Source organism: Tiliqua scincoides, chromosome 4, assembly GCF_035046505.1.
Source record: "Tiliqua scincoides isolate rTilSci1 chromosome 4, rTilSci1.hap2, whole genome shotgun sequence".
NCBI lineage: Eukaryota > Metazoa > Chordata > Lepidosauria > Squamata > Scincidae > Tiliqua > Tiliqua scincoides.
The window spans coordinates 150,857,166-151,145,523 of record NC_089824.1 but is presented as its reverse complement, the minus strand read 5'-3'; the positions used below and the strand labels follow the sequence as shown (position 1 = coordinate 151,145,523).

General features: G+C 43.0%; 4 protein-coding genes and 1 pseudogene across 12 annotated transcripts; 4 read left to right on the top strand and 1 right to left on the bottom strand.

Moving 5' to 3' along the window:
• Positions 1-57,313: 57,313 nt before the first annotated feature.
• USP1 (ubiquitin specific peptidase 1) lies at positions 57,314-72,414 on the top strand. Of its 2 annotated transcripts, XM_066626121.1 has the most exons (9): positions 57,314-57,449; positions 59,707-59,948; positions 61,874-61,997; positions 62,944-63,039; positions 63,398-63,558; positions 64,545-65,242; positions 66,386-66,550; positions 68,078-68,279; positions 71,300-72,414. In XM_066626121.1, the coding sequence occupies exons 2-9, from the start codon at positions 59,779-59,781 to the stop codon at positions 72,021-72,023; spliced, it is 2,340 nt and encodes a 779-aa protein (XP_066482218.1). In that variant the 5' UTR covers positions 57,314-57,449; positions 59,707-59,778; the 3' UTR covers positions 72,024-72,414. The 2 variants fall into 2 exon arrangements, with proteins under 2 accessions (XP_066482218.1, XP_066482219.1); XM_066626122.1 differs by lacking the exon at positions 57,314-57,449 and having other exon boundaries at positions 59,756-59,821.
• A 1,603-nt stretch (positions 72,415-74,017) lies between these two features.
• DOCK7 (dedicator of cytokinesis 7) lies at positions 74,018-218,537 on the bottom strand. 6 transcript variants are annotated; one of them, XM_066625555.1, is made up of 50 exons: positions 218,437-218,537; positions 198,734-198,839; positions 179,394-179,569; positions 178,520-178,588; positions 174,077-174,206; positions 173,758-173,970; positions 172,497-172,582; positions 168,212-168,278; positions 166,692-166,841; positions 164,114-164,194; positions 162,234-162,399; positions 160,374-160,516; positions 155,550-155,643; positions 154,082-154,244; positions 134,368-134,485; positions 133,446-133,516; positions 132,241-132,379; positions 129,970-130,071; positions 128,106-128,192; positions 127,674-127,905; positions 126,726-126,890; positions 125,996-126,165; positions 122,515-122,607; positions 120,603-120,692; positions 118,903-118,998; positions 117,614-117,754; positions 117,327-117,440; positions 116,542-116,712; positions 115,405-115,544; positions 114,093-114,262; positions 111,408-111,562; positions 110,778-110,960; positions 109,933-110,068; positions 109,483-109,579; positions 105,878-105,974; positions 105,095-105,229; positions 102,690-102,842; positions 102,283-102,441; positions 100,996-101,096; positions 100,699-100,891; positions 99,119-99,262; positions 98,530-98,661; positions 96,919-96,933; positions 81,859-81,984; positions 80,565-80,654; positions 79,144-79,380; positions 77,810-77,953; positions 76,109-76,215; positions 75,650-75,817; positions 74,018-74,470 (listed from the first exon to the last, which is right to left on the bottom strand). In XM_066625555.1, exons 1-50 carry the CDS (start codon positions 218,472-218,474, stop codon positions 74,428-74,430), a joined length of 6,396 nt encoding a protein of 2,131 aa, XP_066481652.1. In that variant the 5' UTR covers positions 218,475-218,537; the 3' UTR covers positions 74,018-74,427. The 6 variants fall into 6 exon arrangements, 5 of the variants coding, with proteins under 5 accessions (XP_066481652.1, XP_066481653.1, XP_066481655.1 ...); XM_066625556.1 differs by lacking the exon at positions 96,919-96,933 and having other exon boundaries at positions 81,859-81,993; XM_066625558.1 differs by lacking the exon at positions 122,515-122,607.
• On the top strand, positions 86,825-86,943 carry LOC136650015 (5S ribosomal RNA; annotated as a pseudogene).
• On the top strand, positions 137,003-149,208 carry ANGPTL3 (angiopoietin like 3). Its single transcript, XM_066626246.1, has 6 exons — positions 137,003-137,497; positions 142,757-142,865; positions 143,335-143,448; positions 145,014-145,109; positions 147,362-147,631; positions 148,744-149,208. Exons 1-6 carry the CDS (start codon positions 137,003-137,005, stop codon positions 148,926-148,928), a joined length of 1,269 nt encoding a protein of 422 aa, XP_066482343.1. The 3' UTR covers positions 148,929-149,208.
• A 15,894-nt stretch (positions 218,538-234,431) lies between the features above and the next one.
• Positions 234,432-266,086, top strand: ATG4C (autophagy related 4C cysteine peptidase). 3 transcript variants are annotated; one of them, XM_066625944.1, is made up of 11 exons: positions 234,432-234,480; positions 239,723-239,854; positions 241,096-241,179; positions 243,405-243,638; positions 245,174-245,504; positions 247,345-247,415; positions 249,796-249,929; positions 253,440-253,518; positions 254,241-254,317; positions 258,271-258,390; positions 263,034-266,086. In XM_066625944.1, the coding sequence occupies exons 2-11, from the start codon at positions 239,779-239,781 to the stop codon at positions 263,202-263,204; spliced, it is 1,377 nt and encodes a 458-aa protein (XP_066482041.1). In that variant the 5' UTR covers positions 234,432-234,480; positions 239,723-239,778; the 3' UTR covers positions 263,205-266,086. The 3 variants fall into 3 exon arrangements, with proteins under 3 accessions (XP_066482041.1, XP_066482042.1, XP_066482043.1); XM_066625945.1 differs by lacking the exon at positions 234,432-234,480 and adding an exon at positions 234,484-234,570; XM_066625946.1 differs by lacking the exon at positions 234,432-234,480 and adding an exon at positions 237,194-237,215.
• Positions 266,087-288,358: the final 22,272 nt, after the last annotated feature.

Below are 288,358 nucleotides of genomic sequence, written 5' to 3'. Positions count from 1 at the left end.
ATACAAAAGAATCAATTAAAACCTTCTCTTCTTGTGCAAACCAAGTGGGGCTGCAATCCTATATATGCTTACCTGGGATTAAGTCCCATTGTGGTTTACTTCTGAGGAGACATGCTTAGGATTGTACTGTAGGTGGGCTGGCAGTGGAAGCATCCTGTGGCCCTCGATGCTTACCCAACCTTGTGTCATGAGATAGTATTTACACCCTCCCCCTGTGCCAAGTATCCATGTGTGATCTACCACCGCCTTAACGAGTCTCCAAAGAGTTTTTCTGAGTTGGTGGTCCAACTGGTCGCACAGCAGCCAACCAGCACTGCCGGCAAGAGTAACCTATCAGAGTTAAATGTGGTCTCTTAGGGAATATTTGTTGAGCATGCTTTCAGAAACTGTTTGGATACACAGAAACACATATAATGAGTTTTCCATCTGTCAGGTGAAGCAGAGAGAGGAAAATTAGTTAGGCGGAAGTGAACACAGATGATACAAGATACAGCAAATTCATACACTGGACTAAAGATGGATTTCTGTCTCAGAAGGAGAGAAGTTCTGAAAACTTGATTAGACTGAGCAGAAAAACAGCCTGATTAACATTTACAACACCTGTTTCAAGCCATATACTCTTGAGAAACTACAATGATTTCAGAAACTCTACTTACAGATTGAGGATCATGACATTATGTCATTTCAGGTTGCACAGTAAAATCAACATCTGAAAGGTTTTCAAAGATTCTCCTATCTCTAAGACACTACATTTTGTACAACTAATCAAAACCTTTTATCAAATAATAAAGGAATGGACAGTGAGCATATGGCTGGCACATCATCTACAAATGGTCAGAATAGTAAGTGGAATTTTTTGGTTCCACCACCATAAAGGCCATGACTCAACTGGTTATGCAGGCTAATAGTAACTGGTGATTACGTGATAAACTTTTATAGGATATTGCTTATTGGGTCCACGATTGTAGAGAAATTCCTAGTGGATGAAACTATACACTGTAATATGTGAACGAGGGAGAAAAGGAGTATACAGACAGTAGCTTTCCATGCCCATGGGGAAAAGCAGTTCTCTTTTCCCAGGGATATCCATACCCCACTGATGTTCCTGGAGGAGGAGGCAAAACACTAAGGGCACAATCCTAATCCCTTATGTCAGTGCTTTCTAGCACTGGCATACCGGTGCCAATGGGACATGTGCTGCATCCTGCAGTTGAATGTCACTCACGGAGGCCTCCTCAAAGTAAGGGAATGTTTGTTCCCTTACCTCAGAGCTACATTGCCCTTAGGTCAGTGCTAGAAAGCACCGACATAAGGGTTTAGGATTGTGCCCTAAGTTTTTCAGCAGCCTGAACCCAGTGTAAAGTGGCCCTCTTGGCTTCAGTGCCATCCTCTGCTTCACTCTCACTGCTCAGAATGGCTCTGAAGGGGGGGAGGGGGTGCTTTATGATGGCATTCAGGCACTTAGCATTTGGTCCCTCCTTCCAAAAACTCCAGTGCCATATATTCACCTTAGAGAAGATGATTATATGCAGTGTACAGCACTGCTTTTGGTGTTCCCATCAGCTGTGTGAAGTGATAGAGGTGCACCAGATGCTGAAGCACCCCATGTTTCAGACCTCAATGATAAATTAAAGATCAATAAGTCACCAGGCCCTGATGGCATCCACCCAAGAGTTATTAAGGAATTGAAGAATGAAGTTGCAGACCTCTTGACTAAGGTATGCAACTTGTCCCTCAAAACGGCCATGGTGCCAGAGGATTGGAGGATAGCAAATGTCACACCAATCTTTAAAAAGGGAAAGAGGGGGGACCTGGGAAACTATAGGCCAGTCAGCTTAACATCTATACTGGATAAGATGGTGGAATGCCTCATCAAAGATAGAATCTCAAAACACATAGACGTATTCGTCTCCCTCAGGTCTTGCTGAGGGAGAATCAGCATGGCTTCTGTAAGGGTAAGTCTTGCCTCATGAACCTTATAGAATTCTTTGAAAAGGTCAACAGGCATGTGGATGCGGGAGAACCCGTGGGCATTATATATCTGGACTTTCAGAAGGCGTTCGACACGGTCCCTCACCAAAGGCTACTGAAAAAACTCCACAGTCAGGGAATTAGAGGGCCGGTCCTCTCCTGGACTGAGAACTGGTTGAAGACCAGAAAACAGAGAGTGGGTGTCAATGGGCTATTTTCACAATGGAGAGAAGTGAAAAGCGGTGTGCCCCAAGGATCTATCCTGGGACCAGTGCTCTTCAACCTCTTCATAAATGACATGGAAACAGGGTTGAGCAGTAAGGTGGCTAAATTTGCAGACGACACCAAACTTTTCCGAGTGGTGAAGACCAGAAGTGATTGTGAGGAGCTCCAGAAAGATCTCTTCAAACTGGCAGAATGGGCAGCAAAATGGCAGATGTGTTTCAATGTCAGTAAGTGTAAAGTCATGCACATTGGGGCAAAAAATCAAAACTTCACATATAGGTTGATGGGTTCTGAGCTGTCTGTGACAGATCAGGAGAGAGATCTTGGGTTGGTGGTGGACAGGTCAATGAAAGTGTCAACCCAATGTGCGGCGGCAGTGAAGAAGGCCAATTCTATGCTTGGGATCATTAGAAAAGGTATTGAGAACAAAACGGCTAATATTATAATGCCGATGTACAAATTGATGGTAAGGCCATACCTGGAGTATTGTGTCCAGTTCTGGTCACCACATCTCAAAAAGGATATAGTGGAAATGGAAAAGGTGCAAAAGAGAGTGACCAAAATTTTTACTGGGCTGGGGGCACCTCCCTTATGAGGAAAGGAGGTGCTTGGGCCTCTTCAATCTAGAAAAGAGACGCCTGAGGGGGAACATGACTGAGACATACAAAATTATGCACGGGAAGGATAAAGTGGATAGAGAGATGCTCTTTACACTCTCACATAATACCAGAACCAAGGGACATCCACTAAAATTGAGTGTTGGGAGAGTTAGGACAGACACAAGAAAATATTTCTTTACTCAGCATGTGGTTGGTCTGTGGAACTCCTTGCCGCAGAATGTGGTGACGGCATCTCGCCTGGATACCTTTAAAAGGGGATTGGATAAGTTTCTGAAGGAAAAATCCATTACAGGTTACAAGCCATGATGTGTATGTGCAACCTCCTGCTTTTAGAAATGGGCTATATCAGATGCAAGGGAGGGCACCAGGATGAGGTCTCTAGTTATCTGGTGTGCTCCCTAGGGCATTTGGTGGGCCGCTGTGAGATACAGGAAGCTGGACTAGATGGGCCTGTGGCCTGATCCAGTGGGGCTGTTCTTATGTATGGAATGCAAAGCCTGGATGTGCATCCTGGAAGGGCCTATGTAAAAACACCTTAGCTGGCAGAAGTATATCAGCTTGGCATGCATTGCTATTCATCACATCAAGTAATGTGGTTTTTAATCACACTTAAGGTGATATCAAGATGATGTACATGGAGGTAAAAAAAATCTCAAACATTTACAAAGTACAAAAATGTTCAAAGGAAAATGTTTAAATAATAAGAATACAGACTAATGAAAAGTCTCTAATATACAGTAATATGCCTGACCTAGGAAATATACAAAGTTGGATAAAACGAGATTGTTTTCAAGGGCAAGCCCAGGGGAAGAGCCCCTCCCTGCCTTGTATCACTGCATAGGAATCAAGCTGAGATGTTTCAGTGAAATGCGAACAGTTGCTTATCTCAGTGCTTTCAGCTCTGAAGCTAAAGTTCAGTTTGTAGGAAGATATTTTCACTTGCTACGTATCTAAACCAGGTATGTACCACTCTGGTAATCTGGATATGTGAAAAATCATAAACTCTAATCTTAGTGGATAGCTATGCTTTAAGCAAAATCTGTGTGAGAGTGTATATACACACCAAGCATTTTTAAACCCTATTTTTACAGTGAGTAAGAACTTGGATTCCATAAAAATCTATCTAAGGTTCATTAAATCTGAAACATCATTCTTCTATATGGTGCTAATCCTGCAATATCAGACCAACTGCATATAACACATTAAGGATGACAGAGCCTATTTTTCTTGTTTTGAGTATCCAGTTAAATGGTGCGAAGTTATCCATCAGGCCTGAATATTCAAGGCCTAGAACTACACTACATGTAGACCCCATGTGTGCCTATTATAGTCTATTCTCAGCCTCATTGATGCTGCTGTGAGGGTGCAATCCTAACTTGCAATTCGACCGGCCCGAGTCCATTGGGCCGGCCTGGGAGAGTCGCAAACGTGCCGTAAAGCACGTTTGCGCCTCTTCAAGGAGAAGCCAGGCTGGTGCTCCAAGAAGCAATGGCCTACGGAGGCTTACAGATGCCTCTGCACCGGCTCCCCTTCTAGTGCTTGTGTCAGCCCCGCAGGGCCGACCCAATCAGAAAAGGTAGGCATGGGGGTGGGGAGGAGGGAGGTGTTCCTGGGTGGGGGGAGGGAGGGCAATGGGTGGCCCCAGGGGCAGGCAGGCGAGGAGAGAGAGGCGGGGCTGGGATCCGGCAGTTATGCCAGATCCCAACCCCTGTCCCCAGGGAGAACGGAGCAGCTTCAAGCCATTCTGCTCTCCTTGGACTTATGCCAACTCAGGAGGTGGCGCAAGTCTGAGGAGACCCATTGTGGCCAGCAGCCCTAACACAGGGGTAAAGGGAAACATTTCCCCTTGCCTCTAGCTAAGCCGCTGCTGGCCACAATGGGTTCCAGTGCAAGCTAGGATTGCGCCCAAAGAGACCTATACAAAAGTGGCATCTTATACTATGGAAATAGGACCCAGCCATGCAGTCGGTTCTGCCCCCTCAAAAACCTACATATGCCCCCTATCCAGCAGTGTGGATTTGCTAGTGAAAAAACTGTGCCAGTCTTAGGTGTAACAGATGCTTTCAACAGCCCTGGTGCATAAAAATAGAAGCCAAGAATAACCCTTTCCATGTTGACCCTCCTCAAAACCCCTACAAAGGGCAGAGCCAACACATAACAAGGATATAGCTTGAAAATTTAAAAATCCTGCCTGTTCCCTTTCCATTGGGAGGTGCCCAAGGTAGCTTACAGTTTTCTTTCTACATATTTATAGAATATAAAAGTATAAGGAGGGGATGCCTCCCTTTTTGCTTCTAGCTTTTGCTTCTTGTTGGGCAGTTGGTGTTTTCCTGGGAGAGGGGAGAGGTGCAGTTCAGCTTGAAAATATACCAGAAACTGACTGTGGCAATGGGAACTCCTCTTGGTGAGATACTGTTGTGACAGGACTGAAAGCCTACTGCCCAATTCTAGACCTACCTGGATTAGACTTTAGTACATATGTGCTCAGAAGCAAGTCCCACTGTGTTCAGTGGGTCTTCCTCTCAGGTAACTGTGATACCTATCTCTAGTCGTAACATACTCATGACCCACTCATTTCCCACTTGCACCGCCAGAGCACGTACACCGCCAATGTGCGCACAGCACCATAAAGCAAGGCTACAAGGAAACAACAATTTGCAACACATTTTCTGAGCACTGAGCTGGACATTGCCTCACAGTTTGCAAAATGGAGCATGGAAAGTACCTAGAGTACCTAAAGTACCCAGGAGGCTTGCGCTGTATCAAGCGCAGGATTGCCTAGGTGGGTAGTTGCCTAGGTGGGTAGTGTCCACTGTGAGACTCGATGTGCAGTCTGAGACTGAAGAGGAGTGAAAAAAGGAACAGTGTAAGAGATCTGGGGAAAACAGGTGTTGCTTCTGCACAACTGTAAATACAGTACACACAAAAGAAGCCATAAGACTCCCACATGGAATTAGCTACCCGCATATCATGTGCCAAGTCACAGCATGAACCAGACCCTCATGGGTAGCTGTAATTAACACTGGGCAATCCTTAATCCACCCCCAATTGTTTTTTTTCCCATCTGAGGACCTTCCCAGACCCAAATGTATGTGAAACTAATTCATTGTAACAAATCTGGCTGTTATGTAATTAACTTAGAACGGCTTTACACAAATTCAATTACTTTCAAAATAACTGGGGAAACTTCTAGTGATCCTGTAATCAGCTAATAGCCATTTAATGAGATGGCAATCGTGGATACATGCAGCCATCCATTTTGAGTAAAAACACTAATTTCTTCTCAGAAAATGTTCAGCCTCCATTTCTGTCAAAGACTAGTTTCCAAGCTCCTCCCCGTCAGAGACTTTTCTGAGGTAAATGGTTCATGTCATTAAGAAAAAAAAAAAAGGACTTTTCTCCTAAACATATTATCGTTTCTCATTTCAATTTCTTCCATCTTCAACATGTCCTAGCAGACAGCAAAGCAGGGCATTTTCTGGAGGGTAAATCATTAACCCACTGAAGCCAATGACAAAGCTCCCATTGACTTCTCAGGGATAAGAACTTGGACATCGGACAAAATGCAAGCCAACCTTTCCCTAAACAGGGTTACAGTTTAATAATACGCCTCTTACAGCGAAGGTCAGCACCTCCCATTGACGGTCCACACACCAAATACTTAGCGAATTACATGTCTACAACTGAACACGAAATGCTATTTTGTTCACAGTGTACATTGATGGCCCAGTGGTACCTCTGCACTTCAGACAACAGAGGGATGTTACAAGCTTTCCAATGAACACATTCTGTATATTGGCTGCTTAGAAAAAGTGAGCATGGTGGCCGCGAGGACAGCTAGTAACTCTCAGCCAATCAGTGATGCGACTGCCATTACACTCCCACAGTTGCTTAGTAAACCAGCAAAACCTAGGAACTCTGGACTATTTGCAGAACGTTTGTTGGAAATGACCCTTTGATAGATCTGTGGGTGACAGTTCTCTGCTCTATTAATTTCATCATCAATCTCAGAGTTGTTGACTGCTTCTGAAAACACGGTGGGGGGTGTGTGTGAAAAGAAGCTGCCAATCTTCTCCCCTTCACTTAGCTGTTAAAAGGAATAGGAGTCACTTGAGGCTCAGAAAAGCCTTTATAAACAGTAATAGCAATCCCTTTTATTGCTTTTGACCAAAGGTCATTGCAAAGGAAACACAGAACAGAACACAGGATACAAATATGAAATAAACAGATAAAAACAAAATAACAGAAGCATGAAATACAAGTAATCAGAAAGATGTCTTGGACTATAAATCATTTAAAGTCATTCCCTACATAGTTGACAGGTCTGCTAGCCTGTCCATGACTACTGCTCTTCCATCGCCTCCATCCTCAATCATCTGAAAGTTTCTGGCTTCCCTGAATGGCTCTGCCCTTTCTTCCCTCCCACCCCTTATGCCCAGAACTACCGCCATATGCACTTGTGGGGTGCTTCCTTGCTCAAAACCTTCAAGTTCCATCTGCATCATGCATTTGTCCCCATTTCCTCTTGGAAATAAGCTTTTGTACATGAAACTGAGGACATTGCATATTCCTGCATAATAAAACCGCCTCCATCCCACTTGCCTTTGATGTCTTCTATGTATCCGTTTCTAGATTGAAGGTGAGAAGTGAGGTTCCAATATCTTGTTGAGCCTCACCTGATGTCAGGCAGGGTCAGATGGCAATCCCCAGCAAGTGGAAGCAGACAGGGGATGCAGTGGTATAGCTAAGAGGGTGCAGGGGGTAGCTGTTGCACCGGGCATCAAGCTTTAGGGGGGCAACATGCTGAGCTTGATACTAGTGACCAAAATTGTGAAAGTCTTGGTATGTATGGATAATACCTTCATACTGTATTATATATCATTGGAAAGGTAATTTAACGCAGAATGCAATGAAATAAACTGCACTGGAATATCTGTATTCTATTAAAGGTTACGGCAAAATAACCAGGAAATGAAAACACAACTGCCTTGTGGAACAAAAAGTGGATTTGCTTAACTCCAAACTAACCTATGAGACTGATCGTTCTGAGTGCCAATGAGATGCTATTATGATACAGCATGGAACCAATAACTTTTTATTTACTTAATTAAATTTGATCTTGTCATGTGGGGGGGGCTACAAAATCTTTAATCCCAGTTAGCAGATAGATGCCTTAGCTATGCCACTGACTGGGGGGAGGCAGCAGAGAAAGTGGGTGGTGAGCTGCTGTGGGGAGGAGGTAGGCTCCTCCCAATTTTCACTTTTTAAAAAGCCCGGGTGTGATGTCACTTCCGGTTGTGACATCACTTCCAGGGCAATATTTTGAGCTTGGCACTGGGCTACACGATCATTAGCTACGCCACTGGGGGGATGAGGGGGTAAGAGGTGGAGGAGAGAAAGGTGAGGAGGAGACAAAAGAGAAGTGATACTGGGAGGAGAAAATAAGAAGAGGTCAGAGAAAGAGGCCTGAAGGCAGGCGGGGAGAGGAAGAGTGGGAGATGCCCTGGGCGAGAGCAGCAGGGGGAATTCCTGGGCCAAGTTGGCTATGGCCCCCACAGGGTAAGCCCTGCCCATGGGGGGCTGTGACCTCAGAAGAGGTGGGAGCAGCAACAAGGCAACCACTCGCCACCACTAGCACCAGTTCATCCCCAGATGGGAAGACCAGGGCTGAGGCCCGGCCTGCCAACAGGAGGAACCAGAATGGGTTCAAGGAATGTATTGGGATTAAGACAAGCATACCGAATCAACTGACATGTGAGAATTCCTCTTGTATATAGATCTGTTTCCCTGAGCAGTATCCATGAGTTAAAGTCTGATTTCTCAAGGACAGCGGGACCCCATAAGAATGATGCAAGGTAATCTTTTTGAGGCCAACCTCCCAATGTGGAAGGGGGAAGCTACCTCTGGCAAAGTCACAGGCCCCGATAAGACAGATGGTTAATTACAGGTACAAGAAACTGCTCATGAGGATCATGATAAAAGGGGAAATGTAAACTATAACCAACCAAGTCCTACGGATCAGAAAAAGGCCCTATTGCTAAGGTGTCTGAATGATGGAAAGCCTCTTATGTTTCCTGGCTTTGTATGCAGCATCCAGCATATTCAGACGTAACTCTGAGGTTTTCTATGTGATTTAACCAAGGCATATTTTATTGCTTCTATTAAGAGCTATTGAGAAGCCAAGCAATTTTTCTGTCATCAGCATTTTAACACCAGGATTACTCCATTTAAGCCAGTGGCATCTCATAGGTTTCAGACTAGTTTGTGACCAGAATTAAGTGCCTGGTCTTTAGCTTGTCCTACATGTTTCACAATGATTAATAGCCTAATTGGGCTGGGATGGAAGCAGCATATATTCTACTCTGCCAAGGGAAGACTGCCACTTAGGAAGAGTTCGCTTTGCCTATTCCTCATCTGTATTCAGTCTAGTGGTAGACATCTTCCTGTCCTGTAACTGAAAGGCACTTTTAAAAGATAATGGTAAACAATCACCAGCACTACCAATTCTGTGCCTGTTATGATGCAAAGTGGCACACATAATTCGCAGATGAAAAGTTACTTCTTTTTCAGTTACTGCTTTAGGTTGCAATATTTTATCTTGCTGTTGAAGAACAATAAGGCATCATAGCAACTGTGCTGCCCTTATTCAGTGGAGAAAGAAACGAGAATGAAGGTTTGTTTACAATGAAAAATCTAAGCAAAAACTGTTGTCATTTATAACTTAAGTCTCTCTGGATTGTCATTACTGAGTTTTCTAAAAGATTGACAGAGGAGTTAACTATTGACTTGGTTATACTGACAAAGGAATATTGGGAAGCACACCAAGGAGATTGATTTCGAAGTCTTCCAGGTGAATAAAGAAATAGAACAATTAATAAGGAGGTAAAGGAATTAAATTGTTATAGATTAGAGATGGGCAGGCCAATCCTGAACTCCCCGGCACGTGGGATTGCCATGGTGCCAAAATGGCTGCCACAGTATCCTAGGTGTGTCAGGCAGCCGGCAGCAACTCCTCAGGAAAAGGGGACACTTGTCCCCTTCCCACGGGTAAGAGAAGCCACCCCACAATGGAGCTACTTGATTCTGCGGTGGTTCTTCAGCTAGTGCAGAATCAGAGACCATGTCGGACTATGTGGCCTGACACAGAGCTTCGGATCTGGCAGAGCTGAGCTCCACTGGTCCTGCCCTCCCGCCATGCATTTCCCCGCCCTCCACTTCACATGGAGTGCAGGGCTAGTTCCGGTGCTGGGCTCGCGGTAAGGCTTGCAAGTAAGCCGGCATGCACAGGTCTGGATTGGGCCCAAAGAGGGCTATGATAGTAGCGGATAATATCCCTGCTTGAACAACAACAACAAACCCACAAAACAGAACTAAAGAAGTTTCATTTGTCAAGACAGAGAATAGACTTTTTGCAAAAACACTAGTAAAAGTAAGGGTGGCCACACTCTCAACTTCACACTGATTCACAATGGCAAACTCTGAAGGTCCTCACATCCAAGCTAGAATCACAGGTCAGAGTCAGTGGAAATTCTCATCACAGACAAAACGAAGTATTTCAAGATCAATTTCCCCAACAAGATTCTTACTCAAAGGGAACAGTGGGTTCAGGACAAAGGCTTACATTATTTTCCCTACCGAGGCACACATGTGGATTTGTTCTGGTTTATGAGGACAGCTGAAATACTTCTGCAAATCTGGGCCAGTCTGACATATGGCCAAACACCCCATTTCAACCCAATCATCTTTTATACCACCTGCTCCCACATACCCAGTTTTTCGCCGCCTTTGAATAATTTAAGTCTGTTCAATTTTGAGTTTAGCAAACTATGAAAAAACAGGTTCTTGTGCTTCCGACACAGACTGATCTAGCTAGAACTAGCAGAATAATTCTGGACAACAGTTTGACAGCTCAGTCCTATCCAACTTTCCAGGTCTGGTACAGCTGCAGTGCAGCCAAAGGGTTAGGGAACAAATCTTCCCTTATCTTGTGGAGGACTCCATAACTACTGGCATGGCAACACCAGTGCTGGAAAAATGGATAGGATTTGGCCCTGAGTGGGCTATATATTAGCTAAGAGCAGTGGTTCCCAAACTGGTGGGTTGAGACCCACCAGCCAGGGAAGTACTTATCCCTGCTCTTTAAGGGATGGGAAGTTGGGAATACAGCAACATGATCCCCAGAATCATGCTGCTGCCAGGGGAGGGGTTTTTTTACACTAACCTGTGGGACTGCTGGCCTCTAGGGGGTGCAGGGAGCCCTGAGGATGCCTCTGCAGGGTTCTCCAAGCCTCTGTAATGGTAAAAAAAAACAACACTTCTGGTCTGCAGAAGCGTCTGCAGGGCTCCTTGCACCCCCAGGAGGCCAGCACTCCCTCAGATTAGAACCCCCCCCCCAGCAGCAGTGCAATCTTGAGGATTGTGGTGCTGCCATAGCCCCTCCCTCACACACACTAACTGGCTAAGTTTTGATACGGAACATAAGTTTTGAATGTAGTCTAAGCCTGGCCTTTCTGTCTTTCAGGATGACCACTAGTGTCAATCAATAACCCAGTTTTGGAGTCGTTATTTTAATTTGTTGGTTGTTTTACAGACCAGTGATACCTAAAATTAAGAGCTCAAACCTATGCTGGGGCAGCACCGCCGGATGTTTTGAGAGGTGCTTTCATGATGCAATGCCATTGCATTGTGAGTTTCCTGCCCCTTCTCCAGTCCATTCATTGCCACTTACTGGGAGAATTTGCAATGTGATGATTTCACATCACATGGTTTACCAAATGTCACTGGAAAACAGAAGGGAAGATGGGCTGCTGCTTTTTGGACCAGCCATGGATCAGCCATAACATCAGAAGTGTCTAATTGAACACTGCTTAGCTAGGCAAAGAGGCATCTTTCAAAGTACTGGCTCTCTTCTATTTAGCAGGGAGATAACAACTTTCCTTATTCAAAGCAGCACAGGCATTCCTCCCAGTGGCTGTTGCTTGATTTCCCATGTGCTTCTTTTTAGATTGTGCCACAGAGAACCATCTTCTCATTCCTTTTGCTATGTTACCCGCTTTGTGAACTTGCTCTTGGAAAGCAGTATATAAAACACTCTTAATAACAAGTGTTCCAGTTGGGAAGTCTCTGCATCACTTGTTCCCGACTCAAAATTGGCTGTCAGTTCATGTCCTGATCCAGATGTCACAGCTAAGTGCTTGATATTATGACTACTAATCATCCTAAGTGTGGTCTTATTCCTTCTAATTACCATTCATTAAGAACAGGCAAACCTATCTGCAGGATTAGGCAGAGACATTTGGCACCCTGAGAGAACATTAACATTTAATTAAAATGTCACCATTATCATCCTGCTTCACCCTTATCCCTGCATCCTTCCTGCCACTGCACATGGTATACTTTTAAAGGGTGTGTCTTCCAAGCACAAAGCATGCATGCCACCTGCTCTCAGGTTGTATCTCACAAATGCTGCTATGCACTGGTCATAGCACTCATCTCTGTAGAGGGCAGAGGAAGGGCTGGCCCTGCCTATTTATGAACAACCTAGCCTGATCTAACCCAACCCTCCCCATCAAAGGAGAGTATCTGTTAGTAGCTAACAATGACTATAGAAAGTTACAATCAGATGAAGTAACTGCTCCCAGGTTAGCTAAACCCCTACCAGTCAGTGATCTCCTTCAATGGGCTATTGCTGGAACATATTAGAGATTGAGTGAGGTCTGAAGAGATCCGTTAGGGCTTGTAGAGACATTGTTGGGACATGGGCAGGGTAGGAGAAGAAATTGGGAAAGGTAGGGTGATGGGATGTGATAGACGGTTTGGCACAATGAGAGGATGCGGGGACAAAGGAGTGAATAAGCAGCCCATCCTGGGGCATTCCGTGTATAAATGCTTTTATGCAAATGCCCGAAGTCTACGAGCAAAGGTGGGAGAACTGGAATGTCTGGTGACAAGGGAAAATATTGACATAGTGGGCATAACGGAAACCTGGTGGAATGCGGAGAATCAGTGGGATACCGCAATCCGGGCTATAAACTCTACAGGAGGGACAGGCAGGGGTGTGTTGGAGGTGGGGTGACCCTTTATGTTAAGGAAGGGATAGAATCCAGCAAAGTAGAGATTGAAGGTGGGTCCGACTCCACTGTAGAATCTCTGTGGGTTAAATTACCAGGCTTGTGCAGCGATGTAGTACTGGGGGCGTGCTATCATCCTCCAGACCAGAAATCTGATGGGGACCTTGAAATGAGGAAACAGATCAGGGAGGTGACAAGGAGGGACAGGGTTGTAATCATGGGGGACTTCAATTATCCTCATATTGACTGGGTCAATTTGTGTTCTGGTCACGATAAGGAAACCGGATTTCTTGACGTGCTAAATGACTGTGGCTTAGATCAGCTAGTCACGGAACCCACCAGAGGACAGGTGACTCTGGATTTAATATTGTGTGGTATGCAGGACCTGGTTAGAGATGTAAATGTTACTGAGCCATTGGGGAACAGTGATCATGCTGTGATCCGTTTTGACGTGCACGTTGGGGGAAGAATACCAGGCAAATCTCTAACAAAAACCCTTGACTTCCGACGGGCAGACTTCCCTCAAATGAGGAGGCTGGTTAGAAGGAGCTTGAAAGGGAGGGTAAAAAGAGTCCAATCTCTCCAGAGTGCATGGAGGCTGCTTAAAACAACACTAATAGAGGCCCAGCAGAGGTGTATACCGCAAAGAAAGAAGGGTTCCACTAAATCCAGGAGGGTGCCCGCATGGCTAACGAGCCAAGTTAGAGAGGCTGTAAAGGGCAAGGAAGCTTCCTTCCGTAAATGGAAGTCTTGCCCTAATGAGGAGAATAAAAAGGAACATAAACTGTGGCAAAAGAAATGTAAGAAGGTGATAGGGGAGGCCAAGCGAGACTATGAGGAACGCATGGCCAGCAACATTAAGGGGAATAATAAAAGCTTCTTCAAATATGTTAGAAGCAGGAAACCCGCCAGAGAAGCGGTTGGCCCTCTGGATGGTGAGGGAGGGAAAGGGGAGATAAAAGGAGACTTAGAGATGGCAGAGAAATTAAATTAGTTCTTTGCATCTGTCTTCACGGCTGCCCGAACGGCCCCTCCTGACCGAGGAGTTAAGTCAGATAGAGGTTAAAAGAGAAGATGTTTCAGACCTCATTGATAAATTAAAGATCAATAAGTCACCGGGCCCTGATGGCATCCACCCAAGGGTTATTAAGGAATTGAAGAATGAAGTTGCAGATCTCTTGACTAACGTATGCAACTTGTCCCTCAAAACGGCCACGGTGCCAGAAGATTGGAGGATAGCAAATGTCACGCCTATTTTTAAAAAGGGAAAGAGGGGGGACCAGGGAAACTATAGGCCGGTCAGCCTAACATCCATACCGGGTAATATGGTGGAATGCCTCATCAAAGATAGGATCTCAAAACACATAGACGAACAGGCCTTGCTGAGGGAGAGTCAGCATGGCTTCTGTAAGGGTAAGTCTTGCCTCACGAACCTTATAGAATTCTTTGAAAAGGTCAACAGGCATGTGGATGCGGGAGAACCCGTGGACATTATATATCTGGACTTTCAGAAGGCGTTTGACACGGTCCCTCACCAAAGGCTACTGAAAAAACTCCACAATCAGGGAATTAGAGGACAGGTCCTCTCGTGGATTGAGAACTGGTTGGAGGCCAGGAAGCAGAGAGTGGGTGTCAATGGGCAATTTTCACAATGGAGAGAGGTGAAAAGCGGTGTGCCCCAAGGATCTGTCCTGGGACCGGTGCTTTTCAACCTCTTCATAAATGACCTGGAGACAGGGTTGAGCAGTGAAGTGGCTAAGTTTGCAGACGACACCAAACTTTTCCGAGTGGTAAAGACCAGAAGTGACTGTGAGGAGCTCCAGAAGGATCTCTCCAGACTGGCAGAATGGGCAGCAAAATGGCAGATGCGCTTCAATGTCAGTAAGTGTAAAGTCATGCACATTGGGGCAAAAAATCAAAACTTTAGATATAGGCTGATGGGTTCTGAGCTGTCTGTGACAGATCAGGAGAGAGATCTTGGGGTGGTGGTGGACAGGTCGATGAAAGTGTCGACCCAATGTGCGGCGGCAGTGAAGAAGGCCAATTCTATGCTTGGGATCATTAGGAAGGGTATTGAGAACAAAACGGCTAGTATTATAATGCCGTTGTACAAATCGATGGTAAGGCCACACCTGGAGTATTGTGTCCAGTTCTGGTCGCCGCATCTCAAAAAAGACATAGTGGAAATGGAAAAGGTGCAAAAGAGAGCGACTAAGATGATTACGGGGCTGGGGCACCTTCCTTATGAGGAAAGGCTACGGTGTTTGGGCCTCTTCAGCCTAGAAAAGAGGCGCCTCAGCGGGGATGTGATTGAGACATACAAAATTATGCAGGGGATGGACAGAGTGGATAGAGAGATGCTCTTTACACTCTCACATAATACCAGAACCAGGGGACATCCACTAAAATTGAGTGTTGGGCGGGTTAGGACAGACAAAAGAAAATATTTCTTTACTCAGCGTGTGGTTGGTCTGTGAAACTCCTTGCCACAGGATGTGGTGCTGGCGTCTAGCCTAGACGCCTTTAAAAGGGGATTGGATGAGTTTCTGGAGGAAAAATCCATATGGGGTACAAGCCATGATGTGTATGCGCAACCTCCTGATTTTAGAAATGGGTTAAGTCAGAATGCCAGATGTAGGGGAGGGCACCAGGATGAGGTCTCTTGTTATCTGGTGTGCTCCCTGGGGCATTTGGTGGGCCGCTGTGAGATACAGGAAGCTGGACTAGATGGGCCTATGGCCTGATCCAGTGGGGCTGTTCTTGTGTTCTTGTGTCTCTCCATGTTTTACTGCCTTTTGTCTAAAGACATTTTGATCTATCTAAAGATCTATCTTATTGCAAATATTATAGCATTTGCTATACAATCAGAGACCTGGCGAAAAGTGATTCTCCTTACTTGTTTGCATTGCCATTAATGCAGTGATTCACAGTCTTGTGTAACTACTAGACCGTTTCTGTATGGTCACTCTTTAAAAAAAAACCAAAAAACTTTGCTCACTCATAGTACACAGGTTTTGTTTTTTTAAACTTTCCCTGCTAAGCACTTCCCTGCTCTACTACACCAGTGATCATGTAGTATGGGGAAACTTGGACTAGATGAGTCCCCTGTCCTGCAGTAGCATCTAGCTCAGCCATTTTCAACCACTGTGCCGTGGCACACTAGTGTGCCGTGGTCCACAGGTGTGCCACAGGAATTTGGGGGAAGATGATTTATTAGTAGGGCCAACGGGGATGTGAACCCACCACTGGCAGTATGGTGTGCCTTGTCAATTGTCAAAAACCTGATGGAGTGCCTTGACAATTCTGATGCCATGTCAGTGTGCCACAAGATAAAAAAGATTGAAAATCACTGATCTAGCTATTTCTCAATATCCTTTTCCTTTAAAGCAGTGGTTCTCTAGCTTTCAGCACCAGGACCCACTTTTTAGAATGGGAATCTGTCAGGACCCACCAAAAGTAATGTCATGACTGGAAGTCACATCATCATGCAGGAAATTTTTGACAACCCTAGGCTGCAACCCTACTCACATTTACCCAGGAGTAAGCCACATTTACTATCATTGTTAAAAGCATATACAGAGTAGCCTGTTAAAAGTACAGGTCTGTAACATTTTCCCAACACAGTCATAAGCCATGGTAGCATCAACTCTAATATATTAAAAACAAAATACTGAAATGAATGGGGACCCACCTGAATTTGGCTCGCAACCCACCTAGTGAGTCCTGACCCACAGTTTGAGAAACACTGTTTTAAAGGATGCATCCAGCACAGGGCACACATCTCTTGTTAACAAAACAAAAACTGAAAGGAAAAACAAGCTTCTATACCATAGTGGTCACACTAAAAGGAAATTCACTGCCATAAGTTCTAAAAATGAACATCTGCACAAGGCATTAGAGGAAAGAAATCCCTTAGTTTTGAACAAAGGAGGCAAAGAGAGCCAGAAAGGAATTGTGAGCCCCTTGGCATCTCTCTGTTAATATTTAAATCATTCTCTGTGAGATTATATTTTCTAAATTCACATACATACATGGCAGGAAACTACCAGGTGGGTTGAGTTCAGGTCTTCACAGAGGCATGCCTGACTCATGACTAAGCTTTTCAAGGGGGCGTGCTATGCAGGTTTGCAAAAGGTTGCAAAGGCTATGCAGGCTTGAATCCAATCACACAAAACTAGAACTATTGATTACAATGGACTGCTAGCAGGAAGGGGGTGAAAAAGTCATTTCAGTAAGGGATGGAAGTCTTAAAGAGCATCTCTGGCATGCCAAACAACAAAGAAAATAAAAAAGACCAGTCCATTGTATGGATCTGCTAACTTCAGATATTAAATATATTCCTGTAGGCTTTCCACAATCATCTGTCCTCCAAACACAGAATTATTTGCATATTAAATACAGCAGATCACTCTCGAGACACCCTGCAGATGCTTTAGAGATACAAATCCTAAACAGTGGTGGAAGCCAGTGGGACATGGGGGAGGGTAGCATTCTGTACTTCTTCAGGGGGACTCCCATCTTTATCACTTCCCATGTCCCAGATCTGAGCCCCTGCATGAGAAAAGATCCGAACAAACAGGGGAAGATAATCCGAACAAGGAACTGAGCTGGGGAGAGGCGGGGAATCTTTGGCAAGAGGGGATCTGCTGCAGCCCTCAGCAAAATGCAAGGGATGCTTCTGTTCCCAGCGCAGGCACCGGGCTGCTGCCTTGGGGAAGCTGCTTGCCTTCTGGTGTCCTTGGGTTTCAACGGGGCAGCAGGAACCGATTATGGTCAGGCGATTGAATTTCTTCCCTTTGCACAGGCTCCTGTAGGGGGCGGGCAGGCGCCTCCTGCATGCAGGCTATCCCAGGCGGCACCGATTGCCTGCCAGCCTGCCCGCCGAGGGAAATCAGAGTCATGATGAGCGGAGGGTTGCCCGGCTCGCCAAAGCGCCTTGGAGCTGCTGCGTTGCGCAGACCCCCCCCCCCACCTCTCGCCTCGGACTCTTTCGCCCCGGGCTTGCCCCACCCTCGTCCCTGCCAGGCTGCCCCGCGCTTAGGCGAGCCCGATTTCCTCCAGACCCCTCCACCGCGCCAGGAGGATCCAGGTCCCAGACCTTTTGCCTGGAGCTCCGCCGGCGGCGCACAAAGAAAAGGCCACAATCCTACCCACACTTACCTGGGAGTAAGCCCCACTGACTCTAATGGGACTTACTTCTGAGGAGGCATGCATAAGATGAGGACTAAGGCTACAATCCCACCCGCACTCTCCTGGGAGTAAGCGCCACTGACTCTAATGGGACCGAGCAGACATGCATAGGATTGGGCTCAAAGGCTGCAGTCTTACCCACACTTTCCTGGGAGTAAGCCCCACTAGCTATAATGGGATCTACTTCTGAGTAGACATGCCTCGGCGGGGGCTCAAGGCAGCAAGCAAGTGACTTTACCTGGGCCCCGGGGCTCTGGCTGCAGCTGGCCAAGGGCTGGAGGGAGCCCATCAGTCTTCTCCGCTCGGCTCCCGCGCCTCGGGGGCTGCCTACGCCTGCAGCTCCCCTCCCGCGGCCGGCCACAGAGCGCTCTCCGGAGTCCGGCGGAGTTTGCGAGCCTGCTCTCTCGTTCGCTGCAGGGGAAATTCTGCCCACAATGCTCTGGCGTTGCAAAAAGCCGCCCTCCCCTCCGCTCTCCTCCCCTCCGCTGCTCCGGCGGGTGGGCAGAGAGCCGTCGGCTCCGGAGCGATACTACAGTCCAGGCAAAAGGTTCGGAGGAAGGCTGCAACCCCAGCCACACTTACCTGGGGGTAAGCCCCATTGGCTATAATGGGACTTGCTTCTGAGAAGGCCTGCCTAGGATTGGGCACTAACAGCCCAATAGCCACACTTTCCTGGGAGTAAGCCCCATTGACACTAATGGGACTTACTTCTGAGTAGACATGCATAAGATTGGGCACTAAGGCTACAATCCTATCCACACTTTCCTGGAAGTAAGCCCCATTGACTCTGATGGAACTTACTTCTGAGTAGACATGCATAGGATTGGGCTCTCAATGGTTCTGTGGTGTACCTCTGGGATATTGACTGGGGGTAAACCACTGGCTGCCATCCTCTTCCTCTGCTTATTGACAGCCCAAAATTAAGAGATAACATCTAACTGACAGTACATCTTTATGGGGTAAATATCCTGAACCTCCTTGGTTCAGGATATTGGTAATCCCTTTGTATTAATTACCTTAGGTCTGCATTTGCTGTTGCTGTATCTGTATTATATGCCAATACAGGTGTGCTTGAGTATGAGTTTGACACTCCAAGCCTACTTATGACTACTTAGAAGTAAGTCCCATTATAATCAGTTGGCCTTACTCCCAGGTAAGTGTGGATAGGATCCCAACTGTAAGGAGGATCTTGTGCACAGGGAACAGGAAATTGCCCTGTAGGTACCAGACCATGAGTTTTTAAAAAATGGCCTGGGCATCTAATTAAAGCAACTGTTTTAACAGTACTTTGTGACTCTTATAATGCCATCTTGCTGTTTTTGTTTTGCTGTATGTTTTTAATGTCGTTTCCTTTTTTTTCCCTTTTGCAAGTCACTATTGCAGTGGTTCCCAAACTTTTCAGTACTGAGTACCATTTTTTGAAATGACCTCTGTCAGTACCCAGACTTTAAAAAAAGGGGACCTAGAAAGAAATAATATTTATTTATAAGTAATAATAACCAGAAAAAAGACCCTCAAACATTTATCTCCTGATATTTACACACGTTTGCAAACTGCAGGAACTCTGGTCCTTGCAGGGAAATTAGCAGCTATCTTGCAAACTGCAGGAGCTGAGCTCTTTGCAGGGAAATTAGCAGCTACAGTATCTGATTTTTGAATAGCCTCAGGGCTTGGGGCAATTAGCTGATCTTTCCATCACCCTTTGGTGACCCTCCAAAAATCAGGTTGCAACCCACCTGATTGGGAGCCACTGTACTACTGAGAACATACAGTTAGAAGCATGGCCAATAAATAAATACATAAAATTCCAGTCTATCATTTGCATACAAAGTTTTAAACAATTTTAAATACTTAGAATATTGACGGTGATATATGAGTGGGGCTTTGAGGACTGTTAACCCACAAACCTTAATTAAATTCAACAAGACCCACCCCTGAAACTTGTTTTGAGTGCTGGGATTTGGTTCTGGAGCACCTGAGATCATGACAGTGCTTTGGGGTACATGCAGAGGGCCAGCAACCAGATCCCTCACATCTGGAATTACAGAAAAGAGCTTACAGGGTTAGAAGAAAGTGTGGTTCACAGACCTTATTCAGACATGCTAGATTAGAAGGAAGTCAGGCGAATTTACTTCCACGAGTACCTCAGTATTCCACAAATGCACACTGACAGCCCAATCCTATCCAATTTTCTAGTGCTGCTGCTGCTGTACCAATGGGGCATGCACTGCATCCTGTGGTGGAAGGGCAGGCCTAGAGACCTCCTCAAAGTAAGGTGACATTTTTTCCCTTACCTTGGGGCTGCGTGATGGCAGCACCGATGCTGGAAAGCTGGATAGGATTGGGCCCTGAATCTCCTAAATAATAATTTGGATGACTACCAATCGCAGCCACTATTTTAAAACACCTAGTTTGGGCCAGTACTGTAGCTAGAGGGGGCGCAAAAGGATAACTACTGAAGGTGCCACAACGCGCCGTGTAAGTAGCCCCTCCCACCTGCCACTGGAGCCATTCTAGGCAGTGATAGCAATGTGCAGGAGATGCAACTTGGTTTGGCAAGCACGTGCAGTGGCTGTCACTGTCTGAAATGGCTCCAAAGACAAGTGGGAGGGGCCTCTTACGCTGCACATTGTGGTGCCTGCAGTGCTTACTGTTTGTCTCAGTTTGCGCAAGAATGCTATCTGAGGGCCATTTAATAACCCATTCATTCATTGACTCATCGTATATTGGTTAGTTACTGTTATGTCTAATGGTCATGTTTATATGCCATTAATTTATTGGAAAGAAAGGTATATGCATAATGCAAAATTTAAATTACTCATTAGGGAACAATTATATTCATTTCTAAAGTACAGTAGTTCATTATTATTTTACTAAAGGTGTTGCATAAATATAAAAGCATGTGACCAATAACCAAGAGTCGAACCATTTGACTCAGCATGGGTGCCAGACCCATCCTGGAAGGTCTCACCTCATCTCTCAGACGCATCCTGAAGCGCCTTCTAGTTGCATCCAAGAAGCTTTCTGAGGCCCATTCTAGATTCCATTATAGAATTCCATTCCATTATAGAATTATGAGCAGCAACTGTTACCTTGCATGTGCGTGATCTCAGAAGCTAAGCAGGGTCAGGTCTGGTTAGTACTTGGATGGGAGACCGCATGGGAATGCTGGGTGCTGTAGGCTTATACCAGTCTTTTGAGACTGAAGGTTGCCAACCAACCAACCAGGGAGGGGTTATTGCTCAGTGATAGAGCCCATATTTTGCATGCATAAAGCTCTAGAGCAGCGTTTCTCAACATCTGTCCCCTGCTGTACCACTTTGCATGGTTCACCTACAGGAAGTAACTGGCAATGATGTAATTGCCAGTTACTTCTGAACTGGGAGGTCAGATGCAACAAACACTGGTAAGAGGTTCAGGGTAGACAGGAGGGCCTTTTTGAGCACTCAAAAAGTGCCCTGTAACTCTGCCTGCTGAGCCGCGTCTTCTTCCACTGCTTGTCATGTTGTCACACTGGTCTTGCTGCCAAGTGGCGGGAGTCCCGTGGGCACCACTAGACACTACCTCCGGAGTCACTGGTGGTACACGTACCACTGGTTGAGAAATGCTACTTTAGAGGTTCAATCCCTGGCACCTCCAGGTGAGGCAGGGAAATTTGTCTGAACCCTTGCAGGCCTGCTGCCAGTCAGCATTTTGACAATCCCGAGCGAAGTGGGCCAATGGTCTGGCTCAGTATAAGGCAGCTGCTTCTTACAACATATCTGCAGGGTTGCATTCTTTCTGCGTGAGGGCAGTACAGAGACTGTGCACGTGCAATTACATGGGAAGCATTAGCTTGAAAGTCAAAATTAGCTAAGGTTTCTGTTGTGGCCATATGTATCTCTTGCAATTGCATGCATACAGATACAGCGACCCAGTTTTTCCTGAACTTTGTGAAATAGCCCCTCAACTTCACTTTCACCATCAGCAAGATGGAAATTCAAGCCTCTATGTGTGACAGAAAGGGGGGCGAGGAGAGGGAACCGCTGGCCAGCTCTCCCCTGGACACTCCTCGACCCCTCCTTGGATAGCCATACACAGACCCCAAGTGGCACTGCATGGTGAGGCAGCTGGCTCTGCTAGACAAACAGAAGAGCCAGTTAGCAGCTTGCAGGAGTACATAGCCTTTCACCTCTTTCTGCAAGGTGGCAAGGGAGCTCGCCAGCAGGCTTCTTGCTCCTGCAGCTGCTGGCCGGCTCTTTTGTGGTGCATTGACTGAGGCCCCATTTGCTTCTTGGTCACCTAAGATCACGCTGGAGCCCAGACGAGATCTCTGCAGCCCTGGAAACTGCAGGATCATGTATTCCCTGTCAGCCTGCTGAGAGAGGCCAACGTGTGCGGGTGCCAATACCTGGCAGAGCACAGACATGGCAAGGCAACCCCAGCTTGCAGTCCACAGGAGCCCATTCAGGTAGAGGTGGGAATTGGTGGTACCAGGAGGTGAGAGGTGGAAATGTGCAGGACACCTTTTTGGAGCCATAGCAGCCTGAAGGGTGGACCAACAAGATGTTTTGGTATCACTTCTCCCCCATGGTGTCACCTGGTGCAACCCGCACTCCCCGCACCACCCAAATGACACCACATATCAGAATGTTTCATTCTATAAGAACTGTGGTGTGTTCCAAAAGTTGTTAGTGCAAGAGTAAAATGTCATGGTGCAGAGCTCAGCACATTTTAGACTGTCCCATGGCAGAGATGCATCTGTACACTATGACTGAAGCAAGTTTAGGGACAGTGCCCACTACCTCCTTGCTTGTGGAGAACAATGGACTAGCGGCTGATTCGTTCACCATGCGCAGAATTAGAATACTGACAGCTTCCTCTCTGTACAGATTGAGCTATCTTTTGCAAATATCCAGGTTTTGCTCAGAACAGATGCACAGAACCATGATTTAAAAAGAAAAAGTAATCATCACAGATTGGGTGGTCTTGTACAGTGGCCCATAGATTTTACAAGCCTCTATAAAAACAGTAGCCTTAGGCTTTTTAGATGGAAAAACGGCCCAGGCTTTCATAACTGCTGCCAAACACTGAAATCAGCAAGTCGAGATGAGTTGTCCCTGTAATCAAACAGGGAAAACATGCTTGGAAAAATAGTCTGAGAGGTTTGCTCCTTCTGGATGCCTAATGTGATATTTCCCTGTTGTTGTTGTTTAGCGAGGTGTTTTTTTCACAACAGGGCATATTTTTACATGGTTCTATTTTCATTAAAGGCAGCGGGCAATTGTATATTGGCATGTGTTTTTACTATGTGTTTTAGTATAGAAAAAGCACTAGCTAAGTCTTTCCCTCCCTTCCCCTTCCACAGCTTCCCCCAGTAAGCCAGCAGCCTCATCCTGACAAGATGTGGCCTTGTTCAGTGTTGTGTTGTTCTAGCAATGCAAATAAGCCAGTTAGGTATGCACTCTGCTCTGCTCTTTGGCCTTATGTCTGCTCCTATACAGGAGGTGCTTGGCAGTCACAAAGCAGTTTTCTCATTAATGCAAGATCAGGTTCCCAAGCACACCAGGTCCCACTCATCAATCTTTCCCTTGCACTGAAACAGGGAAAATGCTGCTCCAGTGCTTAGAGCAAGATGCCCTACAAGGGGAAAACTGATCCCCTTTGACTTGTTTCTGAGCAATAAACTATTTATGGCTAAAGGAGATGCCTGTTTCTATGTTCGGGAAATGCTCCCTTGACTCACCTCACCTATATGCTGTGTGGATTGATTGAGTGATTTTATGATAAAAGCTGCATTAGAATGATGTGAAGGCTTTGTGCAAATGAACAAGTGGAACAAGAATTCCAGCAGGTCAGTTAATAAAGGGGACAAATAGTGGCATAGCAAGAAAGGAGCGGCCCACCCCAGATGCCAGGTCGGAAAGGAGTGCTACTGAGCGCGCGGGAGCGCCAGGTGCTTCCTGACTCAGAACAGTGGCTGGAGCACATGTGCACTCACATCAGTGGCTGCAATGATTTTCAGAGGCCCCCTCTGGGAGAACCCAGAAGTGACATCATGACATTGGTGCCCATGACCTAAAAAATAGGAATCCAAAAAACAAAATGGAAATTGAAGGAAAAGCCAAGAAGAAAGTAGGTCTAGGGCAGTAGCTTACCAAGGGTGGGACAGGGGGTGGCCCACTCTGGGTGCATGCCATAAGGGGGTGCCAGTGTGCCTGTCCATGCTGGGTAGACCTGGCCTTTTCTGTGGGAAACTCAAGGTGGAGGCCTGGTCTACCCAGCATTTAAATGCCAAGTACACCTGAGGGTATCTCAAGATGGAGTCCAGGTCTATCTACCTGCTACTTTGAATGCCGTGTAGACTTGGCCTCCCCCAGGGGATCTCAACATGGAGGCCAGGTCTACCCATGTCTTTGAGCAGCCAAGAGTGGGGTGGTGGGAGCAGTCTGCCCTGTGTACCAGTGGTACTAGGTACGCTGCTAGACTAGGATAAAATGATGCAAGAGGCCTAGATACAGTAGCCTAGATAGAAGGGTCTGTGCACTGTTGGAAAGAAGAAAACGAACAGGCAAAAAGGGAACATTGGGGGCACTGAGGAACACTGAGTTGCTAGGTCTAGACTCTGACATGAGAATTCTGCCAGTTATGGTTTATAATTGCAATATTGTGACCTGGAAATCCTCAGAGGACAATGAAGACCAAAAAGTGTTGTGGGGAGGGATGTGACTGAATTTCACATAGTGATTTGAACTTACCAGCTAATTTTTTGGTTGCAGGACTTCTAGTCCACTGAAATTTTTGTGTAATCCGAAACCCAGACCATTTCTGAGTCATAAAAGTCAACCGACCAACTTGTTCTTGGTCAGAGAACCAAGAGAGCAACGGTTTTGCAACTTTTAAAAGCCACTACTATGTTTGTGATGACCAGTAGTCATTTGCACCCAGCATTCCAATCAAAACAGCCAGTCCCACATATTTGAGATGAAGAAAGCTGATGTATTATTTCTGTCTGGTTCTAGGTCATTTGATATACAGGTTTGTTGAAGTTTTTTTGAAGGAGAAGATTAGCTGGTTTAAGGTGTCTTACTCCGCACAAGATGAAGGGATTTACAACTGAAACGCTGATGATGAAAGTGTAAAGTGGAGACTGCCTGCAAGGAAAGAGTGGAAATTTCATACATATGTGTCATGCTGAAACCAGTTTACCAATGGTTTTAGCTTGTGCATCTGGTGCCTGTATGGTGGGTGCTGACCAAGGAGAAGCAGACTAGTGTTTTCAGCACAATCTAAGTGCTGAAAATATTTGGGAAGAGTATTTTCTTCCAATGTAGTTGACTTCATTTTGCTTCTCTTTCAGCTTCCACATATGCCTCAAGGCTGACTCTCAAAGTACCTTTTCTAGCATGGAATTAAAGTGAGAATAGTCATGTGAGCGACTGATTCTTTTCCTCAGAATACATGTGTTGGGAACTTGTCATGTTGGGTTGATGTATCGTGAGAGGAGAAAGTCTTGCATGAGGCAATTCCCCCATTATATTTCAGATGGTATTTCTTCAATAAAGATTAATCCCTGTGACAGATAAAAGCAGTACAGTAGTCAATTGAACAATGCAAAGAGACAATGCAATGCAAGCTGAAGGTTAAGACTGAAGCTCCCATTGTTTGCATTTAGGCAGATTGCACCTTCATTAGTTCACCTTTCCAGACCCTTGGGGCCTAAAGAAATTAGTAGCACTTAGTGATCTTCTGCACTGATAGCTGTCCCTTTTGAAAAGTAAAACTGAATGTTACTGTCTTGACAAGTGAAGATCCAAACTGTGCCCCTTGACCTTTTGTGTCTAACAAAACTGACAGCAGATGTACAGGCAGGAACTACTGTACCACTGTGGTCATACTGCATGGTCTGTTCAGGGTCCAAGCATGGCCAGCAGTATGAGACAAATATACATCGTTTATATACCCAAAAGGGCCAAAGCCAATAATTCTATTAAGGAATCTGTGCAGATTCACAAATCCCTTCAGCAGCCACACCAGAGTTCTGTGGCGTTTCCGGATGCTCAGTGATGATATAATACATCTGAACTGTGCTTCCCAAGGCATTGAGCTGTGTGGCCACACAACAGAAAAAGAATACTGGCCTAAGTCCATGAACATGACGAAAACATTGAGGCTAAATTGTTGATCATGCTTGCAGATGTTTATGCAGACTTATTTTCACATGTGTATGTATCTCTGTGGAGCATTCAGATTTTATAAAATGTTCTGAGATTTGCTGGAGCCAACCAAAACAAGCAACACTCAGATTGTACAGGAAATGCTACAACCAGTGGTGTAGCTAATGATCGTGCGGCCTGGTGCCAAGCTCAAAATGTTGCCCTGGAAGTGATGTCACAACCGGAAGTGACGTCATGCCCAAACTTTTTAAAAAGTGAAAATTGGGAGTAACCCACCTCCTCCCCCCAGCAGCTTGCCACCTAATTGCTTTGTAGCCCCCCCCAGACAAAATCAAATTAATTAAGTAAATAAATAAAAAGTGTGCCCCTGATAGGTTTGAGACTGTGTGCTGGGGTGAAGAGGGATGGTTATTCTCCCCTTGCTAAATATAAGAGGGGCACCGCTTGAAAAAGTGCCTTTTACCCAGTTAGTAGGTGTAACTGTATTTTGATACATGGAAATAGAGCCGGCTCATATTAACACCTTATTGGTTTCATGCTGTATCATGATAACATGTCATTGAAACATGTCAATAACATGATAATATGTCACTGACTCTCAGAACAATCAGTCTCGACCTATGAGAAATCCACTTTTTGTTCCGTAAGGCAATTGTGTTTTCATTTTCTGCTTAATTGGCCATAACGTTTGATAGAATACAGATATTCCAGTGCTGCTTGTTTCATTGCATTCTGCATTAAATTACCTTTCCAATGATTTATAACATGATGGTATTATTCATACATACCAAGATATTCACAATTTTGGCCACTGGTGTCAAGCTCAACTTGTTGCCCCCCTAAAGCTTGATGCCCGGTGCAACTGCTACCCCCTGCACCCCATTAGCTATGCCACTGGCTACAACTTGTAGTGTGAGGCAGAAAGTTTTGTCCCTACCTACGTGAAGTGCCCTCTCAAAAACTACAAATCCTAGAGTTCCTTAGTTTCTTTGCCCAGGTAGGAGAAGCCAAACAGGGTGTGGTAGGTGACTGGCAGCAGTATTAAGGGAAGCACCATGATAATAAGAAATGCTTAGGTCTTAAGTACAATGGGAGCCAGTGCTACTGATAGGATTAAGAGACCCCAGAATATATGTGGGTAAATGAGTTCAGCCACAGGTCTCCAAAGTGCATAAAAGGGCTGACACTGTCTAAAGCAGTGGTTCCCAAACTGTGAGCTGTGGTTCCCTGAAAAACCAGCCAGGAGAGCCACAGAATCCTCAAGTAAAGTCACTGCCCTATACAAAAGATAGGATTGTAGCCCTAATAAGGAATTGCAGCCAGTGGGTCCAGTAGGTCAAGGGAGCTGCCAGTTGAAAAAGTCTGTGAACCACTGGTCTAAAGAGTGTCATCTGTGTATAATTTAATATACGTACATGCCATACATACTGCCATGTCTGGCTATAAATAAAGAGCAGACAGCCAGAAACACAAGGAGCTTAGATGAAGGCAACTAAAATAAGCTAAGGACCCTAATTTTTCAGAACAGACAAGACATTCTTTGTCACTTGTCCAAAACAGTGGACAAATGCCCAAACAGTGGGGCGCACATTTGTTTGCACTTGACCCAGAGGGTGATGTTTTAGCATTGAGTCTGCTGGGTAGGGAGGGATGAGGCTGTTCTCTGCTGTGTAAATCCACCTGACTTAACTACAGACTGAGCACACAGAAATCTCTTATCTCAGGTTTTAAACATAGGAAGATTAATCTTCAAAACTGGAGTGAAGCTGTAGCATGGTATCAGCCAGGGGAGGTTCATATCATTTTTCACCTATTGAAACTCAGCATGGCCATTTGCAATGTTGGGTATTTGCACATGGGCAAATTGTGTCAACTACAATGTGGGTATCAGGAAATTGAAGAGGGAGCAGTGGTGAGACAAACGGGTAGATGAGCCTCGTCAGCCTGGAAAGGCAGCTCATCTAAGAGAAGGAAAACTCTGATCTCAAACCTCCACTGCCTTGTGGGTACATCCAATTGTGGAAAAGGCTTCAGGAGTCAACCTCGAGGCAAAATCAGGAGCCGGAGTCCCTGAGGCAGTTCATGGCTGAACACAGTCACGCTCTGGCAACTCCTGTGACGCCGCTGGAACCAACCGTATTGGCTTCTGCCTTTCCATTGGATCATTCCAGCGACGTGGAGAGGGGGGATTTGCTGCATGGGTAACAGCCTATCCTCCATACCTTCTTTACCCAGGCTTCGCGCACTGGAGAGGACACTCCAACTTCGCCATACGGTGTCGGCACAACACGGGAAGCAGCAGTTACCGGTTATAAGTCTTCACTCGATTGGCGTAGAGCGTGATGCCAGGGGCTGCTTCCGACGGTGGGAGAGATCATTGCATCTCATTGGGCAGCTACCACCCGCCTTAAGCTGGGCAGTCCCCAGCCAGTAAGGTGTTGCCTCACCACGGTCCGTTAACCTCACGGGGTGCGTGGGGTTTAGGGTGAAAACCGACAAGCGGATCGACAACTCTGCACCATGCAATAGAAAACAGAAGACTCCTGCCCTAAAGCTGGGCACCTGGAATGTAAGGACAATGACACCTGGCTTCTCTGATGACCTGCAAGAAATAGACGATGCACGCAAAACAGCTGTCATCGACATGGAGCTGAGCAGACTGCAGATGGACATCGTTGCCCTTCAAGAGACTAGGCTGCCAGATTCCGGATCTGTCAAGGAGAGAAATTTCTCATTTTTCTGGCAGGGAAAACCACCAAACGAAACCAGGGAACATAGCGTTGGCTTTGCGGTCAGAAATACCCTGCTGAAATCCATCATCCCACCTACTGTGGGAAGTGAAAGAATTTTGTCCCTGCAGCTCCAGTCATCAGCAGGATCTGTCACTCTCATCAGTGCTTATGCACTGACTCTGTCGTCTCCAGCAGAAGCCAAAGACAAATTCTATGATGACCTGGCCACCACTATCAAGAAGATCCCCGTAAAAGAGCCATTGTTCATCCTCGGCGATTTCAATGCTAGAGTTGGAGCTGATAACAGTTCGTGGCCCACTTGCTTAGATCAGTTTGGCACTGAGAAGATGAACGAAAATGGCCAACACCTGCTAGAGTTTTGCTGTCTTCACGGTCTCTGTGTCAGCAACACGTTCTTCAACACAAAGCCCCAACATAGAGTCTCCTGGAGACACCCAAGATCAAAGCACTGGCACCAGCTCGACCTGATTCTCACCAGACGCTCCAGCCTTCCCAGCATCAAGATCACGCGCAGCTATCAGGGTGCTGCTTGTGACACTGACCATTCCCTGGTGTGCAGCAGAGTGAAACTGCAAACAAAGCAACTGTACCACACGAAAAAGGAAGGAAGACCTTGCATTGATACCAGCAAGACCCGGGATCAGAGAAAAGTGGAGGAATTTGCACGAGCGCTTGAGGAATCTCTTCCAGGCCCGGTCGATGCAAACGCATCCAACAGATGGGAACATTTCAAGAATGCCGTTTACAACAACGCCTTGTCCATATTTGGCAAGAAGACCAACAAGACGGCAGACTGGTTTGAAGCCCACTCTGAGGAGCTGACACCAGTCATTGAGGAAAAGAGGAGAGCTCAAGCAGCATACAAGGCCTGTCCCAGTGAGCGCAACCTGCAGGTCCTCCGAGCTGCTCGCAGCAAAGTCCAGCAGACTGCCAGGAGATGTGCTAACGACTACTGGCTCCAGCTCTGTTCCGAGATACAGATAGCAGCTGACACGGGCAACATCAAGGGGATGTATGATGGTATCAAGCAGGCCCTAGGTCCAACACAGAAGAAAATTGCCCCTCTGAAGTCTGCCACAGGCGAGGTCATCCAGGATCGGGCGCAGCAGATGGAACGCTGGGTGCAGCACTACTCTGAGCTATATTCCAGAGAAAATGTAGTCACCGAAGAAGTGCTGAACAACATTGAGTGCCTGCCTGTGCTGGAGGAGCTTGACAGTGAACCAACCCTAGAAGAACTTCACGTGGCCCTGGACTCCCTTGCCTTTGGCAAGGCACCTGGAAAAGACAGCATCCCTGCTGAAGTCCTAAAGTGCTGCAAAGAGATCATCGTCACTGAGCTGCATGAAATCCTCTGTCTCTGCTGGAGAGAAGGTGGAGTACCTCAAGACATGAGGGATGCAAACATCATCACGCTGTACAAGAACAAAGGCGACAGGGGTGACTGCAATAACTACTGTGGCATCTCTCTCCTTAGCGTTGTAGGAAAGTTGTTTGCCCGAGTTGCACTAAAGAGGCTCCAGGTACTTGCAGAGAGCATTTATCCAGAATCACAGTGCGGATTCCGAGCCAACAGGTCCACCACTGTTATGGTATTCTCCCTTAGACAACTGCAGGAGAAATGCAGGGAACCAGCGACAGCCACTCTTTATAGCCTTCATAGATCTCACGAAGGCCTTCGACCTGGTCAGCAGGGATGGCCTCTTCAAGATTCTCCCCAAGATTGGATGTCCACCCAGGCTCCTCAGCATCATCAGATCCTTCCACAAGGACATGAAGGGCACTGTTGTCTTCGATGGCTCCACATCAGACCCCTTTGACATCCGAAGCGGCGTGAAGCAGGGCTGTGTTCTTGCACCAACCTTGTTTGGGATTTTCTTCGCTGTCCTGCTGAAGCATGCCTTTGGAACCGCAACAGAAGGCATCTATCTCCAGACCAGATCAGACGGAAAGCTCTTCAACCTCTCCAGACTGAGAGCAAAGTCCAAAGTCCAGCTGAAATGTCTGCGTGACTTCCTCTTTGCCGATGATGCAGCTGTCACTACCCACTCTGCCAAAGATCTCCAGCAGCTCATGGATTGTTTTAGCAAGGCCTGCCAAGATTTTGGACTGACGATCAGCCTGAAGAAAACACAGGTCATGGTTCAGGATGTGGACTCACCTCCCTGCATTAAAATCTCTGCGCATGAACTGGAGGTTGTCCATGACTTTGTGTACCTTGGCTCAACGATCTCTGACACTCTTTCTCTCGATAACTAAACAAACACATTGGTAAAGCAGCTACCACGTTTTCCAGACTCACAAAGAGAGTCTGGTCCAACAAGAAGCTGACGGAACATACCAAGATCCAGGTCTACAGAGCTTGCGTCCTGAGTACACTTCTGTACTGCAGCGAGTCATGGACTCTTCGCTCACAACAGGAGAGGAAACTGAACGCTTTCCACATGCGCTGCCTCCGACGCATTCTCGGCATCACCTGGCAGGACAAAGTTCCAAACAACACAGTCCTGGAATGTGCTGGAATCCCTAGCATGTATGCACTGCTGAAACAGAGACACCTGCGTTGACTCGGTCATGTCGTGAGAATGGATGATGGCCGGATCCCAAAGGATCTCCTCTATGGAGAACTCGTGCAAGGAAAGCGCCCTACAGGTAGACCACAGCTGTGATACAAGGACATCTGCAAGAGGGATCTGAAGGCCTTAGAAGTGGACCTCAACAAGTGGGAAACCCTGGCCTCTGAGCGGCCCGCTTGGAGGCAGGCTGTGCAGCATGGCCTTTCCCAGTTTGAAGAGACACTTGGCCAACAGTCTGAGGCTAAGAGGCAAAGAAGGAAGGCCCATAGCCAGGGAGACAGACCAGGGTCAGACTGCACTTGCTCCCGTTGTGGAATGGATTGTCACTCCCGAATCGGCCTTTTCAGCCACACTAGACGATGTTCCAAAACCACCTTTCAGAGTGCGATACCATAGTCTCTCGAGACTGAAGGTTGCCAACACATGGACCCCAAGGACTGACAATAGCATAGCAGGATCATTCATTCATTCATTCATTTAGGTTGTAATCCTAACCACTTTCCTGAGAGTAAGCCCCATTGAACAAAATAGTACTTCTGAGTAGTCCTGGTTAGGATTGTGTCCTCATTCATTCATTTATTCAAATTATTTCTCTCCTGCCTTTCTCACTGCATAATGGAGTGTCTGGTCTTAGCTTTGAGTTCAGGGCTGTCCCAAATCTTCTGTTTCCAGAGATACTTCCCATGAATGGCAGTTGTATCCAAAGCAGGTTCATAGCCAGGTGACCTGTGAGGATGGCAAGCTCCTCCCTCCCTGATATGTCCAAGGCTCCATCTTTGAATTTTATAAATATTATGCCTCTGTCTGTATGATGATGAAGATACAAGGGAAAACATGTAGGCAGTATTTTAGCCAGTTGACCTGCAGGATGTGAATCTACTCCCACCTTCCAAGGTCTAAGTGCAAAGTGTGATTGACCAATAACTTAGGGCACAATCCTGAACAGGTCTACTCAGAAGTAAGTCCTATTTTGTTCAATGGGGCTTACTCTCAGGAAAGTGTAGTTAGGATTGCAGCCTTAAGCAATGATGTCCTGCCACATTTCTCTCAATTTCATACACTGACATTTCCATTTGCTATTTGGGGATGGAGCTACAGCGAAGTAGCAAAGTGCTTGGTTTGCATGCAGAGGGTCCCAGATTCCATTCCAGGCATCTTCAGCTAACACTGGAAAAGCTTCCCCACCCCCAAAACCTAGGAGAGCAGCTGATCATCAGCATGGAGAGAAAATACTGAGCTATATGGACTGATGGCCTGACTCATTATAAAGCAGCTTCATGTGACTAATGAAGGAAAAGGGGGTGAGATTACATTTGTTACTGTAGATGTCATTTCATTCCCATTGATGCTATGTGATTTTACCTATTTATTTAATGAATTTATATCACCCACACATTTGGGGCATCGAGGCGGTTACAATTTTCCTGACATTGGGTAGATGGCTGCATTATTTTTAATGGTTTGAAGATAAATTGATAAGCATTTATTTTTATGAAGAGTTGGGATGTCTTGCTATTGCTTTCTTGACTGAGTGGACACCTACTACTTATTTTTCTGATTTCAAAGCAGACACAAGACATTTTATTTTATTTTATTTTAAATACTTTTAAGCCACATTTTGATCCCTCTGAAGGGACTGCCAATCCTCTGGGATTGCCAGGAGTCAACATTAATCTCCAAGAACACAGAGATAACCAAATGACAAGCAGGGATGAGCATAATGTTATCAAAGTCAGTATAACATGTGAGTACAACTACTGTTTTTGTTTGCACAATAATCGTTCTTGATGTTACTTGAGTGTACTTTTTCGTCACAAATACAACTGCAACCATCACCTTCTATGGGCCTTACAATTTGTGCTTCTGTCTCTAAAATCAGGGTGAATTATAAAACCAAACTGAGGGCCACATCTCAAAAAAGACATAGTGGAAATGGAAAAGGTGCAAAAGAGAGCGACTAAGATGATTACGGGGCTGGGGCACCTTCCTTATGAGGAAAGGCTACGGCGTTTGGGCCTCTTCAGCCTAGAAAAGAGACGCTTGAGGGGGGACATGATTGAGACATACAAAATTATGCAGGGAATGGACAGAGTGGATAGGGAGATGCTCTTTACACTCTCACATAATACCAGAACCAGGGGACATCCACTAAAATTGAGTGTTGGGCGGGTTAGGACAGACAAAAGAAAATATTTCTTTACTCAGCGTGTGGTCGGTCTGTGGAACTCCTTGCCACAGGATGTGGTGCTGGCGTCTAGCCTAGACGCCTTTAAAAGGGGATTGGACAAGTTTCTGGAGGAAAAATCCATTATGGGGTACAAGCCATGATGTGCATGCGCAACCTCCTGATTTTAGAAATGGGTTATGTCAGAATGCCAGATGTAGGGGAGGGCACCAGGATGAGGTCTCTTGTTATCTGGTGTGCTCCCTGGGGCATTTGGTGGGCCGCTGTGAGATACAGGAAGCTGGACTAGATGGGCCTACGGCCTGATCCAGTGGGGCTGTTCTTATGTTCTTATGTTCTTAGTACGTCCATGAGTATCAGCGTATGTGGGATTTACAACAACACATTCTCTCCAATCCAGGAGTCTACCTGTGGGAATAAGCTGTGTTAGTCCCTCCTCCATTGCTGCCAGTCATCTCTTGGCTGTCTTTCTGTGTTTGCATGAATCCCAGCAGCACTTGCCCTCTGAAAGGGGCAGGACTTTCCCCACTAAAGGCTTGCCCTTCTGAGGCAGTAATCCTAGTCCTTCAAACGCTTCCCCAGGAGACAGTTTAAGACACCACCTCCCCTCCTCTGATGACTCAGAATTTGTGGGTATTGGGCAACCACGTTAGTTTTCCAATCAGATGTTCAAAACCCACATGGAAGTTTCTGAACTCATGCATTAAGAAGTGAAAAGGGTATTTGGCTTATTCTATAGGAAAATCTCATGGATAACTCACAGATAAGGAAACCCAAGTGCGTTTTGCAGCCACATGTGTGCTACCTCTGTGGGAAATGCTGATTTCCACAAGGATTTTTGCAGGTTTGTTCTCGGCCTGAAATATTGATAAATCTAGGAAAGAATTGTACACCATGATAGCTTTGGAGGGCTGAGCTCAGTGGCTTAGTATATACTGTGGATGCCAAAGATCCCAGGTTCAATCTTCTGCATCTCTAGATGGGGCTAAGAAAGACCTCTCCCACATGAAATCCTGGAGAGCTGCTGCCAGTTAGTGTACTGAGATAGATGGACATAGGTCTTAACTCTTATACTGAGAAGATACCTTCATATATAGGGGTGGTGAGACCAGGGATACCACCCAATGCCACCTTGGGTCTGCTGCTTCTGCCTGGCTTTTTAAAAAATCATGCTTACGTGTGGTTTTTCACAAATCTGGAAGTGCAGGAGCTCCTTTGTTCACGTGCTCTCTTTTGAATAAAACTGAAAGTTCCACCCTTCTGTGGTTTGCAAAAACAGAGCAATGGGATATGGTCAGGAAGTGAGCAGGGAGCGGGTCAGTGCAGCTTGTGTCCATGGCAGCCTGGAAGTGGTGGCAGACTTGGCCCCATCTCCCGACCTGCCACTGATGAAAGCTGCATCAGGTTGCTTCATGCCTGGGCCAGCTATGTTTATATGTCTGTACGATTTTGAACATTTTTCCTGTAGCACACTGTTTGACTCACTTCCTGGACTCATCTGGCTCCTGGTTTGCTTCCTTGGTGCATTTTCTTTCCCTGTCTGACTGTGGCACAGTGTGGTCTGCACATCTGTGGGAGATCCTGTGGTGTGAGTCTCCAGCTATTTAGCTAGCACAGGTCCAAGTAGACCCCCCCCCCACACACACACAGCATGAACCCCATCCCACACACTTGCAGGATGCAGCAGTAGCCACCTTGGCACCATTACATTGGTGGTGGTGGTGGTGGGAATAGAATTGGGCTCTGTGTTGCTTATTTTCTTACTGCTTATCCTTATGAATTTGGGATAATGTTTAAACATTGTGAAGTTCTCTGTGTGAACTTTCTGCCAAACGAGTTAGCCTAGAATTGCTTAGCTTTAAAAACACAGTGGCTTTGCAAAATGTAAGCAGTATAAGCAGTATATAATAGTCCAAATACCTATGCTGCATTTCTGAAAATATAACAGGAATTTGAGTCTTATATATCTGCCATCCCACATTCCCAAAATGATTGCAGTGACTTCAGTTGGACTACTACAGAGTAAGCAGTTCAGAAATTCTTTTTCTTTTTGTATGGCAAAGAGGCTTTGTTTCTCTGTTCAATTGTCTTTGTTTTTGTTCCATTTTTCAGTTCACAATTTGTTTTTGCTCTCAGATCCTTTGCTTTGTTTTGTTTGCCAAGTTTTACTGAGGCCGTGCATATTTCCACTCTAAAAATAGAATGAAAAATTAAGTGATACATTGTAAACAGGCATTGCTATTGATAGATATCTCCAAGAAATAAAAAAACCAGTATCATATAGACTGGATTATATTTATATTTGCCATTAACAGCTATTTTTGTGAGGTGCATGGAGTGAAAGTAGCATCTAGGTATCTGATTCAAAACTGTTTGCCACACCAAAAATAATTCTTTTATTTCAGCAGACAAAGCCATCTTTGAGCTTCTCCCCAGTAAGGCAAATGTTACTTAGCATGCTAAAATCTTCAGTAGATTTATAGGATTAAAATACGCAGAGGCACACAAGATACTGGATGAAATCCATTAATAAGGACTGCCATAAAACCTCCCATTTATTTTGGGGCCTCTTTTATTAAATGTATACTATTTGGGCCTGTTCTATTAAATGTTTTTATATTGATAGCTTAACTCCCAAGGGTAGGTTAAACATCCAAAGCAGTTAGATAACTTCATTTGGATAAATAGGAGATAGCTAGAAAAAAATCAGAAGCTAAGAGTTTCAATTCACTGAGGACAGGATAATAAGGATGTACTTGTAAATAGCACACCTAGTGGCTTTAGAGCAGTATAAACTGGAAAAGAGTAATACCTCAAATGCAAACTGGAAAATGCATTTAGCTGCATTTAGGAGTACCACAGACACACTTGTATAAGTCAATCTCACGATCAAAGGCATGTTTTGAACAAAAAATTATGGAATGTTCTATGACCCTCGGATAAGTAGGGGGGATGTTAAACGTAGGAGTGTGTCTGACTATAGTTTTGTCTGATTTTATTTGACTGCTTTTCATGGGTGTTTTCTTAGTAATGGTGCACTGAATTGTAGCCTGGGACTTTGTTTCAAACAGAAACTAGGATTATATTCTGGTGTTTAAAAAAACAGATCTCTACCAAGCATTTACAAAATAGAATGAGGCTGTAGCAGGGTCTGTAAAGAGAATGAGGTTTGCTTGATTTCAGTGGAAGACTTCAGTTCTGGCTTTTTTTCTCAGGAGAAGAATAAAAGGTTACCTTTGGCTGCAGCTTTGCCTTGGAGGGGTTGCCTTGGAGATTAACAGCCCTCTAATTATCTCTGCAGTGGTGCCAGGAGTTGCTTGAAAAGTAAGTGACCTCCCAGTTAAGGCAAGGTGATGATCTAAGCTTGATTTATTGGCAGAAATTTCTTACCCATAGGGAGTGCTAAAGCGGAAGTGGAGTTCGATCACTCCGCATTTACTTTCACTGCTGCGGGGAGCCCTGCTGCAGGTTGTGCTGGGCTCCCCGAAGCCTGGGGAGGCTGCAGGAGGCTTGGGTAAGTGCACCCAAGCCCCTGCAGCCCCCCTGGGTGGCGTGATCCTGGGGATCCCGCCGCTGTCTCCTCCCTGCCTCCAGCCTGCCCCCGGCCCCTTAAGGGGGCAGAGGCCAGGGCTCACAGGCTGGGACATCGTGAGGTCCCAGTTTGAAAAGCCCTGCACTAAGGCCTTCTTGAGGTTCATATGGGGTAGACACCTTTATATGAAATGTTTTTGCATCCAGTACTTCAGCCTCTCTCTCTCTCTCTCTCTGTGTCATACTGGTTTTATTTACAAATATACAAGCAGAGCATTGTGGAAGCAAATACACCCATTCAGTGAACAGCACAACCACTAATCCCAGATCAGACTTCCTGATAGCAGCCACTACAGCCTCCAATCTACCCCAGGCTACACCCCTATCTAGCTAACTGCAGCTCCCTAAATGGAGATAGTGGCATGCTAATTTCAACTAAATTCCCAGCTCTGTCTCTCATAATCAAATTCAAGCTGCATATTGCTGTCTTTTTCTCTCTCCCACAGACATATACCCCATAGGGGTCCAGCCGCTATGGTTGACTTACCTATTCAAACAACCACCCATTCGCAATGAGAATAATTCATATTCTTTTGCCCATTTCCTGACCACCACCAGGTAACCAGGAGAGGAGAGAGCCATTCTGTGGGCCGCCAGCTACAGGTCCCCAGTACAACTGGCTTCCTTGCAGCCACTTCAGCACCCCCCTGACTGGGGATAAGGCCAAAGAGTCTCCTCCCATGACCTGGCAGATGTAGTCACCCAGCAAGTGACCTGGGACTGAAGTAGCCAGCAAGGCTATACCCCAGCCTGTATGATTTGGGCACACATCCAAGGGCTAGGGTCAAAGAAGGGTGATGTTAACTTGGGAGGAGGCAACTTCCCTCCCTTTGTTCTCTTTCATTGAGCCCAATACCTGGATTGCAAAATATTATTTCACATCTGCAGTAGTACATCCATGCACTTTGCAAGCCCGCTGGAGGAAGAGGTGAAGATACGACTCAGGGCTCTATCCTGAACTGGGCCAGCATTGGTGCTGAGCTCCAGTGCTGATGTTGGGTGTCGCAAATGTGCCATAAGGCATGTCCACAACACCTTGCACGGAGTCAGCACTGGTGACGCCACCCAGAGCTAGGTAAGAGTTCCGAGTGGTATTGAGGGCCGGGGGGGGGGGCAGAGAGAGGCATTCTGGGGTGGAGGGAGGAACTTAGGCGGGAGGGGGTGGGAGTGGCGGCGCTCTGTTCTGCTGGATCCTGAACTTCATGTTGGACCAGAAGACCCAACACAGAGTCTCTCAGGTCTGCGCCAGAAAAATAGTTGGTGCAGACTTGGGAAGTTTCATTGTGGGGCTTGGGGCTTTCCCCAAAAGGGAACAAAAATCCCCTTTCCCCGAGGAGACCTCTGGCAGCCTTGGTGGTGCCATTGGATACAGTGGGCACTGTTTTGGCTCCCAGCGAAGCTGCCACCTTCAGGATCATTTAGGAATTTTGCATACAGGGGAAAAATAGTAAATTCCTGATCCCTGTTTTTATACAATTGATGTTGTATTTTTAATTTGATTTTCAGTTGTGCTAACCACTGACATTTGAGTATGTTAAAGCATTTCTCCTTTAATAAATAAAAATAAATAAATAAATGCTGGTGGTGAAGCAGGCAACTCCATTTTTCTTCAATTTTTGGTTAGTTCAAAAGGCTACAAATGATTTTGGCTATAAATTTGACAAGCTATTTTAAAAGTTGATATTATGACTTTCAGAATCAGAAGTGAATTACATATGCTTATTATAGACTATGTGAACAAGTACAGGAATTGCCTTTAATTCCAATATTCTTTCAAAGATGCATGGTTCATGCTATCCCAGCCTTCACTAGGAAAAAAGTACTTCTATTAAGTACCTTATTTGACAGATTGCTTAGTCTTAAAAATAATCAAATTAATGGAACTCTTATTTTGCCATATTAAGCTAGGGTTCTGGAAGAAACTGCTGCATTGTGAATTATTTGCCCAGTGGTGAAAATTACCAGGCACCTGGTGAAATGCCTTAGTCGACTTTAAATCCCACCTCCACCACCAAAGTAGCTGTTTGAAATTTAAGGGATTTGCTCCTCCTTTTGCTGACATTAAAATTCTGTTTAGGTTGCAATACTAAGCAGATGTACCTGAAAGAAAATTCCACTGGAAACAAAAGAGACTTCTAAGGAAATATAAGTTGGTTCAGAATGTCATTTGTTGACCTTTATTCCCAAACCCTCCATCAGCCCATGCAGTGTGTCACAAGACTAACCAAAGTGCACTTTGGAAGACTGAGCCACCTTGTGGGATGCCCCTACCACTCAAATAATACCTTTTAGGAGAGGGTGCCCCAAGCAACATTCCTCCTTCCTGATTCTGTCAAAATATGGGCTGTGTTATCCTGACAGTGAGCGAGTCAGGAGTGGGGAGGCACCAGGATTTCTTGGCATGGCCCACAGTATGGATTTATCTCCTCCATTTGTAAAACAGAGGTCCATCCTTGAGCTCTAGCTGACTTGGACAAAGGAAAGGCAGGAGGTGGGGAAAGAATTGGAAAGAACAACTACTAATTTTGTGAGGTCAAGACAGCTTCAGCACTCTCTCTCTCTCAAGTTAGTGCAAGTTTCTTAGGCTGCAATCCTATACACACTTACCTGGGAGTTAGCCTGGTTGAACACAGTGGGACTTACTTCCGAGTAGACACACACAGGGCTGTGCTGTAAGTGACTCAGTTGAGTTCTGTCATCAATCTACAAACTCTGCTATCCTGAATTTATGAAACTGAATTTATGAGTCCGGCCATGGGTTAATCTAGTTCAATATTGTTTACTACACTGACTAGTAACAGATCTCCGGGGTTTCTGATGGGGGGTGTTTTCCACCCCCACTAGGAATTGAACCTGGAAACTTCTATATGCAAAGCACATTCCCTAGCACTGAATTATGACCCCTTCCTACAATTGCAAGACTATTACCTGAGAGATGATTTTTAAATGCACTAATCTCTTTTGAATGTAAGAGTGAAATGTGCCTCTAATTTATGTCCTCCCCCCAATTGTGCTTTGCAGCTGGTTCTTTTCCTATAATAAATTCTAACCCATTCCATGAAACAAAATTTCCTGCAGTAACAGAGCTCCAGGAGCATAACAATCAGAAAGTATTTGATCAATAATTATCCTGCTTTGCCAGAAACAAATGGATTTTGTCACTCTAGGCATGTCAAGAAAACCAGAGCATTTTGCAGTCTTTCCAGCTGTGAGGTCTCTACCCAGTGTTGGGGCCTCAGAAGGGAGGCTAATAAAGGAACATATGGTATGTGTACTATTTGCACAATGTCCTCAAAACTCACACCATAATTTTGACAGCGCAGGAAGCTGATTAGATTTATAGGTTTAATGTTGCAAGTACCAAGGGCAGAAGCAGGATTTTAAATTGGTTGGTGTTTCCATGGTTTATGTAGCAAAAAAACAACGAAAGGTTGCAAGAGACTTTCCTGTGGGGGTACAGCTTTGTAATGGAGACTCCCTTGGGGTCCTTACAAATCTTGCCTCCCGGAAAGCTGTGCATTTCAAGTACGGTGTGTGGTTATTTTTGGCAACGTATACTTTCAGTGTTCCAAGTGCAGCTATTTTTGCAGACCGCAGTCATAAAGTTTATAGAATTAGGCCTGGTTTAATCTTATCCATCTAAACATTTTTGTGCTGCACATATCATGTGCAGGTTTGCTTGTTGAGATAGCTCTTTTCCAACCCCCCCTCCTTCTTAAAAACCACAGGCTCATCAGCACTTAATGAGAACCAATGTTTGTAGAAGTGTAAAGGTATTTAATGGTAGTACAGGTTGAGACTAATTATTCGCATGGGTTCCCTTCCAAGCACTCAAGTGGATTAAAAAAAATGCACTATAGCAAATCAATTTAAAAAACAAAGTTTCTTTGCTCCAGTGACTGAAAAACAGCCTTGCTGACCTTTTCATTCTAAGAGTCATTAAGAAGACAATCCATCAGCACTTCACTCAGCCCCTTCCTCCACCAATGCAAAATGATCACCTTTCTTTCACATGCTCAGGGGGAAGGGAGGGGTCCAAAGGAGAGAAGGATTGATGGATTGTTAGCCTGCTGCCCTCTCTCTCTCTCTCTCTCTCTCTCTCTCTCTTTCTCTCTCTCTCATTAAGGAGGCTGTTGTTAAAGGACTGTTCAGTTTTTAAAACTGATTTTAAAGGGATGCATTTTCCCCTTCTCCAGGGATCAGCACATTCTTTCTCATTTGCAGGGGGCCATTCATGTTGAGTCAAATCCGTGTATAAAAAATCCGTGTATAAATAGGCTGGACCTATAATAGTAATAACTTTTCAACAAAAAAGTTCACAAAGCAGTTTATAGACATAGGCTGCAATCCTAACTACACTTTCCTGAGAAATTCCTAAGCCCCATTGAACAAACTATGACTTACTTCTGAGTAGACCTAGTTAGGATTGTGCCCAAAATCAAATAATTAAATGATTCCCTGACCCCAAAAGACTCACAATCTAAAAAGATGCAGAAAAACATGAGCAACAGCTGTTAGAAAAGACACCATGCTCTGGTGAATACTCTCACTCTTGCACTACATCAACTCTAAATATAAATTGAATCAGGAGTCCTTTTATATTTGATAATGCTAGGTAATTGTTTCCTTATTTTTTACATGAAACATTAGCAGCTTCTGGTGCACCAGGCATATTGAGATGGTGTTAATAGACAGAACCAGATGAATTATGTGAGCTTAAGAGAGTTGCATTTTCAGGAGACCTTGCTGAGTCAACAGTATTTTTTTAATGAGACATTGGCTGCAATCATAACCACACTTTCCTGAGAGTGAGCCCCATTGAACAAAATAGAACTTCTGAATAGACCTGATTAGGATTGTGCCCATTGTTTAAGCTTATGTTGGATAGTGATGACATTCATTTGTTGTATGCCACACTATGTTCTGGTGATTCAATAGAGACTGAAGATTTCTCTGTGACTGTTTATGTTAGGAATTAAGTTTTAGGCAGAATGCCTGCTTGTCCCAAATGGACATCTTATTCCAGGCAGCTTTTCGCCACCTCTAAGGATGCTGAAACAGAGAACAAGAATAACTGAAATGGTACCAGAATTTTGCCTGGTGTTGAGACCTTGTAAATTGATTTGGAATAAATACAGTCTCATGAGCCATCATCATAGCCATAAATTTTATAGTTAGGATTCACAGCATGTGCTATTTCAGGAATTCTGGTGAGTCAAAATATTGTGATACCGATGTACACTTAGACCAATAAATTTTAACTATGTATATTTATTTCTGAAAATAAGTGGTACAATGAATACTTTTGGAAGATATATGTGCATTACATACAATACATTACATCTGCATCTGTTCCCGGAACCCCCATGGATGCTGGAACCCACAGAAAAGCTTATTTGCAGGTCAGGGCATGCCAGACCTCTGAACATGACCAGAGCTGTGCTTCAGTGGCATTCGGAAGGTACAGGTTGGGCCTCAATGCGGGTCAGAGTACCCTCATTGAGTCAAATTTGCAGATGAAAAATCCGCAGATGACAAGGTCCAACCTGATAAACAACAGCAAAAGGTAGATAGCTTCTTCTAGCCCTCCTTTACCTATTAAAAAAGAGAAAGCTATACAGTAATTAATTTGTAAAACTCCCATGAAAGACCAGATAACTTCATTACTGGATTTCACATCTCTAGAAATTAATGACAGGTTTCCCTCAGGAAATAAGGTTTAATTTAGCCACTCAGGAAACATAGAAGGAGATGGAGATACACTTCCAGTGTTTTAACATGGTCCCCTTGGGTACTGTATGAGATGCTGTAAACTAGTTAGGGTTTGATCAGACACGACAGATCCTCCAAAATGTCCAATATACAAAGACTTTGGTGGCAATCAGATCATGCTTACTTGGGAGTAAGTCCCATTGAAGTCAGTGGGGTTTACTTCTGGGTAGACATGCACAGGATTGCCTGTTAGTGTAAGGGAGACACTCTAGTTGCTGCTAAGAGTACTGCAAATGTGAAGTTTTATGTAATCAATAATAATCCAATATCTGTTTAGAATTTCATTTTTTTTAAAAAGCATAAAAATGGAAAGTTGGATGTTTGATGGGCTTTGTGCCATATTTTGTTGAATGTATCTGAGAAAATGGATAATAGCTCATTTATCTTCTCTCTCTCATTATGTACGAGTAGGCTAAGCCAAAAGAGTGCAGTAAAGTATACTGTTAAGCATTGCACACAAGTGCTTTTGGCCAGCATACTTCATAGCATGTGCCTCGGTGGCAAGATTCTGATAGCCTGTCAGACATTTCCAAACTTCTCTCTCACTGAAATCGGGGGGTGGGGGTGGCAAAGCAGGCCTCTGCTGTATCCTAACCCCTGTCCTGGGCCTGCGGCATTACATGGGGCTACCAGCTAAATAACTGGCGCAGATCTGATTAGCCCCATTGAGCAGCCTGAGGTACTACAACTGTTATCCTGAGGAGATCTTCCACCTGCTCAAATCCAATCCTGGATACAATATGGGCCCTGCTACACCAGTGTTGGATAAGACTGGGCTGCCCACTGCTAATGTCTGCACTACAGTTTGTTTTTGTACATAAACAAGCAGTCCTTTTTCACTATGTATACCACACTGAAACAATTTTTCAGAACATATGCTTCTTTTTGAACATCCAACTATAATGTAAACCCTGGATCCACAAATCCCAGATGCATCATTTATTTCCAGCATGAATTTAACTTTTGGTACTAGCCTCAGCCACAGCAAGCGGTTTTCCTTTTTAGCTTCTATATAGTGTTAAGTTAAAAAAAAAAAAAAGCTGGCATTCATGATCAGTTTTAAACAATGCACCGTGAAGCTCTGCGACTCTTGTGTATCTGTTTCATATTTAATATGAAATATTTACAAAAGCTACATCTTCATCTCATAGCAAATTCCATTTTTCCTTATACAAACTCTTTTGATGAAAAGGCATTGCAAAAAAACAGAAGCCCTTATAAGGAGCAAGGTACAGAGCCAGAGGAATTGTTGCAATATGAAAGCCATCTTAAGAGGAAATGGGGGGAGGGAGAGGAGAAACATAATTCATGGCTACCGAAGCCATAAATGTGGCAAGTTCCATTTTCAGTGAAACAAGCCTGTGGTCCCCAGATATTCATTTTGTCTTGTTTTTGTCAGATTTACAATATTTCATTGTTTTGTGTTGAAATATAAAGATTGCATTTCATTACTTTGTGTTGTGCGGAACTCTTTAAAAGCACAGTACGTCAATTAGGGAAGCCACAGAGGCCCTTCGGCCATTGCTTCATTTTGAACAGGATAAACTGACATATTCCAGAATACAGCAAGGTCTGTTGACAATCTAAGCAGCAGGCATGTCTCCCAGTGGAAACCAAAGTGTGAAGGAGAGGTGAATGCCTGAAAACATACAGGGACATATAACAGACATGTTTGTTGAAGAACTATGATCAGCCATGACCCCTTGGTAGTGCGAGACCACTGCATGTGGCAAACTCGGGCCTACACAAGGCAACATCATATGACATGTATAGTGCAAATTTGGTTCAGAATCAGGACATATGCCAGAAGAACAACTGGTGAGTGCTCAGGGGCTACAGACCTGTAGGGCAGCACACCTGGGTCCCTACTATTGGCCAGAGGACTAAGGACCCTGTCTCCCAGAAAGAACATAAAGGCAAAACAAAGAGCAGCTTGGTCTCAGCCACAAGTCAGAGGAGCAGCAGCTGACTTTCATAGAAATATGAGATAAAAAATCCCTACATTTAGAAATAAAGAAGAGTTTGTTAAAGATTTTTCATTATTGATATCTATCTAGAAGTAAGCCCCATTGAATTCAGCAAAACATACGCCCAAGTACATGCATATAGTTTATAAGCTTATCCATTTGATAGGCTGGAATTAAGGTTGGCCCTCCACTTTTCTGCAGCACCAAAGGGAGAAAGGACTAAAAAAGAACCTGAAGCAACCATAACCCCCACCCTCCATTCATGTTTCATCCACAGCTTTCCAAATCAGATTAAAGTGGAAGGGAATGACCAGAGCATATTACTAAGCAGGGTGGGAAGCTCAGCAGCAGCTCCTGTTCTCTATAGCTGAAGCCAAAGATCTCACAGAAATGAAGCGGTAATACAGTCCTGTGCAATCTACACATACAATTCCAGACTTTAGTATTTTGGTTACACAGGAGAGAAGTTACAAGAACTGGACTACATATGTCATCTTGGTGGTCCTTGGTGGTCCTTCATTTAACAAGAATAGTCTGGGAAAAGAATGGCATTACATAAATCTTAAAAAGGAGGAGAAAAGATGGGTCTTTGCCTAAACAATTTACATTTAATTCTGTATCAGAGCAAAAGTGTTGTCCTTCCTGCCCGGTTCCCTTGACTTCTATTTTTTTGCCTCTCATCTCTAACATAGCAAATAGCAGTGCAGGGGAAGGGGCGGGAGACAATTTATACTGGAAGAATTGTGCAAAGGACAAGGTTAATCCCTCCTTCCTCAGTACTGCAGTCCTGATGTTCTGATTTCCCAATCCCTTTAAAATACAATTTTTAAAAGGCAGGCAATACCACTCACAGATCTCCAGTATATCAACTCTAGTTTGACCCTAAGGAATTATTCCCCTCTATTTATCATAGTCTCCTCCTTATCCCTGCTCTGTCCCAAAAGTGTAGGTCAAGCCACCCACAAGGCCACCAACCTATTCCTTCCTAATTCGACAAATTCCTCCACAGATATATTGACATACCTAGAATTAGTAATCAAATCCCATCCTGTGCACTTCCTCTTCATTTAAAATGGACACTCAACCCAATACTTTCTCCACAATTTCCCTTACTTCCTACCCTACTAAATATATTAATCTTTCTCAAATCTCTCCACTAGCTTTGTCCCTGCTCAGTACACAGTTATCTCTGAAGTTGTCTGAAAGCATTCAAATGTTTGTGACAAAACAAAGGAGAAAAAGCAAAAAGAAGGAACTGTGTTTCTCCTTCCCCAAACAGGTTAGCAGCACCACCCTTTGGTTGCTGCCCACACAGTGCTGCCAGTTTACCCTAGAGAGGAAAGGATGAGCAAGTTCAATTGCACCTGATGGTCAACAGGAAACAGCAGAAAAGTGAACTTCTAGCTCCTTCTAATACCAAGAGTCACTTGGTGATTCTCCATTGCTTGGGGAGAGTGAGGCAAGCACCTTCAAAAGCCACAGCTGATGTGGCATACAGTGAGTGTCAGTCCACAATGCATAGCAGAGTCCCTCCAACAGGACAGATACTTAAACAATGGGACTAATGTATTGAATGGAATTAGTGCACTCCAAAAGGCTTCACAAAGCAACAATGCATTTTAGAAGGTGTTTGTTATCCTTTCCCTGTTGCAGAGCACACCAATTTTGTCAGAAGTGCTATGCAGTTTTCCCTCTATTCCCACAACTGATTCCACTCACAATACACACCACTACACTGCCAGTGTTTGTCTAGCAGTATTATTTTTCATGCCATAATACCTTGCTGAGCTTTCTATTCCAGGCAACTGCTACATGCTACTGTCTGGTGCCAGATGTGTTCTGGGAAGAGACTCAAGGGGTTTCTCTTAAAAGCAGAAGGTCTCAAAAAGAATGCAGATTTTCCACTCCGATCAGCACTACTGATAGCAGTAAAAGCTGCTGCAGGGGAGGAGGGGAAGCCCAACAGTTGCACATGGCCTAACAGGTGATCCATGTTTTCTAGATGAGAAGAGGGAAAGTAGGTGCTTCAACTCTATTATTGTGAAGAATACTGTAATCTATACACCACTTTTCAACAAAAAAGCTCACAAAGCAGATTATATAGCAAAATAAATATACTGCCCACAAAGGGCAAGCAATCTAAAATGTTTAGGCACCTTCCTTCCACTCTCCCTCCTACCCAATGAGTGATCAACAGTGGCTTGGCAGTGCTGATCACAGGTGAGGTGAGGAGTGGAGCATTCTATGAGGGTATATGGCAGGAGTGGCCAAACCATGGTTCATGAGCAACATGTGGCTCTTTGACATGCAATGTGCAGCTCATGGAAATACATTGGCTGAGATAGTTTTTGCATCATAATTAATAAAAAAAGGTAAATAAAAAATTTCAAGCTTTATAATTATTTATGGGTATAAACCGAGAGTCCACTGGATTAAAATGTAAGCTTAACCGTCACGGTGAGTGAATGTGTTTAAGGATTTAGGGCCCAATCTTATCCAACTGTCCAGCACAGGTGCAGCTGCAATGCAGCCCTGAGTTAATGGAACAAACATTCCCTTATCTTGAGGAGGCCTCTGTGATTCCCTCCCCCCTCCATGCAATGCATGCTCCACTGGCACTAGAAAATTGGATAGGATTGGGCCCTTAAATACTTATTAAATATTGCAGCTCTTAAACATCCCTCTTGTGGCTCTCAAACACCTAAAGTTTATTTTATGTGGCTCTGACATTCAGCAAGTTTGGCCACTCCTGGTATATTTATTTATATATTTAAAAAATTTATATCCCACCTTTCCTATGCTGGAGCAAATGCCTCCCTGGATCAGGCTACTATGTTAACATAAACCCTGTTGAAAGAATAAGGCACTTTCCAGTCAAAAGTTTAGGTTCAGGTTATTAGTCTAATTACTTGTTTTGGAAAGAACATAATAGCTGTTCTGAATCCCATAATACGTATATTGTCCATTTAGTTTGGATTTTCTCAGAATTCTCAGAAGTATTGCAGTGTCATCCATTGGTAACTAACAGCCCAATCCTATCCACACTTTCCTGGGAGCAAGCTTCATTGACTCTGATGGGACTTACTTCTGAGTAGACATGCATAGGATTGGGCTGTAAATTTGCAATCCTAACCACACACATATAAAGCAAGTTGATGAAACCAATAAGAATTGTAAAATGTGTGTTTAGAATCTGCACTCTAAGTTCCAGCAGAAAAAACAGTAAACCAGAATGGAATGAGTATGGTCAGCTTTCTGTGAATTGCTATACAGGATTTGAAATACAGTGCACACTATCTGGGCACCACCTAGCGGAGACCATGGATATGGGTTAAATCTCCCCCTCCTGCTCTTTTCTAACTTTCATTTTTTTAATATGGTTCTTCCTATGCAAAGCACCTATCTGTTAGAAAACTATATTTTCCTGATGCATTATCTTTGAATGTAAAACTGTCAGAAATTACTGGCCTAAACAAAAATTCATACAAAAATATTGGTACTTCAGTTTTGTTTTCTATGACTGCTAACACAGCTTAATTAACAAAGAAAACATGGCCCCTACCTTGCAATTTTCATGGTCTGACAACGTGCAATGTGGCAACTCTGATGAAGCTAACCGTGTGTATTGGAATTGCGGAAGATATTACCGCAATAGGAGATAGGGTGTGGTGTCCACAGTGCCCCTTGCTCTAAGTAAATGCAGGGTTAAAGCCCAGGTGGTAGCTGGAGGTGTGCTGCACAGCTGCAGCCACTAGAGGCTAAAGTGAACCTGGGAGCATATAAACACCACCTGGAGGAACTAGTGGTGTGGGTTGTAGGAGGAGTGCAGGTTGGAGAGGAGACTGGCTTATGGACTTTGACTTGGATACCCTGACTGATTTACCTGGAACCTGACCTTGGACTGTAACTTGGCTTATTGGCTCTGGACTCTGATTTGGCAACTCTCATTGATTGGACTGGTTTACTTGGAATCTGTGGACTGGAACTGGACTCTGACTTTTGCTTGCTGCACTAGTGAGTTTCACAAGGGAAGCTAATCAGCATTAAGCAGGCATGAGGCCCAGTGGATTGGGATTTGGCAGAACACTGTGTCAGATCAACATGAAGGACCAGTGCTGTAAACCTTATGCATGCTGCCTTGAGTTCCATGAATGCAAGCTGAGTACAGTATCAACACAATGTGAGACCTAAAGTCAGAAAAGATGCTGGCAATCCTATTTGGAGTTTTTTCTTTTCTTCTTTCTTCCCCCCCCCCCCCAACTTAACAAAGCACCATAGAGTCTTGATGTACCAGGGTCAGATATCAGAAAAGGGCCATACCTGGTTATAGAGGACAGTTGAAGCATACCCAAAAAAGGCCCAAATCCTAACCAACTTTCCAGCACTGGCATAGCAGTGCCAATGGGGCATGTGCTGTATCCTTGCAGTTGGGTGGTACTCACAGAGGCCTCTTCACAATAAGGGAATGTTTGTTCCCTTACCTCAGAGCTGCATTGCCCTTATGTTGGTGCTGGAAAGTGGGTTAGGATTGCACCCAAAGTGTCTTATGACACCTTAAAGTGTCTTGTGGGTTTGAGACTCACTTGATGGATTGTGATCTGATTTGTGGTGGGTCCCACAGAGCTTCCAATGTAAACATGGGTGATGTAAAGATCTGATTACTAATTGCCTCAAGTCCTGAGGCTATTCAAAGATCAGATAGTGGCTAACTGCCCTGCAAAACAACTGAGTTCCTGCTTGTGTACATACAAGTTTTTGTAAATATAGGGAGATAAATGTTTGAGCATCTTTTTCCCTGTTAATGACAGGTAGTGGGGTTACCTGAAGGCTGGGTTACATAACTAAGCACTTCAATCATTGAGGTTGTTCATTAGGGTTCCCTCCTTATGATAAATGGATCAGGGTTTTTTTTTTTTTTTTTTTTGCAAATAATAATTACTAGTAAGTAAATAAAATTATTTCTTTCTAGGTCACATATTTTTAAAGTCTCATAAAGCTAAGTGGGTCCTGACAGAGTATTGTTTTTAAAAGTGGGTTCCAGGGCTAAAAGGTTTAAGAACCACTGCCTTCATTCCTGTACTTGCCTGGAAGTAAGTCCCACTGAACACAGTGGAACTTACTCCCAAATAAACATGCATGGGGTTGAGCTGTGAACTGTATTAAAGCTGTGGGGCTGTATTAAAGCTTGTACTTAAATGTGGTGTTTTTAGGTGCCACAAGATCCTGTTGTTTTTGCTAGTAAGACTATGACTTTGGAAACTGGAGAATATGAAACTTTGGTCTTTGCTAGTAAGACCACTATTTTGGAAACTGGAGAATATGATTACGAAGTGGGATCTGAGGAATTCATTTTGCACATTCTCGGTCTCTCTCAAAACAAACTGCTTCAGGTGTTCCAGTCTTGACACTTCACAGTGTGAAGCTGTTCCTGATCTGATTCCTGGTTCAAATGAAACCCTCACTATTTACCCCTCCAATTTCCTGTTCTGTTGCTTATTCTGGTGCTATTTCCCTATCTTTATACATTCTTCTCTCATATTACACTGCCTAGCCTCCATTCCTTTTTTATTTGCACATGTAATAAACGCTTCCTGCTTTAGCCTCCTCCTTTTGTTGTATGATCCCCATTTTGTCCACATCAGCTTATACAGTAAAAAAAAAAAAGCTGAACTGATAACTCCATTGTCTGAAGGGAGGCTTGCTGGTTCTGTGCCAGAAGTGCCCATAGGAAACAAAGGAGAAATCCCAATTTTTAGCTGTGATTGTGCTGCTGTGTATCCCACCCCCCCCCCCAGACAGCAGCAAATGGAGAAGTTTGTGCTCTAACTCAGGTCTTATTTTGTGTGACAATAATATTTTTTTAAATTGCCATGCCAATCAAAATGCAAATAGCACTGTCATACTTGTCCTGGAGAGGCACTTGCTGAGGAACTGCAGGTTATGAGAACTTTTAAATGTTATCTGCTATTAATATGGTTGCTTAGAGGAGGTAGGGCTGAAAGAGACGTTTGCCACACTAACAATGGCCATCTTATTCTACTAACTTGTGGACGACTCCAAGAAGGGAAAGCAGGTGATGATGTCATCTACTGCTACATACATGTGTTATCACACGGCAGCAATCCCAGAAGGAATGGGGGTGGGGGGGCAGTCCTATCCAATTTTTCAGCACTGATGCAGCTATGCCAATGGGGCATCCTGCAGTGGGAGGCAATCATGGAGGCCACCTCAAGGTAAGGGAATATTTGTTCCCCTACCTCAGAGCCGCATCAGTGCTGGAAAGTTGGATAGAATGGGGTCTGGAGCCCGTGAACCTTTATGTGTGACCTGTTTTTCCATGGCCACTTGTTGACTTTCACTGCAACATGATCTGCAAGAAGAGTCACTCACACACAGCCCTTTCTCCCCAGAACTGCTGCAACTACTACAGTAACTTCTTAAACTGTCGCCCGACCCTTCCCAGTGAAGAAAGTGTAATTTGAACACCAGGGTTGCCAAATGGAGCTTTTATAATGCTGTGGTAGAAATTATTTCCTTTGGTGGCTGGCTTTGGGTTGGCAGCAGAATCAATCCAACATGCATGGGGAGGTTAGAGAACAATAAGACAAATAAGAGAACAATAAGACAATAATAATAATTGTCTTAATAATAATAATAATAATATTGTTCAATAATAGAGAACAATAAGACAAAGGCAGAGTAGGAGAAGAAATTGGGAATGGTAGCGTGATGGGATGTGATAGACGGTTTGGCACAGTGAGAGGATGCGGGGACAAAGGAGCGAATAAGCAGCCCATCCTGGGGCATTCCATGTACAAATGCTTTTATGCGAATGTCCGAAGTCTACAAGCAAAGATGGGAGAACTGGAATGTCTGGTGACAAAGGAAAACATTGACATAGTGGGCATAACGGAAACCTGGTGGAATGCGGAGAATCAGTGGGATACTGCAATCCCGGGCTATAAGCTATACAGGATGGACAGGAAGGGGTGTGTTGGTGGTGGGGTGGCTGTTTATGTTAAGGAAGGGATAGAATCCAGCAAAGTAAAGATTGAAGGCGGGTCCGACTCCACTGTAGAATCTCTGTGGGTTAAATTACCAGGCCTATGGAGCGATGTAATACTGGGGGCGTACTATCGTCCTCCAGACCAGAAATCTGATGGGGACCTTGAAATGAGGAAACAGATCAGGGAGGTGACAAGGAGAGACAGGGTTGTAATCATGGGGGACTTCAATTATCCTCATATTGACTGGGTCAATTTGTGTTCTGGTCATGAAAAGGATACTGGATTCCTTGACATGCTAAATAACTGCCTTAGAGCAGCTAGTCATGGAGCCCACCAGAAGACAGGTGACTCTGGATTTAATATTGTGCGGTACACAGGACCTGGTTAGAGATGTCAATGTTACGGAGCCATTGGGAACAGTGATCATGCTGCAATTCGTTTCGACGTGCACGTCGGGGGAAGAATACCGGGCAGATCTCTCACTAAAACCCTTGACTTCCGACAGGCGGACTTCTCTCAAATGAGGCTGGTTAGAAAGAGGTTGAAAGGCAAGGTAAAAAGAATCCAATCTCTCCAGAGTGCATGGAGGCTGCTTAAAACAACAGTAACAGAGGCCCAGCAGAGGTGTATACTGCAAAGAAAGAAGGGTTCCACTAAATCCAGGAGGGTGCCTGCATGGCTAACGAGCCAAGTTAGAGAGGCTGTAAAGGGCAAGGAAGCTTCCTTCCATAAATGGAAGTCTTGCCCTAATGAGGAGAATAAAAAGGAACATAAACTGTGGCAAAAGAAATGTAAGAAGGTGATATGGAAGGCCAAGTGAGAGTATGAGGAACGCATGGCCAGCAACATTAAGGGGAATAATAAAAGCTTCTTCAAATATGTTAGAAGCAGGAAACCCGCCAGAGAAGCGGTTGGCCCTCTGGATGGTGAGGGAGGGAAAGGGGTGATAAAAGGAGACTTAGAGATGGCAGAGAAATTAAATGAGTTGTTTGCATCTGTCTTCACTGCAGAAGTCCTCAGGCAGATACCGCTGCCCGAACGGCCCCTCCTGACCAAGGAGTTAAGTCAGATAGAGGTTAAAAGAGAAGATGTTTCAGACCTCATTGATAAATTAAAGATCAATAAGTCACCGGGCCCTGATGGCATCCACCCAAGAGTTATTAAGGAATTGTAGAATGAAGTTGCTGATCTCTTGACTAAGATATGCAACTTGTCCCTCAAAACGGCCACGGTGCCAGAAGATTGGAGAATAGCAAATGTCACGCCTATCTTTAAAAAGGGAAAGAGGGGGGACCCGGGAAACTATAGGCCGGTCAGCCTAACATCCATACCGGGTAAGATGGTGGAATGCCTCATCAAAGATAGGATTTCAAAACACATAGACGAACAGGCCTTGCTGAGGGAGAGTCAGCATGGCTTCTGTAAGGGTAAGTCTTGCCTCACGAACTTTATAGAATTCTTTGAAAAGGTCAACAGGCATGTGGATGCGGGAGAACCCATGGACATTATATATCTGGACTTTCAGAAGGCGTTCAACATGGCCCCTCACCAAAGGCTACTAAAAAAACTCCCCAGTCAGGGAATTAGAGGACAGGTCCTCTCATGGATTGAGAACTGGTTGGAGGCCAGGAAGCAGAGAGTGGGTGTCAATGGGCAATTTTCACAATGGAGAGAAGTGAAAAGCGGTGTGCCCCAAGGATCTGTCCTGGGACCGGTGCTTTTCAACCTCTTCATAAATGACCTGGAGACAGGGTTGAGCAGTGAGGTGGCAAAGTTTTCAGATGACACCAAACTTTTCTGAGTGGTGAAGACCAGAAGTGATTGTGAGGAGCTCCAGAAGGATCTCTCCAGACTGGCAGAATGGGCAGCAAAATGGCAGATGTGCTTCAATGTCAGTAAGTGTAAAGTCATGCACGTTGGGGCAAATAATCAAAACTTCACATATAGGCTGATGGGTTCTGAGCTGTCTGTGAAAGATCAAGAGAGAGATCTTGGGGTGGTGGTGGACAGGTCAATGAAAGTATCGACCCAATGTGCGGTGGCAGTGAAGAAGGCCAATTCTATGCTTGGGATCATTAGAAAAGGTATTGAGAACAAAACGGCTAATATTATAATGCCGTTGTACAAATCGATGGTAAGGCCACACCTAGAGTATTGTGTCCAGTTCTGGTCGCCGCATCTCAAAAAAGACATAGTGGAAATGGAAAAGGTGCAAAAGAGAGCGACTAAGATGATTAAGGGGCTGGGGCACCTTCCTTATGAGGAAAGGCTACGGCGTTTGGGCCTCTTCAGCCTAGAAAAGAGGCGCCTCAGCGGGGACGTGATTGAGACATACAAAATTATGTAGGGGATGGACAGAGTGGATAGAGAGATGCTCTTTACACTCTCACATAACACCAGAACCAGGGGACATCCACTAAAATTGAGTGTTGGGAGAGTTAGGACAGACACAAGAAAATATTTCTTTACTCAGCATGTGGTTGGTCTGTGGAACTCCTTGCGACAGGATGTGGTGATGGCATCTGGCCTGGAGGACTTTAAAAGGGGATTGGACAAGTTTCTGGAGGAAAAATCTATTACGGGTTACAAGCCATGATGTGTATGTACAACCTCCTGATTTTAGAAGTGGGCTATGTCAGAATGCCAGATGCAAGGGAGGGCACCAGAATGAGTCTCTTGTTATCTGGTGTGCTCCCTGGGGCATCTGGTGGGCTGCTGTGAGATACAGGAAGCTGGACTAGATGGGCCTATGGCCTGATCCAGTGGGGCTGTTCTTATGTTCTTAAAGGGGGGGGGGACAACACACAGAGCACCTATACCCTTAACCATTGTATAGAAGAGGAGATTTGGGCAGGTACAGCTCAACATGGAAGGGTTTAAAAAGCTGCACCTGCCCAAATTCCCACTTCTATACAATGGTTAAAGGTATAGGAACTCTGTCCCACCCTGTATCTGTGGGTGGGACAACCCTATCCAAAAGAGGACAAGGCAAGTTGCAGCAAATATCTGATTCAATTGTACCTCCCCACCATGAACCTGAATTTACAGCTCAATCTATGCATGTCTGCTCAGAAGTAAGCCCCATTACAGTCCATGGTCCTTACTCCCAGGTAGGTGTATATGGGTCTGCAGCCTGAGAGCCCAAGCCTATGTACATCTACTCAGAAGTAAGTCCCATTACAGAGCATGGTCCTTACTCCCAGGTAAGTGTGGAGAGGACTGCAGCCTTGAACGGCATGCAGAAGGTATGCGCTGTGTTCTGGCAACGCACAAGATGAACGTTCCACATCCCGCCCCTTACCCCCCTTTCCTTTCCTTACCCTCCTCCTCAGTGGTTGATTAAGGAAGCAGATAATTTGATTTTTAAATTTTTATGGGGTACCATCCATTTTCCACTTGCAAGAGCAACAGCATTTAGATCTGTTGATGGAGGATTAGATCTGCCGGCTATAGGGCCAATTTTTTTAGCGACTTTTTTATCCTTTAACTTTGGAAAATGGGCTCAATTAGAATTTGAAGATGTCAAAAGAACAAATGTTAAATTTTGGTTAATAGCATTCGCATCGGGTTGGAAGGGAAAACACTGGAGTAACAAGTGGTGGGAATCTGGTAGTTTATCTTATAATGTCACTCAGGCAATGAAACTTACTGGACCTGATTATTTATGAGAAATTTATGGAAGTGTAAAAAAGTGGAATATAAATTCTGAGATGTTGAAAGAATTTGGAGCTTCTGTGAAAATAACAAAAAAAGAAAACATATCAGTATATATTAGAAAAATGTTATTTTGAACCAGAATTAGAAAAAAAGAAAGTAAGAACTAATTTATGTAACTATTTAAGAGAACCAGATTATCCGATTGAATATTTTAAAGACAACAGAGTACCATTCTATCTGTGGGACTTGAGATGGCGGTTATACCACCAAGTTTATGGAGTTTTAGCAGCCAGACCATGGCTGGCAGCCAATGATCAAACTTGTACTCGGATAGCATGTCGAAGACAAACAGTTACAACAGGACAACCTCATACAGAAACAATAGAACATTTTGTTAGTAATTGTATTACAGCAAAAGAAACTTGGACAAAATTAGCAGAAAAAATGGACTGGCCAGATTTGGCCAAATAGAACTGGGAAAATATTGTTTCAGGACAAAACGAAACAGAATCTTTCAAAGGACCAAGAAAGAAGACTACAAAGAAAAGGAAAAGGAATGAAAGACAACCAACTGTGATAAACTATTGGAGTGTTCCCTGGTCAACAGTACGTCTAATAAATTTAATTGTACTATTAGCATTAACGTTTCAAAGAAACAGAGAAATTAAAATTGGAAAAGAAAGTAAAATAAGTAATTCGGTTGAATTTATATTGTTTAAAGTAAATGCATTAAGTAGATACGAAAAAGAAAGAATGTCAGAAACCAAGTGGAAAAAATTTTGGCCTTGGGACCAGGGAACAACTGCTCCAATAACGTGACAAAAAACTGAAAATTGAAACATTTGTGCAACATTTTTCAATTAATACTAGGTAACAATTGTATATTAGATGTAAATTAGATAATACATTGTATTAATAAGAAACAAAGATAAAACCGGTAATGTAACGGATTTTCACGTACGGGAATGTAAATATAAGGTGTACTAAGAAAATTTAAAATAAAAAATATATATTCCTAAAAAAATATATATATATATTTCCTTTCCATCCCAGACTCCCTCAGAGCTTAGCCCCACCTCCTCCCAGTGACCGTTACACTACCCTATTTAAACACCGCTCGGCGCTCTTTCAGATCATGCTGGCAAATGATTGGCTAGCAAATCTCGCTCGCGATTGGTCAAACCACGAAGTAGGGGCGTGGCCTACAGGAGATATTATTCATATCCCCCTTCGGCTCTCTACGTAACTCCGTTAACCCGTAACGCAGCTGGCTCTCTTTCAGCCAGGCCCCTACCGCCGCACGCGCGCGTTTTTTGTCAGGACCCCTTTCGGGCTGGCTTTGCCAACTGCCTGAAGCGAAGGGGCGGCGGGGGAGATGGTCAGCTATGGGGGTGACCCTGAATACAAAACGGGCGCCCGCCAGTACGTACAGCAAGCCGGCTGCGGTGGCGCCCGTGTCCTCACGAGGCTTCGGCGAGGTGGGATTTTAAATCAGGCACCTCCCTGGACAGCTCGGAGGCGCCGGGCGCGAGAAGCGGGCTGAAGGGAGGGGTCCTGAGCGCACTGCAAAACGCGCCAAGTTTCCCGTTGTAGGGGAACCGGGCTGGAGTGTCCCGTACTGTCTCCATAGCACCCAGGGAGGAGGGGGCGTCCCGTGATAGCAGCCTTCCCCCCCCCGCCCGCCTGAAGCCACCACGAAGATGTAGCGGGTGAGGAGATGCGGCGACTCTGGCAGCCTTGGCAGTAGCGGGCGGGGTGGGCGGGCGCGGGGCCCTGGCCCGACCAGGAGCAGCCGCCTCCGGGCTCGCTCCCCGAGGATGTCCCGCTCCCCGAGGATGTCCCCAAGCGGAGCCGCCAAGCCCTCTGCCGTGGCTCGACCCCCCCCGACACGCGTGTCTTGCGATCGTCTGAAGGGGCTTCCGTGCCTTCGCTTCTGTGCCTTCTTCGGGGCAGGGATCGGGGTTGGCGAGGGCGGGGACAGCCGTGGGTATCCACTGAAGCGGGGGCAGGCCAGTGAGGCAGGGCCTCCCTGCCAGTCCTTTGAAAAGCAGCGCCACCGTGTGTGCTGCTCACTGCATGAGGTGCAGTGTCAGGGAGGCAGGTGAAGCAGAGCCTCCCCAGCTATCACACGCCCCCCCCCTTGAGCACCTCACAGGGTGGCGCTGCTGCTTTTCAAAGGACTCTTCCAGGACTCACCTGCCTCCCCAGTCACCACATGTCACACAGTGAGCACCTCACATGGTAGTGCTGCTTTTCAAAGGACTCCAGAGGGGAGGCTCTGCCTCTCCAGCCACCACATGGGGGGGGGGAGGATGCTGCTGCTGTGGGTGTGTGTGTCCCCCAACCACGTGCAGACTTTGTGTTCTGAAGTAACCTTAATACAGAATGCAGCCCAAAGGGATGGATGGTTGTCAACTTACGTTCTTCCACTGTTCACTTCTTATTAGACATCCAGAAGTAGGTGTTGAGTGCAAAAATGACCAAGCAGAAATTTCTTTATCATCTATGTCACTGGTTCCCAGTCTGTGGTCCTGGGACCACAGGTGGTCCACGAGACCCTGAGAAATGGTCCAAGGGGTCTCAGAAAAAAAGTTGCCTTCAATCACCTCCAGTATCTTGCTAAGCAAGCAATCTCCACCAAAGAGGGTGGGGACCACCCACAGCCACAAACGCTTGTGGCTGTAGCTGTGGGGAGTCCATTCTCTGTCCTTGATAATCTGTAGGGGAGCACTTGGAAAACAGACCACGACAGAGGGCGGAAGCCAGACCACCCACAGCTATATGTGGTCCACGACAATCCCACTTTTCGCCTCAGTGGTCCTCAGGTTTCTAAAGGTTCGGAACCACTGGTCTATATCAACCATTTTCAACCACTGTGCCATGACACATTGGTGTGCTGTAAGTGGTCCATAGGCATGCCACAGGAATTTGCGGGAAGGTCATTTATTAGTACGGCCAGTGGCGAATGTGAGCCACTGGCAGCATGGTGCACCTTGTCAATTGTCAAAAACCTGATGGCATGCCTTGACAATTTTAGTGCCTTGTCAGTGTGCCATGAGGTGAAAAAGGTTGAGAATCACTGGTCTATATGGCTTTCTCGAACCCAAAATAGTTTTTAAAGAATAGAAACAAGCAATCTGTGCTGATTATAAGTGCAGAAGTTCTACTTTTTTTAAGCTAGGCCACTTAGTGATGGTCTGGTTATTGTTGCTGTAGTGCAGTGGTTCTCAAACTTTTTGGCACCAGGACCCACTACTTAAAATGACACTGTCACAGCAATTTCAGCCCTTATCATCTTGACAAGGCACATGCTGCCAGTAGAGGGGGCTCACATCCCCCATTGGTCTCACTAATAAATGACCCTTCAAATTCCTATGGCACACAGGTTGCAGCACACCAATGTACCACAGCACAGTGGTTGAAAATGTTGGGACCCACCTAGCTTTACAAGACTTTTTTTTGTTAATGGATGATCTAGAAAGAATTTTTATTTACTTGCAAGTAATAATTTATTTTATTTGCAAAAAAAAAAGTTGAACAATTTCTTGTAATGAGGCAGTGCTAATGAATAGCCTAATAAAAAGCCTTGATGGGCTTAATTATATGATCCAGCCTTCACCTGCCCCCACTACCTGTACTTGATGTACTGGGGGGGACGACCAGAAAAACGGGAAACATTTATCACCTTGTATTCACACAAGCTTATATCACAAGCTTCTAAACTGCAAGAGCACAGCTCTTTGCAGGGCAGTTAGCTGCTATCTGATTTTCTGAATAGCTTCAGGGTTTGAGGCAATCTTTCCATCACCCATGTTTTCACTGAAGGCTCTGCAGGACCCACCAGAAATCAAGTTGCAACCCACTAAGTGGGTCCGTGCTCACAGTTTGAGAAATGCTGCCATAGTGTTCTCTCAGTGCATGCTACTACTCCCAAAATCTAAAACAGTGTTTTATATACTTTAACAGGCATGACTGCAGGTTACAGTTTTTTCTTGAGGTGGATTTCATTCTTCTCTCAGCGTTCCTGTCCAGGGGAAAATGCCAGGTGTATTACCAAGTGACAGTAATGGACTTTCAAGAGGTACCCCATCAAAAAAAAGCAGGCTGTCATTAAAGCTTTTTCAGAAAAGAGAAACAAAAAGAGCACTGGATTTCACAGACTCACAAGAAAATGAACAAAAGGCTTCAGAATATGAGTGTTCTGAAATGTATGTAAGAGTTCTTTTCAATCACTCATCACAAATGTAGGAAGAACTTTGAGTTTTGTTGTGGGCCTTTAGTTCTTTACCTGTAGACATGGGTGGAGTGGGAAATGCCAAACTTTAAGCAGATAGCATATCAGTTGTGCATAATTTCATGACTGATATAATACTACTGATATAAGACTATATCAGTCTACTGATATACTACTGACATAAGACTACTATAATAGCAGTTTAAACTAGCGTTTCCTAATCTGAGCCTGTAAACATAGTTGATCTCTTCCTGGGAGAGGACTACACATGATAATGAATCATGATTAACAGTGAAATCTTATGTATATCTACCTGCAAGTAAGTCCCATTGAGTACTATAGGGCTTTCTTCCATGTAATTGTCTCTAGGATAGTGGTCTGACATGATGGATATTGACTTTGCTGATGGTCACTTGTTTTTAAAGTACAGTAGAACATCCAAAGTTGACCACCTCTCTATAATGACCACCTCCTTAAGTTGACCTGATTTTCACAGTATGGACAGACACTGCATATACGCTATGGGAGACCAACCTCTGTATATTGACCACTTCCATAAGTTGTATATTGACCACTTTGACCATTGCACAGAGTATTAAGTTACCCACTGAACGCGATACTGTGGGGCTGTGTTTTGTATGGTTTGTCCCATCTTGGAAAAGCAAGGAGCCACGCGACAATCCCTCCCCTACGCCTGCTAGCGTATGTGCAAAAGGGCTTTTATGGGTGGGCACACTGCACATAGCCGACAGACCTGCACCGGCTGTCGATTGTACCTGGACATGTACCAAATTGTGAGGGACATGAGGTTGCTTGTGCATAGTGACGCCACTGTCCTTTCACTTTGGTTCCCATCACCAGTGCATTACTTTACACTTATATGGAAACACATCTGCTATTTTGCTGCCTATTCTGCCGGTTTGGAGATATCCTTCTGGAGCACTTCACAATCCCTTCTGGTCTTCACCACTCAGAAAAGTTTAGTGTCATCCACAAACTTGTCTGCCTCCCTGCTTATCCCTGTTTCCAGGTCATTTATGAAGATGTTGTAAAGCACCAGTCCCAGGATAGATCCTTGAGGCACTCCACTTTCCACCTCTCTCCACTTTTTTGGTCAATTGCCCATTGACACCCACTCTCTGCTTCCTGGTCCTCAACTAGTTCCCAATCCATGAGAGGACCTGTCCTCTTATTCCCTGACTGTGGAGTTTTCTCAACAGCTTTTAGTGAGGGACCGTATCAAACACCTTCTGGCATTTAGTGAATCTGAGATCCAATGGAAGCCAGGCAGCCTAAGTAAAAAAAGTGTTGTTTTTTAGCTGTTGGGTTATGTAACATGCTACATGCTATGGGCTGGCAAGGGATAGCATTGGTCTGCCTGTCTGCTATGAAACCAAGTATTTTTTTTTTAACTTACAATTTAAGCTTATGAATTTTTAGGGTTTTTTTTAAACACTGATTGTGGCCTGTTTATTCTGTCTCTTGATATAGATATGGAATTAGGCTATGTACTCAATTTTAGATAGCAAAACACTGATTTTTTTTAAAACAATAGGGAATACTTTCTTAAACTATGTTTTCTGAAAGCCTTCTGAGCCTTCATTTTTGTATATATACACTAGGATATTTCACTGTGAGGAAATCCTCTGTAAAAAAAAATTGTTCTGGTCAGTGACTGTAATAAAAGATTCTTCTTCTGTAAAAAAAAATTAAAGATTGAGTCGATGTAAAATGGTGATCATTCAAGCAGGTTGGGGCCACATTTTAAAAAATTTAATCTATGGAGTACATTGCTTGTCAAATGCTTCTGGTTACAGTAATTTTGTGAATTAATCTGGAGGAAACGTTATATGTCCATATCTTGGAATTAAAATGTTTCTGGCTCTCTTTGTATAATAGTGATCAGGTAGTTCCTGCAGCTCAGTCACTTTCACCCGTTTGCTGTGAGAAGAAAGACAACATGCTGCCTTTTGTAGGCTTGAACAATCTTGGCAACACTTGTTATCTTAACAGCATCCTTCAGGTAAAATCATAATGAAATTAGAACATACAAACTTGCATTTGAAAAGCTGCTATTAAGGTTTGGAAGACTCTCTGGCACAGTGTGGAACATGCCTGCAATCTAAGAGTTAGCAGAAAGTGGAGGAACACTACTTTGTGGTGTTCTATTTGCATACCTGGGTCAACATCATAGTGTTTGCCAAATATTTTTCCCAGTCATAAAAGTTTCCTTCATAGTTATCTACATGTGTTGGATTAAGCAAATTTATAGGCAAGACTTTATAATGAGCAGAATTTATAACTTTCCCCATATGAGATCCATACCTGTAATTGGTATGCACTACGAGCCATAAGTGAGTCAGTTTTGCTTGTTAAAATAAGCAGAAAACACAAACAGATTTTACCACTATATGGATTTATTTAAAAAAGCTTATAATATTTCAGTAAACTGTTAGTGCATTAATTGTGCTAGAAGCACTGAACTGTGGCTTGAGAGAGTCACAGATGACTCTTTATAGATGAGCAACTGAAGGACCCTGCATGGTACCTCTAGTTGTCAATGGAAGGCACAAAATGAGTGTGAGATTAGCAACCGTTAGAGCAGGAATTGCTCAGATTCCTCAATGCCTTCCCCCCGCCCTGCCCCCCCACCCCCGGTTCTGCAGCCAGAATGTTTTCTGATCATGGGGTTTATATCTATTATTACTCCAGCAATGTGTCTCATTTTTTAAAGTATGATTTGCTAATAAATTGTAGCTGGCCCAAATCACCCAGTGAACTCCATGGCTAAGAGGGTATTTGAACCCAGGTCTCTTCAGTCCAAGTCAAATGCTTGACCTACTACATTTCACACTGGCTTTCTGCTGAGAAATTGTACAAATGTATAAAAAAGAGAAATTATAAGGATAATCTGAGATTTATTTTTCACACAGTGTTCTTCATTTTACAGTTCTTTGTTCTGTATTTAGGTACTCTATTTTTGCCCAGGCTTTAAATCTGGAGTGAAACAACTATTTAATATAATTTCAAAGAAGAAAGAAGGCTTAAAGGATGAAACTGATAAGGTGAGAATCTGATATCTGCCTTCAGGCATACTGCAACTACGTAAGAGAGTTAGCTATACCATGGAGTTAGCATAACCAATCACTTTGGCTCTTTCCTTTTAGGAAGAAATAAATTACTTGTTAGTTCTATAGCTGGGTAATTTAGACTGGTAACTTAAGATTTTTTGTGTCTGTTTGAAACTTATTTTTTAAGGTGTTTAAGGGCTTATAATGTTGTGCCTTTTATACTTGCCTTCAAATTGGAACACTTTTGAATTTTTACATCATTTTATCTTAAGATGATACAAAGAAGTTCAGTACACCAGTGTTATGAAAAATCAGTGCTCCAAAGCAAACAGTTCTTTCTCTGTCTTTACAGGGGATCCCTAAAGAAGATTCCTTTGCAGATGATGAGTTAGTCTGCAGTTTACACTCCTTGATTGTTACAATTGAACAGCTTCAAGCCAGCTTTCTTTTAAATACAGATAAATACACAGATGAACTTGCTACTCAGCCAAGAAGACTGCTAAACACACTTAGGTACAAATAGAGTTCAACAAACCTTAGTATTGCTAATAATATCTGAATGTAATGTTTAAAAATCTTATTTTTTAAAATAAAAAGGTTTTGATAATGTAACACCATTCATGAAAGGTTACACTCACTAACATGCTTAGTCAGTGTGTTTGTTTCTAGTTAATTTTTTATACTGTGATTTCATGGCATTGATGTTAGAAATGATTGAATGTGATTGCATTCTCTCTGCTGAAAATGCCTACAATATGTATGGTTAGTTATACTTTCACATACATTGTAAGCTTGCAAAACTAGGTAACTCATGCCTTTATTTTCTCTGACATTTTTCCTGTTGTCCTGGAGTATTATACAGGGGGCCCGCGTTATCCACTGATCTGTGGTATATGTGAGTGGTGAACAGCCCCCCCAACCAGAGCACAGTTCCAGTCAAACCCGGAGGCTATCTGAGGCCCGCAGAATCCGTGCACAGCCGTGCTGTAGGCCTCAGAGTGTTCGAAAATACAAAACAAAAGCGACTTCCTGTTTTAGAATAAAACTGTGCCTTGTTTACATTGCCTTGTACTTAACACCTTATAAGACATTAAAAACATCATTTCTGGTTTTATTATAAAACCAGAAGTCACCTTTTTTGAATATTTTTGGCATTCTGAGACTTGCAGTGGCCGTGGGTGGTCATGCAGGGCCTCAGAAAACCTCTAGGACCAACTGGAGCTGTGCTCCAGTTCAGATTTGGAGGGATGAAAACTATGACTACCCTTGGTTTTCCATCTCCTCAGGGTTTCTAGGAATGGAACCCCCACAGATAATGAGAGTCCCCTGTAATTGTATTCAGATTACATGAATCTGAATTCTACTTAGTAGATAACCGTAAGTTGGTTATCTTGTGTATCCCAGTTATAACTGTGCCAGTAGACTTCATTTACAGACTGAAGGATAAGGCTGAACAGTGCATTTATGTTACAGTACATGATGTTTTGTACTTTTTATAGGAAACTCAACCCTATGTATGAGGGATATTTGCAGCATGATGCCCAAGAAGTATTGCAGTGCATATTGGGACACATCCAAGAAACATGTCAGCTCTTAAAGGAAGAATTGAAGCAGAGATTACTGGAAGAGCCTACAGTTGAACGGGAAAAGAGGTCTAGTAAAAATACAGACAGTACTGATGATATTGGGGAAGATGTCCCTGTGCTAGATGGCCAAGCTATCAAGAACACTGAAGACAAAACTAAAGGAAATGGGAAAAGAAAAAGTGATATGGAAGATGGCAATGAAAAGAAAAAATCCAAAGTGACCAAAGAGAAGACTGCAGCAGAAGAAAATCAGAGGCGGACTCGATCAAAGAGAAAAGCACTGGAAGAAAAATTAGAAAACCACACAGAAGCTATAGTTAGGCATCCTATTGAAAATGAAAGTACAAAGCTGAGCCAGAAAAAATCACGACTTAAGTTAAACTGGTTAAAGTCTTCAACCAACCAACCTAGCATTCTGTCTAAATTCTGTAGTTTGGGAAAGCTAACAACAAACATAGGGTCCAAAGATCAGATTAAAGAAATTGGAAACTCTGCACTTGCAGAGGTCTCCCTCAAGTCTGAATGTGGTAATCAAGCAGGGAAAGAATATTGTGATTCATCTTTTGCTGTGGAAAACGATGGTGAAAAAGGGACTGAAAAACACAGGAGAGGTTAGCAATGGGGGGAACATGGCTGATCTCCTTTGTAGTCTTCAAGTTCTTGACCAATACATTATTGGTTCTTTTCTATTCCCCCCCCCCCCCAAAAGCATCCTCCTTGGCTTGGTTATGTTTTAACACAGAGCCTGAACACTTTTTCTGTTTCAAGTGTGTGCAAAAAGAACAAATCGGACATACACAGACATGATTGCTAGATTTGGTGTTTCAGTATTGCAAAATACAGACCAGAAGTGTTGTTTGCCTACACTATTTTCCTAACATATCTATATGGGAGTGCAGAGACAGATGCGCATTAAACCTGCCCATCCCCCTTCCCCACAGTGCAGCTTTATTGCAGGGCACAACAGGGATACTCATTTTGGCCAGAGTAAATATTAAGAATGGCAAACTACAAGGCTGGGTTAATTAGATTTAACTTGAAAGTACAAGAGTCCAGATTTGTAGACATCTGAGAAGTGTTTTAATGTTTGTTCAACCTATGGGTTTTAATTTTGTAGACAACTGAATTTCAGTTAAATCTGAGTTCTTATTAAAATAGAAAATATAATCTATAATCTGTAGGTTGGTAAAAGAATTATTTTCAGATGCAAGAAACTTTTCCCATATAAGCATTCCTTATCTCATGTTGTGAAAAATAATTTCACAAATGAATACTATATTGTCTGCACTCCTGAGTTATTTGAGAGAATGAATGAATCTGCATGAATCTAAAAGGATTATAGGGGTCTCGCAGGGGAGGTAATGTAATACCTAATAGTAATTGTATTCCTCTTATTGGTTGGGACCTAAGGAGCTATATAGAACTTTTGCTTGAGCACAGATTCTTTCAACTGTGTTCCGAAGCTCCTCTTCCTATTGCAGTTCCTTCTGATCCTCCAGAAAGCTCCTCAAAGATAAGGAATTTCAACAAGTAGCATCAAATGCAACTCAAGGAGCTGCAGTAAGAACAGGCCACTAAGGGAACCCTAGTGAATGCATTAGTGCGTGGGCTCTTTAGATTCTAGTTATGGTCTGCAAGTTGTCATGCCAATGAAGCTGAATGCCTATACAAACTGTTAGAATATATCTCTTACAGACAATAACCAGGAGGAAGAGTTCAATCTAACCTGGTACATAATATTTCTTTATGTACAGAGTTGGCTGTCTTTAATTTAGTGGAGAGACTCTTCCAGGGTAAGCTGGTGTTGCGAACACGATGTTTAGAGTGTGAGTGTTTCACTGAAAGAAGAGAAGACTTTCAAGACATCAGTGTGCCAGTGCAAAAAGATGATGTCTCAGAGGTGGAAGAGAATTCTGAAAGTAAGTATAAAGTGTTAGTATGTCTGTATGCAGCACTTTCTAGCCCATTAGTTCTAGATTTGTTCTATTTGTCTAGATAGGACAAAAGTACATGGGAAGCATAGCTACACAATTTGCTTAAATTACTGAGAACATACACTACGTATTTATAATTTCTTTTTGTTATATTCCTGCCAACTTTCATGATAGGATGAAAAATGTAACTAAGATTTTTGACTTTAAAACTTGTCTTGTAGAATGCTATTGAAGTAATCTTACTCAGATGTTTGACAACAGACATAGATGTTGTATGAATGATGATGGTATTTAAGGCTTGGCTGTCAATTTCATTCTATTGTTCCTTGTCTTCTGTCCTCTTCTGTAAAGTTAACATGAAAACAAAACACGGCATCCACAATATGGCTGCCAGCAAATGTGTGGGTGTGTGGCACTGAGACCTACAAGTCTGCTCTGTGGTCGTTATGAGTGTGGCTGGAGGCAGCTCTGCCACTTGCCTAATCTGAAGCTGCTTCACTTTTTCTTGTTTCCTGCACATGCTGAAGTAGTTGCTAGTTTCCATCTTTTACATGGACTTCTAAACTCTGGTCCATGGATCTTGGTGCTGGGATTTTCACTCCAGGTGTGGTGGTGGCAAGGCCTTACCATTCCACCCTGCAGCCACAGTTCATCATGCCTGATCTTTTCAGTGCCTTACACCAAGGAGCCACTTTCTCGGAAAAAGCTCTGTGAAGATCAAGTGTGACAAATGGTGGCTGCAGGGCAGAATGGTAGGGCCTCTTCACCACCATGCCCAGAGTGAAAATCCTGGCACGCCATGGGCTGCAGTTTGGAGACTGCTGGTCTAGAGAAAGATCTCAGAGGCCTTGCTTCAGGAATTCTGAGCTCACAGCAAAAAAACTTTTGAGCTCTTGGTGATTGCGTATCTGAAATGTAACACTTCATTATCCTAGTACTCTCTTCAGACAGCAGTTCCCAAACTGTATGTCCAGGACACATCAATGGGTCATGACCCAATTTTTGTTGGGTTGTGAGACTGACAGGGCAGATTAGGCTGTGTGTACCAAGGGTTAAACAAGCTGCTACTGAGAGGGTGGAAGCACTGCTGCCCCATCACCGTTTTAGCCATGCCCCTTGGCAGTTATAAATCAGGCAGCAGTGTCTAGGGCTTCTGCAGCTTGGGAGCCACTGCTCTAAGATATTTAGGGCCTAATTTTACCCAACTTTGCAGCACCAGTGTAGCCATGCCAACAGGCTGTGCACTGCATCCTGCAGTGGAAGAGCAGTCAAAGAGGCCTCCCCAAGATAAGGGAACACTTGATCCATTACCTTGGGTCTGCATTGCGGCTGCATCAGCACTGGAAAGTTGGGTAGGATTGGGCCCTAAATCAAATTTCTCAGTTCTGTCCCTGTGATTTTAATAATTTACCTTTGCAACTCTAATACAACTTGCCAGAACTTTACTAAAAATGTTAGTTTTTAGTTAATTGAGCTAACTAAATATAATGCTTTTTTCCCCCCTTTGGGTAGTTTCTCCAGAGCCCAAAACGGAAATGAAGACTCTGAAGTGGGCAATTTCACAGTTTGCTTCAGTTGAAAGAATTGTGGGAGAAGACAAATACTTCTGTGAAAATTGTTGTCATTATACAGAAGCTGAACGCAGTCTTCTGTTTGATAAAATGCCTGAAGTTATAACAATCCACTTGAAGTGCTTTGCTGCTAGTGGCTTAGAGTGAGTATTGTGACTAAACTATGTGAAAAGGCACTGTGGCTGCAAAAACATTTTGTCCAGGTATGGACGAATAATAAAATGGAACCACTTACACAGTGAGCTTAATTCTGGAATGAGGAACATGAACCATAATTTAGTATTCCAAAACATTGCTCAATTAATATTTCTTGTGCTTTCAGTGGAACCTCACATTGTCAGTCGCGTTTAAACTGCTTGTTTAATATCACCCTTCTAGTTCATAAGACAAGGCTTGCAATGAGTGTCCCATATGAATAGATGCCAGACCACGAGGTGTGTTCAAGTTGTGTTCCCTATTGCAACAAAGTACTCTTCAAGCCAATGCATTTCTAAAAATGGCAGGCCATATGCCAGGGCTAGCTAAACTTGCTTAACGTAAAAGCCAGATATGATAAATTTCAGATGTTTGAGAGCTACAATACTTAAGAAACATTTAAATGCTTAAATATATTTACTCATCATGAATGTTAAATTTGGGTTTTAATCCAGTGGACTCTCAGGTTATACCTGGTAAAAATTATAAAGCTTGAAAATTTCTTATTTACCTCTTTATATTAATTGTGATGCAAAAAGGAGCTTGGTCAACATATTTCTGAGAGCCACACATTATATGTCAGAGCCACATGTGGCTGTGAACCGTAGTTTGGCCATCCCTGCCATATGCCATTCCTTACTGCCTTCTGAACCACTAAACAAAACTATCTCCGCTTCTAAAGGAGATATAATGTGTCTCATTTTTATCTCCTCGTTGCTTTGGTCACAGGCAAATACTCTCTTGTAACTTGTAGGGAAAATGGCCAATTTTAAATTCCACTCACTTGATCATGAGCATTTTCTCCAACAGGTGAAAAAAAAATCCAAGTAGACCTTAAATACAACAACTGGACACTAATTGTCTTAACTTTTGCACGGCCTCCTTATTTATTTTTTTTTACATTATTATGCTGCCTTTCCTCCAAGGGACTCAAGGTGGTAAACACCGTTCCTCCCCTCTTTTTGTCCTCAACAACCCTGTGAGGCTGGTTAGGCTGAGAGATGGTGACTGGCTGAAGGTCACTCAAGAAGCTTCATGACTGAGCGGGGATCTTCCAGGTCTAAGTCCAGAACTACTACACCATCCTGGTTCTCATATGGCATCAAGGCCATATTTGGCCATGAAAGTGCGGGGCCCAGGGCAGCCTCTCCAGTGGCCGTACCAAAGCGAGAACTCTGCTGAAAGTCATAACAATTGTTTAATAATCTGTGTACATATTCCCATATTTTTAAACCATTAGACCAGATATTTTGAACCTTTTCCATCTCAAGGCACACTAAGAAGGCGCTAAAATTGTCAGGGCACACCATTGGTTTTTTGACAATTGACAAGGCACACTGCACTGCTGGCTGGGGGCTCTCATCCCCTAATGGCCCTACTAATATATGACTATCTCCAAACTCCCATGGCACATCTGCAGACCATTTGCGACACAGTGATTGAAAATCACTGCAATAGACAGTCATTAAATTCTGAACAGAATATCACTGAAGTAAAAGGCAATTTTTTAAAAACATACTATAGAATTAATCCCAGTCTTCCAGTAAAGTCCTTAAATCCATATTCTCTCATTTTTACTGGTCTAGCTTTTGATATTTGTAATAATACATATCCTACAGATGCATATTGGCTGAGAGGACAACCTGCTCTACAAGCGCCAACTAAGGACTGAAGAAGAAGGCATATCTTAGAAAAAGCCGTTTCTAAATTACCACACTAGTGAGGTATTTTTCTATGCAGGTTAGCACCCACTATGCAAAGCAAGTGCATTGGACAATTTGAGTTAGAACAGGAACATCAACGAAAAGTTAACTGGAATGTGGAAATGTATTCATTTGCTAATGTCTTGCCTCAGAGTTAGCTGATTTGGTTCAAAATGGCAAATGCAATGTGAACCCTGCATGCACTCCATCTCCTTGACCACACTCCCCTTTCGTCCCTCAGAAATCAAGGTCTTTTCTTACAAGAATTTACAGTCTGTCTATCACCAAATGAAGTGAGATGGTTAGAGCAAATTAGCCTAAGTTGCTCAAGAAAGCTGCAGTGTATTCAACCCCCCCCCCCCTTTAACTGAATTGTTTACTTTAGGACACTTGTGAATATTCCATGACATCAGAGGCAATGAATAGGGAATTTGCAAACATCATGTAATCCATAGAGCAAATATACCAGCAGTATAAACAACAGACTCAGCAAAACTGTAATACAAGGGTGTAATTACAACAAAGTTAAATGTGAATTAATGTGTATCTGTAATTGAATTATGTCTATAGACAAGTTGATTCTTTCACTTTGGGATCGAAGAAGGATTTGAATCTATAAGACTACTTTAAAAACATGGGTGTGCTGATTTTTCCTTTTTCTCTAGAAGCACCAGTGTAGGTCATGTAAACATTTGGTGGACGTCAGAAAATACAAGTACTGCACCTATTTAACAATAAGATTGTCCTGCTTTCTTGGTAACAAGGGAGAGAGTAGATTTAGTATGATTTATGATTAAATCATAAATAATGATTTAGTCACTGGATTTATTAGTCATTGCAGCAGATTATATGTGAATATTTGGTTGAGTTGACACCTGGAAATCTAATGAAAGCTAACTGTGGGATACTTCCTTGGAGTGCCACCTGTACCATATTAGTCTGTCCTAGCTTTATGTGCAGTACAATTCAATCATGTTGATTCAAAAGCAAATATTTCTGTGTGCAGTGAGGCTTACTTCCATGGACTGTACACGGGGTTGCAGCCCTAGCAATAGATTTATTAAGTCATTTTGGAACATTACCTAATATTTGTATGTAAATATAGGAAGGAAATTTCTTGTGCTTAAAAGAAAACACCCAAAATAAAGAATTGGATTGTTATACACTAGTATCACTTTCTGAAGTAGGAATAACTGTCTCTGGCGGGGAGAGAACTATGGAAAGCTGACTATACCACCTAACTAACATTTTTTTTCCTCCAAAAGGTTTGATTGCTATGGTGGACTCTCCAAGATAAATACGCCTTTACTGACGCCTCTCAAGCTATCCTTGGATGACTGGAGCATAAACCCAGCCAATGAACTCTATGGACTATTTGCTGTTGTGATGCACAGTGGCATTACAATCAGCAGTGGGCATTATACAGCCTCTGTAAAAATTACAGATCTTGATAGTTTAGAATTAGACAAAGATAACTTCATCTCTGATCCATTGTGTGAAATTTGCCCGGAACCACTGACTGAGCAAGAAGCGAGAGCTATCACTGAGGACTATGATGATGGTGAGGTCTCCTTTAGAGTTGGTGGAAGTGTTCAACCTAATAAAGGAGTGAACAAAAAAAATATAGAAGCCGTAGGGCTTCTTGGAGGACAAAAAAGCAAACCTAACCATGATTTGCCCAGTAACAAAGTAATTCATTCTGACAAAATGGCTAGCATGATCACTGAAGCTAGAAATTCAGAGTGTAGCCATACTAAAGAAATCATAGAGGTTGAACACCATGATCAGACTGGTACTGCTTCTAACGAACTAGAAAACAAAGCAATGCACATAATGCAGAGCCTAAAGAAGTATGAGGGGAAGTGGCTACTTTTTGATGATTCTGAAGTGAAGGTTACAGAGGAAAAAGACTTCCTGAATTCCCTGTCCCCTATTTCATTGTCGACATCTACTCCTTACCTGCTGTTTTATAAGAAAATTGTAGCGTGAGGTTGTGTTTTGAATATGTAAATCATTCTGCATCAGATCAACATTCAGTAAACACCTAATACCATTTTTGCAGAACTAAAATTCACTTTGTCTCCAACTCTGTGCAGCAGCACAATATGCATTTTTTAAAATGGATGTCACTTGATAGTTTCTATACAGGAGGGTGCAGATTATTCTCGTTAGCAATATAAACCTGTACATAGGCTGTTGAATGATGTCTTAAGAGCACAGTAGCATTTAAAAGCTATTCTAATTCCACCACACTACTTGTATATTAGTTTTTTAAACAATAAAGTTATTTGTACTCGCATTCTAGAGAAAATTTGTAGTTGCTATTAACAAAACACCAAACTGCTTTCTGTAAATGAAAAATAAATTTTCTTCATTCCTATGTGAGAGTTTAGTGTGTGCATTCCAGTCTCAAAATGACTGAAAATGGTGTCAGCTTTCTTTCTACCCCTGGGATGAGATACTTGTCCAAATCTGTTTCAGTACTCAGAAGTGAACTGGATCTTATGACTTAACTAGAACCTAAAGGCTAAAACTTGTATTGCTGCCTAATTGTAAACCTTAAAGCTACTTATCTTCAATAGTATTAATTACAAAATAATGGGATGATTCTAGGAACCAGCATGGGTTGGTCAAGAACAAGTCACGCTGGATGAATCTCATTTCCTTTGATAGTGTGATAGACTGGACAAAGTGTACCTAAATTTCAACAAAGCATTTTACAGCTACTCAATGGTGGATAAAATGGTACTAAAGTTAGGTGGATTCAAAGCTAGTTGAACAACTCAGATAGTGCTGTTAAATGGCTCTGTATCAACCTGGAGAGGTACTGAATAGAGTGCCACAGGGCTCTGTTTTGGACCCTATACTGTTCCAAATTTTTTTGTGAATGATCTGGATGATGGGGTAGATGGATGCTTATCAAATTTACACACGAAACAAACCTGCATGTGCGTGGATAGCTAACACCCGGGAAGACCAAATTAAGATTAAAAATTACCATGACAGGCCCCATTAGTGGGTCCATGCCAACAAGATAGTTCAATGGAGGCAGATGTAAAGTCTTCTAGTAGGAATAACTAATCAGAAGCCTAAGGACAGGATGGGGAACTCTGGCTTGGGAGTAGCAGATGAAATGTTTGGTGGACCATAAATTGAATATGAGTCAGCTGTGTGGTATGGCTACAAAAAAAAAAAAGTGAGTGCATTGTTGGGCTGCATTAACAGAGCCATAGAGCCCAGATCATGAGAAATAATTTATACTGCACTAGTTAGATGTTGCTTGAAATACTGTGTCCAGTTTTGGGCACCATATTTTAGAAAGGACACATAAATTGGCATGGGTTTCCGAAGAGGGCAACTAAAATGGTGAGGGTTCTGACCCATGTGGAACAGTTGGTATGTTTGACCTAGGCAAGAGAAGGAGAAATATGATAATTGTCTTCATGTATCTGAAGGGCTGTCACACAGAAGTAGGACAAGAACTATGTTCTGTGGTTTCTGAAGTCAGGATTAAAACTAGTGGGTTGAAATGACAAGAAAACAGATTCAAGCTAGGTGTGAGGAACAATTTCCTAATGGTCAGAGCTATTGGGCACTGCAATAGCCTGCCTATGTGGAGGTTTTCAAGCAGGGGCTGGTGGCCATCTGTCAGGGATGCTGTAGTTAGCTGCCAACTCTGAGAAGGTGGTTGTACTAGATGACCTCCAGGATTTGAACCTAGTGGCTATTGAAGTTCGTTAGGATCAGGCAACCTGTTAACTAGATTCCCCCTGTCCCCCCAAGACACGCTTAACCAGATAGATATGGCTATAAAGTTATGATAGATATGGCATAAACATCAGAGCATTCCATGCACCAAATTAACAAGTATGGCCTCCATGCTGCTTACCTTTCTCTAGGATATTGTACATGAAGATGGGTGAATTTGAAAAGTGGAGCAACCATAAAATAAAGTGTAAACATTCAAATATTTAATGGTACCATTGAAATAAACATCACTACATTAAAAATGGTTCAAAATGCATTTGCAAAAGCTCCTAATATAAATTAATATGAGCTACCAAAACAAAAACACAGAGAATGCTTTAAATAAAAGTTGATTCTTTAGAGTACCTTTGAATATTAAAAAATGTCTTAAAAAACAGGAGTGTTTACAGTTTTATCAGTACTTCACATACTGCTGCCGTGTTGCTCTTGTGTAGTCTACATCTGACAATTCATCAGAAGGAAAATTTGGCCACTGAACATTTTCATATAAGTCAGTAAAATGGGTTTAAGGTGTCCTGAATGAAGTACAGAGTTTTATTTTCAAATAAAATTTAAAAAGATTTCTGGTGTTGATAACATTGTACTCTTTTTCAGTACCTTAAAACCCTACGTTGTTTTTAATTGTTTAAATGTCCATTTTACGAAGACTCATTCTGCTGAAGGAATCTCTGGGAAAGAAAAAAAGAGAGGTAAATTACTACTTTTCAAAGCATGAATGACAAAGCACTCATTCTCTAGTGTTCAGTAACACTGTGATGTAGGCTGCAATCCTAACCAACTTTCCAGCACTGACATAAGAGCAATACAACTCGGAGGAAAGGGACCAAACATTGCCCTACCTTGAGGAGGCCTCCATGACTGCCTCCCATCTGCAGGATGCAGCACATGCCCCACTGGCACAGCTATGCCAGTGCTGGAGAGTTGGTTAGGATTGCACCCATAAAGTGTTTGCTTTTGCTCTGAAATCAACCAGCTCCGAGCCAGAGCATTCAGCACTATGAGGTCCATCAAATGCACCTTGTCGATTCAGTGATTCAAAGAAACCTTACAAACACATCTCAAGCAGACTGCCAGCACAATGTGCATTATTTTGCTACAAGCTAGGAACAGATGGTGGGCTTACCATGCCTTATTGTTTTGTCCAATGTTTCTAGTGGGTACTATCCAATGGGTCTTTTAAATCTTATTAGTTGCAGATGTGTGTGTTTTTTCTGAACTCAAGAACTTGACTCAACTGCCCAATGGAAGACTATCCACTGAAATTTTTGATATGACTTACAAAGTTTAAAAAACAAACAAAAATCACAACTCTTTGTTGGTCTGTGGCACTCTCCCCCATCTATTTTTGTATGTAAAGTCTGATGTCAGACATTTAATGAAAACCTTCATAAACCTGTATCTGAAGTGCCAGTGGTTAGTACTACCAGAAGGGAGTGTCAAAATCTTGATGGCTGTTTTTGGATCAGGTAGGACTGATGACTCCTGTCCCAGTGTGTAGAAAAACCCTAATAAAACTACCACTTCATTCCATCTGTTGGCAGCTCTTCTAAAAAAAAGTGTTCAGAAACCTTAGTGGATTGTAGACACAGTAGTCATTATCTGGACAATCTGTCAGTTGGAACATGAACTCTGCCCAGGACAGAGTGGGAAAGCCAGGACCTACCTTTGAATTGGATGCATCATAAGGAAACTATATGCAGCTTCTTATAGGAGAAAGTAGGAGATTTCAATTTGCAAACCTGCGTTCTCTCTCTGCTACTTGGTCGTAGCAAACCTTTAAACAAAAAGCTATACTAAAATCTATTAGAGAGCTAATAGTATGAAATGCTAAAATCTATTAGAAAGACCTGTGGCAAGTGGTGGGAAGGACAGCCTTGTATAGTTGAGGAATTTTTCTATTGATCAAAGGTTGAAGTGCCTCTTTGAGGCGGTGGTAATTTCTTTCAAGCTCCCGCTGATATTCTTTTTGGTCTGGTCCAATCAGACTTTTGTTCTTGCGGAGGGCATCTTCACACCTAGACAGAAAAAAAGTGTTAATAGCATTTTATCAATTCCTATTTACTCATGCTTAACTTTGTGCAACAACCCCAATTGCACTGATTTGGAAGTACATTCTATCCGAATTACTAGATTTTGCTGGAACTGAAAGGCGGAAAGGGACATCAAGGTAATTTAGGTCAATTCCTTGCCTTAAAGATGACAACATACAGAGATCTATGAGTTATATTTTTGCCATACGTCACAAACACAATCTTTCAGTACAACTTCTTTTTTTAAAGAGTTGTTTAGTAAAAAAAACACAATACCTTTTTGTGAAGTCTTTGAAGCAAAGCCGGAGTTTGTTATGGTGACGGAAAAGTTTAGGATCGTTGGGTATTTCAGACAAGAAAACCTGTGCAACCTCTAGTGGCCCCTTAACAAAAGAAGAAGATGGCAAGTTTTTCACAAGAATCATTTCATGCATACCATAAACATTCATAAAATGAATATGGTATCTTAAGGCCAAGTTCCTACTAGAGGGCCTTAGAAACACAATAGCATGAATAGACAATGGTTGACTCAAAAGGGTAATCTGTCTCCATAATAAAAAGGGGTGAATCCTGCTGTATGTTCTGGCTAACAATCAACAAACACCTGTTTATTTGCCTTGTTTTCCCAGGTTGGCTAATGCTGCCCAGGCTGTGCAAGGACAAAGCCAGGCAGGGTCTCTTCCCTCCGGAAGACATCCTGCTCCTATGAAAGACATGCAACACCATGCAACCTCCTTCCTCTTCAACAGTATGGGGCAGCAGTTCCCAAACTTTTTAGCACTGGGACCCACTTTTTCAAACAACACTATATTGGGACCCACCCAGCTTTATGAAACTAAAAAAAAGTTTCACTTTACCAACCACTCAAGCCTGTATTTTTATCTTTTTTACTATAGCTGGACCCCTTTTTGTCGATCTCCACGTTTATAGGTTCAGGACCATTCTGGTGGCCTAGCATCCTCTTTTGCAGTGGACCATGGCACAGTGGCTCAGTTTCGCTTTCAATAGGGCTCAATACACTTTCCTTGTTGGCTATCAGCTTGTCAGTCTCGTGACCCACCAAAAATCAGGTCACAACCCAGTGGTGGGTCCTGAACCACAATTTGGGAAACACGAGTATAGGGGCATTTGTATTGCTGCAGGGTGGAGGCAGAAGTACACTGGATTTTCTCAGATGCTGTCTACATTAAAGTTGTATCTAGAGTTAGCTGGAGTAAGGCTAATCCAGTTCTCTGGGATGCATTCAAACATATTTGTGCCTTCTATTCCTTCTCCCATGTGTGCCCAACAGTCAGGAAGAATCTGGCTTCTTCCTGACTGTCACAATGCATTTGACAGACTGACCAGTAATGAGTCAGCGATCTGTCATGCACCTTCCCTAAGCTCCAGGACAGCTGCCAATTTTTTTTAAAGTACCACATGTACATTTATTCAATTAAATGTACAAATTCTCTCTCTCTCTCTCTCTCCATCCCTCCCTCTCTCTCTTGTTTAAATGAAGCAAAATACATATTTTTTTTTTCCAAACTGAAAAATTGTTCTTGGGAAGGGGATTTACAATGCCATGTCTGTCAGCACAGAGCATAGCTGGTTTCTGCTGAGTGTGTTTCACAGAAAAATAGCTGTTTCCTGGTGGGTGTTGTTACAGTAAACTCACTGGTGAAATTATGAACAATTGTATGCAGCACAAATGTAATTACTTTTAGAAGTACCCTCTTCTCTTGGTTCCTTCACACAAAGTTATTTATAAATTCTTTAATGCAAAAGCAATTAAACTTTTTTTTAAATAAGCATGTTCAACTTTTGAATTCCTATACGTCTTTGATCAAGAAATCTACAAGATGCCTCAGCTTTGTACTCCTATCTATCTATCTATCTATCTATCTATCTATCTATCTATCTATCTATCTATCTATCTATCTATCTATCTATCTACCTACCTACCTACCTACCTACCTACCTAGTGGGTACTCTTACCTGGTTTACTGTTGTGCCTACAGAACCCTGAAGTACCATCTGAAGCATCTTGGGATCTGCTGGGTCTTGATGTGTTGCAAAAGCCAATTCTTGGGTTTTTTTCTGCATATCCTCAATGGCAACTTCAATTGGTGTCAAAATTATCTAAGACGACAAACAACCAGAAACGCACAAGAACGAAGGGAAATTGTTAGGAAGTCTCCCTTTCAGTACACTTATAGGCAAATACAATCTCCTATATAAGGAAAAAGAAAATTTTGAATGTTTTTTGTATGCTTACATATGTGCCTAATTGATGAATTAGACCAGGCAGTTAGTTTCTAGTCTGGTGTTATGTAAACTGATGACACTGATGAAAGGGTTTTTTAGTGAGTTTGTTCTTTGCCCAATTTTCAGTAAGTGAGAGGTCTGAGCGGCATACAGAAACCAAACATTAGATTTTTGCAACAGAAAGCCTGAGCCTGAACTGAAACTATTTGTAAAAAATATGACTTCATAGTGGATTATGACTGCAAAGTAAGTACAATTTAACAAGTGGGAGGCCATTCTTTCAATTAGTTCAGTGGGAGCCAAACTTGTGATTCCCCCCCAAAAGCAATCCCTGTTTGAATCGGATCTTACCATTCCACTTCTGCGTCACTTGTATTATGATCTGGGCACCGGGATGCTCTGGGCAGTTATGTCTGTCGCCCGGTGTCCCAGAAGGTTGTGCAATAGGACATTCGGGCAGATGCGACTGCCCAAAGCATCCTGGTGCCCATATCTACTGAGAATACATATGGTACGGAGAAGGAACGGTAAGCTCTGCTCACAGAGCACAGGGTTTTTTTCAAACCCTAGATCTGGCCCCTGTGTCAGGGTTTGGAAAGCCCTGCATTAATTGATTGGAATCCCTCAAAGTTCAAAGGTGAGGCATTCCAAGAGCTGTTCTGTGAATAAGCATGAATTAACATATTCTCTGAATTAACATATGTAGTAGCAGTTTGGGCATCATTGGAATTCTATGGATAGGTTCATAAGGCTTAAGTGGGACTTCCATCACTGCACCTGTATCATGATGTGATGTCTAGGAAGCAGGTAGTTTCTTAGTTAGGTTCTATCACTTTCCCTGGAACATCTTTCTTTAGAAATGCAAAAGTAGTTGACAACTAAAAGCTTCCCATGAATTAAAAGCACATTTGTTGTGCTCCAAAAACACATATCCTTTTAATAATTAGCTTGCTGAGATGATCTATGGAACATATATTTTTTACATTCACAACAATATTATGTATGGTTTTTTCTCTCCAGTGCCAGTACTTCCCTTTCTCATTTTACAACTGCCCAGGCCTCACCTCCTCTTTGTGGATGACGTTTATCCTGGTTTTGATGTAAGGGAAAGCATGTGATGTTGTTAGGATGGTCTTCCTCTTGAACTGCTCATGTAGCTCACCATGAGCTCTGCCATCCAAGGTGAAGGGTGTACAGTACATGAATCGCCGCAAATTGTAGTTTTTGTCAAAGTAAGTTATCCTGTCCTTCATTTCATAGGTGTCAAAGTATGGCTCCACGTAGGTGATTTGTATATAAGCCTGAGGTAGAAAAGTGGGTTAATGAGAACAGGCCACGTAATAACAACTCCCAACAACTCATGAAGCCCCACACACACTTAGAATTGCTACAGTTGCAAAGTTCAAATCTTGGGAGTGAAGCCAGGGGCATGTTCCCCCATCAGGGATCTTTATGGAGGGATGAGACAAAATGAAGACCAAACATGGACAGGGTGGGTACATGCTGAATGTAGGACACCTGTGGAAGAACTGAAGACCTAAACTGGAAGGCTAGATGAGAGGCAACAGGGTGTGGGAGAAGGCATGAAAATAAATTATAAAATGCCTCCAGTTCTCAGAGGAATCTCTCTCCCTGAGGGCTGACTGTCCCTGCTCCTCCTCCTCCCAGTTCCTATTAGATGAAGATTGAATGGACAAGGGCTTCATTTCGTCCAGCTTTCTCCATCCATCAGTGCAGGAGTCTGCAGAATTCTTAAGACGCAGAGCTCTCAAAAATGGGTGGATGTGGTAAGCATTGTAAGGTCCTTAGAAAACTTAACATTTGTGTCAGTCACAGTTCCTCAGCCAGCCAGCCAGCCATCTTTAACCCATTTCTGCCCAGCCCACAGGTGTACACACTTGATCCATCTTGCATACATGCTGTGATGGGCAGAAACAGCTTAGAGCCCAATCCCATGCCTAACTGCGCAGAATTAAGTTCCATTATAGTCAATAAAGCCTACTTGTCAATAAAGCCATTATAGTCAATAAAGCCTAAGTGCGGATAGGATTGCAGCCTTAATCTGGCTCTATGGATTTTATTACAACACAAGATATATCCATCTGTAAACTTTCCTCATTATGGTTTTGTGACGGAGGCCTAGTTTCAATGTTACAGCAAAACATGGAAGCGCAAGTTCTGTCCAGATCTTCCTGGGGAGGATAATTTATGAAGTGGTACAATACCAGATTAATCTCTAAACCAGGGTTGCCTAAAATCTGTCATTTATATCTAGACTGAAAGAGGAGTATAGATAACAAGTTCAGGAAGTTCCCGAGTAGTGGTGACCCTGGGATAGAACGAGCTTAAACACTCATCTGTCACCGGGGAGTGGGAAAAGATAATATGTAAGGACTAGAGAATCTCTCATATCACATAAACAAATGTTCATCCAAACAGAGACTAAGACACAGTTTCAGCTGGACACTTATTTTCAGTTTCTTACCTTGTTGGCATCTAATTTACATTTGTCGACCGGGTTAGAATCCTTAATAACTTCAACAACATCTTCACCAAATCTTTCTCCATAAAACCCCTGAAAACAACAGCACATTGTAAAGAGGAATCTGAAGCCCCCCCTACTCCCTCCCTCTCTCTCTCTCTCTCTCTCTCTCTCTCACACACACACACACACACACACACACACACACACAAAGCAGAACCACAGAAAAGTTGGGCCCACATAGCCTAGTCTCTGTGTGAGAAAGATAAAGGCTACAGAAACTGCTTGTGTGTGAGTGACTTAAAGTGCAATCCTATGTGCCTGAAGCGCTGGTGCAGTGGTTGCTACACCAGTGTGAGCCATCGTAAAAGCGCTATAAAGCGCTTTGCACCAACTCAGAAGCAAGCAGGGACGGCCTGCATCGGCCTGCCAGCACTGGATCTGAACCCCTGCCATTGTTGGAGGTGAGTTTTGCATTGAGTAGCTTAGGTGCTGGGAGAGAGCAGTGGGAGGATGGTTTGGAGGTGGGGAGGGGGAGTTTCTGGGTGGGAGAGGGCAGAATAGGGGCAGATCGAACCTGGGAGGGGGTGAGATCTGCGGAGGCCCACTCCACCATACCCTATCCTCCCTCCCAGGCCAGGCAGCCTTACATGGAGCCACTTGAAGTTCCACCAGCTATATAGCTGGTGGAAAACTGAGTCGGGCAGGCTGGAGCATTATTCAGAGCAGAGTAAGGTGGAAAATGCCTCCTAACTTATGCTGGCCTTGCAGCCTGGCTGAGCCAGTGCAGGTTAGGATTGGGATGTGAGAGAGAGAAGAGGCTTACAGAATCCGTCATCAGTTGAGTAAAATAGCTCATAGTCAATTGCTTTGAGCCAGCAATTATGAACAAGGTTATGTTCACTTTTTATGTTCTTATACTGAAAAGCTTTTGACTTCCAATTTATGTGCCAAAAAATGAAAAAAAATTGGGAGACAAATTTTTTTTTTTTGACCAACTAAGTAAAAGTGCTCATTTATCTTTCTGTCCAGGTTCTATTCACTGATCAAAACCTGAACAGAGCTGCACAAACAATGGCCAGGGGTGGCTTTTGATGAGCCACTGCAGTTGCTGAGTCAACCCATAGGGCACTGCTCAAAGAAGCTCCTGAATCTTTGGAGCAAAGAGACTGTGTGACCCCTGAGTTATTCTCACCAAGCTTAGTGTCAGGGAAGCTTAGGTAGGGTCCCTTTATATGTTCCCTATCAACTCAAGGGACTGTGGCTGGACATTTGAGGTTTGCGGTGGCAATCTCACCTCTAAACGATGAGAGATTTCAGCCAGTTTTGTTATTGCAGGCTCTTTGTAAACAAACTCTTGTTCATCAAGGTCTCCAAATTTAGTCCCATAAAAGCCAACGCGGAAGTAAGTACCAAACATTCGCTTACCGTCCTAGGTGCAGAAAGACAAAAGGACATTTCAGTACAAGCACCCATGCACATGTTGGGATTATTTTTCTTCCCCTTTCAATATACTGTCATGCAAGAATAAACGAACCACTCTGAACAACTAAAGATGATTAAAACAAGTTGCAGCAAAAAAGCCCCCCAAACTCAAACATTAAAATACACACATAAAGTTATAAGAAAGCTAGCCTCAGTCATGCAATGGAATAAAACTACTGTTGAGCTCTGCAGAAAAAGATGGGGCAACTCTCACTTAGAGTTGAGTTCAGAATGCAGTGCTGGGACTCACTAAGAAGCATCCTTACAAAAGAATTGCTTCTGTAGGTATTCTTCATTGTTCTGTTTAGGGAGGGACAAATAACCCTCCCTAAACAGATATGGCACTGGATTTGGTCTAACATTCCCAATTCCCAGAAGTCTGGAACAAAGTTTTTCTTGGGCTTAGCAGTTTTCTTGCATGTTACTGAACTACAAGACTGTGACCTAAGAATAGTAAGGACCATGCCATCGCTGAATGTGTGGCTTAGGGCGCAATCCTATCCTGCACTGGAACAGGCAAGCCAAGAGGCTTGCACTGTATCCAGCATGGGATAGGGGCCCAAAGTGGCTCAGCCAGAGGTAAGGGGAAACTTTTCACCTTACCTCTGGGTAAGGCACCCTAGCCCCTATGGGTCTCCTCAGATTTGCGCCACCTCCAGAGGTGGCACAAGTCAGAGGACAGCGGAGCAGCTTGAAGTCGCTCCGAATTCCCCAGGAACGGGGATTGGGATCCAGCATAACTGCTGGGTCCCAGGCCCGTCTCCCACTCACCCACCCATGCTTGGGGCCATCCACCGCCTGCCCTCCCCTGCACCCTGGAATTATGTGCATTATGGCATGTTTGCGACCCTCCTGGGCCGGCGCAAAGGACTTTCACCAGCCAAAGGGCACTCTGGATTGTGCCAATAGTTGCCTTTATATAATTTGCTTGTTACAGTTCCATAACTAAGAAAACGGTTTCAGTCAGGGCTGAAAAGCTAAAAAAAGACTTTCTGAGCAGGCCAAAATAGGTATGATAGCACTTTAGCATCACCTTATCCTTTTTCCTGGTTTCTTCTCTATCAGGAAGACAATGAGTTTCATGGCAGCTCCACTGTCATCAGTATTACATTAACCTCCAACAGAGGTGAAAGTGAGATGAGGTGGTGACTGAAACCACATTATCATTAAACCTTGTAGCCACACGGCAATCTCAGAGATCATCTCGTGTATGCAACCATACACTGGAGAAACTGCAGGGACCACAGGGTAAGGTTTCCAAAGGTAAGATTTGCAGTGCAAACACTGGAAAGTAGATTTGAATGTCCCAGTATACCGCATGCAATTGTCTAGATTGCTCTGAAGTTGCAGGGATTTTGGCATGCCAATCCATCCTTGTACCATGGAAGCCACACATATCCCTCTCCTACTTCCATCTTTAAGTGGATGTAGGAATTAGGGTATACAGTGAAGTGTGAACTCTCCACCGACTTTAGTGCAGGATCTGACTTCATAGTGATGCAGACCAATTAAGAGGGTTCTGGCACCTTATTTCTGGGGTGACTCATAGTTCTAAACTACCTCCTAGGAAATGCAGTTGTTTCTTGATTGGATTCCAGAGCCAGTTACTTTCAAATGGGCCAGTAGTGAACTGCGCCCTGATAAAATTGGGAAGCACACTCTTTTGTGGAAGATAAAATGAAACAGAGAGCAGCAAGTTGGATAATGAAAGCCACCAAGTCTGTGACTTTCTTCCAAAAAAAAAAAAAAAAAATCAAAAGCACAAACAAAAGAATTCACACTGCATGCACATGTCACAAAATAGAGTTGAGGGAAGGACTCCAAATGTTCACCTTTACTCTCATGGCACAGTTATGCTGCAGCACTCAGTGCATCCCATTTCTCCTTTTTATTTAATTTATCTGTTGAACTTCCATCCCACCCTCAGGACTGGCCTCAGGACCAGTAACATGTTTCAAAAGATGTAGAAAACAGAAAAATAGAAGAGTTAAACCAGGCCTCTAACTAGCTCCCAATTCCAGCCAGAACCAAAAAAGATGGACAGTCAGGCAAATGCTCAGGCTCAAGTTTTAGGGAAGACCCTAAGGCAATGGTTTGCTACCTTTAGGAGCCCATGGACCACTGAGGCAAAAATTGGAATTGTTGTGGACCACACATTCTCAGGGTCTCACGGACCACCTGTGGTCCACAAACTAGAGGTTGGGAACCAGTGCTCTAAAGAAAAGTGGGGCATTTGGGGGCACTTACTGAGAATGCTAATTTCCCAGTTTTATTTGTGGTTAAAACAATATATGAATGGAGTAAGTAACAGGCAATTCTCCATCTACATTAATGTTAGGATGGGGGGAAAAAGAGGTGCAAAACATGCAAGAATCAGGTCATTTAGGGTCTTGTAAACCACAATCATCATGTCAAATTATTTTGGAAATATTAAAAAGGGAAGAACTCGAACAGTAGTGTACCACTCCCATCAATGAAAAGGTCTCCATCAGCTGGCATGGCAGCTTCAGAACTATCTTCAAGTGGTCCCACATAGAATGAAATATTGTAGTCAAGGCTTAAAAATATGAAAGCATGAATCACAGTTGCTAGTTTATAACCTGACAAAAAAGTGGTGCAGCTTCTCAGCTGGTAATAACTACTTTGGAGTCCCAGGAAACCAGTGACAGCCCAATCCTGAGTTGCCCGGGGTGCGTGGCTGTGGCTGCCACTGCATCCTGCATGCTTTGGGTAGCTGCCTGCAGCTCTTCAGGTGAAGGGAACTTTTGCTCCCTTCCCCAGATAGAGAGTAGCCTCATAATGGGGCTATTCGATTCACAGCCAACAAAAAGGTCAGTGGCCGTGTTCGGCAGTGAGTCCACTGGTCCTGCTTCCCTCCCTCCCTGCTCCTTCCCTCCGGCATGCCTCTCCCCGCCCTCTGTATGCCTCCCCCCTCCCCAGAACACCTCCTCCCTGCCTCCCCCCATGGCCCTGCTTACCTCTCTGCTGCTTGGCGGTCTCCCTGACCGCTGAGCAGTGGAGGTTGGGTGCCCGCCCAGTGCCAGCCAGACCTGGGCTACCACTGGTGCTCGCCTGGCGGTAGGGTCTGCAAACGTGCCTTACAGCACGCTTGCGACAGTGCGCGTCGGCAGTGAGCCAGCACACCAAGCCCAGGATTGGGCTCTAAGACTGCAAACTTCAGTTAGCAAAGGAAACAAAAATTATAACATCCAGCAACACAACAACAGGATCTACCAATCACCATGTACTCAGTCTTATCTGAACTCCATTTCAGTTGGCTTGCCTGCATTCATTCCCTAATCATTGCCAAACATCGAACACTAAACAGTAAAGCTGCTGGAGAAGGCTTGAATCAAGAAATAAAGAAATGGTATCATCAGTGTTACCTTGGCTCATAATTCAACAGATAGAATTGTACTGGATCCTACAAAGAAGATGATGAGCCATCACCCCATACTGTTCCAGAGGTCTGCTTAGCCAGAACTACTTGAGCAAAATTCTGGGAACAGTTTCCAGTTCTTAGAATAACATCACTAATGTCATACTCAACAGTATCAAAATAACTTATTTTCTGGATCTCTAATCACAGATTAACATGGCCAAAAGAAAGGTCTCACTACCACACCCAGGTCACAAACTGGAACAGGTCCACAAACTGAAGATGTCCAAATAAGCAGCCTGTAGCAGCTACTTGCACAACCTTAGCAGAGGAAGCTAAAGTTTGAGCATGACATGACCAGTTCTAGAGGTTTTCTTAGCCCCTTTGCAAAAGATGACAGCTCTATGAGCATTTGCCACCTCGCTTCCAAAGAACAGTGGCACTACTAGTCTCATCTGGTTTCTATTAACCCAACAACCCCTGAATCAAGTGATCTATATAAGTCGAGACAGGCAAATCCTCAGATACTTCAAGATGTACGATGTAAATCTTTAACCAAGCTAGCAAACTCTCAAGTCAATGCCTTAAATATATAGAAGTGGGTTTTTTGGGGGGTGACAATAAAATAAAAACACATTAACACCGCTTTCTGCACTTCTTGTTTTTGAAAAAAAAAACACAAAACCCCCAAATCTGCAAAAATATGTTTAAAAAAATCATTTGCTAACACCTCTACATGCATGTGGCTGCCTCTGCTGACACTATACCACCTATATCACCTACCTAATAGGAATTATAATTCATTTAAAATTATAATTTATTATTAAAATTTATAAAAATGCACCCTTGGAATAAAAACACATAACACTGCTTTCTGCACTTCTAACTTGGGAAAAGATTGAAATCTGTGAAAAAATAAAAACATTTTCACCCATCTCTACTTATCTAGTTAATTCTGAGATTGGGTTCAGTGAAAAAATAAGCAAGGTGATGCGAGTTTGAATGCTAGCTCATCCATGAACTTGCAGTGTGCGGTTGGTGGAAATCACTCACATAGACATAGTTCTTCATTTTGACAATTGGGAGCTATAGTTTTCTATATCAAATTATATATAGAGCGCACTAAATGTCTATAATTGCATTTACCTTACTGACAGCACAATCCTATGGGTGTGTACTCAGAATTAAGGTTCACTGCGTTCAATGGAAATTACTCTCAGATAAGTGTGTTTAGGATTGCAAACTTATTCTCAGATGTCCTGTCTTTAAACTCCATTGATTTTCTTATGCTGGGTCATCTGATCAATAGAAGGTCTATTTCAGCTCAGTCCTTTCAGCTCAGAACTAACTTTTCAGCGCTGATGCAGCCATGCAAATGTATTCTGTGATGGAGGGGCAGTCATGGAGGCATATTACCCTGCACATGCCTGATCTCATCTGATCTTCGAAGCTAAGCAGGGTCAGGCCTGGTTAACACTTGGATGGGAGACCGCCTGGGAATACCAGGTGCTGTAGGCTTATAAGAACATAAGAACATAAGAACAGCCCCACTGGATCAGGCCATAGGCCCATCTAGTCCAGCTTCCTGTATCTCACAGCGGCCAACCAAATGCCCCAGGGAGCACCCCAGATAACAAGAGACCTCATCCTGGTGCCCTCCCTTGCATCTGGCATTTCTAAAATCAGGAGGTTGCGCATACACATCATGGCTTGTACCCCATAATGGATTTTTCCTCCAGAAACTTGTCCAATCCCCTTTTAAAGGTGTCCAGGCTAGACGCCATCACCACATCTTGTGGCAAGGAGTTCCACAGACCAACCACACGCTGAGTAAAGAAATATTTTCTTTTGTCTGTCCTAACTTTCCCAACACTCAATTTTAGTGGATGTCCCCTGGTTCTGGTGTTATGTGAGAGTGTAAAGAGCATCTCTCTATCCACTCTGTCCATCCCCTGCATCATTTTGTATGTCTCAATCATGTCCCCCCCCCAGGAGTCTCTTTTCTAGGCTGAAGAGGCCCAAACGCCGTAGCCTTTCTTCATAAGGAAGGTGCCCCAGCCCCGTAATCATCTTAGTTGCTCTCTTTTGCACCTTTTCCATTTCCACTATGTCTTTTTTGAGATGCGGCGACCAGAACTGGACACAATACTCCAGGTGTGGCCTTACCATAGATTTGTACAACGGCATTATAATATTAGCCGTTTTGTTCTCAATACCCTTCCTAATGATCCCAAGCATAGAATTGGCCTTCTTCACTGCCGCCGCACATTGGGTCGACACTTTCATTGACCTGTCCACCACCATCCACAGATCTCTCTCCCGATCTGTCACAGACAGCTCAGAACCCATCAGCCTATATCTAAAGTTTTGATTTTTTGCCCCAATGTGCATGACTTTACACTTACTGACACTGAAGCGCATCTGCCATTTTGCTGCCCATTCTGCCAGTCTGGAGAGATCCTTCTGGAGCTCCTCACAATCACTTCTGGTCTTCACCACTCGGAAAAGTTTGGTGTCGTCCGCAAACTTTGCAACCTCAGTGCTCACCCGTCTCCAGGTCATTTATGAAGAGGTTGAAAAGCACCGGTCCCAGGACAGATCCTTGGGGCACACCGCTTTTCACCTCTCTCCATTGTGAAAATTGCCCATTGACACCCACTCTCTGCTTCCTGGCCTCCAACCAGTTCTCAATTCATGAGAGGACCTGTCCTCTAATTCCCTGACTGTGGAGTTTTTTCAGTAGCCTTTGGTGAGGGACCGTGTCAAATGCCTTCTGAAAGTCCAGATATATAATGTCCACGGGTTCTCCCACATCCACATGCCTGTTGACCTTTTCAAAGAATTCTATAAGGTTTGTGAGACAAGACTTACCCTTACAGAAGCCATGCTGATTCTCCCTCAGCAAGGCCTGTTCGTCTATGTGTTTTGAGATCCTATCTTTGATGAGACATTCCACCATCTTACCCGGTATGGATGTTAGGCTGACCGGCCTATAGTTTCCCGGGTCCCCCCTCTTTCCCTTTTTAAAGATAGGCGTGACATTTGCTATCCTCCAATCTTCTGGCACCGTGGCCGTTTTGAGGGACAAGTTGCATATCTTAGTCAAGAGATCAGCAACTTCATTCTTCAATTCCTTAATAACTCTTGGGTGGATGCCATCAGGGCCCCGTGACTTATTGATCTTTAATTTATCAATGAGGTCTGAAACATCTTCTCTTTTAACCTCTGACTTAACTCCTCGGTCAGGAGGGGCCGTTCGGGCAGCGGTATCTGCCCAAGGTCTTCTGCTGTGAAGACAGATGCAAAGAACTCATTTAATTTCTCTGCCATCTCTAAGTCTCCTTTTATCTCCCCTTTCCCTCCCTCACCATCCAGAGGGCCAACCGCTTCTCTGGCGGGTTTCCTGCTTCTAACATATTTGAAGAAGCTTTTCTTATTCCCCTTAATGTTGCCGGCCATGCGTTCCTCATAGTCTCGCTTGGCCTCCCATATCACCTTCTTACATTTCTTTTGCCACAATTTATGTTCCTTTTTATTCTCCTCATTAGGGCAAGACTTCCATTTACGGAAGGAAGCTTCCTTGCCCTTCACAGCCTCTCTAACTTGGCTGGTTAGCCATGCGGGCACCCTCCTGGATTTAGTGGAACCCTTCTTTCTTTGTGGTATACACCTCTGCTGGGCCTCTATTACTGTTGTTTTAAGCAGTCTCCATGCACTCTGGAGAGATTGGACTCTTTTTACCCTCCCTTTTAACCTCCTTCTAACCAGCCTCCTCATTTGAGGGAAGTCCGCCCGTCGGAAGTCAAGGGTTTTTGTTAGAGGTTTCCCTGGTATTCTTCCCCCAACGTGCACGTCAAAACGGATCGCAGCATGATCACTGTTCCCCAATGGCTCAGTAACGTTTACATCTCTAACCAGGTCCTGCGCACCGCACAAAATTAAATCCAGAGTCACCTGTCCTCTGGTGGGCTCCGTGACTAGCTGATCTAAGCCACAGTCATTTAGCACGTCAAGAAATCCGGTTTCCTTATCGTGACCAGAACACAAATTGACCCAGTCAATATGAGGATAATTGAAGTCCCCCATGATTACAACCCTGTCCTTCCTTGTCACCTCCCTGATCTGTTTCCTCATTTCAAGGTCCCCACCAGATTTCTGGTCTGGAGGACGATAGCACGCCCCCAGTATTACATCGCTGCACAAGCCTGGTAATTTAACCCACAGAGATTCTACGGTGGAGTCGGACCCACCTTCAATCTCTACTTTGCTGGATTCTATCCCTTCCTTAACATAAACGGCCACCCCACCTCCAACACGTCCCTGCCTGTCCCTCCTGTATATAGCCCGGGATTGCGGTATCCCACTGATTCTCCGCATTCCACCAGGTTTCCGTTATGCCCACTATGTCAATGTTTTCCCTTGTCACCAGACATTCCAGTTCTCCCACCTTTGCTCGTAGACTTCGGGCATTTGCATAAAAGCATTTGTACACGGAATGCCCTAGGATGGGCTGCTTATTCGCTCCTTTGTCCCCGCATCCTCTCATTGTGCCAAACCGTCTATCACATCCCATCACACTACCTTTCCCAATTTCTTCTCCTGCTCTGCCTTTGTCTTGTTGTTCTCTAACCTCCCCATCCTCATCCCATAGGGATGAGGAGTCCCGAACCGGATGCCCCTCGGCTCCTGTTGGCCTCCCCCCAGGGATCAGTTTAAAAGCTGCTCTGCCACCTTTTTAATGTTATGCGCCAGCAGTCTGGTTCCATTCTGGTTCAAGTGGAGCCCATCCCTCTTGTACAGGCCCCGCTTGTCCCAAAACGTTCCCCAGTGCCTAACGAATCTAAACCCCTCCTCCCTACACCACCGTCTCATCCACGCATTGAGACCCCTGATCTCCGCCTGCCTAGCTGACACTGCGCGTGGAACAGGTAGCACTTCAGAGAACACTACCTTTGAGTAGCGAGACTACTTATACCATAGTCTTTCGAGACTGAAGGTTGCCAACCATGGAGGCCTCCTCAAGATAAGGGAACATTTGCTTATCTTGTGGCTGCACTGCAGCTGCATCAGTTCTGGAAAGTTGGTGAGACCTGCGGTGTTTATAACACATCCCTTCTTGCTGTTTACCTTTCCAAACCAAACAACTCTCTCCTTAATTTTTTTTTTAACAATGTCTGAATTGGTTAATATCCTTTTGGAGAGCAGTTCAGTAAAACTGAAAGTGCTATACTTTATATGATAGCTAGATACAGATTATTTTCACTATGTCTAATGATAAACATACATGCATATACTATATGTGTATATGAATGTATATTACATTATATATTAATATATGAATACTGCTGCAAGGACTACTTGTTTTACTGAGGAACAGCCTCATTTGCTGCATAAAAGACATCCTTGTTTCTATGCCGCATCTGCCTGGAATCAAAATGTGGAAGAGAAAAGCATTCCTAAAAACATACAATAAGCATGTACCTGGGAACTTCAGTCAATCACGACTCCTTGGTGTGCGTTTTCCATCAAGCATCTCCTTTCCACATGAACATTGTGCAGAAAAAACTGGGGGAGGGGGGTTGACAACAATCAAGAATTCACCTTATCTGTAAATGTAGCACATGAACCAGAGGGCCCTAACTGGATGGAAAAGTGAGTACTACTTTTCTGTGTATGTACAGTATATTTTCTTAATAACAGAAGTCAGTCTGATAGCCTGAGCAGAGAAAAAGAGGTTGGGGGGGGGAAACACTGCTTACCTCATTACCCCACTCATTATTTTTCGGTTCAAGGCCACTCTTCCCTATGTTCCTGTTCTTCCTACAGGCCAAAAAATATCCTGGACCCATGAGTTTTCTGCTACAAGGGGAAAAGGAGCTTTGCAGATTGTGACTTAGAGCAGACAAACAGCAGACAGAGAAATAGTAGACAAGAAGCCCTCTCCACCTGCCACTGTACCACTCTTGACTTCAGCCTCTGAGGCTGTTTATCAATAAAACAAACCAACAGAAGAACAAGGCAAGAACTCCATGTCAAGTGGAGTTCAGCCCTAAGACCTACTCGTCTGGGAAGACTATAAGTGTCAAGGGTGTAGCCAATATTGCAATGACACTGTAATGCAACCCTGTGCAAGACATGGAAACTCAATTACGTATTACAGGTTTTACAGAGGTGCTATTACCTACTCTGCAATCTTGGGACTGGACAGGCATTAGACAACCCAATAAATAAATATTTTAGAAGTGCTCTGAATTAGTGTATCATTTCACTGGGAGGCACAGAAAATTCAAAAGCGAAACTGAAGACAGTCAGGATTTGTGTGGAGGAAAGGAAAAGGGTAGAAAAGCTGAAAGACATCCCTGTACCTAAAGCAAAAACACAGACCTCTAGTACGGTCACCAAACCACCACCACTGTCTCCCCTTAAATACCTATAACTTTCATTCACATAAATACACTTATTGCTACTCTCAGTGACAACAGCATGTATTTCTAGACACTTACAACCATTTTGCACATGGTGTTTTTCTCATAGCAATGTTGCTTCCAAGCAAGCAAAAAGCATGTCTAACAGCAGGAGTGAAGAATACTAATCTCTATGTGTGCCACATATACATGCGGTGAAAAACTAGCACTGCTGCTCAGCACACACATATATGGCAAAACAGATACGTACATGTAATTCACACATGATGTTGAATTTTTTGTATCTGCCATTTTCCGACATGGAATGGGGAAATGTTACCATGTAGGAAAAATGTAATGTGTGAAGGCAGGACTGCAGTGGCTCCCAAACTGTGAGCCATGGCTCCCTGGGGAGCCATGGAAATCAATGAGGGGAGCCACGGAATCCTCACAAAAAACCTGCCTCCCTACATAATGTATAGGATTGCAACCCAAATGGGGAGCCACAGCCAATGGCCCGGTTGGCCAAGGGAGCTACCAGCTGAAAAAGTTTGGGAACCTCTGGGTGGGAGTGAAGTTGAGGACTGAACAATAGGACATTTTCCACAGACATTGCTGGCCCACATATTGACAATAGGTGCTATCTTCCAACTCATCTGTTAAAATATAGAGCCACATCCCAGTTAGTTATTATACAGACACTAGGCTTTATAAACATCCCACTGTGTTCTTGTGAAGACTCCCCCTTCCTAACATTGGATCTCACAAACCCTAGGGGTGTCTTTGATCAGTGTAAGTAAAATATTTTCCTGATCTATTTTAAAACTTAAAAAAGAGGAAAGGTTCATCTTACCCAACTAGGGAGAGCTGACAAGTTTTTAGTTTTTTTGTTGATTATCTTAGTCAATATTATTTTCAAATTACCTTTATTATAAGCTTAGAAATAACTTGAGACAGTTAAGGAAATATTTGTTATATGATTAAAAGTAGCACATGACAAGAGGTTCAGGTCAATTACATTTCTAATGGTCACCTAAGACAAATTAGGGAGATGGTGTTTAAAAAGGAAGGTTCTTTCATCGAGCATCCATTCGTTGGGGGGGGGGAATGGGGGAAGTGTTCAAGGATTGATGCCTAGGAAAATCTTAGCAAAATGTCTCCCTAGAGCATGCTGGAACATGTGCAACATGTGAACAAAAGAATGAGGTTCCATTAACAACAGGCAGAAAATGGGATGGGCAATAACATAATATAGTATCATGTTATTGTTCAAAGTGTGTTCTAGATAGATGAGAGCTCTATAATTTTGACCAAAGGTTTTCACAGAAATTAAAACCCTTGCTAAGTGCTTTCAAGCAAATAAAAGACATTGATACCCCATGGTCTTTGTTTCTGAAAGTGCTTGAATGCAGTTATGAGAAAGGAAGTTATTGTAAAGCATTTCAATCTATTATTTTGAGAAAAAAATAATAGGTTCTCGGGAGGCAAAGAGAATGAAGGTGAACGCTGTAGAGTCATTACAGAACTGGCAGAGCAGGAAACAGCCATCATGATGTATGAAGGGTTCATTATATGTTGTTATGCATGGTAAATACCTGCTGGGTATAAAGTTTTAAGAAGTTTCTTCTGCATATGAACCAAAAGCTTTGCCAACTGGATTTATTTAGCCAAAAGCAACATAAATGGCTGCCAACTTTGGTCTTTTGTTATCAACAGGAAGGTTCTGGTACCCCCATAAGTCCATCACTGGTTCAGGAAACATCTTGTAACTTTGGATAGAGAGTCAATTAACACCAAGCCTTTTATGCGAGCAATTTGTGTTCCCTGGTTGATCCAGTTTTTTAATTCATAACATCAGACTTGAATGGAACTAAATAATAATTTAAGAAGAAGCATCCACCCACCAACATATAGGATAAAATCCTAAGCAGGTCTACTCAGAAGTAAGTCCTATTGTGTTCAATGGGACTTACTCCCAGGAAAGTGACGTTAGGATTGCTGCCTTAATAGGTTAACCTAATGAAGTTTGCTTAGGATGTTCTCCTACAAGAGTCCAAAGGAGATGAATCTGGACTCCACAACAATGTGGCATGTCACAAATCCTTGAGCTGGCGTAAGTCTTTGGTAAAATGAAATTATTGGGGGATGCCATGGAGTTTAAAAAGAAAAAAAAGATCACCAACAACAACTTAGTAGGAACTTACCACAACAGACAATAGTAAAAGTGGGGAGGAGAATCAGCAACCAGGGCAATAGAGGAGAAAACAGAAAGTATTTTAATTAGGGAAAATCCAAAACAAATAAGCACCATTTGGCAGCAAAAAAACAAACAAAAAAAAGTACTTAAAAATGGGAAACGGGTAAAAAAAGCATGCAGTGGATATTAAAGGACACACAAGGAAAATATGTTCAGCAAGAGTGCAAAGAGTGAACAAGAACATAAACCATGGGTGTGTTTTACCATGCAATAAAAACATGACTGAATGATGTTAACATTGTAATTGATGCCAAGATATATTTCAGGGGTCGATTTAGCAGCACACACATTGATCAGAAAAGATGCTCACAGGCTATCATCCCATTAACTGATAACTAAACAGCCATACAATGGAGATACTTCATATGTTATCCTTGGGCAGGTCATAATGGTGGTCCATGGCATGGATGGATGGAACCAGCCAAACTGTGTGGGTACTACTTAAAGTAAGCTGAGCAGATTGCTCTCCACATGGTTTGGGCTCCTTGTCACAACAATTCCACCATGATATGAATGTTACCATTCCATTTTAAGGAAAGTGGGCTGTTTTAAAAACTCCATTTGGAAGGACAGATACCAAAAAGCAACTGAGTTCCTTTATGCTTGGGGTTAAAACTTAAGTTCTTAACTATTGTTTCTTAGACAGAAGTGAAAACAGAAAACTTAAACAAGCCCTAACAAATCTGCCGGGGACCACACAAAGAGCAAGTGGGCTTGGGGAGGCTGACATACCATGTCTGGCCTGGGACCTCAAGTCTGAAGGGCTTGGGTAGGCACCTCTGAACCAAAGCACGGACATATCCTGGGTAGATATAAAAATATCAGCTGGATTCAAAACAAAACTTTGGTGCTCAACCCTCTCGTTGCAGCTGGAGGATCATGAAGCCAGTCCTCCTGATAAAATGGGCCATAAGGATCTTTATTTATCATGGCTCCCCTTAACTGCAACTCAGAATGAGTTAATATTAACAGCAAGAATGATCAAGACAGTACAAGGGCCAGAGAGAATCCAAAGCAGAAATTGGCATTTGCATAGATTAGCTTGGGGTTTGGGATGGGGGTAGAATCTGAAACCACAGCATTATTTTCTAAGAGCAAAAAAGCAAAAATGAAACAAAAATGTAAAACACACCTAGTTCAGCTATAACAGTTTTCTCAAAATGCTTTCCAAGAATATGTGTGCCTAAAAAATTTAAACCAGCCCTTTTAAATCTGCCTAGGAGCACTGAAGCAACAATTTGGCTTGGATGGCTGCTATGCTAAGTATAATCTGGGACCACAAGCTCAGGAGATACTGAAGAGACTTCTGCCATCTCCAAATGAAGATTGGCTTTTCTGTGCTATGTACTGGACAGAAGTGTACAAAAGTGGCATGTTCTCAAGTTAAGTTCTATTAAAACCAATAAATTCTAAGTTTGTTAAGTATACATCTAAGGACCAATTATTTCCATGGAAATTCAGTGCATCTAACATTCTCGGGAGTGCATCAGCCTAGTAGCAGAAAAAGTACTCTTTGGGCTAACTCACATGCAGTCAACTTTGCTTATTAACTCTGTGATAGTGATAGCTGCAGAACTACTATTGATGGGCATGATGTACTTAACTCAGACTTCTTATCTTCCAACTTGAACAAGTTGAATAGGGCCTTTTTAGAGTTTCTAACTTTTTTTTCTGATGAGGCACAGCAGAGGGAAAAACTGCACCTGCTGAATTTCTGTCTGTTACAAAGTTGTTAAAGACATAAGAAATCTGTTGGGGGGGAAAAAACACAGGACAACCTTAATTGTTCCGTAAAATCTCTGTCTTCTAAACAAATTAATGAGAGGTCCATGATCACAATCCAGCAATGTGATTGAGACTTAAAGCAGTGTAAAAAGTAATTTGAGGGTTCAACAGGAGGTGCTCAAGAAGAAGAAAACACCCAGTAAAACATGATGTAGCTCTCCATGTTGTAATCAATAAATCCCTGTTTTTTTTTTCTTAAACTTGTCAAATTTTTCCTATCCTTCAGTCTTTCTCTTTTACCAATTCAGCAAAATTATATCTGAAACCTGGAGAGTTTAATACTACCTGAGTAAGAAAAGAGAAAGCTGGGATTCTTATACAGGCTGGAGGCAGGGTGGGTGAGCTGATATCTAATTCACAGAAACTTTGGTAGTATGTTCCAGTTATGATTAATGTCATAGTTTTAGTTTAGAGAGAAACATCAAATAATTTAAATTTGGTGCTCTGAAAACTGCAAGGGGAATTCAAATTTTAGAGCTCACAGGAAAAAAAACCCCCAAGGAGTCTTCCTCATTGCTCACTGAGTTCCACATGCTAGGAATTTAGGATCTGAATCTTAAACTAAGAAATTTCACTGTTGCTCAAATCTTCATGTAAAAGAAGAGGTTTCAATTGTACAGAATGTAAGTATATGCTACATAAAAAAAGAGTAAACATTTTCCTAATGGGAATCAATTTTTTGAATTCAACACCTTTGAGCATTAAGACTTAAATCGACCCCTGTGGTGGGGGTGAAAATATGGTAGGAAGAGGTGGTATTCAGTGTCAATATTGATGAGAAATGGAATACAAAAACAACAAATCAGTGATGGTAAACAGTGACTCATTCACCAAAGAACCTCATTAGTGTGACACAGAGGCTTTCATGCACTACCTAAGTTGTCTAAAATGACCACAACAGTTTTACTGAGATTTCTTTGGTTAATCAACTCAGGTCAATAGCAGACAGCAACAGAAATACCCACCGCTAGCACATGTGGGCAAAGCATTGGCAGGAGTCATCAGATCAATCTATTAGTGCTCTTTACTAACTAAAACATTACCTACCTCCCAGCCAGTACTCTGTGTAACAAAAAGTAAAAAAAAAAAAGGGTATGTCACAGAAACAAAATCAGCACTCTCTTCTCCAAGAAAGGCCACAATACGACCAAAATATCAATATAATGCACTATGCACCTGAAGGATTTTCAGCTGTTACACATTTAAGTTAGTCTTTAATTTTAATTTAATCCAGAAGATATAACACAGCATGCTGACCCCCTCCTTTCCATCATTAAGCAGGAAAAATAAAATCTGAATGTGAATCTGGTAAATGGCTGCAATTATTACAGAACATTCCCTGTTCCAGCTTGAATTACAGACCTTGGGTTTGGTCACCGGAAAACTGCTGGAGAAATTCAAATTTTGTGTGTTTCAACAAAACCGAGTTTGCCAGAATTGAATTTCAACGTTCATCTGTTCATGGGTATCTATGATTACTGCTTCATTTCCATCCATGAAGTAGAACACAACTGAAGTCTAGTTAAGAACGGTAACATTTAATCATAGGTCATTCAATTAATATTTATATAAATTATATTGAGAAATGAATTTAAATGCATTACATCTAAAACATATTAATTTAGGAGAGGAGGGGAACCTATATAGAAATGAAAGGCAGTCACCCCTAACCAACAGTACCAGTGCACACTTACTGTGCATATGTAATGTTCCTTTTTCATGCCAGCTTTAATTATAGTTACCTTCAAACTCTGGCTTCAAATACTTGTTTGCAGGGAACACTGCTTAACCATGACTCAGAAGATGCTGCTAATGGATCAGGTAAGAGAGATAATGAGCACTCCCATGGTCTACTCCCAATTGAGAATGTCATGTGGTCCCCCCAACCCACAAAGGCTCAAAGAGACTACCAAGCAGCACAGGAGCAGAGGCTGCCCCGTTGCAGTTGGTATAAAGAATCTGTGTGGATCTGTGAGGGGCGTTCACAAGCACTAAAGACAAGAAGACAATCTCTTCTTACTTCTTCTTACAGACCAACCTTATCCAGCATTATCATAGTTGCTACAGTGTAAATCTTTCCTTCTACTGCAACAGTGACAGCATAGGCAAAGCTTTGCTTTTCCCCACATGCCTAAGAGTTCCCTCTTAAAACCCTTGCCAGGGCTTTTGCTGGTGCATCTAAGCGGAACTTCCCACACCCAAAGGCCATTGATCCTCATACATGCACCATGGAGAATACTTGCACAACCAAAAAAGCAATAGGTGCTTTCCAATCAAATAGCTCCAGATCACTCAAAAGGAAGGCAATTCCCATCCCCACCCCCATAATGCACAAACAGCATCTTGACCACTTTGGGTGGAGGTGAGAAGGAGTGGCAGAGAAAAGACAAGAACGAACTCACAGCCTATTCAGATAAACACAATGGAATTAGACCTGGGCGGAGAAATTAGAAGCAATCAACCATTTCATTGTGACTATTTTTTCATCTTGTAGATGTTATGCTTCATAACATCACTTCAGGGAGATCCCTTCTGTCAGTGGGCACTGGAAGCGAACGATTTGGAGCAAAGCTGCATGTGGGCAGTATGGAGAAGGGTGATCACACCAATGCATTTGAACATGTCCTTGCTCCTGCAAAGAGGAATCCAAGTCGTTACCTGATGAACGATTTTGCTGAATGCCTCCTGGAGTTTACCATGAATCGTGGCCAGTTTCTTGGCATCTCTGTTAGCTTCGTGAATTGGAATAAGGATTTTGTAAACCTCGTTGACGGCTTCGTACATGCCAGCCTAGAAAACAGCGCATGTCTGATGGAGGGATCAATCAATTAACCAACAAGCAGCAACCCAAATACAATACATGACTAAAATGTTCACAGCAGTAAAACTGACACACATGCTCGAGATACTTTTGTATCTAAGGTAGAATATATAATAAATGGAACTGCGATGTACTTATAAATAACAAGTGCACACACGGAGGACCTATTCTGACAGTGATGGAGGTTTCTCTCAGGCCCTGAGCCAGCCCCCACTTGCAAAATCGTTGCATATCAGCAACATATAGCCTAACTAACAGTGGTACAGGTATACAGTGGAACTAAGTAGCTGAGCTGCAATTGCACCAGTTTAGATTTCTTGCGCAGTGTGAATGAGTTGCGCCCAGTGTTTTCTGTCAAACAATGGTCATTAATGCTATACAACCAAAAGGATTACAGAACTAAATGCAGGTATTAAACTCTTCTACCATGGAGAAAGAGGCCGCAGCTTGCTCCAGCAATCCAACCAGACCTGCTTCGGTAAAATATTTTCCAGAGCAGATGCCTTCTTCATCTGGTGATACGACATCATCTGAAACTGCAGATTCTTCTAGAACATTGGAGGAGATGTTCTAAGGGAATACGACATATTTTCTTTCAGAAGCAACAGTGATAGTATTCTAAACCTCCCCAAACAAACAACCAAACCTTTAATTTAATATGCATTCACTCCTTACACGGACAATGTGCTGTTTAAAAGATAACAGATCAAAGCAGCTTATATTATGCTACAGTCTTGCTGGAATGAATTATACCAACATATAAGTAAACATTAAAGCAATGGGACTGTTTATATGACTAGAAACAAGGAGGGGCAAATGTGTTTTTCTAAAGCGGGGACACTAGTGAAAATAAAGTCATTATAGTCATCTTCAAGTAACTCCTGGTAGCGGAAAATTTTGCTCTGCAGAACAACTATGATTCTCCTATAGGCCTCAGTTTAAAAGAACCCTCTCCTCACGGCACAACACAGACTTCATACTAACGCATTATTCACGTTTAGCTTTGCACTCTAATACTTTCCAAACCCTCGCCCTCTACCCTCTCTCTGGCTTGACATGTTCCCTTCCAGGGCTGGTGCTGTGATTTTGAGGATCTCTGGCAAAAGACCTTCAGTCCCTCACCCCTGCAGCCACCCTCTCACTATGGCACTTAAGAGCTGACACTGATATGGCAAAAAGGACAGAAGGACTGACATCAAGTATTGTGGTAGTGTGGGACTCCATGCAGTGTTGCTAGTATGTTAATTAGGTGCGCCGGTGTCCGGACATGCACATCTCAACCCTGATCACCGTGCAGGGAGTTTGCTGGCCCCAACCTCTTCTGTCCACCATCAGCACAGCCAACAACAATGGAAACTGCTCAGGAGCAATCCAAACAGCTCTGCATCAGAGTCCGGCACCTCTGTTATTAGGACAATGGAGATGACAAATCTGAAGAAGAGGGCAAGGAGCAGGAGAGGGGAGCCCGCACAATTTGCAGTCAGGTATAAACCTCAGTTACAGCTAATAACAAAGAGGGGACAGAGTAGAAGGTTTTCTGTCAGCCCTCCTTAAAGTTCAGGAAGACAGGAAAGCCTGAGGAACTGGTGGCAAGTCTGTGTTGACCCAGAAGGGGGGGTAAGGATTTGGTGCATGCTGCCGCAAAACCTGCCCCCTCCTGGCCCAATCTGCCATTCTCTCTGCTTCCTTCACTGCCCAGTTTTGCCCACTTCCTCTCCCATTTCTCCCTCCCCTGTTCAATCCCCGGCACAGACTGACCTGCTCCAGTGGGTCTTTGGTCATCTGCTGGTGCACAGAAGGCTCTGGCCTCCCTCCAGTGGCTTGGCAGTGTGTGTCAGCGGAGGCTGTTTTGCGACTGCTGTAAAGCAGCCTTCCCCACCGCAACACGTGGTATGCGGGTACCCGGACAGCATAAGATTGGGCAATTAGTTCCTGAGCCCTTTCACTGTAGCTTTGCAAAAAGACAAGTAACCTAACAGTGCAGTTTGGTAAATAATAAGCACTACCTGAAAGGTAACGCATCCTACGGGAAGGTATTTTCGATCCTCAAGCATGCTTAAGTATTCGGCCACAAGTGCTGCAGAGTGGACCAGGCACTGGGCAGATTCTGCATGATTGCTTCTCTCCGAGTGTTTTCCAGCCATGTTCTGCAGCCAGGTTAGCCGTAGGTCAGGAGAATTCTGGTAGCCTTTTGCAATTCTAGGTTTTTTTGTTGTTGTTTTTTTAAAGAAGGAAGATTCACATCAGTGCATGTTCACTTATTCATATTTTATCAGAAGAAAGCAAGTCAAATAAAACCGTACCTGTACATTAAGTCAATCAGCATCTCTGGATCTTCCTGGTGTTCCTTCATTTTAACAGTATCGGATAGGATCATATGGAGGTTGAACACAAGATCCTGAACCTGAAGTGTCAAAAAAACAGAAAGATCTGAAACATTCAGTACAAAGCAAAAATTTTGGATTTGTATGATAGGAATTCTAATGAAAAGAGCACTCTCCATTGTACTCCCAAATGAAGTACAATGGGGGAAAGTTTTCTTTTAAATTTTACATTTATATAATCCTAGTCATTGTTTGCTAATTCTGTAATTAATCATTTATTTAGGGCACAATCCTATCCAACGTTCCACCAAAGCAGCCACGCCAAAGGTGATGTGCTACATCATGCACTAGAAGGGGTAGTGCACTAGAAGGCCTCCTCAAGGTAAGGGAAAGTCTGTTCCCTTACCCTGGGGCTGCACTGTGGCTGTTTCTGTGCTGGAAAGTGTGATAGGATTGGGCCCTCATTCATTTATTCCGTTAACACAGAGTTTAATCACATTTTTTTGACTGGATAAACAGTTTGTAAGAAACCTGAATTTTTGCATTTCAACACTGACTCTACTAAAGCTTAAAATTTCAGTTCAATATATACTGAATTCAAAACTGAATTCAGAAACCTAAATTTGGCAAGAAAAAAAAACTTTCAGGAAAAAAAACATTTTAAAGTTGTTCAAATGCATTTGAAATGTATTTCTATCTCATTTGCAAACTAGATACAGTAAATCCATTTAATTTCAGTTTTGACAGACTGAATTCTGACCTGGAATTCCAGCTGAAGTTTTCACATGAGTTAAAAACATACATCACAAAAATCCACATGTTACTTGAACTTTTGCACCAATTGCTGCTCTTACAGGGATCAGCCATATGGAGCCCCTGGACTCTACAGTGTTATTCTGCAAAGAAAACATCCAATCTGAGAGCCAGGATGGTGTAATGGTTTGGGAGTTAAACCTGGAAAATCCTGGTTCAAATCCCTGCTCAGCCATGAAGCTTCCTGGGTGACTTTGGGCCAATCACCATCACTCAGTCTCAGGTACCTCACAGGGTTGTTGTGAGGCCAAAAGTAGGGAAGAAACCATGAATCCCACCCATAGCTCCTTGGAGTAAAGGTGGCATAAAAACGTGAATTTTTTTTTTTAAAGCAAATATTCCTACTGAGTTCAAAAAGCAGGGTGGATTAAAATTAAATGAGGAGTGCCCTAGCAGGACTCAGAGAAATCAAGTAGCCATAATTTTCTGTAATACAGTAACATGCCTTCTAACCTGATCAGGGAATGTTGTCTCCCTTAATTCCAAGTCCTCTTCAGCATACGTCAAAATGGTCTTCAGGGAACGTCTCAGAAATTCCTCATTAAAATTTTGAGACGTTCCCACCAGGGAGGAGAGCGACATGGTCACCTGCATTTTCACTCTTGCAAAATTCTGAAACAGAGAGTGGTTACTGAGGGAAAGATACCATAATAATGATATTGTTCTCAACTACACAGTACCAGAACAATGAAGATCATATCCCCAAACTAGCAGAACAGAACTATCTTGTGCTCCTCTTTAAAGGGTGTCCAGCACAACAAAAGACTTTCGGTCTGGGTGTGACCGCCTTCCTCCCTCAGCAATTGGTGCTGCCCCATGCACTCACTTGCACTGCACTTGCACGTGCATGGTATACTTACATTTCCAATCTCAAAGTTTTGTCTCATAAGGAGGTACAGAGAGGCACTGGCATGGGAGCGTATGGTACTAATGCTACTGCTACAGTGACGCAACAGTCGTAGGCACAAGTCAGCACACTGCTCCGTCTCTTCTTCGAACAGCAGTTCTGGGAACTATAATGGCACCAAAAAAGAGAAGTCAGTCAGTGGAGGTAGTCAGAAACACTGAAGTTGCTTTATATTGAAGCAGACTAAGGGTCCAATCCTATCCAACTTTCCAGCATTGGTGCAGCCACAACGCAGGCCGGAGGTAAGGGAATAAATGTTCCCATATTTTGAGGAGGCCTCTGTGACTTCCTCCCCAACACAGGAAGCAGTGCCTACCCCACAGGCACAGCAGCACTGGCACTGGAAAATTGGATAGGACTGGGCCCTTAGTCTTTACGTCAGCACTATCTACATTGGCTCGCTGCAGTTTCAGACAGGGTTCTTTCTCTGCCTGACCTGGACATGCCAGGAATTGAATCTGGAACTTTCTGCATACAAAGGGTGTATGGTACCTCTGAAAAGGAAGAAAAACTTTCCAGATAGCATCACTTGGTCCCAGTGACCAGTGTGGGGCTAGAACCCATGGTGTCTTCACAAACATTATGCATTTGACCAACTGAGTTAGCTGGTCAAAGAAGCATCTGAAGCGCTATGGCAAGGTTATACCATTTGCACTATAGTGATAATGAGCTATCACCTCTTGATCCAGCTATACACGCACACCAGTAAAATAAGACTTCATCTGTGGTTTGCCAGAAGTGACTGGGGAAAATAAAACTCTTTCCAATTCTCAAAGCAGAGTAGCTAAACATTGTAGTTTCTAAAGAAGATACCCACACCAAAGTGGTTCATGTACCAGATCAGATGGGCAGCCCAATCCAATCTGGGGCTTACAGTGGTATACAGTGGTGCCTCGCATAACGAAATTAATCCGTTCCGTGAGTCCTTTCGTTATGCGAGTTTTTCGTTTTGCGAAGCGCGTTTTCCCATAGGAATGCATTGAAATTTAATTAATGCGTTCCTATGGACAAGAAAAGTCAGAACAAAGTCAAATTTGGTTTACAAAGTGTTTATTAAGTGCTCTTTAAAGGCATACATACTGTACAGAGGATTTCAAAAAGGGGGGGATGCTGAGTGGGGAGCTTGAAGGCTGTAATCCTGTGCACACTTTCTTGGGAGTAAGCACAATGGGACTTACTTCTGAGGAGACACGCACAGGATTGTGCTCTAAGCTGGGGAGGACAGAGCAGCTGCACTCAATTGCTTGCTTTTGCCGTGATCATGGGGGGAAACGTGAAGGATATGGGGCAGTGAGAGGGTGAATGAGCGATGGGGGGATGCTGAGTGGGGAGTTTGAAGGCTGTAATCCTGTGCAAACTTTCCTGGGAGCAAGCACAATGGGACTTACTTACATAAAGATCCTCCCCTTACTAGGGTGAATGGGATCATAAACTGACATGAAGATCCACCCCTTACTAGGGTGAACGGGATCATAAACTTACATGAACATCCGCCCCTTACTAGGGTGAACGGGATCATAAACTGACATGAAGATCTGCCCCTTACTAGGGTGAACGGGATCATAAACTGACATGAAGATCTGCCCCTTACTAGGGTGAACGGGATCATAAACTGACATGAAGATCCGCCCCTTACTAGGGTGAACGGGATCATAAACTGACATGAAGATCCGCCCCTTACTAGGGTGAACGGGATCATAAACTGGCATGAAGATCCCCCCTTAAGTCAAACCAAAACAAAACAAAACAAAAATTTGTCTTGCGAAGCACGGGTCATAAAAATTCGTTGTGCGAGTTACCAAACTTCGCAAAACGCTTTCATTCTGCAAGTTTTTCGCTGTGCAGGGCATTCGTTATACGAGGTACCACTGTATTTTGCAATCCACTGTCAAAGTCCTGGTCCAGTGTTTTCAAAAAGTGTTCTGCTGTCATGTGCTTATGGGACCACAATGGCTCATCTAGACTACACCACAGCAGGCAAGGTGGTAGTAGGGACAGTTTGTGCATGGTTTGGAGGAGGAGAGGGGCATGGAGCAGACTAGGTGGAGGTGGCTTTTGGTGGCAGTCACGCATGGCAGAGTCCTATACCAACAACCCCCTTTTCCAGGCTGACACTCTCCTCAAACTTATGCCAGCTAAATAGCTGTTGTAGGTCTGAGGAGACCTTCTGGCAGCCCGGCACATTACAAGAAATAAGAAATATTTTTATTTACATCCCTCAGGCTATCTGGTTTCCCCCCATAAGAAATAGCTCACATTCTGTTGGCACCGCTGCATCACACAGGCTGGTGTGTGTGTGGGGAGGGGTAGGATTAGGGCACAGATCAGTCTATTCCCCATCTACTTGAGAACACTCACCTTTGAGACCAAAGCCCTCTGAGTAGCAAAGCAGTGTTGTAGGTAAAGAGCACTCTGGTTACAGGCCATGCTGTGCAAAAGAACCTTCAGCACTCCGCCAAGAATACTTTCTTTGGATTCAGTCATAGAAACCGTCTGAAAGCAAGGACATTGGAAATAAGGGACATAATATGAGAGAGAGAGAGAGAGAGAGAGAGAGAGAGAGAGAGAGAGAGAGAGAGAGAGAGAGAGAGAGAGCACTACCTTTAGAGTTACCTCAAAAAGAAGTACTGAAAATGTTTGTAATGGAATGCCTGTATATCCATCCCCTAAGGCAGTGGTTCCCAAACTGTGAGCCATGGCTGCCCGGGGAGCCATGGAAACCAGCTAGGGAAGCAGCAGAATCCTCACATAAAACCTCCCACCCTATACAACGTAAAGGAATGTAGCCCTAATGGGGAGCCACAGCCAACAGCCCAGTAGGTCATTGGAGTCACCTGCTGAAAACATTTGGGAACTACTGCCCTAAAGTCTTGGCAGCCCAAGAGAAAGAGAAATGAGGGAAATGTAGTTAGCAAGGGAAGAACAGCCATGAAGAGATATGTCCAGTATGCTTTTCCAAGAAGTGCTGCTAGGATCACAAGAAATAGATTCTCCTCACATCACAGGACCATGATACATTCAGCCCACAAACATACAGCTAAACTATACACACTTATATGGGATGTATACACACAAGTATATACAAAAATATATACAGCACAAATATAAGAGCAGCCATGATACGTTTTTCATTATCCTCACCTGGACTATTATCTCTAAAGTATCCAAAATAATCAGGTTCGCTTCAGTTGCCAAGTTGCCATCAATAAGTGCCTCATGTTCTATCTCTGCCCTTGATCTGTTAACAGGAAAAAGAGCATTAAAAGTACATACCCTTTAAAGAAACTTACATTCTGTTTGGGGAAAAATATTTTTTATTCTGTCATAACAGCACATATGGTACTTTAGCTGTGAGAAACAGCATCACTTGTTTGGTGTGTGCAAGCACTATTCAAACGGGATGAAAAACGCAAAAATCCCACTGGCCTAAGGAAATCCATCCACTCCCTACCAAGGCTGAAAGCAGCTCAACCCAAGTGACCTGTGACAAAAGTGACCTGTACAAGTCACAAATACAAGGCAAACCTGTACAAGGCACAACTGAACTGTATCTATCCTCGTAGACAGGGCTCAAATGATCTGATTGTATCCTCATTTTCATGAGTTTCTGACCATTTTCTTTCAGTTTCCTGCTTAGCCAAATGATGTCTAAAACATTTGTGTCACAGCTGAATTATTGCAACTACAAGGGATACAGCAGAAATATTGCTCGATAAGTGAAATCTGGTGCCTACCAGGAAAAAAAATATATTTCCATCCACATCCCAAAAAAAGACTCACAATGTTATATTTCATGATGTGAACACAGGGTGGTGCTATGTGGAAAAATTTCTAAGGCTCATCAGTATGACTGGGTAGGTAGTACCCAATAGAAATTTGTATCAATGCTTCACTGTGCTAAAATGTGCGCTTTATTTACACTATAGGTGCTTCCTAAACATGGCTATTTATATCTTAAAAATCAAAAGCCGGAAACAATATGCATGGCAGCAGCACATGTTACTGTGCGCGTAAGTCAAGACTAGACAAAATGCATTGGTAGCAATATGCCACTGCATGAAGAACACATTGTATAAAAGGTCCCAAAACAAACAAGCATCCCCTTGACTTTCAAAAACAACAAATCTATATTGCTGAAAATACTAGGGTTTGAGTCTGACTCTTGCACAGTACTACTCATTCCACTGAGTTTTACTGATTGCTATTTATTACTTGCTAAGATCAAGGAGCATTCATTTCTCCTGGTCTCTAGTTCTACAAAGTGCACGCACATGGACATCTTCGTTTCATTTCCTATCCTTACATGGAAAAAAAGAAGAAAGCACACTTGTGGAAATGTGCTGGCAGAAATGCCCAGTCTACCCTTAAGAAGAGGGGCCAAAATTCTAATGAAAGTATTGACACCCATAGTGTTCCTAGGATGACTCAACCAGAATATTCCCTCGAGCTCATCTTGCAAAGTGGCTAAGCCGATGACAGAACCAGACCTGAAAATCATATTCAGTACTCAGTCTCTCTGAACTGAAATGCAAGGCAGCAATAATATCTATAACGCATATTCATAATTAGATTTCAAGCTCCTTCATATATATGGGAGGGTGATGAATGGGAACCTTTTCATCATAAGGTGGTTATTTGACTTCCTAAATGATTGAAGGCTCACTAAAAAGTGGTATCATCTTATATTTAGCCGGGTGGGGGGAGCAACTGTCCCTCTTCACCCCAGCATGGTGTCTTTTCCACTGGCTTGGTGTCTCTTCTGTATTTTTTTTAAAGATTGTGAGCCCTTTGGGGACAGGAAACCATGACTGATTTATTTTACTATGTAAACCACTTTGTGAGCTACTCTTGTTGAAAAGCAGTATATAAATATTCTTAATAATAATACAGGTGAGCATCCTTAGCGATATTCTGACCGGCGATAGCCTGCCTATGTGATGGCTGCCGCTGGTCCCTGTTCACCACCCCCAGCTTCAGAGCCGAGGGAAGCTATGCTCCCCTCACCTCTGGAGGCTTTTCTGAGCACTGCAGAGGCCACGCACATCTGTTTCAGGCGAAAATACGAGAACTTCCAGGAAACCGGAAGTTGCATGTTTTCACCTGAAATAGCCAGTCTGAGCCTCATAGAGGCAGTGCGCGAATGCATGCTGTCTCTGCAAGGCTCAGAAAAGTCTCTGGAGGCAAGGGGAGTACAGCTCTCCTCACTGTCAGAGGCTTCGCATAATGTGAAGCCTCGCTTGGCACCTGGGGTGCTGGTCCGTATCCCTTTTGCTAAGCAACACACGACTGTAATATTAAAAGCAACTTTTCTAGGGTCAAGTCTTCTCCTGGAGAAAGAAGCATGTTGTCTTCAGGACTTCATTGCGGGAGTGACTATACTAGGGCTTACAAGGTGTAAATGGGAGAAATTGGGACTTGGGAGGAAAGGGTCCATGTGTTCACTGAACCCATATGCAGAGCCTGCAAGAGTGCAGGGGAGGATCCTTAGGGCTCTCTTTTCCATGAAGTCCACTCATGTACCTGGACAGTATCTCTGCAGATGACAAACTATGACTTTCTGGGCCCTGATGAGTCATCTAGTGATCCAAAATCCATGATACACTCTTAGGCTCGACTGGGAACTAGCACAAACATTATCATTCCCAGGACCCAACATCTGTCCATCTGTTCTTGTGTTAGGCACAATTAAAATGTGCAGAAGACAGTAAACGCTTGGGTCTTGCAAATGTTAGGAGGACTTCAAAAGGGAGAGTGTTCTTAAAAGGACGTATATGCCTCATTGGGATTATTCCCGGTCTCTAGTTTCAAAGGCATCTGTCCTTTGTGTGTTTAGGCAACGTTTACCATATTTTCTCTAGAATTTCACTTACAGTTTCACAATAATGCTTTGGTCATAGGGCAATGCCAGTGACCCTAATTAATGGTATTACTGCATGATCAGGAAAGAGATAGTAACTGCAATATTCTTCATGCTTCATGCTGCAGGGCGATAGGGGGTATCCTGTAGCGGGATGTTACACACCCTAACATTTCACAGCCAAGACATTTTGCAAAACACTTCTGCAAAGCACCTCCATTTACCACAAACTTGACACTGAATGCCTTTTTAGAAGACAAGAAGCATGCCAAGCCAAGCTAAGTCCATGATTCCTATGGCTAAATAACACCCTCCCCGCCAAACATGTCAAACACCAACAGATGCCTGATTGCAAAAGGGGCTTGTTCAGTCATATATGCGCACACAAAGCTTCTGACAAGCATCAAAAACCAGAATTGCAATGACAAGAGTATGCAGAAGTACAAAGCGACAACCAAAAAAACCCAAAAAGCAAAATACAGTAGTATACCAATGCTACAATACCTGGTTGGTTTGTGGCTTCTAAAAATACAGCACATGTGGAAAAATAATGAAAGTGATGGATTAGGATAGAGGGGAAAAAGCAAGCTTTGAGAACTCCAAATTGCTCTAAGTGACCCATGGTATGGATATCACCTGCAGGAACAACGAACGGATCTCAGTGCTAATTTAGAGCATGTTATAGTGGTCTTATTAGTGCTTAGGTAGCTTTCACTCTGTTTTCAACACAACTTGCCCGAATAACAGACTTCAAACTTATTCTTATGAGATTGGTCCTTGCCTAGTTCAACTAACTCTAAACTTGCTTATAACATGGTGCACCAAATTTCCAAGGGAGCAAGGCCAGCCCTATATTTGTCACATGGTCATTCCAAATTTAAATAATTACTTGTCAAGCTTCTCTGTGTTCTGCCTCCAGTGAGTCATATCCTTTCGCCATCTCAGGTTCTCTTGACTTCCAAATGCACTCCCAGAAGGACTTCTTTCTGCCAGACAATTTAAAAAAAAAATGCTTTCAGTATTAATTTCTGAAACACAGCAAGCTACGACAAACAGGGCACCCCACCGTGCACAAGAAATGACAACATGAATGAAAGTATTAAGCTCAATAGGGCATGAAATGACATGCTTCAAAATTGATGAGCATCAGTGTTAGCTAACCTTTTCAATCTGAAGCAAACATAGTGTTTTGAAGTGGAAGAGGAGGCTTCCTTGGCAATCACTTGTTAAAATATACAGAAGTAGCCCAGTCCAGTATCAAGCTGTTACGTCTTAGACATGGAATTGTTACTGGGATGGCTGCCTGTTTCAGAGACTTCTGTCAAGGGAAACAACTTACCCAGTTGACCCCGGCTTCGGCGTACCATTTCTTGCCTTGCCCCAATGCTCCCCAGGATAGCTTCTTCAAGTTTTGCTCTCATGTCTTTTGATTTTTTAAAGGTCAGGCTGTTCATTCTTTCAAACACTTTCTTACCCTGAACATTTCACAAAAGAAAGAGAATGAAACAGGAATCATGTCTTCAAACCAAACCAACAAGCAAATAAATACCCGGAAGGCCCATAAAGTGCAAAGTATGATGTGGGTGGAAGGAACCACTGTTGGCCATTTATACACCATTTTTGATAAAAACTACAGCTCTTTAATCTAGGGAGAAATTCACAGGAGCAGGGGACAAACAGAAGTAGGAAATACAGTAGGAAATAAGGATCAGCCAGCTGTTCCTTCAGGAAAACAGGAGGCAGCAGCGGGCTCTTTCATGAAAGTGACGAGATAAACAACACACACTCACTGGTGCTCAAGCGACTGCAGTACCAACAGAGTGGAAGACCCAATATTATCCAACTTTTCAGCACTGATACAGCCACAATGTAGCCATGAGATAAGAGAACAAATGTTCCCTAACCTTGAGGAGGTCTCCACGATTGTCTCCAAACTGCAGGCTACCACACATGCACCATTCAAATGGTTGCATCAGTGCTGGATAGGATTTGGCCCTTACATGACTGGCTGAGAGATGAAGGGCTTAACTTCACGCAATTCAGAAATTTTCAAAAAAGTTGATGGGAATTTAGTCTGGTAAAGAAATAGAGCGGGATCATACAGGGATCATTTTTGGAAGCCCTGCTGTCATTTATGTATCTGGTATGTTTTGCTTGGTTAGAGGGCTGCTGCTTTCACTATACCTTGTATTCAAAGCAGGAAACACAGAGATACAGCAAATCCAGGAGGCGGTTGAGCTGCAGTACAGACAGATCAGTGAACCATTTCTGAAGGACACTTTCGTCAGCATTCTTCAGGACCCACAAGAGACAGATCAAAAGGTTCCTGCTTGACTCGGCTGAAAACGTCGAATGCTGTCTGCTGGTCTGAATAGATATGAAGAACGAAATGAAATCACAAGTGCACCTTTAGTTGGGCCTCAAAATATTAGCCCAAACAATGCTATTCTCATGTTCCCCTAGGGAGTTGAGCTGGTCAAGGAGACCTGACACCTGCTCTCGAAATTCAAAACTTAAAATACGTGGGTATTTGTCTTTCATGTGTTTCAGAATGGGAAAAAGAAGCTTAAATCTTGATGCACAGCCAAAAAGTGTATTGTTACAACCCTGTTTCCCAGGAATAGAAATAATCTTGTTCTAGCACCCTCCATTTGTCACCTCCTACCACCCACTCTCTGTCTTTCATGAAGCTTGCTGGAAAGAATAGTGGCATCTGTTCACGATCATGATTGCCACCCACTCTTGCTGCCCTGTGAGAATCACTTCAGAACATGTATACTTCTCTGTTTTCAAATACTCTGAATGCTTTTGTACCGTTGATGTGAGGAGGAAACTGCTGGGCCGGGCAAGTTGTGGGACAGATGTTCCTGCAATGGCCATAGCCACTGTCTGGCTTATCATACTTCCACCCTCACTTTCGTAGTCTTCTGCTGCTGTGCAGCTCGGCCTTCCACGCTGGTTGTGATTTTCTGCAGAGAAATACGCCATTCTCAGTGCAATACCATGGCAACAGGCCATTTACCAAATTCCTTAATACATTTTCATTTAGCATAGTCTTGAGTAGTAGAAACATCCTTTAGGCTGGATAGTAAATAAGCTAAGGAAGACTTGAAAGACTTTTTGGGGAATGAAAGAAGCTAATATGCAAAGCTGAATGAATGAATGAATGAAGTGATGGATGGATATACGTACATACATACATACAAGACTCAGGCATACATACAAGAGTCAGAGAGCAGGAAAATTTATAGGATTAAAGTGTGACATTTGTGACAAGTGTGTAATTTGTCTGAGAATTAAAAAAAATGAGCTTCATGAATACATGAAGCATACTGGGTCAGATCATTGACCCATCTAGCCCATTACTGTCTACCATGAGTGGCAACAAGTCTCTAGGACAGTGGTTTTCAAATGCTGTGTGTGCTGCGAGGCAGCCTCAGGTGTGCCGTGGGGCCAGAGGAGGCAGGCAGCAGCTGCTGGCAGGCAGTGTCGAAAAAGGAGCAGCCTCCTTTGGATCTCCTGCTGTGCTTTGCTTGGGATATCCTGCTGTGAGCAAGAGGAAGGCTACAACCTGATCCTCCTTTACCTGGGAGTAAGCCCCATTGATTATTATGGGGCTTACTTCTGAGTAGACACACCTAGGATTGGGTATCAAGTCTATGAAGAGGAGGAAGCTGGGGCAGGCAAGCAGGTAGGAAGCAAGTGAGTCTGCTGAGGCTACCAGCCTAAGAATGGGCTGGCTGAAGTCCCTTTTCCTTGCCACAGTTGCCTGCAACTCCCCAAAGCAACCCTCCCTGCCTTGCCTTTGCCTTTCAGAGGAAGGGCACTGGGCCACAATTCTATCCACACTTTCCTGGGAGTAAGCCCCATTGACTATAATGGGACTTACTTCTGAATAGACACGCCTGAGCTGGACTGGGCTCTCAAGTTCCTCTCCTAGCCCCACTTTCCAGGGAGTAAGCCCCATTGACTATTATGGGACTTACTTCAGAGTAGACATGCCTGAGCTTGGCTGTGCTCTCAAGTTCCTCTCCTAGCCCTACTTTCCAGGGAGTAAGCCCCATTGACTATAATGGGACTTACTTCTGAGCAGACACGCCTAGGATTGTCTGAATCCTAGGCATGTGTCTGAATCCACTTTTTTTCTGAAATACAGGAGCAGGCAATTGGGGGGGAATGTGAGGCTAGTGATTCTAGACCTTTGGAAGGTGTGGACAAGTGAGGGGAGGGACAGTAAGAGAGGTGTTAACTGCAATTATGCGATGGGGGAATGTGCTTGTGGGAGGGGGTGGGGTGAGGAGAGGAGGAAAGAGAGAAGTGCCAATTGCTTGCTCCTGTATTTGAGAAAAAAGAGTGCAACCAAAAGCCCAATCCTAGGCATGTCTACTCAGAAGTAAGTCCCACTAGGCATATTTCCCCCCAATGTCCCCTCCCCCAGTCTTTGGCTGCAAACCACACTTTCCTGAGAGTAAGCCCCATTGAACAAAATAGGACTTACTTCTGAGTAGACCTGGTTAGGATTGTGCTCTTTGTCATGTAATGATTTAATTGTATTAATTATATCAATGAAAAATTAATTGTAATATAGCAATTTAATGTAAGTAAAAAACTGGGAGTGTGCCTTGACAATTTTAGTGCCTTGACAGTGTGCCGTGAGCTGAAAAAGGTTGAAAATGGCTGCTCTGGGATCTCAAAAACAAGTTTTTTTTACCTCCGCTACCAGGAATTGAAGTTGGGGCCCCTTGTGTGCAAAATATACATGCTACCAATGAACTATGGTCCCTTCCTGTTCAGCAATACCATGTGATCTATAATGCAATAAAGCCCTCGCTACAGAAGCATGATGTGAAACCTATACAATCATTGAACTAGAATGGCTTAAGAGAATTATTTTCAATTACTGTGCTGCAGCACATTGATGTGCTGAGAATGGTCCACAGGTGTGCTGTGGGAATTTGAGGGAGGGTCATTTGTTAGTAGGGCCATTGGGAGATGTGAGCGCCCCCCACCAGCAGTGCCTTGTCCATTGTCAAAAAACTGATCGTGTGCCTTGCCTATTTTAGCACCATGTCAGTGTGCCATGAGATGAAAAAGACTGAAAATTGCTGACAGATGTCTGATAATATTTCATAAGAATTGGTTCTAATTAGAACTGCTAAGTCTAGGAGATTCAGGTTGCAATCCCATGCAAGCTTACATGGGAGTAAAGATCACAAAACATAATGGGACTTACTTCTGAATGAATGTGCATAGAATTGCGCTGCTAGGAAAGCATTTTTCAAAATACTGTGTGATTACTGAATACTGTATGCAAATTTTATCCAAATTATGTACTCTCAAAGACAAAAGTACATTTTGAACACCTATTTATTGGATGTAGGTTAGGGATTCTTCTGCTTATTCCTTTGAAAGATGGCACTTTGGCAGCAATACAACAAACTGGCAGGTAATTTGCCAATTTTTCTCAATGCACGAGAAAAGATATAACATACAAAATACCTGTGAAATCATACAGCTGGGGTACACTCTCCATGATCACTCCAATCAGAGGCAGGTACAATGTAGCCACCCGGGCCTTTACCTGTGGGTCAGAGTACCGTGGGTCGGAGTCATGGCTGGATAGCAAGTTGTGTACCATATTGATGACTTTCTTATGCAATCCAAACAAACTGTTAAAACAGAGTGGAGTTGGATTTGTTAATAATTTTAGAGCAAACAAGATGGTACACAATGGGAAACATGCCTGAACACACCTTAGTTTTGCTCTTTTAAACTGAGCTCTTTACCCTGAGTTTTCTGTGCATTAGTATCATAGCACAGAGAGACTAAAGTTAGCTTGCTGGACCCTGCATCTCGGTCCTGGTGGTTGCATCAAGTGCCTGTGTTGACCGTATTTGAAAAAACTGGTGGCTAGCCCACATTGTAGAAGACAGCATATGATCACTCTGATTACAGAGTTTCACAAACATTGATCCTGTGAGTACATAAGGAACAGAGACTCTTTCAGAGGCACTAGTACAAGGGGCAAAGAAATCCAGGTGTCTGAAACACTCGAGATATGCCACACAATACATGCGTATAAGACAAGCCAAAGCAGGAGTATAAGGTAAATGCACCTCAACCTTAAATGCAATGATCAAGGTATAAAATAAGACTGTAGCGATCAGTTTTAGAAAGTGGGCAGTCATTCAAGAGTTCAACCAACTGCCTCAAAGTGACATCCTTGGTGAACCAGAAACAATGCCTAAAACAGGATAGGCTGTTCATTTGTTTTGTCAGATGGGACTGCTAGAATGTACAGGTAAGCAAAATGCAAAGTTGGGGGAAAGTAACTGATCGTTAACAAGCATGGAGGTCATACATTTCAGAGGTGGAATTAATGTCTAGGCATGTGGCAATGAAAGCTTAGTACAATCATACACTGGCTGTGATCCAAAGTCCCGTGTATTAATGGGGCTCTCACGGACCCTGTGATAAATAGAACACCACAAGTGGAGACAGGGCTCTTTCCCCTTTTATTGCTGCCCCCCCCCCATCTCTGCATACACTTGGCTATCTCATTGAACCATAGTCCTTATGGTACTGATCTACAAACGCTGCTCTAAAAGGAGAGATCAGGGGGTAACAAACAAAGCAATTCAATGAGCTCCTGGGATCAAGAGAAACTGGGACCTGAGAAAGAACATGCTCCCTTTCTTTTTCCTCTAATAGCACATTTCAATGCAGACCTGCCTGAGGCAGAATTCTGCCTGAAAGACTTTAGATCTGCTCTGAATTATTCTACCCTGCTAGAAACAATTTAAAAACTTACCCTTCGGCATCAGGATCTAAGATGACAGCCAGCTCAGTAAGCACCAGGCCTGCCAAATAGTGCTGCTGGCGAAAAGGCACAGATAGTTCAAACATATTTGCAATCTTCTGATCTTGGACATTTGTTGAGAATCCAGAACTCTGTTACAGGAAAAAAAGTCATCCTTCATAAGTTTTACTGTATACACTATATTGCGCCAGGCACTAGGCTGGATCCTACCCCCCCTCCCCTGAGCAGTCCAGCCTTACAACGGGCTGCTCGGATCTTTGCCAGTAATTTAGCTGGCACAGATTTGAGTAGCCCCACTGAGGTGGCTGGGGCAATACTAGGGAACATAAGTCCCCTTACTCCAACTTGTGCCAGGTCCACCTGCAATCCTGCACTGGATACAGTGTAGGCCAGCAGGCCTGCGTGTTCCAGCACAAGTTAGAATTGGGCTGTTACTTGCAGATTCCAAAAAGCAGGGCAGGTAAACAAAAAAATATTCTACTTCTGGCAAACATGCCCTTTTGTTTCCAGATACACAGATGGTACATGCCAGATCCTATCCCACCTCCTTTTTCTCCTCAGACTTGCACCAGCTAAAGTGCTAAAGAGCTGGTGAAAGTCCGATGAACATTGTGGAGCGGGAGGCCTATAAAGGGGTAATGGGATTAAATTCACCTTTCCCCTCTGATGTCTTCCAATCCACCCCCCCCCCACTGCATACAGCATGCTCCTTTTCCATGCACCAGCATGGTGTTGGGGATGCGAAAGGATAGGATTGGGCTCCAAATGGATCAAATATATTCTTTCACAAGTATAGAAATGTTCCCTGCAGTGTTGACATTTGGGGGAATTTCAGCCCACACCGGTCCACATGGCTGGCTCTCAGCAGTGATGTACTATCTGGAAAAATGTCTCTATGTTTTCTCAGAAGAATTTCTGTGCTCCCGGTTGTCCAACACCCATATGATTCAAAGCTCTTTTGTAATGTGTTCACATGTTAATAACCGTAAAGATTACCAAAGGAAAATCTGTATTCCAAATAGCACAATGCTAAGAGAGACATGGAATTCTACATGAAAAACCCATGCCTACTTCTGGTCCCACAACTCCAGTAAAGTCTGCTCCAGCATCCTCTAGTATGCTGCTCACCTGAGATGTTGCTGAAGACACTGAGGGTGAGGGGGACGCAGGTGGTGTAAGAAGACTGCATGGCAAATTCAGGGTGACATAGTGCTCGTGGCTGCAGACAATGCGGAGAAAATCCAGCCTCAATGATACAAGAGTACTTGGGTTCAGTAAGGAGTAAAGCTTGGATGACACCTTGTGAATACAGAACAAACACCATTAATACCTGCAGGCCAAAGCAAACCATTATCACACAAATTAACAAGTAAACATATCTTTAAAAACAGCAGGCCAAAGTCATGCATACTTCACTTCCTATAAAATTCACAATACACTCATTGCTTTCTGAAGCAGAATGGGCTAAGAGATAGGGCCTTCTTAATTGCAGCACCTCAGTTGTGGAATGCTGTCCCCAAAGAAGTTTGCATGCTTATTTCACTGTTGGCTTATCGCCATGCAGCCAAGACTCACAAGCTGAGCAAGATGGCAACTGCCACCCCCAACTGCTTGTCTCCAGATTGTGGTAAATTCTTTTTTCTTTTTAGGAGATCCCTCTGGCCTCTTTGAAAAACAAGGCACAGAACCAGACCCCAACTGACAGCCTTTCATGCTACAAGCCAGGTTGCCACCACCCCACTAATTAACCATTCTTATCTATGTTACTGTGAGGGAGGATTTGTCTCTTCCTCACATTTCCCTTTCTTTTCTCTTGCCTGCTGCAGCTTCCAGAAACTTTTCACTTTCATCCTTTGCTGAACCATTCCTACCCTACAGACACCCCTCTTCATATCTGGAATTTGCTGTTGTACCTGTTTGTAGTATGCCTTAATAAGGCTAAAGACAAATCCTCTGTCCATGACAGATAATAGATCATTGAGAAAGAAAGCTAAACTAGTGTTGAGTCTTTCAATCATTTCTGTATCCTGTGATGAGAAAAAAGAATGAGTGAAAGAAAAATAACAAACTGTTGCAACATAAATTAATAGTGCAGTTTTGTGCTCAGGCCCTGATCCAACAACTTCTCCTTGGCTCAGAAGCACCTTTCAGGATCAGGGAGTAAATTCTGACAAAAGCACAGCTGAATTGCTTCCATTACCTTCTGAAACCGGGAGACTATATCACTGGCAATTGTGCTGACCAGAGCAGCTATGTCATCCATGAAGCGCTCTGGAAAACGATTCTTCCTTGCCGCATCGAGTTTGTCAGCAAAATACAAATGATGCACCATACTTTTCACCTGGAGAGAACATATATTACCAGTTGCAGTTACGTGCAGGAGAAAGGTCCTCTATGGATAGTGTTGTGATTTGATACGGTTCCTAACACCAGATTTCACAGCTATAACAATAGCTATAGATTAGTCCACATTAGCGAGGGGTGCAGATTTCATTCCCAGACATTTTCAAGGTAAACAGCATGTGTTTAGGGCTGCAACATATTCCCTAGTCTTTACCATTTCCTTTTTTTTTTTGTTCTATCTGCTCACCACCTGATCATTTGTTTATGTACTTTTTAAAAATTAGTATTTTTCTCATGATTATGTGGTCCTAGGCAACCACAAATAGTAAATATAATGCCATTGTAAGTCCACACAGCCAAACAGGAGACTTTCCCCCTTGTTTTGCTATGTAGTGCACCAAGGCTAAGCAGTGAAATCTCTACTACACAAAACAAGGAGTGTTGTCCAGGCTAAGTCCATGTGTAAGACTATCTGAGGCAGTTACCTCAGGTGATGAATTTTCAGGGGATGCCCATTTCCCCCAATCCTCTTCTCCCCCTCCCCACGCCTGAAAATCTAAAATACCATTGCTCTAACTCACCATCCTCTTCCGCTCCACACTCTTTCTTCCAGTTCCTTCCACTCTCTCTTTTTAAATCCAGGGAGTAGAAGAGGAGGAAAAGTGTTGAAGCCCGCACACTGTTCAGCAAAGAGGGCAGTATTTGATGTGCCACCTCAGGTGCCAAGGGTAACCCTGGCAACATTTCAGTTGCCCCAGCAATGGGAACAGGTCTCAAAATATTTTTGCACCCTTCGAAACCTGCCCAAATGGTAAAGTGGGAGCTGCAAAAATCATTCCCTCTCCCTCACTGCCCAGGATCTCAGTTCATCTGTAATCCACATTATCTGGAACAACTCTTTGAGGATATTTCAACAGCTATACTATTGTAAGTACACTGAGTGGTACCTCCAACTAGTGCTCCTGCCATTAAGAGCTCACTATGCAAATGGAAGTTTTTCCCATTCACAGAGAAAGCTTTCATTTGTGCAGTGGGCTCTTGGTGGCAGAAGTGCTAGATGGGATGCCACCCGCTGAAATCAACTGGGAAATAAAGAAAAAGAAAGCAAAAATAGCCCAACAAGCAAGTTTTTTCCTGTTCTCTTACCATAAGTTCGAAGAAAAACCAGGCCTGTTGAAGAGCCGCTTCACGTACGCTCCCACTGCAGACAACCCACTGTAAGGCCAGTTCTTCGTGAAAAAGCTAGCCAGATTCAAATCCACAATTGATGTCAGTTTTACAAATATTCCCAAAAAACAGAAGTCACAAAATAGAATCCAGTGAAAAGAACAAAAATGGTCACACAGGGAAGGATGACAGGATGTTTTGTAAGCAAAACAAGGTACATGAAGACAATAGCAATGACAATGTCCTTTTATGAAAGAGTCAGGGAACAGCACTGGACAACAGCTGCGTGATGTGTGTGTAAGAAATGTTTCACATAATCTTGGACCAGAATTTTATTTATTGATATTAACAATTTTACCTTTCTTCTCCTCATAACATTGAGGTCTCACATTAATTGAAACATATTGTCTGTTTTTTTCCTGATAGCATAAAGGGGTGAAATGGAAACTATGCAATGTTGGATAGTTTTATTTTAAAAAGGATTTTGATAAGGAACCAGACAAGAGACAGGAAATGTACAGACCTAACTAGCACTGGCGCACCCCGGCTGCACTAGTTGGGAGATCTCCTCAGAATAAGGGAATATTTTTCCTCTTTGCCCCAGTAACGCCCCAGCCAGCCCTATGAGGCTACTTGCATCTCTGCCAGCTATTTAGCTAGCAGACATCGGAGCAACCCCATGTATGGCTGCCTGGCCCGGGAAAGGGGGTTAGGACATGGCAGAGGAAGCCTCCACCGATCCCACCCCTCCCACACCTGATCTGTTCTGCCCTCCCCTGCTCTTGTGGCACTCAACGCTTTACCTGCCTGCACTGGAGGCTGGGGTTTCAAAATGGGGCACTGGTGGGGTGGAGTGGGGCAGGGCAGGCTGTCTCGCTGGTACTGCTTGCTCCTGAGTCAGTGCTTTTACGATGCCAGTGTAGCAGTTGCTGTATTGGCAGAATGCCACTATAGGACTGTGCTCATAATACACAACAGCTCTCTAAATTTGCACTTATCCTTCATTTTACTACCTGTACACCTAGCCACCTCACTCTACAACCAGTCAGGAAACAAGTCACGAAACAAACAGCTCGGTCCTCCTTCTTCAGCCTCACAGAATAAAAGAGGAGGTAGAGGAAGAAAAGCCTGACCTCCGTAGATTTCCAATAGGAAGGAGCTCCTGTTCTGTCTGCCCCCTCCTGGTCATGAAGAGAGGAGAGGTACATCCTGCCAGATCCCAGTGCAATAGGAGCTTAGCATCCCTAATCCTCCTGTCTCTCTCCCTCTCTCAGGAGAAGAGTTTTATTCAGGTCATTGTTTGTGTTCACAGAGCTCACTGACACATCATATGCATCTGCTTAATCTTTGTAACACTCTGAATGACCAGAGAGGAAAAAAGTTCCCATTTCTTTTGTGCATTAGTGACTCATCTAACTTATGTCCTGGGTGCTTTATAACCATTTCCATCCAATTAGAGAAAGCTGAGTAATTTAGAGATTATTAGATGGATAATTCCATCCAATTAGAGAAAGCTGAGAAAACTAAAAAAGAACTGAGTAACCATAACTTTAGTTGACTCAGCACTCTCAAAATCAGGACAGAAATACAGGATACACGGAGCGATGACTTAATGGTTTAGAATGACTTAGCTGCCCTGCCCCGCCGTACAATATCAAATTGTCTTCTCTAAAATCTACCTTTTTGGTTGGCAATCGTCCTGTTAATGTTTGTAAGAAACTTGACGTCTCTGTGTGCGAAGACATACGATTACAACTTCGATCTGTAGCCTACAGGGGTGGAAATGAATGAATGATGACAGCACATTAAAATTTGTTATGGATGACATTTGTAGCTCAGGGTCAAATGCACGTCAACAAAGAACAAGTCCACAACAGAAATGCCTGGGCCTCAAACTCTTGGCCATATGCAAATCTCATTTAAACAAAGTGGTGACAAATAACAAACATTTGAACTGTTTGTTTAAAAAGAGCTGCATGATTTTGGGTTTTTGTTTTTTTTAAAACATCAAGTGCGATGTTTCTGCATAAAGAAAGTTAAAATTGCAAAGCATGAAACTTGTCTGTAGCAGCATTATATTCTCTTGATACATCAAGAAAATAGTATATTTAAGGCTTGCGTGCCATTCCTTCCAGCCTAACCATCAGTAGGTATAATTATTATGGCAAAAATAAAATTCAGAAAAATCACTGTAACCACTCAAAACTGTAAAATAAACTGCAGTTTAAACAGAACATAAACAATTTATTTTCAAATTCAATTCACAGGATTGTTTTTTATATATAATATTTCAATTAGAGCAACATTATTTTATACCAAATTTGTGGGGAGGAGGTTTCTGTGTTGTTTGTCTACAAGAAAGCTGGGCGGTATCCTCTGACTTCACCCTTTGGTTTGGTGGAATCCAATGAGTAAATAGTAACAAAGCATTAAGAAGTAAGCAACTAAGGTTAATGTTAAAAAATCACTATACATTTCATACTTTGCAACCATAGTGTAGCTTATGGCACATTTTTTCAGCATCCAATGTTCATTTGACAAACTCAGATCCAATGCAAGCAATGGTACTGTTTTAGTGCATTGCATTCAACCATTCACATAACAAAAGAAGGATTGGTGGATGATGAAGAAAAAGGCATTATGACAATGGTAACAATGGTTCATGGCATATTTCAAAATAAAAACACAGATTTTTCAAGGGATCCTCACTAAGACTATGCTCAAGCCAATGTATAAAATTGTATAATAAAAAAAGGATAATAACAAAAAGCAGTTCTATATACCGTCAATATTTCACACACCCAGAAACAACTGATATACCAAGTGTGAACAGTGGATTGTATCCAAAGTTTAGTTCATGAAAACAAAGGACTTAAAGAAATTTCTAAGTCTTATCAATTTCAACGAAACATCGTCGTTACATTGTGTCTGACTCTTTGTGATCCCATGGACCACAGCACTCAAGCCTCCCTGTCTACCACTACCTTCCGGAGTCTGTCCAAATTCTTGTTCATTGCCTCGGTGACACTATCTAACCATTTCATCCTCTGCTGTCCCCTTCTCCTTTTGCCTTCAATTTTTCCCAGCATCAGGGTCTTTTCTAAAGAGTCCTCCCTTCTCATGTAGTGATCAAAGTATTTAAAATTCAGCTTCAATATCTGTCTTTCCAATGAACAATCAGGGTTGATTTCTTGTAGGATTGACCGATTTGATCTCCTTGCAGTCCAGGGGACTCTCAGAAGTCTTCTCCAATGAAACATAGTTATGACTAAATTCCTTAGTCACGACTAACTAAACTTAGAATACAATCCTATACATACTGTTCTGAGAGTAAATCCCATTGAACACAATGGGACTTACTCCTAAGTAAACCTTATAGGATACAACCCAGTGTTGATAGTTGGTGGCTTTTCATGCATTGTGGCAGAGAGGAGTAAAACACATACACACACACAAGGGATCACAGTATCTTCAAAAACAGATAAAAAGAAGCCAAGGAGACTGTAGAGTGAACATAACAGGATAAGATGGTCTATTAGGTTGCACAGACAAGGCAAGACAATAGAAAGAAAGCTCGAATGTAGACACCACCTGTGTAGTCTCTGCACTTGGGCTGGGGTTCGATCCCCATGGGGCAGCTTTTGGAGCGCCAGTGTTAACCCAGGAATTGGAGCGGTCTAAGCCCTGGGGGCACACAATAGAAAGCAGTAGGGAAAGGAAAGAAATATTACATGTTGCATGCTACATAGTATAGGAAACATGCAGAAATTAATTCCTTCAAAGAAACCTAAGGGTATTCAACACAAACACCTTGTCAATTAGTACTGTTAAAACAATCTACATTTTTGTCCAAATGGTTATTTCTACTGTCTCACCATCACACACATGCTAATAAGTCAGGGGAACCCAGTGGTGTTTATATGCACATTAACATTAAAGGCATTTGTCTAGTAAAACCAAATTTCCCTTTAAATTATGCTATTATAAATATTGATTTTAGCATTACTTCCGAAAACATTATTCCACAACTGCACGTATGTTCTCTCGTGCCTCTAATCATCAACCTCTGCTAAAGGTCAATCATATACATTTCTAGAGATTGGTTTCCTAGGCTCATGCAGCAATCGGTATCTTCGTAGTATCTGAGACACCCACACTGCTATTTCAAAAGTCTCATGGAGTCTTATGCTCCTATGAACTATGAACTACTGCAGCCACTTGCAGGTAATAATAATAACAACTCTGTATTTATATACCGCCTTTCTGGTCATCAGATTACTCCTCTGACTTTATTCAAGGCGGTTTACATAGGCAGGCGTTTCTAAATCCCTCAAGGGGATTTTTACAGTCATAGAAGGTTCTCTCTTTCAAGAACCACACAACATTTCAGATGGATCTTCCGGGTCTGATCTCACTTCTGGCCTCCCATGCCTCCCACGCAGGCTGACAAGGTATTTTATAGTTGGCCAAAAATCTCCAAACCGAAAAGGTATAAACTATGAAGAAACATGAAAGAACTCCTGAAAGTTCTCAAAGTCACAACCAATAGACCTTCACACTTCTGTGAAATACTTTGCTGAGCAGACATATTAATCACTCCAAATTCACCTCTTACATTTTGGCTTTGAGATACTTTCTTTTTCCACCAAATACTCTAGAGCAGTGGTTCTCACCCAGCAGCAGGTTGTGGTCCAATTTTTGGTGGTTTGCAAAACTGACAGTGCAAATTGTATGTGCATCAAGGGTCAAAAAAGTTACTACTTTGCGGGGGGGGGGGGAGCACTACTGCCTAATCACCATTATAGCCACCACCACCCTCCTGGCATTTATGATCATGGCAGTATGACACTTTTAATTCTTTTATGTAGTATAGATGCAAACAATGACTTCAGTATGATCCCACATCAATATGATTAACTCTCGCCTCCTGTGAATGAGCAGGGATTGAGTACTGGGGTTGAATGCTGTTGGGAAGGGAGCTTCAGACCACATTTGAAAAGTGCTGACTAATGTGTGGCCATTTCTGTTCTTTTGGTCTGGTAACACATCTCACATGCTACATAACAGGCCATATCAAGATGGCAAGTCCCAACCACTTCCCAAATGAACTGATACTTTGGAGGCATTTTAGGAGACAGTGAGCCATAACCTTGACAGTTCAATGCATTGGTGCATACACTCTGCAACTACGAACCCATTTTGAAAAAAGAACCCACAGTATCATTTACCATCGAAGACACCAACTCAAAACCATTGTCTGATGGCCTAATCTCACAGGGGCAACCTCTGCTTTTAGTTATTCTTCAATGGCTTCCAGCTGTGTGCTAAACACTGAAGGTCACTTGCATGCTAATGCCCACGTACAAAATACAGCATGAATTTGTTTTTTTACATCCTGCAAATGTCACTTTTGGGCATGTGGCAAGCCAACCTTCATTGAATTATGCAGGTTTACTGCACCCAATCCCCTCAATAAAAAGCAATAGAATAGATTGGGAATTCTGGTGTCTTATATCACTGAGGAAATGTTCAGCAAATAATATGCCAAATCCACTGTATGACTGATATATTTATTCTCTCTAGGCACTTTATACTTGGTGAAAGAGACAGAACAAAATCCTTTTGGACTAGATACAATTGATGGTTTAAAATATATGTAATTTTTCTAAAGCACCAGGATGGGTGCTATTCGACTTCAGAGATACAGCAAAGAACCAATGATAAGATTTTGGTATGTTACATCATTACCCTTTAAAGTAAAACTGAGGGCTGCTAAGGACTTCAAGTGTATCCAAAGTTTTACAATATCTCTGCCTTAGCGCTTATTAAACATCAGAATATGTTTCTATCAGAACGCTTATATTCATTTTTTATTGCCAAATTACTCAGGCCAGGCAGCTCATGTAAAACTTATCATATCCTAGGTAAATTCCATGTGCACATCACTCCCTTGGGCATTTCACAAAAGGTCAAGGTGGTTTAATTAGCAAGACCATCAAATGGATACTTAAATATTCCTAGCTCTCCCAGTCAAAGCCTTAAATGTTTAATAAGAACAACATGCATCGCTTTTTGGACGGGCTTTTTTTAATAGTTCAAAAATTATTAATTCCTTAGTTCTGTTTTTGTCCTGCCCTTCCATGCAAATGGGTCAACAACTTAATAAATAAAGTTATTTGATTGATTTTTTGCATAAGTGGGTGCAAAACGCTTTTAAAGTGGGCCATAAAATAATTTGGGCTGGAAGGAAGAATTAAAGGTCAGAATTTTGCAATAAAAGAGTCTGTTCTTTCATTGCTATTGTTCTTGTGCAGGGAGGCATTTAAAAATGCAAATTGCTAACAACTGAAGATGTCCTTTGAGTGCCCCCCTGAACAAGTGACAATATTTTATTTTATTTTATATATTTTTATCCCACCTTTCTTCAACTTGCATGGATACCCATCATAACATAATGCAGAGTGTGTCCAATTTGTGGCAGATAATATAGATTGGGTTCCAGTGAATGCTAAAGGCCTTTTTAAAAAATTGTATGTTGAGACCCAAAGGCTGCAATCCTGTACACACTTTCCTGGGTGTAAACCCCATTGAACACAATGGAACTCACCTCTGAGTAGACATGCACAGAACTGGGCTGAAAGACTTATATCCTGAGTTTATCTAAGTGACCTAGGATCCTAATCACAATTACATCCCAATGACTTTGATGGGACCTACTCATGACTAACTTACTTAGGGTACAATCCTAACCAATTTTCCAGCACTGGCTTAGCTGTGCGAGTGGGGCATGTGCTTCACCATGCAAGTGGGAGGCAATCATGGAGGTCTCCTCAAGGTAAGGCAATGTTTGTTCCCTTACCTCTGAGTTGCATTGTCCTTATGTCAGTGGTGGAAAATTGGTTAGGATTGCAGCCTTAGTCATGGCTGACTGAACTTACAATAGAACTTCAAATCCAGTTGACCACAAAAATACAAGATTATTTTGAAGAATTAGGGATAAACTAATTAATTTTCTTATTGATTAAAAGTATCAGGTTACTAACATCAACCTTCCACCCTAAGTGAATCTTACCTTACTACCAATGATTGATCGGACTTCATCATCGGGTGAGGTTGGAGTCCCAGATATATCTGGGTTGCTGTTACTAAGGCTTCGAGATCGATTCAAGTTCAGGCTTGCTGGTCTCACAGCTGAACGAGCCATGGTTGCATAATGCACTGATCCTCCCAAGCCACCAGGACCTAAAAACAGAACACCAGACATATCTACATTCTCCTCAGTGACACAGTAGATAGAGACTATTTCTGTGATTCATTGCTATTTGAAACTATTCACCAGTCTCTGTATCTATATGTTTTGACATTTAGACCTTTTTTAAGGCAGCAGTTCTATGGAATATTTCTGACAAGGCCAAAAGACTGGATTCAAGATTGCCTGAATGCCATGCGTAATCTTCTACCTTAATCACTTCACTTAGCATTCTTTCACTTGCTCAGGAGGAAGGGAGGGGTTGCTTGCCCCCGAGTGAAGCTGTTCTAAGTGCTTGGAGACAGAATGATTGATGGATTGTCTGCCCTCTCCCACATTAAAAAGGCTAATGTTAAGGCTTTTTTCCTTTAATTTAAAGGGCCCTTCTCATCGCATTGAGATAAAACCGCAGGTGAAAAATCTGTGAATAATTAGGTTGTAAACCTTTTTGTGAATTTTTTGTTGAAAAGCAAAATATGTTGAAAAGCAAAAAGAAACTAAATATTCTTAGTAGTAATAGTAGTAATTTTGCAATGTTTTTAAATGACAATACCTGGTGATGGTGAATTGGGAGAAGTATTGGGGAGGCGAAAAACATAATAAATATATGATGTGAGGAGGTTGTTTCTGCCATGCTGGTCTTGGTTTCCTTCTAGATTTTTGTGAAGCCTGTTCACAATAGAAGCCATGGCTTCAAAAGATGCTTGTCCAAGGTTGACTAGAGGGAAATAAAATGAAAAGTGACATATCACGTTATTTATCAATATCAACAAACTTACTATAACAGCAGCCAATTTCAAACACAAACAACAGAGCTGGTTAAAAAAAAATTAACTAAACTGCCATAAATTTCTCATGGAAATAATCTGCATTATAGGTTAATTATGTATGGAATGCTGGCTTCACTAAGATAGCAACTATTCGGATGATTAATCATTCAAGGAAAATGAATAGTGTACATTCCAAGGGCTTATCAGCACAAGGAATTAGACAAACAGTAATGGTTTACAGAACGTCACAGTCAAAATTTAACATATATTTCATGTTCATGCACTACCACCACTGTTAGACCCATATTTGCCCACATGTCCTAAAGGCAGCCCTATATGTTGTGCATGTACACCCAGGGACACAGACGGGTTTTAAAGAGTAAAGAGAAGATATATCTGAAAAGATCTTGAGATGGGCACATGTAGGCATCAGACCTGGCCTGACACACTACAGCTAGATCACTCATGCCACAGTGCAAGGGAAAAGGCTCTGAACATCTGGCTGAGTCTGGCACACTTCCACTGAAAACAACAGAGAAACATATATGCCATGGGAATGGGTATCTTGCCATCAAAAAGTAATGTGCAAATGGTGGAAATGTCTATTTGCACCTCCACAACTTAAACATAACTATTGCATTTCAAAATGTAGTTGAACAAATGCATTTCCATAAAAAGATTTCAATAGAATTTTAAAATAAACAAAATACACAACCACTTAAATAAAGTACCTATTTGGCCAGCGATAATAGGAGGCCTTACAACCAAAAGAATCAGTTTGTCAAGCAGGAGATGGAGGAATCGCACCACAGGTTCTAGCTGAGAGGAATTCAGTGCTGAAATGCTGCTCTTCAATTCATTTTCCAAGTTGTTTTCCATAATTCTCATGTCGCCTATTCTCACAGGGAACATGTGTTCATCCAGGGCATGAACAAGGGCAAAGAACTTGTCAAGGTAAGGATCCTACATATACAAAAATCCGAGCAAAAATACGTTCAGAAGTGGGTCTCTGCATTGACTAATATTAAAAAAATTCCAAAACTAAACAAAAAATGCATCAAAGAAAATACATTAATGAACCTGGTGAGAAATTTCACAATTTGTATCCAGAAGGCTAAAGCTGCTGCCTTGCCAGTTTTTGAGAAATTGCTATTAATACGTACCTGTGTATGAATGGTCGACACAGCAACTATTTCTACATTAAAAACTCCCTTATGGTTATCTACCCATTTCATTCCAGGCAGGGGCACCTGATAACAAAGCAATAAATAATAAAACCATTTTGAGCATGTGCCATTAGTAATTACAAAGCAGAAAAGCACCTTTTTTCATACAGTTAAAATTCTTCTAACAAAAACAGTCATTCTAGTCAATATTACTTCTGGATGACAAGCATATCTTTTAAAGCTTGCTGTCTGTTCGTGTAATTTTTAGACATTAAAGACATTTAGACATTAAAGACATTTAGACATTTTTAGACATCTAAATATTTTTAGACATTAAAGACATTAGACATCTGTAATTTTTAGACATTAAATACTGAAATCTTCTTGCTGAATTAAAGACTAACAAGTCACCAGGCCCAAATGGCATTCACCCAAGAGCTCTTAAGGAATTCAAGTATGAAATTACTTATCTTCTATCTCAGGGGTGTCAAACTCATTTCATACAGAGGCCCAAAGTTAGCGTTCAGGGCTCCTGCTGAGAGCCGGAAGTGATGTCATTAAGCAGAAAGTGACATCATTAAGCATCTAATGGCCAGAAGCCAGATCTTGTTCTCACATAGAAACTCATTAACTGCAAATGACATAAGAGAAAATATGCAAATCTTGATCATATTTCAAGATTTGGGAAAGCCCAATTTTCATGTAGGCTGCCGTTTAAGTGGTAAGACCTCAGCAGCTGAGAGCCTGAGGGCTGGATAAAAAGCTTCCGGGGGCTGCATCTGGACCCCGGGTCTAATGTTTGACACCCCTGTTCTAACTAAAATATGCAACTTGCCCTTAAAACCGCTGATGTGTCAGAGGACTGGAGGACAGCTAAGGAGAACAAGAAGAGGGAAAGCAGACCAAGGAAACTATAGGCCACTCAGCCTAACATTTGCTTCAGGTAAGATGTTGGAAAGCCTAATAAAAGATAAAGTCTTGAAATACACAGAAGAACAAGTTTTGCTGAGAGAGAATCGGATGGCTTCTGTAAGGATAAGTCTTGCCTCATATCTTTTAGAATTCTTGGGGTGCTGGTGGACAGCTTGATAAAAGTGTTATTCCAGTGTGTGGCAACTTTGAAGAACACCAATCCTATGCTCAGGATAATTAAAAATGGGATTGAGAATAAAACAGCCAATATTATTATGTCATTGTGCAAATCGATGGTAAGATCACATCTGGAGTATTGTGCCCAGTTCTGGTAACCACATCTCAAAAAAGGATACAGTAGAACTGGAAAAGGTGCAGAAGATAGCAACTAAAATTGCTAGTTTAGCATGCTGGGGCACCTCCCTTATGAGGAAAGGCTACAGTGTTTGGGGTTCTTCAGTCTAGATTGAGAAGGGAATGGATTCCCTTCTAGGGAAAGAATTGCCTAGATTCAAGGACTGGATAGAGTGTGGATAGAGGGAAGTTCTTTTCACAATTGCAGTACACCAGAACCAGGGGATATCCACTAAAATTGAGTGGCAGGAGACTAAAAAAGGACAAAAGAAAATGTTTCTTTATCCAGCATGTAATTAATCTGTGACACTTCTTGCAACAGGATGTGGTGATGGTATCTGAAGGCCTAGTGATGGACAGGATAAAAGCCATGATGACTAGATGCAACATCCAGGTTTTAGAGGTAGCCTCTCTCTTAAAGCCAGATGCAAGGGAATGGCAACAGGATACGGGTATCCTAATGTCTTGTGTGATCTGTGAGACATCTGGTGGACCATTGTGAGATACAAGAAGCTGGACTAGATGGGCCCCTGACCTGATCCAGCAGGCTCTTCTTCTGTTCTTATAAATCATATTAGCATAAGTAGTTACCAACCTCTGGTGAGAGCACAGAATAGGCCTGTGGTGGCTTCTCCAGTGAAACAGGTAAACAGAACTGACCAGTCTTCAGACGTCCATTCTGAAGCATTGGTATCCACTTTAATGGGGAAGAAAAGTCGAACATTATTTGTACATATTAAGTATACAGAATATTTTGAATTCATCCAAAATAAAACAAAACGAAGCAATCTTACTAAGGACACAATTCTAACCAGGTCTACTCAGAAGTAAGTCCTATTTTGTTCAATGGGGCTTACTCTCAGGTAAGTGTGGTTAGGATTGCAGCCTTAATCTTACTTACAATCTTACCTAAAGGTGTTGGACTAGGACAAAGCAATAAAAGAGTAACAGGAATTAGGGTGCAAGGGTACATTAAAAAGAGGGGCTGAGGAAACATTCCTAACCCACTTTCCAGCACTGACATAAAGGCAATGCAACTCCGAGCTAAGGTAACAAACATTACCTTACCTTGAAGAGGCCTCCATGACTGCCCCTCAACTGCAGGAGGCAGCACATGCCCTACTGGAAAGTTGGCACAGCTATGCCAGTGCTGGAAAGTTGGTTAGGATTACACCCTTAAAATGTTTCACTTTACCAGCTGCTCAAGTTTCTGTTTTTATCCTTTCTACTATGGAGGTGGTGGGGAGGGGAGATCACCTTCTGGAGGGTTTGTTGAGCTCCATGTTCATTGGATCATAACCATTCTGATGGCCTTGCATTCCTCTCAGCCTGCACTTTGAAGTGGATTGCAGTACAGTTGCCTGCTCATGAGTAAACATACACGTGTGGCTCACTTTTCCTTGTCAGCTTGGAGAGGGAGAACTTCCTTCTCAAGCGTTTTTTTTTGGGCCTGTATTCATTGGATCAGGTCCATTCTGGTTGTATTGCATTCCTCTCAGCCTACTCTTTGAAGTGGACTGAGGCATGTTCAGATACTCATGAGCAAATGCACATGTGCAGCTACGTCCTACCCGGGCCGGGATTACAGAATGCTGTTCCCCCCCCCAGCTGCTCCCCTTAGCATATAAGGCAGCTACACACGGTTTCCAGAGGACTTTTAAATATCACTTCCGATTTTCCGAAGAAAACCAGAAGTGACCTGTAAAGGCTATCCTGTGGCCTTAGAAGGGATTCTGAGGGGCCAGGGAGATCGTGCACAGGGGAGGCCTGCACAGGGGAGGCCTGGATGACAGCAGGGGGTTGACTAGTGATGCTGACACCCAGAGGTGTGGTGCCCCGGGGCTTTTGCCGCCCTTTGCTCCCCCAGGTACGCCAGTGTGTGCAGGTCAGTTTCACTTTCCATTTCAAAGCATTTTCCTCCTCAGCTATCAGCATGTCAGTTTCAGCTTCAAAACCCACCAACAATCAGGTCTCAACCCATGGTGGTCCTCACCCAGTTTGGGAAACACTGCGCTAGATTATTCACAACTCTGGTTACAACAATATGGGATTTGCTAGGTTTGGAAATCACAGCCAATTGTGGTTTACTCCAAACCACAACTGAAAGTTGAAAATATCTGCCCCTCCCATGCGAGTGGGAGGAAGGAATATGCATGTCAGAGGCTCAGGATGGTCACACGGAACCATGACTTACAGTACTAGCTATGCGTGTTTATACAGAAATAAATTTCATTTTCATTGGGACTTACTCGCCAATACGTGCGTATAGGATTGCAGCCTAAACCAGGATTCCTTGTGACACCTGAACTGAGTCTAAACTGTCCTATTTGGCATTAAACAGAAAGTTTCCTCACTTTTTGTGGTTAAAATATGGCTCCATGTGACATCTGAACCAGGCCTTATTTACTGAATTAAAATCGTAAGAAGCCCCAAATTACAATTTCTAAAATGTGATTCATTTCAAGCTAATCATATAACCTTTAGTTCCCAGTGTTATCAAAGAAGCCAGATTCTACCATTAGATTTTGTTGCAATATTATTCCGAAGTCCCAAAGGTGATGTCAGAGGTGAATCAGGTCAGGCACTCGCCAAAGGCCCACATTCATCAGAGGACCCACCTGGCCAGGCTGACCCCTTCAGAACTAGTGACAATGGTAGAATCCAATATACCATCAAGTGATGAACAGAGGTGCCATGGGGGGGCACTGCAAGGTTTTGACCCAAGATCTCCAGTAACCTGGTGCCAACACTGCAAAGCCCACTGAAGAAATGACTAGAATACAGTATTGGAAATAAACCAAACCAACCAACCAACCAGATTTGTGGCCTCCAACACTCACCCTCCCAACATATTTATGTATTTTACCGTATACCCAACAGGAGTCTCGAGTGGGGTGTTCTGTTTTTGTTGGCAACTGACATGATAGAACGTAAAAAGTAGGTGATGATGGTCAGTTAAAGTGGCAGGGAGTTTAATCTTGATTTCTTCATGAAAATCGGGAGATCTGTTTGAGATAACATGAATACAAAGTTTCATAATTAGTGAGGTTGCTTCATGCTGCAGGTGCTTATTTTTCCAGAATTCAGCTATTCTTCTGCATTTATTAAACAAATATTGTAGAAGATTAGCATGCAGAAGGTTCCGTGTTCAATCTTCATCATCTCTAGCTAAAGGATTTGAGGTCTGCTACCATTCAGAGCACAAGCCACTAGATGGGCCATTTGCAGTCCAAAAAGGGCTGCACCAATCAACCCAAGCAGCAAACCAGAAGGGTGCAAAAATCTCTAACATGATGCTAAGAACAGTTCTCAAAGTTCTCAACTCTTTTCCTTTTGAGAAGTGCAGGTTTCTGGTGACCTCAATTTGGCTGGTTAAAAGCCTAGCCAATGTTTGTGGAGTCCTGAGTATTAGTGTTTTACTAGAATACTTGACATACAGCAGGGCCAAGTTGTGATTGATTTAAAAGTTAAGAGTATAACAAATCCCTGAAAAAGCCAATGAAATTTAAATGGGATTTGGGCACTTTAAATCTTAATAGGATTTAGGTGCCTTGGCCTCAATCTATTTTGCATTGGGCTGCCATGGGCTGCCATTTAAGGCAGTGGAAGAGGCTTTTGCTAAAATAAAATGGCTGCCGAAAGAGCATGCAGCGCTTCATCAGCAGCCATTTTGGGAGCACTGCTGTAAGAGGCAGTAGTGCTCCTAAGTAGTGCTCCTAAGACATTACTGGACCTTCCTAGGCCTGCCACAGCAAATAAGGCAGTAGCAGTGGCAGAGAGGGGGTGGGGTGGGGTGAAAACAGCTCCAGAAGTGATGGTTCCAAGTGCACCCCCAAGCTATAAACCTGATTATTTAGTGGAAACTGTTATGGCCTTCCAAACAGGCTGAACACCATTTCCCTAAGCAAATAAACCGCCTACCCCACAGAACATTAGATTCCAGATTCAGAAAGGTGTTATGGCTAATGTAAACAGCATCATGTAAACAGCATCATCATATACTTGATGTTACAGCATTGTGGATATATTGCCACGTGCCTTCTGATTTGTAAACCATCTTTAGAAATTTACCTGTTATGATACACTACGGCTGTGTATGCTTCTTTTGAGAATTCAGCACAGCTGGATTTTCCAAAGATTACCTGCAAAAGGAAAACAACACGGGACATTTTAAAAAGTGCTTCTCTGTTCTTAGGCACATAGGCTAAAGTTAAAGTAAAACACCAATTTTGGTGTGTTAAAATGAAGATCAGACACTACGCTTCTATTATGCTTTATGTATCTATTATACACATCAGTTTAAGGCTGCAACCCACTTAACTGGGAGTAGGTCCCATTGAATTCAATGGAATTTACTTCTGAGTAATCATGCCTAAGACTGTGCTATAAGAGACAGCAGATTTATCTAGTATGGAAGTTAAGAGAGACACTGCTAATGTCCACTCTATATTAAATGTCCACTCCATATCTGGCCACATTCTGGCCATGCATGAGAACACCATGAAGAAGAAAACTAAAGGTCTACAGCAGTGGTTCTCAAACTGGAGTGATCACGAAACCAGAAGTGGGTCTCAACTGTTATTTTGAGTGTCTCCACATGTTGGGGAGCCCTGCAGAAGCTCTTGCGGGGCTCCCCACACCCCTGGGAGCCTGCTGCAGGCTCTGGTGAGTCAAAGCAAGTGACACAATTCTGGCGACTGCATCACTGCCCTCCCCCCTCCTCTGCAAGAACTCACAGCAGGGCTCAAACTCCCTGAGAGTTTGAGAACTGCTGGTCTAGAGAATAGCAAGCACCAGAAGACAATGTATGATGAAGAAAACACAGAAGGGCTGATAAGGGCAGGGGAGCATGGAGCATAGTGCTGCTAATAGGGACTAGATGCACATCACAGTATACATGGTATGCATCCAGTCCTTGAGAAAGAGCCGGGGCATTCCATCCCAGGAAACAAACCAAAAAGGAACAAAGCAAACACACATATGTGCACTGTACCTGCATCGCATTGCTTGGATCCTCTCCGTACATAAACTGGACTTTTACAGTGATATTCCGAGCAGATCCTTGACGGTTTGCAAAGTTAAGGCTTTGGGGATACACGTAGAGAATATTTCTGTAAAATAAGCAAAAAAATAGCGGAACATTACACAAATACTAGAAATTTATGAATTACACTGGAGCAGCCCTAAATAGATTCAGGCTTTACTATATGTAGTGCCTCTGTATCTGCAGGAACTCCAGTCACGTTTGGAGGGCTACAGGTCAGGCTCAATGCGGGTCAGTGCCACATGCCAATGCTGATGCAGTGTCACATGTCAGCTGACTCTGGACACCCACCAGCCTCAATATGTCTACTGGTGTTGGAAGGAGGTGGGGGGATGGAACAAGGTGAGGGAAGGCAGAATGGGGTAACGACGGGGAAGGGAGGAGGGTGGATTCGGACTGGAACGGGACAGATTCAGTGGCCGCCAAATCCTAACCTCTTTCCTGGGCCCGACCTACAGTCGTGGGTGAATGTGGACTTGCAGCAGCAATTTTTCTGGCTTGGGTCTAAGCAGACACACCCAACCCTCACATCACAGAGGCTTAGCTCTGGATAAGGGAACAAATGTTCCTTTACCTGGAGGAGACCTCCATGACTGCCCAATCCTCAGAATGCAGGAGGGGTAGTCTTTCTGGCACCACTGCATCAGTGGGGGGTGGGGGGAGAAATGGATAGGATTGGGCTCTAAGTTTACTTATATGCCTACCTATCTGTTACCACTTCTGAGCATCAACTGCAAGAGCAAGGCCAAGTGTGCTTTAAACTAGTTCTTGTGTGTTGAACTGTTCACAGTCAATAACTATTTAGCAAGGTATGAGAGCCAGTGTGTCTATATGACGAAAGGGTAAATGAACCATTTGGGAATATGGGGCACTCCTAGCTTGGAGAGTGATAAACAGCACAGAAAAAGGGAGGTGGCAAGAGGGATCTGCCTGTAAGAGACAAGGGTCACTGTTTGCATTCATAGTGAAATTTGTGCATTCACAAGCTCTGAAAAATAGCCCTGGAGCTTTGCAAAATGCAGGTCTTGTGCTTCCATCGGACTCTCTTAGCATTAAAAGCTATGCATTTTTACCTTTTTTCTGCCTTATTTCTTACATACATTTCTGAAACACAGCCATAAAGTGATGAGCAATAAGAAAATCAAAATGCATGACATTTCTCAGTCCACTTCCCAGTTTTGGAAACGATGAGTCAAGGTTTTTCACATTTGGTTTTTCATGAACTCCTGAACTAAAATATCCCTAAGTTGCAACATGCCCTGCGGCAATGGTTTGGCAAACACTGGGTTCATGCAACAGCTCACTGATTACGCAAGGGAACCACAGCCCTGTCTCATGCTGCTTTTCCAACATGATCCTTCATTCATAGCAAATGCAGAATTGTCCGTGTACTATCAGAATGGTGGCCTATTGAACCACATTATCTTTCTGCTTTCCATGCAGTACAGTAAGCTAAAGTTAGCAATTCTTTCCATTTCAAATGGAAACCTTCATGCTGAATTAAGCACCGGAATTTCATCCCCATTGGTCACCTTGCTTAATCAATGTTCTCTTTATTATTTCTGCAGGCAGCTGCTGAAGGATTTCTTCTTCTTTCGTGGCTCTCCTAAATTACCTTGTTCTGGCATGAATACATTTGCTCCTCAATGTGCTTTCTCAAATAAAAATGGATATGAAAATTTACTTTAAAGTGTACTTTGCTCATAAAATTTTCATTAAGTATTATTAGCGGCTTAAGACCAGGATTTAAATGCATTTACAAAGCCAAGCTGCATGATCCCTCTATTAAGAACATTCTTCTATGGCAGCAATTTTCAGCCATTGTGCCATAGGACATTGGTGTGCCATGAATGGGCTGCAGGTGTGCCATTGGTGTGCCATGAATGGCCTGCTACCACTGAACCCACACCCTTCTTGGTCCAGATCTGCCCTCTCCCCAAACCCTTGTTGCACCATTCTGCTCTCCCCCACCCTACCCCTGCTAATTTCACCTTTACTTTAAGGCTGGGAAATGCACATATTGTTCAAATTCATTTTATTAAAACGGTGCTATTAATAGATAAGAAAGGGTTACATATATTTCAGTTTTCCTCCTGCTCACACTTGAGCTGATCTGTTCAGTATCAATAATTTGTACTTGCGCTGTAACTTTATATACTGTATTGTACCATATATTGAACATCCCGTGCCTTATATACCAACACTTATATACCAACACCTATATACCAACAATTTGTATAAGATTACAAATTGCAAAGACAACCTGAACAATCTAACTTGCAATCAGTTTGAGAACTAGTTTTATATCAAGGAAACCAGTCTATATGTAAACTATTCTGTGGGGAAAATTTCCTACTTGAAAGCTAGTCAGAAGGTATGTCCTATTCTGATACATGAAGTACCCACAGAGGACACAGATTACATTCATTCAAGTTTAATGATCAACTACTCCAACTTGACTTTTCAGAGTTGACCAGAAGTATATATTTATAGGCATTCTAAGTCCTGTCACACTGGAAGACTAACTCCAGAAAAAATAACATTTCTGTTGTGAAGTCACTAGTGTCTTTTAGATGGAAAGAAAATGAAAATAATTCTAGCTTTGCTGTTTATCATTTCTCTAGCTATTTCAGCTAGGATAGATGGAGATCACTCTTCCTTTGAAACTCCACTTTCTGAAACAAAGTCAAGGTTTGCTATGTTGGATGATGTGCAATTACTAGCCAATGGGTTGCTTCAGCTTGGGCGCGGCCTTAAAGACTTTGCTGTCAAGACCAAGGGGCAGATGGATGACATCTTTCAGAAGCTTAACATTTTTGACCAATCTTTTAATGTGATCTCACAACAAACCAACAAGATTAAGGAAGAAGAAGAGGAACTGAAAAAAACTACTTCCAGGCTGCAAGTCAATAATGAAGAGATAAGGAATTTATCACTGCAGTTAAATTCAAAGATAGAGATACTTTCACAAGAGAAAATCCACCTTCAAAATAAAGTAGGGAGATTGGAAGAAACTTTAACTAAGTTGCATCAGCCCGAGCCCGAAATTCAAGAAACCGAAGAAATTGCATCACTGAAAGTAAGTAGATCTGAAACAGATTAATAGTACGATCCTATCCAAAGCTACTCAAAAGTACGCTCCATTAAGTTCAATGGAACCTGTTCCCAGGTAAATGTGTATAGCGGTGGTTCCCAAACTGTGAGCCTATGGCCCACCAGTGGCCTCCAATCCAATTTTTGGTGGTTTATGAAACTGACAGGGCAAATTTGGCTATGTGCATTGAGGGTTAAGCAAACTGCTACTTGGAGGAAGCACTGCTGCCCAATCACCATTATAGCCACAGAGGTTTGAGCAGTTGGTAAGGTGAAACTTTTTCTAGGTGAGTCCCCATCTAAAAAGTTTGGGAATCACTGGTGTATAGGATTGCAGCCTTAGCAGACTCCAAGTAAACCAAAGTGTTATCTTTGATACTGATGCTATCCAAAATCACAATCAAGACTGAAGTTATAGGGGAAAATCAAGGAAAAGAGACCATCCATCAGGAATTTCTCCATGGTGGTCAGCTTTGGTGCAGTTCGAGGAATTTTTGCAAATCCCTGGTTTTTTTTCTGGCCATGAAAATTCTAGAACGCAGCTTTTCCTAGTTGAGATCTACAACAGCAGTGGGCAACATTTCAGCTTTAAGGATCCTGGACCTTTAACAATTGTGTAGAGGAGGGAATTTCAGCAGATGCAGCTTGTCATCTGTCACAAGCTGCACCTGCAGAAATTCCTTCTTCTATACAATTGTTAAAGGTCCAGGAGCCCTAAAGCTGAAAGTTTACCCACCCCTCAACAATAACACCTAAGGCTACGAATGGTAGAGGCCCCTCATGTTTTATGCAAGGGTTATGTTCTTGAAAACCAGCACATATTTCAAAAACGAACACAAAGCCAGTCGAACATGCCGGAGCACAGAGGAGTTTTACTGATTTATTTTGAAAATTAGCAGGTATAAATTAGGTTTCAGTATTAATTTTCAAAGCGCACTATTTCAAAAGCGTGTAAATCAAACCCATGTAAAACAAGGTACCCACACCTTATAACAAGAACTCACAAGGTGTCGACACATCTCATAGGCTGTATAATGCCTGCAGATGGAAATGCAGAGCTGAGATGCAGTGCTTCAGATCTACAATACTCATGTGATTTAGTCATTGCCCTCATTACTTGAGCTGCACTGGATGCAATTACAGCTATCACCATGCTTATTCGAGTAATGTATGTGTCAATCCTTACTTAAAAATGAGTATGTGCATGTGTCTAAATTTTAAAATCACTGAAAAACTGGGTTTAATCAGAATGTAGATATTTGGTGGTTGTTATCCATGCATTATTTTACATCACAAAGAGAGTCTGGTCCAACAAGAAGCTGACGGAACATACCAAGATCCAGGTCTACAGAGCTTGCGTCCTGAGTACACTTCTGTACTGCAGCGAGTCATGGACTCTTCACTCACAACAGGAGAGGAAACTGAATGCTTTCCACATGCGCTGCCTCCGATGTATTCTCGGCATCACCTGGCAGGACAAAGTTCTGAACAACACAGTCCTGGAACGTGCTGGAATCCCTAGCATGTATGCACTGCTGAAACAGAGACGCCTGCGTTGGCTCGGTCATGTCGTGAGAATGGATGATGGCCGGATCCCAAAGGATCTCCTCTATGGAGAACTCGTGCAAGGAAAGTGCCCTACAGGTAGACCACAGCTGCGATACAAGGACATCTGCAAGAGGGATCTGAAGGCCTTAGGAATGGACCTCAACAAGTGGGAAACCCTGGCCTCTGAGCGGCCCGCTTGGAGGCAGGCTGTGCAACATGGCCTTTCCCAGTTTGAAGAGACATTTGGCCAACAGTCTGAGGCAAAGAGGCAAAGAAGGAAGGCCCATAGCCAGGGAGACAGGCCAGGGACAGACTGCACTTGCTCCCAGTGTGGAAGGGATTGTCACTCCCGAATCGGCCTTTTCAGCCACACTAGACGCTGTTCCAGAACCACCTTTCAGAGCGCGATACCATAGTCTTTCGAGACTGAAGGTTGCCAACTACTATTTTACATCAGGATTAGATGAAAGCATTGGGAACTTTGTATAATTTAGACTGTGTGTGTGTGTGATAACTTCAGAGAAAGGGAGAAAAAAAAATCTACCAAAGGCAGAAGAGAGCAAGAAATGGAATAAAGTCAAATAATAAGAATTACTAATTGATTTTCAATGTTATGGTCTGCCTTTTTCCCCCTGATGGAACTTTTAAAGACTATTCAGAGATTAGGCCTGCAATTCTATATATGCACACCAGGGAATAAGGCTGAAATTCTATGCACACTTTCCTGGGAATAAGCTCCATTGAACACAACAGGACTTATTTCTGAGTAGACATGCATAGGATTGTGCCCTAAGTCCCACTGACAACCCAGTCTTCTGGGCTGCCCCACTGTGATCGTGTGTGTAATGTGCTGCTGGTGGGTAATTCTGAGCTGCTGTCACAAAGCGGCATCAGCAGCATAAGGGGAGCACTGTTGATGAACTGTATTGGAATCAGCAGGCTGGTGAAAGGGGCATTTTGTGGGGAGGGAAGGGAAAGGACAAAGGACTAGAAAATCTGAGGGAATGGCAGGAGGTAAGGAGTGGGTTGGAGGGGGCAAATACTGGTGATGAACATGGATGCCAGAACCTATACTTCAAAACAACTGCCTCCTTATTCTCCTCAGACTTAATGCTAGCTCTATAGCTGGCATAGGTCCAAGGAGACCCATAGGCCATCAGGGGACCTAACCAGAGGCAAGGGAACTCAAGGAGACCTCCTGGTCACTCCACCATAGCATGCAGTGTGTGCCTTCATGGCTCTGCTGCACTGCATAAACTGGTGGGGGATAGTATTGGGCATGAACATAATAGTTATGTTCATAATTATGACTGAATAAACATAAACAGAATTGTGCTGTAGGCCATGGACATAGCTATTACACTTATAAACCAGTTCCAAAAAAAGACACAAAGCTGCTCCAAATCACATCTGGGAGTTTCCTTGTGAGTATCAACGGTCCTGCAAGAAAAGTTCTTTCCCCCCCCCAACAGAATGGTTGCTTTATTCCCCCCCCCCCAACTTCCAGAACAGAGAAATAGCTGTTTTGACCCAGCCCATTTGGCAGTTAGCATCTTTCCTTCAGTTCCAAAATACCAATTCTTAATCCACTGCTTCTTTAAAGTGGTGGCCAGAGCCCAAAGATTATGAGGCAAAAGACGGTCAAATGATTTGACTGTAAAAATACTATAAACTTGCACAAGATTAAAGGAAATATCTGCTGGTTCTCTTTAGCACAGTATAGTAGTAAGCCTTTGAAATCATTTTTGCTCTCTCTGCAGATCTTTGTCAAGCAACAAGACAACCATCTCAGAGACCTCCTCAATATAGTTCAAGTCCAGCATGCTCAGCTGGGGAAACAACAAGAGCAAATACAGGACCTGGAAGAAAAGGTTGGTTGCTGCTTATTTGAATGACCTCCACCTTGGGGGTTGTTTCAAATATATTAAGGGCCCAATTCTATACAAGTTTCCAGCACTGATGCAGTTGTGCCAAGGGGGTGTTTGCTGCATCCTGTGGTAGAGGAGTAGTCACAGCGGCCTCCTCAAGGTGAGGGAACATTTTTTTCCCTTACTTTGGGGTAGCATTGAGGCTGCATCAGTACTGGAAAACTGGATAGAACTGGGTTGTAAGTACAGGGGTGGACCTGGGGTGCAGGGAAGGCCCTGAGTGCCACACTCGCAGTGCCTCTGCTTCTACCGCTATGCCACCCCACCTGCTCAGCCAAGCCATTTCGTGGGTGGGTGAGGCCCTGCACGGAACTTAGCAGCAGGCAAAAAACCTTCTGAGGCTTTCTCCTGCTGTTTTAAGCAATACTTCTGGTTTCGTTGGGAAACCGGAAGTATTGTTTAAAATAGCGGGAGAAGCCTCAGAAGGCTTTTCGCCTGCTGCTGAACATCATGAGAGGTTCTGTGAGCCTCAGTGACTATCCTGGAGAGGCAGGGGATGGTGTGCTGGAGGGGGGGGGGCGCAATGAGGGTAGGTCTGCGACTGCGACTGCCTAAGTGATTTTGGAGAGGTAGCTATGGACAGGGACAGGGAGAAATATAAGGCATTGGGGAAATAGAGAAGCAATGAGAAGAAAGAAGTGTTGAAGGAAGAGCACAGCGGAGTGAAGAACACCAACAGGAAAGTACAGAATTTTTTTTTTGAAGACTGGGAACTCTATAGCCTTAAGAATTTGACTGCAGTTCCACCACACTCTAAAATAATTTGTGAAGTGTATGCCTCCACTGTGTATTTATACTGCAGCTTCTGATTTTGTGTACCAAGTGTCTCCGTATCCATGGATCCTGTATGCACGGTTTCACTTATCTGCAGATCCACGGATCAGGACCCCCACGTCTCCCATGTATCCTTTAGAGGTGAAGGGAGCAGCACTTCCCTGGCCTCCAAAGGCTCTTCTGAGCCTCACAGAGGCCGTGTGTGTCTACCCACGGCCTCTGCGGGGCTCAGAATGGTTGTTTAACCAAAAAGTCACTTCCGGTTTTATGAAAAAAACTGAAGCTGTTTTTTCAGCTTACACAGCCATGCTTAACCCCACAGACACCACAGGTGGACATATGCGGCCTCAGCAGGACTCAGACGAGCCTCCGGAGGTGAGGAGACCCTCTGGAGAGCGGGGACATCCCTAGTATTCGAAGTTTCAAATATCCATGGGAGGTTCCACAGCAGAACCCCTGCAGATACCAGGGCACACCTGTAAAGAGGAAAACTGCATGACCAATGATATATGCATTTCCAATCTGAACATTACTACGTAGTTTATATCTTAGGCATTCTACACAAATTACATGTTTATAGTATATCCCAAGCACTGATGCATGCCTAAACAAGTGAAATGCAAGCGCAACCACTGAACAGAGTGATTTTTAGCTCCTTCTATTCGGGAAGCAAGTTAGATTTACTAAAGAAAATTTACCCTCTATTCCTGGTCAGGATTACTCCCTGTACACTGTCTTCCATGTCTGGAAATATTCCCCAATGGTAAAGGGAAGTACATATGCACAAACCATGACAGGAGTTGGATTTTAGTAGATGGGGAAAGGGGAGGGGGGGTTCCTTTTGATCTCCAATATTTTTCTCAAAGGCTTAAGGGTCTACCATCAACCAAGATCCACCCCCTTCACTGCACCTGGAGTTGCAGCAGGTCTATATGTGGATGCTTCTATGTGAGTCACTCATTTTATAGTAAGATAAAAATATTATTTCTTCCCAGCTAAGCAGCCCAGATTTTCAAGTTAGCAAACAGATTTCATTCCCCCTGAAGGAAGATGAAATAAAGAATACCCAACGCGACACAACTGTTAGAGGTCAAGACTATAAAGGTAATTTCTGATTGCTGTTTGCTAGGTACTATGCAACATAGTTTTGCATGCCAATTAATTCTGGGAAAGGAAACAAAAGTGCTTTCTGGTATGTCACCATCTGTGAATATCCTACTAGTAATTAATATCTATTCTGCTATAGGTATATATGTTTACAAGTTGCCCTGCATTAAAAAAAACAACCCTATTTTGCTTGTATAGTTATATTGGAAAATCAAGAACGTTTACAATATATATTTTTAACCATCAAAAAAATTATTCTAGGCACTCCTTCCCATGATTCTGCCTCATAACATTACTGCTATTATGTAACGAATCAAGAAAAACAACCAAAACATCCGAACAATCTATTGCAATTACTGTTCTAAGATCTTTGAAGAGTGACATACACCTTCAGGGTTGCACTGAATTTTTCTAAACTTCTGTCACCAATAAAACAAATGTAAGTTTTTAATTCTTACTATTTTAGACAATGCCACTGACTGCACTTGGATTTACAACAGAGGTGAACTATCCGATGGAATTTATTCAGTTAAGCCCAATGGTTCAAAGGCATTTGATGTATATTGTGAAATGAAATCAGGTAAATAAGCCACACTACTGGCCATTTTATTCTCCCATTAAAACTATCTGTATCCTCTGGAAAACACAGGCTGCCCTAAATCAACTGAAGCATTCCATTAGTCTGGAATACATATTATGTAGATATTGCTTATTATTATGTTGTGTGGTTCTTGATTCTGAAATTAGAGATAGCCTGCCTATGTGAACCACCTTGAATAAAGTCAGAGGAGTAATCAGATGATCAGAAAGGCAGTATGTAAATACCAGTATTATTATTATTAACCACGATCAGTACATACAAAAGCAGATGACATTTAGGGCTTTTAAAATTAAGTATGGAAATCATGTAAGTTCAGCAGAATAATTTTTATCCTGCGAGTGCTGAAAGCCCACTACTAATTCTATATTATAAAATACTTATTATTTAGAACTTTAAATGTTTTCTGCTACTAACAACATTAAAAGACCATATACACACATTTATTTCAACTGATGCTTACACTTTTTGGTTTTCACAAAGGTTTACAAGTCAGATCAATGGGTTCACAAACAAAATAAAAATATATCTGCCCATCGTGTCTACCTAGTTTTTTGGTGCCTTTGATTCGGCTTGATACTCTTTTCTAGATATTATAAGAAATGCACCCATTTTGGGGTTGTTTTTTTTTAACTTAAAGTTATTGCAGCATGTCATCGTGCCTAACAACCCAAAATATATAATTTTCTTTAAATATGCCACTGAAATGTATTGGGAACACCAGACCTTTTCAACATAAGATGCATACAAACACTTTTTTTGCACAATGGAACAAACAGTGGAAAGCAAATAAACAAGGGCAATTGAGCAGACTGCTTCTCACCATAGCTTGTACCTTGTGAAACAGCCTTAAGAATGAAGACTGCAATCCTATACACACTTTCTTGGGAGTAAGCCCCACTGAATACAATAAGACTTCTGAAAAGACATGCCTAGGATGGTGCTAGAACTGTATAGTTCAGGAATCTGGTCACAACCCCATGCCTCAGCAGCTCTGGGTGGTTCACGTTTATCTTTCATGTAGCAAAGGTCATAAAGTTTGCTTATCTTGTTGGTGTTCTAGTTGTGCATGTGGCATCTGTTCTCTTTGCACATGTCTTCTGACCAGACCTGGTGTCACACAATCTTATTTTGCAAGAATTTTTTTCAATGAAAGGGAGCAGAAAGCATGATTTGTCTAGATACTTAACCACAGGTGGCTGATTAAATACACTATTTAAAAAACAAATCCATAAGGTCATCCACTGAAATGCTTCTCTTGGGTCACATGAGGGTGTCATGACCTGATAAATAAATAACCACAGGCAAGTACACTCTTTCAGGGGTGGACAGACTGCATAGGCAGGGCATATCCATGTATGAACAAGCGCATGCAGGTGGTAGATATTCAATCAATACTCAATAAAATACATTTGTGGGGGTGAGGAATACACCTCAATCTTCTGCACCTCACTGCTTTACATCCACACCGGGGCACAGTGTGAAGTTCAAACAAATAGCGAAAACAGTTGAACAGATCATACTTTATTTCTCTTTCTCATTCATAGAAAGTTCGTGGACAGTCATTCAAAACAGATCTGACGGATCATTGGATTTCAATCAAACTTGGGACAACTACATTAATGGTTTTGGAAACCTTGAAGGTAAGTGCACATTTTTGGGGGGACAAAATTTACTAACATCAAAAAGTAGCTTTTATGTGCTAAAATGAGAGCTGAACAAAATTTGAGCAAACAGCAGTGCACAAAAGGAAGTCCAACATACATGTTGGAGACATTAGGGACCTACTCACATTTTCTGTGTTGGGCCTGTTTGTAAACTGGTTAAACTCCTCAACTTGGCCTGAACTGCAGAATAAACGCATGGAGAATAAATTGTCTAAGCTCTATCAAAGTCAATACGCATACATTTGATTTTTCACTCACAGTGGACCACAAGTATATTACTGCTGAGATGATTGTTGCGGCCAGGTATTTTGGCCTTTTGTCAATCCTCGCAATAGATCACATGTAGACTGCTTTAGTAAACCCCTGTTAAAAGCAGCTTGTGAATATAAAAGGTCAAATACATTTCTGTAAGTTCAAACAGAAATCCATTTAAGCCTTACATATACCTTCTGAGTGACATCTTGCAGAAATGTTTAATCAATGAAAACAGGGCTTATTCAAGAACCTTTGTAGGTTAAAACAAAATCTCATATGTCTCATATGGATGCTGCAGGAATTTGCCACTAGCGAGAGATACAATGTGCCATTTTCAGGTAGGTCGTATCATGTCATTAGGTCACCATTAAGTACTAGATGACTTTTCCTTGAGGCATAAAAAGTCTCTAGGTTTAACTAGCCAATCATAGTGCCAAATGAGCAACAGAGGAAAACCACCTTTATTTGCATTGGTTAATCATCCACTTAGCAAAGAAAGCACAGGCAAGAACACCCTATCATATAGCGTGCTTTGCTGCTGATCTGTTTCAATCTGAGTTAACTCATGTGCGATGATGGGACAGGAATCAAGGTGCTGACATGGCTTGGCCAGAGATAGCATTGGGCAATAGATAGATAATAACAGTTATGTACTGTAGCTTCAACCCTAAAATCACTTCGTAATAAGGAGTTCAACTGGTTTCTGTGTCATCTCTTTCAACTTGCTGATTTTAGGGCTATAAACTCCATTTTAAAAATCAGAAGCTAGACAAGCTTGTCTCCAAACAAGCTGCTCTATCTCTAGAATTATTGTATTCTTACATTGTTCATATAAAGTCGCATTATACTATCCACGCTTCCAGGATAGTGTTTACGACACTATAAGCCAGGGGTGTCAAACTTGTTTCATACTGAGGGCCGAATAGTATTCATGATGTCTGCTGAGAGTCGGAAGTGATGTCATTAGGAAGGAAGTGATGTCATTAAATAGGTCATAACCAAAAATAAGCACTTTTTCTCACTTAGGAACTCATTAGCTGCAAATGACAGAAGAGAAAATACACAAATCTTGATCATATTTCAAGATATGGGAGAGCCAATTTTCATGTGGGCAGCCCTTTCAGCAGTAACACCTCAGCACTGCTCATCAGCTGAGAGCCTGAGGGCCGGATAAAAAGCTTCCGCGGCCCGCATCCAACCCCTGGGCCTTATGTTTGACACCCCTGCTATAAGCCATGCTCCATCACTGGATATTCTGCCATCATGCCAGATAGTATGGGGCTGTAAGAAGACCTACCAGGGAAGTAGGGCAAGGGACCAGGATGTGCATGCATTGTGAGAACATACATCTTTTAAAGCATGTGGTTGGTCAGACAATAAGCATAACTGACCTAAAGAATTACATGTTGTAATACCAGCATGCAAGTTTGTCCAGTGAAGAACTCCGTAACACACATGCTACATCACAATTCTCTATTTAAAGTAAGTTTCCCCAGTCCTACTGAACACCTTTTTCACCAATCGTCTTCTATCATTTACCTGCACGTAGTCTACTTAAAATGCAGAATTTAAATGTGCTCCAATAAATGACACTACCAAAGTGCCAATTAAGGGTGTATTTCTTTGTCAGGGCTAACACTCCATTTCCATTGCAATTAACTTTTATATATGCCACTTGCTTCACTTATCACAGAGATTCATTCACATGCTTTTGTTAAGTCTGCCTTGACTCTCCCTTGCAGACTTTTGAAAAGCTCCAAAACTCCATTCTATTTACACTTAGTTTTACTTTCTTTTTTTATTGCTCATTAGTGCATAATTTAAAAGTTAAAAGCAAAAGGAGGTTTTCAGGAGAAATTATCAGAAAAGTTCAAGGGTTCCCAAGGCTCAGATAGTCTACCTAATTAAAAGAATTGGAAATCTCATCTCTAATCTAGCATAATAGTTACACTTGTGCATCTTTGTATTTTCAGGAGAATTCTGGCTGGGTCTACATAAGATCTATTCCATTGTAGACCAAGCTGACTACATCCTGCGTATTGAGCTGGAAGACTGGAAAGCAAACAAACGTTACATTGAGTACACCTTTGTAATGGGAGGTCCGGAAACAGACTACGCTGTCCGCCTCTCCAAGATAACTGGGAATATTTCCAGTGCTCTGCCTGAAGAGAAAGTAGTAAAGTTCTCCACAAAGGATCGCGATAACACTGAACAAAGAGTCAGCTGTCCAGAAAGTGATTCAGGTAGCCATTTTCTGAGCACACAGTTGCTTTAGCTCTTCTTATAATCAGAAAAATAGCTTGCTTAACAACAGCTATCAGAAGCACATAGTGCCTGGTGGCTGGGGGCCCTGGGACTGACAGAAATTTGTAAGTGAATTACTAATACACTAGGAAAAAAACTGGTGAACTGCTTTTTAGTGCCTGCACAGGAAACCAAGTCAGCAGAACATACTGGCATTCCATAAGCTTTCACTTGAAACATGGCAAAACTTTAATAATTTAAAGCACCCTCTTGTAAGATTTTGATGGGTGTTATCCAGAGTACAGTATTTCAACCTATCTCAAATTTTCAGTGCCAAATTGATACTCAAAGCACCGCTTACATAAACTCCGAATTATCTAAATATATTACAGCCAATCAGATAAGATAGCCCTGCAAATGAACTAAACTAAAAATAACTTACAGACTCCTTTGCATTCCATTTCAACTACCTCACTGGAAATGATAAAATTATATTTTTACTTATAAGGGTCATCCAGATAATACACGTGCTGTTTCAGACAAGGCAGTTTAATCAAAATGCTACTAATCACATGCTACTGTGGGCATGCATTCACACTCCCATTTCAGTATCAGAGAAGATGGTCATGAATTAATGCTCTTCAGAAGTGCTCTTCAGAAGTGGTAGAACTAGTTGGAAAAGGATTTGAACTCCAAACCAGGGAGTCAATGGCTAACTCTAGGGATGCAGCAGTGCTTTCTAGACTCTTTTACCATAAACAAGCCTCCTTGTACAGTCTAACAATAGAGGCTTGCAGCTCAAGGAAGCAGTCTCTCTCTCTGAATGCCAGGGAGTGGCAACAGGATGCAGGTATCTTGCTGTCTTGCTCCCAGAGACATCTGATGAGCCAATGTGAGATAAAGGAAGCTGGACTCGATGGGCCTTTGGCCTAATCCCACATGGCTCTTCTTATAATGGCTTGGTCCATGTGATCACATTTTTGTGGCATCATATTTGACCTTATTTATTCTAAAACATTTATATGCCATGTTTTCCATTTTCAATGAAATGCTCACGGCAACTACCCATACAATTAAACACAATGTAGTTGCTTTATGTTTATTTTTTCAGGTGGCTGGTGGTACACTGCATGTGAGGAAACAAACTTGAATGGAAAATACATCAAGCCAAGTTCGAAAGGAAAATTTGAAAAGAAGAAAAGAGGGCTGTACTGGAAGCCTCAGAAAGGAAGACCCTACCTTCTTAAATCAACCAAACTGATGATACAGCCTACAGATTTTGAAAATTTTGACTGAACCCTCTGGTTGTATATCACAATATGAACTCCTTTGTTCTCATGTAGCCTGAAAATTAATGAAGAACCTCATTACACAAGGGCCCAAGTCCACATTGGGTTACACCAGAAGGCTCATCCCACTGAAAGTGAAGCAATGCAAGTGGATAACATCCCAATGCATACCTGCTTTATGCCTGCAGTTTCCAATCAAGGGAAGGAGATCTATGTGGAAGCATTCATAGGCACAAATTGTGTTTTCAAGATCAAGGTGTCAAAATTAAACTGATGGAGATCAGACCTACAAGAAGGATCTTCAGGCGGTAATTTTAAGTCACATTGACTAATACACTCACTGCTGAGAGTATACATTTTGCAGTTTTTTAACATTTGTTAAACACATTCAGATACTTTGTGCAATTGTTCAGCTAGGTTTTATCTAGTGTTAAGTAATGATGTAAGTAAGTAGTTAATTTGCAAATGTCATCAGCTAATGTAACTATAGCTCTGGTGTTGATTAAGGGCCCAACCCTATCCAACTATCTAGCTCCGGTGTAGCCACAATGCAGACCCATGGTAAGGGAACACATGTTCCCATACCTTAAGAAAGCCCAAGTGACTGCCCCTCCACAACAGGATGCAGCACACATCCCACTGGCACAACTACATCAGCACTGGAAAATGGGATAGGCTTGGGCCTTAAATCAGCAATATAAAAACTTAAGTAGATGTGCTAAAAATCACAGAATAAAAATTTAAAAAAAAATTTCCAAAGTAAGTGACCAGGCAATATATAAATAATAAAAAGAGAAAGTACACACAAATATAAGCAGTAGTGGTTTAAACTTCTTTTTAAAGCTTGGCTCTCAATATTTTGTGGAATCTATATCCTTGCATTTCATAGTGGCGTCACTATGGAGGTGTAGGTGCTGTAGGGTGCACTGGGTATCACCCTTAGGAGGGTTAACACCTAACACCACACTGCCTGAGCCCCCGTATGGCAATCTTCATCCCATTCCAGGTCCAGCCACCTCATGCCCTCACCAATGATTTTGTTTTCATCACTTGCTGGCAGGAATACAAAGGAACTGGGCCCAGAGCGGGCCACAAGTCACTGAACAGAGGTGGTCTGGAGGTGAGCTTTCACATTTAAAGCTATGCAATAGCCCGGAAAGTTGGGACAACATGATTACATAATTATGTCACCCTTGAACTTCCAGAATATGGAGCTTCTGCAGGTAAGTCCCACACCAGATGGCACCCACCCCAGGAACGCCTGTAATCAGATGTTCTGCTCAAACATACTAGCAAAAGAGTCCACATATTCAGGAAAAGAGTTCATAGTACAATTTCTCATGCATAAATGTAGACCACAGTTGCCCCTAGATTCTAGCTTACTATAGATTTTTTCCTGAGGGGCGGGTGGGTAGGAAGCAGGAGGCAGGGCTGGGACCCAGCCATTATGCCGGATCCCACCCCCCGTTCCCGAGGAGCTCAGAGTGGCTTCAAGCCACTCCGCTCTCCTCTGACTTGCGCCACCTAAGGAAGTGGTGCAAGTCCAAGGAGACCCATAGGGGCCAGGGTGGCTTACCCGGAGATAAGGGGAAGTTTCCCCTTATGGAGGTAAGGTAAAAGTTTCCCCTTACCTTTGGCTGAGCCACTTTGGGCACCTATCCTGTGCTGGATACAGCACAACTCTCCTGGCTTGCCTGTTCCAGTGCAAGATAGGATTGCGCCCTTAGTTGAAGAGCTACCAAAAGTCATTCTGACATCTTGCAGAGTATCTGAAACAATGTAGCATCTCTTACTAATTTTGCTGCAGAGTTAGGGGCTTTGATCATTTTTGAACATTGTCCCCCCACCTGGCTCATAACATTCACTACATCAACAAACCCTTTCTCATCTATTAAATGTGTGTTAGGATATTGGTGCATAAGTTTCTAAAGAATAAGGTAAGGACATTTTCCCTCTTTAATGATACAAATTAATGATCCACATCAATCACAGTTAGAACATTTTTTAACATTATTTCTTCCTTCAGTGGCGTACCAATTCTTCCAACAAAAGCCAAATCTCTAGAATCTCAAGTTGTATCACAAGGCCCTCTGTAAAGATTTGATAGTTGTAATATACATCTATTATTTGGTAGGAATGTGTCCTTGAAGACTTATCTGCATTGATTTATTGCACACTCCCTGATGGTTGGTTGACCATAATTATTATCCCTCTGCCCTAATCCCTAAAAATATACATAGTTGAAAAGAGACATAGCATTATCTTCAAAACTCTATTCCCGATATGGCATTGAAGATTATTAAATTTCTCCTTGAGAAACAAGAAATTTGGCCTGTTCCCAGAACAGGTTTGAAAGAAGGCTGTTTTATGGTAAATAATTATTTCAGTTTATCATATCGTGGCTGTCCAGTGTGTCCATTGCCTCTGGGGATTAGCCAGAGCCACAGAAGTGTCAAGTCACATTTGGCCACACTTCATTGCTGAGAAGTTTAGGATGAGACATCAGCAACTTCTCTGTGGGAGGCTGGGTCAGAGATTCAGGAAGGGAGAAGGGAGGTATAAAGGGGCAGGCCCGTCTGGATGGGGGGGAAGGGAAGAGAAAAAGAGGTGGAGTGGGAGAACAATAAGAGAGGGAAGCTGAGAGGAGATAGTCATGGAGAATGGATAGACCAGGAGTAGGAAGTCAAGATGGGGAACTAAGAGCAGGAAGCCGATGGGAAAAACAGCTATGGAGAAGGGAGAGGACAGGAGAGGGAAGATAAGAGCAAGAGAACAGGCAAAGGGAATGGAGGTTGGAAGGAATGCTGGACAGTGGGGGGAACAACAGCAAAATGGGAGGAAACCAGACAGCAGGAGACACAGGCAGCAAGAGGCAATGAAGAGGACCAGGAGCAGAAGAGTTGCTGGACAGGTAGCAGGGGTGACAGCCTTGGAGGAAAAAGAAGATGGAGAGTAGAGGCCCAGGTACAAAGGTGCCAGGGAAGGCAGGCATACCTCTAATCCCAAAGGAGAAAGCTGAAAACAGAAAGTCGGCCAGCCAGCATCAGGGAGACAAGCCCCAGAGACTATAAAAGTGAACTCTGCTCTCTTCATAAACTCAAGGAATGCAGATCTGGAGTGGTGTATTCAGTATGCCCAGGTCCAAGAATGTAGTTCCCAAGCCCTTAAGATGTGGACCTAACCCCATGTGGAGAAGCTGAGGGGTGGGACAATCACACATACATAAGTGCTAAATACAGTTTTCTGGGAAAAGGTTGCTCTTTCTAGCCTTTGTTGGTCTGAGTTATTCAACTTCAGAAACAGAGACCATCTCTGGGGAAAAATGTACTTCAGTTTAATGTCACATAGTTTGCTTTGGCATACAGCTCTTAGTACTGGTGAAGGTGAAAGAAAGCATGTTTCTCTTTGCTCGGTGTGACTGAGCGGGAAGGGGGGAGAAGAGGTGGGAGCCTCTGGTGGGTTGATGTGGCAGCTCCTGAAGCACATTGCTGTAGGAAGGGCAGTATGTTTGCAGGAGTGAGCGGGAAGCCTCTGGCAGGTTAGCAGCAGCGGCATTTTCTGATCAGATCTGCAAGCAAGTGTGCAGGAGAGGGTAGGATGGCACAAAAGTGAAGGGGAGTGGGAAACTGAGGAGACCATCCCACACGCACCCTGGACTTTAACAGTCACCAGGGCAGACTCCAGGGTGTCACCCAAAACACTGTGGCATGTCACCTTTGACACACATGTCATAGGTTCGCCATCACAGGCATAGCACAAGTTTGCTCACTGGCAGAGCAATAGTGAAATATTCAGTTCCCATGTTCATCACCAATTGTACTGAATGACAAAGTTTGCAGGAAGTAACTGGAGGAGGTTAATCCTGAGAAAAAACATTCTCAGAGACAGAACAGATTGCTTGTCTAAAAGAGCAACCTACTCTCAGATGTTCCTATTAGAAAGCATTATAGACACCACCTGAAGGAACAGTGAGACATATATGGATTAAATGAATATGCTAAATTCAAAGCCTGTTCTGCCACTGTGAAGAACTAGAGAAGCACTTGAAAGGCATTCACATTGGATATGGATTGTTTGACTGCTTAACATTCATATATTGCCTCTTTCAGTCCCATACAAGAGCAGGGAGGGTGGCGATTACACAGCTGTGAAAGTGTAAACTGTATCCACTATTCAGAAGAATGTGAAAGGATGAAATGTCTAATTTAATTTAACGATTATGAGAACTATCAGGTTGGGGGGAAAAATACAGGGGGCCCCTGTATCCACGGCTCCCATATCTGCGGTTTCAGGTATCAGTGGATCAGGTCCATGGGACCCCCCACCATGTGCACCCCCCGTGTGTGTCCTCTTTGGAGGTGAGGGGAGATCCCCTCGACTCTGGAGAGTGTTCTGAGCCCTGCAGAGGCCACATACATCTGCCTGCTGCCTCTGTGGGCTTCAGAATGGCCTATTGGGCCAAAAAACATGACTTTTTTTGGGCCAAAAAACAGAAGTGACATTTTTAATGCCTTATAAGGCATTAATAGGTCCAGGGAAGCCCCTGAGTACCCTGAGGGCACACAGCCTCTGTGGAACTCAGCAAAGACTCCAGACCGGCTGACCAGCTCCTGACCAGCCTCCTGACCAGCTCCGATCAGGTTCAGAGTACCTGGGGGGGGGGGCGTCCACAGTTTCTCTTAACCGTGGGAGGTTCTGCAACAGAACCCCTGTGGATGCCGGGGCATGCCTTTATAGGCTTAAAGATTATGACATACTAATGCAATAGCAAGTGAACAAATCTACTGATATGAGCTGAAAGACAGGAAAAGCGTGCCTTTTAACCATTCTGATTGTGTGAACAACAACCCTGTTAACCAATCTGTTTTATAGAATCTTGTGACTGTGCACTGAACTGAGAAAGGGTAACTCTAATCAGATTTCATAAATTAGAAACAAACCAGAAGGTGCTATAGCTATTATGGATTCATTAAATGAGGAATTACAATATTCCCCTCAGACTCTCTGGTGTCTAACTGAGCAATTAGCTGATTACTAGAAGGGTGATTATCCCGAACAGACTCATCAGTCTATGTGATCTGCCTCAATCACTACATCTTGATGAAGGAAAGTGCCACACACTGTGTGTACTACAGTTAGCATATAATTTTTTACTCTTACCTGTATGTTGTATTTGGAATGTAAACGTCCCTTGCTGGAAACTCCAGAATCTCTCTTGTTGGTCGAACTCTGCTGTCAGGGTACAGTTTCACTTGCAGCAGCTCTGGAGTTAGACAGTAATGTGGATTCTCTGGGGCTGGCGATATATCTATCTTCAACTGAGCTATGTAGAGAGAAATTGGAAGGATAATCAAGCTTGTAAATAGCCATTACCTGAAGCCTGCAATGATTAAGAACCCCTGTCAGGTGATTAGGCTGGGAAACTTTACCAAAGCTGGTTTTTTTCTTCCTTTTAGTCTTGCTTTGTTAAATGGCAGACACTAGTGAAAATATGGATTCAAACTGATTTCTAGCCTTCCCTTATCTGAGAACTCACTTCAATGAGGACTTGAAGAGAAGTCTGTACTACCCTTTCAGGAAGCAACTGCCTTCCACTTAACTCTATAGGCATCCTTCTTCCCTTAAGTACAATTAAGTCATGGGCCGTGGCAGACAGAATGGATGGAGGGTTCAATCCTATGGGCACACTGCGCATTCTGGCAATGCACCCTATTTTACAGCTGTCGCAAAAGGCAACACAACATATAGTGTAGTCAGGACAATGCCAGAAGCCGTGAGTGGCCATGGCTGCATTCCAACGGACCCAGGAAAAGCCCTGGTGCTGGTAAATCAGTGCAGAGGTGCAGGTAGGGCTAAGATTAGGAAGCGGGCAGCAGCAGCAGCAGGAGCACCGCTGATATCCTATACCCCTCCCCGGTCTCGATCTGCCTTCCTAGGTCCTCTCAGACTTGCACTGAGACTTGCACAAAATTGCTGGCACAGGTCCAAGTGGACTCATTTACAGCCCAATCCTGAGATCTTCAGCACTGGCAGTATGAGCGTACCACAAGCACTGGGTGTCACAAATGTGCTGGTAAGGCATGCCCACAACACCCTGCCCAGCGCCAGCCAGACTTCACCAGGAGTTAGGTAAGAGATCTGGGTGGCGGTGAGGGCCTCAGGAAAAGGGGGGTGAAGTTCTGAGGTGGGGGAGGGCAGGGTTAAGGAAGGACGGCCCAACATGGTGTCTCTCAAGTCTCAAAACTGGAGAAGCCCCATTGCAGGGCTCGGGGCTTTCCCCAGGGGAAGAGGATGAAAGTTCCATTCCCCCGAGGAGTCTCCAGCGGCTACCATGGTGCCAGAGGATGCAGCAGTAGGCACCGCTGCACCCTGTGGCAGCATCACCTTTAGGACTGGGCTGCCCAGCAGAGGATTACCCCCAGGTAAGGAAAGAAATGTTCCCTTACCCAGAGGACAAATCCAGGACTATCTGGAGCTTAAAGAAGCCTTACACCAATAACTTACATGCTGGCACTGAATAGCAAAATGTTTCAAATAAAATGGATGTCATTCAAGGTGTCAAAAACGAGTAAGCTAGAAAATCAACATCACAGCTCTCTCATCCTTTTCATTACGATGACTAAAATACCTGTGATAGGTCTCAGCCTCCGCAAAACAGAAGAGGGCCTTCTCATATCTGCAAGAAACTTGTACAAATCCTCATCACTCAGACGGTCACCTTCCTATTGTCAATGAAAAGAAAGGCATGCAATCATTTTCACTTGGGAGAAAAAGTTGTCCTTTTGCATTCCTTATTATCCTCCTTTATATTCCTGATTTTTTAACAATTGCCTTTATAAGTGCTATACATTTTAATAGCTCTTTTCTCTTTTCAGTTACAACATACTCATTTTTTCATGAAAGTCAATCCAATGCTTGTTTGCACTAAGACTAATTAGCCTAATTAAAATTAAGCTTTAATGAAAAAGAACACCAAACTACTTTCAGGAGAGAGGGCTACTGACATACTACATTCAAAACTTTCAAAAAATGAGAAGAGAGGAATAGCCCGGTTTTCTCTCAGATTTCAGAACAGTCCAACTCCCTTTGACTCAACAGTTACTCATGCCACAGAAGGGGAAAAAAAATCAAGATGGTTGTGTTCACAAAAGCACTGCCAAGCCTCTAACACAGTAGAATTAAGATATAAATGGTTTTTTATCCTCTTACGTGGCAATCATCTGACCACATTACAGAAAGACTATATTTAGTGCTGAGCAAGACTACACTGGAGTAACAAGCCTGATCCTGCTCTTTGGCCGCACTGGTCTTGCACATGCTGCCAGGGAGATGGCTGTTGCAAAAGTGCCATAAAGCACTTCGCGGCAGGCAAAAGGAGGAACGCGCAGTGCGGGCTGGCACTGGACCCCTATACTGGTCGGAGAGGCTCCAGGAGCCATCAGAGGTGAGTCTGGCACCAAGTGGTGTGGGAGCATTCCAGGACACAAAGGGTGGGTGGTGAAACTGGGCAGAGGAGGGTGAGGAGGAGGGTGGTTCTGGCACAGGAAGGAAGTGGGGATGGTGGCAAAGGCTGCCACTGGATCCTATCCCCTTTCCTGGGCTTGAAAGCCCTACACAGGGCTATTCAGCTCTGTGTCAGCAATTAAGCTCGTCCATATCTGAGCAGCCCCACTGGGCAAGGTGCGGATCAACACAGGGTAAAGGAACATTTGTTTTCTTACCTCAAAAAGACCTTTGGTTGCCTCCCTGCCCATGCGGAATACAGCAGCGGCCTTTTTGGCATGGCTGTATTGCGGCACAGCCAGTCCTTTTAGGACTGGGCTGCCCAGCGTCTTAACCTGATTCTACAGACTGCTCTGTGGGCTGTTGGTGACCATTTTGCAACAGCAGAACTCCAATACACTGTCACAAAGAGCGACAGTCAGAAGTTCAAAGTGCATAGCACTAGACTGTCTGTAACCTGCTACATACCATAGATGGCACAGTATTCATTATGATTTTATATATCTCTCACTTTTATAATATAATTTTACAAGGTAGTGTGCTTTTATTATTAACATGAAGAAGAAGAAGAATAGCCAAGTTCTGGTAATGGAAAACCATTCATGCTGTTTTGTTTTTTTTAATTTCATTATTTGCCAGCTTGAGATTATATATTATTAAACTGGGTTACTCCCCCCCCCCCCAGTATATTGCACTATGTTTAGAGATGTTGAGATTTAGATATAGAATTTTAGGTCAAATGTAATTACTTCAGCACTCAATAGAACTGAGTGTTAAGGCATAGATAACGTTTAATAATCCTGCCAAGTTTACATCTTTTAACCGTTACTAAAATAATCTTTGTTTTAAAACAGGCCACTAATTAGTTTTCTTACTTCATTGTTATTCTTACTACCTGAACTTAGAAGTACTAAAATAAAACTTGAAATGAAAATTCTGAAGTTGCACCATTTCAGCTGAAAGCACACACCTTTTCGAAATTTCAGTTGAAGATATACAGGTGTTTGAACTGTCAAGATGCCTACAGGACCAATCCTATAGAGTGGGCACCAGTTCACTGCCAGCACGCCATTGCAGGGCTACTCACTTTACCTTGTGGAAGGGGACAAAAGTCCCCTTCTCCCAAGGAGGAGATGGCAGCTGCCTGGAGCACGCTGGATGCAGCAGCAGCCATTTTTGGCAACACTGCAGCTCCAGGAAGCTCAGGTTTGGGCTGTATGTGTATTCTCAGCTGTCCCATGTCCCAACATCTCCCATGATGATTTGGATCACCAAATCCTCATTTAAAGCTCCCAGTTTGCTTCTTTGTACAAATCAATATATGCAGTGGCATCACTAGGGTTGGCGGCACCCAGTGTGGCCCTGGCCTCTCCCCTGTGTTTGCAGATGCCCTTTGGGGTGAGGAAGGACCATTTCCCTGCAATGGGCTTTGTGGGACTTGTGGTGCAATGAGTCCTTTGTAGTCATTTTGGTGTTACCTCCCGGATGTCACCTGATACAGGCTTCACTCCCTGTACCTCTTAGTAATAAGAACATAAGAACATAAGAACATAAGAACAGCCCCACTGGATCAGGCCATAGGCCCATCTAGTCCAGCTTCCTGTATCTCACAGCGGCCCACCAAATGCCCCAGGGAGCACACCTGATAACAAGAGACCTCATCCTGGTGCTCTCCCCTACATCTGGCATTCTGACTTAACCCATTCCTAAAATCAGGAGGTTGCGCATACACATCATGGCTTGTACCCCATAATGGATTTTTCCTCCAGAAACTCATCCAATCCCCTTTTAAAGGCGTCTAGGCTAGATGCCAGCACCACATCCTGTGGCAAGGAATTCCACAGACCGACCACGCGCTGAGTAAAGAAATATTTTCTTTTGTCTGTCCTAACCCGCCCAACACTCAATTTTAGTGGATGTCCCCTGGTTCTGGTATTATGTGAGAGTGTAAAGAGCATCTCCCTATCCACTCTGTCCATCCACTGAATGACACTGAATATATGTTAACCCAGGCCTTTCAGGTAGTAGAACATAAGGTGACCACTATGCTAGCATCACAGTGAAGATATCTCTGGAATATCTCTGGAACAAAGGAATATCAATCTTGCATATCTCTACAGATCTATCTAGCTTGTCATCTTTGAATGATTCGACTAGGAAATAGAAGAGGATTAAATATTTTCCATATATGAACATGTCTCCTCTCCTAACATTATTTACTTACAGCTCCTAATTTACGCTTAGGATATGCCTGCCTCCTTGATCCTGACCAAACTGCTCCATTACCAAACAATTCAGTGGTTGCAACCATAAGGCTCTAATATTACATTTATGTATTTAATTAGATCAGTTTTGTTTTGCTTGTTGAAAAGACTGTTTGTAATAATAAAAACATAAAAGGTACGTCTTATCATTTAAATCTTTTTTTTATTTAATGTTTTCATTTTATTTTGTATTTTTTTAATTGTATATTGTGGCACAAGAAAGAAGGCAGCATATTTGATTTAAGCCATTTTCAACTTCATAGGTCATAACTAAGGCAGTACGTTCTTTGTGATAGTAGCTGTAGTAGTAGTAGTAGTAATAGTAGTAGTAACAAATATTAACAGATCTGTCACAGTAATCCAAATTCTGTACCCAAAAAAAGCTAAATTCCTTAATCTGTGTAAATAATGCACATTAAATACATTTGCATCATTTCTTATATTTTGAATTATTTATTCTGAGATGTTGCTGAATTCTTTTCCCAGCACCAAATTCTGCACCTATAGCATTAGCACACATGTACAGCTCTAGTCATAACTGGCAACTTGCCTTGAGCTGAGCCTAGAGAACATCAGGTAGTCAGTAAAAACCAGATTGTCCTAAAATGCTCCCATCACTCTCTCTAGTCCTATCAGAAGAGGTCTCTAGACTTGATCTTTTGGGGCACCATATCACTCAAGGGCAATTGTAAGAGTTTTATCATGCATTCTGTGCTTCTATAATGTATTTATTCTCACACATCAGTCCCAGCCTACACCATACCCTTGCCTCTCCCTTTCCAGGTGAGACTCTATGGGCCCAATCCTATCCAACTTTTGCATGTAATGCAGCCAGCCAACAAGGCATGTGCTGCATTTTGCAGAGGGGGAGCAATCACAGAAGCATCCTCAAGTTAAGGGATCATTTGTTCCCTTACCTTGGGACTACACTGCAGCTGCATCAGGGCTGGAACGCTGCCATGGAACCCTATGAGTCTCAAATCACAGTGTAATCCTATGCATGTCTACTCAGAGATAAGCCACACTGAGTTCAATGGGACCCACTTCCAGGTAAGGGTGTATAGGATTGCAGCCTCAGTTTGTCTATTGAAACTTCAGTGCAAAGCATAAGCAGTGCGGACCACACTATGTTGGCTTTGATGTTGCTTTGCTTGCATTTTTCTTCCAGGCCTCAGTTCAAGATCAGCATCTGATTTCAACTCACATTCTATAGCCTGGGCCCTGAGAGTACTGACAAAATTGGATGGAGGAGGGGTGACGCTACCTACCAACTCTCTTCCAGAGTGAGAGTAAGGGCGCAATCCTAACCCCTTTTGTCAGTGATTTCCAGCACTGACATAAGGGCAATGCAGCTCTGTGGTAAAGGAACAAACATTCCCTTACTTTGAGGAGGGCTCCATGAGTGACACCCAACTGCAGGATGCAGCACATGTCCCATTGGCACCGCTATGCCAGTACTGGAAAGCAGTGACATGAGGGGTTAGGATTGCACCCAAAGATAGTTACACATCTGTTTGGGCATGTCCTGAACTCAAGAAAGACTCTGTAGAAGAGTCTTGCTACTCTGTGGAAGAGTCTGATTACTCCTGACAAGTCATTATATTGTTCTATTTACCACTAAAGATGTCCATGTCAACTCAAAAGGCACACTAAGGTGGTGGCTGTAACACGGGCACATGCAATACCTGCTTAAAGAAGTTTGTCACTGTGAGGGTAGCTGGTCTAAAGTTAGTCAGGTTGCAGGCCTCATCCCCGCTAGTGGTTCTTTCCAAGGAACGCCTGCCGACAATGCTAGAGTTCCTTCTCTCAGACCAAGATCCTTTGCGTTCTTTAAAAAAGAAAGCAGGAAATAAACAAAACAAAAAGGACAAATAGGCTACATTTATTTCCAAAAGACTACATGTGAAGAAAACTCTTGCTGTCTGAAATTATGAGGAAAAGGCAAGACGGAATAGGTGGTTATGCTAAGAAAATTGCACTCCTGAGGCATTAGGAAACCATGAAGCACAGCGGAATACCTCTGCTCCTCTCACAGCAACCGCATCCCAGTGCCTTGTGCCTATTATAAAAGTCTTCATCATGTGGAGATTTATGTATTGCTCCTGCTCAAAAAAAAAAAATAATGATGTTGGTGGTTTTGGAGGGGGTGGGGAAGGTGCTGAACAGCGGTTTCAGATGAGCTGTGCAGTTCGCAACGATTAATCCACTGCTTTAGAAAATGCTCATCAGCCTGTAACACTCTCACAGAGGTAGCCGCCTGGTTTTAGAGAGCATAACAGATGGTTTACTAGTGAAATCCTTGAAAAGATAAACCTATTTGTTATTACAGGCTTGTGCTTTTCATTTCACCCTATTACAAAGACTTGTTGAGTAGAAGAAGAGGCAGAACAAGCTGATAAACATATACCGTGCTTCAGGTTCAAGAATAAAATTGCAAGAACAACCTCATAGGGTTGGAGTGGTGGTCCATTCAATGCTACAGACGAGAGTCTTGAGCAGCAACTAACTGCTTGCTTTCAAGTCCTTGTTTGCCTCTTTAATGTGCACAGCAGGCTTGTCAGCATCAGAGTGTCTGTGGTCACAATTTTGGGTGCCTTCTTGGTCATTGGACAGTCTTTTTGTTGCAAGCAGTATCTGGCACCAATAGGCATGAGGTGGTGCATTGGAAGTTTGACTGACCAATCAGGAGCCCACTCCTTAGGAGGAAGCCATCCAGAAGCCCTTTCTGCACTTAGGGTGCAATCCTAACCCACTTTCCAGCACTGACATAAGGGTAGTGCAGCTCTGAGGTAAAGGAACAGACATTCTCTTACTTTAAGAATTCCGTGAGTGCCACCCAACTGCAGGATGCAGCACATGTCCCACTGGCACTGCTATGCCAGTGCTAGAAAGTTGGTTAGGATTTGGGCCTTACTCTATTAAGCAAGTCAGTTGTTTTCAAGCCCTTTTCTGCCATCTTGTCACTCTTCTGAGCTCACGGCTTTTGGGAGCCTTGTCAGTCAGCCTTTGTCAACTGCCTTGCCATTCCTAGCAGGCGTATTGGCTTTGGGGTTTTGTTCGCTGTGGTTTAGAGCACTTTGCTGCAGATTTAGCAACATTTTTCCTGCAGGCAGTAGCCAATGCAAAAAGGAGCAGGAGAGTCCCTGACAGTCTGTCATTTGGAGTGAGATGAAAATGGAACCAGGAGGGACTGACTCCGACAAGGGGCTCATTCTAAGCCTAGTTATGTGGTCCTGTATTTCACTGGAGCAAGAAATACAATCTAGTCAAAAACACCTCCTCCACTGCTAGTGAATATTTCAGTCCTTCGCATTCACTCAGAATATTCATTTAGATTCAGGTGAGGAATGGAGCAACTGGTACAGTCCTATAGACACCATAGGTCTATACCACCCTAGAATGAACCCCCAGGTGCATTTTGAAGTAGAGGCACTTTACTGCACCATCTGCCTCCCCTTGAACATTTCATAATTGTTTTGCAGTTCTTGGCACCTTAAAAGTAATATTCACCTTGAAATTTGCCTGTGAATGTATTAGATACCTACCTCCTGTAGCAATTTCCACTTCTGTAGAGTCTCTCTCCAAACTTCCAGCACTGCTGACTATGTTCATTAAATGAATGGCTGTCCATGCAAAAGGCATGCGATACCTGCCAAGTCTTTGGCAAAACTGGTCAGCTTGGCTTTTTAATTTTTCTAGCTTTTCCTTATTCTGCAAAAGTAAAAATTACAAGTTTTCTGAAATGTGAATACTCCCTCCACTGATACCACCGATTTTCAACCAGGGTCTTCGGTGAAAAGAACAACTGTTTAGTTAAGCATTATACAACTACAGAAAAATTGAATAAATTTTTAGAGATTTGAAAAGCTGAAACTCACCACATTTCTATAGAGTAAAATAATATTATCATCCCCAGTTCAGAGCTAGCAGGAAAAAAATCCACAATTTGCTAAATTGTTTACTTGCAAGAGATCTGTTCTTATTCTAATTAAACACATTCTTCTGCTATTCTGCTGAGTAATATAATTGAGTCTTAAAAGCCTCCCTTTAACATGGTTTAGATATGCAAGGTAATAAGAGGGGATTTCCTGCAGATGAAAGTGACAGTCACAACATCTGCGGTTGAGGCTGTAATAGAACAAAGGGAATTTCCAAAGAATTTCTCCAAATGATTGCAAGCTACATAATAGCTACACATTTAACACCTGCTATCATAATAAAAAGAGGAAGTTGCATAAGAGTAAGAGGCAAAACAGGTTCACATTCTACTGTTATTTATTTAGAATTATTTGCGGTGCCAGGAGCAAAGGATTTATTTGTGCCAGGAGCAAAGGAAATCCCAATATAGCCTCACAACAACTCTGGTAGATCAGGTAAGAGACAGTGGTTTAAGTCAGTGGTTCCCAAACTGGTGGGTCACACCCACCAGGGGAAGCAGAAGAGGGCCATTCCCCTTAAGGGGAGTGGCCCAGAAATGGGTTCCCCAATGGTGCCACAGCTATCATAGTGGCAGCAGAATCAAAGGACTTTTACACGCAAGTGGGGAGTTGCACTGGCCTCTGGAAGGGCCCAGGAGACTCGAAGCCTCCTCGCTGCCGCAAATAGCTCTGATTGGTGATCGCTGAGGCACCATCAGGGCCTCCCCCACCCTTGCCGCACCCTGCCAAAACTTACATCAGTCTCAAAGTCAGAGTAGGACTTCGAGAACCACTGGTTTAGGTCATTGTTTGGTGTTACATGAGCAAGCATTGGGCTCAGACAGTATCTCCTGGTCTTGCACATTCTAAATTCCTCTCTTTCCTGGCAAACCATATTTTGCAGTAATATACAGACTGATGAACTGTGCTTTGCACTAGTCCTCCACAGTTGCATGCCTGCCATAGATCTCCCTGGGGTAAATGCTCCAGGCACCAGCTGCTAAGACCCTGCAGAAGCCCTGACGGGGGCGGAAACTGATTCTGCTTTGCCAGAAGCACAGTTTATAGTGCCAGGGAACCTGACAGAGGTTTCCCTGGTATGGGAGGAAGTCGTGCGAGTCTCTGGTGAGTGTGGGGGGCAGATTTCTGTGGGGGGGGCAGCGATAGCCCATGGGGGGCACCATTGCAGAGCTTTGCCCTGGGTGTGGGGCTGCAGAGGTCTTCGGCTGGTCTTCCAAACCAGAATTGCAACTTAATCCTTGATTATGTACAGATGTTAAGAGCAGGCTATGGTTTTTTAGGGAAGAGGAAGACCAGAAGAACAGGAGACAGAGAGACTGGGACAGAAAGAGGAGGCATGAGAGCCCAAGGTTCATTCATGGAACGTCACAAGCTTCAGAGTTGAGCAAGATCTCCATCCAAACTTTCTGCTCACTGCACCACAGCAGTTGATAAGCACAACTATCTGAAAAGGACATCACTTAAAACTGTTCTTTGAGTTTATTTACCTTTGCAGCATCTGCTTCTTTTAAAATCATATATGGCTCTGCGCACTCCCCAATATCTCCCTGCTGTAATACCTTTTCCAGCTGTGGAAAAAGAGGGGACGAAAGCATAGGCACAAATAATACAGCATACGCCACCACAAATCAAGAAGACTGATCTTTCTAATGTGCATCAACTATATAAACTATAGCTGTAAAAAGGAAAGAAAGGTTTCCGCAATGTATGTGCAAACAACAACACCGCAGCTTACACGGATTCAGCTGATTGGGACCATGACCAATGCTTTCCTGTTGATTGAGTTAATTCTCTGTAACCCTTGGACCAGGGAGTCCCACCTACCAGATTTGTTGCATTCTTTCGACCATCTCTTTGGGGGGGTGTTTTTTGGGAACACATAGAGTAGGTTTTTAGATTGGTAACTGCACTTTGCTTTCAGGTTGGTTTGGAGTGACATTTATTTTACTGACATTTTATTTTGAGCTAATATAACTTTTATAATGCTTTTGAGTATATGGAGCTCTGCTCCGCCAATCATGTCAGGACAGAAGAACCAACACGGAGTATCCCAAGTTTGCGCTGTCAAAATAGTGCCAGAGGGCCTCCCCAGGCCTCCAAATGCCGTATAAGGCAATGAAAATGTCACTTCCGGTTTTAAGGAGAAACCAGAAGTTGCTTTTTTAGTGTCTACTTTTTTTTTTTTAGAGGCCATGGGTGGACATCCATGGATGGACATCCATGGCCTCTGCTGGGCTCAGAGGACTCTCCGGAAGCAAAAGAAGTGGAACTCCCCTTACTGCCGGGGGGGGGCGCATTCACCCATATCAACGGTTTCTTGTAACCGCGGGGGGTTCCAGAATGACACCCCCACGGATATGGGAGCATGCCTGTACTGTCACAGTGATGTTGCTGATGCCCTCTGGGGTAGAGTAGTGGACTGATTTCAACCTAGCATTTGTCCTCCTTTCCCATTTCAGTGCAGGAGGGTAAAAGACTGGCCTGGAAGTCCGTCCGTCCCCTTTTCAACAGGCAAATGGCACTGTCAATGCCATCAACACCAACCATCTGTTCAGCACTGATGCACATATCATTAGGTTAGTCTGGTTAGTTTTTGGAAAAGGAATTCCTAAAAATTATTCTTCCCACACTACCAGTTTCATTCAGGTCCAGATTCATTATAAATAGGCATAAGGCTAACTAGCTAGAAAAAAAAAATCTGATTTCAGAATGAACACTCTGGGCAAGAAGTATGTGACAACCCCATCTGTGACATCCCACAAGATATTTTTCTGGCTTATTTACCTTGCTCATGTCCTTTTCCTTCTCACAGAGCAAAAACTGAGGAACATTTTCAACAAATGACTGCTAGCTAGGCTCATCTCATTGGGTTTACAAGCATTAATGTGCATGCACAAGCTCTTTTAGTTAGATACTGGTCTCAGCTGCCTGGTGTTAATCTTTTTCTTTCATCTTGTAAAAATCAACTGCTGTGAATATATGCAGATTCTAGCTTCAGAAGCTACGCAATGAGACGTGTGCAAAATTTGAGAACAGAATCTCCTCTTAACGCTGCTGTCAATGAGCCTTCACCCTTGCTTGGGCAATCTGGGACAATGTAATGTGAATCTCAATCTTCACATATTTCCCAGGGCATTTGGAAACTCTTTTCTAAGAACTCTACTGCATTTGTGATTTTCTTAGGTGACTCTCCCAGGCTGACATGTGGCAAGAGACCGGCAAGGTTACACGAAGGGCTCAATCCTATTCAACTTTCCAGCACCCCTGCAGCCATGCCAAGGGGCGTGTGCTGCATCCTGTAAGGGGAGGAGAGTCTCAGTCTCCTCAAGGTAAGGAAACTTTTGTTTGTAGGCCGAGCTCAGGAAGGGAGGGTACCAGGATCCAGCAGTTAGGCCGGATCCTAACTCCCCTCCTGGGTGGCCTGGCCCAGGACCCGGCTGCTCAGATCTGTGCCAGATCTTTAGGGCTGCTGCCACGTTTCACGGGGTAAGATGGAAGTGATTCCCCTTGCCCCAGGTTGTGCTGCAAACAGTCCCAATCCTGTGCTGGATACTGGATACAGCCCCAACCCTGGGCTCACCTGTCTGTTCCAGCACAGGTTAGGATTGGGCTGCCCAGCTCCTATCCTATCCAACTCTCCATCACTAATGCAGCCGTGCCAACAAAGTTTGCACTGCATTCTGGGGCGGGGGGGGAGGGTAGTCACAGAGGCCTAGTCAAGGTAAGGGAATGTTTCTTCCCTTATCTATGGGCTGCATTGGTGCTAGACAGTTGGATAGAATTGGTCCCTACAAGTATTCTTTGTTTTAATTAATGGCTCTTTGAATTCAGGCAATTGTTTTGTCCCTTTTGAATGCCCTCTCTTCCGTGCATCTTCACGCTGTAATGTCAGTGACCATCATAACATCCTACAATAATGAATTATTAAATGGCTTAATAATGCACTTCGATATAAATTTTGAAAATCAGATATATGTACATGCTTTAGATTTAGATTTTCAATAACAATTTTTCTTCCCCAAAACAGCTACATTTTTACAAAAAACAAGAACAAAAATCTTTTACCTTTATTACCAGGAAGACATCTTGAGAGGGGTAAGTAATGGAAAATATGGCTGAGCGGGCCAGAGTGGTTATAGCAGCAGAAGGGACATGAGGGCGCAATGTGGCTTTCACTTGTTCAGAGTTCAAATCGAAGTAGAAGTTTTCTGAAATCTAAAAGATGATGCTAGCTAAACAATACTGGTACACATTTTGTAATTGCTAGATAGCTTAAGTACAAGACAGAATGATTATACCCAGGTCCAGCCCAAGACTTCTGATGCCTGAGGTGGCATGCCAAATGCTGCTCCTCTTGACCCAATGCTGTGCCAACCTCTGCTCTTCCCATTCTCCAATGTTCTAGCTCAGCACTTGCCTCCCCTCCACATTTCCTCTTCTTCTCCAGGAAATGAAGGGGCGGGGCAATGCAGTCAAGATGGCAGACAGAGATGAGTGTCTGCCACCAACCTGCTATTTGAGGCAACTGCTTTGTTGGCCTCATGTGGTTGCATAGGTAACATCCAGCAGATGGAAGCATGGTTGCAAAACTATGCACAATGCATGTCTAAATAAAGAGTGCAAGGAGCTAAGGGGACATGCACATTGCAACCTATTACCCCCCCCCCCCCAGCATGTTATGTTGCACAAAACTATGAAACCTCAAAAAAGCAGTACAAGAAATGGTTACAAGTGTTAAATAATTACTTGGGCTGAATTTAAAAAAATGAAAGACACTCAAATCTTGACGTCTACGTAACTGGACGTATCTTGGGAGAAAGGAAACAGTTGACATCCCTCCCCTTGCAACAACTCTTATCAAGGTTAGAACAACTTTTAACCCAAAGATGACCCTCTTCTAACAATATCTTGCCTCAGAACTATAGTGGCAAATAGCTATGCAACTGATACATGCAAACATCATGTATCTCCAATTCAAGCCCACCACGTGCGAGTCAAGAACGTGAGACAGAGATCACCACTGTATACACAACCCTTCACCACAAAACTAAGTGGAGCGCTCTGGTTTGTCTTCCTCTTCCACCACCTGACTGATGACAGCTAACGTTATAGATGTGGGGGGGAAGATGCCATCAAGCAGCACATTCTCCAAGCACTCCAAAAACAGAAGCAGAGAGTCATTTTTCCTACTTCTCTCAAGTTCTCAAGTGCTCAAAGTGCGTTCTTTCTTCTATGCTGAGCACATGCAGGAGACCTGGACATGGCCTTCTAAACAACATGACAAGTTGATGTGGTCTTACTATGGAGAATGGGACTTCCACGGTACCCAGGAGGGGGTGGTTTTTTGTCTACAATCCAGAATTCTGTTCCTGTCTCACAAGATATGTGGAACCGCCAAGGGGCACATAGCAGCAGCATGATCTCTTACTACTACACTATTTCATTATGCAGGGAAAGAGAGGAGAGTAATGGCACCTGCCATTAAAGAACAGTGCTGCCGAAAACAGTTTACGAGTTATGCAGAGAGGTTTGCGCGTGGTCCAAGCTTAATGCGCAAGAAGTGTCAAGACAAGTAAATAACTTACCTTTTTCTTTTCCTTAACATCATACAATGCCAAACTTGCAAAAATTGGTTCTATTTCAATTTCAAATCTTGAAAGGGAAAGAAAAGATATAGATGTTGATTTTATTCAAATATAAAACCAAAATTATGTTACCACAACTGTAAACATTTAGCCACCACAAATATAAGAGTCAGGGCCATCTCAACCCTTAACGTAATGCTACTACAGTTGTTCCAAAGGGAATAGCTTGCTTGGACCTGGGATCTTTTGTTTTAAGATACAGAAGGATCTGCTGGTTTAAATGACTTCCTGCTGTTTGCTAGTTGTATAATGAACTACCTTAGTTTCTAGACACATTAGTCATTGTGACATCGCTGCATTTTTAAATGACTGCATTTATTAACTGCTTTAGAAGAAGCAAGATGCAAATTGCAAAAAGAAAGCAAATAAAAATGATACTTATAACTCAGTCCTATGTTTGGAGTACGAGTAGCCGCTCTGCCGGAATGCAGACTGGCTGCCAGCATGGTTTACTGGCGGAGTGGGCGTGTTGGGACATGGATCAGGCAGATCTCAGTGGCACTGGTGGCGGCTGTATTCAGAACCCCTATCCCTGGCCTGACCTACTCCCTGTGGAGTTACAGATCTACACCAGCAGAAGAGCTAGCACAGATCTGAGTAGACCCATCAGGGACTACACAGCAGCCAGAGAGGTAAGTAACATATTTTGACTTACCTCTCCTGGCAGGCCTGGTCCTCTGCTGGCATAGATACAGCAGCAGCTGCTGCACCAGCAGCCCTGCATCCTGCACACCAGTGGGGGATAGGATTGGGCCATTACTTCCTGTATGCATGCTTAGGAATGCAGTCTTAACAGTCCTTAAAAGTGCAGCTATTTCTAAATACTTCTTCCTTATCCAGCAGCAGTAACAAGGACTACACAATTCTGCTGTCTTTTCAAAACAACAAAAGATACATGTAAACTTCGTACGTTAAAGGGAAATATGCTTTTCTTCTTATCTAATACGAAGAGAGCCCTGTAAAAAGGCAATCTCAATTAACTGAAGCTATTCATTTCACTGCATGAAAAATCTTCTAGGACAGTACCATGATACAAGGTCTTACAGCATCCTGTAAAAGAAAAGGCCACATAATCTGTATTAGTATCAGGGCATAAAGTGGTTCCCCTCTATGAGACAAGTCCAACATATATCTCTGTTAAGAGGGGCACTCCAGTCTAACTGGAGCTCCCTAACAAGAAGGGTTGACCAAACTGAGGACACAGAAGATGAATACAGCCATGTGGAAAATCAGTTTTGTGCTTTATTTCTCTAAGGGAATACCAGTAAAATTTTACCTCATGTTATTAGAGAAGAGTTATAGGCAATGAACCAGCTGCAGGTAACCCTACATTCAGGAGCTCCACTTCATTAAACTTGCTTAACAGGTTTCCATTCTCCCCAGTGAAAGCTTTGCTAACTCTGCCCAAAGTCTCTAGTCTTAAAGAGACACCATCATGGCTTTCAAGCCTCAACTTTGGTTTACCATGCAGTTGTCTGACCGATGCCTCAAAGACTACAAGAGTGGCTTGTTTTTGTTTCTTTTGCTCATAGGAGAACAGCCAAATGCAGACACAGGGAAACAACTGTGCTTTGAACAGGAAAATAAGGTTCCTGTTTTGCTTTGCTTTGCTTTCAATGACAGAAGATGAGCTACAGAAATTAACCTTTTCTAGATAGTTCTATATTGCAATTCTTAAAAAAGTTAAAGTAAAACAAACAAGTCTAACAGCCTACAGCAGTGGTTCTCAAACTGGGGCGTCATGATGCCTAAGCCTGAGAGCTGTGGGTGCTGCCTCCTTAAGGGGTGGGGAGGGGAGAATGCAGAGACATGATCCCCTGGATCGCGTCTCTGATCAGGGTGCAGGGGTACGCTCCCACTCACCCCTGCCTGCAGCAGCCTCCCTGGGGTCAGAGGAGCCCAGCGCCAGACCCAGCAAGGCTGTCCACACAGCACAGACCCCTGCAGAAAACGATCGCGACCACTTCTGGGTTTGCAATCAAGAAACAGGAAGTGGTTGTGATCGCGTTCTGCAGGGGTCTGAGCTGCATGGAGAGCCTTGCTGAGGCTGGTGCCGGGCACCTCCAATCCCTGGGAGGCTGCTGCAGGAGGGAGTGAGCGGAAGTGCGCCCCTGCACCTCTCCACAGCAGTGCAGTGCTGGGCATTGCATCGCTGCCTTCCCACCGCCCCTGCTGCCTTCCTCCCACCTGTGCAAGGACTTACAGGCTCTCAAACTCTACCAGAGAGTTTGAGAACCACTGGCCTATAGAAATGGAGAACTTATGTATGTGAATGTGTGACATAGAGCATCTGGAGTTGCTACCTTCTGATCTAGAAAAGGGCATACATTTTTAAAAGGTAGGTATGATATGGGGATGCTCCCAAATGGGAATACATGGACGGTCTCCAAGTAGCACTCAAATGAAATAAACACTGAATTTGCCCCTGCAGACAAGTGCTTGACATGGGGATGTTTAAGCATGTGTGACCAATGAACACACAGGAGCAGGAGCATGGCTAGTTGGTACAGCCCTGTTGCCTGCCTCCCCATATTCAGTGAACACAAAAAAGGCTGGAGTCCTCTTAAAATAAGATGAACCAGGAGTTCACTCATCCTAGTTGCTTTTTCTTTCCACCCTCAACTGCAGCTTGGTAATGGGAGAGGGGGACAGTGAAACATGCAGGGCCACACATGTAGCTTTGACATTATGACCCCAAAGGGACAAACTTCTGTTCTAGTAGGACTAGTTCCAATGGGTACATACTGCAAGAGAGGAGATTCCAGTTGGACATATGGAAAAAATTCTTGACGGTAATGGTGCTTTGGCAGTGGATCAGATTGCCTAGGGATGTGGTGGATTCTCCCTCACTGGAGATCTTCAAGAAGAGGATCAACAGGCACCTACTCGAGATGCTCTAGGAGGATTTCGTGCTAGAGGACAAGATAACCTTGTGGGTCACTTCCAGCTCTATGATTCTATGATAGTCTCAACCAGTGCTTTTTTTGTGGAAAAAAAGGTGCAGGAACTCACGACTTGTTAATCTTTTATTTATTTATTTTTAAACCATTTTTAATTGGAGAAATAAAATATTTTTTATGTGCTTCCCCCCTAAAGATGAACTTACTTCTGAGTAGACATGCATAGGATTGGGCTGTCAATCTCCATATCCCCTTCCCCCTAGCTATTTTTTCTACACATGGGGAAAAATACTGTACAGGTGCACTTGTAGCGTGTAGTATGTAGTGTGGCACTACTTCGAGGAGAGGAAGCAGTGAATGGATTCCAAAAAATGGCTTACATGAGTTCCATGTAGTAAAATTACTCTAAGTAACTGCGGGAGTAAGAACAAAAAAGAAATTCTTACATGAGGGGGGTCCTTAGGTGCACATAGAAACAGCTACGTTTGCAAACAAGTGATTAAATATGGTTTAATTCAGGTATCAGAATACTCTGTGTCTTTGGGAAGGTGCTTGGCATGCAATTGTATGTTCTCTGCTGCCCTGAGCAGCCGCTTTGCACTGCTGGAGAGGAGCTGCAAACGCTGGCTGGCGGAGGGCATGCTTGTGGGGGAAGGACGAGGAAGATCTCTGGCAAGGCTGGACAGCGCATTGTACACACGTAGAATCCCTTTTCACCTGCCCTTAGCATGTGAAAACAGGTGCAGATTAAGAGATTAATCTGCCAGGATTAAGAGCCCAATCCTAGGTATGTCTACTCTGAAGTAAGTCTCGTTCTAGTCAATGGAGCTTACTCCCAGGAAAGTGCCTAGGATTGCAGCCTAAGAGCCCAATCCTATGCATGTCTACTCAGAAGTCCACTTTAGTAAATTGGGCTTACTGTGGATAGGATGGCAGCTTTAGAGTCCAATCCTGTGCCTGTCTACTCTGCCTCTGCTTTGCTCCCCCCCTCCTGGAATGCCTCCAAAGGGGAGGGGCCCCTGCAAAAAGGTGCCGGAACTCCGTCCCCCCGCGTTCCATTAGAAAAAAAGCCCTGGTCTCAACTATTTGCTGAAGAAGACCATTGACAGTATTTTGCTTTTGTTCAAGGTTGAACTGTTCACTCTACCAATCAGCCTGGCTGCTCCCGAGGAATTCAAAAAGTTCAAGCAAGTTTAGTGAAAAGGCTCAAAATTTCCTGTCATATTTTCATCCACCTAAACACACTTCTTCTAATATGAAGATACAGGTATAGGAAGGTCCGTAAATAAGACACTCTGACATCTACCAGTTAAACAAATACTTACTTTAAGGACAAACACTTCACAAGAAGCCTCTGACCAAAGTGTTCCTTGGGGACTTCAGGGATACCCAGTCTTTCTATTGGCTCCTCCTGGAATTGTGCACAAACCCAGTAATTAATGAATGTGCTGTTTTTACAATATGCACTGTACGATTAAATGGTTAAAGTGGGTAAAATAGTTTTTCCCTCTCTTCTAAGACATAAGTACAATACTAATCTTCAAAGCTTAACAGCATGAGGCACTTGCTGCAACTATAAATAACAGAAAAAGCATTCAATTGAGGATAGCTAGATACTAGCAGATTGAAGCTCTGTAAGGAAAATGCCTTGTAAAGCAATGCCCAAAGGACCACATTTGTACTTTAATTGACTTAATACTTCAGGCAACTTTGGCAGCAATGATATAAAACACAGGAAAGATAAGAGCATCCTTTATCCCATTACATCTTTGCTACTTTGATTTCTTTCTATAGGCTGGCAAAATTCATAGGTTAGAGCTAAAGTATTTAAAAACCTGATTGTGATGAACACATATGACACCACAGAATGTTACAGAATTTGATAGCTAAATTAGAGACTATTGGGGTTCATTTTCAAACAAAGTTCTAGCCCAGTGGTTCCCAAACCGGTTTGTCACAACCCACCAGCCAGGGAAGCATTCCTCTCTGGCCTCTTAAGGAGCGGGATAGAGCAACGATAGAAAACCACATCTGATTTTCAATTGAAAAACCAGAAGTGGATTTCTATCGTTATTTTTACTCAGTCAGAGACTTGGAGAGCTCTGCGGAGGCATACATGGGGTTCCCCACACCCCCAAAAGCCAGCACAGATGCCTGTGAGTAAAACAAACCCCCTTCTGAGCCCAGCAGTGGCGCAATCTTGGGGATCATGTCGCTGCCATTGCCCCGCCTCCACAAATACTTAAGTGCTTCCCAACTCCTCTAGAGGAGTTTGGGAACCACTGTTCTAGCCCTTAAGGTCATGGAAAAGAACATGAGTAGCTCAAAGAGAAGACAAAGAAGACTCCAGTTGAGTCTTACTCCATACTCTACAGTTCACTGTTCTTTTTCTTTCGCCTTCTTTTTTACACTTCCTGAAATTCATATATTTGTTCATATATTTCTACTAGAATGGACAAGTGCCCACTAGCTTGCTTACGGAAATGCCAAACCCAAGGAAAAATGGCAATGTGTGTGGGCAGGCGTGCATTGTGTGCATGATCGCACTGTGCACTCGGAAGCAATGACAAATACCCCCCTCCATACCTCATCTGGGGCAGGATGCAATGCAAAAAGCTCTTTGTGTCTGTTAGACTTTCTCTGATCATCATTTTGATGGTCAATTTCTTCATTTGGAGTTCGATCTAGAAGATTAGGGAGAAGAGCGTCTGGCAGGGAGTTTTTCAGGTCAAAAATACTGCAAGCCCAGCTGCCACGGGGTGTGTCATCTATTGACATAGATCGCCTTTTAAGATCATCCTGGGGTTGAAGTAAAGAAACACAGTTGCAATGAGAAATAAGGAAAAAAAACTCACATTTATAACAAAGCGAACTTTTAAAGTATCAGATTCCTAAGGTACACTACTTGTTCATCCTGATAGTTATTGCCATCTGGAGCTTCATCGGACTCGAAGATCTGTTTGGGTAGTCCTTTCTGCCTCTCCTTCTGCTTGTCTAATGTGTTGGGGTTAAATCCTGTTCCCAGTTTGTGATATCTGTTCAAAACAGAAAGTATTAAGCAATGTCTCCTCATAAAAAAGAAGTAACCAACAATTTCAAATCCCACACCAGAAATAATTTCAATTATTCTGAATAGCATCCTGTTAATGTTCTGTATTGTTATGTGAAAGATGAATTTGGATTTTCTGTTCTTAAAATGCAGTTCTTGGATATCAGTGAAGTTTATTTAGGACCACAGTTTTAAAAATCAGTAGGCAGCTCAATCCTAACTAAATTCCCGTGTGGTGTTGCAGTGATGCTGGTAAGGGCTACTCTCCATCCTGAGGGGAATTTTTGGATACTCAAGGTCTCCTCAGGGTAATTTGTACCCCTACCCTGGGGTAAGCCCTAGTAGCCACTAAGGGTCAACTCAGACCTGTGTCAGAGATATCGCTGAAGAAAGTCCATGCAGCTGGATTGGGTCCAGGAAGGGGGTTAGGATTTGGCATCCGCCGCCACCAGACTTGCCCCTCCTGGGCCTGATCTGCTTATCCTGCTCATTTCCCTGTTCCACCCTCCCCCATCCTATTAAACCTACTTCCCACTCTCTCCCACACCATTCTACCCCCCTCACCAGGCCTACAAGCTCTGCTGGGCCTCCATCACTCCACTGGCATACCTGAGAAGGTTACAGTCTTCCCACCAGCATACCAACTCCCTGCACTGCTGCAAAGTGCTTTACGGCGTGTTTGCAACAGCCAGCACCTGTGGAACACACATTATGCTGTTGCTTCCTTTCAAAAAGCCATGAGACTATAAAGATTCACCACTGCAATGAGGAACAAGTGCTGTCAGTATCTGCATGCCCATAAGGACCAACAAGCACGAACATTTCATCAACAATGGGATACTTGAAGTATATAGTGTAATAACATAGCTGGATATGGTATAATTTTGTGACAATAAATTATGTCCTTTGGGTCATTGAACTACTAGAGAACTTTTTGTGGCTAGGCAATCTGACAACTCCTGCTTGAAATATAGTTTCTTCTTGACCAATAGAAATCTGAGTGTAGACAGTTGATGTTTAGGCCTCCTTTCATATTTTTTTTTTTTTTTTGCTGCAACCCAATGACTCTAATGCAGGTGAAGAATTCTACACCTTCTTCTACAATCCAGAATCTCCATGAATCCATATATCACTTCCTCCAAATAAGAAAACAGGAAGGTCCTATGCATATGTCTGAAGCATACCCTGTGTGCTTGTACAGAACACTATTACCAAACATTATAGAATGGTTGAAGTAGCAGTAGCAGTAGTAGATTATTGCTAATTAGTAGAGCTGTGATTTTTCAGTTGTTTTTTTTTTTTTGCAGATTTTGTTTTCTGACAAAAAATGAAAGGTACAGAAAGTGGAATCATGGATTTTTTATTCCACGGCAGCATCTTTATAAATGATTATAATTGTTTTAAAAGAGTTCTAGGCAGGTGGTATAGTGTTAGCAGATGCAGTCACAATCACTACCCATGCACCCCCCTAGTCCATTCCAACCAGCCTATAGTGACCAATATGTAGAGGTGTTAGAAAATAGTTTATTTTTTCACAGATTCAGGTGGGTCAATTTTTTCAAAAATAAGAATTGTAGAGTGTTGGGGTTATGTTTTTATTTCTTTATCACTGAAAAATCTCACCTCTACTAAAAGCCATTTTAATTAGCAATCAGTTATGTAAATTACATGCATCTGCATCCCCCACATCCCAAAAACATGAAGACACAATGGTTGAACTTTTAGTTCAATCTGCCAAATAGATACAAAGGCTTTTAGTTCAATCCTCCAGAAGAGACTCCAAGCCACTTTCCTTGCTTCAGGTGCAAGTTGGTAGCCTTTACGAGAGTCCTCCTTCAGATATTGATTTTGCAATTCACCAAAATATTTTCAATGTGCATTTCTGCACAAAGATTATGCTGTGTATGAACTGGCTCTTAGGTAACAGCTGGCAAAGTCTACTAACTATTCTAATACGTAACAGATGACTTGCTGAGGCGCCTGAAAGGGAAGAAACTAGTGCCCAAAAGTCACAGATATAGCAGAGTTAATAGCATGTTTTGTACCAGGAAGACAGAGATTCATATCCCCACTCAGTCATGAACCTTACTAAGCATCCTTGGGCCACTTATTATCTCTCATCAGAATCTACCTCCTCAGGTTGTTGTAAAGATAAATAGAGGAAGAGAAGCCATGTACACTGCCCTGAGTTCCTTGGATGAAGGGTTATATCAGGGGTGTCCAAACATTTTGGCAGGAGGGCCACATAATCTCTCTGACACTATGTCAGGGGCCAGGGGAAAAAAGAATTTACATTTAAAATTTGAATAAATTTACATAAATGAATTTATTAGGGATGGAACTTGGAATGACGGTCTTACAGTAGCTCAAGGCCTATAAAAGGCCTTGCACAAAGCAAGGTCAACCTTTCCTTTGCTGCCACTGCTGCAGCACAGACGTGAAACAGCAAGTAGTGGAGGGAGCCCTCATCCCACAGCTCAGGTGAAAGGTCGAACAGTCGTCCTCATGCTGAAAGCAGTTGTGTCGGGCCAGCACGGGCTCCAGCAAGTCTCAGGAGGACCAGACACTCACTGGAGACTGGGGGCTCCCTGTGGGCCTGATTGGGAGCCCCCAAGGGCCGCATGTGGCCCCCGGGCCGGAGTTTGGGCACCCCTGGGTTATATATATAAATGTGAACAACAAGGAAATAAATTAGTATGGAACCAACTATGAAGCTGCCTCATAATGACTCATTCCATTGGACTATCAAGGTCACCATTGTTCATACTGACTGGTATTGGTTCTCTGGAGTTTCAGACAGGGATATTTCCCAGCCCAACTTGGAAACATCAGAGAGTGAACCTGTGACTTTCTCTGTGCAATGAATGTGCTCTAGCACCAAGTTACAGCCAAATCCACCCATTCCATATTTTTGAAAAGAAATAGAATTAAAGCCACCAAATGTACATGAATAAGCCTTCATCTGTTTTGGCTACAGCACAACTACCATGCTGTGATCATTCCAGCCTATTCTATCCAGACCTGCCTGCTCCAAGGCAGCTACTGCGATCCCATTTAATTAAATAAAGTTTATTCTTTCTGCATATAATCTTAATTGGCAGGCAAGAATTCCCTGCCTTCTCCTCTGTTTCAACTACATGGTAAAGAGAGTATCACATCAATTACAACTACTAAAATGTCTTGGGAAAACTACAGGTTAAGATCCTTAAAATTAGCTGGCAGTTCTCTCCCATATCCCCGTAGCCTCCATCCTGAATGCAAATAAATAAAAGCAAAAGACTTAAGTGATGATCAAGACGTGACACAGAGAACATAGTTGCCAAATGGAATGGGTGGCTGAGAAAAGGTTGCAGACTACTGTTTAATAATGCCAAGCAACATTTACATATTTAACACTAATAATGGATCACATTGTGACCAAATTAGAAACCCTTGGCATTATACAGACCAACGCATTCTAGGGAATGCTGAAACTCCAGATGCATCACCAAAACAAGGTTGGTGCCAACAATGACAACCCCGTGTTGTAGTCTCATAATGTGTACATTGGGAAATATGTGGCATGTCAACATCACGCTGAGCAAATCCTTTCTCTCTACCCATGCAGCAGCCAGCATGGCTGTTGGTGTGTATGGGGTATAGGTAGAACAATGCACAGTGCAATAATATTATATCTTGAATTGCCATAACTATACATTATGAGGAGGGGAAACTCAACATTAATAGCCATTTTGGGGGGCATATCTGCAAATATGCCCAGTCTGCCACGCAATGGAGAGATGAGTGGGGGTGTGGGGGGAGGCGGGGAGGAGGGGGTGTGGGTTATGAGGTGGGGGAGGCGGGTAAGGGCAGAGAGGAGGCATGGCAGGGGAGGGAGTGGGGTGGAAGGAGGGCGGGATCGGTAGAACTCAGCTCCAATGGATCCAGAACCCCGTTTTTGACCGTGTGGTCAAACACGGGACTCTGTGGCAGCTTGAGAGCCACCACAGAATTGAGTAGCCCCATTGTGGGGCTACTTCCCTTACTTGGGGGAAGGGGACAAAAGTCCCCTTCTCCTGAGGAGCCACCATGTGCTGCCCAGTTGCATGTTAGATGCTGCAGTTGCCATTATGGCACCACGGCAGCCTCACTGCCCGGGCAGCTCAGGATTGGGCTAACCAAGTGATAATCCATGATACAACAATATGGTCTTGCAGCAAGAGTGAATTTTAAAAACAAATATAGAAACTGTTCTCTGAAAATCAGAGCCCCTCCTCCACATCTCAAGGGTCCTCAAAAATACAGAAATTTACAACTTACTTTCTGTTCACAATGGCCCAATCTTCTGTGTAACTTCTTACACAGTCTCTCACATGAGGGTCCATTTCACTGTGGAAAAAGAAAGATATAAACAGTCACTTCAAAACATAAAAATCCAATTACTTTTCAGACTGACAAACTGAACCACCATTTTATTGTATAATAACTAATAAAGCTGGAATACTGCTAGCACAGATATGTTCCTGGTTGCCACTAGGGACTACTGCTTTTCCCCTCCACCTTTATTTGGAGCAATGGTTCCCAAACTTATCTTGGTCATGGAGCCCTGTCACTGTCACACAAGATCTTGGGCTATCACATACCAGCCAAGATGGCAGCACCCAGGAAAACCAGTAAGAAGAGGCCACCAGGGATATCCCACAGTGCCTCTGTGAGTTCACTGTAATGCATGGTTTGAGAACCAATGATTTAAAGTATTGTTAAAGTGCATACAGGGAGCAATCCCACACATGTACTTTAACAATATTCATACTCATGAAAGTGAGTAAGCTAAAATTACCTGAACATCATAGACAGTACTGTGGGATGTCCCCTTCCCAGCTCTGGTAATGTCTGAAGGAAAGTCATCACACAGGTTGCCTTCTAAGGGCTGGCAACACTGGGGTGGAATAATTCACCCTGGTTGATTTTTAAATGCATTGTTTTACAGCCCCCTCCCCTAATTTTTCTTCTATCTTTATGCCACATCTGAGACAGGGTCTCTGTTGTCCAACCAATTTGCCATTCCCTTCTTTGCTTCTCAGTTCAAGCCAGAATTCCATCTCTGTCAATTCCTGCAGTTGGGCCATCTCCTATACATACTAACAAGGTTTTATGTAGCATCAAGGTCTTAATTTTTTTAAAAACTTTTTACCTCTCCTCAGGTACAGCCGACACAAGCGTTCTGCATTCTCGGGGACTGTAAATAACTTCAATATCATCAGAAGGAAATTCTAGCAAGTCCCTCAGTGGGCCAGAATCAACTGCAAATGGATGTGTAAGAAGGTAATCCTCCAAATCCACTGGATCCACAGGTTCAGTAAGAGGCACCTATTAAAAAAAATAAAATCACCAAACCAAAAAAGGTAAAATGTGCATTAGAATACAGTATTTGGCTTTCTCTGCAGTTAAAATAGTGATATACAGAACTGTGAGTTCTATTATGTGTTACAATTTCCTGATGAACAACACAATCCTGTGCACAGAAGTTAGTCCCGTTGAGGTCAATGGGAGCAGAGTAGATAAAACAGCACTGCTCAGGACCTCTGTCTTTGACACAAAACAGCAGGGTGCTTTTAACCAACCTCCTGAACATGACAAACTAAGGACAACAAATTAGCCTCACATGACAGGGAGTTCCATAACCTGGGTGCAGTGAAAAAGAAGGCTATGCCTAGATCTGCACCCCCAACAAAAGAACCCACACCAAGGCATCCCCAGAGGCAGATTCATATGGAGTCAGGTGGTCCTTTATCAGGCACAAACTGTCTAGGGCAGCAACTACACGATAGGTGGGACCTACCTAAGTAGTTGCAGGAAAAGTACTTCCCTGATTGCACCACCATTGAAAAAGGGTTTTTCATCTACCTGAGGGCCGCTATGGCCCTCTGGAGGGTACGGGGAACACACAGCCCCCTTTGTGGGCCTACCGCGCCTCAGAACGGCCCCATTACACCATTGCAACACCAAACCGAAAGAGGGTCACGATTGCATCAGGGGGGCATTCTGACCCTGCATCCTCAAGAGGGCCATGGCAACCCACAGGTAGATGAAAAAAATCCCTTTTTTGCACTGCAGCGCATTAGTGGAAGTGCCAATGCCACTGTCACAATGTCACTACTCCCTTTAAGGGTATAGTGACCATTTCGAACTAGCGGAGGTGTTGTGATGCCCCAGTTTGGGAACCATGGTCCAGGGCTTTAAAGATGAAGACAAGCGCCTTGAACTGAACCCAGAAGCAGCTGGTGAAGATCAATTACAACTGAAGCAAGTTTCTGATCACTTCCTGGAACCAACAAAGTAATGCCACACTAAACCTGTTTCTAGCACAGTTGCATTTAGTGCTACAGATGCATGAGCTTGACACTGCATTTCTGATGCTGCCCATTTCCATTATGCCACAAGCCTAAGCAAAAGTATCAAGGTGACTCAGGAGACAGACATTTCCACCCTTAGGCATAACCGAGTCATGAAAACCTGAGTACTGCTCAGTTGCTTAGTCAGCTCAAAGTAAAGCCTGCAAGGCAGCACCTCCATTGCTTGCCAAAGCAATTTCAAATGTAAAAGCAAGACTTTGATGCAACCTTCCTTCTCAAACAGGATTGCAAATGTCTTTTTGCAAAAGGAAGGTGCTCAAGCTAGGTTGTTCAGACTGACAGGCTGAATACTGAAAGGAAGCCTAGAAAAGTTAGTACTTCTAAAGAGCATTAACAATTTAGACCTCCTACTTGCAGCCAAATTATCTTGCAGCCAGATTATCAAAGAAGAAGCTACACCCTTCATTTGATGATGGGGTGCTGATGTGAATTGCCTGAAGCTAAGGAAGGGCAGCTGCCTTTACAATACATTATACCTGAAGTTGCCCTGCACAGTCAGGAACAGATTGTGGGTCAACAGTGGTTGTCCACCCAAAGCTACAAGGGCATTTTTGAGTTTTGTTTAAATGGATCAGAATTAACGTAATTGCAAGTGGGACCTGCAACAAATGTTGCATCCATCCCAATCCAAACTGGTCTATTTGCCTGAAGCAGGACAAATCTCTCTCTGTTCTCATCCCTCCACTCTAAATGCTGTTCTGCTGTTGTTGATTTCCACTGAGCATGCTCAGACAGCATCAGCCTGTCTTGGTTTTATTTTTCCTTTTGCTTTTAATTTACCAATGTATCTACTTCTGCAAACCTCAAGAATCCCACAATGTATACAGAAACCACTACCTTAACTGTGGGTGGCCCCGTTTCATGTACAAACTGGTGGGTACGCAACCAGCTGAGTTTGTTGTTTATATATTCAAACAATGACACTCCCAAACCAAACAATAAATGTTGTTATTAGGACCAGCCGAAAAACAGCAAAGCAATGAACACTGATCTTTCAAATCCTACAAAACTCTTCTTCAAGCCAGATGGTAAGCAAAAAGACAAGGAGAAGAGCGTGCCTCAGCTGTCTGCAGGTTGTAAAATCAAAAAATGGAGTTTGGAGGGGAGGGTTCGGCAAACCTGGGTCGGTCTCTGTGAGACAGTTTCAGGCCACATGCAGGGCCAGTGGCGTCGATAGTAAACGCAAGTGTGAGGCTGCTTTGCTTTCCATTGGGCTCCAAAGACTGGGAGGGAGGCAGCTGGGAGGGAGGAACCTCCTTCTCAGGTGTTTTTGGGGGCTGTACTCATTGGGTGAGGACCATTCTGACATCCTTGGAGCCTCTCAGCCTGCAACTAAGGCAAGTCCGCCTACTTGCGAGTAAACGCAGCCACCTGGCTTCATTTCAGGCTCAGGCTCGCAGGTGGGAGGGGGAGCTTCTCGGGTGTTTTGGGGGGGCTGCATTCACTGGATCGGGACCATTCTGGTGTCCTTGGATTCCTCTCAGACTGCCCTTTCTGACAGACTATGGCAAGTACACCTACTCATGAGTAAACACACGATAAGGCTCACTTTCACTTTCCATAGGGGTTCATGCATTTTTTTCCTTCCGGTTTTTTGGCCATAACTTTTGAACAAAAGGAGCGATTTCAATTCTGTTTTTTGCACTGCACTCCACTGGCCATTCCACAGCCAACGGTGTATGGCATGACACAGTAGCTCCTAACCCCGCGATGTTAGCGCGTCCTCCCCCAGGGTGCGTCACCCCCCGGCGCGTCACCTGGTGCGGCCCACACCCTCCTAGCGACGTCAGTGTGCAGGGCTGCTTGAATAAACGAAGCAAAAAATGGCTGGCTCTTCCCACCAAAAATTCTGGGAACGTAAAATCTGGACAATTACTCAGTCCAGTCTTTAGACCTTACTTGAAACAGGTTATTTCCAAAGTAGAGTTCAGGGGGGGAGGGGAAAAAACAGAAAACAAGGTGTATTGTCAAACTAGGAGATTAAATTTTAGGTGTTAGACTAGACCAGGGGTGCCCAAACCCTGGCCCTGGGGCCACATGCGGACCTCAAGGCCTCTCAATGTGGCCCTCAGGGAGCCCCCAGTCTCCAATGAGCCTCTGGCCCTCCGGAGATTTGTTGGAGCCCACACTGGCCCGACACAGCTGCTCTCAGTGTGAGGGCGACTGTTTGACCTCTCGCATGAGCTGTGGGATGAGGGCTCCCTCCACTGCTTGTTGTTTCATGTCTGTGATGCAGTAGCGGCAACAAAGGAAAGGCCAGCCTTGCTTTGTGCAAGGTCTTTTTAGGCCTTGAACTATTGCAAGACCTTCATTCATTCATATAAGTTCCATCTTTAATATATTCATTTGTGTAAACTTATGTAAATTTATTCAAATTTTAAATGTAAATTAATTCTTTCTTTCCCTGGCCCCCGACACAGTGTCAGAGAAATGATGTGGACACCCCTGGACTAGACTAAAAGCCAAACTGGATGTTCTACCTAGTGTTAGATGGCATTCAGTGCCTCAAAAGTTGAATTCCATAATCAACTTGGAATTAGTTCCATTCCTAAACAATGGTTCAAGTCTCTGGTATAGATGTGCTCTAGGTGAAATAGTAAAATAATCTAACTCAGTGAACTGCAGAAAGGATGATGACTTTCAAGATGGTAGATTTCCTGTGGGATAGATTTTGCATGCTTCTGACTGCAACAAATCTTTACATCTGAAGCAGCATTAAGATTATCTTCTGTCTTTCCCCGTCCCAACCATAAATGAATATTGTCTCCAAAAGGATCCAGCCCTGTAAATTACTAGGTACTATGATTTTCAAAAGCTAGAAGGAAGGCACCAATGTGTACCTTGAACCACTCTCACAAAGCAAAACAGACCACTTCAACCTCTGCAAAGATTTAAGATGTGAAACTGTATGCAGAAAACACATTATTTTGGAGACAGATAACCAGCTACACTGACAGGGTTGAAAAGAAATGTGACAAGACTTAAAATGGGAATAAATCCATGTGCTGTGCTTGTTTTTCAGTCCTTATTTGTTTTGTTTTTTTTCATTAAAAAAACAAAACTTCCCAAACAGACTAGCTGACATCCTTCACAAAATGTTGTTGGCATCCTTCAGTCTCAGAAGACTATGGTGTCACGCTCTGAATGGTGGTTCTGGAACAGAGTGTCCTCTCCAGTGCGCGAAGCCTGGGTAAAGTAGGTATGGAGGATAGGCTGTTACCCATGCAGCAAATCCCCCCTCTCCATGTCGCTGAAATGGTCCAATGGAAAGGCAGAGGCCAATACGGTTGGTTCCAACTGCGTCGCAGGAGTTGCCAGAACGTGACTGTGTTCAGCCATGAACTGCCTTAGGGGCTCCGGCTCCAGATTTTGCCTCGAGGTTGACTCCTGAAGCCTTTTCCATAACTGGATGTAGCCACAAGGCAGTGGAGGTTTGGGATCAGAGTTTTCCTTCTCTCAGATGAGCTGCCTTCCCAGGCTGACGAGTCCCATCTACCCGGTGGCTGTTTAGTCGCCTCTTACGACAAGTACAGCCAAACTGCGGGCCTATTCTTATCCCCAGCCCCCAGGGGAAATAAACCTCAGAATAACACTAGGCAGGTAGTCTTTGAACTAATGTATTTATTACATTACCCCTGCTAATTGGGTAAGAGGCACTTTTTCAAGTGGGTGCTTCTTTTTTTAGCAGGGGGAGAGTAACTGGCCCACCTCACCCCAGCAGTGTCTTTTCTAGTGGCTGTCTGCTGGCATTCATTTGCATCTTTTTAGATTGTGAGCCCTTTTGGGACAAGGAGCCATTTAGTTATTTGATTTTTCTCTGTAAACCGCTTTGTGAACTTTTAGTTGAAAAGCGGTATATAAATACTGTTGATTGATTGATTGATTATTCTTTTAGCTTTATTCAGGCATTTGCCATTTGAGAACAGCAACTATGTGAGAAGGGTAAAGCAGTAGCGCACTGGCTGGCCATGCATCCTTGCCACACATCCTGGGCATTTGTCTGCACAGGGCACCAGCTGAGCACAGGGAAAGTATATCCCCATCACTCATAAGCTTAAGCAGTCAGAATCTGTCCTCTCCAGATAAGCACCAAATACAGGAACATTAAGTGTGGACAACATATTGACACCGAAGTCAGTACTAGTCTCCATGCTCCCAATTACCTTTCTCAAATATTAGCAGAAAACAATTGGTAAACGCCTGAATAGGCATGCCTTATCTATCATATCTGGACCATACCTTTTCCCACAGAACCTCAAGGTAGAAAACAGGGGCTTATAACACAGGCCTACAAAACTGAGGGTAAGAAAGGTTTTTCCCAAACTTTATGATGGTTTGATATGAATTTGGGGTGCCAATTCTAGAAATGGGATCCGTTTTGCCCTATCACATCTACTTTTGGAGATATAGTATAGCCTCATTAGTGAATGGTTCAGGCAGCTTTCTCATAAGGAAGCCATGGTGTAGGCTTCCTCATGAGGTAGCTGCTTGAACCATTCACAAAGAGGCTATGCCGTGTCTCCAAAACTAGACATGATAGGGCAAAACAGATGCCATTTTTGGAATCAGCACCCCAAATATACCCAGGAATTGGTGTAATGTTTAAGGAAGCAAAATGTGTGTTGGCCTGTGTAATTAGACCCATTTTCACCCTACAAATTTGTATAAGGCAGCGTTTTTCAACCACTGTGTACTGGCATACTGGCGTGCTGTGAATGATCTGGAAGTGTGCCATGGAGGAAGGGTCATAAATCAACAGGGCCATTGGGGGATGTGAACCCCTGATAGTAGCTGTGTGCCTTGTCAATTGTCAACGAACTAATGGTTTGCCTTGACAATTTTAGCGCCTTCTCTGTGTGCTATGAGATGAAAAAGACTGAAAATTTCTGGTATAAGACAGTGCTTCCCAAACATTTTTGAGTGGCGGCTCCCTTGACCTACTGGGTCACTGGCTGCAGCTCCCGATTAGGGCCACAATCGTATACACTGTGTAGTGCAGTGGGTTTTTTGCGAGGATTCCGTGGCTCCCTTCTATGGCTCTCCAGGGAGCCATGGCTTGCAGTTTGGAAACCACTGGTATAAGATGTTCTAGGCTAGAGACAGTGATTTCTCCACAGCCACACAACACTTTGTTCTTTACCCCTTATGTGCTTTTTATCCACACTTGGGCAACCGATGCCTAAAAATGACTCAAACCAAAACCTAGGGCAAATGTACCTATCTAGTTATTCTGTATTCACAAAAGTCTCAAATTTGCGTACGTTGTTCAAGGGACTAAAATAACATGCTAAAAGGAATTCAGCAATCCTAGCTAAGTTGTCTCCAGTAAGAGAGAAGGTCACCCACAGAGACAGAACAGTGATGTTCCTATACCAGGCATATTGGTTGATGTTCCTATATGTTCCTATACCAGGCATATTGCATATGCCCGTCTTATTCTTCTCACAGGTGAAACTGACAAAATAAAGGACTTCATTCTGAAGGGTAAAATGAACAAAGGCCACAAGAGCTTGGCAAGTTTCAGGACCAGATAAAGCTTTCACATTTGTTCCTAGGCCTTTTCAGATGGTTATTGCAGCATGAAGATGTAAACAAACATAAACGTCAAAACCAGAAGCCAACATTCGCCTTGCCATCTGTGTAGCCAGAAATATTGCCTACCACCTGAGTAAACAGGCAAAACATAAATTCATGGTTAGGTAGATGCAGTAGTTTGTGTCAGCTTATTGGCAGATGAAAGTAAAGCGCATTATTTTAAACTCTGGCTTTTTATGGCAGAGAGGCGGAGAAAGTGAGCTTTGGAAGGTCAACTTAGCTCCTTTCTGGCAAGAGCCATCATTATGAGGGATTTGTTAGCACTGCCCTCCAAGTGAACAGGTTGCCAGTTTCTATTACGGAAACCATTTTTAGACCTCCCTTCAATGAGCCACTGGAATATTGTGCCAGTCAACCTTTCGAGGTTCTCTTTCAAAGGAGAGTTGTAAAGAAGTGTCAAGTTGTAAAGAAGCACTAGTACTACCAACTCGGCAAACATTTTTGCTTTAATTATTGTCAGTTCAAATCAGAGCACAGAAAAATTACTAACTTGCAATAATACTCATGTTGCCCCAACAATATTCCATCAACATGCTGTGAAGAAGCAGAACATGGACAGCGCAACCCTATTCTTTTCCCCCTGCTGATGCAGTGATGCCAAAATGTCTACTTCTGCATCCTGCGGGGAGGGGTAGTCGCGGAGGTTTCCTCTGAGTAAGGGAACATTTGTTTGTTTACCCAGGGGTAAGCCACCACAGTGCAGAGGGGTCTACTTGGATCTGCACTAGTGAAATTGCTGATGCAGGTCTGCGTGGACCTGGGCTGCAGGAACAAGTCCAGGAAGGGCGCTAGGATTCCGTGGCTGCTGCCGCCACCAAACCCACCCACTTCTGGTACCTGATTCACCCTTCCTCTGCCCCAGTCTCCAACCCACATTGACACGTCCCTGGTGACCCTCCAGCACACTGGGAAAGGCTCCAGCCTTCCCACTTGCACTCCAGCAACACACATTTGCGCACTGTCGGAGTGCCTTTTGCAACTGCCATGCTTTCACTTCAGTGCATTGCCAGATGTATCACAACTAATGTAAGGCAGTCAATCTGACAGAACACTTGTTCCATCAGCCGACTGGGCTGTTTGTTGCTTATGTAGACATGCCTTAAAACCCAAAGGCAAGTGTCTGCTAAAAAGTACACAATCTTTATACATCCTAGTATACCTTTTATCTGCTTCCTTCTTTGATGTTAGCCCTTCCCATCATGAAACTGTTCCCATTCATTCTGTTTATGCTAATGGATCATTTAAAATACCTAGAAAATATAAAACTGGTAACTGCGTGTGTGTGTGTTTGCTTGCTATAAAGTGGTATATAAATACCCAAATACTGGAGGATCATGGAGGTTTGATAGTACATGACAAGTGGCAGACAAAATCATATTCAGGGAGGGGACTGCAGCTCAGTTGTGAAGCACGTGCTTTGTTTAATGAATAGTCTAATTTAGTATAAGGCAGCTTCACATGTTATGTGATCTTTAACGTGCAACTGAATTCAGCTTAAATATGTCCCAGACGTATTTGGGGTTGCTTCAAGACCAGATTTAGTGGATTGTGTGGTTCTTCTTTAGCTGTGTCAAGTTCACCGGGAAATAGTCTCTGCAACACAGTTACACGAAACCATCACTCATCACTATAATGCCTTCAACACCGTAACACTAATTACAATTTATTTATTTATCTACAATATTTCTACCCCGTTTTCTCTCCCTGGTGGGCACTCAAAGCAGCTAGTATAATTAGTCTTCCTTCTCCAAAGACACGCATATCTTACAAGGGAAATACCCATGCTAAAGATATGCATATGTTACATCCATACTGATGCGCACATGGACCTTACCTAAGTAAGATACCATTGTAATTGATAGGGTCAGTATAAATATCATCCTCCAGCCAGCTCCATCAGGTGAGTGCGCACAAGTGGACTTCAGGTTGTCAGCACTTGCATTATAAAACCCTGTCTCCAATGTTTATAACTTGACTGTTACAAGGACACTTGAGCGTTTTGTCTTTAAGGCTCTGTTATTCTTCACTGTTATGTCCCCATACCAGCTTGAAAATAAAACTCCGCTTCCTATCGACTTTGTCCTTCTCTGGATGTCAAACACTGTATTTTGCTATATTTTAGTGCTTCTCTCAGTCAGCCAGAGCTTGTTTCTATTTCCTCTCCTACCCGCATCCCTGCAATACCGTCTGCTTCAATATGAACAATGTGTCAGCTAAGCATGTCTATCTGTTATTACATCCAAACAGCTCTGTTGTATTTCCTAGTGCCATTTCATTTCTAAAGTGTCTTGGAATGTGATACACAAGGTATTTTGTCAAGGCAGGACAAAATGGGCCGCAACTGAATCAACAGAGGTAGCCTAGTTCAGAGCTTTTGTTCTCAGAAAATAGTGGGTGCTTTGCTCTGGCCAAGCTTTATTCATCTTATTTTCATTTACTTTGACTCTGGATACCCACACCTAGAGAAGAATTATGCACTATTAGTCTTGTGGCAACCCTATTTTTTTAAGTTGGTCCAATACAAAACATCAGTTCCTTAATCTTCTCTGCACGCCTGTTTGTGTGTGATGCATATTTCATTCATTGCACTGTAGCTATAAGGGACACACACAACTCAGTGGAATGTGCCCTCATTTACCAGACAATGACAAACTTAGGGCGCAGTCCTAACCCCTTATGTCAGTGCTTTCCAGCACTGACATAAGGGCAATGCAGCTCTGAGGTAAGGGAATAAACATTCCCTTCCTTTGAGGAGGCCTCCGTGAGTGACACCCAACTGCAGGATGCAGCACACATCCCAATGGCACTGCTATGCCAGTGCTGGAAAGCACTGACATAAAGAGTTAGACTTGCGCCCTAAAATTTACAGCTCTACCAAGCTGTAAATCAAAATATTTTGTGGGGTTTTTTTGTTTTGTTTTATTATAAGTTTATGTCTCCTCTATATTTTCAAAATTTCCAAGAATTATTAAGAAAAGTTTTATATTTTATTTAATGTTTGCCTTTTTTTATATTGCACTTCCTCCAAGGAGCTCAGGATGGTGTACATAGTTCCTTCCCTCCTTTTGTCCTCACAACAACTTTGTGAGATAGGTGAGGCTGAGATAGAGTGACTGGCCTAAGCTCACCCAGGAAGCTTTGTGGCTGAGCGAGGACTTGAACCTGCATCTTCTAGATCTAAGGGCACAATCCTAACCAGGTCTACTCAAAAGTAAGTTCTATTTTGTTCAATGGAGCTTACTCTCAGGAAAGTGTGGTTAGGATTGCAGCCTAAGTCCAACTCCCAAACCACCTCACCATCCTGGCTCTTATACAAGAATATACGACCTGTACTACTTTATTATGTAATTTGTGTTGCAAAAAGCCCACAAGTTTTGTAAAATGTCATCCAATCTACTTTTAATATAAGTATGTTATTAAAATGACAAAATGTCATCAAACTGAACACATGAACATAAATAACTTGTCTTATACCAAATGAGATCATTGGTCTACTCCGCGGTATAGTCTACTCTACCCTGATCAGCAGTGGTTCTCCAAAAGCTCAGACAAAGGTCTTTGAAACTAGAAATACCAGAAGTAATCATGAAATATTGTAAACATGTTTATGCACATACAGGAGACCAGCAAGAATTAAGACAGAAGCTAGGAAAGAAAAACTTCTTTACCCATTGCTTTCCAGCACTAGGAGTCATGGCTAGTTCTCTATAAAGAAACAATAGCAAAGGAGGAGGAACAAGTGCGTGACCTACTTGGCTCAATCCACAGGACTGCACTTGTACACCAAACAAGAAAAGAAAAAACCCAAAGCATTAGGTATACAGATCAAAGCCTGCTCTACTGTATTCAAAAACAGATAAAGAACCTTAAGTATCGAGACAGAAGGCAGCCTCAGATGCTACAGGTTAGCCTTTCTCTTGCATGGAGGCCAAGCATGTCTCATACAACTGATTGACAAGGTCAAGTATCCAAGATTTGCCAACTTCATCTTTGACAAAGGCATTCACATGCTCGGTAAGAGTCACACACAACAGGGATACATTTGATAGGCACAGCTGTCTCCGTAGCTGCTGTTTCTTGACAGAAAATGATGCACCCTTTCAATCTCTCCCAACTGAGCTACTATCAGGAAAGGGAGGCGGCAAGCCCAGAAGATCCTCACAATCATGTGTCATTCATTTTACTGGTCCACAGGGAATGCTGAAGACTAATTCACAGGAAAAATTCTAATAGCCACTTCTCATACGCATGAGATTATCCTGGGGTATAGGAATCTTCTGGGGATGCTTTTATAAATGTCATGAAGAACACCTCTTGTCTCTGGATTGTGGGGAAAAAAACCAAAACACCTGAGGAACACGTTAAATGCAACTTGGTCCATGGAGAACAGCTATTTTCCCACCAAGTGGGAGATGTTCACATTTTTAATTCAAATGATTTTTAAATAAAGGTGTACATTATCAGGTGATGATACCCCCCACCCCGCCAAAAAAAAGAGTGTCCAGGTGTATTGGAATCACGGAAGATATTGTGAGGAGATAGGATGTGGTGTCTGCAGCGGCCCTTTGCTCTGCTGAATCTGGGAGACATAGGGTTAAAGCCTGGGCTTTCAGCAATGGGTGTGCTGCACAGCTGCAGCCACTACAGGCAATAAGGACTTTAGGCAGTGGTTTTCAAACTCTCCAGGAGTTTGGAAATGGTTCTAAGTTCTTTCTGGGATGCCCCCACCCCTTAAGGGGGCAAAGGCCAGGGCCCACAGGAAGCTTTGAAACTGCTCTAAGTTCTAGTGGAGGCAGCAGGGGTGGGAGGAGGCAGCGGCTCAGGGGGCTGCAGGGGCTTGGCTGCACTTACCAGAGCCTCCTGCAGCCTCCCAGGGGTGTGGGGAGCCCTGGGCAAGTGCCTGCAGGGCTCCCCGATGCTTGAGAAGTGAAAGTGGAGTGATCATGCTCCACTTCTGGTTTAGCAGAGGTGGGGCGCGATCACTTTCACTTCTAAAGCATCAGGGAGCCCTGCAGACACTCACACAGGGCTCCCTGCACCCCCGGGAGGCGGTAGGAGGTTCTGGTATGTGCAGCCAAGCCTTAGATTTCAGTGAGTGTGCTGTATAACTGCAGCCACTTGGAGGCAAAAAGGCGCTTAGGGTTAAAAGCAGCAGCTGCCGAAAGGAAAAGGGCTGTGGGTAATAGAAGGAGGGAAGTTTGAGGAGGGGGGGGGAGAGAGAGAGAGAGAGAGAGAGTGCGTGTGTGCGTGCGTGCGTGCATGCGCGCGCGCGCGCACGCAAGTGAGAGCTAAACTGATGGATTAATGCACTGAGAAACTAATGGACTAGCTGATGGGCTACTGGACCTGTTGACTGACCAAAGGACGAATGGACTTCTGAGGATTGCTGGAATGGGGACTGCTGGAGACTGATGTCTGGCTGTCACGCCCAGGACTGGCTGAGGACCAAGGTGTTGCTGTGGAGGCTGGAGAAGCTGCTGGCTGGGAAGGGGAGGAAGGAGGACCTCTGTAGGTTGAACAAGCAAGCTACCCTGGTGATAGGGTTCTGCAGTGCAAAACTAGGGCCATTGTTGGGGGGGGCACAGGGGAGCTAATTAGCTGAAAGTGGGCATAGATTCTCTTGGTGAAGCTTGAACTGGGAATTTCGCAAAACACCCCCTGCCAATCTGCTTCTTAAGGTGACCTAATGGATGGGCCAGCTCTGGCTGTAATATAGCTGGATTGTTAAATAGGGCAACTGGGGAAGGCAAGTCCTAATCTAGACTATTGACTGCTCTGCAATCATCTCTATAAAAAGGGCCAGGCCAAATCATCTCTATACAGCAACAGGGCCAGGCCAATGTAAGAGCCAGCATGCAGTGCTGGAAAGAGTGTTGGACTGAGGACATTCAGTTTGGCTGGGCTCACCCATGAACCTCACAAGCTGAGTGGGTTCCTATCTCAGCCTAACCCAAAGCATACAGTTGTTGAATATAAAATGTGGAACAGGGACTACATACAGCATTCAGATACCCTTGGGCGGAAGGGTGGGTTACCCTAGTAATAATCACTGTCTCTGGGTCATATATTTTGCTGGAGTTTGCTGGTCAGAGAAAAGCATGGGAACTTCTGCACAGTGCAGCATTATGGATCAGGCCCTAAAAAAACTCCAATTAACTGTGCTCTCAAATCACTTCCAATTCTGATTTTCACCAGCTGCCTCACAACCTGGCAGATTCAGGATTAACACTACCGTTTCTTTGGCAATGTAAAATGGCTGGAAGACTCAACCATTGAGAAAAGACTTGTCAAGCTCCCAAAATTCTGGGAGGTGGCTTTTTTATTTTCTCCACAGGCAGACAGCCACAAAGGAAAAAAAAATTGCTGCTGGAGTTGGAAGAAAACTTAGTATGAAGAAGAAAGTAAAATGCACTGATCATTGACTGACTATTTTTCTGTGGCATGTTCGGAATGAAAATGATGAACTACTTATACAACTAAATGGACTTGCTTTAGGCAAAATATGCGCACTGAAGAGCAAAGATTACGTATGTAGATTGTGACATCATATACTGGTGTTCATCTTTCAGCAATGCATTAACGGTGCTCTTAGTAAAAACACCCCAACAATATGTCGTGCTTACAAGGAGTAAGTTTGCTTTCATGCTTTATTCATAACTCCTGGTTGGTTGGTTGGCAATCTTCAGTCTCGAAAGACTATGGTATAAGCCTACAGCACCCAGTATTCCCAGGTGGTCTCCCATCCAAGTACTAACCAGGCCTGACCCTGCTTAGCTTCCAAGATCAGACAAGATTGGGCATGTGGAGGGTAACAGTTCTATGCCTTACAAAAAAGTCACCTGTGTCCAATTTGGAACCTACATTCTTTTGAATCAGACCGTTGGTCCACCTAGCTCAGTAATATCGTCACTTACGGACAATGGCTAACCAAGATTTCAGACAGGAATTTTTCCCTGCCCTGCAATGCCAACAACAACTGAACCTGGGAACTTCTTCATGTAAAGCGTTTGCTCTACAACTGAGTTCTAACCCCTCCACCAACATTCTAAAGCAGTGATTTTCAACCTTTTTCATCTCGCAGCACGCTGGCTAGATACTAAAACTGTCCAAGTACACCATCAGTTTGATGACAACTGACAAGGCACACCATGTTGTTGGTGGGGGGCTCACATCCCTCAATGGCCCTACTAATAAATGACCTTCCCCTGAACTCCAATGCACACCTGCAGACCATTTGTGGCACAGTGGTTGAAAATGAATGTTATAAGGAATGCTAAAGAAACATTCTACAGCAGGGCTGACAGTTCCAGCCCTGCTTAGGACATTTCAGTATGGTCACAGAAATACTGCCACCTTTTCTCTAGCAGGGCGCCGGTGCCTTTAACAAATGCACAACAGGTAGAAATACACAAGGTGAAGATTTCCCCAGCACAGAGATGCAGCAATGAGCCAAGAGTGTTCTGTTGAATCTCTGCTTATAAGGCAGCTGTTAAAGGCAAATGAGCCCTGCCAGAAACAAAAAGACAAAGATTCCTATTTTGTTGCCCGTTTCTTCTTTAAAAGGGAAAACCAAACCAAACCAAAACACAATCAGTATATCTAATTTTTGTTTTCATTCCCATACCAGTTTTCATCTTTCATTAAGAAAGGCAGCCAACAAGATTAAGGTCATTGAAGGATCTCCACAGAGCTAATAACTATTTTTACTAGTCCAGCTCCTGTGCCTGTAACTCTAGATCTCTAAATTTTTGCATTTCTTTTCTCATGATGAAAACAGAAAAACATGTAGCCTCATATAAGGAATAAGAAAATGGGAACTCATGGTCTCGTTTTAATGCAGTTCCTTCTCCACAGTTTTGTATAGAGCAAAACCGAAAACAATACTGAAAGCGTTTTGCTGGGGCTTTTTAAGGCACACAAGGCACCTGAGACTACAGTCACACATTTTCAGCCCAAACTTCCATATCTTATCCATTCCAATGATAAGAATGATGACATTGAACTACGTAAGTTCCAGGGCTCTTACCTGGAGCTGTCCCTTGTCTATGGGGAATCTACATTCTGGGAATTTGGAGTTGCTGACAACCTTCTTTCAGAGTCACTGAAAGCAGTGGGCCTTCCTATGTCCTGCTACAAAACATATAGGTGTTCCTGTCCTAAGAATTTTCCATAGGTACAGTATTTGATTAGGGTTTGCTAACAAATTGGGACAGCGGTACACCAATTCAGTAACATTAATTCAGCCCCTAAATGTTGCACCAGGTTAGCATTAAAGCAAGGACAACATATAGCTAAGTAAAGTTGCGAGACATCTGTTCTTGTTTAGAGAACATCTTAAATGCATCTTTGTACTCAAAAACCTAGATACTGTTCCTGCTTCTGTCAGGTACTTCATTTATTCTCACCAGGTCAAGTTTGAATTCGTTCTTCAAACACTGAACATGTGTGCAATGGAGTCTCCTGGAGCTAGCAGCCCAATCCTGAGCTGCCTGGAGACCGGGGCTGCTGCAGCGCCGAAAATGGCTACTGTAGCATCCTAAGTACAACCAGGCAGCTGCTGGGGGCTCCTCGGGAGAAGGGGACATCCTCGGGGGCAGGAAAGTAGCCCCGCAATGGGATCTATAGAGAGGTGCCATTCTCTGGAGCTGCCACAGAATCAAAGAGTTCCATGCCCGACACGGAACCGGTGGAGATGAGCCCTACCGGTCCTGCCCTCCCACCCGCACGCCTCCTCCCCACCTTCTCTCCGTCCTCCCCCTGCCGCCCGAACACCTTCTTCCTGCCTCCCACCACACCCCACCTACCTCTCTGACCCCCCCATGGTTCAAGCAACTGCCAAGCGGCCGAGCACTAGCTTTCCACCTGTGCTAGCCCAGTGTGAGCTCACGCTGGGCTAGCTCCACTGCTGGGCCAGTGCTAAGCCCCACAAATGTGCCTTACAGCATGTCTGCAACACTGCATGCTGGCAGCAAGCCAGTGCACAGAGCTCAGGATTGGGCTCTAAGTCACATCAGATAATTATGTGGAGTGTTGGATATTTGAAAGTACATGTAGACCAATTTTACTACATGGCCTAGTTAAACTTGGAATTCCCCCACATTTCTCATGTCTCAGAATCTCAACATGAACTGCGACAAACTAATTTAAGATGGCGCCAGGCACAAAACTCTTTATCAGTAACTACAGATATTATATAAATGATATATTTTATATATCAGTAACTATTAGCATTGGACTTTTCAATCCCCACAATTCTATTTTCTTTTAATTCCTGAAGACTGGCAGTAAACCTTAATTATTTCATTAATTCATTGCTTATCAGCAACTGTTGCACCTGCACTGGTTGCTCTTACTATAGAAATGTCAAAGAGATGCAATTGTTCTTTGTCTGCCACCATATTATTTAACTGGGCTCTGGTGTCTCATCCTGGGGTTTTCTGCACCCAAATGGCTTGTGAAACTGTATATGTGAGATAATTTTTTCTAGAATGCCACAAGATGGCAGGCCAAGTTTTTATCAGCCCTCTTGATAAATCTTCCTCTAATTCTAGTACCCCATTGGGCAATGGCAAATGTTCAAAGAAATGTCTCAGAAATGAAAGAAAAGAGTAAGAGTCGTTGACCTTTTCATATTTAAATGAAACAAGATTTAACAAATGTACTACCTTTTATTGAATTTCCACCTGACTTTTACATTACCTGTCAGGTGATTTGCAGTCTACCACATCACTGCGTAGTCAGATCATTCATTCAAGTTACTGCCTGTCAAAGATTGTGTGAACCAAGCATGAATACACAACAGTATTCCCAATAATGAAAGATATGCAGTATGGGCTGGAATTGTGCTGCAACTCACAACTTCTACACTGCAGTGGAACCACAAGCTTCAGCAACAATGACTTCAAGTGGCAGAATTCAAAATGTGAATGTAACTTGCATCAGCTTAAGATGAGTTTAACATCACTATTTCCAACTCCCCGAAATTCTACTTGGTTTTACCTTAACTTTTCAGGTGAATTTTTCAGCAAGGTGTCATCTTCTAGCATTTGTTGGAGCACATGTAAATCAAACCGCAAGGACCTAAATGCACCAGTGAGCAAGCAAACTGCCAATGGCCCTATTCTAGCTCTATTGTCTTGAATATACCAGAGATTATGAATCTCTGCAGTCCATTTCCAACAGGTTGACTAGTGATGCCACAGGACTCCAACCTGGGCAGTTTGAAATTTCAATTTGCAGTTTCACTATGCTCTCCTGCAAAGCAAGAAAAGCATGATGATGTAAAAAAATTCTTCCCCAATTCAGATTTTACTTCAGTGATGAAACTTAAGCCACGCCTGCCTAGTGCCTCCACCCCCTACTTCCTAATACCCCTGCTAACTGGGTAAGAGGCACACTTTCAAGTGGGTGCTCCTCTTTATAGCAGGGGGAGAGTAACTAGCCCACCTCACCACAGCAGTGTCTTTTCTAGTGACGGTCTGCTGCTGTTATTTTGCATCTTTTTAGATTGTGAGCCCTTTTGGGACAGGGAGCCACTAGTTGTTTGATTTTTCTCTGTAAACCGCTTTGTGAACTTTTAGCTGAAAAGCGGTATATAAATACTGTTAATAATAAATAATAATAATAATAATACCCCTCCTCTACTTTCCTCTCCAGGGGCTCCAGCAACAGATCAGAGCAAGTGAATGGAAAGGTATGTTTCTCTCCCCACCCCTCCCTCCCATGATTCCTAGTGAATAGTCAACACAATGAATCAGACAAAAGGAGCCAAGAATTAAAATCTCTCCAGCACTACTAATCTACAGCAGAAGCACTGAAAAGACTACACTTCCAAGCATGCTGTGCACGCTGTGGTGATCATATATACTAGGCATCAGAAAGAGAAGGGGAGGCGGAAGATCGTCTCTCTCCATTCTCAGTACACAGTTGTTTCAGTGTGCTCAGTGCAAAGAAGGCTGGGAATTGTGATCCCCCCCTCCGCAATTCTGCTCTGGGTCAGTGATGTTGGAAAGACTTCAGTTTCTAGTCCTTCTTGAGTCAGCAAGCTGCAATAACTCAGTGTTAACAACTTCATTGGAGGAGGGAGGAGAGGATCATGTCTCCTTTGTGTTGCTGCCACTGCCAGAGCCATAAGAAATATAATGGAGAAGAGGCAAGAGGAGGAGTTACTAGGGGTTGTGAGAGGGACTGAAGCCTCATTACTGACATCACTGGGAACATGACAGGACTGGAACAGCCTTGGAAATTAACACAACAAACTTTTTCTGAAGCGAATAGTTTTCTTCTTTCCAGCTTCATATTTGAACTTGGCAGGGCCAGGTTTGTCCTTCACTAGTAGAGTCTGATAGTCAAATTTGTTTCATCTACTATCAGCACAGAACAGCTTGAAGAATTAGTTGCTTATCTTACAATTCACAATATCCAAAAGGGAAACGTGCCCCACAATCTATAGAAACACAATCTATTACACAACAGAACATTATTTCTAGCATTTTTAATTACCAGTGTCCTTCAAGGTTCTTATGATATGTACAGCTCCTAATTTTGCCATTACAAGAATATAGCAAGAAGCTACATTATTTACATGAGTGGCTCTGAATGGCTTCACAAAATATCACTGTAACTGGCTGGTTTTGAATCTGGGGCAGACCCATACTCTGTGGCCTTCACTGCAAAAATAAATGTCCCTAAACAAGTCACTCTACTGTGTGTTCATGTGATAGAAGGACAAAGAAAAGTGCTGCAAAGTTTCAGAAAAAAATTGTTTTTGACACACCAACTGAAAAAGCTTTTAAGATCATTTATCTTGGAGATTTTTAGTGATTGACAACATACAGAGTGTCATATATATGGTTGCTTTTTGACAACAGCCCATACTGGTCACTTTTAGCTATGCAGCAAACTCAAAACTTGGCACATATAAAATGGAAAACAGAACTCAGTACAAGCTACTTCTAAGTTGTATGCAAGAGGAATATACATTTAGCATAAGGGTAGAGTCTGAAGAAATCTATTTTTAGGATATTATAGAATTAAGCACATTTGATGGTGCAATGCATAAAGTATTTGAGCTAGCAACCATGTTCTTAAATTTAGGAAAACAAGTTGAATTAATTCAGGAATATCAAACTTGTTGCATACTGAGGGCCGAACAGCATTCATGATGCCTGCTGAGGGCTGGAAGTGATGTCATTAGGCAGGAAGTGATGTCATTAAACAGGTCATAACCAAAAATAAGCACTTTTTCTGACTTAGGAACTCATTAGCTGCAAATGACAGAAGACAAAATACACAAATCTTGATCATATTTCAAGATATGGGAAAGCCCAATTTTCATGTGGGCTGCCCTTACAGCAGTAATACCTTAGTACTGCTCAGTAGCTGAGAGCCTGAGGGCCTGATAAAAGATTCGGCAGGCCACATCCGGCCCCCGGCCCCTATGTTTGACACCCCTGAATTAAATAGTTTGTGACCTGCATTGTTACAAATTTCTTGAGAATGATAATTTTAAAAAAATACTTACAGTTGTATGATGAGAAACGCTGCCTCCAATGTTAAGGTTCTTGAGAAGTTGCGGTGATCCACCATATTGTCCTGAAATCTGCTTCCTAACTTCAGCTGCCACGGTTCTAGAACAAGACAATTATTTGACTGAGACAGAGGCTATGCCAACTGATTTTACTGAGTAAATAAAGAAAACGTGTATGTTACAGAAGTTTCATATGGCTTGGAGTGCCATCCATTATACACTGCCTCACTGATTTCAGTTGGCCTGTATGTGGATATATATGGGTTGTTTTGTACCCATACATATCTAAAATGCATATCATATTTATTCTTTGCAAACTGTGACTGATTTTGAACTTTATCAAGTGAGTTCTTAACTGACTGGTTTCTGTATTCCCTCTTTTTAACAAAAAAAAAAAAAACCCAGTTTATACAAGGGCGCAATCCTAATCAACTTTCCAGCACTGGCATAGCTGTGACAGTGGGGCATGTGCTGCATTCCGCAATTGGGGGGTAGTCATGGAGGCCTCCTCAAGGTATGGCAATGTTTGTTCCCTTTCCTCGAAGCTGCATTGTCCTTATGTCAGTACTGGAAAGTTGGTTAGGATTGTGGCCCAAGATGCACAGGAAAAGCAATAAAAGAGGATGAGAGAGAGAATATAAGGACGTGGAGTGAAGAGCAAAAGGGGCACAAAACTTGAAGAGCTAGCTCCATTATATTTACAAACACTCTTCACTAATACTAATTATGGTGTAGCCATCCGGATTATTATTATTATTATTATTATATTTTTAATCTAATTAGAGTAGCAACCAGAGCAGTCAAATTCATACCTAACTGGCATTTCCAGTTTCCACTTGGGGAAAAAACCAGCTCTGAGATTAAGGGAAGGAAGGTTACCATCAGTGCAGCAGCACAGCTACAAAGGCTTTTGACACTTGTGATATCCATGTGATTATCTTTCGGCCCCAAACCCTAACCCTGAAAGAAACTGAGTTACACAAAACCATACATACAAGGACATGTCCTTGTGAATACAAGGACAAAACCAGGCACAGACCCCAGAGGTTAATTCATGAAGTAACATGTGTCCGTAAATTCATGCAGTGCCACTCTAAACCAGTAGTGCCTTAAATCATAATAATCAGCATGCAGAGTGCAAGAGTCTGAGAGCCTATTTGGAGTCTATGGGGTGTTTGAAAGAAGGTTTAAAAGTTTTTAAAGCATGAAATTGACAACACCTTTCAACACTGGGGTCATCAAAGAAGCCAGTGATGGAAGAGGAATGCAAGGCTAGCAATGGGAGGTGAAGGTTTAACAAGGATGGGACACGGGAGACAACCAGTGCAACCCCATGCAGGTAAGTCACATTGTGTTCAGTGGGGCTTACACCCAGGAAAGCGTGTCCAGGACTGCAGCCAAACAAAGGCCGAGTCTATTTGGGCAACAGCATGAGGTGGTAGAATCAATTGTTCAATAACCATTCCAGATTGCAGGGAGCTACAGCTACTTGGCTGTACTACTTTTCTGTTTGCAGAGCAATTGTTTTTACATAAAAGAGCATTCAAAAACAGCATCTCCTTCACGCAGTCTGAAACAGTACAGTCCCTTCCACCACCTCAATCCCCAGCATGTGCTGCCCAGGCCTATAAGAAAAGGAAATACATTCACAAATCTAGAACTTGCAGTCACCCAATAAAAATGATTGTCTGTAGAGCCAGGAGAGGGATGAAAAAGCTGGTCTTCACATAACACATAATGAATCAATGGAGTTCATTGCTATGTAATGTGGTGATCTCCCCCATTCAATGCCATCTAAGGTAGTGGCTAAGCCAAATTCATCCAGGACAGGGCAGTTCCTGAACAGCAGTCAAACCACGGTTTCATCCAGCAGGACTCTTCTTACAGCTATGTCTCAATATGGAGAACAGACATTTCCTTCAACCAAAGATCGGGAGAAAGACACTGCTGTGGACACTACACCGTAGCAGCAAGAAGCAGACCGTAGCACACCTAATTCTCAAATGGTCACTAGGTTCCACAACAAACTATACTCATGACACCTATTTTTGTCTGAAAAATCTGGCTCTGTTTGTGTAAACCGGTTCTCAGTGTGTTTCAGCCATGAAAAGACGTAAGCAATTAACTAGATATACGAAGCTTCCTTTTCTGTTCTGTTTCTCCATCTAGGCACGAACATGCTTACTTGGCAGTTACGTCTGTTAAAATCAGTGTCAATATCATTTCTGAATAAATGTTTAGGATTGGAGTGCAAGAGCATTTGAAAATAATGAATGGAGTGGTTATGCTCACCAGGAAACATCTACTGTATGACGTTACGTAATACTCATGTGATTCCCTGAAAGTATTCCAATGAACACGTTTGCATTTCATGCTAGAATTTCTTTCACCAGATATTTGAATTTCTTTCATTCGGATAAGAGAAACCGGGCATCACATGAACGCTAAGTGCTTTTTCCCATTTTCAACACTTTTTAAGCACATGGCATTCAAAAGAAGGAGGAAATTAGCAAGAGTTGTATAATTTTTCAGCCTCGTCCTAGGGGGAAGTTAAAATGATATACTGTATATAGAGACTATAATAGGCTACCAAGTCTATTTATGAAGCAATTGGGTCATCTGATACAAAGCAACAGCTATGCTAACAATATTCAACACTATTATTCTCACAGGCAGAAGTGCCACTCAACAGGAATAGGTAACATGCAGCCTTCAGTCTGAATGCAGAATCATTTGTGGTTGTATTTATTTACGCACCGCTCTCAGAATCTCCTTTTCCATATTTTTAATTCTGTTTAGCCCTTTTTGTAATGGCAGATGTTTATCAAACAGTAGGTCTTAGTTCAGAATAATCTGCCCATCCCTGACTTTAGAAAAGCCTGTCGTGAACATTGTTTAAGAGCATAATTCCATCTCCTCCTTCAGCAGGCGCAGCAGCAGGTACAATCTTCAGCATGCGCAGCAATGTAGGCATGACCTTGGGAGTAAGCTGCACCGGCAAGGCGGCCTGCACCATCTGGTCAGCACTGCATCTGAACCTGTGGACACTGGGGCAAGCAGTTAAGGTACTGAGCAATGCAGGGGAATGGAGAGGGTGGCAGGGAGGTGAGGAAGAAGCGTTTCTGGGTAGAGAGGGCAGGGGAAGGGTGGAACAAATGGCAGATCAGGCCTGGGAGGGGACAGGATCGTCTGAGTCTCTCTCCAGCATATCCTAACCCCCTTCTCAGCCCTCCTGGCCTTATACCAGGTTTCCCGTATTTGTACCAGCTATATTGCTGGCAAAGATTCGAGAAGCCCCATACGGTAGGCTGGGGCATTACTCAGGGGATGGGGAAGGGGGCATTACTAAGGGTAAGGGGAATGAAGATCCCAAGAAGACTTCTAGCTGCTCTCTAACCTGCACTGTATATAGCACAGGAACAATTTAGGATTGGGCTCTACATCGCACAATGCTTTCCCCTCCCCATCACATAAATTAATGTTTTTACTGTGCGTTTTTTATTGCTCACTGCTCTGTATTTTTATCTTGTTTTTAATTGTCTTTATTTTTAATGTTTATTGGTTTTTATTCTGTATTTTAATCTTTTTATTGTTAGCCACCCCGGGTGCCCTTTGGGGAGAAAGGCGGAATACAAATTGAATAAAAAATTGAATAAATAAATAGTAAAGCCAGCATAATCAATAAAATGCTGATTATAGGGATTACTTGCAGTAAGACTCATGAGAAACCTAATCACACATTATATTCACCTGCATATGCTAGTCTACAGAAATAATCCCTGCAGCAACAAAAAACAAACTTGGGAATTGCAAGTCTCATGAGTACAGCGAATATATACAATAAAGTAATTATGAGAACTGATTTTAACACAAATGTGAACACTTTTGATGGTGCTGATATTTTCTCATGTTAGTTGTATGGAAAATTGCTTTGAGATCATTCCTTTGATTCCTTTGAGATCATCCATCCCATGCCATTCTGTTATTCAGATGTTGTTGGAGCAACATGGGATTCAACCTGAAGAAGGAGCAATCACACTAGTAGCTTAGTAGCTCAGGCCACAAGCTTTTGACAAACCAACGGAGAGAATTCTCTCTCTAAATTCCATCTGCACCTGGAATTATGGAAACAAGTCACTGCACAATCTTATGCATGTCTACTCAGAAATAAGTTTCGATGGATTAAATGGGATTTATTCCCAGGAAGGTGCATATAAGAATGCAGCCAAAATTTCCTTCTCTTCAAGACTTGCCAAACTAGATATTTTATGTTTTTAAAAAATATCTTGCTACCTCCCCAAAGTATTTAGGATGTGACCGGTTAGTTACCTATAAACTGGTTCAACATATTCAATGCAGGTGGCAAGCATATTGGTGTATTATACTGATTTGCTAAAAATGCCACTCCCACCTGGGAGTAAAAGATGCTGACAGCAAGATGAATTTGATTCAGGTGGCAACCCTATAGTCTACACACTTTCCTGGGAGGAAGTCCCATTGAACTCTATGGGACTTACTTTTGAGCAGACATGCATAGCCATGCGCTGCCAGTATCTGATATTTGTTTTGAGAAATCCTGATTCTTTTTCCTTCCAGGATAGTTCAAATTAATTCTTAATACTTGAGACCAAGTTCAGTTCTGCAGTGAAATTCCCTGAAGGCCGAGGTGAAGGCCCAAGGCAACCTTACAATAGCAGGAAAGGAGCCAGTAAGCGATTTGAGGCTATTAATGGAATGTGTGGCTTCTCTTTCTTGTGGATGCACACATTCATTTGACAATTCACTGGCAACAGACAAAGAAAGCCTCTGGAGTTTCTTTAGCAACCGTTGTCATGATGCAACCACAAGCCACACACCCACAGCCCTCCACCAAGGAGAAGCTGTGATTTCTAATGTTACCAGTGGACAGGAAATCAGATTTCAAAGATTGTACTTCAGGGAGAAAGCATTAACAAAATATATTGCTGTGTTGGTGGTTCAATAAGATTATCCCACACAACAGGTTCTATAGCCGTCAAGGGCCTGGTGAAAGCCAGTAAGAAGTTCTTACAAGATTAAGGGCACACTTCACAAAGCTGCTGTGGAAGCTGCTTTTGACAAATTAATTTTGCTTCCCTCACACTGTCAGTAACTTTAAAAGGGACAGAGAGCTGTACCTTTTTTTAAAAACCATCTATGCCCTTATTATTCCCATTTCAATTCAAATTCAGTGTGTCATGTTCAGGATCACAGTTTTATCCAAACACTTTTTAAGAAGGGCTCCAACAGCAGTGAATTTGCCCCAGAATGGTTTTGTTCAAAAACCCCTTTGTGCACATTTCATTGTTCTTTAATTTAGCCAAAAGAAGACTAGAAGACCAATTCTGTGGGTCAGGATCTTTACTATCTACAACACCTTCTGCCTCATTCATCCAGAGAAAACTGGACGAAAATGGAATCTGGACTACATAATCAACTGCCAAAGACATGAAGACTCTGCCATACACACCCCCACAAAGCTACAATTATAACTGTAACCTTGTGTACCTTTTAATTGTATGTCATTTCACGGAGTCGAATCTTAGTGGAATACAGGATGAGTACGTATGTCTATATGCATGACTCTAAAAATAAAAGATGCCCATAAACCTTCAAACGTACAATAGGTTTTTCGATCACTACAATGCAGACAGCTGGGCAGTCCAATGCTCTTTATGATATCACAGGTTGTGACATCAGAGGATATGAACTATGGCATCCAGAATACAGCCCACAGACTGTTTGCATGGGTCAGAAAGTGCTTTTATTACATCAGAAGGCTCCATATCTACTGAAATAATTTATTGCAGTGTTTCTCAAACTGTGGGACGGGACCCACTAGGTGGGTTGCAAGTCAATTCCAGGTGGATCCCCATTCATTTCAAAATTTTAATATTAATATATCAGACTTGATGCTAGTAAGGCATGTGACTGCATTTGGGGAAATGTTACAAATCTGTACTTTGAACAGGCTACTGTGTATCTGCTTTTAACAATGATAGTAAATGGGACTTGCTCCTGGATAAGTGTGGATAGGATTGCAACCTAAGATTGTTAAAAATGTTCCTGCTTGATGATGTCACTTCTGGTCATGGCATCACTTTTGGTGGTTCTTGACAGATTCTCATTCTAAAAAGTGGGTCCTGGTGCTAAAAGTTTGAGAACCACTGACTTAATGAATTCAAGTAGATTTAGGAACTCGGATGACAAGAAGAAAAGCAATGCAGGAAAAACAGAAAAGAAAGGAAGTGAGTGGTTGTGCCGGAAATTCAATGACACATGGCTTACCACGATGCCAGGTCCTTGGTTGGATTGCAGCAGCCGTATAACACTGACTTAGTAATGTTGGAAATGTAGTAACATAATGTAATGTAACATTGACTTAGCAACACATTAGGATTAAAGTGCAAAATTGTTTTGCCAGACAGATCTGAAAATTACAATTACAGCACACAAAGCCCAACTTTTTCAAAATGTCCCTTTATACGCTGGATAAATTAGCAATGGCTAGCGCTGAAGTGAGTGGCAAAGATGCTGACTTTAAGCACTACACCTGTGCTTGTTGATAACTCATGCTATATGTTGAGGGCCATCAACATAGGTGCATTTTGCAAGCATCTGAAGACGTTACATTAAAAAGTGACAGTTATGCCTCTCTAAAACTGGCCCATGAACTACAGAACTGCTTTCAGACCCCTGCCATATCCTGCTTGTCAAATTAAACGCATACTTTCACTGAATTCTCATGTTTTATTTTCCACACATCAGTCACAAATGTGACTAAGGCTGCCATCTATCCAAATTTACCTGGAAATAAGCCCCACTAATTACAATGGGACTTAAGTTCTGAGTAGTCATGCATAGGATTGGGCTTTAAGGGCCCAATCTTATCCAGTTTTTCAGCGCCGATGCAGCTGCACTGCAGCCTCAAGGTAAGGGAACAAATGTATCCCTTATCTTGAGGAGACCTCCATGACTGCCACTCCATTGCAGGATGCAATGCATGCCTTTTTCACACAGCTGCAGCAGCACTGGAAAGTTGGATAGGACTGGGCTCTTAAAAGCACAAGTTTTTGTTTTGTTGTTTTTTTAAAGCATAATGTACAATAAAGTTCTCCTGCTGGTATCAGCTGACCAAGCTGCCAAAAAGGAAAACAGAATTCTCACTTTGAATGCAACCAGCAATTAATTAGTTCCAGTTTACAGTGAACTACTAAGGGCGTAATCCTAACCTTAAGTTCAGCTGGCCCAAGTCCCTTGGGCCGACCTGGGAGGGTCACAAATGTGCCGTAAAGCACGTTTGCTCCTCTGTGGGAGGAAGCCAGGCCGGCGCTTCCAGAAGTGCTGGCCTGCAGAGGCCGACGGAGGCCTCCGCACTGGCTTCCTCCCAGCTCCTTGCATCGGGCCAACGCAAGTGTGACAGGTAGGTGTGGGTGAGGCAGGCAGGGAGGGAGGCATTCCTGGGCGGGGGGAGGAAGGGCGATGGGCGGCCCTGGGGGTGGGTGGGCAAGGAGAGGGAGGCAGGTCTGGGATCCGGCAGCTATCCCAACCCCCGTCCCCGGGGAGAACAGAGCAGTTTCAAGCCGCTCCACTTTCCTCGGACTTGCGCCACCTCAGGAGGTGGCACAAGTCCGAGGAGACCCATTGGGGCCAGCAGCCTTTACCCAGGGGTAAGGGGAAAAGTTTCCCCTTTCCTCTGACTAAGCTGCTGCTGGCCACAATCCAGCGCAGGCCTCCTGGCTTGCCTGTTCCAGTGCAAGTTAGGACTGCTTCCTAGGTTTGTTAATTATAGCTAAAGTACACCGGGATGTTAAACCACAATCAAATTGAAGTTATCTCAGTTTGATCCAACTATGAGCTGGTTCAACAATACTGTTCAGGCTGCCACCATCCCCACACAAGTAAGGACAGAATAATGAGCATTTTCCTTCCCATTCCAGCATGCTTTCCCCCTTTCTCTCATCGTGGGAGGTGGTGGTGTCCAAACCTTCTTCTCACACATGATCTAAACACAACTGTAAAATAACATTTAGATTGTATGCAAAGAGGAGATTTGGATGAACACAAATATACATCCCATGTGCATTTAGGAGAATGGAATGGGAGGGAGTGCTTAGGTATATCCCTAATCATGGCAGGTGGTTAGTTTGGGTGGCATGGTTTGAACCAGCTTTATGGTTAGTTAACAAAACCCAGTTCCACAAGTTCACATGTAACAAGGAACTGTAGTTCATTTTTATATTAAGAGCAACAGTGCTTCTCAAATGGGGGGGAGCATGCAATCCCTGATTCGGTATTCATGTAGCACTCAACCATGACTTGGCATGGCTTCTGAAGCAAGCCATTGAGAACTCTGCCACTTTCACTTGAAACCAGCCAGGACAAAAGGAAAAGCAACAAGAGATTTCTGTTCAGCACCTTCGATAAGTCTGCAAACCCTTTAGGCCTGGATTCTAGGAGGAATCTAATTTTGCTACAGGAGTTATCTAAAGCATTTTGTGAAGTAGTTTAACTGTTTGGCAACAGCAGCTCTTCCCAGTCTGAAGAGAGTCTGAGGTATAAATGGCTTGCTTAGGGCATAAGTCTTAAAACTCAAAGTTCTGAACTAGCAATGTTATAGGAAGCACAAGAACATTTCACTTGGCTGCTACTGGTTATAACATGATCAGAAACTAGCACAGCATAGGAAGACACCACTGCTTTGTCAGAGTGGCTAGTTGCTCAGTTGGCATCATGTTTCACCATTGGTTGCAAACTGTGCTGCAATTTATGTTGATTTTGTACTTGACTTGCCATCTTATTTCCATGTTGTGCTTTGTTTACCATAACAGATAAAGGATGTAAGAATGTGTTTAAGAGATGTGCTAAAAATAGCGCTGTTGGTGATAGGAAAAGAAAAGCCATTAATTACTCTGGAGTAAAAACTAGATGTAATCAAATGCTTTGAAAGAAAGAAAAGGACCTGTGAGCTTAAAGAATCTACAGCTGGTACCATTAGGGATAATGCTAGTTAAGAGAGAAGAAAGTTTTGTTTTTGTCAGTTTTGATCAGACAATTTATTATTTTTAGCTTGCAATAACAACATATACTTGAAGCTATTAAAAGTACCTTTATTATTGAAATTCTTGCAGGAAAAATTACTTTATTGCAAGTCTGAAACTCTCTAGCCCCTTACTCCTTTTTTCCCCACTGAAATTGTATTTTTATACCACTATTTTTGATAACATGAGGTTTCTTAGGAGCACAACTATCACTGGTATCGCTAGAGGGTGGGCGGTGCACTAAGTTTGGCAGAGAGCCTACCTGCAGCGTGCAAGCGGCTCCTCCCCCTCCCCTTGGGAGCCATTCACCTCTGTTTCCAACCCCTCCACATGGCTCCAAAACTTAGTGCACCGCCCTTCCCCTAGCGATGCCTCTGACAACTATCACATTGTAGTAGAACAGAGTGTATGTGTAACTGAAACAATAATCTATTCCTCCACTTCTGCCTTCATTTCCCTTCTCTTCCCCTGTTGCCAATTTCCCCTTTGTGACAATTTCTAGACTGTCATTTCTTGGGTCAAGGGCCTGTCCTTTTAAAGCGCTACATCCATGGATAGTGCCAAATAAATAAATAATCTCTTCTTGCTGTTTCAGGCCATCTCCCAGAATGCCATAATAAAGAGTCATGTTGAAGATCTTATTGTCAGGAAGGAGGCTTGTAAAAATATTAGTAAAAACAGATCCATCCGAAAATGAAATAAGTGATTTAAGCACATGGCTATGACCAACAATACTCCCCTGGAGACTGTGGTTCAGGTTTCATTTAGTTGGACACAGGAAGGCTGCCTGTAACCATCAACAAATTGGGTCACTGTGTGCCTTAATGGCGTCAGCCTAATGGACCAGAAATAGTTGAGAACACTCTATGACATATAACAAAAGTAGAAATCTTGTGCCATCGAAGAGACAACTGAGAGCAGTTTCAGATGTTATAAACAAGTGTTGACATGCACCTGAAAAATCTCTTGCATGAAAGAGAAGGGTGACAAGGATCCTGAAAAGAATCTTCCATGAGAGAGCAGATGGACTGTAGACACCCATAAACGAAAGTTCTCTCTTAAGGAACATCACAAACACTGTCAGAAAACTGGCAGTACTTCTTTGCAATGTGTTGTTTTCTCATGTACAGTATCACTGCTTGAGACTGCTCCTGCAGGGCTGCACCCTGGAAAACTTAATGCTGCACTGAAACATTCTCCACTGAAGCCAGCAAAGGGGAGAAGAAGCCACCTCTGGAGACAGCGGCTCCAGCCAGCTGGTCCACTGCCCTGCCAGCATGTAGAGGACCTGGGCAATGAGGTGGGCTGCTACTGGGATACAGCCCCATACCTACAGGGCCCTGGACACAGGCTGTGTTATACTGGGAGTCAGAGGAAGGTGGTCAGAGAGGCGTCTTGAGGACCTGCTCCTAGAGAAGAGAGGGCTAAGTGCTAGACAGAAGGAGGACAAGAGTGCTTGACAACTTCTTCCCCTCCCTTGACTTCCAACGGGCAGACTTCCCTCAAATGAAGAGGCTGGTTAGAAGGAGGTTGAAAGGAAAGGTAAAAAGAGTCCAATCTCTCCAGAGTGCATGGAGGCTGCTTAAAACAACAGTAATAGAGGCCCAGCAGAGGTGTATACCACAAAGGAAGAAGGGCTCAACTAAGCCCAGGAGGGTGCCCGCATGGCTAACTGTCACAAACTTAGGTGGGGTTTGGGGTGCTCAGAGTTCTTGGTTATCGAACCCTAAAGCCCTCAAGGCCCCCCTGTTCAGTAGTACTGCCACCACCCTGTATGTGCCAGTGCCTTAGTCCAGGGACACTGAGACCCTCTAGGCTTAATTCTATCCCTTGCAGGCACTGAGCGCTTTCTCTGATTAAAGCTTCAGTCCTCAAGTTACTAGACCTCAATGAGCACTTGGTAGCTTGCTGAACAGCTAGGCAGGATTCTGAACCTTTGTCCCCAACAGACAATGAAACAACTTAGTAAAAGAGATTTTAGTTTATTAAATACATACAGTTACATAAGGTTACATAAGGCAGCAAATGCTAGAGGCATAAACATCTAGGAAACGTATCAGCAATAAAATAATAAAGCTAGCTGGCTATCTCTATTAATCCCTATCTCTCACCTGGGTCAGCTTCTCTTGTAGATCTTTTAGCTCCAGGCTACCTGTGAGGCCAGTTGCCCATGTTGGACAATGGAGCTCACAACGTGCAGGATGTTACACCCAAAAACTCTATCCAAGAAGGGACCGGACACACCCCTTGGGCCTCATTATTATACTTCTTATGCTAAAAGTACTGAGGTGACTTCATACTTATTTAGACTGTCCAATGAGAACTTTTGAGGACAGAACCTTCTCGAAGTGGGCCTGGTTGCTAGCCCTCTTAGTTCTTACCCCTCCTAACTGGAGATCCACGGCTGCATTTCATCAGCTTGATAAGGCGCCGTTCTGTCTGCAAAGGTGCTACATTCCAATAGGTTGTAACTCTTGTTGTCTGTCCTTTCTGGCCAGCACAGGAGGGACAACAATCTTTGTGTTTGTTTACTCACATTCTTGCAGTTAGGAACTGCTAGCAACGTCTCCGTTACTGACTGAGTTTGGTTCAGGCTCCACATGCTAACCAAGGCCTAACATGTACATATTCACGACACTAACCAGCCAAGTTAGAGAGGCCGTAAAGGGCAAAGAAGCTTCCTTCCGTAAATGGAAGTCTTGCCCTAATGAGGAGAATAAAAAGGAACATAAACTGTGGCAAAAGAAATGTAAGGTGATACTGGAGGCCAAGAAAGACTATGAAGAACACATGGCCAGCAACATTAAGGGGAATAATAAAAGTTCCTCAAATATGTTAGAAGCAGGAAACCCGCCAGAGAAGCATTTGGCTCTCTGGATGGTGAGGGAGGGAAAGGGGAGATAAAAGGAGACTTAGAGATGGCAGAGAAATTAAATGAGTTCTTTGCATCTGTCTTAACGGCAGAAGACCTCAGGCAGATACCGCTGCCTGAACAGCCCCTCCTCACCAAGGAATTATGTCAGATAGAGGTTAAAAGAGAAGATGTTTCAGACCTCATTGATAAATTAAAGATCAATAAGTCACCGGGCCCTGATGGCATCCACCCAAGAATTATTAAGGAATTGAAGAATGAAGTTGCTGATCTCTTGACTAAGATATGCAACTTGTCCCTCAAAACGGCCACAGTGCCAGATGATTGAAGGATAGCAAATGTCACACCGATCTTTAAAAAGGGAAGGACCCGGGAAACTATAGGCCAATCTGCCTAACATCTATACTGGGTAAGATGGTGGAATGCCTCATCAAAGATAGAATTTCAAAACACATAGACGAACAAGCCTTGCTGAGGGAGAGTCAGCATGGCTTCTGTAAGGGTAAGTCTTGCCTCACGAACCTTTTAGAATTCTTTGAAAAGGTCAACAGGCATGTGGATGCAGGAGAACCCATGGACATTATATATCTGGACTTTCAAAAGGCGTTCGACATGGTCCCTCACCAAAGGCTACCGAAAAAACTCCACAGTCAGGGAATTAGAGGGCAGTCTCTCCTGGATTGAGACCTGGTTGAAGACCAAGAAACCAAGAGTGGGTGTCAATGGGCAATTTTCACAATAGAGGGAGGTGAAAAGCGGTGTACCCCAAGGATCTGTCCTGGGACTGGTGCTTTTCAACCTCTTCATAAACGACCTGGAGACAGGGTTGAGCAGTGAAGTGGCTAAGTTTGCAGACGACACCAAACTTTTCTGAGTGGTGAAGACCAGAAGTAAATGTGAAGAGCTCCAGAAGGATCTCTTCAAACTGGCAGAATGGGCAGCAAAATGGCAGATGTGTTTCAATGTAAGTAAGTGTAAAGTCATGCACATTGGGGCAAAAAATCAAAACTTCACATATAGGCTGATGGGTTCTGAGCTGTCTGTGACAGATCAGGAGAGAGATCTTGGGGTGGTGGTGGACAGGTCAATGAAAGTGTCGACCCAATGTGCGGTGGCAGTGAGGAAGGCCAATTCTATGCTTGGGATCTTTAGAAAAGGTATTGAGAACAAAATGGCTAATATAATGCCATTGTACAAATCTATGGTAAGGTCACACCTGGAGTACTGTGTCCAGTTCTGGTCGCCACATCTCAAAAAGGTTATAGTGGAAATAGAAAAGGTGCAAAAGAGAGCAACTAAGATGATTACTGGGCTGGGGCACCTCCCTTAGAGAAAAGGCTACAACATACATGAGGAAAGGCTATGGCGTTTGGGCCTCTTCAGCCTAGAAAAGAGGCGCCTGGTGGGGGACATGATGGAGACATACAAAATTATGCACGGGAAGGATAAAGTGGATAGAGAGATGCTCTTTACACTCTCACATAACACCAGAACCAGGGAACATCCACTAAAATTGAGTGTTGGGAGAGTTAGGACAGACAAAAGAAAATATTTCTTTACTCAGCGTGTGGTTGGTCTCTGGAACTCCTTGCCGCAGGATGTGGTGATGGCATCTGGCCTGGATGCCTTTAAAAGGGGATTGGACAAGTTTCTGGAGGAAAACTCCATTATGGGTTACAAGCCATGATGTGTATGTGCAACCTCCTGATTTTAGAAATGGGCTATATATCAGAATGCCAGATGCAAGGGAGGGCACCAGGATGCAGGTCTCTTGTTATCTGGTGTGCTCCCTGGGGCATTTGGTGGGCCACTGTGAGATACAGGAAACTGGACTAGATGGGCCTATAGCCTGATCCAGTGGGGCTGTTCTTATGTTCTTTTTGAGGCCTTTCTGGGGAGTCAAAAAGCACTAGGAAGAGCTTGCATATAGGCCACTGGATTGCAATTTCAAAGTGCTGCACCTACATAGTAACAGTTCATCAGACCAAGATGTATTTGCATACAGATAATATCCAAAATAGGCTGTGCAGGCTTCTTCTGGCTCATTTATTCCCACTTCTAAGGACTTCACCTGAAAATGTCAGTCCTCTTTGGGCAGGACTATTAATGACACTGGTGCAAATTCAAAAACAACAGGATTAGCATACAAGGATCAAACCCAGTCCTTCCCCTCAAGTCTCTTTCAACTCTTCCCACAGATAAAGCAGTGATAGCAGAGATTGCCACTTCTTTTCCCCAAGTCTTCCTTCAGAGTGGTCCTCTACCAGGAATAGCTTCAGTAACTGTCTACTACAGTTTGCCCATTCAGGAGCAGTGCAAATGGCATTCTCTTGTGAATAGCTACAGTTAAATCAGCCAGTGTTTGGTCAATTCAACACAGCCACTTCTGTGAGAAGGAGGAAGAGCATTAGGGAAGGCACTTGATCTATTAGTGTTCTTTAGATCTTCTAGTGGGCGGGAAAAAGCTTCTTTGTGCTCCTACAGCCAAAACACATTGAACATTCCTAGTTGGCTGAAAAAAGAAGAAAAAGCTACAGTAAGTAGTTAGAGAGCCTGATCCTGGACACATTTAAATTGAGAGCCAGGATGGTGTAGTATTTCGGGTGCTGGACTTAGGTCTGGAAGATCCATGTGCAAATCGATGCTCAGCCATAAAGCTTCCTGGGAGTCCTTTGGCCAGACACTAGCTCTCAGCCTCACCTACCTTACAGGGTTGTTGTGAGGAAAAAGGAAGGAAGGAACTATGTACACCATCCTGAGCTCCTTGGAGGAAGGGTGGTATAAAAATGTGAACAAAACAAAAATAATAAAACAAATCAGTTAAATTCCCTTTGATTTCAATTGAACTTGCTTAAAGACTGTAACAAACCTTAACTTTAAAGTCACTCCCAGGGCACAATCCACTAGGACAGTGTTTCTTAAACTGTGGGTCAGGACCCACTAGGTGGGTCACGAGCCGATTTCAGGTGGGTCCCCATTCATTTTGATATTTTAATAGACTTGATGCTACCCTGGTCTGTGACTGCATTTGGGAAAATGTTACAGACCTGTACTTTTAACAAGCTACTATGTATATTCTTTTAACAATGATAGTAAATGGGACTTACTCCTGGGTGAGTGTGGGTAGGATTGCAGCCTAGGATTGTGAAAAATTTTCCGTTTGATGATGTCACTTCCGGTCATGACATCACTTCTGGTGGGTCCTGACAAGATTCTCATTCTAAGAAGTGGGTCCCGGTGCTAAATGTGTGAGAACCCCTGCACTAGGAAGATCTCCTGTGGCACCTTTAATTAACTGAATAGGATTGTCATATAAGATCCTACTCACTGCATTATCCCCCAAGTTCTTTTTTGCTCTATATAGCAGCCCAATCCTAACCCCTCTCCCCCCCCCCCCCCCGTTGATGAAGCCACACCAAAAAGGCATGCACTTTATCCAGTGGAGGGGATCAATAGGCTTTGGAGGGAAAGGGAAATTATTTCACCAATGGGTTTCCTTGTCAATGGGCTTCCTCGCACAGTGCCAGCTCTTCTTCTTCAAGGAGAAGAAAGGGCTGGAACACTTTTTAATGGAGGGGACAGGATCCAGTGCACACTTACTGCATTATAAGAAGAAAGGTGAAAGAGAGAGACAGAGAATTGCACTATATTAAAATTTTTTACTCTGGGTCAGGGGTGCTCAAACTTTCAACTTTAGGGATGCTGGACCTTTAACAAGTGTATAGAAGAGAGAATTTCAGCAGGTGCAGCTTGTCATCTGTGGGATGACAAGTTGCACCTGCTGCAATTCTCTCTTCTATATACTTGTTAAAGGTCCAGCATCCCTAAAGTTGAAAGTTTGAGCACCCCTGCTCTGGGTGAATCTGGAATCACTACCACCTTCCTACTTATACACTGAAAGCCAATGATATAGCTTACAATCATCACTCCAAACACATACACATGCAGGAAAAATACCCATTCATAACATCTCTCTAATCAGCCTGCTTGGACACTCACAAGAGATGCCAGAGAGTTGCAGAGAGAGGTCATGCCAGTCCATACACAGCTGAGATTCTCAAACTGGAAAGTCACGATGTCCCAGCCCTGAGAGCCTCAGACTCTGGCCCCTTAACGCTATCTGGCCCCAATGCTGGCACTGACGCTATCCTCAGAATCACGCTGCTGAGGGGAAGAAGGAGCCTTTTTCAACAGAACTTACCTGCTGCCGGGGTCCAGGGGGTGCGAGAAGCTCCACTGAGCCCTCTGCAGGGCTCCCCGCAGCTTGTAGACTGTAAACAAAATTATCATGACCCACTTCCAGACTGCAATCACGAAACCAGAAGTGGGTCATGATTTCTTTTTTACATTCTACAAGCTGCGAGGAACCCTGTAGACTAGAGGGCTCTACAGGGCTCCCTGCACCCCTGCCGGACCCCAGCAGCAGGTAAGTTCTGATGGAAAAGCCCCCCTTTCCCTGCAGCGGTGCAATCCTGGGGATCGCGTGGCTGCCATTTTCCCCGCACCTGCACAAACTTAGCTTGGGAGTTTTACTCCCCAGAAGTTTGGGAACCCCTGATATACAGTATATCAGATTCATACTGTGATTCACACTCTTGAGTTATCAGGACAATGGGAAACCAGCTGGATTAGACCAAAGGCCATCTAGTCCAGCAACAAGTCTAGTTTCCCAGAGTGGCCTGAGCAGATGTGTCTGAGAAACCCATGAGCAGAGCATGTAGGCAAACAGCCCCCTTCCACTGTTGCTTCCCAGCAGCTGGTAACTAAGAGGCATATTGTCCCTATATCCTAGAATGCCCATAGAGCCCCTGAAGGACTTTCATAAATTTGTCTAATCAGTGGAATACCTGAGGGGGGCAAGGGGGTCAAATGCCCTGGGCACCAGGCTTGGGGCAGCACCACGCCACCATTCACTCCCCCTGCAGCCCCTTCCCGTGGCACTCCGTTGGCCGCCGATTGTATCAACACACCAATGATATCAACATGCCAATCTGAGGGCTGCCCCATGAGGGCTTTCCCCCCACAGGTGTTCTTTTTTTTAATTTTTATTTATTTATTTCAGATACGGGGTAGGGATATGGGATAAACTAGGCTATAGGGTTATACAAGTTACATAACACAACAGGATATTGGCCTTTGGGTCACAAAATGCATTTTAAAACAAAATTTATACATCAAGCCCCCCACAGGTGTTCTGAGGGCCAAAATACATCCAGTTTTTGGTCAAAAACAAGAAGTGATCATTTTTGGCCCCCAGAAGGCCTTCTAAGGGCTGGGTAGGTCACACGCAGTCTCCTCAGCCTTCAGAACAATGGGGGAGGAAGAAAGTGCGTGCGAGAGGCCCCCACTCCAGGTTGGGGTGGCACCCCTAGAGGAGTGCCCCGGGGCGGCACAGTGAATGCCACTGTGTCTAATCTCCCTTAGAAACCACCTAGGCTACTGGCAACCAGCAAACCACATGGTAGCATATTCTATAGTTATGTGAAGAAAGTATTCATTTGTCGGTCTTAAACCTCCTGCCATTCAGTTTCATTTTTGAGCCCAATTTCAAGTATTATTAGTGAAAGGAACAAAAAATTTTCTCTTTTTAATTTCTATACCTTTGTAAACATACCTCAGGCAGTCATTTCTGCCTAACATGGGCAGCAAAACAATGAAAGGGTAATTCTAGGACAGGTAAATATATTTTAACAGGATATCTAGTCTATTTTAAATCAAGTTGAGTAAATGCGTGGCTGCCTTGCCCTCTAAGATATACAAGCAGAGCTAGAATTAAAATTGAGTGCTTTTGGACTTCAGGCTCCCTTCTCTTTCCACTCAACCAATCTAAAATCCATCCAAAGAAAAATAATAATGAAAGAACAACAAAACCAGAAGAGTGGAGAGTGATCGCTCTGCTTTCACTTTTTGAAGGCTGGGGAGCCCTACGGAGGGTCGTGCAGGGCTCCCCACACTCCCAGGAGGCTGCTGGAAGGACTGGTAAGCAAATGCCAGTCCCTGCAGCCCCCTTAAGGGGCAGAGGCCAGGGCCCTCAGGCTGGGGTGTCGCGACACCCTAGTTTGAGAAGCCCTGACTTACACTGAAGTCCCCCTTCCCATGATGTAAACATTACTAGGTTCGGGAGTTTGAGGAGGGGGTTACTCACTTTAATGAATACAAATCTGGGAGAATATGTTGGCAAAAATGTTGGGTTTTTACAGATTTCATCAAAATCCAAACATGAAGAGTGAATACTATGAAATGAAAATCTGAAGGACCATTTTTAAGTTTTCAAACACTGGATCCACAACCAATCTACAAACATTTAAAAAGTGCTCTCTAAAGCAGGGTAGCAAGAATATAAATAATACTGAGGCCGATCAGAAACTTACAGCGCAATTGGACACATGACTAAGAAGAAATAGTCCCCATTGAGACTTGCAATGAGACTTACTCCCAGGTAAGTGTGTAGAACTGCCACCTTACAACCCAATCTTATGCATGCCTACACAGAAGTCAGTCACATTTTGTTCAGTGGGGCCTACTCCCAGGTAAGCATGCACAGGTTTGCAGCCTTAATAACCCAGATATTTCCCACATCCCATACAGTAAGGTAAGACATTGTTTCGAGCTTCTGTGAAGAAAGAACATAGGGGGAGTGACACTTCAGCTCTAGTGCTCAAGGAAATAGCATGACAATTAAGAGTAGGCACCTGAGACACCAATGAATATCAGAAAGGATTAGAAATTCCACCTGAACATCAGACTTGTGTTCAGCTGTCCACATTAGTCCATATATTAGGAAGGGGGAGTGTTCTACTATGCTGTACAACAGACAGGGCATAATTATTCATTCTGCACACAAACAAGAATTCACGCAGATTCCCCTTTGAGCATGATGACCCTAGCCCTTCATTCCAGAACCACAGTGTATAGTGCATACAGTATTAGAATCTCACACCCAACAAAATATCACAACAATGGGGGCAAAACCAGTGTCCCTCACTCCCACAGAAAGAGAAAACGACAAGTTCCTTAAGAGTCCTATTTTAAACCACACTCTTACAGATTTGAGGGTGGTGGCCTGTACACAGCAGGGCACCCCCTGCCACTGACTGACACAGAGAACAATGCCTCACAAAGAGGGCCTTGCAGGTTGGGACCAAGCACCCGCACACAGAGAAGGAGAGAGGGAGCACAATGCACCCCACCTTGCCAGCCAGAGCACAGCACATGCAGACCACACAGACACAGCCCCCCCCCCCACAATACAATGCAAGCACCCAAAGCATCACTCCCCTTCACAGCATCACAAAGCCCTGCATAACACAAGCCCAAGCTCATATACCCATGCATTCTGCCACATATGGGAGCTCACCCACAGTGCACCCCGCCCCCTTGGCCAGTGTACAGTGTATCCTATGTATAGGAGATACACAAGGTGCTGGCAGATCAGGGTCATGCAGTGCTGTACACACACAATGCCCTTTCTGCAAACAAAAAACCCCCACACCCATCCAGTCAGCCCAGAGGAAAATGCACAACACAGAAAGACACTGGGGGTGTGCATACTGAGCAGATCAGGGCCAGGAGCACACCCAAATCCCACGCATGCACAAAGAGAGGAGGATCATCTCCACCCCTTCCCCCAGCAAGACAGGGGGTGGGTGGGGGGAATCAAGGGACACCTCCCTCTCCCTGCTAGGCCCTTAGAGCCAGGCTGTCCCACAGGTCACAGTGCAGGCTCTGCAACAGCCTTGCCCACGCTTTGCACCGACCCCCTGTACCTGCTGATCTTCTGGGCGAAGGCGCGGCGCTCAGCCATGGCTGCTGCTGCTCCTGCTGCCCGCGATCCGCCAGCCAGAAGCGCTTCTCGCTGCCTCTGCCGCTGCTGGAGACAGTCAAAGGGTGCCGTAATGCTCCTGAGAGACACGCAGCCTAAAAGTCCCGGGGCTCTCCCACCCGCCGCCGCGCAGTGCCGCTCACGCCTTCCAAAGCAGCAGATGAGTCTCTCCTCGCAGATATATGGTCAGGGAAAGGCTACTTGGACGGGGCTGCCTGAGAGGAGGAGGAGGAGGGATCGTCCCGTTCCGAGGCAGCCGCGGATTTCTCACTGCATGGGGATGGCATGTGGGCGTGGGGTCCCCAGCTCCAGCTGGTGCTCACTGAACAGGGTGCACAGCGTCGAGGGGAGCAGGGAAAAGCAAGCTCCAAACTCCACTGAAAACCATGGGACGGAGAGAAGGGGGCAGAGCAGTGCTTCTCCTTGCCACGCAGGGAGTGCCTGCCGGAGTGTCCATTTGCACGCTCCTCCTCCAGAGAAAGGGGGAAGCGACGGATCCACATCCCTGGGAGTCAGGGCTGACGTCGTGCACCAGTCCCAGGAAGAAGTGGCTGCGTTGCAACCAGGTTCTCAGCCTCCAGATCCTGGCAGTTGTGCTTTCCCTTGTTGCAGTGCAAACACTGGGGTTGAGTTCCTGGCTACTTTTTGTCCACACTCCTTGAATTCTCCATTTCCTCCCAGTCCTTTCAGCCTAGAAACGTTCTAAAAACAGGCAGAAATTCTGTGCCAAAGAAAGGCTTGTTTGGGCACATTTCAACGTGGTGCTTTTCTTTCCAGAAGTGTGTGTGTGTGTGTATGTGAGAGAAAGAGAGAGAGACAGGAAAATCTTCTTATGGCCCACAAAACCCACAAGGCACAGCCTCCGGCTCTCTTTGCCCTGTTCCCCTCCCTTTGCCATCACCCATTAGGACAAACTCTCACTTTGTATTTCTTACCTCCCTGCCAGCACATGTGCAAACAGGGATGGGGGAGTTTCATTACAAGCCCCACTTCCTTACCCCCTTATTTTAGCCAGAATTTGTCTCTTTCCCCTCCCTGCCAGCCCATGTGCAAGTAGAGATGGGGGACTTTCATTGCCTTCATGAAATCTACAAGTCCCACTTCCTCACCCCCTTCCTTTAGCCAAAATTTGTCTCCTGCCCCTCTCCTGCATTATCCTTCTAAAAACAATAGCTAAGGGGGCTGGCAAAAGGTAAGAGAAGCAGGTTCTCTCAGGCCCCCTTGCAATCTGAGTACTGCCACAACGTTCTCCCAGTTAGACGTCTATTCCTTTGACACCACAAGCTCATCTTACTGTCACTGGGGACTCCTTCGCTGCTTTGCTATCAACAGTCCTTCTCAAGTGACTTTAGTTGTATAGTGGTTAAAAAACTGTATTGTGAATCAGCACTTCCCACCTGGAGTTGAATGCCATGCCTCTGCCCTGAACTTCCTAGGTGACAACCCACTCTCGACCCCTTCCCTTTAATGGGCAACTTGGAGTTAAGAACACTTACCCTATCCTGCCTCAAGTCTGGTGTCCTTTGTGAGTAGAACGCACTGGAAGGTTATTGTGTTTTGGGAATATTTGCTTTCTTTAAAAAATACAGGTAGATTACCCCTTATCAGGACATCTGAAATTTGGACTATTACAAAATCTGGATATTTTTGTTCAAGATATATATTTTTTTAAACTTTCTTTAGTGTAAATACTAGAAGGTCTTGTGCTTATTCCCACATACAGTGCAGGGATAGGCTGTAAGTACTATTCTCTGCTCTGTGGTGTGTACCTGTTCAGACATTGTTAAAAATGTCAAATGAGCCAGCAGATACCCATATACGTAACAGTGAAAAGAGCTAGAGGAAGCATTTCTGATTACCGGTATATTTATGCAATTCTTCCAAATTCCAGACAAATCAAAAATCCAGACACCTACCTGTCCCAAGCAGTGTGGATAAGGGATACTCAACCTGTATACAGGTTGACCATTGGACGAAGGTACACAGAACACTCCAGCAAGTAACAGTACATTCATTCCCCCAAGAGCAACCTTGCCCCCCAAGGTGCTTTAGTTATTGGCTTGTGCTTGCTCTCAGTCGTACAGTTCAATCTAGGCCAGTCCAGAGCATGCAACAACAATGCAGAGCAAAGCATCTTGCATACCATGGGATGTCCATGGTTCAGTCATCCACAGATAAGTGAAGATATTTTATACTTTCCTACTCTGCCACCTTCTGATCCTCAGTGGTCATACTTGGATCTGTGCCAGCTGTTTGGTTGGCATAAATCTGAGTGTGTTCAAGCAGGAGTGCTGAGCCCAGGCTGGGGTCATAAAAAATTGGTGCCACTGCCACTATCCACCCGTGCCCACCCTTGACACGTCCCCAGACAGTCCCAATCCCTGCTCTGATTCCTCTCAGAACACTCCGTCCTCCATCTTACCTGTTCCAGCAGGGGCTGCATAAGTCATTGACATGCACCCACAACCACCAGCTGATTGCAGTTGTGGCCATGGCCTGTGTGCTGTGGCGGCAGCTGCTGCACCAGCAGAACGTGAATTCTATCAGTACAAGGCTATTAGAATCTGTTCCAGCCCCTGTCTCCTCATATGAACTTGGCCCATCTCACTTTGCAGCTACATTACTAGGAAAATTCTGTTGTTTCTCACTTATGGTGGAGGGGATTGATGAATGACCTCATGCTCTTACTTCAGCTATCCCCCCAACAGGTTCAATCACAAATGACTCTTATGTCTACTTCCACCTTCTAGGGAAGTAGTTCTCAAACTTTTCAGTCTCCAGAGCCCTTTATTCTTGTAGGACCCCCCACACACACACACACACACATGGAGCTCTTGGGGAGCCCCAGAGCACCAGTGCATGCATGGAGCAGGGCAGCACCAAGCCTAATGCTGAACACTAGCGAGGAATCAAAATAGAAGAGGAATGAGGAAGGAGAACCATGAACGGGAGGGAGGAGGGAAGGATAAGCAAACTGGGCAGGGGGCAAATGGCGGCTAGTTACGGTGTGGTGTGCTTGCAGAGCCTCTGAAGGGGGTCTCAGGGAGTCCCAGAGCTCTGAAGAGCATGCATTGAGAAGCGCATTAAGAAGTTCTAGAAAAATGAAATCTTCTGTTAGAAGTATGCTGGAGTCATTCACACCCCTTTCAAATACAGCCTGTGGCCATCACTGGTTTCCAGAGGTGCTTACCAATACTCTGCATGAAAAAGAAGGTGGTCAGCTGATATTCATAATCATACCTCCCAAACCATTACCTAGTCTTGTACAACACACATGAAACACCTTGCATACTAAAAAAAAAAAAAAAAAGGCTATACAAATCTAAATATTAACAGTATGGGAGAGAAGAAGGCAGAATACTGTATTATTTATTCCGCTCTCCTAGCAAGGCAAACTTAAGGCTTCTTTTAAATGCTTACTTCCTTGTTTTGCCAGGAACCACCTGACCACCTCAGATAAAGAGATAATTTTATTTGCTAGAAAATGTTGCTAGTATTATTTATTAATTACATTTACATCCTGCTTTTTTTCTGCCCTCATGGAGTTCAGAATGGTTTAGATAGGGTTCTCAAGCCGTCTTCCCTGCACATACTGCCCAGATAGACTGCTTAGCTTCAGCAACGTGGCTATATCTTGGGCCTTCAGGCCATGCCCTATTTAATACCACTGCCTCAGAATTACATTGTTATTTAAAAGTATAGTTATTTATAGTGCACTATCAGTGTACACGACACTTTACATATAGTGCAAATACAGGTCCCTTTCAGGGGCTTGCAAGCTAGTTACTAACACAAGGGAAAGAACAGAGGGGGAAATGGCCTTGAGACTGCCCAATAAATATGACCAACAGACACATGAGCGGTCAGTGTTCACTCTTGCTGGGCATAAGCAGGCTAATAGAAAAAATGAATAGGACACGGGAAGATGCTGCTTCCCCATTCACAAATCAACACAAATGGATAGTCACTCTGCTATTCATGTGGCACCAACTGGGACAGAGTTCTGACTCAGCTGCATTCATCACCATTGCACCCAGATTAAGGCCTGGAGGAGGGACCAGGGAACAAAGATGTGTGCCATTATGGGCAAAAACACAGGCCTACAAAATTGAGGGTCAGAAACGTTTTTCCCAAACTTTATGGTGGTTTGATATGAATTTGGGGTGCCAATTCCAAAAATGGCATCCGTTTTGCCCTATCACTTCTAGTTTTGGAGATATAGCATTGCCTCATTAGTGAATGGTTCGAGCAGCTTCCTCAAGAGCAAGCCATGATGTAGGCCTCCTCATGAGGAAGCTGCTTGAACCATTCACTAAAGAGGCTATGCCGTATCTCCAAAACTAGACGTGATAGGGCAAAACGGATGCCATTTTTGGAATCTGCACCTCAAATATACCCAGGAATTGGTGTAACGTTTAAGGAAGCAAAAAGTGTGTTGGCCTGTGAAACCAAACTGGATGAGGTTGCCAGAGATGTGTCTTTTATTCTAGAACAGGGGTGTCCAAACATTTTGGCAGGAGGGTCACATCATCTCTCTGACACTGTGTTGGGGGCCAGGAAAAAAAAGAATTAATTTACATTTCAAATTTGAATAAATTTACATAAATGTATATATTAGATATAGAACATATGAATGAATTCAGGTTTTGCAATAGCTCAAGGCCTATAAAAGGTCTTGCATTTCACTGCCGCTGCTGCATCACAGATGTGAAACAGCAAGCAGTGGAGGGAGCCCTCATCCCACAGCTCATGAGAGAGGTTGAACAGTCGCCCTTATACGGAAAGCAGCTGCATCAGGCCAGTGTGGATTCAAGCAAGTCTCCAGTGGGCCAGAGGCTCATTGGAGACGGGGGGGCTCCTTGCGGGCTAGATTAGGAGCCCTTGAGGGCTGCAAGTGTCCCCCAGGCAGGGGTTTGGGCACCCCTGTTCTAGAATGTTAACTTGCAGAAAAGATCCAGACATCAATTTTAGAATATTAATACTAAATGAAATCCATGTACAGGTTGAGCTCCCCTTATCCAGAATTCTGAAATACAGAATATAGGTGAGGCCTCCGTAGTATTCTCAGACCCCCTCTCCCTGGATAATGAAATCTGCTGTTTTGTCCCCTTAAAAACCTTCAAAGGCAACTGGTGCTGTGTTCCAGTGACCTCCAGAGGGCTTTCTGAAGCCCTCAGAGGCCATGCTCGTGCACCTGCAGCCTCTATAGGCTTCAGAATGGCCTTTAGGGCCAAAAAGACACCCTAAAGATGCGCTGACATTTTTTTGCCTTTTAAGGAGGGCTTTCCCAGGCCTCAGAATGTCTTCATCATCATGTTGGCAACCTTCAGTCTCAAAAGACTATGGTATCGCGCTCTGAATGGCATTCAGAATGCCTTAAAAGGCATAAAAACATCACTTCTGGTTTCCTGAGAAAACTGGAAGTTGCGCCTTTTCAGCCCTAAAGGCCATTCTGAAGCTTGTAGAGGCTGTGGACAGATGTGCACAGCCTCTGCAGGCTTCAGAAAACCCTCTGGAGGCAACCAGTGTGCAGCTCCAGTCACCTTCAATGGGCTCAGGTTGGGCCAAGTCTGGCTCAATGCGGGTCCTGGAGAATAATCCACAGATACAGAGGCTCCACCTGTATTCCAAAATATGGTTTTTGAGCACCAACATAACATTTTTAAAAAACATTTTGCCTAAAGAAATACAATCATAAAATGTGTTTCATGGATAAACCTTGTTTCATGCACAAAATTATTTAAAATTTTGTATAAAATTACCTTCAGGCTATGTGTATAAGGAGTTTATGAAACATAAATGAATTTTATGCTTAGTGCTTAGATTTGGGCTCCATCCCCAAGATGTGTCATTATGTAAGTACTTTGAAAATTGGAAAAATCCAAAATCCAAATCACTTCTAGTCCCAAGCACTTTGGATAAGGGATTCCCAACCTGTCATATTGTTTTTATGTCCTTTTGTTCAGTCATTTGCTCTGGCTGCAATTGCAGCTTAGAATGCCTTTTACATAACTAGAAACAGCCAATTGCATAAGCACATTTAAATATCACATTCAAAAGTGTAATGTTCTGCTCAAAGAAATTCTTCATTAGAAATGTTGCTTAACTCATTCTTCCCTGCTTTGTCATATCCTGTCTGGCTGCTTGGGTTCTGTCCTGCTGTGATTTGTGTTAACAGTACTGTATTCACTGTATATAATTCAACTGAAATGCACAGGAGTTCACATGGGGAAAAATTCCTGAAAAATAAAAATACTAAAATGTTTACAATTAGAGATTTCCTTATTTGCCTGCAAATAAGGGCATATGGTTTCAGTAGCTTAGTGCTGCCATAATAATAATAAAAATAAAGCTCCTAGGTCATACCATATAATCGTGACTCAATGTGCACAATTTGCTCAAACACTGCATTTTTGCAAAATGTATGTAGGTGTGGTATTACTTTGCTAACAGGGCTGCCACAATAATAGAACTACTGTCCATACATTCATGTGGTCAAGTTTTCTGCCTCTGGAAGGCTATGCTTAAACTCTTTTTTCCTTTTCATGAGATGGGAATGAAATTACTATCTGTTATCAGTTAAATTAACACTAAACTACAGAGACTATTGAAATGCATGCAGTGATACTTAGAAATGCAATGATCTTGGCTGAAACAAAGCAGGAAGGTGTGATTTGTTCAAACAAATGTCAGGGGCACAGAGAGACAGATTATGCATCAGAATACAGAAAAAAAAAACAGAGGAAGATGTAACAAAAGAACTAGACAGTCATTCACTCTGTTCCTAAGTGGGACCCCATTAAGTGGAACCCCATAAGTAGGGACACAATTAGGTGTCTGTTTTGACCCCAAAATGTGGTAGCTATTCCCATTTCCTATTTCCCCTAGCATTTTTTCGTTATAAAAAGCCTTTCTTTTTCCTGCTAAACAGGTATAAGATATATAAGTAAACAAGCAGCCTGCCGTTAAATCCAGACTACCATCATATTAATATATTACAGCTAGAAAGGTTAAAGAAGAAAAGCAAGTCAATAATTATTTTTGGTGCTTTCAAAAATAATTACAGAATGTGCCAGACCTATATTCAATATCATTGGCATCCTTCAGTCTCAGGAGACTATGGTATCACGCTCTGAAGAGTGGTTTTTCAATATACCTTTAAAATTACCATATTGAATATACCTTTAAAATTACACTTGCCAAGCACATGGTGCACAATTACCTTTCTCAAAGGAAACTATTAATAGTAATAAGAGAAGTGTCCAGAATAGCTGCTATTAATTAATCTGGTTCCCTGTCCCATTTTTCTCCCACTCCGTTTCTATTTCTAGCCTACTGAGACTGCAGTCTAAATGAATCCATTTTCCCCCTCTGTGGAAAGAGAGTTTAATAGAATCATGCATTTTCCTTTAATTATAAGCAGATTGCCTTGGTTTCCTGTTCCAACTGTATAACCAAGGCTTTCCATGACACTGACTAGCCATGTAGTCACTAACCTGAGAATGTGGAGAGAGGACCTTTGAGTGTGTATAGGGTTCTTTATGCTTATCACTGTATAGCCACAAACAGCTCCTACACCACTGGGGAAGAGGGCTTACAGGTTACAAGATATGATTTCCAGACAGGAGTGACCTTTAATATGCCTCACTGCAGAAATCAGCCTGGTATTTCTCTCTCCAGCTTCTACTCCCCCCTCCTATTCACTTGCCCACCCTTGCTAGCGAACCTATGGGCCAAACTACATGGACTGCATTATTGGAATCTGCATGTTGATTTTTTCAGAATGTAAACTGCAGCCCCTCAGTGCCCATATCCCAATCAGGACAGTGACAGAGATGGAACTTTAACCCTTTGATCCCCTCAGCACAGTGCCATTTGCTGCATTCCCAGGCATTTGTTTTCAGGGCAGAAAATGTGTGTTCTCTAAGCCACTTCCTCCACTAAGGGCCCAATTCTATCCACCTTTCCAGCATCGATGCAGCCATGCTAACAGGATGTGCACTGCATCCTGCTGTGGGGGTGGGGGGTGGAGGGACAGTCACCAAGGCCTCCTCAAGGGAACATTTGTTCCCTTACTGGGACTACATTTCGGCTGCATGTGGGAAAGTTGTATATCCTTGTTTAGGTAATTTCTTGTTTTGATGACTGACAACTTCAGAATGTCCTACCCAGGGCTTTTTTTGTAATGGAACGCACCACCTCCTCTCTGCCCCCACCTTTTTTTGTAATAGAACGCACCACCTCCTCTCTGCCCCCTCTCTTCCCCCCTGCCTGCACCACCCCACCCCCTTTTTTTCCCTCCTCCTTGCCCCCATCTTTTTTCCCCTGCCTGCACCACCCCACTCTGCACTGCTGGCTAGGGAGGGATTCGAACCTCCAACCTTGTGCTCCACAGCCCAGCACTCTCTCCATTAGGCTATAGGAAAGCCTGTTGTCAAAGTGTTCAGAACTAATATATAAGGTCTTCAGCCCTGCTGGTGGCTATCAGTGCCTCAAGTATTAGTTCCAAACACTTTGAGCCTAAGACCTAAGGCAGGCTCTTTTTTGACCTTTTTTTTTTTTTAAGTTCCAGTTAGGACTTAACCCACAGTTAAGCTCCTGGAGTGAGCCCCCTGCTGGAGGCTGTGGGTTAAGTCCTACCTGGGACTTAAAAAAAAAAAAGTTAAAAAAAGAGCCTGCCTGGGACTGAACTTTGAGGAGTTTTGCAGCCTCAACTGGCCCCCCTTTTGGCAACTAGCAACCAACCTTTATATTTTGCAGCCATGGAGCACCTTCCCACCTTAAAAAAAAAAATTATTCCTCAGTGGGATTTGAACCCCAAGCCTCTGGCTCCACAGACCTATAATTTAACCACTGAGCCACCAGAGGTCTTAGGTTCAAAGTGTTTGGAACTAACACTTGAGGCACTGATGGCCACCAGCTGGGCTGAAGACCTTATATATTTGTTCTGAACACTTTAACTACCGTATAGGCTTTCCTATAGCCCAATGGAGAGAGTTTCCTATAGCCCAATGGAGCACCTCCCCACCTAAAAAAAATGGGGTGTTTCACTCCAGCTGTGGCAGGAGTGCTTTTGCTATCAGGGATCTCACACGGGATGGACATGTGTGTGTGTGTGTGTGCGCATGCATGTATAAAAAATGGTTTAACAATAAATAAATAAAAAGTTGTGAGTTCCTGCACCTATTTTTTTACAAAAAAAGCACTGGTCCTGCCCAATCTGAAACATTTCTGAGTTGTGAATTCACAATTGAATGCATTAACAGTCACACTTCTGACAGTTTGCTCAAAATTTTAGGGGGTGGTTGATATTAAGACAGTGCCACAGTTCCTAGCCTGGAACCCCAGAAACCCCCCCCCCCCCAAAGTGTGCAAATCTATGGGAAATGCAACATTATTATTAAGTCTTATGTTTGTGACTAACGAACTGGAACACATCTTGGAAAATGCCAGATGGACCTATCATAGCACACAGAAGTTTGTCTATATTTTTCCAAATAACATTATCTTCATTTTATATTCATAAAATGAATCTTAGTACCTAACAAAGGAGGGAAATGTTAACAAGCACCAGATGGAATAAACACCCTGATCATTTTTATCCAAAACATGATGTGTAGAGAGAAGTATGTGTTTAAGTCTCTCCATTAGAAACATCAATATTAAAAATATCTTTTTTTCTTAAACTACAATTATACTATTACTTATTTTCCCATTGTCAATATATCTTCAGTATATCTAGCATAGACTGAAGCAAAATATTTCACCTTGGTGAATTTCAAGAAGCAAATATATATAAAGGAGCCTTTCTGGTTACATTTTCCAATATAGTACAGCTCAGTAACAAGTGACTCCATCTGTGCCCGTGAACTTAAATCATAACAGATGGGTGAGGTAAGAAGAAATGTATACATGACCTTGTAAGGAAGACCAACAGATATCATCAGACTGACTGACTCACATTTTTTCAGTGCATGGAACATTAACCAAAGGAAGTGAGGAAAAAACTGAATAAGTATATGAAAAGGAGCAGGGTTGTTTTTCCCTTCTCATACGCTTCAAATAACATTATCTACTCAAATTCATGTGGACAACAAATCTTGTCTCTTTAGGGCTGACAGGTAGCACGACTAAAGTCTGAGAGCTATAAAGTCCAGAATTCTCATCCCACTACTTGCTCGCTGTTATGATTCCTCTCTGGCTTTCAGTTGCTATCTAGTCGGCATTCTCCCTTCATTCTACACCTCAATTGCATATAGACTTTTGTTTAATTAGTTGCAGAGTTTTTGTACATCATGACACTGAGAGGCATGTAGGTATCTTGCATTTGATCTACATCAGTGTTTCTCAAACTGTGGATCAGGACCCAATTGGTGGGTCGCGAGCCAATTTCATGTGGGTCCCCATTCATTTCAATATTTTATTTTTAATATATTAGACTTGATGCTACCATGATATCTGACTGCATTTGGGGAAATGTTACAGATCTGTACTTTTAACAGGCTACCATGTATACGCTTTCAACGTATGATAGTCAATACTATCATAGTCAACGTATGATAGTCAATATATTTCCCATGATAGTCAATGGGACTTACTCCTGGGTAAGTGTGGGCAGGATTGCAGCCTAGGATTGTGAAAAATGTTCCTGTTTGATGATTTCACTTCCGGTCATGACATCACTTCCAGTGGGTCCTGACAGATTCTCGTTCTAAAAAGTGGGTCCCAGTGCTAAAAATTTGAGAACCATTGATCTAGATCAGGGGTGTCCAAACATTTTGGCAAGAGGGCCACGTCATCTCTCTGACACTGTGCCAGAGGCCAGGATAAAAAAGTATTAATTTACATGTAAAATTTGAATAAATTTGCATAAATGAATTTATTAGAGATGGAACTTATGAATGAATTAAGGTCTTGCAGTAGCTCAAGGTCTATAAAAGGCCTTGCACAAAGCAAGGCTGATCTTTCCTTCACTGCTGCTGCTGCATCACAGATATGAAACAGCAAGCAGTAGAGGGAACCCTCATCCCACAGCTCACGCAAGTGGTCGAACAGTCGCCCTCACGCTTATAGCAGCTGTGTCGGGCCAGCATGGGCTCCAGTAAGTCTCCAGCGGGCGAGGCTCATTGGAGACTGGGGGCTCCCCATGGGCTGGATTGGGAGCCCCCGAGGGCCGCAAGTGGCCCCAGGGCCAGGGTTTGGGCACCCCTGATCTAGATTATTCCCAAATCACCAGGGCCAAACCAAGATCTCCTGTGGTTGGAGGTGCTGTGGTAAATGCAAATCCTTTTACCTGGTGATGTGCTAGCTAGCCTGTCCTCCTTCCGCTCCCTAGACTGGAAAAGGAAGAGGGAGGTGGAGAAGAGGAGGAAGTGTGGGGGAGTAGTGGCCTGAGTGAGTGGGCAAGTGGACAGATGGAGATGGGTACCCCCCCTGCCCATATGCTGCCTGAGGTTCTTACCTCAGTCAGCCTCACGGATGGGTCAGCTCTGGAAATCTCTTTTGTATTACCCAGTTCCCCTCCCAAAAAAGGTAGGAATATATATTATTTGCTCTTTAAGCACCCTGCTGCACCACGCAGGTCTACTATTTTTTCATTTTCTGTTGAATTAAAGGCAATCATGGAGATATGTGAGAATTACGGTGCAATCCTATGGGTGTGCTGCTTCACTGGAATACATGTACTGGTTGCACATAACTGTAGTCACAAAATGCAACATGCACTGAGTAAAGCCTGGCTGTCGCCACAAATAATGAACTGCAGTGGTCAGGTGACAGTGGCCTCCCTGGAGCCCCTGACACTGGTAAGTCAGTGGTGGCTGTGGAAGGGGAGGGGGAAGCAGGGGAAGCATTTCTGAGCAGGAAAGGGAGAGAAGCTGGGGTGGCTGGCGAGGATACGGAAAGGGCATGGATCTGGTGGCAATGATGCACACCAAAACTTATCTTCCCTTTCATGAACCTCCTTACCCTAGGACACATGCCACCAAAATAATTGCTATACAGGCAGGAGAGGAGATAAGACAAATGCATGTGCACTAGCCATCTTTAAACTGAAATAGTAATAAACATTTTCAATTAGTATCTGTTAACCTATTTGTACTCCCTAGCAAATGTACTTGCTTGCATGTTACTCCTGGTTTGGTATTCTGATTCTTTTCCTGGTACTGATTCACTTCAGCTAGAAATGTGGTGAATAATGTCTTTTGTTGGAGAAAGAACAATTTGTGTCTTATCGACAGGAAGTTCCTGAACAATTGACTTCTGGCCACTCACTTCCTATTGGGCTAATTGTTAATATTATCTTTTTTTTCTTCTTCTGCCACTGTCAGAAAATTGAGGAAATTGCTGACACCTATATACAACAATGTAAATATATCTCTAGTTAATCTTTGTTTTATTATTCTAGCACAAGTTTTAATCAGCTATCAAGCTGCTCCAGTATTTATTTGGCCCTGTAGCTTCTTTAAGAAGAGTGGAACAGTCACGGGACAAAGAGGTAGTTTTCCAGGAGGTACTCACTTATATTTAGTGGGGAAAGCAACTGACCCTTTTCACCCCATCACAGTGTCTTTTCTGGTGGTTCTTTGCTGGCGTTTCTTCTGCTTTGTGAACTTTGATGAAAAGCAATGCATAACTATTCTTCAGAATAATATAACCCAATCCTATCTAAATCCCTGTGTGGCGATGCAGTGGTGCTAGTGTGGCCTCCACTCTCTCCCACAGGGGTTTTCTGGTTGCTGGAGGGCTTCTCAGGGTAAGGGACATTTGTCCCCTTGCCTCAGTGTAAGCCTCAGCAGCTGCTGTAGGGTTATTCAGACCTGCGCCAGTTCAATCACTGGTGCAAGTCCAAGTTGATTCTTGAAGGTGGATCAGGCCTGGAAGGGGTGTGTCAGGGTTTGGTGTTTGCTACCACTGCTGAAGCTGCCTCTTCCCAGGCCTGCTCCATCCTTGTCCCCGCTCCCATCACTGCCACACTCTACCCACCCTGCCCCGTCCACCCCGTCTCCTCCTTCCAACCCTCAACATCAGCTTCCCTGGGCCAAAAGATCTCCAGCCGTCCTCCAGCAGTGGGAGGCTGCTTTGGCCTCCTTGCTAATGAGTTAGCAGCAAGCACTGGCAGAAGCTACTTTGCGACTGCCAGAAAACTGCCTCTGCCAGAACAAAGCTAGTTACGCAGGTGGCCACAGGGGATAGGAGAAAAGCAGCTTGAGATGATGTCCAATTTGGAGAGAAAAGAATAAATCAGCCCATCCCCCTACTGTTCTTTCTCTAAAACTCCAGCATGTGAACTTCAAGAATAGCTCACAATCAGAAGACTATAATACAAAAATGCCATATTTTTGGTCTGGCTGTTTCGTCTCTAACAGGCTGATGAACTGCATTCTGTAGTTCAATGCAATCTTAAGCATGGATCACTGTATCCAACAAGGTTTACTGTCTTGTGTGTTGGAGAGTGCAGTTGAACAGCACAACTCTAGATAAGCCCCACTGAGTTCAGTGGAGCTTTCTACCAAAGAAATGTGCATAGGATAGCAGCGACATTTAGCATGCAGCATGATTTTAAACATGTTTATTCAGATGTAAGTCCCTTGTTGAACGGATCTTACTTCACTGTAATTGTTTAAGATTGTCACCAGTTTCAGATATTGTTAAAATCTTCGCCATATGCCATAACAAGAGAACATTATAAACCATACCGAAACACTAGGAATCTTCAATCTAATAAAATAATAGGAACATTTCCATTAGTGTTCTGCTATACTGGCACAGTTCTGAGTGAAGTTATCTAGTATGTACATGTCAGTTAAAGTCATATCAGTTTTGCTTTCTGTAACTTCTTTCTTTCCTAAAATTACGAGCACAACAGGCTTTCCACTGGGAGAAGAAGATCTACATAATTAGCCAAATAGGACTTTACATTAAGAGAGCCATCTGCTGGCAACTAGTTATATTTGCTAAATGCAGCGGAGGGCCAAACTACTGTCATTGAAGGCCTATGTACAACTACTTCAGTCAGTGCATGATGACTACAGGAAGATCGTGGCCTTGTAGACACTTGAGTACTCTGTGTTAAACTGGTTGTGTGCATCTGCCTTCATGCAAAGCACCATAATTTAGACCAGGGGTGCTCACACTTTTTTGGCTCGAGAGCTACTTTGAAACCCAGCAAGGCCCGGAGATCTACCAGAGTTTTTTTTACAATGTTCGCGCCATCATAACATATAACATTTATGTGTACAATGTATGTTGGTGTACCTTGAGCCCCACTGAGTATAACAGGACTTACTCCTGAGTAGACATGCCTAGGATTAGGCTGTGAGGCTGCAATCCTAGCCACACTTACCTGGGAGTAAGCCCCATTGAGTACAATGGGCCTTACTCCTGGCGTTTCCTCCCAGAGGCACCTGAAGGGGGGGGTCAGCACTCCGCAATCTACTCATTTTGCCTCGCGATCTACTGGTAGATCGCGATCCACCTATTGAGCACCCCTGATTTAGACCATATTCCCTACTGTGACTGTCATCCCAATCTTAACCAACATTGCAATGCCAGTGCAAGAATGATGCAGCTCTTAGGTAAGGGAACAAATGTTGAAGAGGCTTGAAGAGGTTTCTGACTGCCCCCCCCCCCAAATGCATCATGCAGCCCATTGGCACAGCTGCATGATGCTGGAAAGGTGGTTAGGATTGGGCTGTAAGGCTCTAATCTTATCCACACCTTTCTGGGAGTAAGCCCCATTGAACACAATGGGATTTCTTCTGAGTAGACATGCCTAGACTTGTACAGTAATTTTAAGATCATATTGAATATGAAACAATATGTAACAATGGCATACAATGTACCGTACTTCCCCTGTTTTAACCTCCCTCCTTTTTTATCCCCCTTGTGTCAATATCTAGATTGTAAGCCCCTCAGGGCAGAAACCTATCCTGGCACTCTGCATAAAACACCATGTACATTGATGGTATAATAAATAACATAAAAATAATAATAATAATGTGGATTAGCAGTCATGTGCTAAAAGTCAGATTGGCATGATAGGCAATCATGATTGACAATTGACAGGCAGATTTCTCCCTCCTCTGTGATTAGTATTTTTAGGGGTGTCCTCTGGTCTTCCAGGAAAGATACGTGCTTCAGGGCCCAAACCTATCCAGCTTTCCAACACTAATGCAGTCTCAAGTTAAGGGAGCAAATGTTCCCTTACCTTGAGGAGGCCTCTGTGACTGTCCCCACCCATGCAATACATGGCTGTATCAGTACTGGAAAATTGGATAGGATTGGGCACTCAATCCTATGCATATATATGTGGGAATAAATCCATCAGCCACCTAAACCCAGGAGCAGTGCTCATTTGTCTTATAGTGCACAGTTAGGCTAGAACTGGGAGGTTCTTAAAAACCATGAAAAATGAGGTCATATTAACTTTCAACTACTGTACAGCAGTGTGTCTCAAAACTATGGGTTGGGCCCACTAGGTGGGTTGCGAGCCAATTTCAGGTGGGTCCCCATTCATTCCAATATTTTATTTTTAATATATTAGACTTGATGCTGTCACAATATGTGACTGCATTTGGGAAAATGTTACAGATCAGTACTTTTAACAGGCTGCTATGTATATTCTTCTAACAATGATAGTTAATGGGACTTACTCCTGGGTAAGTGTGGGTAGGATTGCAGCCTAGGATTGTGAAAAATGTTCCTGCTTGATGATGTCACTCCCGGTCATGACATCATTTCTGATGGTCCTGACAGATTCTCATTCTAAAAAGTGGGTCCCGGTGCTAAATGTGTGAGAACCACTATTCTGCATCCAACCCAGACAACTTCACCAGATAGCATAGACTACATCACCCAGAATGCAATTCCTTGCAGCAACTGGGGCGGGGCGAACTTTGAAGTCATAGGCGCAAGTCATTCGGGGATTTGTAGTCGCCGGACCCGTTAGGGCGAATGAAGCGGCCGCAATTTTGGATTCTCCGCTCGTGTAAGCAAACTGGGGTTCCCTCCCCTCTCTCTGTCCCGGAAGCGGTGTCAGTCAGTGGACGATCTGTAACGATGCCTACAGACGCTTACGGTAGCCGGCGTGGGCCAAAAGAATGGGTGGTGGAAGGAAAAGAAAGAGTTTAAAGGGGAAGGGGGAGTCTTCCCCCCCAGTGTGGTGCCAGCCTGGTGCTCCTTCCTGGTGGGGAGGGCTCATGACTTCCTTAGGGAGGGAGCCCTTAGGGAGGGCCATGCCTTTCTCTGGGGATGTAGGGGGTGTCTTGGTTTGTGGGGACCCAGTTGGTGCATAAGGATTCCAGGATGTTGGGGTGTCCATGAGACCCTCCTATGTGTGTGTGATGGGGGGTGGATGATCTGCTGGGCGGGTAGGCTGTTCTCCTGAAATCCACTGGTTTGGGTGAAGGAAGGAGGGGTGGATGGTGTAGGGGATCTGAAAAAAGGGACACCCTTTTCTTCCAGGTGGCGTTCGACAGTGATGGGTACAAGCTTTGTAAGTGTGAAAGATACCCTACCACGGCAGTGGTTCCCAAACTGTGAGTTGTGGCTGTCCGCGGGGAGCTATGGAAACCAACCAGGAGAGCCACAGAATCCTGGCAGAAAAACCCGCCACCCTATACACTATATAGGACTGTAGGCTCAATGGGGAGCCACAGCCAGTGGCCCAGTAGGTCAGGGGAGCCACCGGTCGAAAATGTTTGGGAACCACTGTGCTGTGGCCTTGGGCAGTGTGACCAGATGTCATAACCACAGGACCAGGCACCCCAAAATGTAGGACATCCAAGTAAAATGTAGGATGTGACAATCTAAAAGCTAAAAACACTATCGTATATGGTTAATTTAAACATTACTTTTTATTATATGTAAAATTTAGATTAGTAATTTAGTAATTAGTAAAATTTAGTAATATATTACTTATTATATGTAAAATTGTACTACATATAATTTATTAATTACACGAAGGCTATGCGGTGCCTGCAGGGAAGAGGAGGACACAAGTTCTTTTCCAGGACATGAGGCTAAAAAAGAAGTCATGTCCTGGAAAAAGAGGACTGTCTGGTCACCCTGGCATTGGGTCTAGTAGTAACTGGCTCACCTAAATTGTCTTGGAGTTTGGAGGGAGGTGAAGCCTGGGGTGTGTCTGAATGGATTTTATTCACAGAAACATCCTGTCAAACAGCCAGAAGGAGGCCACTATTATTATTCCATCCGGAAGCTGATAGGACACAAATTACAGTTTTCTGTCTTGCATCCAGCAATGCTGAGATCAAAACAAAGCTTTTCAGTTCAGCTATGTCAATCCATTATGTTTGGTTACTTAAGGATACTTAGTGGTTTCTTTAGCTTTCTAAAAGAAACCATGTGATTGTGTGTTAATTCCTTTAAGAATGAAACAGGCAGTCTCTTCTCTCTTAAACTGTTGATGCTAACAAGTCTATTTTTTTTTATTTCATGAACTCTCATTTTCAGAGCATTTAAGACTTGTAGGGCCTGAGAATATCTTTCTGTCTCTTAATTCATCAAGCTGCAATAAATAAATGCGTCCCCTTTTCCAGACCAGTTACTACTATCAAAAGATGATACCCCTATAAACCCCTCTTTCTCCTATATTATGTATATGGATGTAAGATCCACCAAATCTACAGCCACTTATTCCTATAGGTTTTTAACCTGTGGCTTTCCCATCTGTAGTGTGATCAGCCAGTGTCTCGGTTCTTAACTCATATTCTCCTCTAAGGAAATTCCTGACCTCAAATTTGCTTTTTAAGCTTTGGGACCCACCTAAAAAAAATAGTTTCAGTTTACCAGCCACTCAGGCCCCTGCAGCTATAATGGTAATTGAGCAGCAGTGCTCCACCCCCCAAGAAGCAGGTTGTTTAACCCATGATACACTTAGCCTAATCTGCCTTGTCGGTTTCATGGCTAACCAAAAATTGGATCATGACCCATTGAGGGGTTCCAGACCTACATTTTGGTAACTGCTGGTATAATTTTATACCACACAGATATTATGTTTACACAGATACTGCATATGGTTTACACAGAAGCAGTAGCTTGACCCAGTTATTTAATTACTTAATAAATTGGACCAAGTGCTCAAAATGTTCCCCACTGGTACTATACACTGTTGACATGGTTTACAAGGGATCTGTGGACATCCACCAACATATGTGCTGAGATGCTTCTGCACATCTCTTCAGTTGCTCCCATTAGGTGTTTGAGTGTTGCAGGTTTTCTATAAGTATGTTTGAAAGCGCATTAAAATATGTGTATGTTTTTGAGACACCCTGTATATGCTTGTAAATCAAAAGAAAAGAATTCAAAAATGTAAATACTGGTCCAGTGAGCTTCCAGGACCTATGGAATGTTTAGGGCTGTTCAGCTTGGTGTTGGTTGGTCCTTAAAGGGGGGAGAGATATTAACTTGTTCAGTCCTTCAGCAGTTTTAAGTAAGTATCCTGGGGATGGGATTAGAGTTGTAGGGAGTGATATATATGTGTGTGCTGTGAGATTAAAACTTGCTCACAGCACTATTTCAGGAGGAAAGAGGACCCCACCCTTGGCTATATAGCAATAAAATGCAGATTCTAGACTGGAAACCAGTCCCAAACCTGACTCACTAGCACTGTATAGTGTAGCAAGGAATAAATATGTCCTTTCTCTTCTCTTCATCCCCCTCTTCATTATGCTCCTGTTCCAGGGTGTCTGGAGCCTTGAACAGGTGAGCACCCCTTTTGGAGCTGTGGATATACTGCAACATTTTGTTCCAGGTCCTGCTTCTTTATAGTATATTTCTATATGTACTGTGGACAGTTACTTTAACTGGTCAGAGTCTGGTAAATGAATTAAATTGTCCAGTTATACATTAAATAAAAACTTGACTTAGAAGGAGGGTGGCATGCTACTCCTACTACTAAACTCATTTGGCAGTGTGTTATCTGTAAAAAGAGTGTGCTTTCTTTGGTATTGTTATCACAGCCTCACAGACCAAAGGAGCCAGTCACATTTGGTAACAGCCATGGTATTTATGTTCTGACATTTCTCATTGCTCTGATTGGGAATTGGATCTAGCATGTGGAATTATGTAGTTAAAAGGATAATTTATGTGTGAAGAAAGTCTCTGTATTAGGGAACTGGAGAGCAGAGCAGGAAAGACATGGAGAATTACATTGTGGCTGGGTTCTGTCCTTGGAAGTAAGCTCCACTGAATTCAGTGGAGCTTACTTCTGAGTAAGCGTATAGGATTGCACCCTGATTAATTATAGCTTTATGGGCTATCTTCTTCCAAGTCAAATATGTTTTATCTTTTTTAATGTTGGTTGTCTTTTAATACAGATCGCACTGTTTAGGTGCAAGAGGAGCCTATATTTTGTTAAGACTGTGCATCAAAACTTTGTGTTCTGGATTCACACATAGCTAAATTCTGATTTTAAAAATTTTTGAACCAGTAACTTTTGTCATATTATGTACAATTATCCGTATATTGCATACATTTACAAACAGTCGTCACTAAATTTGCAACTTCTCCCGTGTCAAGCAAGCTGCCTGATGGTTTTGTTTCACTGGAAGAATGTAGGGCCAGCTGTAGGTTTGTAGTCCCCAGAAAAATGTCTTCTGGTGAGCATGGGTCTGTGTGGGTTACCCTCTTGTCTGTCTCCTGAGGTTGGGAAGAAGGATTTATCTTGAGAGTAGCAAATCCTTCTTTGTTTTTGCTTGGTGTGCAAGAAATAGGACAGTTATGAGCACATATATTGGAGGATCAGAAACATTACTGTGAACTAACCCAATGCAGAGGGTTACCAGATACAGAGTGCCTTTGTAGAGAAGAGGGAATTTGGGCAGGTGTAGCTTTTTAAGCCCTTCCATATTGAGCTGCACCTGCTAAAATTTGCTCTTCTCTACAATGGTTAAAAGTATAGGCATGCTGTCCCACTTTGTATCTGGTAACCCTACCAATGCAGCCAATGCAGTCCTAGCTGATCCTCACCAGTGTGGGAGCTGAATAGCTCTAATGTTGTTTTCCCATATAATCTCATTCTACTATTTAAACTAAATATGGAAAGTTTTCTGCAATGAAGCTTCTAAAGTCATTTGGATTGAGAGGATGTCACTCCTTCGAAACCAGCAACTCAAAGGCTTCTTTTGTCCTGGAAAATAGCCAGGGAAAGTTTCAGAGCTTCTGACTTGCAGGCCAGTTGTAGCTATAAAAGAGCATCCTTGGCAGATCTTGAAAGGGCAAAAATGGAAAGCCGTCCTATGGAAGCTGAGCTTTTACCTTCACCCAGAGGTGCAGTGGGCATTACATCTGATTTTTACCTATGCACAGTATCAATTGCCCTTCTTTCTGAAGATGTGTCCATATAACTGTGTGACTGTTAAAGAGGACACAGATACTCTGTTCTCTTGCTGTACAACATTGTTTGCGTAATAGATAGTGGTTCGGTTTATATTTCTGTGGTTCGGCAAGATTAAAAAGGCGACTATGTGAAGACATTCATGTGTGTTTGCTGAGCTTTTTTTTTTGAATGGCAAAATATTAATGGAAGTAGAAAGGATGGCTTAACACTCAAGTTCTTCGTATGTTAAAGATGAAGTGATGTAATGCATTCAGTCAGAATGATATGGGAAGTGTGGCATTTTCTAGTGACTCCTTAAAGTAGCTTTCTACAGCAAGTAACTGCTGCAGTAACTAATGTGTAACCAGACTTAGTTTGGGGAATGATTTTATTTTTCTCCTTAAGCTTATTTTCTTTTTGTCTGCATTCCAGATTTCTCCACTTAACACATTTTGGATTGGGATAGAACCCAATGCTCTTAAGTAGAGCATTAATATTTATGAGCCTGGAGTCCTGCTTCTGAATAGACATAATATAAAACTGTGTCCCTTTTACAGCAATTCAAATATTTTCCTCCGAATTCCAATTAGCATTTAGGTATTCTCGGATGTACAACGATGCCATCTATGTATGCAAGATAGTTTACTGCAGAATAGAGAGCAGTTGGAGGACATTATGTTTTATTTAGCTTTGCATGGTAATTTAACTGTTGTATATTTGGAATCAAATGTTTTTAATTACTAATTCATAGAACTTACAATTGCCTCGCTCTTTGGAAGTGACAGATTCTGAGCTTTTATTGCTTTTCCTGGTGACAATAGGTTTAACTACGCAATAACGCAAATGTACCTAGTTATGCCCCGAGTCTTCATGGATATGTTTCCTTTTGCAGTTGCAGAAAGTAGTGGTCTTTCAAGACGGTGATGGCTTGTCCTCTTGAATTGGAATATGGAGGCCACAGGGACAGATGAAGTAGAGAAAATAAAATCAAAGTTTATGTCTGCATGGCACAATATGAAATACAGTAAGTGAAACACAGTAAGGGTGTTGTTTAAGAAATTAGGGAGAGAAAGCTACTTAGCATTTGAAAACTATTTTCATGAACTGTTGAAACTGGTTTTCCAACAAGCTGCTATTAACCATTGTAAGTCCTGGTACAGATGTAATACTAAGTTATAGTTAATGCTAGGAGGGGAAGGAGACAGAATTTGCATAAGAGAGGGAAGGAGATAGTGTGTAAAGCCATTTGGGGGATCCGTTAGAGTTAGACCCAGTGCAAGCACAATACTTAACCATGGTTAGTGCTAAGGTTGTTACCTTAACCTTGCTTAAGGTACCAACTGTATAGTCAAACCGTAGTTAAGCTTGCTGATCTAAGCTTTGCCCTAAGAGAGCATCTAGCAGGAGATGCCTGTGAGATCTACATTTTGCATTTTACTGCTATGACCGTGATTATGAGGCTGGTTTTTTAATGTCTGTTTCAGCTGATTTTTTTTTGTCCTTTTAGGGCAGTGGTTCTAAAACTTTTCCACCCTTCAGTGTGGAGCTCGGAAACCCAGAAGTGTTGGCAGTGATGTCAAGTGACATTCAATACTTCCGGGTTGTCAATATTTCACTTTTTTAAATGTAAAAAGCCCATTTCCAAAGTTTGTTCTTGCTGACAAGCATTCCTTTATCAGCAAGAACACTGCACAATTTGGCCCGGAGTTGACTGAAGACCGCTGAACAGAGCTAAGATTCTGTTACTATGACAAAAGAAAATAGGTATCAAACTCAACTCAAGTGTTACAGGGTGTTTAGAAACACAACAGCATTTATAGCAAAATAACTAAGGTAAAGATTTGATATCTTTTACTAGGCTTTTAGCAGTATTCTAAAAATGCCTATGAAATTTTCTTCTGTATTCATTTCCTAGCGTTCTTAACTTTTCAGGACTCTTTATCATTGCTGTTCTTGTTGTCTGTGCCTAGAAAGGAAAAATACAAAGTTCAATGTTTCAATTTTTTTAAAGTGTGTTGAAATTGCATGATATCTTCATTCTGTAGATGACATCAAAAAAATATTTTCAACAGTTTTAGCATAAAATCTTTGAAAACCAACCTGTGTGGTTTAGAACTGTGGAGCATCCTTCTATCAAAAATGCCACTTCCCAATTTTCTTTTCTGTTCTTTTTTTGTAATTTACTAACTTTATTAATGCCCACCTGAAGATTTTTCAAAAATCAATCAATTCATCAATTATTTTTGTTTTCCTTTTTCTTTTTAGGTTGGGTATTAAAAACAAAAACTTACTTTAGCAGAAATTCTCCTGTCTTTTTGCTGGGAAAATGTTACCATTTCAAGACTGATGGTAGGTGGTATGTATTATAAGTATGCAATTAGTTCTAAGTGAAGACTGCTAGTGCTTTTTGGATGCATTTACAATAGTGCACCATCGGTTTTCCATCCCTACATGGGTGGGCTTCAGTCTTTTCTGGCACACAAACACCAGCACAATCTGGTGAATGGGAGAACCGTACATGCTTACATCATGTAGCTAAAAACCCTAGTGAGTGAAGTGGGGATTCCTGGGTAGTAATGAGAGTTGCATACAAACCCTCCATTCTTCATAAAATCTTTTGTAGACCCCCCATTACCTACTCAGGCTCTCTACTTATTTATTATTTTACTTATTGTATTTCTACCCCGCCTTTCTCCCTGAAAGGACCCAAGGTAGCTTACAACAGTGTAGGGAAAGACTAAAATCACCATCAAAAACACAAATTACATTAAAAACCCGTCACAATTAAGAACATCATAAAAACAGCAATAAAATATTAGTTCATTAAAAAGAGCCACAGCAATCTTATAAAAGCCCCAAGCCTGTAAAAACCAGATCTTAAAAAGATGTTTAAAAGGCTGAAAACTCAGAAGCCTTGTCTAAAAACTAATGTCTTCAGGCCTCCCTGGAAGGTTTAACTCACTAGGGTCCTTAACGTAAGCTACAGTAGGTCTTGGAACCATGTGCATCTGTTAGCCCATGTGGGGGGAGGGGAGACACGACTCTATGCCAGTGATTCCCAAACTCGTTGGTCATGACCCACCAGGGGAACTGGAAGCAGGGTATTCCTCCTTAAGGGGAGTGCCCTGCAGTGATGCAGTCCCCAGAGTCTCGCAGCTGCCATGGTCAAAGGGCTTTTTTTTTTTACTCACCAATAGTAATGCTGGCCTTCTAGGGGGTGCGGGAAACCCATGGACACCTTCACAGGGCTCCCCAAGCCTCAGAATAATTAAAAATGGTTGGAACCCACTTCTGGTTTTGAACTGAAAACCAGAAGTGGGTTCCAATCACTATTTTTAGTTATTCTGAGGCTTGGAGGGCCATGCAAAGGCGTCCGCAGCTTCCCCTGGGAAGTTATTGGTGAGTAAAAAAGTAACCACTTTGACCCTGGCAGTGGTTCGATCCTAGGGGTCTCATCGCTGCTATTGCCATGCTCTGCAAACAGTTAACTGGTTTACAACTCCAGTGTATGAGTTTGAAAACCACTGCTCTATGCCCTATGATGTTGTTCTTTCCATATGTGGGAGGATTATACACATTGGTCCTTCTCTTATGGCAGTGATAATATTTTCTTCAGTTTTTGTTTCTGCAAGAATGATGCTTATAATTGTGGTTTCTGTGTGTTTTATGCTTGGAAAAGTAGTGTCTAATTCTTTAAAATCAGAAATCAATCTGATTTCAGCATCCCTGGTCATCATAAGAACATGAATAGCCCTGCTGAATCAGGCCAAGCGCCCATCTAGTCCAACTTCCCGTATCTCACAGTGGCCCACCAAATGCCTGAGGGAGCTCACAAGACAACAGACACAACCTGCGGCCTGGTGCCCTCCCCTGCATCTGGCAATCAGAGGCAGCCTGCCTCTAAAACCAAGAGCTTGCACATACCTACTATGACTTGTAACCCGTAATGAACTTCTCCTCCAGAAATTCGTCCAATCCCCTCTTAAAGGCATCTAGGCAAGATGCCATAACTACTTCTTGTGGCAAAGAGATCCACAAACTAATTACACGCTGGGTAAAGAAATATTTTCTTCTGTCTGCTCTAACTCTCCCAGCACTCAGCTTTCGTGGATGTCCTCCGGTTCTGTATCTACTCTGTCCATCCCCTGCATGATTTTGTATGTCTCAATCATGTCCCCCCTCAGGTGCTTCTTTTCTAAACTGAACAGGCCCAAACGCTATAGATGTTAAACATCTACATGTTGTTCGATGTTAAACTTTTAGATGTTAAACTAGATGTTAAAACTTTTTAACATCACAAGTTTGCCTTCTGAAAGTAGAGGTATATAATCTTTGTCTGAAAATCTCTTTAAACATAGCTTACCAAGAAAACGTACTTTTGAAAGTTAACTTTCTGCTTGTGTGGCAATTAGTTGTAGATCCTGTTCTGCTGTTATTCCGGAAATTGCAGACTCCTTACAAGGCTTTACATTTTAAATAATTCTTGTAAAGGGTACTGCTGTCCTCTCATTTATTTTACAGCACATATTATGCTAGTAATTTAAAAAATATAATTTGTTATGTCTCTCCTATAGAGCCAAGTGAACTATCATCAAATGGATCAAATGATGATATAACAGATGAAGTAGTTTCAAGAAATGTGGAAGAATTTCGTAAAGACTTTATTTCTAGGATTTGGCTGACATACAGAGAAGAATTTCCACTGATCAAGGGCTCAGCGTTAACCACCGACTGTGGCTGGGGTTGTACCCTGAGGACTGGTCAGATGCTTCTAGCACAAGGGCTTATTCTTCATTTTCTTGGTAGAGGCAAGTTCCCAAGAATTGTTTCCAGATTGGAATGAATCGTATCCTAAGAAGGAGTGCATGTAGAAACATTTCACTTCCCTTCTTGCCCAATAGCCCTCTATGGCCCCCACGCCCAAACCTTCTTCTCTTGGTGAAGGGCCTATTAGAGCAGGATTCTGTGAAACACAGAGGGCTCTAGATTATTGGGAGATTGGCGATTATTCCCCCCCCCCCCGATTGCTTAAATGAAAATGCCTTCATTTTAACTAACCTACTGTTAGTGAAAGAGGAGGCTAGGATACAACCCATTATATTGATATTTTCATTTGGTGGTCACCACAGAAATTGGGCAGTAGGTAACACAAAAAGAATGTTAGTCTTTCATTATGTAGTCACCAAATTCAGTAGTAATATGTAGTGATCATTTGGTTTTTTATTTTGCATGGCTTTTTAGGAACAAGAAAATTGCAGTGTGAGGGCTTATTAGAGGAAGTTGTTACAATCTGCAAAACTATAGTTCTGGAATAATTTGCCACAAGAGTTATTTTCTAATGCCTGCAAATGCAAATGTACACAATAATTCTCAAAATCATTTTTGTTTTTTGTTTAATACTTTTACTAAAGTTTCATTTGTTTCCTTCTGAATTTCTTGTAGCAATGAGTTTCACTGTCTAAATGTAAAAATCTGTAGAAAAATTGCCCATTTAATAATTACAATTACATGTAAATCCATTTGATTTAAACTAAAGAATGTTGTTAATGTCTTGGAGTTAAACTGAATTATTTGGTAATATGGAAAAAACTTTAGATTGAAGACACCAGTTAATTGGTATATTTTATTGGCACTCCTTAATTCTCCTTTCTTTGAAAGGATGTTCTGTGTCGTGACAGTATTGTAAAACCAGTGAGATTTATTTGTAATTCAGAAAATCTGTGATACAGTTGCTAAAAGCTAAACTGTTCATTTATCATATTTAGTTGAGAACATGGTTAACTTTAAATGTTGGGCAACCCAATCCTGAGGTGCCCGGAGTGCCCAAGCTCGGCGGCACCGAAAAGGGCTGCCGCTGAATCCTGCATTTCCCGCACTACCGTGGGAGGCTCTTCGGGATCGTCCCCTTCCCCTGAGTAAGATGAGCAGCCCCACAATGGGGCTACTCGCTTTACCACCGACCCAAAGGTTGGTAGTAGAGTAAAGACGCTTGTTTAGGGCGCGCAGCCTCCACAAGTGCCCTGGATCCTGCGGAGCACAGCTCCGCTGCAGAACCTGGGCGACCGCCTGGCGCTAGTCCAGCACCAGCTGGCGTTGGGCTAGCACTGGTGGGAGCCTGGCGGTGAGCCCCACAAACGTGCCTTACGGAATGTTTGCGACTGTGGTTGGCGGCATGGAGCTGTGCTGCCAACCACAGGATTGGGCTCTTAAAATACTCAGTGGTAATTATCAGTTTTAAAATGAGTAAAAATAATGAGTAAAAATCTGTTAATGGTTAACAAAAGTGAACCAAAACTCCTAACTTTAACATAAAATGTATATTATGTTTGTAATACTGTTGCAGACTGGACCTGGCCAGATGCATTTGTCATTGAAAATTCAGACTCTGAATCATGGGCAAGTCACACAGTGAAGAAGCTCACTGCATCCCTGGAAGCTTCACTTACAGGAGAGAGGGAATTCAAGAACCAGTCATATCACCGTAACCAACTCCGAAAGGGAGATTGGAGGAACAGAGAAATGAGAGATGACCATTATCATCGAAAAATAATCTCTTGGTTTGGTGATTCTCCCCTTGCAAATTTTGGCTTACACCGGCTAGTAGAATATGGAAACAAAACTGGAAAAATAGCTGGAGACTGGTATGGGCCAGCTGTTGTAGCACACCTTTTAAGGTAAAAAAAAAGACATAAATTCCGTCATCTTTCAGCATTGCAACAAATAGGGATGCCAGGTTCATTTTGGCACCACCTTGAGTTTTTAAGTTGGACAGTAACCGTTGCAGCTTTAGCACTATATCTTTATTGCTAGTGATTCAAAAATGTTCCCTAAACAGGGAAAGAAGTATCAGAGAATATCTTGTGTATGAATTCTGCTCTTTTACTTTTGGAACATTCCCATTGGTCATTCCAGGCAGCAAAGATGCCAAGATGTGTTCCAAATCTAGACTTTGCTTGTAGTATTTTTAATGAAATGTTCTAAAAAAAACCACACCAAAATACTAGCAACTCTTTTAACCTTGGAACATGCATAATATTATAGACTTTAAAAAAGAATACAGTAACCTGGGGGGCTATAATGTACTGATAGTGTAATGAACTGTCAAAGTTTAAAATTGATGTTTTCAGCATTTCTTTGCACACATCAAATTCTTGTGAAATTGTAAGTGTATGGGACTATTAATATTATAATTACATCATAGTAAAAGTAAAGGGTCTGTGACATTCAGTCTTGATTTAAAAAAAAAAAAGCTGAAAGTCAGATTTCCCACTATGGTGTGCCTTTATATGCCATTTCTTTGGACACCATTGATTTTGTATTTTTATAGTCTTATGTTCTAGGTGGGTCCCAATATGGTCATAAATTGTATCATTAAGCCTTCTAAGCACAAGAGGCCAAAGTGCAGATGTAAATGTTTTACATTTAAATAGATGCAGGATTCATGTGGTGCTTGTATAGCAAAAATATTCACCTTGAATGAGACTATAGGGAAATTGTACAGTGTTTGAGAGGTGAAGGTTATTTATGCATCTGATTGTATGTACAGAGGTAACGAAAGACTCTTAGTCTGTAAATTAACAGGAATGATCATGTAGAACTTGTTAGTAGTTTTCTGTTAATACTGAAAAAAGAGACTGTTTTAAGATTTGCATGCTCATTTTAAATGTGTTCTTTTTGTGAACACTCCTTCCCCAGCCTGTTACAATTCTTACAGTGGATTCCTCTTTTAGATCTTGCAGGTGACTAGCTCACAAAATACATTTAAAGAGACACTGGCCGTTTGTTGCAACCATGTGTTAGTCTTTTCTTTGTTCTGCAGTTCCTTTGCTGTAGCTAAAAACTCTTGAATTTTTTCAAGCATTTTTATTGATTGATCAGATTACACAGGCCAACACACATTTTGCTTCCTTACACCAATTCCTGGGTATATTTGGGGTGCCGATTCCAAAAATGGCATCCGTTTTGCCCTATCGCGTCTAGTTTTGGAGACATGGCATAGCCTCTTTAGTGAATGGTTTGAGCAGCTTCCTCATGAGGAAGCCTACACCATGGCAACAAAAGATGGCCATGATCTTGTCCTCCTCTCAATTCTTTGTGGTTAGTATAATTAAGTGTGGCAAGTATTCAGTAAAATTAGTAAAGCACTAGGTTTCTTTATAACAGTATTGCTTGCCATGTTCTTGTCTGTATTTTATACTCCTTGGCTTATATCCTAAGATTGTGAGAAGCACACCTTAGTCATTGGAAGCTCTTTCTTCAAGTGGAAGGAGAATTGTGCACACTCACAAATGCCTCCATTAGCAGAAATGGTCCTTGTCTGAGTACAACACTTCTACTTATGGAAGGAACTTCCAGTGATGGTACTACGATCTGTTGTATGTCTCTATGACAGGTTAAACCCATGCTTTCCAAACATTTTGGAGTAATCAGTTTCTTTGTAATACAGTTCTTGAGGAATGTAGCTTTATTTCTCTTTATTATTAATTTGGAATATGTCTGTTGCTTTGTGCATAGAAAAGCTGTTGAAGAAGCAAAAGACCCTGAATTACAAGGAATAGCTGTCTATGTTGCTCAAGATTGTACAGGTAAGTGAGATCATTAAATTGTGGGGTGTTCTTGACCAATCTTCAAAGCACTTCGCTAAATACTTTGATAGTGATGCTAAAAAGAAAGCAAACAAAGTTATGTATTGTCAAACTTTATATCTAAAACTGTAGAGAAAAGAAGCACATGGTCATGTAGCATTTGATTTAGGCTGTAGATTCCTTGAATCAGAGATCTTTCTGTTTGTCATTCTTCTCTGAAGCACTAAAGCAGGGTGAGCAAACTATTTGCTTTCAGGACCATATTGAAGTACAGAAATTGTACAGAGGACCATAATGCATATTTATTTACATATTCCCCTTCTGAAAAGGAGGTGCTCAAGGTAACTAAAAATATACATTAAAACAAGCAGAAGAGATCTGAACAGGATCTTTTTTCTCATAGATGTATGTATGTGAAGGTAATGCTTCTTGCATCTCATGGGCAGTTCACTCCTACCTCAATCCCCCATGCCAATGCAGAGGAGGCAGCACAGCTTCCTCTATATCCCACAGGAGAATTTTGTAGTCTGGAGATCTCCTTGAGGTAAGGGGAAATTTGTCCCCTTGCCCCAGGGAAAATGGGTCTACTTGGACCTGTATCAGCTAAATCAGTGGTGCAAATCTGAGTGCATCTGTTTCAGTGGACTGGGTCCAGGAAAGGGGATAAGATTCAGCACACACTGCTGCTACCGATCCTGCCTACCTCCTGGGCCTGATCTGCCTGCCCTCCCTTCCTCCTGCCCCTTTGCTGCTTGGAGAAGCCTCTAACTGCTCTGGTGCATACTGGGTCCTGCACTGGTGCTGGTGGGACAGAACAGGCCTTCCTACCAGTGCTTCCTGTAGGCACGCTTTCACAATGTGTTTTTTGGCATGTTTGCGATAGTTTGTGCTGCCAGAGCTCTCACTCTGCTGCCCCAGAGGCACAATAAGATTGTGCAGTAAGTGAACTATAGTCCACAAAAGCTAATGCTTGTTTTAGGTCCCATACGATTTCAGTGTTTTTTACAAACAGCATATTTCTCTTTAGTTTTAGAAATTGAATGTCCCCTCCTCAGTAATCCATGATCTAATTTCCCTTCCACCACAGCGCAGTCAATCATATATACATTTGTAAGGCACAGACACCCCATACTACCCTTCAGGGATGATAGTCACACTCACTGCTGCCAGTGTTCTTAGAAGTGGGTGAGGTGGGGGTCAGAATAGCCACCAGTGAGTGAAGTAAGGTTCGGGCTAAGGCAGAATTGCTGACAGGAGAGGTGGGAGCTGAGTTGAAGCTGTACCCTATGTGCCTTGAGAGTCAATGACAGGACTCATTGAACCCCATGTGAGAGAGGAAAGAGGTGACAATGGCCAGCAGTAGATACACTTGTCTTTCCAGTGCTGAAGGCTGCACTCATGCTTGGGTAGGCTCTCTGAAAAGTGGCAGTGGGATGGCACCAGGGCAGGTTGGAGAGCTGGATTAGAGGAGGCTTTTCTGTAGTCAGAAGGCCGGATTGGAGGCTCTCATGGGCCACATCCACCCCAGGGCTGCAGTTTGCCCTTGTCTTCACTAAGGTGGGGTGATGGAGCTGTATAAATAGTAGATAATGGTTGTATTCTTAGATATCAATACTTACTGCATGGATTTCTAAGTTGTTTGATAATGGATAATGTTGCTAAAAGGGTAATGATACCTTTTCATTTCTAGTCTGCCAACACAGTGCACTTCTGTAGCGTTTGCCATATGTTCGTCTTGTGCATAGGATTTACTTCAGTGTCTTGGATTCATTCTTCTCTTCTGCTATGCACAAACCATTTTAAGTGATGTATTAATTTTTTTCTCTCCCCTCCCTGTCAAAATCCAGACTAATTAAAAGTATACCTTAAGAAATTCTCCTTTCTTGTGCTATTAGTCTAATGGGAAGATTTAATTTCCTCCTGTCCTGGAGTGATAATGAATACAGTCAATTTGCATTGAATACTCATATATATCAGAAAGACAATAAAGCAAACATCGCTGAGATTCCTTTCTTGGATAAACAGCAGCACAAATGGCTCAGATCATCTGCTGCTTCCAGGCTGGGCTAAATGCTGCTGATTTTGTTGGTGCAATTCTAGAAGGAGACATGCAGTTGATAAAGAGATGAGATAATATGTTCCTACTCCAAGGTTGTAATATACCAAATATTGCCCCCCCCCCTTAGAGAAGTGCTGGTAGTAATTATATGACTTTCAGAATGTGTATGTTAAAGACTTCTACCAGGTATGGCTGTTTGTCAGAGCTTAGCAGCTTGCTTCGAGGTATCAGATTGGGATTGTGACAAAGATAGGTTATTCACTCTGTGTTTGAAGAAGCACTTTAATAAACATTGATTACTCTTGTTATCTCTTCTTGAAGTTTACAAGTCTGACGTTGTTGATGCCCAGTGCTCTTTTATGGATTCCGAAAAAGGTGACAGAGCTGTGATTATATTAATTCCTGTGAGGCTCGGTGGCGAAAGAACCAACATGGAATACCTAGAGTTTGTGAAGGTATGAGATGAGTTGAGTCACTTTTCAGAAAGTAATAGTGGATAGTAGGAATAGAAACTTCAGAATGGTAATCTTCACTCTATTAAATGTGTTTGATTTTTACGGTAGTAGATCATAAAAGTTGACTTCAGAAATTTCAAATTTCAGTATTCAGACATAATTGCAGGGCACAGATAGTCAATGTTAAAGCAGTTATAACTATTTAAGTCCCTAAGTGGTTGCCTGAGAACTTCTGCTGCAGTAATTCAGAATAAGGATTGATCTAGTTTTACCTATATTGGTGGTTCCTTCAGTAAGCGTCCCCATGTGACCTTGGTTTTTAAATGTTACCTTGGATCTTCATCTGTTCCCCACCCTTTAAGCAATTGATTAGTGACATTTACATTAAAAGCTTCTACCCCTTTTCTGTGTGAGTGCTGCAATAATCAAGACTGTTCTGGAAGTCTTAGAGACGACTGCTTCAAACGACAGCGTTAGTGCAAAAAATATCAGTCTCCCCTGTCTGCTTTCTCTTTTTGGACAGCACTTGAACAGTAGTATGAATAAACATGTCCAGAAATTGCCGATTATTGTATAATTATACAGGCAGAGTTGCGCTTGCGGAGTTAAGCCAAATGAATTAAACTGCATTCTACCATTATAAACCTGGAACATTCTAAATCTTTATAAACTCAGCTGGCATATTTACATGTTGAGCATTATAGCTAGCCCAATTTTGGACAAATCTGCTAAGAATGGGCTGAGAGAGAGTTGTTTAAAGGTTTGGGCAGCATAAGTGGCCTTAATAGGCACATTTTTCTTGGCTTGCAGCAGTTAGAAAACTGTAATATGCCTTCCTTTTCATTTTGCCAGCACTGAGTGGTTTTTAAAACTTGAGGAAATTGCAGGGATCCTACCCTTCCTGTTTTAATCAAAATCTGTTTGTTTTGTTTAGAAAGCTGTTGACTTTGTTTCTGGTATTATTTCTGATATTTTATACGAGAAATCAAGCTCTAACAGTTAGCTTGATACAAGGTGGGTAGGAGGACTTCAGGCTTGTGGACTGGAATATCTACCCAAAAAGAAAATGGCAGCCATTTACTAAGCCAATGATAGAGGAAGCAGCCTGAGCTACAACAGTCCTTTCTCATTTATCTCTCTTACAGCCCTATCTTAAGTTATCCAGCGCCGTATGGTACAGTGGTGCCGAAATGGCCACCGCTGTATCCTGCTGGACCAGGGAAACCGCCAGAAGTCTCTTCAGGGGAAGAGTACCCGAGTAAAGCCCCAGCCCCCTGCAGTGGGGCTTCCCAAGTCTGTACCAGCGAAATCTCTGGCCCCATATTGGGCTTCTGAGCCTAACATGGGGGATAGGATCCACTCCCCTTCTGGATTGATCCACTTCCTGTTCCAGCCTTTCCACACCTCTGCTCCACAGTTGGACTTTTTTTTCTCTCTCTCAAACTTTACCTTGGAGAAGCCCAGGCTCCAAGTTCAGTAAGTTTTTATGGTGGCCTTTATTATGGTAGTTGGTCTGGACCAGGGCCTCTGAGAGGAATTTTATCAGGGGGTACACAATTTCTTTTAGGCCCCTTCTCAAAGGGGGAAAGGATGAAACAGAGTGGGGGAGGGTAGTGACAAGTGTTGACAAAACAGTAGTGGGGAGGGGCAAAACAAGGCAGGGGAAGGGGAGCAACAGAAAAGTCTTTGGAGTTCAGGTCTACTGGGCTTCCCAGTGCAGAGCCTAGGTCAACCTACCATGTAGCACCTGCAGTTAAGTACAGTAATATGGAAAACCAAACACACTTTTGAGTCTCTCTAAAATCTTTTAAATATAGAGAACCGTTGCAGAAAATTAGCATAATCATATTTAGGCTCACACTATAATGGAAAGTGTCCTGGGTGTACCAAATCTTATTTCTGCAGCAGTTGTAGCCCTGCAGCTGTATCCCTGAGCTCTATACATGGCAAGCAGACCTACACGCCAAAGAACTACTGTAGCAGGCCAGTTTCCTACCAGATTTGACCCTCCCAGATTTGTTGTATATGCATTTCTTGGTCCAGCACATACGGCTTTCAGTAGCAGCAGCAACCAGGCACCCAGCATTCCACATGGTTATTGATTCCAGGTGAGACAGGAAAATATAAGATCCCAGGAAATTTCTGGGCCCCTTTTTTTGGTTCCTTGGCTCCCTTTTTAACCCTGGGCCCAAGTACAAATTACTCCCTTTACCCCCCTCTCTTGGGTCCTGGTCTGGACTATCCATGTTGAGGAATCTTTTTATAAATTTCTCTGTGCGGCCTCCCTGACACTCAGAAGCCTTTCTAAGGCCTTCCCCTGCCCTCTGAAGGCCTTAAAACGTCACTTCTGGTTTTCCCTGAAAACCAGAAGTGACCATCCAAGGCCGCCCAGAGGTTTAGAAGAGCTTCTGAGCATCAGGGAGGCTGTGCGCAGCCTCTCTGTTTCTCAGAACACCCTCTGGAGGATTAAAGGTGCCTTAAACTGTGGGTTTTATTACCTGTGGTTTTTTGTATCTGCTGGGGCTCCAGGAACGGAATTCTCGTAGATAATGAGACACCACCTGTATCTTCATGCCCTTCTTTAAAGCAGCCAGCATGTGGGCCTGATGCACCTCTTCAGGAAGTTCCATAAATGCAGTGCCACCACCAAAAGGGGCCAGCCCTAGGTGCCCACAAGAGATCTCAATTCACATTGTCCCCCTCCTCCTATTGGTGCTTTTTTGTTTTTGTTTTTTTGTTTTTTAAAAGGAGAGGGGAAGAAAGACAGACTTCTGATCTCCAGCTTGTCTCTTAAGGACAAGTTTAATGCAGTGTAGTTTGGTCCTAAAATCTGCAGGTACTTTATTCAGTAGCTCTGAATAAAGAGGTGTGGGACAACAGACACATAACAGTTACAAGATCCATATTCTTGCTCTCTTTTCCCCACTGTTAAATGGAACAATAACTGAGAAAATGATGGGAAACCTTGAAGAATGGAATCTGAGGTCGCCATTCTTACTCATGACCTGCAAGCAAAATAAAATAAATTGTGATTTTCCCTTTCCTTGAAGGCTTAATGGAAGCATAAGGACAGCACTTGAAAATCCATTGATAAACCTCCATTGTCTGTTCTCGCAACTGGATACACATTGAAAGTCTTGTCTTAAAAACAGTTTGAATGGCTTTCTTGGAGTAAATGAAGTTTTCTGTACTGTTTTCCACTTGTCTCTTTGACAGTGATCCAGAGCCTCATGCATACAGGATTTGTGGCTTTCGTCTGTGAAATGTAGAAGTATTTCACACTGCATTTTCAACTGCATGTTGAGCGTTCTGGTTTTTCCTCCTAACAGAAGCAAACAGAAAAACTTTGTCCAAGCAGGGATGTGTTTGTATGCAGCTTATTGTATTGAACAAAAACAAGTCACAGTTTGCAGTATACTGTATAACTAGAACTGCATGCGGTATATTGTTTTGCTCGTTTTCCTATGCAATCTTAACTTACATCTGAATTATTTCTTGTTGTGATGACAGGGAATTTTGAGTCTTGAATACTGCATTGGTATTATTGGTGGCAAGCCTAAACAGTCCTACTACTTTGCTGGATTTCAAGGTTAGCTTTTTTAAATTTTATTTTTTAATAGGATATGTCTTTTTTCAGTGTTGTATCTTGTTTTCCCCCTCTTAACAATGAGAGCTTTGGACTTAATATCAGACTGGTGGAAAGCAGAATGATTAAAATAGCAAAATGAGTACTTTATTAATTTATCAGACCCACCAAAGTCCAGTCATTTGTCATTTGCCCCATATGGTAATTGGATCCTGTACAATGTACGTTTAATGCACGTTTAATTTTCCTTGTTGCACAAACAAGGCATAATTTATCTGTTTCATCAAACTCGGAAAGCCTTTGCTGCTTACTACTTGACAGTTCTTAGTTATATATTTACCCTTTAGTAGTTTAAGTGGTGCAAGTTGATGACCAGATGACAAGCAAATATGCGCTTCCTGTCATGATGAAGAAGTACAGTGCATTTTTCATATGCAAACTCGCAGGATATAATTGTGTGTTTGTAAAAGTAATTTTATCTCCAAAAATTAAATGACAGTCTCATCACTTTATCAAAATTCTGCTTCTACAAGCATATTTGATTATGCAAAAGTTAATCTGTCCTGCAAAAACCGACGCTTCAGTCAATGAATATCAACCTGGCAGGCAGTTACTTACTGTGGGTTTTGTTCTCCCCACCAACTGTTCTGCATAGAAATTGGATTGTAAGCAGTGTAATAATAAGGTGTTTTTTGAATTACTTGTCTTTTGTTTTGTCCTTGTAGATGACAGTTTGATTTACATGGATCCTCATTACTGCCAATCTTTTGTAGATGTCAGCGTAAAGGATTTCCCCCTCGAGGTAGGATGGATAAAGAACCAGCACTGTTGGCTTCATATATGAAGCGAGTGCTAATTACAGAGATCTTTTCTTTTTTTTAGACTTAAAATAACAAATATGAATAAAACAAAAATAGTCTGTGTTGGATGTTGATCGTTTATTTATAGTGCAGTATAAATTCACTGGACAAATCACAAGGACAACCAAAGTTTGTTTGTTTGTTTAATGGGCTATTCACCGCTGAAGCAGCACAATCCCAGCCTTCTGTAGCCCCTTCCTGTTCTTTATACAGGAGTTTTCAAGGGTTGGGTGCCAATTACACTTCTGTGGGAAGGAGAATCAATTAGTGTTTCTTTGCCCTGTGTGCACAACTCTGTCCCAGACTAGATACTGGAGGAGAGGAAGTTGTTTCAACATTATACCCACTTACGTCCACCTAAGACTTAGAGCCAGGACAAATTGAGACCACATATTAAGCACTGTTCAGTTCTATGCTTCTGTTAGGCATCTGAGACCTTCAGCAGCCCTGGAGCAGGCACCTAGCAGCAGTTTTGCGATTATTATATTTCATTTCACTATGGTTGAGACAGTATTTAAGCCTATAGTGCTTCAACACAAGGGAAGACAAACTATGTGGTTAAGATGCACATATATGGCTTACTGTAGGGATATTTGCTCAGCCACTAGAAGTTTATCACTTCCATTTGTGAAGTCATGAACCCTTATTGGTGGGGGGTGTGTGTTAAAACACAAGTTGTTTTTGTATCCGCTGCTTTTGTATCTTTGGACATTGCAGACTGGCTGTTACATAGAGTTTCTAGCTCTCTTTGTTGTAGAGATTGCATTTGAAGACATACAGGCAGATTGTCTGAGTGACTTGTGAACACAAAAGCCTCGCAAGTAGGTGTTTAAAATCAGCTGATCTGTGAGCCCATTTCACGATCATTGGGATTCTGACTTCAGGAGCTAGCAGTAATGAAGGTTTTTGTCAGTCCTACTGGCTACAAGCCTTATCTGGTCAAACAGGACTTTCCTCTTACCTATAGACTGGCATAAGCAACATGGTGATTGAGATAGGATTAGGTTAAAGTTGCAGGCTGAAAACCTATCCACGCTTAACTGGGAGTAAGATCCATTGACTATAATGAGTAGATATGCATAGGATTGGGCTCTCAGGCTCCTATGTTCCCAGTTGTTAAGTTTTATACATGCCATGAAATTATACAAACAATTTTGAAGTTGCATACAATATTAAAACATAATGTTGAATAAGAGATAAGGGTGGCATTCAGGGTAATGCTTCTGTCAACGGAAGTTTCTGCCAAGAATGAAAGTTGTGTTTCAGTCATGCAAAGGGTTCTGTTTTCCAAGGGAGTTTCCTTTCACAGAGTACACTTCAGTTCAAAAGAGGTTTACTCTGATTCCCTTCCCCCCCCAACATTAATTTCTTGTAACCTTGTTAGAAGATTTTTTGGTAATGTACTTGCATAACACATTCATTTAAGAAAATTCAAGTGGGAAAGAAAAATACTGAGTTTTAATGGCTCCAGAACATGCCAAACCAAAAAAATGAAATTCCTCACCTATGAAATTTGACTTTTAACATTGCCTCCAAAATCCTTTAAATTAATGATTTTGGATTCCTGAAGAGGTATTCATAAGAATTTCCATATACCTTCCTGGAAAAATGAGTAATGTTACTGAAGAGCAGGTTGTAATTGTCAGAAATATTTTGAGGGAATTAGGAGAAGAAATTAAAGAGTTCAGCTGGTAGAATTAAGAAAGAAAGGGGAATGTAGCTATTTTCAGCGTTTTATAGTATCAGGATTTCTAATCTGTGGAAATTATTGCTTACTAGGATAACATCTGGTTATTTTTCAGCCCTTCAATAGTTGTTGAGGTATTTTTTTCATAACTCTTTCTATCTCTGTGATGAACTTGAGATAAAATGTCTACCTGAAGTTCATGAGGGACATGACAATAATATGCTGAATGGGTGATATTGTATTCTCAGCAGCACTTTTGTACAACTGAATCATGGATCAGATCTTAATGCTGAGTGCCTGTAATAATAATTTGTTCTTGTCTGCAAGTGTCAAAAACAAACGGAAATTGCTTTCTTATTGTAGGTAGCAGTTCTGTTAGATTTTTCTGTAGCATATGTTTTCGCAATTGATAAACTGTCCAGGCTAAGTTGAAAATCAATCTAGTTCGCGGTCAACTTCCAAAATCTATTTGTTTGAAAAGACCTCCCCCTTCTGTTCTGTGCATATGGATTGTCTTTTCTAAGCACTGGGAAAAGTCTATAGGGATGTGCTGCATTGTTTATGGAGTCCTGGTGGGCCATTGCCCTACATATCTATTGGAAAACGGCCGGTTAATGTCATATGTCACAGTTTTATGTGCCAAAAAAGTGATTATTCTTATTTGGTTACTTCGCACTATATAAAAGAAATTAGATACTTTGTAAAAAAAAAAAATTGGATCAGTTTCTCTTGGTAAACTTCTGAATTGCAGAATTATGGACTTGTGCCTACCTGATTTCTCTTTAAAGCCCACACAGTACAATACAAATGTTTGCCCCCCCCCATGAATATTCACTTGTTCTTAATTTCCCCATGTTACTAGGTCAGAAGGATTTGAAAAACCCTTAAAAACTTAGCAAGTTTTCCCAATGTTCTTCCTGCCTTTTGCTGCTGCTGTTTCACTCTCACTAATCGAAAGTGCAGTGCAATGAAGTGATTTGCCCATCTAAGTCTACTATAATGAAAAGCTGTTTTGTGCAATTCTCCTGCAAAGCATTTGCAAATCTTTGCAAGACAATAAGGTGTTACCTTAGCAGGGAATCATTTAGTGCTGGCTGGCATTGTACTCCCCCTCCCCCCCCCAGAATAGCCAGTGGCTGTTAACAGTGTCAGCTGTCCTTCTTTATGAAGAGGAAAACTGAGGGGGCTGCATGTCTTCTAGTGGAAACACTCATATATTTCACAGCAGCCATTTGGCAGATTCAGATGTGGAAAGAACAATGTACAGTATTTGGACTTTGGAAGCATTATGAAGATGGAATAATTCTTCAGAAATTATTATTATTATTCTGAAATAATAATTCAGAACTGTCCTAAGTGCCACCAATGTACTGCCTGCTGTTCCCTCCTGTAGCATACACTGTGCTCCTCTCCCGTTATACTGGCCACGGAAACATCAATGGCCCAGTGGGGCAGAGGAATTGAATTATGTGTTGAATATGTTGCGTTTATTTTTCCTCTTTTAATCTCTGCACCTTTTTTCCCCTGTAAGATTGTTAGTTCCCTGGAAAGATAGGATGACTACTAATAGATAGGAAAAAATAGTGCAGTCTGTCTTGGGCCCTTCCTAATGAGCAGGGGAGAGGTGGGATAGATAATATGTAAAGTAAATTTTAAAAAAAGTCTATATGGCAGTGTAATGCCATTACAGCACCAGTTCATGTTATGACACATAGTGAATAGTTCCAATGCCTACCCATTGATTTGGAATTATTTGAGAAGATATTAAGATAGAACAAAACTAGGGTGTGTCTAGATCATGAACCAAAGAGAATCGTTTTGACCTTCATCCTGTTTGGGCCTAATCCTATCCAACCTTCTAGTACTGATGCAGCTTCAGTGCAACCCTGAGATAAGGGAACAAATATTTCTTTACATTGACAAGGACTCCATTACTGTCCACCCACTGCAGAATGCAGGGTATGCCCCATTGGCATGGCTACATTGGTACTGTGAAGTTGGATTGAATCGGGCCCTTATTTAGCAATGAGAGTTTTACCACATAAAAATGTTTTGTGAACCAATTTAGCTGTAGTTGGTCAGTTCCCATGTAGACTTATTATAGTAGTTTTTAACTATCCTTTATAGGTAAGTGCATCAATATCTTTTGCTTTCCCTCATGGTTTCAAACTATTTTTTAAAATGCTATTTTTTCCTTGCCAATTGCAGTCATTCCATTGCCCTTCTCCTAAAAAAATGTCTTTTAAAAAAATGGATCCTAGCTGCACAATAGGGCTATATTGTTCAAATGTGAAGGACTTTGAAAGGGCTTCTGAAGAAATAACTAAGGTGAGTGTAAATATGTTGATAATTTAGCCAGTTGTTTTTGGCTTTGATATATTAACTATAGTACAGTATCTTTATTGAGAAATACCACTAGGGCTGGAACTATTGTTACATATTGGGAAAAAGCTGTGTCAGACATATGGCCCAGGGACTGGACGCGGCCTGCAGAAGCTCTTTATTTGGCCCTTGGGCTCTCTCACCACCACCATCAGCTGCTCTCAGTGGCTGAGCTGGGCTGAGGTGTCACTGCTGAAAGGGCAGCCCACATGAAAACCAGGCTCTCCCATATCTTGAAAATATGATCAAGATTTGCATATTTTCTCTTCTGTAATTTGCAACTAATGAGTTCGTAAAAGAGGAAAAAAACCTGTATTTCTGGCCATGACCTGCTTAATGACATCACTTCCTGCTTAATGACATCACATCCAACCCTCAGCAGGCGTCATGAATACAATTCGGCCCTCTGTATGAAACAAGTCTGACACTCTTGCTTTGCCTCATCTGCAGTTTTCTATTGTCCCCATAGCATCAATGCAGCTGAATGGTAAAAGCTAGGAAAAAAATGAATTGCTGTTTCACTAAGTTTAGTTATCTGCATTTGTTTAACCAGTGATTCTCAAACTTTTAGCAACGGGATCCACTTTTTAGAATGAGAATCTGTCAGGAACCACTGGAAGTGACATCATCAAGCAGGAACATTTTTAACAATCCTAGGCTGAAATCCTACCCACACTTACCTAGGAGTAAGTTCCATTTAGTAAAAGCATATACATAGTAGCTTGTTAAAAGTACAGACCTGTAACGTTTTTCCAGATGCAGTCACATACCATGGTAGCATCAAGTCTAATATATTAAAAATAAAATATTGAAATGAATGGGGTTTTCCTGAAATTAACCTGAAATTAGCTCGCTTTCCATCTAGTGGATCCTGACCCACATTTCGAGAAACACTGGTTTAACCAATTGTAGTATTGATGTTCTTTTTGATTACTGTTTAATTATTTGTATTGTTTGAATGGGAATTGTTAGCTGCCACCTTTTTATTGTGGCAGGGGAAGGTGGGATACAAATGTTTTTAATAAATACTGTAAGCTGATAACTACAAGGCTAAAATCCTGGGCACACTTATATGTAAGTCTCATTAAATATAGTAGGACGTGCTTCTGTGTAGATATGTATATTGCACTGTATAAGATTGCACTGTAAATAGAGTATTTGAAGCAAATATTCATTTAATTGGAGAAAAGTTCCTGTTTTCACACCTGAACCCAGACAAAACACTTAAGAGAGAGCATTAATGACCAGGGTTAATAGGTTTAGCACTAGTGAAAATGACTTTACAAAACACACATTTAAGTGTATTGGAGTAAAATTATCTCTGAGAGCTTGATGTAATTTTGCCGTAATATCTTGGCTATGCACAGGCTAAGAATAGGATTAGCCCCACTAGGTGGCAGCATTTCAACAAAAATATTACTGCAAAAAGCTAGTTTTCTGGTCTCTGACTTATCTTCTACCTGAAGACGAATATTTAAAGGCATTCAGTTCCTTGGGGATTATTTTAAATGGAAATATTAAATCAGACTAAATTGTGCATTATTACTTGTTAGTGTAGGTGTCTGTGAATTTAACAGATAAAATATTATTACTATGGGTTTTTCACTGTTTTAAATTCATCATGAAAGTAAGTACTTTTTAGATCCAAGTAAACATAGGCTTATTTACTGCACTTGATCTAAAGTAAGGGAAGACAGGAAATTGTTACCTGAACACACAGAAAGCAAACTACTTTTCTACGAAAACACATTTCATTTTCTCTTCATTGTTTGTGCGCACTCGCTGTCTCTCGCATAAACCCATTTTCATCAATTCGCAATAACGATTTACCTTGTTGAAAAGCATTATATGCATCCAAATGTCATCACCCAAGGATGGTTTAATGCACTTTGGTCTGTGAGTGGCTTCTTTCTGGTGGCACAGGATAAGAAGATATGCACTGCACCACTCAAAATAACACTTTCAGCTGTCAGATATTAAGAAGAGGAATTGTGGAGGTCAAAGTAGTAGTAAAGATCTAGGAGGAATTAGTATGTAATAATCCATTCCAGCTTAACTCATTTTTGTTTCATTTATACATTTTGGAAATTGAAGTCTCTCTCTTAAGCAATTCAAAAGCTGGGAGCTCAAACTTTGCTCCCATGTTGTCTATTAGAGTAAAATTTCTGTTACAAATGTAAACAGTGCTGGGTTGCAGGGGAAGACTGAGAGAGTATTTTGCTTAAGTCCATATAGTTTAGGTAAGTTTTGAACTCGAAACTTTCACCAGCTCTCAGAGATGCAGAAGACAGCAGCAGACTAGACGATGTTTCCTGGGGTGGAGGGAAACCCAAAACATGCTGATTCTGGTGTAGCATTTCTTGATTGTGTGCTTCTACACAAATAATTCCTAAACCATCGCTGTCGAGCAGGGGTTGGCAACCTACGGTCCATAGGCCAGACCCAGTCTGTCAGCCAAAGTAATCCAGCCCACGCAGAACTAGGCTTGGGAGGCTAAGTCTCCCACCTAATCTGCCAAGCACTGGGTGGAGAAAGGCAGAACTGCCTGCCTAGGGTTGCAGAGTACCTGTGCTGCAGTGGTACAGGGATTCTGTAAGCCTGGGTGGACAGCTTTGCCATTCCCCATCCGGTGCATGGCAAACTGGGCAGGAGACTTTGCCTCAAGCTGAGCGCTGCACAGCCACTTCCAAGTGCTCAGCAACCCGCACATTTGGCAGTGATGACATTGCTGCCAAAAACCCGGACCCTTTGAACAAAAAAGGCTGCCGATCACTGCTGTAGAGGCGCACACTAGAGTGGGAAACAACCCTTCTTGTCAGTGATAGAGAATTGTACTTTGCAGATGCCTGATCTTGGAAGCTAAGCAGGGTCAGGCCTGGTTAGTACTTGGATGGGAGACCGCCTGGGAATACCGGGTTCTGTAGGCTTATACCATAGTCTTTCGAGACTGAAGGTTGCCAACCAGCAGTGGCACAGCTATTTAAAAAAACTTCTTTGAAATGGCCAGAGCCGTGTGTTTCTTATCCACACGCACATATGATTTTGTCATGCAAGAAATGGGTATTTGGCGTGAAATGGGATGTACGAAGCTTAATTCCATTTGTTTATGAGCAATTTGGTAACTCTTGTGTTTAGGAGAAAAAACTTGAAAATATATGGATAATATCTGGAGAGGGCTTAAAAGGCAGACTAAGGTTAAGCAGGGCTTCCATTTGGTAAATAGGTTTCAAATTGTTCACGCCCTGTACATCTACCATATTGCATTTCTGTGTAGCAGCTCTCAAATGTCATACATTTCAGGAAGAATGAAAGTTTAATGCTATCAGTTCCACAAAGAGCTGTTCTACAGTCAGACTTCTGCCCTTCCATGTTACATTAAATTGCCATAACCCTTACTATTTAGGGGCTATAGTGATAACTCTAGTGGTTAGAGACCTCTAGTGGTTAGAGACCTTCAAATTCGACACTGCATCTATTAGGTGCATTGTCCCTGCAAAGTCACATGCGTATATATTCATCTGTAATTAGAACTAACTCATCAAACACAGAGGAAGTGGTAAACCGTCTGTACTTATCAGTGGTGTTGGTGGTGTCTGTCAGGTTGCAAGACACCTGTCAATTAGGAGGAGGAGTAGGTCTGCCAGCTAATTTCACAGGCTACCAAACAGCCATCAGAATGCCATGAACTTCTGTTACTGATGTGGGCTGAATTGATCCAATAGCCAAACAACAAAAGGCTGCATTAATTTACCCTGTCCTTTGAGATCTGTTGCCCTAGATATATATACCACATCCCTAAAATTTTCTCTTTCCAAGTGATCTCACTTTATTATCACTCTTCTGTTTACCACTGATCATGTCGTAGTTCCCTTGCCCTTCTCTTCCACAGGACTCTCAGAAGGATGTGATTAAAACAGATAGAATAAAGTATAACACTGCATAGCAGAGTAACAGTGGTTGAATCTGATTTTACTGCAAACATGATTTTCCTGGACCAGATGGGTTTTTAAAAATTGCTTATTCTGATTGAACAGCTATTTAGATCTTTTAATGTTGCAGATTAATTTTCTCATTAAAACTATTTTTTGAGTTTGTAATTTGATCAGTCCCCTATGCACCTTTCCTGTAGATTATAGGTTTATGAAATAGCACTGTAACTATTCACATAATTTTTCTGATAAGAATTGCAGCAGCCCAAAGAGTTGGTATGGTGTCGTGACTCAGAGTGAGCTGTGAGTCAGAAAGATCTTGATTCAAATCCTACCTTGACCGTGAACTCACTGAGCTGTGGGTGTTCTAATGGAAGAACCGACAGAGAATACATTTCAATCTTTTTGTTGGGCTTTTGGTGTCATGTCTGAAATGGTGACTTGTACATTTGTTCTGTGCAAAGATGTGGGCAGCTCTAGTTGTGCACATCTTTCTCTTGGGAGATGAATTAGTTTCAGCATTGAGAGGTATGCCAGAATAATAGAAAGATCGTTTGCAATTCTTTGTGTAATGTTTTCCATATAATGGTCATTGGAATAATAGCAGTGGAGTTTTAGTTTCTAATCAATGTTTCTCTCCAATACTGTCTTTCATTGTAGATTCTGAAATCCTCATCTAAGGAGAAATATCCCTTGTTTACCTTGGTAAACGGACATTCTAGAGACTATGACTTTGTGATGAGTCCTGTCCAGGAAGAGAGAACCCTTTTCTCTGAGGATGAAAACAAAAAATTCAAACACTTTAGTACTGAGGATTTTGTTTTGCTGTAAGAGTTTTTTTTATTTTATTTATTCATTTAAAATATTTAGACCCTGTCTTCTTATTTGTAAGAATGTGCAGGGTGACTTAGCAGCAATTTTAAATCAACACATTGAACGTAATTAAACAAAATCAGTCTACAGCTGAGGCAGCAATAAAGCAACATAATTCTTAAGAGTAATTACTAAATGATCAGTTAGCCCAAATGTGTTTTGAGTATGTCATTTGAACCATAGCAATGAGGGGCCACAGACCAACCTTCTTGGGAGAAAGTTCCATAATCGAGTCACTCCATGCTTCAGAGTGTGAGAAAATGTGGAGTAGATGTTGAGATGAGGACTTTCCATGATGGCATTTGCTACTACCACATCTCTCAGCGGTGAATTCGAGTGCCATGGATTCATGCCAAAGCTACTGTGAATCTTATTCTTTGCCAGTCTGAATTGACATGGTGGAAGGGGAGGAGCAGGCAAATGGTTTTGGTCTACCCAGTCCAACTTTTATCTCAAGCAGCAGCACGTACAACCCCAAAATGCTGTGTTTTGCTCAGTAGCTAAACACTTGAAATTCTACTCTTCAAGCCAGGGATTCCAGAGCCGCTCAGAAAAGGAATTAAGAACAATAAAGTTAGTATAACAAAAACAACTTTTGCCAAAACAGAAATGGTATAATGTGTAAAAGCAGTGTTCAGATCAACAGTTATAAAGTGCCCTGATGTCAAAAAGATGACCACCTTAATGCCAGGAAATTTCCCTAGGAAGAAAATTCTACAGCTATCATGCTTAGTAGTTGAACTTGTGGGATATGTCCAAGAAGGACCAATATGACAAAAGTCTGCACTGACTTCTAGTGATGACCAGGTTTAATCATTCATGCTGTCTTTCCAAGACAGAACACTATGTAGAACACTATGGCTGTACTTTACACCAAAGAGTTACCTTTAGCCAAAGCCATCTTGTAGTAGAAAGGGAAGATAGAGCCCTACCTGCCAGGATTGAAGTTCTGCTCCTTGAGGCAAAATGTATGATTTGTCATAGCCCCACTTGTTGGAGTTGTACATGTGAGAATTGTTAAGCAGGCTGGCATTTGTCTGGGCAGAAACGGTATACTCTCAATACATAAAATCTTGGGTCATCGCCTCACTCAGAGAATAGCTAAGGGCCGCACTTGTGAATTGCTCACAGGCTACAGTGGTTGACTTCAGCTTCTTGGATGTGTTCACCGAGCCGAGCCTCATAAAGTAGTCCAGCAGCTGCAGTTCCTGCTCCTCTGTCATGGTGGCTGTATTGGCAGCATTGCCCTTTGAAAACACATTGATTAAACAATACTGAATGATATGCTTTCTTTAAAAAAAATTTAAATTTGCCATGTAGGTTTGGTCTTAAAACATCCTTTGATATGTACAAAACAAATTGTTAATGTTTAAAGTAATGAAATGTTGTGCTGGTAAGAGCAGATTATATTGTTCCAATCCAAGTATGATGAGTGTTGATGGTGTGGCAGGCTTGCATTCTCAGATTGTTGTACAATATGCTTTGTAGCCTTAAACCATTCCAGGTTCAGAACAGTCAATTTTCTTGACAGTGGGTAGATTTATTCAACCCTTGACTAACTTCTTCTTTAGTCAGTCTCTCTCTCTCTCTCTCTGTCTCTCTCTCTGTCTCTTATATATATCCCCAATTCTGGGATACCTATGTTGAAGCAGTTGTCTGAATACTTTGATGAACCATGATTCCATAAACCAGGGGTCTCCAAACGTTTTGGCCAGAGGGTCGCATCAAATATCTGGCGTGGTGTGGAGGGCCGAAAAAAAAAATTTAAATATAAAATTTAAATAAATAAATTAGAGATGGAACTTAGATGAGTGAATAAATGAATGAATTGGCTCATTCATTCAACCTGCCTGGCCCTCAGAACACCCTCCAGACAAATCAGAGCACAATTCCAGTCATGTTCAGTTGAGTGGGCCAGAGGCTTTCAGGTGACAAGAGGTTAGCCGCGGGCCAGAAAGAAGCTTGCTGTGGGCCACATCTGACCCCTGGGCTAGGGTTTGGAGACCCCTGCCATAAACCTTCACTCAACCCACATGATGGCAACTATGTTACTAAAGGGTAATACAAAATGACCCAATGTAACCTATATGGCAAGTTTTGTAATACTGAGCCACATCTATGGAAAACAAATTCTTGGGATTTCATTGTCTGTAACCTAAGTTTAACTTGCACCAAGAGCCAGTGAATAAAAATATTAGTGTTGTGCTTCAGCCCCAATAATGTAATCAAAAAATGTCAGCCTCACAGTGCAACTTCCTTAGGGATATATCCCTATTTTTTAATGGAGATACTGATGAAATTATGCAAACTGAACCTGAGTTAAGATGCTGCTTGGTAATATGATCTTATAATGACAACTCATTAAGCTGATAGTTGAACTTAATAGGAGGAGATAATACAGTATTGGCTTTCTCTCACTATTTTAAAGCGGTATGGTACTAATACTAAACTACAACCAATCATAGTAGACAAAAACAGTTATTAGATGGGAGCTGTGTTTATTTCCTGTTCCCAAATATAATTTGGATGCTTATATTCTGAAGAGTACAGCATCTAAATCAAAGCATATAACTGCAGGGTGAGAAGACAATAGCAAACAGATATGGAAGCAATGTTCTAGTCTGTGATATTTCTAACCATTGTGTATTTGGAAGTACCAATCACTCACTGTATAAATATTTCATAGCAGGCTTAACTTCAGTACAGCATATTTGAAAATTTAAATGCACATATACATTGGGGGTGGGGAGGAACGGTTGCTTTATTAAATGTGAAAATATTAAATGTAAAAACATTAAGTGCACATATCTTTATTTTAAACATGTGTTTTTTTTTCTTGCTGGGGTAATTTCATTCCACTATCTAAAGAAACAAACTGTGTAAGATACTCTGGTTATTTGTTCTATCTCTTGGGAACCAACATTCTGCTACAGCTGTCTGGCTGAATAATATATACCTACTTCTTATGAGGATGACAAAAGGATAGTTTATAGACACGGCAGAAAATCTTACTGAAATTGTGCCTGTGAAGCAGCTAAATGAAAAATTTACAGTATGGCTCCTTGTATCTAGTGTGAACTGCAGACATGTCTGTAAACACTCAGGAAGCTGTAATTGGCCATGGATCTCTCAGGTATAGCCACCATATGTTGGCAGATCTGCATCTCTGCTTCATGCTTTAGTATATGCTGTGGCAAAGACCAGTGCACGTGTGGCAAGTACATCTTACGCATAACGCCTGGATCAGTCCTATGTACCACTCACAGTGGTGTATTTGTATGTAGCAGATCTTTGGATTCAAGTGAGTGGAAGGAGAAAATGACTGCCATTCTATGAACTCATGCACAAATGATAGTGGTTGCCATGCAGAGCCACAACATAGCAGTGATTGCCTTATAGTATGAGACACATTGTGAATAAGGACAGAGCAACAGAGGCTTTCCATTAACAGAAGAGCATCTTTGAATCTAAGCTATAGATTTTTCACTAAAAGGTGCAAAATGGCACCTGTGCTCCCCTTGCACATGCTCCCAAACATCTACTTTCATTTGTTCTACACAAAAAATGAAGAACTCCACTGTCACTTGGTTCACTGGAGAAAGGGAAAGATCTTATCCACTATCTGAAGGAAAAACTCCAGTGCAAATCAATGAATCTTTTAACATTATTAAAAACTAGTTTTATATTTAACTTCCTAAGAAATCACCAATTTCTTCAGTATTTTAAGAACCATTGTAGTTCTTGAAAGTTCAGTGGTTTCTCCTCCATCAGGTAGTCAGAACATTGTATTGTATTGGCAACCTTCAGTCTCGAAAGACTATGGTATCGCACTCTGAAAGGTGGTTCTGGCACAGCGTCTAGTGTGGCTGAAAAGGCCAATCCGGGAGTGACAATCCCTTCCACACTGGGAGCAAGTGCAGTCTGTCCCTGGTCTGTCTCCCTGGCTATGGGCATTCCTTCTTTGCCTCAGACTGTTGGCCAAGTGTCTCTTCAAGGGAAAGGCCATGCTGCACAGCCTGCCTCCAAGCGGGCCACTCAAAGGCCAGGGTTTACCACTTGTTAAGGTCCATTCCTAAGGCCTTCAGATCCCTCTTGCAGATGTCCTTGTATCACAGCTGTGGTCTACCTGTAGGGCGCTTTCCTTGCACGAGTTAGTCAGAACAATGTACAATTCAACAGCTATAGCCATATAAAAAGAATCCCCCCCCCCCTCGAACAACATACTGGTGTGCCGGAGAAAAAAGCAGTGTCCCAGAAACCTTTTCAAATCAGCTCACCAGTGGTGGAGTAAGAATCTGGCATCTTTATATGAGCTTTAAGTTGATCTAAAATGCTGGAAGATAATTGGCCGAATAACCTGCTAAAGCCAACTTGTTGTGCTTCATATGTTCAGTTTCAATGTAATGTCTTTTAAGCAAAAGAGAAGTTTGGAAGCTCAGGCTCACTAGCAAAAGGTAGCCTATGAAGGATAACAGCACTATCTGTTTCAGCTCCCATTCTGGCTCTGGCCCACTCGAAGGTTGTCCTTATCCTTACAAGTCTGTGTTACAGTGGTGACAAGTTAAATTACTAAGTTACTATAAATTAATGTTTTTCAGTAACTACAGGGGACTTTAATTTGAAACCACGTTAATTACATGGTGATTCTCGTTACCTCTGCTGCATTATCTCCTTGAAACCTCTGCAATTAATTTGTGTCATTACTGTTGTTGCTGCTGCTGTTTTCAAACACAAACCATCCTTGCATTAGTTATCGCACACCCAGCAGTAGCCTATTCTCTTAAAGGCATCTTACAAATCAACACCTGGCTTTTAATTCCTTGCGATGGTATGTTGAAAGGACATACAGTCCTAGATGGAATTCAAATAGCCAAATCTTTATGGAGGGGGCATGAACAACATAGCTAAACTGTGTGTGAGGAGAAGTGCTGTTTTCTTCAGAGTGTGCCTACCAAGTATGGATTGAGCATGGGTGTCCAACCAAAGTTTTCTTGCTTCCTAATAAGTTATTTATTCTGCAAACTGAATTCCTTAAAATAGTCAAACTCTTCTCCCCCTTTCTCCTAAAACATTCAGCCAGCTTTCCCTTACAATGTTCTAGAAAACAAAAGGTTTGATAATGACACACTTGCCAAAGAAGGATTATTATTGTCTTTGCGACTGTCATCTCCCATGCCTGTATGGATGCATCCCTCTTACATCTGGGGAGGGGGGGAGGGTGAACTTTGCCGAACCTTGCTCGTTAACCTCTAGCCCTGTGATTTTGTGTAAGTCATAAGCCCCACGATGAATGACCATTTGACCATTTAGAAACGTTTCTCCTCACCCACCTCCCATACTCTTCATGTAGCTGAGGAAGCATCTGGTCCCACAGCATGCCTTGAAAGCTGAAGCAGTGTATCAGTACCTAGCATCTGGTGCCCAGCTGTGGCCCTAGCTCATTCCTTTGGGCACAAAATTATGTATTCATATTTTGGCCATACCATGGGAGTTGTAGCACATGCAAATATGGAACAGAAAATTGTAAATTGGGTTTGCATATGATGATGATGTACTCACAAGTACCACATTTGTATTGACTTAATCCCATCCCATTCCTGCTGTGATGGCAGCTCTGATATGAAAGGCCTTCTCTAAATAGGCTTATGGCCCCTTTGAATTCCTCTTTAACTGAAAATGTGAGATGCTAAGGTCAGTCTTTGTCACGTTTCAGCATGGGCTGGATGGCCTGCCCTGCTGATAAACACCAAGAACTGTCACATTTTTAATACTGTACCAGGAAATTCTTGACTTTGGGCATTCTGGTCAACTTTTTAAAAAAATGGAATTAAAGATATCCCCAAATATAGGATTGCATAGAGTTCAGAGGTGGATTTGGAGCTCAGAACAACTCTTCCCTTGAAGGGCTTCTGCAGATAAACAAAGGTGCAGGTACTCTCAGAATACCTGCACCTGTTCATTCCAACAGTTAAGTGTCATGCGTAGTATATTTGAACACAGCTTCTTAGTGATAACAGGAGAGTCAATAGAATATTTCAATTTTATAACTAGAGAAGTATTCCCTTTAAGCGGTAGATCTCAGTATATAGATCTTATTCTCTGAAGCCTGCAGATTTCAAATCTTGGGCATCTTGCGGTTAGCAAATCTGAATGTCAAATTGTTTATATCTAAAGCATCAGCAGCTGGCTTGATTTTATCATTTCACTCAGAAAGCCCGGATCTGAGTATTCCTGGTTACTTATGTACTCACTTGCAGTGTGATTAAGAGGCAAACTAGAATTGTAACAGTAGGTGAAAATGAAGAATTTACAGGATCCCTTTGCAGACATTTAGAAGTCTTCTGGACTCCTTCGCTTAAACAGCCAAATGTTTTTCATGGACTACAAATTCTTGTACTAATAGGAGCATGGCCTTAATTTCTTCATCCGTTTGGGAAAAAAGTTTCTTGTCTGATGGTAAACAATGAACAGAAGATTTGATTCTGTCTCCCCATTTTCTGAAAAGAATGATGGCATGAAGCAATAGCGGAGTAATTATAATCGTAACTCAAAAGCACTTGCCATCAGTAAGATCACTTGTGTTCTGTTTTTAGGATTTGGGGTGCATAGAACATGGAGGAATGTACACCATGCCCCCTTGTTCTCAAGATTTTGTCCGTCCTACATGAAAGACTGCTTGTGTTAAGATGGTCAACTCTGAGGCTGCTCTCTGTTTAGTATGTATTTACAGAGATGCATGAATATTTGATTAATGAGTCATGGTCTCTGGAGAAATTTAATAACTGTACTGCTGTACAAAGGCAGCTCCTTTACTGTTAACACAGCTGCCAAGGGTGTCTCTGACACTGAAGCCCTTTCTGGATCTAATGTATGCTGGGAAGTGAATTCCTTCATTACAAGGAGAGACATTATTCACTCTCTGATTTTGAACTTTTGCAAGCTTACTTTACTGGCTCTGGTTTGTAAAGATTTTTCCTCTGGAAACAAGCTCCAACATGTGAGCTGCAGAAATTGACAGTTCATGTGCCTGTGTTTTGACAAAAGTTGAGAGGGAGGCCAGGTTACAAATATACCCTCTGCCAGTTTTCAGATGACAACCTTTGTGTGCTTGCAACTATCCCATTGGTGCCTGAGGGGGCATTATTGTTGTACTTCAAGATACACTATATATTAAAAAAAACAAACCACAACAGTTCAAAATGAACTTCACTGGCCGTAGCATCTGAAATAGCAGGCCGTGCATTTGATTGTGTCTTAATATTCACATGTGCACATGTTAAGGTGTACATGTGCACAATGCATCTTTCCCCCTTCCTTCCAGCCTTGATTCTAAGCTTATGAAAAGTAAATCCCATCCAGTTCAGTGGAACGTACTCCCAAGCAGGGCTAGCCCAAGACTTTCTGCTGCCTAATGTGAAGGATGAGATTGTGCCAGCCCCACAGGAAAGAGAATAAGAACACCATTCTCACCAGCAAAAGTGCCTTCCTCTGGCCTACCTCCTGCTGCTGTTCTACAAGATCTGACCACTAACTGGTGCGGTGGGGTAGGCAGGAAAACATGGTGGTCATTGCAGGAAGGAAGGAAAGAAGGCAAATCAGACTGCTGCTGCCGCCGCTGCCGCCTTGCCTGCGGCCAACCAGCACCATCTATTCACCCACCCAAGCAAGACGTCAACAAGAAACTCGGAGAGCAAGAGCACTTGCCATCCACCTGCCTGTACCACCCATGACACTGGTGGGCAAGGAGCAGGCTGCTGACCAGGCCTGACTCTTGTCTCCCTCTGTTTCTCCTCTGCAGGCCATCAGGGCGTTTAGGTAACTCTCCCACCCACACAGACACTCTGGTGGTCTGCAGAAATCTGGGAAAGTTGAAGGTCAAGAGCAACAGGAGGGCCTCACCCCCCTCCCCCTGCCTTCCAGTGGAGCCACACCAAAACCACCCACTCTTGAGAACTGGCTCTCAGCCTTTTGCCAAGGAGAAGCTCAGGGGAGAAACCAAAAGCCAAAATTCAAGACTAGGGGATGCTGGTGGGGTGGTGACAGACCCAGAAGCCTGGCTCTTGGCCCTGAACTCCCCCCAAGTTTCTCCTTGGTTTCTCCCAAGTTTCTCCTTCTCCAGAGTGCTTGCCTAGTTGAGAGTTGCCTAGTTGCCCTCCACCAAGACAGGTACTCCTACAGCCTGCAATGAAGAAACTCAGAGACAAAGGCCAACAGCTGGGCCCATAAGTGCCCACTGCCAGCAATCCCCCCACTGACACCTCCCAACCTGCCCAACCCTAATTCCCCCCCCCCAGGCCCCTCCTCAAGAGACATAGCCAGAAGCCTACTAGGAAGAGGCCTGAAAAGCTCTTAGGGCCAAGAGCTGGATCCCTAAGTTCCTGCCACAACCAGAGACACACCAGTGGACCCCTCCCAACACCCCATGACCCCCACCACCCCAGGTCTTTCCCAGAAGGCTCAACACCAGGCCCACAAGGAAGACACCTGAATGGGAAGGAGGTCAGGAGCTGGGCCCCTACATTCCTGCTGCCACTGTGAACCCCCTGCAACCCCCACCATTCCAAGCCTTCTTATTGCTAATCCCACCACCCCCGTTCCCACACAGTAGGGTGGCATGTATATATATGCATATTAATAATGTTTCTCATCCATATAGTATCTAGTGTCAGTTCTAGGTGCTCTGGAGAGAAGAGACCCAGCTCATTTAGGTCCAATCATGCAAGATCTGAAATCCATTACATCAGTGTTTCTCAAACTGTGAGTTGGGACCCATTAGGTGGGCCGGGAGCCAGTTTCAGGTGGGTCCCCATTCATTTTATTTTTAATATATTAGACATGATGCTACCATGCTATGTGACTGCATTTGGGGAAATGTTATAGACCTGTACTTTTAACAAGCTACTATATATATATAGTAAGTGTGGGTAGGACTGCAACCTAGGATTGTAAAAAATTTTCCTGCTTGATGATGTCACTTCTGATCATGACATCACTTCCGGTGGGTCCTGACAGATTCTCAGTCTAAAAAGTGGATCCCTTTGCTAAATGTGTGAGAACCAGCGCATTACATGGTCTGGTAGGTTTGTGTTGTTCTTTAAAAATAGCAGTGGGAGTGGGTTGAGAAATGGAATAGAACCATAGGGGAGTCTTTAGGACTTTGCCCCACCATGGCTGCACACCCAGATGTGTCCCTGCACACTATTTTAAACACAAGAAAAGCTTTAGTTGAAAGTCAATGGAAGCTTTTTTCTATCTAAATAGCACACTGGGGAGGTACTATGGGGGGTGGTGGAAACAGCTGGGACAAAATCCTAACGCAGCCTGCCAGTTCTACTCTGTTTCATAGCCACCCTGACTGCTATTTCAAAAAACACCCCCACCCCTATCCCATGCACACTGTGTTTAGTGTAATGTCTACTTTGGTCCTCCTTACTCTCTCATATGTTTTGAGATCTGCAATAAATCCTATCAGCAGCCCCAGTTCCTGGTCCCCTAAGAATCTTGTTGTTGCTAGTTATTATGGTGCTTGTTCAGGAGGGTGCCAGTGCTAGTCAACTGCCTGTGCATGGCAAATGCTGGCATAAGAACATAAGAACATAAGAACAGCCCCACTGGATCAGGCCATAGGCCCATCTAGTCCAGCTTCCTGTATCTCACAGCGGCCCACCAAATGCCCCAGGGAGCACAGCAGATAACAGGAGACCTCATCCTGGTGCCCTCCCCTGCATCTGGCATTCTGACTTAACCCATTTCTAAAATCAGGAGGTTGCGCATACACATCATGGCTTGTACCCCATAATGGATTTTTCCTCCAGAAACTTGTCCAATCCCCTTTTAAAGGCGTCTAGGCTAGACGCCAACACCACATCCTGTGGCAAGGAGTTCCACAGACCGACCACACGCTGAGTAAAGAAATATTTTCTTTTGTCTGTCCTAACCTGCCCAACACTCAATTTTAGTGGATGTCCCCTGGTTCTGGTATTATGTGAGAGTGTAAAGAGCATCTCCCTATCCACTCTGTCCATTCCCCGCATAATTTTGTATGTCTCAATCATGTCCCCCCTCAGGCGTCTCTTTTCTAGGCTGAAGAGGCCCAAACGCCATAGCCTTTCCTCATAAGGAAGGTGCCCCAGCCCCGTAAGCATCTTAGTCGCTCTCTTTTGCACCTTTTCCATTTCCACTATGTCTTTTTTGAGATGCGGCGACCAGAACTGGACACAATACTCCAGGTGTGGCCTTACCATCGATTTGTACAACGGCATTATAATACTAGCCGTTTTGTTCTCAATACCCTTCCTAATGATCCCAAGCATAGAATTGGCCTTCTTCACTGCCGCCGCACATTGGGTCGACACTTTCATCGACCTGTCCACCACCACCCCAAGATCTCTCTCCTGATCTGTCACAGACAGCTCAGAACCCATCAGCCTATATCTAAAGTTTTGATTTTTTGCCCCAATGTGCATGACTTTACACTTACTGACATTGAAGCGCATCTGCCATTTTGCTGCCCATTCTGCCAGTCTGGAGAGATCCTTCTGGAGCTCCTCACAATCACTTCTGGTCTTTACCACTCGGAAAAGTTTGGTGTCGTCTGCAAACTTAGCCACTTCACTGCTCAACCCTGTCTCCAGGTCATTTATGAAGAGGTTGAAAAGCACCGGTCCCAGGACAGATCCTTGGGGCACACCACTTTTCACCTCTCTCCATTGTGAAAATTGCCCATTGACACCCACTCTCTGCTTCCTGGCCTCCAGCCAGTTCTCAATCCACGAGAGGACCTGTCCTCTAATTCCCTGACTGTGGAGTTTTTTCAGTAGCCTTTGGTGAGGGACCGTGTCAAATGCCTTCTGAAAGTCCAGATATATAATGTCCACGGGTTCTCCCGCATCCACATGCCTGTTGACCTTTTCAAAGAATTCTATAAGGTTCGTGAGGCAAGACTTACCCTTACAGAAGCCATGCTGACTCTCCCTCAGCAAGGCCTGTTCGTCTATGTGTTTTGAGATCCTATCTTTGATGAGGCATTCCACCATCTTACCCGGTATGGATGTTAGGCTGACTGGCCTATAGTTTCCCGGGTCCCCCCTCTTTCCCTTTTTAAAGATAGGCGTGACATTTGCTATCCTCCAATCTTCTGGCACTGTGGCCATTTTGAGGGACAAGTTGCATACCTTAGTCAAGAGATCTGCATTCTTCAATTCCTTAATAACCCTTGGGTGGATGCCATCAGGGCCCGGTGACTTATTGATCTTTAATTTATCAATGAGGTCTGAAACATCTTCTCTTTTAACCTCTATCTGACTTAACTCCTCGGTTAGGAGGGGCCGTTCGGGCAGCGGTATCTGCCCGAGGTCTTCTGCCGTGAAGACAGATGCAAAGAACTCATTTAATTTATCTGCCATCTCTAAGTCTCCTTTTATCTCCCCTTTCCCTCCCTCACCATCCAGAGGGCCAACCGCTTCTCTGGCGCTCTGGCAGGAATAGGGCAGGAATAGGGCCGCTTCTCTGGCAGGAATACGGCCTGATCTGGCTGCTATTTACTGAATGCAAAACAAGCACGCTTGCCCCAGTCATTAGCTTAAGTAATGTCTAGTGTGACCCTCAACCAAACAGGGTTCAGTTAGATGTACTGACAAGTAAGTGTGCCTACAATTTCACCCTGAACTCAAGACACTCAATCTCACTTGAAAGGTCAGTGTTTCAATCTTTGGTGTGTAGACAGACATTCTGATGACTCAGGACCCAATCCTATTCAATGAGTGCTGGCTCTTCGCCAGTGCACATTCTTGCAAATGTACCATAAGGCGTGTTTGCAGGCCCTAGCACCGGTGGAGCACCGGTGATGCTGGGCTAGTATCAGTGGAGCACCGGAGGTCCACCGCTCAGTGGTCATGTGGACCGCCAGGCAGTGGAGAGGTGGGGGGAGGTGGGGAGGAGGCATTCCAGGGCAGGAGGAGGTGGAGGGAGGGCAGGGAGGAGGCATGCCAGGGGAGGGAGTGGGGTGGGAGGGAGGCGGGACCAGTGGAGCTTTGCTGCATTGGATCCTGAGCCTCTGTGTTGGGCTGTCCTGACATGGAGGCTCTGAATTCTATGACGACCCAAGAGTCATCGTAGAGTTGAGTAGCCCCATTGCAGGGCTACTCGCTTTACCCAAGGGAAGGGGACAAAAGTCTCATTTTCCCAAGGAGGCAGTGGCGAATGCCTGGGGTGTGCTGGATGCAGCGGCAGCCATTTTCGGCACTGCTGCAGCCCCGTACGCTGGGCAGCTCAGGATTGGTCTGCCCGTGATCTGGAGAATGTGTTCTGCATATGCATATCTTAATTAATACTTAATATGCTTCAGGGCTAAGCTCTAGCACTCCTGCAACTAGGTCCTGCCCAACTGGGCAAAAAGGCACCTTTAAAGTGGTTGCTCTCTTACATTTTGCAGCAAGAGAGCATCTGTCCCTGTTGACCCCAGCATAGTATCTCCCACAGGCTACTGGTGGTGTCTTCTGAGTGTGTGTGTGTGAGGGGGGGGGGGGGAGAGAGAGAGAGAGAGAGAGAGAGAGAGAGAGAGAGAGAGGATTATGACAGGGAAACGTCTTTTCATTCTTATTGCTTATGTAAACTATGTTGAGAACTTTCTTGTGAAAAAGTGGTTTATAAATATTCTCAATAATAATAATAAAGATGTGTACATTTGTGTACTTAATATTCACATGTAAAACTGAAACTGTCACCTACTGTTAATTAGAATAGGAGAAAAATCCTTGTGCCATGGATGTGATTAAAAGCACCAATCACTGACTTTCTCCTTTTAAATTAGTGTTCCTCCTAATTTTTTTTTCGTATTGAGTCTTCCCACAGGAAATAATTCACTGTTCATTTGCTCCTTCTCCATTTTTATTTCTAATATCTCTGAAAAGATCAATTCTCACTTAGAAAGTTAGGTAGATATTTTAGTGGTGTTACTTCAGTTAAACTACTTGAAATAATGGGGAGAAAGGTAGGGAAAAAAAAAGGCTAAATTTAGTGCAGAGGCTTTCACAGGAAGGTTTAACTGCAGCTTGGAATTATACATGCTATGCAGAATTTCCTGCAACCCCTTCTCCTTAGGGCCACAATGCATTACAGCAGACGTATAATGAAGCTGCTATAAAATCTCTGGTAATTAAGGGGGATTTGACAGTAATTGCAACAGTGAATCAACTTAATTATTACCTGCTTCAAAGAGAGCTAAACTGATGTTATAATCTAACCTTTCCTACTTTTAAAATGAGAGATTAAACAAGTATGTGTAGCATTTAAGAATTAAATCTGTTGAAATAGAATTCTATTAATATGCCTTTCCACTCTCTCTCTCTCTCTCACACACATACATATTGGGTATACACAGCCAATCTGAGCAGCAGAGCTATTATCCAACAAACCACTGAAACATGCAGCATTTGTTCTTGTACTCAGCAGTTTCTTCCTGCCCGACATCTCTGATGCAAGCTGTCTCCTTGTCTATGAAGACGGGATCCTATACAAAGCCCTCTGCTATAACTTGTACAGCATTCAACATTCTGATACCTTGGGTAGCCTTGTAAAGAAGGCACATTGGATGCACAGTGTGTTTTCTGAATGGCTTTAAGCAAATTGTGTTTATATAAAATTTACATCAAAATCATACAGTCAGTGAAGATACAACAGAGCTGTTGTGTGCTTTGTAGGGCCCTTCATAACCATGTTTTATGTTGTTGCTTTGAAGCGGCAATTTTCAACCACTGTGCCATGGCACACTGGTGTGCCGCAGATGGTCCGCAGGTATGCTGCAGGAGTTTGAGAAGGATCATTTATTAGTAGGGCAATTGGGGGATTTGAGACCCCTACCAGCAGCATGGTGTGCCCTATCAATGGTAAAATATCTGATGATTTGCTTTGAGGTAGTATCTTACAGTGTCATTGTGACAAATATTAAAGCATATTAAAACTGAAACACATAGCATCACAAAAAAATGTGTGCTTCTGTTGCCTTGATGGGGTGCCCAATTGCTTGTTTATCCCTGAGTTTATCTCTTAGAGCAAGGATTCTTAAACTCCCCCCCCCCACTGTGCCCCACCTGTTCTGTGGTGGAGGGTGTCACAACACACCTCCTGCTCTGGCGCTAGGTCTTTGCAGGCTCCAGAAGGCCTCTGCAGGCATCTGTAAGCAACCAGAAGTCATTTTCATGAACCTGAAAGAAAACCAGAAGTGATTTTCTGGTTGCTTCTGCAGGTCTTCTGAGGCCTGTGGGGGCCTGGTGCAACCTTGCCTCCAGAGAGCTCCAAGTTAGAGCCAACTGGACTCTTGGGCAAGTGGAAGGGCCGGAACCAGGACTTACCAGACATTGGGTTGAGACCCACCAGGTGGATTGCGATCTACAGTTTGAGAAACCCTATTCTAGAGCTCAAAATCCAATCCTAATGTGGGCTAGTGCTGGCACAAACGTGATATAAAGTACATTCTCAATGACTTGTTGCGCCGGCGGAAAGGTCTGTGCCCTCCTGCTGCTGCTGAATCTAGCCCAATGGCCAAGTAGGTACTGCACCAGGCAACGGAGAGGCAGGGAAGGGCAGAACGAAGGTGGAGAGGAGGTGTTTTAGGGCGGAGTGGGGGCAGAGAGGGGCAGTTCAGGCCCAGGTAGTGGCGGGAACAACAGAGGATGCCTTCACCGTATCCAAACCCCTGTCCTGGACCTGAAAGCACTACATGGGACTACTTGGATTTGCACCAGCAATTTTGGTGGCGCAGAACCAAGTAGCATTATCGGGCAGGCTGGGGCTTGACATGGGGTTTGTGAACAAACCTCTGGCCTGCCCAATTTCAGCACAGGATACAGTGTAGACTGTGTGGCTCCATTGCGCCAGCACTGAATAGGATTGGGCTGTCCATACCTGTGTTCCATTTCCAAATTTAGTTTTTCAAGGATTTAAACAAATAGTTTTTTAATTTGTGGCAATTTGGATTTGTTTTGGTTTGGATGAGGTGGCAGTGGCATGTACTTATTGCTGGGATAGTATTCAAAACGCAAAGGTGGCTAGCAACAATTCATTAAAATACCATTGTAGTTGCAAACAAAAAGAAACACAGCTATAAAAGAAGGAATTAATGTGTCATTAATGTCAAATGTGTAATAGTTGGTTAAGAACTGCTTTCTTTTAAAAGAAATATCAGCTGTGCAGATTTCCAGAAGTCCATTGAATGTCCTTTCTGTGTAAAAGGAAAATCTTTGGTTTTGGGTAGGGGGGCATTTCTGTTTGAGAGAGAATGTTCCAAGGGGGCCATCATGGAAATGATTATTCTGTGAATCTTGTGTAGCAGTCAGAACATGAAGTAGAGTCTCCTCATAAGGTCTTAGGCTGGAAGGCTTATAATAATGACACCATCATGGACAATGCTTGATCAAATACACAAACATACAACATACAAACATACATTTAGGAGTGCTAAATACCAAATACTATTACTAATTAATCATACTGTATCTCCTAATCTACTTACTCATCTGTTTCTACCTCTTATTAATTTATCCATTTATTTATATAATATACAATAAATTTTCCCTAATGCCCTATACTATATTTTTAAATATTCACTTTCTACCAAGCATAAACTACAGACTTGCAGTATTTGGGGGAAAACAAACTGTCTCCAGGAGCTCCTGGGGACATGTCTGTTCGTCCACTGTTGGCTCCTCCTCCTGACCAATAAATACATTCTGTCTGAATTCTCACTTAAACACGAATGATGTTCAGTAGAAATGACTACAGGGTCATTTTCTTTTCAACACTGCCAAATTCAAAGCCAAATTTTGCAAATCTGTGAGCAGCAGTTTAATGGAAACAAAAGACTAGAAGCTCAGGAATTCCAAGCATGCTATGACTTTTTTAAAAGAGGGAAACGACTTTCCTTAAAAATTCTACCTCTTAAACATCTTTCTAATTCTTCTACGATGCCCCGTCTTTTGGAGAATTTCCTGTGCAGGAAAATAAAATAAGAAATGGTACCTTGTCTCATGTTGTGGAATTGCAAGACCTATACAGGCATTCCCCCATATCTGTGGATCCCATATCCATGGTTTCAATTATCCACAGTTTAAAAATCCCCCCATTGCGCAAATGATGTATCTGCCTGAGTGCAGCCCTCCTTTTGCTGTCTCCTGTGTCTTGCTATCTCTTTGCTGTCTGCAAATGCTACAGAAGCAGAAAGTGCTCACAGGAAATGAGTTGGAGTGCTGAAAATAATGCAACACTTAACATAGATGCTTCTTATATCAGGTTCACCTTGACCTTCCTTCTTAGAGCAGTGGTTCCCAAAATCATGGGTCATGACCTGCTATTGGGAGTCAAACCTGGCTAAACCCTCTTAAAAGGAGTGGCCCAAGAATGGGTCCCTGACAGTGCCGCAGCAGTAGTGGTGCTGCAGGGACCCAGGGGCATTCCCACATACCTGGAGCCACCTGGGGGGTCCTGTAAGTTTGCAGCTGTCTCCATAATCCTCCACATGGCTGCAATGAGCTCTGATCTGCTATCGGAACTCACTTGGTACAAACAGGAAGTGAGTTCTGATAGCAAATTGGAGCTCATTGCCGCTGCACAGAGGGTTGTGGAGGCAGCTGCAAGCCTCCAGGACCACCTGGGGGTTGCAGGACAACACCAGGTACGAGGGGATGTCCCTGGGTCCCTGCAAAACTACTACCACTGCTGTGCTATCGGGGCAACACCCTTCCTCCCATCCCATCCCTGCAACAGCTTAGAGCAGTCCCAAAGCACTTTGGCAACCGCTTCTTAGAACTTAGCATCTCATTCTTTTCAGCCTCCTGGGAGTGCTTCCTGCTAGCATTTGCAGATAGCAAAGAGCCAGCGAGACACAGAAGACCTTAATAGGAGGGCTACAGTCACAGGCAGATAAGTTATTTTTAAGACGGGAGGATTTTGAACCGATTTTGTAGTGTTTGTCGCTAACTGCAGTTTTTGGTATCTGTGGTGATGGCTGGTTCCTATCCTCCGGAGATACAGGGAGACACCTGTATTTAGTGCAGAGGAATATGCAACTTTTATATATCAAGTTCATCTTGACCTTCTTCTTCAGGACACTGTGAGAGGAGAGGAGAGACATTTCCTCCATTTCCCAATTCCAGAAGAGTATACATATCTCTCGTTATGAGTTACAAAAAGGCAACTAAAATATTTGCCTTTTTTGCAGTCTAATTTGAAAATATATATGAGAATAGACATTTAAACCTTGCTGTGAACCCTGCCCCTGCATTTTTTTTCACTTTCTCCATTTTTTCAAACTCCTTTTAAGTATTATTACATTCCCTGTCAAAATCCAGGGTGCTGCTAGGAGAAGGATGCAGAGCCATAGCTAGCTTACCTCTCTAGATGGAATTGCTACAGTTTCAGAAGAATCTTCAAAGACATGAAAGGCAATTCAGTCATAACCAGCAGAAATGTCTCTAATCCTTTGGCAGAGCTGTGTGGGTAGCAATGGAAGCCTCACCATTTTTGGCAGATAGGGATAGCCGACACTGAATTTTTGGAAAACCAGATATTGTCTTATTTTAAAACAAGCTCTCATCCTTTATAGGAAGTTGCCATGTCACAAATTCAAAATGCAGTGTTTTTTTTTAAATGTTTCGTCATGCAAAGCAGTGTGCACACACACAATGCTGTGACCCTGAAGATAGCTCCTTAAGAGTCCTATCCTGGGCTCGACGCACCAGCTTACTGCCAGCATGCACTGTGCCATAAGGCACATTTGCGAACCTTACCGCTGGGCCAGTGCCTGTGCCAGCCCAGTGCTGGTCTAGTACCAGGCAGGTGCCCAGTCTCCGCCGCTTGATAGTTGCATGGACTGCTGAACCTCAGCACAGTAAGCACAGGCAGGGGGTAGATGGGGAGGAGGCGTTCCGGGGAGGGGGGAGGAAGTCGGAGGGCTGAGAGAGGGTGGGGAGGAGGCGTGACCAGGAGGTGGGAGGCAGGAAAAGGGTGGGTGGGAGGCATGCCGGGGGAAGGGAGCAGGGAGGGAGGGAGGCGGGTCCTGTGAAGCTCTGCTCCATCGGAGTCTGTCTGTTCGTGTGGGACTCAGCGCCCTACACGAAAGTCTTTACGGTGAATTGAGTAGCCCCATTGCGGGGCTACTTCCCTCACCTGGGAGAAGGGGATAAAAGTCCCCTTCTCCCAAGGTGCCACCTGCAGTAGCCCGTGGTGCGCAGGATCCAGCAGCAGCCGTTTTTGGTGCTGCCGAAGTTGCGTGCCCCGGGAGCTCAGGATTGGGCTGCCAATCTGTTAAAAGACATACTGGGCAATGTCTTAGATATGATGTTTTATCAGAAACACAGCCCACTCCTAACTTGTGCTGGAACAGAAAGGCTGGCAGTCCTGCCCTGTATCCAGTGCAAGGCTGGGGGTCCAAAGTGGCTCAGCCCAGGCAAGGATAACCTCTTACCCTTAGTAAAACTGCAGTAGACCCAATTGGCTATCCTGGGCTGCCTGGGAATGGGATTAGGATCCGGCATCCTGGCCCCTCCCTCCTCAAACCCACCACCTGCTCACGGGACCACCCACTATCCGTCCTTCTCTTTCCCGAAACCCCTCTTTCCTGCCCTCCCTACAAACCCCCATATCCCCGCACGGTCCGAGTTTGGTTGGCGCAGACTTACCTCTCAGGCTGGCCGAGCGGGGCTCGCCTAGGCCTCCATAGGCCGGTGTACGTCCGTGCACCAGCCTTCCTCCTCCAGGGATGGCACAAAAGAGCTTAATGACACTTTCACAACTGCCGGCCCAAGGCGCATTCAGGATTGTGCCCTAAGTAATCCATGGAATTCCCTATTTTATTAGGATGTTTATTTCCAGCTATGTTGTAAGGATGTTTAATTTTGTCCATACGTACATTTGCTAAATAATTTTGTGTGCGTATGTCCAAACATACAATTACTAAAGGGCGCAATCCTAACCCATTTTCCAGCACTGACATAAGGGCAGTGCAGCTCCAAGGTAAGGGAACAAACATTCCCTTACTTTTAGTAGGCCTCCATGAGTGTCACCCAACTTCAGGATGCACCACAAGTCCCATTGACACAGCTATGCCAGAGCTGGAAAATTGGTTAGGATTTGGGCCAAAAGCTTTTAAATACTGGATTAAGCAATGAGGTCTTTTGCCATGCTGGAAAGGATATCTTCATGAACCTGGTGACTTGTTGTCACCATGAGTCTGGTGATAACATTGCCAGCAAGAAAAAAAAAAGGCAATGGCTTGACAAACAAAAATGACCTGATGCATCTGAGTAGCAATCTGATTTCAAAACGCATGGAAGGGCCAGGCACTTGAAAGTTTGGAGAGAACATTTCAGCTTCCTCAACCTGCTGTGCTCCATTTGTGAAATGTTCACTTGGGAACATCTGGCATTGTCCTAGTGAAGAAGTCATCATGGCCTTTGTTAATAGGATGCAAAAGGCAAGTTTCATTATGGGGCTGCAGTTCAGTTAGCTCAAGATACCGACTGTGATAATGTCAGTATTCAAAGAAGTACTTGCTTACGGCTTCAGAGTTTATGAAGTATATAAATCCAATTTTAGTGTAGAACATGGTACCAGGCAAAGAAAATATTTCCTTAGAATTTGCTTTTGTAATACAAGCTTTTAGGGTTAGAAATAGAAGGGAGTCTTCTTCGAAATGATCTGCTGCTCCTATGTATATGTTTAAAAAAATGGGCAAACTTTAACAAATTTTCATGGGTGCCTTTTGCTATTTTTACAGCACATTTTAAAATAAATGAGAGATTAACGTAGGAAGAAGTACTTAAGATGCATGCTCAGTGACTATTTTTTCATAACGTTTTAATGGATTCGGGGTTGAGCTCCACTAAAATCTGGATTTATTAGAAACGTTTCATGCATTTCAATGGAGTTTTTCATCATGAATCTGGATATTTTACATTATTTCCAAAGAGCTGACCCTCTGGTTCATTAGAAATGCTCCAATATAACCAATGGACCATTTCTAATGATCCTAGTTTTACAGGAAACCCAAGGGTCAGCTGTACTGAAAACAATGGTACTAACCTCTTGGTTTATTAGGAAAATGCTTCTATGTCTCAATGGAGCATCTCCAATAAATCATATAAATAAGTAGCCTGTAATAAAAATTAATAAAAAAAATCCATTGGTTAGATTCAGAATCACAGCATACTTTGTGGGGCTTTGAAAACATTTCATTGACATTCCATATAAATTTTAAGGGATTAATCCGCACTTTTCCCTCCACCATGCAGTTTTTTTGGGTATTATGTTTACTTAGCCCTTAGTCATATCTGGGGACCTGAGACTGTTGTGACCTTTTGTTGTTTTCTTTTTGGTGATGCTGCTGCCCAACCAAGGCTGCAATACACATTTTCCTGAGAAAAGCCCCAATGAACACAGTGGGATTTACATCCAAGTAGACAAGCATAGGCTTGTGCTCCAAGAGTCTCAAGCCCTGAAGCTCTGGAGGAGCATGAAAACAAGATCCTGTTGTAGCTAGACTCTAGATGTGGCTGTATTTGTTGGGACAGAGAGGATTTTTGACCAGTTCCCTGTGGAGCTGTACTGACATAGCAAAGTTGTGGATTTCATGATGAATGTGCTGTACAAATTCAGTTGCACTTCATCTGCCTGAATGTTTCTGATATCCCTTGTATTGTTTGATTTTGGGGCCTCATTTTGTACTCCTGCATCTCGTTGTACTTGGGGCGTATATGCTGATACACTCTGGTGGCTATTTCTAGCATCTAACAAACTGCTGATCTGGTGAATGAAAGTTAATGACACGGAACCCAATCCTATCCAACTTCCAAGAACTGATGCAGCCATAATGCAGCCCCAAAGTAAGGGAACAAATGTTCCCTCACCTTGAGGAGGCCTCCACGACTGCTCCCCTCCAGATGCAGCACATGCCCTGATGGCATGGTTGCATCCATGCTGGAAAGTTGGATAGGATTGGGCCCACAATGAGGGTGCCACAAGCTTGTACAACCAAAACGTATGGATCAACAAACTTTCAGAAAAACAGCCGCATTTTTTATATACAGTTACAATTTGGTAGGCCAAATGCAACCTAGAAGTGATTTTCCTCCAGCTTATCTCTGAAAAAAGTAATAATGGTAGCATCGCCTGAAAGTGCATCTGATCAACAGCCATCTCTCAAGCCCACCACTCAGCTCCACATTTCCTTTTTCACTGAATTATCTTCATTTTTTAATTCAGGGAGTGAGAGATATAGAAGGAGCAATGGGGGCTGGCCCACTGCCAGGCAAGGGGGAGCATTTGTTGTGTCTCCACAGGTGCTGGAAGGTCTTGGGCCTTTAAGCCTGACAACAGAAGTGCAAAGACATCCGAGGGAAGCCTGAGGAAGGATTCTGAATAAAGAAATCAAATCTGATTTTATTGAACCAAGGTGTTTCTGTTCTTCAAATAGAAGTTCATCTTGCCTTTGTCCTCTGACAGGCACCGCTTCAGAGGGAGGATACAGACCATGTGGGGAATCTGCTTATTCAGGGTGATTATGATAAAGACAGCAATGTGATTTTAAGCCCTTTCTTACTCTAGAGGCACCAGGAAAAGCAGCCAACCTCCTACCCACTCCAATGAGCTACTGCAGTTAATCATGTCAACCCATGCTGCTGAGTGCTATGTTTAGGGCCTCTGGCTGTCAAAGGCAGGATTTCATCTTGTGGTCCCTAAGGCCATCTAGAATACCTAAAATGTTCATTTATGTTGTCTATTGTCTGACCACATCTGTGTGTGCTTTAAAAGTTTTTAGCACTGACCTTCAAACACACACACACCCTTCCCAATCCACTAAGTCCAAACAGGCATTGGAAATTAATGTAATGCTAATTTATCTTTTGGTCACAGAAAACCTTTTAACTGCTCTATCTACTAATTTTAGATTGCTGCTGCTTAAAATATTGGGTTTTATTATTTATTGTTTGCATTGTCTTATTTTTACTATTTTTGGAAGACACTTTGTGAATTTGTGAGATACCAATACTGTATATTAAATGGATGAAATGAATGACTGAAAGGGTAGTTCTTTTGCTTCTGCTGTAGTGTTTTGTATATGTTTTGAAAGTAGCTGATTATAAAATATTAGAGCTATCCTAGATACGTTTAAATAGAGATCAAGTATTATGGTGCAATCCAACGTCTGCCTACTCAAAAGTAAGTCCCCATTATATAGGACTTAATTGGGATTACTTTTGAGTAAACAAACAGTGGATTTCACATAATTATTTAAACTTATCTAGGATAGTACTAATATTTTACAACGCATTACTTTTAAAACATACAAAATCTCTACTGTAGTAGCAAAAGACTATTTTATTTCATGCTTTTAATATATTTGTATCATACTTTTAAATACAAATTCACAATAGATATTCTAAAGCTTCAATCTTATACACAATTCCAAGTGTGTATCCTATATACCATTACTTGGGAGCATGTATAAGATCAATCTATTGGAATATCTACTATACCTTTAGAAAACTTATCCATGTTTAAACTATAACTGTATAAAACTGTGGGTATATATATTGTTATATGTGCTGAAATTGCATCTAAGAGATAGACTTATAGAAAACTATGGGCAAGCACACTTTGGAAAGCAACTTGAATCAGTGATCCCATGTCTGTGTGTGTGTGATGTATGTATGTATGTATATGTATGTATGCATATTTATTAGCCTGACTCCAAAGAACTGCTTTATATCTGTCTGTGGACTTGGGCATGTGCACTGTTAACTTTTTTTTTAATCAAATAGAGGACCCAACCATATCACAAACTAGCTGCTTTTGAACTTCCTCTGTTTGCAAAGAGAGTTGTCATGATACTGAAACATATGATTGAGGAACACAGGCCTAGGACCTTCTTGGGTGAATTGTTGTCCAGTTCTTTAAATTCTGCTCATTTAATAATAATTTTAAAAACTTGATCGTCATTAAGAAAGAAATCAGCACACATTATCACAGTCTTTCACAGATGTTTGCAAAAAAAGGTATCAGAAACAATACATGACAAGAAACCCAATATAAAATGATTTACATATATTGGCTTAGATCAGTGGTTCCCAAACTGTGGGGTCGGGACCCACTGGTGGGTTGTGACTTGCTTAGTGTATCCTATAGCAGCTGAGCAGAGCCTCCAATGAAAACACAGGTGATGGAAGGATCAGATAACTAATCTCCTCAAGTCCTGAGGTGGCTCAAAAATCAGAAGTGCCCTGCAAAAGAGCTCATGCAGTTTGCTAGCATGTGTAAATACAGAGAGATAAATGTTGGAGCATCTTTTTTCTCATTATTATTACATGTAAATAAGTAAAAATATTACTTCTTTCTAGGTTTTTTTTAAGTCTTGTAAACCTAGGTGGGTCCCGATACAGTGTCATTTTATTTATTTATTTATTTATTTATTTATTTATTTATTTATTTAATCACATTTTTATACCGCTCATCCTCCAAAGAGCTCAGGACGGTGTACATGGCTGTTGCCCTCCTTTTTAAAAAGTGGGTCCTGGTGCTACAATGTTTGGGAACCACGGACTTAGATTCATGGAACTGTACAACTAGTTCCGAGTGGTGGAATGTTCCTTACACAGCCATTGTGGCACAGCAAACCTTTTTTCCATTGAAGTGGAATTTCGAAAGCAGATCATCACATGGCATGGGGACTCTATTATTCAAAGGAAAAATGGCACACTTTCTAGTAGAATCACTTAGGATAGCTCTTTGGATTCTGCCCATTAACTGTATCGTTTTAAACCATATTTGTACAAAATACTGTTATAACGCATGGATGTGCATATACAGTTAGACAGACATAAGTGTATAATTGACACTTGTATTTTTGTCTGTCTGTCTATAATATTTTTGTTACTATGACCGATGAAACATCTTTGAACAACAATGTTCCCTTAGTTCTGTTGACTGCAACTTGCCTCTAAGTATAAGTGTGATTTTGTCTTTAGGCATCATGAATATGTTTCCTAGAAAAAAAATTATTTCACTTCACCATTGCATATGGGCTCTTTTTTTCACCATGTTAATTGTTTCTGCATCAAAATCACGGATGATAACTCTTTCCTGTATTGTCATGTTGTCTATAAATATTTAGCAACCGGCTTACATTTCCCTGCGCTGCTCTGCATTAGAGATGAAAAGGTAGCATCTGCTGAAATTGAAAGTGGCCACATTTTTGCAATTGCTTAATTAAATGCCAAAATTTATCTACATTAACAACAAAGTGGTAAAATTTATTGATCAATTCACATGATATAAGTTGACAAATGGCCCAAGCAATTTCCATAATTTTCTACACGAGTTAAAATTTGTAATGGGGAAAAAAAGGGAGAGCGAGCACGAGAGCACTATATTAACATTCAGTGGGGAATGAAAGTGATGTTTTGTAATGGAAGCTAATGCCCTGAAGCAGTGTACTTTGTTTTCCGTGCCCTGTCCAGGCTGAGGCTGTTTGAGCTGTGTACAGATGGGTCTCTGACAGTCCTACAGCTGTTCTCCTAATTGTCCATTAAGTGTTCTATTGATTCCCTGATTCAAAGTACATGTCTTTCAGCTCAACCTATCCTGTGAAGTGGCAGGCACATTCCTTGCAGAATGACAGAGCTGCCTGAAACCTAAAAAGGTGGGCTGCCAGTTTCAATTGAGCATCCTGCTTTCAAAGGGAAAGGCTTGGTTAAAGGGGCTTTGTAATAGCTGGATGGGTTTTAGTTTCCAAACTTTGAGCATCAATCAGTTAAAGCAGCCTTAAGCAAAAGGAGCTTTAATTCCTTGTAAAGTATGCGTAACTAAAGCCCGCATGATGGAAACATTGGGCAAGTGTATCGGCATTCTACCGATAACAAGCTACTAGATTTATTTAACCGTATGCAGATCTTGCCCAGGTGTCCTTGATGTGAGCCATCAAGATCTCCTTATTTAACTAGCAAGCTGGCTCTTGGTTTTGTCTCTCTCTTTTCGTACAAAAGCTAGATCATTGCCAATTTCAGATTATGCCACTCAGAAACCTGTTTAAAATCATCGTTCTTTAATGTGAAGAAGTGAGA

Excerpts from the sequence above, each read along its gene's own strand:
- ANGPTL3 (XM_066626246.1), top strand. The coding sequence starts at position 137,003 with ATGAAAATAATTCTAGCTTTGCTGTTTATCATTTCTCTAGCTATTTCA. Across the intron at positions 142,866-143,334 it reads TAGAGGTCAAGACTATAAAG|ACAATGCCACTGACTGCACT; the intron begins GTAATTTCTGAT and ends TTACTATTTTAG. Across the intron at positions 145,110-147,361 it reads TGGTTTTGGAAACCTTGAAG|GAGAATTCTGGCTGGGTCTA; the intron begins GTAAGTGCACAT and ends TTGTATTTTCAG.
- ATG4C (XM_066625944.1), top strand. The coding sequence starts at position 239,779 with ATGGAGGCCACAGGGACAGATGAAGTAGAGAAAATAAAATCAAAGTTT. Across the intron at positions 239,855-241,095 it reads ATGGCACAATATGAAATACA|GTTGGGTATTAAAAACAAAA; the intron begins GTAAGTGAAACA and ends TTTTCTTTTTAG. Across the intron at positions 247,416-249,795 it reads TGTTGCTCAAGATTGTACAG|TTTACAAGTCTGACGTTGTT; the intron begins GTAAGTGAGATC and ends CTCTTCTTGAAG.
- USP1 (XM_066626121.1), top strand. The coding sequence starts at position 59,779 with ATGCCAGGTGTATTACCAAGTGACAGTAATGGACTTTCAAGAGGTACC. Across the intron at positions 59,949-61,873 it reads GAATATGAGTGTTCTGAAAT|TGATCAGGTAGTTCCTGCAG; the intron begins GTATGTAAGAGT and ends TTTGTATAATAG. Across the intron at positions 65,243-66,385 it reads GACTGAAAAACACAGGAGAG|AGTTGGCTGTCTTTAATTTA; the intron begins GTTAGCAATGGG and ends CTTTATGTACAG.
- DOCK7 (XM_066625555.1), bottom strand. The coding sequence starts at position 218,474 with ATGGCTGAGCGCCGCGCCTTCGCCCAGAAGATCAGCAG. Across the intron at positions 117,755-118,902 it reads GGTTTTTCTTCGAACTTATG|GTGAAAAGTATGGTGCATCA; the intron begins GTAAGAGAACAG and ends TGTTCTCTCCAG. Across the intron at positions 110,069-110,777 it reads TTTCCTGCTTTGAATACAAG|GGTAAGAAAGTGTTTGAAAG; the intron begins GTATAGTGAAAG and ends TGAAATGTTCAG.